Source organism: Emydura macquarii, unplaced genomic scaffold, assembly GCF_026122565.2.
Source record: "Emydura macquarii macquarii isolate MOO-44397 ecotype Brisbane River unplaced genomic scaffold, CSIRO-AGI_Emac_v2 contig_1790, whole genome shotgun sequence".
Lineage (NCBI taxonomy): Eukaryota > Metazoa > Chordata > Testudines > Chelidae > Emydura > Emydura macquarii.
Genome location: NW_027131927.1, coordinates 15,296,321 through 15,530,729, shown reverse-complemented (window position 1 = coordinate 15,530,729; position 234,409 = coordinate 15,296,321). Strand labels below are relative to the sequence as shown.

The following is a 234,409-nucleotide window of genomic DNA, read 5'->3' as shown; positions in this document are numbered from 1 at the left end:
CTATGAAAGGGAAGGTCCTGGATTGATTGCTGCACCTCCTGGACAGGCCTGAGGGTAGCAGCCATGAGTACTTCCTCATGGAACTGGGGGGGGCTATGGCCCTACCCGTTGCGGCAGCAGCATCATTGGACGTTTGGAGTGCTGCCCTAGCCACCAGGATTCCTCCATGCAGGATGGCGGAATCCAACCTCAAGGTAGGGGCCCCCCTCTTGAGCAGCTCCTGGTGCGCCCTGAAATCTTCCAGTGGCGCCATGTGATCCCCGGAGACTGCCTCGTCCGGGGAGGAGGAAGAGGACTGCTGAGGCAAGTCTTGTGGGTGCTCCCCTTAGAATCATAGAATCATAGAATATTAGAGTTGGAAGGGACCTCAGGAGGTCATCTAGTCCAATCCCCTGCTCAAAGCAGGACTAACCTCAGTTATATCATCCCAGCCAGGGCTTTGTCAAGTCGCAGCTTAAAAACCGCTAAAGATGGAGATTCCACCCCCTCTCTAGGTAACCCATTCCAGTGCTTCACCACCCTCCTAGTGAAAAACGTTTTCCTAATGTCCAACCTAGACCTCCCCCCCAGTAACTTGAGACCGTTGCTCCTTGTTCTGTCATCTGCCACCACCAAGAACAGCCTAGCTCCATCCTCCCTGGAACCGCCTTTCAGGTAGTTAAAGGCCGCTATCATATCCCCCCTCATTCTTCTCTTTTGCAGACTAAACAAGCCCAGTTCCCTCAGCCTCTCCTCATAAGTCCTGTGCTCCAGCCCCTTAATCATTTTTGTTGCCCTCCGCTGTACTCTCTCCAACTTGTCCACATCCTTTTTGTAGTTGGGGCCCCAAAACTGAACACAATATTCTAAATGCGGCCTCACCAATGCTGAATAGAGGGGAATAATCACTTCCCGTGACCTGCTGGCAATGTCCCTTCTAATGCAGCCCAGTATGCTATTAGCCTTCTTGACAACCAGGGCACCCTGCTGACTCATATCCAGCTTTTTATCCACTGTTACCCCCAGGTCCTTTTCTGCAGAGCTGCTGCCTAGCTCGTCGGTGCCCAGTCTATAGCTGTGCATGGGATTCTTCCTTCCTAAGTGGAGGACTCTGCACTTTTCTTTGTTGAACCTCATTAGATTTATTTTGGCCCAATCCTCCAGTTTGTTTAGGTCACTCTGTATCCTATTTCTACCTTCCAGGGTATCTACCACTCCCCCTAGCTTAGTGTCCTCCGCAAATTTGCTGAGGGTGCAATCTACCCCATCCTCCAGATCATTAATAAAGATGTTGAACAAAACCGGCCCCAGGACCGACCCCTGGGGAACTCCGCTTGTGACCGGTTGCCAGCTAGACATGGAGCCATTGATCACTACTCGTTGAGACCTATGCTCTAGCCAGCTCTCTATCCATTTTATAGTCCATTCATCCAACCCATACTTCTTTAACTTGCTGATAAGAATACTGAGAGAGACCATATCAAAAGCTTTGCTAAAGTCAAGGTATATCACATCCACCGCCTTCCCTACATCCACAGAGCCAGTCACCTCATCATAGAAAGCAATCAGGTTGGTCAGGCATGACTTTCCCTTGGTGAATCCGTGTTGACTGTTCCTGATCACCTTCCTCTCTTCCAAGTGCCTTAAAATGGATTCCTTAAGGACCTGCTCCATGATTTTTCCAGGGATTGAAGTGAGGCTGACCGGTCTGTAGTTCCCTGGATCCTCCACGGGGTACGACTCCTCGGCCGAGGAGTGGTGTTTATGGGCCTTAGACTGTGCCAGGGCACGGGCTGTACCCCTGCTAGCAGAGTGGATTGGGGCCCTGGTCCCATCTGGGTGTCTCATGGGGCCAAATAAGGCCCTTGACCCCAGGGCCCAACTGGGGCTGACTGCACCACCTGCTTGGACACCTTGTGGGGGCATCACCTGCCCGACTGTCCCCCCGTGGGACCCGAGCCGCTACACAGGTGGCCATCCTTGGTCCCGGGTGCCGAGCCCGCGCCGGGGACCGTGTTTTCGCTGCCTCCGCCATGGAGGACGACGAGGACCACCTGTGTCGGCATGGGTGGGGGGGAGGGTGACCGCCGAGGGGCAGCTCCGAAGAGCCCTCGGCAGCGTGGAGAGCTGCGGCACCGCGAGGAGCCTGGTGCCGCGTGGAGCCCCGGCACTGCCGGGAGAGCCCCACTACCACCAAGAGCTCTGGCACTGTCTGGAGCTGCGGCGCCACATGGAGCTGTGGTGCTGCTGCGAGCCCCAGCACCGCCTGGAGCTGCAGTGCTGCTGCGAGCCCCAGCACTGCTTCCCGGTGGAGCCCCAGCACCGCTTGGAGCCTCGGTCCCGCGTGGAGCCCCAGCACCGCTTGGAGCCTCGGTCCCGCGTGGAGCCCCGGTATCGCCGGAGAGCCTCGGCACTGCCCCGGGGGGCTCAGTATCGGGGGAAAGAGTCTCGGCACCCAGGACTTGCAGCGCTGCTGACCTGCTGGGGGAGCGTCCTCGCTCTACCCCCGGTGGCCGTCTGGCGGGAGATCGTCCTCCCCGTGCCGGGGATCTCCATCGCCCTTCGGGGGGACCCCACGCGGGCTTGCCCCGGGACCCCAGCCCCTTTCTCCCTCAGCGGGGGGGGGAGAGCAGCGGAGGTGGCGTAGGCAGGCCAACAAGGCTCTTGCCACCTGAAACCCTCCGTGGTGGCAGGGGCACTCTCCCACTCCCAGGAATCGGGGGTGGCTCCCTGCTCAGAGATGCAGACCCGGAGAGGACTCGACGGGCCGTGGCTGGTGCATCTCTGTACTCGACCCTGCCCGTATCCATGGCGCAGGGGAGTGTCCGTGGTCCATGCGCTCTCCTCGTTGTTGGCACCAGGGATGTTGCTCCGTGCTGAGTCGAATCCGGTGCCGACAGTGCGCTCCGCACCGAGGTGACGTTCGGTGCTGAGGGGGAGCAGGACGGCCCGGACACGAAGCGGAGCGCTGCAAGAAGAGCAAGGCTTTAAACCTGATCTCTCCATCTGGGCTCACTGTTTAAAAGCCTTGTATATCTTACTTTTGTCTTTCCTGTTTGCTCTCCCCCCAGGCACTTAAGGCACGGAGTGGGGGGCGGGGCTTAAAACCAGGCCGGCCAGAACATAGCCCGGCCACCTTAAGTCCGTCAGGGACTTCTTACTAAACTACACTACTTAACTACTTAAAATTAACTAGGGTACTTCGACTAACAAAGAGTTCAAAGAAGGGGAATGGCACTTGCAGATAGCAAGTGCTAGTTCCATGTGACCGTCATGGGCGGAAAGAAGAGACTCGGGGGGTGTGGGGCCGGCAGTGCCTCATGTGCTGCAGCATGCGCAGGGCACTCCAGGGGTCACCAGAGCCAGCCCTATGGGGTCTGCTAAGGGGAAAAAAGTTCTGGGAACCATGCACTGTGGCATGCACACACCTATAGTGGAATGGACATGAGCAATCACTCAAAGTAGAACAGGCCAATTTCTGTTTCAATACATTTTTAAATGGGGATCTATAAAAAGCAAAGGATTAAATCTCCATCTACATGGCTGTTTCTTACCTGAGTCTGTTGCTACTTGAGGAGTTACATAAGAGGCATGATCAGAGACAGCAATTGTATCACTGGAGGAATCAACTACAGAATTTACCAACTTTATGGAAATCAAAGAGAAATCTACACAAGAATAGGTTCCATGTACCAGAGAAAAGTATAAAAAGTCCCTACCCATTGGATGTATGAGCCACCACATATCATACAGTCCCAAGGCTTTAATGTGCAATTCCAGGGCCATTCCATTTTTGGTTGGCTTATGATCCTCAGGGGAGATCTGTCCAAAAGGATCAAACACTTCATTAATATCCCCAGCAAGCACTGTAGGGTTATAGATCCATATAATTTAGTAAAAACCTATGAAACGTTTCAGGATCATTGAGGTTATGCCCAAACATATTAATGATTAGTGCAGATACATCTGTGGAGACTTTTAAGGATTAAAAATCTGCCCTAATCATCTGAAATTGACTCAGACTGTTATTGCCAGTACTTTATGGATAAGTATAGCTACCCTCTGGATTTGGATGAGAAGCAGCAAGACACTGCTTTTCCTATCCAGACACATTCTAATTTAGCAGCCTCATAGATGTTAAGGTCAGAAGGGACCATCACCATCATCTAGTCTGACTGTGATTCTGGCTGGATTAGGGGAACCATGTATAACATGATTTAATATTAATATTTCAAAATTACAATAATTCATATGAGATAGGCCATGTCAGGTATCATTAGAAAGATTATAATTTGCTAAGTATGATGATATTGTTTATGTGTGTGTGTCATATTTGATTGGAAGTTATGGATATGTTTGATGTATCTGTAGTTCTACTTGTGCAGTGTTCCTGGGCGACATCCCAGACAAGATGGCAGCAGCACTAGCTACTTAATGGCCCATTAAGGGAATTCAAAGGTATAATAAACCCAGGGAAAGAGCCATCGGGCTACACTTTATGAGTCACCAGGACTTATTCATGTGATCCTGGACTCCCTCTAATTTCTGTCAATTTCCACAAGCAGCATGACAATCCACTATAAAAGGCAGCTGCACCACATCCATATTGTCTTGAGTCGTCAATCTTCACCTACCTCTGGTTCAACTTATCTGCAACTGAAGCTGTGAAACAAAGGACTGAGACCCATCCAAGTACTGGATGTACACCAGAGGAACTATACAAACCTGCAAACTCCACAATTCTAATGAAAACCTGGTATATATGGACTTCCAAATCATTGTATTTATCTGATTGCTTTAATCATTTCTCTTATAGTTTCTTTTCTTTTATAATAAACCTTTAGATTTAATTATTAAAAGATTGGCTGGCAGCATAGTATTTTGGGTAAGATCCAAACTTATATTGATCTGGTAATGTGGCTGGTAATGTGACTCTTTTGGGATCAGAAGAACCTTTTTGGTAAAGAGCATAAAGTTTTAAATAACTCTCTCTTTACTAGACCTATTGGTTGATTGGGATCCAGAGACTGAAATGCAGTAGAAGAGGTTGTGTATATTTTGTTGTAGCTTCTTGATAACCAGCGTGGGGAATCAGAAACACTGTTTGTGGCTGGTTGGGAGGTCTGACTTCAAGGTCATCCACCAGTGCTGGGAGAATCTGCTCTCCTTTTGCAGCCTGTCCTGACCGTGGCATTTTCAGGTGGTTTGTCCTAGGCATGGACGGATCACACTAACCTCCTGCACTTTGCCTCATACACACACACCTGTAATATACCTCTAATCTCTGGCTGAGTTATTGAATCAAATAATGATTTAAAGACTTCAAGTTACAGAGAATTCACCGTTTACACTAGTTTAAACCTGCAAGAGACCCATACCCCATGATGCAGAGGAAGATGAAAACCCTCAGGGTCTCTGCCAATCTGACCAGGGGAAAATTCCTTCCCAACCCCAAATATGGAGATAGTTAGACCTTGAGCATGTGGGCAAAACACCTGGGAAAGGATTCTCTGTAGTAACTCAAAGCCCTCTCCATCTAGTGTCCCATCACCAGCTATTGGAGATATTTGCTGCTAGCAGTCACAGATTGGCTACATGCCATTATAGGCACTCTCATCATACCATCCCCTCCATAAATTTATCAAGCTCAGTCTTGAAGCCAGTTAGGTTTTTTGCCCCCACTGCTCCCCTAGGAACCCTCATCAGTGTGTCTCCTGCAAAAGCACTACATCTGCCTTAGCTCTTTAGTAATGAGTATACCTTTTTGGAGAGTTAAGTTCCTTTACAGACCAGAAAATAAAATTGAGATTCAGGACCATTTGGCTGTTCTAAGAATTGTGACGTGTGATCTTATAAATGAGGAGATGGAATGTCTGTCATTTGCTCTATTGCATCCTATCTTACTCCCCACATAGAATCCCACACCAGAGGAGAAGAAGGGAGGAGTCTGGATGAAATGCCTCAGACACTTATTGCAGATTTTGGATTACCTTGCCAGATGCACACCACTAGCCAGACCTCTAGGGGATAAGGTAGATGCAGGAGATTTGGGGGGAGGTGTCAGCATTAGTTGCAACCACCTGTGGAAACTGGATACATAGTTTTCCTGAATGTTGCTGATCTAGAGAAGTGGTCCTCAAACTTTTGACCCCCACACGCTGTCTTACCCCTGTCCACGCCTCCCCTCCAGCTGGAGCTTGGAGTGGGACCACAGTCAGGCTGGAGCTGCAGCTGAGAGAAGGGCCATGGTCAGGAGGCTGTGGTTGGGGGCCGAGGCTCTCCACAGGGACAGCAGGGGCCACAGGGACAGCAGTGGCCAAAAGCCCCACCAGCTGGGAGCCAGGCATCGAGGTGGGGGCTGGGCACTGAGACTAGGGGTGAGCACCCGAGCAGAGCTCAGGACAGAGAAGGGCTACATGGTGCTCCCTCCCCCCCCCCGGTGGAGACAGACCTGGCTGTGCCCCACAGATTGAAGACCTCTGATCTAGAAGATTAGAAGGTGTGGGGGTGAAGGGGAATGATAAAGGGATAGAGGACTCCTTACAGGGGAAGGGAAGAGCTCAAAAAGACAGGTTAAAGCAAAAGCGTAAAAACAAGACACAAAACGACAACTTGACCTATTACAAAGTGTGACTGCCTGTATTTCGCTGTGTAGTGTTGGCAGTGTTTAATCTGTAATGAAAGAGGTGCTGGGGCTTAAGCAATTTTTTACTTGTATAACTGACGCAGCAAGCCCAAAGGTGCTGGGGCTATGAATCGCCACCCTTAAAGGTGGCTGGGGCTCAGCCCTGGCACAAATTAAGCACTGAGTGTTGGACACTACAGGTCTACTCTGTTCAAAGTGTGGTATCTCCCCCCTCTCCACTTAAACAGTAAATCACTTGAAAAAGCAGCAATTGTCAAATACTTACCACTATACACAAAACTAAATCTACTGTAAACTTCAAAGGGTGTGGCAGGAGAAAATCATGAACCAGGCCAGGAGCTTCACCAATATTCACTATTTAAATTATGTTTTCTAACAGGTGTAAGCAGGGGAATGGTCCCACTATTGTGAGGAACATTCCTGGCCCATTCACTGCCCCGGTGCAGTTGGCTAGCGAAAGGATCTGAATCCTCATTCCCACTCCCTTTACCCAGAGGCCTGCCTCACCACGAGGGCTCCCTTCCCCCCTCCAGTGTGGCGGGGTCCCTGTAACCTTGGCCAGGCTGGGCCCAGGATGCCTGAGGAGCTCGACCCCCAACCGTGGTCACTTAAGAGAGGTGCTTGGGTGTCCCCACTTCAGGGTGCTCTTCACACTGGACACCTCCCTGACCCACTGATCATTGCACAGAGTGCAAGGACCACAGCCATGGGCCTGGGGACATGCCACAGAGTGTCCCGGGGCCGTAAGGGACGCTCACAGCCTGTTCCTCACACGGTCCCTGGCCAGGCTGCTGTGACACTGTGGGTCGGACGCTTGCTCTGGCGTTGGCCATGCGCCCTTAGGCGCTAGGTGGCAGGACCCTTCTCCCCAGCATTGGGGCCATGCTCCCGCTCCGGCCTGCAAGGGCTCGTCTGGGGGCGTCTCCTGGCCCAGGGCCCACCTCATCCCCCCCAGTCGCACACTCACCGCACGCGGCTCCGGACAGCTCCAGCCTCTGCTCGCCTCAGCGCCCCCAGGCTGCCCCTGCGGCCCTGGCTGCCACAGGTCCGCGAGTCTCTCTCCTTAGCTCAGCCCTGTTCTGCCTCAGGGCTGTGGCAGCTTCAGCTCACACGGAGGACGGGACCCCGGACTCCTGGTCTGACTCCCTCATTGGCCTGCAGCTCTGTCAATCAAGCTGAGCTAGAGCATTGGCTCCTTCTCATTGGCCCTGGGGGCTGTCAGTCTTCCACCAAGGATAGTCTTCCTCCTGCTTCATTCACACCATCCCTTGTCAGTGCCATAAGAGGGAATTAATTGAGGCAACAATCATGTGCAGGGTGGGTGGCCTTGATAACTAATGTGTTTGCAACAACTGTGTGGCAGGGCCATGGCCCAGCACCCTTTGTTCTGGGGGTAGCGAGGGAGGGCTCCGTTCACCTTGTCTTTTGGCCCCTTGCAGGGTCTACAGCAGTCAAATATTTGCATGCTGCCATGCCAGAGATTTTGGGGTACTGTTCTTTTATTGGGGGTGTGAGTTGGAGGCTCTGGCCACTAGATGGAAATGGATATTAATGAATGGCTCTGAAGCTCGAGACCTGCTCTGCCATGCTGAGCAGCATCCCCTGGGATCCCCATACAGCAGAAGGGTTCATAGGACATGTGGTTACTGAGAAATTATACCAGAGATCATTTAATGGAACCCTCACATGTGAAGGTGACATGTAACTCACTCACACGGCCATACACCTTTCCGCGCCGGGGGAGCTTCACCTGGGAATACATGTCTAGAGAGCCTTTGACTCTCAGTGCAGAAGCACCTGACTACAGAAAGATGTGCCTGTAGTTCCACATGCCCATGGGAGGGTGCTTTAAAGCAGTTTGCTAGAAGTACAGAAGGCAGTGGTTCCCAAACTTTTTGCCTGCATGACTCCAGATTTCTTATTTCCTGAGACCCCAAGCAGCATGGAGGACCCCATTTTGTAGACCAAAATGGCATAATCCACACATCGTGATCTCACATGTACAGTGTGGGTGAGATCATGCCATGCGGACTAAAATGGCATATTCTGCACACTCAGGATCATCACGACCCCATTCACAGATGGCATGACCCTAGTCGCGACCCATAGTTTGCAAACCACTATCATAAGGCTACCCGAGGAACCTCTTATATTGCCCATGAGACTTGGAACAGGAAGAAAAACTAAGTAGTCTTTGAAGCCTCATGGAGTAACAGACTCATAAAACAGAAAAAGACTCTTACTACTGTTTAGCAAATCCCTAAACTGGATGGGACTGACCTGTGCAATTCCATATGTGCTATGCAACGTTTAAAATGACAGCATGATTTTTAAAAGTATGTTTTCAATGAAGTATAAATATTACATCATACTCTATAAACATACATACATGTACACACACAATGACTGGCAGCAGAATATCACTGGCATCAGGGTGCATAAAAATTAATGCTTTTTTTAAAAAAGGGAAAATTTTATTTAAATCAGATTTTTTAAATTAGTCTATTTAAAATTAAATCTGAAATGATGACAACATAGTTAAAGCCTAAACTTATGGTATTATAATAATTTAAAATAAATACAAACCCTAATATTAAGCAGTATGCTTGCTACCAGATTATAAAGTTAAACCATTGAACTTTTGGAAGTAACTGTCCAATTGGGAATTGAAAAAGCAGAAAAGCTTGTTTTCTTCTTCCAATATATGAATAAAAACTAGGTGTGAGAGGATGAGATCTACTAATTCTAAAATCGTGAAGGACTTGGTAACCAGAAACAATCTGTTCAATTAACCAACTATAGATAATACTTCCTTCATTTAATAAATCAGGTAGTTTTAAATACATGTATTTAAACTTTGATAAACTTTGATAATTTTTTTCCTATGTATCCATTACTTTTAATGTAGTTATATTTAATAAAAACATTTAAAATGCTATTTTTGGGCTTTTTAACTTAATTTGAATTCCCATCCAAATGTGACAAAAATCACAAGTAAACAATAATAATTTAGTAAATAAGGAATGTATCATTCACCTTTCTCTAACAATCAAAAATGTAAAAACTGAGAATCTGAATAAATGCAAGTTAAACTATATAATTGCTTTAATAGATGTGTATAGATATAGTGTATCCTCTGGGTTAGCAAGAAGAAGCACCACATTTAGTGTAAAGGCTGTGTTTGGTTACAAATAATATATTTTAATAGTTACCAACCAACAAGAATCAACCTCTCTTTAGGAAAATAACTAAAAAGTACAAATGCAAAACAATTAAAACTGATGAGTTAAATTTAAGTTTACTGCTTGCTAATTTAGATCAGTGATTTAAACTGCTTTGATTTAAATTAGTCCGCCCCGACTGTCATCCTTACTGTTTAACTTTGAGAAGAGAGACTATTATCCCCTAAGGTGCAGGGCATCTGCTGTTCACTTGAGATTTCATAAAAGAGACTAGTGTTGTTTGCCCTTCCATTCATTATAAGTTAGCCAAACTGTCTATGTCCCATTGGCAAGTTTCACATGAGTCAACACATACATATAGAATCTTGTGCTTACTCCAGGTAGTTTACATTTAAGGTGTTTTTTTTCCAAGAAGAAAAGTAAAAGGCATTAGCACAGAACAAAAAGAAATTGAAAACTGAACCAATACTTTGGACCTTTTAACTCAAACTCCAATGCTTCAACTTGTGAAGGAAAAAGTGATGTCACAAAAGATACTGGTTGTCCCTTTATTCAGTTTGTCTCTGAAGAAGAAATTTACTGACACCAGCTTTATAAGCTTTATTTTTTTAAAAACCCACCCATTTTAGTATTCAATTTCATTGTATTTAATGTCTGACCCTTTTAACCCATAACACAGAATTGTGCAACACGTGCATCCGCTACAGTAATATCATCAGCAATGTCCTGAGGGCAATTTCTGATTAGCATTGTGAGGCTGCAGCCACACTTCCAGAACGCAGCCTCATGGGAATTCTGGTGGTGTATTTCCATGCCAAAGCCTCGGACAACATCAACTTTCATTAAAGCTCAATGCCAAAGCAAAGAAGAAATACACAAACTGTGAATGCACTTGTCTCTTTAAAACAAATGCTTCTGCAATGATGTTATATGTTCTCTTGGAACAAATAAAACGAAGATTGTATTCACTTCTACCGGCAAGCCCACTCTAAAGCAGTACAAGAAAAATCCCCTTTAAATTATTGAGAAGCACAGTGAAGCATTTACCAGGAACTCTAGCTTTACATGCTGTGCACATTTTACCACCTAATGGCAAGAGGCTGTCCATTTATACCTCTTACAGTTCCCATTAGCTAATTAAATTAAAATAAAACTCTACGTTTGGTAATTTGTACTTGCTCTTAAACAGAACTGTTTCATCTTGCCAATTGCAGGGATGGGGGACACATCACATTACTATATACAGTCAATCAGTCTTCAAGCAGATACTGAACTCCAGTGGTGAAGAACCTGTATAAATGCATGTTTGCTCCACAACCAAACTTCACTGCTTGCCAGGAGCAACATCAGAGTAATCCTTCAGTACTCCAGCCAAGTGGTCATTGTGAGTCTTAAATCGCCGTTTCTTCTGAGAAGCAGGTTTCTTCCTCCTCTGAATAGGAGCCTAAAAGGAGAAGTGAACAGTAATCACAAGGCTGCTATCCAGATATACAAGCATTTGACATCCTTACACAATTCCATATTATTCACGCAAGTCTGAAATGTTGTAGGAAAACAGTGCTCCAGTGGGGAAAACAGTATATTATTTCTAGAAATAAGCAATGGCGTGCTCTTCCTCAACTTTAAAAAATTTCACTTATTTTAAATATCTGCAGTGAGTACTCACTGTATGGAATATCCCCCTCTCCATCTTGACCACCAGAGTAGACTCAATATGTCTATACAGAATATACTGTACATGGCATAGAAAATATTATATGTGCTCTGCAATTCTACACAAGGTGTTGCCAGTGGCAACACTGATTATTCCCTATGACCTTACATTTAACACACCGAGGGACTGATATGAACCTGTGGCAACAACTATGTGTTGACAGGCACCAAAATATCTAGTGTGGAGATGAACAAAAACCAGGGACAAATACTTTCTTCACTATCACATTAAAAAATCATTCCACAGAAGGGTTGAGAGTCTGAGATCTAAGGTAGGAGAGAAGAGTTATAGTACACTATATATGAATCACTGTCAAAAGCCTATTTTAAGGTCGACAGGGCCTTTCTGGAAAGGTCATAGCTATGTTTTGATCTCCACACAAAACACTGGTATGCGATCCCCAGTCTTTGTGGGGGGGTGGACTACATACTTTGTATCAATACTTAAGTTGGCTATCTCGGGGAAAAAACCTTCTCCCCACGATTTTAACTACCGGTCCACTACTGTATGGTACAGCTTTTAGAAAAAGCAACTTGTAAATTTGCAGTTGCTTTTTACGTTCCCCCTCCTCCTTGATGCACTGTGGATGACACCAACCCAAACATGAATCATAAAAGTTCTAAAAACATATGCTGTAGGTCACAGTGCTGTAGAGAAAATCTTTAGGTCCAGCTCCCCATAAGCAAGAGTTACACATAGTAATTGTGTAATTTAACTGATTCTTTTTCATTGGAACTAATATCATGGGAGCTGAGGAGAAGACCCTGTTTGAAAGATCTGTAATTTATAACTCTTACTATTTTCTTTGGTCCAGCTTCCTGCATGGAAGAAATACCCTGTCGTTTCAGATACTCTTCTATTTTCTCCTCATCCATAGAATCCACAGGAATGCTCCTCCACAGTTTCTGAAATTCTAAAAGGCCAAACAAAGCACTCATTCCATATTCTGGTGAACGAATCATAAGTAAAAAAAATCCTGTTCATGGAAAATATGAATATACAAACATCAACTGCCCGACACTCCTCCACATCATTCTATAAAAACACAGGTATCAGAAATCTTATTGCAAACCACAGTGTGAATGGCATCACAGAATAAGCATATCGTTAGCCACTCCAAAAATCCCAGCTGGATTTCTGAGAGAAAAGATGTTAAATTATAAAGGTCAGTTGAAACTTACTTCTGTGCTGACTGCACCTGAGAGCCTGGCTAGTGTGGAGCACTCTGCAGGCAACACAACATTTTAATATTAACTCAATAATTATTTTAGCCTTTTGCTTGGCATGTATGCAGATCTTTAGATCTTCAATGTGCTTTACAAACATCAGTTCAAAATATACTGATGACCCATTAACTCCAGCCAAAGACAACAGCTTAATTTTCTGAGATTCAGCTGCCATTATCACAGGAGACTTGTCAGCCTCCTACTCTAATTTATTGAAGATTTGAAACATTTACTGCATCAATTTGCTGGATAATATTACCACTATAATATAAACAATGTCATACAGTTAATGGATTTCTAAAGTCCTTCCTGTGTTAAAAAGAGAAAAGCTACCTTAAAACCATGGAAGCAGGAAAAAAAAAACCAGAGGAGCAAAGTCTTAATTGGAGTATCTGTCATCCACACTGAAAACACTGTGCATCATGTAAAGTTTCATAGGTGCTTTGGAATGCCATATCCACAAAGCGACTGGTACAATTCCACCTCCCTTCATTCCATGGGCATTAAGTTAGATATACCCTGTCAGCAGATTTCACTAACAAACCATAAATAAAACACAAGGCACACAATGCAATGCAAGAGAAGATTTTTTGAATTTCCAGATACATTTAAGTATACAGTTATCAAAACAACTGCAGCTCTTATGTTTTAAAGAAGTTATTTTATGCAACATGCTTTAAAACCTAGATGCTGGTAAACACCTAGTGACATTACCTGCTTCAGACACACTGGCTCCATTAGCATTTACTTTGTTTAACTCCAAAACACAGTTGCTTTTTTTTTTTTTTTTGGGGGGGGGGGGGAAGCTTGCAGCACTTTATAAATTCAGTTACTAAAACATTAATGTTTCTGTTAAAAGATTACATCATATACTCAGCATCAGTTTTCTTTCTTTTCCCCACCAATAAAAAAAGAACTATTTTAAGCTTTCCATGAAACAAAGATAAGGAATTTTAACAATACATATAACTGTGCTTCTGGTCATGTCACTAAGTGATGACTGAGCTAGTAGCATAATCAGCTTAATTTTAAAGCAAGCCTCCTTTTTGTCAGTGGGATGAAGAACCCCACCACAAATAGACTGGCTTGAACTTGAAAAAGCCATTTGTGAAACTGAACTGAAAATGCATTTCAGTAAAACTTTTCTCATTTTTTTCATGTATTTTTTTCAAAGCTGCAGTAACTGTCATTTTGGAGGCTGAAAAGGATGACTGTATACTATTACTATCTAGATACTTATACAGCCCTCTGAAATTGTACCAAAGCACCTCCCAATTAATTAAAATAGAAATCTTCTCTCTCCTTTCCCAGACTGTAGGTGAGGTCCAGGGTCACCTATTTTTTGCAAGAATAACTTCCATAGTCTAGGTCCATCTCCTGAAAAGGTCCTGTCTTCTACATCTATGAGCCTCCTCCACAGTTTCATTGGCCTAGTGGAACGTAGCTGTCCTGGGAGTTCATTGTTGCACAAGGAGAGCCAATCTTTTAGGTACCTAGTATTACGCCGATTGAGATCAGAATAGAATCTGACTCTGTATTCTTTGCCAGCACTCCTCTGAAAACAACACAAGGTGATGCTTTCTGGGTTGCTAAGCAGACTGGCATGGTTTCTGTGTTTCGTACCAGCTGAAGCTTATTCGGGATGTGGGGCTTCATTCCTAGTTCTGTTGCAACAATTAAAGACAAAGGTCACAAAACTGTGGATCTGTGTGACCAGATCTGTGTCTGACTGAATGGGAGATAACCACTGGCAGGTCACAGATGAAAGCTCGCATTTTTTGCCACTAAGTCTATTTGGACATCCAATAAGAAATCCAAGACCCTTAAACTACTATCTTGTGGGCTGAAAAAAGTGAGAGTAAGATAGATGCCTAAAGCCACAGGATAAGAGCATTATTTCCTATATAAGCTGCATTTTTCAAATTCAAGGAGCAATAGTGTTCCTGGAAGCTCAAATATTTTAGTACAAGTTTTATGATGTCCTTTTAAAAATAATAACAGGAGCAATGGCATCTTTTTAACCTTACTTCTGTTAACCACCTGGCTATCCCCTAACCAGAGGTCTTTACCTGCCCTGTAATACTAATTTCTCCATAGCAGCTGTGCTGTCTCAGCACCTCTGTATCAGAGATGCAGCCCAGATTCCATTGTGCTGTGCTTCCTTCAAAGTTCACAGCTATGGAAAAAGACTATTGGGAAATCTAAGACCCAAAGACCTAGCTAGGCTGCATATGACAATGCTGAAAATAGCATAACCATTTGAAATGAAAAAGCAGGATTCCAAGGCAAACAGAAAACTAAGCTGGGCAAAGGCAGTGGCAGCTAGAGAAGGAACATGATGAGACGGGCACATGCAAACACATCAACCCCTGAAACAGTCAAAACAATTGACTGAGGCAGTCATGTGACCTCATTTCAGCCCACTCCTATCTGCACACCAGTAAAAAGCAATTTTAGGATACGTAACCCTGATGGCCATTTGAATGCAGCTTGGGAATGCAGTTTTAATAAAATGAAGCACACCAAACCACGATCAGGCGAACATTCCTTTTTGATTCAGCTGAAATTTTGGAACACAGTACAAAAGCATGATAGACTTGGACTTTGTGACAAAAAAGCAGAGACCAAAGACTTACTTAATTTTTTAAAAATTCATCTTTGTAGAGCTTTTATTCACTAAAAATAATATGCAAGGCAAAAAGTGAATTGATGATACTCCACCATAAAGCCTCTTTCAGTCTCTGCTAAACTACACCTGTGTTTTGCATAATTAAACCCACATCATAAATTAAACAGTAATAAATCACCAGGACCAAAGGCCATTCAACCAAGAGTTCTGAAGGAATTCAGATATGAAACTACAGAACGACGAAGTGTGGTATGTAAACAATCACTTAAAACAGCTTCTGTACCAGATGACTGATGGATCACTAATGTGACACCAATTTTCAAAAAAGGCTCTAGAGGTGATTCTGGTATTTACAGGCCACTACGTAACTTCAGTACCAGGCAAATTGAATGAAACTGCAGTAAAGAACAGAATTTTCAGACACATAGATGAACAAGATTTGTTAGGGAAGAGCCAACACAGCTTTTGTAAAGGGAAATCATGCATCACCAAGGTATTAGAATTCCTTGAGTGGTTAACAAACGTGGAAAAGGACGATCCGGTGGATACAGCGTACTTGGACTTTCAGAAAGCCTTTGACTAGATTCCTCACCAAAGTCTCTTAAGCACAGTAAGAATCATGGGATAAGAGAGAAGGCCCTCTCAGGGATCAGTAACTGGTTAAAAGACAGAAAACGAAGGGTAGGAATAAACTGTCAGTTTTCAGAATGGAGAGAGGTAAATAGTGGGGTCCCCTGGGGATGTGTACTGGGATTATTCATAAATGATCTGGAAAAAGGGGTAAATAGTGAGGTGGCAAAATCTGCAGATGATACAAAATTACTCAAAATAGTTAAATCCAAAGCAGAATAAAAAGAGTTACAAAGGTATCTCATAAAACTGGTTACAAAATGCTAGATGAAATGCTTTGTTGATAAATGCAAATTAACGCACACTGGAAAACATAATCCCAACTATGCATATAAAATGATGGGATCTGAATTAGCTGTTATCACTCAAGAAAGAAATCTTGGAGTCATCTTGGATAGTTCTTTGAAAACATCAGGTCAATGTGCAGCAGCAGTCAAAAAAGCCAGCAATGTTAGGAACCATTAGTAAAGGGCAGATAACACAGAAAATATTATAATTCCACTACATAAATCCATGATATGCCCACACCTTGAATACTGTATGCGGTTCTGGTCATCAACAAGAACATTAGAATGGGAAAATGTACAGAGAAGTGCAACAAAAGTGATTAGGGGTATGGCACATCTTCCATATGAAGAGAGATTAAAAAGACTGGGACTTTTCAGTTTGGAAAAGAGATGACTAAGGAGCGATATGACAGAGGTCTATAAAATCATGAATGGTGTACAGAAAGTAAATAAGGAAGTGTTCTTTACTCCTTCACATAATACAAGAACCAGGGGTTTTCTGATGAAATTAATAGGCAGCAGGTTTAAAACAAACAAAAGGAACTATTTCTTCACACAACACACAGTCAACCTGTGGAACTTGTTGCCAGGGGATGTTGTGAAGGCCAAAACTATAACGGGGTTAAAAAAAGAAAGAATTAGATAAGTTCATGGAGGATAGGTCCATCAATGGATATTAGTCAAGATGGTCAGGAATGCCACCCCATGCTCTGGGTGTCACTAGCCTCTGACTATCAGAAGCTGGGTGTGGATGATAGGGGATGGATTACTCTACAGTTGCATGTTCTGTTAATTCCTTCTGAAGCACCTGGCATTGGCCACTGTTGGAAAACAGGCTCAGGGCTGGATAGACCATTGGTCTGACCGAATATGGCTGTTCTTATGTTCTTATCTGAGCTCCCCATGTCCTCTCATGACATCTGTGCACAATCCTGATAGTTAAGTAAGCCTGGATTTTCAGACAGCATTGGTGGCCAGAAAGGCGTCTTTTTCCTTTTCTGCTTGCCAAGGATTTATATCTTGTCTGTCATACACAGTTTGTGGCAAGTCATCCAGGCTTCTGTCAACTCTAGGTTTAGACTTCTTCACTGAGTTCTGCTTAGAATTCGGAGAATGCAACTTTCAGGTGATTTAGTGCAAAGAGTGTCTTTACTACTTCTAGGTAGGATAAATTGATGTGCTCTGCATTTACTACCAATTAGTTTTGGATGCAACTTCAGGCTTTGGTCATGGTCTATAAACCACTGATGTCAGACACCTTCCCTCACCTTACCCTATTTATGATCCCCATAACTTATCATGTGAGGATCTGATATTGTCAGTAATGAGCACTCATTCCTGGAATTCAATAGAATTCTCAGTTGAAGCCTATTATAGGTGAGAAACCTACCACTTTTAGGAAATGAGGTAAAATGCGTGTCTAGCTGTTTCTTATTGTGTGATTCCCCTGACAACTGGTCCTTGGCTGGCTGGTTCCAGAACCTGCTCTCATTAGGAAAGTGACGCTGAATCATGTAAACAGGAAAGCCAAGAACCACTCTATCTAAGAGACATGATCTCCTCAAAACTCTTATTTCAATGATGTCCACATTGCATGTAATACGTACATAGAATAAATCCCAGTTTAATACACTGAGAGCTTGCTTTTGATACGCTACATTGCCTTTCAAGGCAATTCAATACATGGCTGCTACTGTGGCTGCATACATGTGGATCAACTACTTTTATCATTTATGTAATACATGCCCACATGTTCTATAGCCAAAACGCTAAACTTTTACGTAAAAATGTAAATACAGTGCTTTACCATGAATACAAATAATTTGCCTCATTAGAATTCATGTTGCAGAGAGAAGACAAGAGAACAAGTACATGACCTATTGAACACAATTGTTAATGATGGATTCTGGTGCATAAGAATGCCAGGAAGAGGTGGAACAATTAATCTGTGTACAATCTTTTCAAGAACAAACTGAAAAATTAACACTGGAAAACAGAAACTTTTGATGTTCCAAGGATCAAAACAAAAAGCTGGTATCTATGTTTAATCTCTAACCATATTTCACGTCTCTAATTTTTTTTAATACCATGGTTATAAATTCATGCCCATCTTTTTAAAGCAGATGACCAACAAGAATGTAAAATCAATTAGGAGTCAACTGTAAAACTAAAATTGAATTGCATGCAAATAGATCATTTAATAAATTAATCCCCTGCTGCAAACAGATTATGTAATATTCTGAAACTCCTTTTAAAACAACATTGCTTTATAAATCAAATTGCATACAGAGATATTGTTTTAATTGAATATTTGCATCAGGCTGCCTTTTTCATGTTTGTTAGCAGATGGACATTCACACAAAGCATCTCAAAATTAAACTGGAACTATTTAGGACCGTCAAGAGTTCACAAAGATGCATTCTATTGCAAATAGCAAACACTAATGGGTTTGTTCAGTTCTGAATTTACATGAGTAAAGCAGAGAATGAGTACACAGCTACCACCCTTCTCTACACTCATATATGCTAACAATTTGGATTTAGGGTGTCACCAAATGGATAAAAGAAATGTGTTCATCATCTAGTCAGAGAACAAGGAATCGATGCACCTCCAGAAATTAAACTGAACACAACCAGACCTGAAAAAAGCAAGCCATGCTGTTTTATTGGTATAGAACCATTCAGCATTACCAAATATATTTGCCCTAATACATGATACACCATAGACTGTCTCCTATCAGTTAGTGAAAGTCTGGACTGAGAAAGAGTATTTGTATTATTTATTTTGATGGTCTCTAATATATCACTGTCCTTTAACATGCTCAAGACACAGAGAGGTAACTGCAGCTTTAAGAGATGCCTGTTCTTCCTGCACTACAGAGATCCAGAACTTTCTGGAAACCCATTGCCACTGGGCAGTTGTTTAGCTTCCATAAGTCCATGATACGACAAAGGCTCTCTGACTCTCTAGGATGAGGAAGTACCTGGAGTAAAATCTGTTCCCTCAGCATTGACTTGGGACTTCCACTATGGCTCTATTCAACATGTTCCACCACTTGCAAAAGTAGCATCTTGGAGGTGTTGGGGCCAGCGTGGTCTGGGTGGCAATATATGCATCAACTGTTTTTTCCTGCAAGAACTTACTTGTCTGATTTTATGGTCTGCCAGATTGGCAGGAATGGGGAAGATGGTCCCCAAAGAGAAAAAAGAATAGACAGGAGGATATTGTGCTCAACTGATCCATGAAAATGGAGGATGACATGCTGATGACAGAAGATGGCTCCGAGAAGATACCTGAGCTATTTTTAATTTTGCTAGTTTGTGGAGGTGGGGCACAACGAGGTCTGTACCTGTGCTGAGTGTAGGAGAAAAATGTAAGAGTATTAAGCTGTCTCTGGAAATGGAATCCTAAAGAAAAGAAAAACAATTTCTTGGGAGCAGAGGAAGGTTGAGTCAGGCCTCTGGACCTTACAGTGAATTTGGCTTGCCATCATGCAGGTCTACTTCAATCAGTCAGGCCATTTGGCTCTCCTTGCATGTGCTCCTATAGTGCAAAAGATGACTGGGTCACTATTACTTAGGAAAAATGGATGCTTTCTTGATGTACTATCTCCTCACCACCCCGTTAACTCCCTGGTGATCTCTGAAAAGATCAGACCTTGGAATGCTTCATGGTCCTCTGCACTGCCTGACACAGAAGCTAGACAGCTACACATGATAGGAAGAAACGTATTCTTCTGTCACTCTGGGCATAATGATTAAATTTTTTGTAGTCACAATGTCCTGGTATCATTTCACCTTATGGGATAAAATCACCCGTTTTGGATTTGCTTCAAGAAGACCAAAGAGATATGCTGGAACCCCCTGAGATATGGGCAATATTTAAGGCATAAGCAGCCCCAAGGCCTTGGCACCAGAGTGAGAGCTGTGGGTCTCAACAGTAGAAAGAGTCCTTAGAGCACATAGGCACTGAAGTCCCAGTACTAGTGAACGGTCTCGGTATTGAACAAGCTCTTCGGCACCAGCTGGGAGCTGGAGGAGGTCCTGAAGCCTAAGGCACCTTTGCCTTCACTGGCACTGAAGCACTCTCTGAAAGACCGCATATTTTGCCATAATGGAGTCTTTACAGGAGATGCTAATGATGCTGAAGTTGGCTTTTGGAGCTCTGAAGATAAGGGTCTGGGGAATGATGAAGACTGTTATGGGTGCTGTTTAAGTGTCCATTCCCATGTTTGCCCTTAGTGCCTGCCTTAACAAAAAGGCCTGGAAACCTGAACTGCTGCCTGTCCCAGCAGAACTAAGGAGCAAAACCCCAGCAGACTTTGCAGTTGTCTGTCTGTGATGTGAATTTTCCCTAAGCTAAAAGGGCAAAAGGTGCATGCACTGGATCTGGGGAACAACCCCAAGCATGAAGCAAATTGCTTAAAATCCTTTCTCTGGATCTACCAACACAGTGATTGACTAAAGCAAATTAAACATTTGTAAGAATTACTCGAAAATGATGAAAGTTATCAGAAAAGTCTATACCAATCACACCAACACTATTCTAAAATCAGATTGAAAGAGGGGAATGGGGGTTGGAGGCAAATCAGACCAGGCACCACAGTATGGCTGATCATGTCCATAAACAGAGGGTGATCAGAAAGGGACTCAGGCCATAGACACTCACTTTTCCAACAAGGTTGAGGCTCCCAATGCTTGGTGCCACAAGGTGGCATTCATGAAAACCTCAGGGGGCACGGCTTTCCAGAAGACCCCCCAATCAAAGTGGTGCAGGCACCTTGAATCCCACCAGTGGGAACATGCAGAGGCTCCCACAAGAATGTATACATTCTCAAAACATTTCTAAAACAGATTTTCTGTAGCTTACATAGCACATACAGAACAGATACAGGATAAAAGATTTATTGGCTCTCGTTGGGAATGATCTGTGTAACGCAATTGTGGCTTCATCATTCTGGAGAAATGAGACCATATCAAAACTTTCTACCACCCCACCATGTACTCTTTAAGTAACACACCTTATCTTTGGAGATAATGTCCATGTGATCAAGAGCAGTCTGGTGATAGATACATTACATTTATCATGCACCTTCGGCTGCCTCATCTGCACTCTGCTCGCTGAAAGCTCTTGGAACAGTTTCAGCAATAAACCCTTTTATATCACATCACACACGAACAAGACTGTTTCACACCACAAATGGTTTGGAAACCTCACCCACTTAAGACAAAAATGAAGCAAATGACAAACAAAGATATAGAAGTACAACATTCTTTTGAGGGGATGGGGGAGTGGGAAGGGGAGAGAGGAAATTTTAGGTGAATCGTGCCATGTTAACAGACCTGGAGACTGAAGTTCTGCATTTATACAACAGATATACTGAAAGAGGATAGTTCCGTTTCCAAGTTCATTCATTCTTTGACTTCAGTCCCTGAGCCAGACTGGAATTGATGGCCTGCTTCATATCTCATTTTAGGGCCTTTTGATTCAGGAGGTTTTCTTTAAAATTTCTCAGGAATTTATCAGTGTTCATAAAAAAAAATAGAAAATGGGTGAAAAAATTGGTAAAAACTGAAAACAACGGGCCAGCAGGTAGAGGTGAGGGAGTGTCTAGTCCTCACAGTGGGCAGCTGGCCTGGGTGCCTAGTACTCACAGGGGTAGCGGGACTGGGGAGAGAACAGACGGTATTCTGTGCCTGGAGGCTGCACTGAAGGGCTGGGATCAGGAGGCAGCTCTGTCAGCAGGGAAAGCAGATGGGGGCCTGTACTCATGGGGTGCAGCCTTCTGCTCCCTGAAGGCCTGATGCTGAAGAGATTGGGTGGTCTTGGCACCACTGACAGCTGGGACCAGGCTCCCTGCCCATCTCACTCCCCTCATTTGCAGCTGCAGCAGCCATCAACTGACAACTGGAATCTGCGAGAGTGAAGCTGGGTCTGAGGTGTTCTGCTATGTGTAAAATTCAGGTTAAAATTAGTAAAACCCAAATATTAGGGTTTTTTTAAATCCGGGAATTTTTCAGAGGTTTTCAGTACAAAAAACAAAAATGAAGGGCCCTACCAATCCTGCTTTATTTGCATTTTGAAACCTATCAGCACTTCAGTGTCGATGGAATTCTCTTCACAGATATTTAAGAAGAATATCCCCAAAACTACTAAAATCAATACCATCTACACTATATTCGCATGTGAAAGGATGGTAGGGATAACAATTTCTTTAATGTATTAAATTTCTTTAATAAATGTATGTTTATACATTTCAGCATTCACCCAATGCATAGAGATATGAGATCAACTGAGAAGTGCTTTAACACCCCCACAAAAGTGCAAATTTTTAGCTTAGCTGCAGGGACTAAAATTTGGCACTGCTTTAATAAATCTTTTCTTCTATATTTTAGCAAGAATTAATTAATTACCCAGAAAATTAAAAAGAAACACATGCAGTCTCAACTTTCTTTGGCTAATCACATTCCCCCTTTTATGAAGGTCATTTCATAATATAAATTGCCCCAGAATGGTACTGTGGAGAGGGCAATTTAGGTAAGAATTATACACCCCTCTATAATTGCAATAATTCACTAGTTTATCCAAACAATCAGGGAAAGTGATGTAGAAAAACTTGTTCAAAACATATTTGAAATCCTTCACTTCTACTCACGGATTCTAATAAGCCATTGTGAACACGTCTATTCATAATTGTAGAATATCATTTTGCACAATGGTTCATCCAGGAGCACTGAGTCCACATTCTAGGATAAACTATTCCACAATAAACTATTCAAGAAGTTAATCGACTGCTAGCTCAGACTGAGGATGACAACATTTCAGGGTTTGGTTTGGTGTTTGAATTTGTTTATAACATCAAGGATACTTACATGTAGATAATTAGCTGAAATATGATGTTAAGCACAGTAAAAGCGATCTTAAGCAACTACGTATGGAAACAATTTTTGTTGATCCCTTAACAGAAGTGGCTCGCAGCACTGAGAAGAACTGTAGTCAATACACTTGAGGATACTTCGGTTGCAGTCTCAGGCCGAGATTGCCCAAGAAGAGCATTCTCTTGTACAGGTTTTGCAATATCATAGCATCATTGGCTAATAAACTCTACTTGAATTAAAATGTCACTTTAGTTATTTTTAGAAAAATATTGTATAAATATAAAAAAATATTTTTTATAAAAAAATTTAAAAAATAAAAAAAAATATTGTATAGATATCATAAAAGCCATAGATCAGAAACTATTCAGTCCCCACCCCAGCCAGTGCAGGATACCATCCTGAGGGTCAAGATCACATTTATACATTAAAAATAAGAGTGGAGGACAGGACAGACATGGTTTTTGTATGAATGGAGATATGGTGTTATGCTGCCACTTGCAGATCAAAGTAAGAAATGTCACTTTGCACTACAATTTTACATATAATCATAATTTCAATATTGGTCCATTTATCATACACAGAATTGTCAGGCATCACCACAGGATCTCAACTAGTTTTAAATAGTCATCTCCTTATCAGTTAAATAGGTTTTGTCAGGAAACAATATTATCCAAAATTATCTAAAAACGGGAAAAAATTCAGCACCAGGTAACTGATCTTAGTAAAAAGCTTCTTTTACAGAAAACTGCTCAGCCCATACGTTTTTTAAAGTTGTGTCATACGTTGTATATCACTGTGAAGTGTGGCTATGCCTTTGCTCTAGGCCAAAGTACCAAACCTATGGAGCATCTCTGTGGTGGAAAGAAGCATTCAAAGTATTTAGAATGTAAGTAAAGAGTAGAAAAACAAGGTTACTTACCAGTAACTGCTGTTCTTTGAGATGTGCTGTTCATGTCCATTCCACTACAGATGTGTGCACAGTTACTAGAACTTTTTTCCCATTAGCTGATCCCGTAAGGCTGGCTCTGGCACCCCCTGGAGCCCCGTGACATGCTGCCGTATATGAGGCGCTGCTGGCCCTACACCCCCTCAGTCCCTTCTTTCTGCCAACTCCGGCAGCGGGGATGGGTTGTGGAATGGACATGAGCAACACATCTCAAAGAACATCAGTTACTAGTAAGTAACCTTGTTTTCTTCTTCGAGTGCTTGCTCATGTCTATTCCAATATAGGTGATTAAAAAGCAATACCTTGGAGGTAGGTTGGAGTTACCGATGAGCTGCCCGCAGCACTGCTCTGACAAATCTTGCATCCTCTCTTGCCTGCTGGATGATAGCATAGTGTGATGTGAAGGTATGCACCAATGACCAGGTGGTGGCTCTGCAGGTGTCTTGCACAGGCACTCTCTGCAGGAAGGCTGTAGACGAGGCTTGAGCTCTGGTTGAATGCACTGTGATGGATCCTGGGAGCGGCACCATCACCTGATCGTAGAACTTGATGCAGGAAGTAATGCTCGAGGAGATGCGCTGGGCAGACAGGTGAGCCTTTCATCTGGTCAGCCACTGTGATGAAGAGCTGCGACGATCTCCGGAATGGCATTGTGCGCTCGATGTAGAAGGCCAGGGCCCATCTCACGTCCAGTGAATGCCATCTCCGCTCCTCTTCCAAACTGTGAGGTTTGGGAAAAAACACAGGGAAAAATATCCTGATTACAATGAAATTGGGAAACCACCTTAGGCAGAAAGGCCAGGTGCGGCTTCAACTGAACCTTATCTTTATAAAAAAACGTGTAAGGGGCTCTGAGGTCAGCACTCCAATCTCAAAGATCCTCTTTGCAAAGGTAATGGCCCCCAGGAAGGCTACCTTCCAGGAAAGCAGGAGCAGAAGGCATGAAGTCACGAGTTCAAAGGGGGGCCCCATGAGTCTTAAGAGAAGCAGGTTGAGATCCCAGGGGGGCACCAAGTCACAGACCTGCGGATAAAGCCTCTCCACCCCCCTTGAGGAACCTGACCGACATGGGGTGGGAGAACAGTAATCTCCACTCTAGTGGCTGATAGAGGGCCAAAATGGCCGCCAGGTGAACCTTCAGGCCACCGCCAGACCCTGGATTTAGCTAGAGCAGATACTCCAGGATTGCCTGTATAGGCGAGAGGCTGGGCAGGATACCCCGGGACTCCACCCAACAAGCAAACCGTCTCCACTTAACCCAATACACAACCTGCGTAGAAGGCTTCCTACTACCAAGCAGGAGTTGCTGGACCTGCTCGCTCACTTTCCATCAGCCACAAAGCCTCCACACCATGAGGTGCAGGGAGTCCAGGTCCGGGTGCAACAGGCGACCATGGTCCAGGGACAGGAGGTCGTGCCATCTCGGGAGTTCCAGAGGTGGGGCAATCGAGAGGTCCAGCAGCATGCTGAACCAGTGCTGTCTCGGCCAGGCTGGAGTGATCACTATAATGTCCGCTCTGTCCCTCTTGATCTTCAGCAGGACCCTGAGCAGGAGCGGAATGGGTGGGAACACGTACATGAGGCTCCCCGACCAGACCATGAGGAAAGTGTCAGAAATCGACCCGGACTCTCTATCCTGGAGAGAGCAGAACTGGTGGACACTTTTTGTTCCAGGCCAACGCGAACAGGTCCACCTGGGGAGAACCCCACTTCCGGAAGATCATGGACGCCATCTCTGGGTGTAGCGACCAGTCGTGGCGGGGTAGAAACGACCTGCTGAGGTGATCCACCTTGTCATTCCTCACTCCTGGGAGGTGAGAGGCCATCAAGTGGAAATCGTGCCTCACGGCAAAGTCTCACAGATGGATAGCTTCTCTGAAGAGGGCTGAGAAGCGCGCTCCCCCCTGCCTGTTTATGTAGAACATGGCTGCAGTGTTGTCTGTCAACACCTGCACCACCCTGCCTGTCAGGAAACAGAGGAACACTCTGCACGCTAGGCAAATGGCCTGCAGCTCCTTCACATTGATGTTCAGGTGCCTCTCCTCTCTCGACCAGATACCCTGAGTGCCAAGGTTGGCGCTGATATTGGCCCCCCCAATCCTAAGTCCAAAGTGTCAGAAATTAAAGTAATCGACAGGATTAGTTCCTCGAACGGAACGCCCTTCAGCACTGCTCGGAGGGTTCGCCACCAGTCTAGGGAGGCTAGGTTGGGTGGGGAAACTGTGACCACCTGGTCCAGGGGGTGCCTGCTCAAGATATATACTGAGGCCAGTCATGCCTGGAGCAGTCTGAGTCTCAAACGAGCAAGTCTCACCATGTAGTTGCAAGTCACCATGTGACCCAACAGCTGCAGGCAATGCCTGGCTGTCGTCATGGGGCATCGGTGCCTCTGGGACATGATGGAGACCATCGCCTTGAAGCATGGTTGGGGCAGGAAGGCTCTGGCCTGGGTAGCATCCAGGGTAACCCCAATGAATTCTATGCGTTGCACTGGGGTTAATGTGGACTTCTGTTCATTTATCAACAGGCCCAATCTGCAGCAAATGGAGCAAGTGAGGGCCACATTCTTCTGTACTTGAGACCTGGACCTGCCCCTGATTAGCCAATTGTCCAGATATGGGAAAATCTGTACATCTTTTCGTCTCAGGTGGGCAGTCACTACTGCCAAACACTTGGTAAACACCCTCAGGGCCGAAGATAGGCCAAAGGGCAGGGCTGTAAACTGGTAGTGGGAGCCAGCCCCCATGAAGTGAAAGAAGCGCCCGTGGCTGGGGAGGATAGATATATGGAAATATGCATCCTTGACATCGAGGGCGGCATACCAATCTCCTGGATCCAGGGAAGGGATTATGGAAGTTAGGGAGACCATGCAAAACTTGAGTCTCTTGATATATTTGTTGAGATGACACAGATCTAATATGGGCCTTAGACCCCCTTGCGCCTTGGGAATGAGGAAGTACCTTGAGTAGAACCCTTTCCCCTCCATGCCCTGAGGGACCTTTTCTACCGCTCCCAGGATGAAGAGGGTCTCCACTTCCTGTATGAGGAGCTACTCGTGAGAGGGGTCCCTGAAAAGGGACGGAGGGGAGGGATGTTGGGGGGCGCAGTTGTAAACTGGAGGGCATAGCCCATCGAAACTACCCCAAGGACCCAGTAGTCCGAAGTGATTTTGGCCACTCTGAGTGGAAGGGCGCTAGGCGGTTCAAAAAGGGGTGGGATGGATCCAGGAGAACGGTCGGGGCATCATCCTCAGGTGCACCGTCAAAAGTGCCTCCTCTGGTTGCCCAACCTCCTGGGGGGCCCCTGCTGGGGGTCTGAGGATGAACTAGGAGGCTGATTCCGTCTTCTAGACTGCCTATTTCTGTCCCATTGTCTATAGGACTGGCATGGCCTGGGCTGAAACCTTTGCTCCTGCTGCGCCTGGGGGCGTGACTGACACCTAGAAGACTGAGGCGTGTAAAGGCCCAAGGAGAGAGCATGGCCCTCGAGTCCTTCAGACTGTGCAACTTCGCATCAGTTTGGTCCGAAAACAAGGCCGACCCATCAAAGGGGAAGTCCTGGATGGACTGCTGGATCTCTTGGGACAGCCCAGAGGATTGGAGCCACAAGCACCTCTGCATGCAGATGGCGGAGGCTGTAGCCCTTCCCGCCAAGTCAGCTGCATCCAAAGATGCCTGGAGTGCTGCTCTAGCTACTGCAGTACCTTCCGTCACGATAGTATTAAAGTCTATGACCTGGTCCCGGGGCAGGGACTCAGCAAAGCGTCTCAGGGAGTCCCACAGGTTAAAGTTCTACCTGCCCAGGAGAACCTGCTGATTGGCAATCCTAAACTGGAGGCTTGCCGTTGAATAAATTTTTCTCCCAAACAAGTCCAGTTTTTTGTTATCCTTATTCTTTGGAGTTGACCCCGGCTGCCCCAGCCTATCCCTCTGGTTGGCAGCATCAACCATGAGGATCCCAGGGGCGGGATAAGTAAACAGATACTCAAACCCCTTGGCCGGAACATAATATTTCTTCTCAGCTGCCTTCAACATTGGGGCCACCGAAGAAGGAGTTCGTCACAGGGCCTTCACTATTTTGAGGACCCCTTCGTGGACTGGGAAGGCTACCCGAGCTGGGGCAGCCGCTGCCAGCACATTAAAGAGACTATCTGCAGCCTCTTTTAGTTCCTCCACCTCCAGCCCCAAATTGGAGGCTACCCTCTTGAGCAGCTCCTGGTGAGCCCTAAAGTCATCCAGTGGCGCTGAGTAGTCTTGGAAGACTGCCTCCTCCAGTGAGGAGGAGGAGGATTGCAGGTGTGCAGCCTGAAGTGGCGCCCCCTCCTGGTGATGTGCGGTATCCCCAGAGGTTCCCTCATGTGGGTCTGACACATCGTCCGAGGAGTGGTGATGGGCCTTCCCCGGTACCAGAGGCATGGACTGAACCCCTGAGGATTTAACCAATTGGGGTCCCAGCCCCACCTGGAAACCCCAGGGAGCCCAATAAGGCCATTTGGGTGGCCACTGCCCGAGGCCATCCAGGAGCTAACTGTATCAAGGGCTCTGGCACCTTATGTGGCATTGGCTCACCGACAACTGCCCCCCTGGGAAGACCCTGAAGCAGCATTGGAGTCCGAGGCTCTGGCCCTGTAGTACTGTGCCAGGGGGGAGCAGTGTCCCAAGTCACAGGCACTCCGTCTTCCTGGAGAACACCCTCTCAATGACGCTGACTTTGAGGACAAGGAGTGCCTTTGGTGCCGCGAACAGTGCCAGTGAGCAGGGTCGCACTCCAAGGAGCTAGAAGTACCAGAGCACCATCTCAGTACTGACGACTTTTGGCACCACTTGCCCTGTGGCTCCATGATGATTTCCGGTGACTGGGTTCGGCGCCAGCCTCGGTGTAGGTGAACTCCTCGGTACCGAGCCCGACTCCGACAACCAGGATCTGCACCACCTCCTTGCAGGCGAACTCATCGGTGCCGGATCCTCCTCCAGCGACTGGGTTCTGCGCCGCCTCAGTTCAGGCAAACTCGTCGGTGTCGGTAAGCAGGAATGGGAGCTGTCTGAGCATCGCCCAGCAGGGGACCTCAACCGGTGCCATCTCCTGACTTGAGCTGCTCCTGGTGCCGGCGATCGATGTTGGCGTCAGGAGGGAGACTACATGTCCCATGCTCAATGACACTGACTTGGAGTGACTGCTAGGGGAGCAGCACTGCTCCACCCTAGGTGACCATCCGGCAGGAGATCTTCCTCCCTGTACTGGGGGATCTCCTCCGCCATTCAGGGGGACCCAACATGGGTTTGACCTGTGACATCATCCCCTTCTCCCTCGGTGGAGGGCAGGGCACAGGCGCCGTAGGCAAGGCCAACAAGGCTTTTGCCACCTGAAAAGTCTCTGGCGTTGATGGGGTCGGCACAGACAGAGGGGCTCTTCCACTTCCAGGAGTCAAAGGACGATCCCTAGCTGGAGATGCAGGCACTGGAGAAAGAGTCTCCACGGGCCGACCTTGCATCTCGGTGCTTGACCCCACCCATACCGATGGCGCGGGAGAGTGTCTGCGTTCAGCGCGCTGCTTCTTCTTCCTAGAAGCCAAGGAAGCAGCATGGTGCCCAGTCGCAGATGGTGCTGACGGCACACTCTGTACCGACCCCACGCGATGGAGCGGGTCAGCTCAGAGGCCGGGTGAAGCGCTGCCTCCATAAGCGAGGCTTTCAAACGGATTTCTCTGTCCTTTTGAGTTTTTGGTTTGAAAGCCTTGTAGATCTTACATTTGTCCTTGCAGTCAGCTTCCCCCAAACACTTGAAGCAGCTGTCATGGGGGTCGCTGAGTGGGAAGGCCTTCCTGCAGGAGGCACATGGCTTAAAGCCCAGTGACCGGGACATGCCCTGGTTGCACTAAGCCCCAGCCGGGACTACCTTATTTCTAACTACACTATTAACAATTACTTAACTAAACTAACTATAAAACAGAATAATCAAGTCCAAACAAGGGGAATAGTACTTGCAAAGCAAGCAAGGCTAGTTCCAGCAACTGTCACATGCAGAAAGAAGGAACTGAAGGGGTGTAGGGCCGGCAGCGCCTCATATACCACGGCATGTGCACGGGGCTCCAGGGGGTGCCGGACCCAGCCCTATGTGATAAGCTAAGGGGAGAAAAGTTCCGGGTAACCGTGCATGGAAGCGGGCACACACCTATAGTGGAATGGACATGAGCAAGCACTCAGAGAAGAAGCTTTCATTTCAGCAGCACCAGGGTCACACCCGGCACAGTTAAACAGTATTTCTAACATGCAAGACAGAGAACAGGAGAATTCTCCCAGGAGAACTGTATCCATTCAAACCAATTCTCCTTGCAACCAAGCCTTGTTTCCTTTCACTCCCTTTTTAGACAAGGAGCAACACGCTCAGCTCAATACATGCATTGCTCTTTACACATGGCTAGCGTATGGGCCTGAGTGGGTAGAGTCACTTCCAAGTCTACTCCATAGTATCACTGAGTCTAGCCCTCAAGCCCTCTACAGCCATACATACAGGAATGAGATTCATAGAGAGTAAGGCAAAAGGGACCATTAGCTCATTTGGTCTGACCACCTGTATAACACAGGCCAGAAAGTTTCACTGTTATCCAGGGACTGAACCCAATAACGTGTTTGGCTAACGCAAATCTTCTAGAAAGGCACCGACACTGATTTTAAAAACATCAAGAGATATAGAATCCACTGTGGTAGTCTGCTCCAATGGTTAATCGCTGTTAACATTTGTGCTTTATGTTCAATTTGAATTTTTCCGGTTTTAACTTCCAGCTATTGGTTCTTGCTTTGTCTTTCTCTGCTAGATTAAAGAGCACTTTAGTACCCAGTATTTTCTCCCATTGAAGGTCACTTCACCATAATTAAGTCACCTCTCAATCTTGATAAACCAAACACACTGTGTTTTTTAAGTGTCTCACTGTGAGGCATTTTTTCCAGCCCTTAAATAATTTTTTCTCTTCTCTGCACCCTAGCCATTTTTCCATTTTTAAACGTGGACACTAGAATTGTAAGCAGTATTGGTCTCACCAACACCATATACGGAGTTCAATCAACTCTCTTCTCCAACTCATTGCTTCTTCTGCTCCAAGGATCGCATTAGCCCTTTTTGCCACAGCATGGCACTCCGAATTCATGTTGAGTTGCTTGTCCACTACAATCCTTTTCAGAGTCACTGCTTTCCAGGATACAGCCTCCTATTCTATAGGTATGGCCTGAATTCTTTGTTCCTAGATGTATGACTTTGCATTTGGCTGTAGTAAAACACATTAAGTTTGAATGGGTGCAACTTATTAAGTTATTCAGATTACTCTGTATGAATGTCCTGTGCTCATAATTTTTTTACCACTTTGCCAATCTCTGTGGCAGCAATAAATTTTCTCAGTGGTGATTTTATATTTACTTCCAGATCATTGATGAAAATGTTGAGTAGTGTCAGGAAACAGCCTGCACTAGAAACAGCCTATTCGATAATAATTCCCTATTGACAACTACTGTCAGCTAGCCAGTTCTTAATTCATTTAGTGTTGCTCTATACATAGTTTACATATACAAGACCAAATCAACCCATGGTATTAAATCAAAAGCCTTACAAACCTTTGTCAACCAACCTTGTAATCTCCTCAAAAAATTAAATCAGGTTTGTTTGACAACACTTACTTTCCATAGAACTACGTTGACTGGCATTAATCATATTCCTATTCTTTAATTCTTTTATCAATTGAATCATGTATCAGCTTTTCCATTATTTTGAACAGATTGATGTCAGGGCAACCAGTCTATAATTATCCGGGTCATTCTGTGTGTCCTCTTTAAATACTGGCATAACATTATCACTCTTCTGGAATTTCCCTGGTCTTCCAAGACTTATTAAAAATTAACATCCGTATGTCCAAGATCGCCTCACCCAACTTTTTCAAGACTCTTGGGTGCAAGTTATCTGGACAAAAAATATCACTGGAGACTTCCTCAAGCCACATAAATAATGACTGCTAGACATAAAGCCTTGTAGTCATTTGTAAGCTGTTGGGATAATTTTCCACGCTAGCTCACGCAAGCTATACAGGTTTTAGAAATGTCAGAGGTCTTCTGACTAATTTGAATAAATTCAAGTCAGCAGGGCCTGATGTGATTTCAGAGCCATTGGCTATTATCTCTGAAAGCTCATGGCAACTGGGGGAGGTCCCTGATGATTGGAAAAAGGCAAATATAGTACCAATCTTCAAAAAAGGGAAGGAGAAGGAACCGGGGAATTACAGACTGGTGAGCCTCATCTCAATCTCTGGAAAAATCATGGAGCAGGTCCTCAAGGAATCCATTTTGAGACATTTGGAAGAGAGGAAGGTGATCAGGAACAGTAAACATGGATTCACCAAGGGCAAGTCATGCCTGACCAACATGACTGCCTTCTATGAGGAGGTGACTGGCTCTGTGGATGTGGGGAAAGCGGTGGACGTGGTATAGCTTGATTTTAGCAAAACTTTTGATAGTTTCTCACAGAATTCTTATCAGCAAGTTAAAGAAGTGTGGGTTGGATGAATGGACTATAAAATGGACAGAGAGCATAGATCATCGGGCTCAATGGGTAGTGACCAATGGTTCCATGTCTAGCTGGCAGCCAGTCACAAGCGGAGTGCCCCAAGGGTCAGTTCTGGGGCCAGTTTTGTTCAACATCTTCATTAATGATCTGGAGGATGGGGTAGATTGCACCCTCAGCAAGTTTGCAGATGACACTAAGCTAGGGGGAGTGGTAGATACCCTGGAAGGTAGGGAGAGGATACGGAATGACCTAGATAAATTAGAGGATTGGGCCAGAAGAAATCTGAGGAGGTTCAACAAGAACAAGTGCAGAGTTTTCCACTTAGGATGGAAGAATCCCATGCACAGCTACAGAGTGGGGACCCACAGGCTAGGCAGCAGTTCTACAGAAAAGGATCTGGGGGTTACAGTGGATAAGAAGCTGCATATGAGTCAGCAGTGTGCCCTGGTTGCCAAGAAGGCTAATGGCATATTGGGCTGCATTAGTAGGAGCATTGCCCGCAGATCGAGGGAAGTGATTATTCCCCTCTGTTCATCATTGGTGAGGCCACATTTGGAGTATTGTGTCCCGTTCTGAGCCTCCCACTACAAAAAGGATGTGGACAAGTTAGAGAGTCCAGTGGAGGGCAACAAAAATGATTACGGGGCTGGAGCACAAGACTTAGGAGGGGAGATTGAGGGAACTAGGTTTGTTTAGTCTGCAGAAGAGAAGTACGAGGGGGGATTTGATAGCAGCCTTTAATTACCTGAAAGGGGGTTCCAGGGAGGCTGGAGCTAGGCTGTTGTCAGTGGTAGCAGATGACAGAACAAGGAGCAATGGCCTCAAATTGCAGTGGGGGAGTCTAGGTTGGATATTAGGAAAACGTTTTCCACTAGCAGGGTGGTGAAGCACTGGAATGGGTTATCTAGGGAAGTGGTGGAATCTCCATCTGTAGAGGTTTTTAAGCTGCGACTTGACAAAGCCCTGGCTGGGATGATTTAGCCGAGGTTGGTCCTGCTTTGAGCAGAGGGTTGGGCTAGATGACCTCCTGAGGTCCCTTTCCAACTCTAATATTCTATGATTCTATGCTATTCACCCCAAGGTGCTGAAGGAACTAGCTGAAGAAATCTCAGAGCCACTGGCAATAATATTTGCAAACTTATGGACGACAGGAGAGATCCTGGAAGACTGGAGAAAGGCTAACATAGTGCCCTTCTTTAAAAAGGGGGAAAAGGAGAATGACAGACCAGTTCGCCTGACTTCAATATCTGGGAAGCTACTAGAGCAATGCATAAAACGTTCTATTTGCAAATACTGGGAGGATGAAGGAGTGATCACTAGCAGCCAGCATGGATTCACTAAGAACAAATCAGGCCAAACAGCTTGATTTCCTTCTTTGACAAGGTAAGTGGATGGGGGAGTGCAGTAGACATAATATACCTGGACTTTAGCAAGGCTTTTGACACAGTCCCACATGACATTCTTATAAGTAAGCTGGAGAAATGCAGGCTCGGCAGAATTACCATTAAGTGGATACATAATTATTAAACAACAGCAAACAATGAGTAACATTGGCCAAACTGGACTGTCACTACGCAAAAGAATAAATGGACACACATCAGCCTTAAAAATAACAACATCCATAAACCAGTCGGAGAACACTTCAATCTCCCAGGACACTGTCACTGACTTGAAAGTTGCCATACTCCTACAAAAAAACTTCAAAAACAGACTTCAAAGAGAAACTGCTGAGCTTGAAATCATCTACAAACTTGACACAATCAAACTGGGTCTGAATCGGGACTTGGAATGGTTATCTTGCTACAAGAAGTAATTGCCACTGATCACACATTCTCACCTCCTAATCCAGGGGTGGCCAACCAGTCAGAGATGAAGAGCCCAAAAATAGCTATAGATACCACAAAGAGCCACATTTACCTTACCCTCCGCCAAAAATTCGCGCTGCTCCATCAATTTTGGCAGCAGCTTGTCAATTTCACTTTTCAGTTTCCCCTCTCTCTTACCCTCAGCTGAAGCTGATCTGTCATTTTCCTGCCGCAGCTTGTCAATTTCACTTTTGAAAGTAAAAAATTTTTGGCGCCCCATACTATGCGCGGAGCCGCATTTGATAGAACAAAGAGCTGCATGTGGCTTGTGAGAGCCGCATTTGTATGAGCAAAGAGTCGCATGCGGCTCGCAAGCTGCGGGTTGGCCACCCCTGTCCTAATCAATGGTTGTGAATAGGCCTCAACTACTCTAACTGAATGGACTTTGCTTTCATCCATCTTCCCCATTGTTGTTACTTCCCTTGAATATGTATATATATGCCTCCTGTGTGATTTCTATTCCTTACATCTGATGAAGTGGGTTACAGCCCATGAAAGCTTATGCCTGCAGAAATTAAATTTGTTAGTCTTTAAAGTGCTACAGAACTCTCATTTTTATTAAAAGAATGATGTCCGATTGGAAGATGGTCTCAAGGGGGGTGTAGCAAGGCACTGTGGCCTTCCTCAGAGCCTGGGCCCCGAGGAAGGGTCATGACACCCCTGCTGGGCAGAACAAGGCCCTATAAGCCAAACAACCCAGAAGCAGAGGGGCGGAGCCAGGGCAGAAAAGGGAAATATAAAAGGCTGGCCCTGCAGCTCAGTCAAGGGGAAGCTGCCACCAGAGGCAGACGTGTCTTCCCAGAGCTGCGGTCTGTGCCTGACTCAGGGCCCTGTGGCTGTTCGGAGCAACCGCCCCACCGACCAGAGCCTTCAAGGCCTGCCTGGGCCGCCGGGCCAGAGTGACTGGAGAGGGCCACCGAGCCCTAGTAACTGGAGGAGGCTGCCGAGCCTTACTGACTGGAGGGGGCCACCCAAGACCACTGGGTGGGGAAAAAAAACGAGGCCAGCCCTGACCTGGAGGAGCTGCCCGACATCAGGGACATCCTGGAGCTGCGTGAGTTGGGTGTACCGAAGGACAACCTGGGACCTGGAGGAGTTGCCCTCTGCTGATGACCCTGAGGAGTTTCCGGACCTGCTGCTGGTCGATGGTGGGGAACTTGTGGGACTCCCGCTCACTGTCTACCCCAGCGACCCGGAGGGAGACAACTGGCTGCAGGTACCCGGAGACTGGGTGGGAGGAAGTAGCCCAGGGACAGCCGACTAGACAGCTATCAGCGTGTTGTGGCTGGATCCCTGCTGACTCAGTGGCAAACAACTTTGCCACTGACAGGGCCCTGGGCTGGGACAGAGTGGAGTTGGGTGGGCCTGCGTCCCCCTCCCCGCTTCATCTCCCTCCCCACTTCCCTAACCACCCCAGGAGTGGTTGGCTTCCTCTAAGCTTGCCTATCAGAGGATCCCTAGCTTTACTAGCCCCATCTGCTTGCAAGGCCGGGGGCTCCAGACTATTTCGCCTGTCCCACCCGCTGGAGCACCGGGGACTACCGCCTGCCTCATCAGCCCTGCCTGGCTTGCGGGCTGGGGCTGTAAACTGCTGCTTGCCCCGCCTGTTGGAAGGCTGGGGGCTATAGACTGCTTCACCTGCCCCAGCCTGCCTGAGGGCCAGGGGCAATAGACTGCTTAACAGCCCTGCCTGTTTGGAGGCCGGGGCTATAGATTCCTTATCAGCCCTGCCCTATGTGAGGGCCAGAGGGCTACAGACTGTGAAGGAAGCCCACCCCACCAGGGGCTGGGGCTAAAGACTTGTAATCGGCACCGCCTTTCCTCTGTAGCAAGGCGCTGTGGCCTTCCTCAGAGCCTGGGCCCTAGGAAGGGTCACGACGTCCCAGTTGGACCATGCCACCAGCCTACAGGGGGTTCCACAGGGATCTGTTCTGGGTTTAGTGTTATTTAACATCTTTATTAATGACCTGGATATAGGAAGAGAGAGCATACTGATCAAATTTGCAGATGACACAAAGTTAGGAGCATTGCAAACACTCTGAAGATAGAGCTAAAATTCAGAGGGACCTAGATAAATTGGAGAGCTGGGCTATAGATAACAAAATGAAATTCAACAAAGACAAATGTAAGGTGCTACACTTAAGGACAAAAAATCAAATGCACAAAGACAGATTGGGGGATAACTGGCTTGGCAGCAGCTCTGATCAGAAGGATCTGGGAACTGTGGTAGATCACAACCTCAACATGAGTCAATGAAGTGATGCTGTTGCAAAAAAAGCAAATGCAATTTTGGGTTGCCTTAACAGAGACAGAGCATGCAAATCACAAGAGGTGATCGTACCGCTCTACTAGGCATTGGTTTAGCTGGAGTACTGTGACGAATTTTGGTCATCAATGTATATAAAGGATGTAGAGAAACTGGAAAGGATCCATGTGTGAGTGACAAAGATGATCAAAGGGATGGAATGCAAGCCATCTGAATAAAGGCTGAAGCAACTGGGCATATTTCGTTTGGAAAAGAGATTAAGGGGGCACATGACAGCGGTCTTCAAATACTTGAAAGGCTGCCATAAAAAAGATGGCGAAAAGTTGTTCTCTCTTACCACAGAGGGCAGATCAAGAAGCAATGGGTTCAACTACAGCATATTTTTAGTGTTTTACAGTTTTAGATTACATCTTAGGAAAAACTTCTTAACTGTAAGCACAGTAGGACAATAGAACAAACTGCCTAGGGAAGTCATGGAAGCGCCTTCACTGGAGGATTTGAAAATGACAGCCATCTGTTTTGGATGGTTTAGACACAATAAATCCTGCATCTTGGCAGGGGGTTAGACTAGATGACCCTTGCTGTCCCTTCTAACCCTGTGGGTCTATGATTCTATGTTTGGATCCCTAGTGTAAAAGGGCTACTGGGGTTTTAAGCACTGGGTCATACAGACCTCCTTTGAGCAGGATTAAATGACATGGTGCTTATTTTAATTTAGTAATTAACTACACTAGGTTTTCCAATACTGCAACGAATGGTATATCTGAAGTGTCGCAATGATGGGAAACTGAGGATTCCCTATGGTAGACAAGGCTGAAAGGCTTACATCTCTGCCTGCCAACCAAAGTTTGGGTTGAAAATATAAAAAGAAAAAAGGAAAATATGGGACTTAAGTGACAGACTCATTCATCAAAATTTGGAGAGAGCTTCTACAATTTTCTAATGTCCTAGGTGATGCAACTTCTAATATCTATTGCAAGAAGGAAGCTATTACTGAAAGTTTACATGTATCCTGCAAGGAATCAATCTATATTTTATATAAATAAAAACATTTTATAAGCATTTTCAGCTGCTGCATTTTCTTAAAAGATCAATGAATGGCCATTATATATTTGCTCAACATATTTAATTTTTATTTATTGTTTTAATTGTCCTGTGAATAGATTCAATTCAAATTTCCATTTAAAATGACTTTCATTTCTTCTACCATAAGATGCCATCTTAGGCACTACTGTATTATAGGGATAGCACCTCTGAAGATAAACTTTCAACATCATTTAATTAATCTTCATCATCTGGTCCAAATCTGGCATGTAATCTTTCTCCCTGCTATACCAGAAGACACCTGAAGTTGCCAAGGGTGGAACAAGTGGTATTAGGGCCATTACTGTAGGCAGTATTGTTATAGCTGTCTTGGTCCCAGGATATTACATCAACAACGTGGATGAGGTAACATCTTTTATTGGACCAACTTCTGTTGGTGAGAGAGACAAGCTTTTGAACTTACACAGAGCTCTCCTTCATTATGGCAATTTCATCATCTGAAAATTAGTTTAGCCCCCTTGTGTGTATGCATTAAGATACAGTCCCTAATTACAAGATCACACACTACTTCTCCCACAGGACCCGGCCTCATTCAATGCACAAGATGCAGACATACATTGCCACTGGGTCTCACAGCCGTTTGCCAGACAGCAAAGGAATCCTGAGCCTCGGGAATCCTAAGTTCAGTTCCATGTTCTGGAGAAGTGTGTGCTCTAATGGTTATAGTCCCTTCTGACTCCTGAGTCCCCCAGTCTGTCCCTATTCCCTTCAGCTCTTCATGCCCAGATACTATCCCTACACCACACAACTCCTAATTCTGACTGCTACTGCCTGTTCCTCCCCCTTCCTCTGCTCATATCCATGTCCCCAGCCCATGGTTCCCCACTCCATTCTCCTAACAAGGAGTCACGACCAGTATTTTGGGGCTCATACTCTGCCCTATTTTGTTCCCTTTGTGCCTGTCAGGTGGTGAAATAGGAGCAGAAGCCATCCACAAGATTTTTTCTGGGGCTATGTTTCCAAGAAAAGCTTTGGGACCATCCTCCCATCTAGCTATAAAGGAAATGGGGGTGGAGGGTGGATGTGACACCTCTGAAACCTGAGAGTTGGTACCCCAGGCTGTGAACCCACTCGTTAATCTATTAGTTCATGATGATTTAACAAAAGGTGCAATTTGAGATAAACTGGCATTTATGTAGCATTTTGATTAATTGAGGTGTTTTAAGAGACCATAATACTTAAACATTACTTATGTACAGGTGCTTAAAAAAACAAATGCAATACACATGCAGACAAATTACAAGTGAAAAAGTTGTAAAGAAAACACCTACCTTCATCTACTGTAAACTGACAGCTCTTGTCATTGTAGAAAAGAATTTTCTTCTTATCAGGACGAGTAACAAAGATGATTTGATCCCCTAAAGCCTCAAATTCAAATAGAAAAAAAGAAGTCAAACTACTAGTGTGTATTTCTGGTATTTCCATTTATAAAACGAACATACTCCAATTTTCTGCTGTGTCAACTAGCTAGGGAGCAGGGAAAACCCAGCGTGATTTCTTCTTCAAGACCTCAGAACCCAAAAGGACAACCCAGAGAGGGAATGCCACCTTTAATATTATGCCTTTTAAGACAAACTCTCACTTTGCAGTGAAATATCAGTTTTAGAGGCATTAGATTGGCCACAAAATATGTCTCTGTATCACTCTTTCAAAATGTGCCTGGATATTGAATGATAAATATATTCCTCAGGAGAAATCAAGAGTATCATGGGTGCTTGGCAGAAAAAGAAGACTGAGTTACCAAAATTATTTTATATTGTCACTATAAGATCTAGAGCTTATAATTAGGCAAATGACAGACTCAGTTCTTATGGCTGGTATTAAAACTCTAACAGAACTCAATTATAGAGTAGAAGCGAGTACAAGGTTGGTGTGCTTACATGGGTTTCTAGTCTAATAAAAATAATACAGCAGATAAAGTACTAAGAAGCTGTATTATAATATAATAATGTGCTAATACCTGATTCTCAGACATTAAAAACAAACGTAGGAACTTTTAAAAGATTCAGTCCTGAGAAGGAAAGAATGTTGCAGCTTTTCATCTACAGTTCTGCAAGGGAGGGTAACCTTCAAACCATTTCCCACCTCAATAGAGTGACCTTCTCCAAATTAATCCCAAAGTGAGACAGTTTTGGATTAGTGCATCACTTTGGAAAAGGGCCTGGCTAGCAGCAAGGCGGCAGGACAGGTAGAGCAAAGCTTAACAAAGAAACCCACTCCTCTTCCATAGTGTTGAATACCACACTGTATCTCTCTCAGCTAGAGTACATAAATTACATCCTTGCCCTCTGCTCCAAAGACTGTTGCCCCTTGGAAGAACTTGCAAACTTCCATCCTAATGCATTTCAAATGCTAATACAAATATATTTGCTGATCTAGTCTCTGCTAGACAAAAATGGCTTATGCCCAAGATAACAATAAATGACTCTGTGGATTATACTAAGTGACCACAAAGTACTGATTATTTTCATTGCTTTAGTAAGTGTGTTTCACTTGATACAATTCCAAATTCCTTTTCTGACACTAAAAAAGTTATCTGATTGAATCAAGTGGTTCCATTTAATTATAGCCATGAGAAGAATGGAATTTTGAGAGTATTTTCCAGGATGGGTCCAAGATTTCTTTAATAATGAAAGATACTTTGCACCTTTTAGTTTAAACAGGGAAGCTCAACAATGTTTTCCCATATCCTCATTGCTCTTCAACCTGTCATCTGAATCGTTAGCTTCTGTGGTTACTCAAAACCTCTCCAATCAAAGGGCTAAGGGCTGGTGACTAAGAGTGGAAGTATATCCTATATACTTCATTGCACATTTCAGTGTGAAATTTGATAGGAAAAGAAAAGAAAACCCCAGATAACCAGCTGTGATGAGTGTGATGCTGTACGGATTAGGGGTGACCATTTACAATATTATTGATACCAATTCAAAATTACAATGATTCTTACAAGCTATGCCATGTCAGGTACCATTGGAAATATTATAATTTGCTAAGTATGATAATATTGTTTATGTATATATATTATCTTTGTATTGTAAGTTATGGATATGTGTGATATATCTGTATCCAAAAACTTGTGTTGTGCTACTAGGTTACATCACCGAGGCAGATTAGTGTCAGCACTGATGACTCATTGAGGGCCATTAGCTATACAATGAGCCCACTGAGAGAAACCAGCGCTACACCTCTGAGTCATCAGGACATGTAGGGAATTGGGACATGTTTGCGGACAGGAACTCTAAAAACTTTTCCCTGCCCATGTGCTATGAGCTTATGTTTGAAACAGGATTTACAAGCCACATTACAGAGACTATAAAATGCAGCTTCACCATCTTCATTTTGTCTTAATTCCTGCTCCTTACCTCTGGATCAATATCTCTACAATTGAAGCTTTGAAACAAAGGAGTGACAGACCCATCCAGATACTGGATGTACACCAGAGGAACTGTACAAACCTGCAAACTCCAATACTGCTAAGAATCTGATATATATGAACTTTGAAGTCATTTGTGTATATCTGATTGCTGATTTAACATCTCTCATCTTGTTTGTTTCTTTCCTTTTATAACAAACCTTTAATTTTAGATACTAAAGGATTAGCTGGCAGCATGATATTTTGGGTAAGATCCGAACAAATATTGATCTGGTAATGCGGCTGACCCTTTGGGGATCAGGAGAACATTTTAGTAAAGGGAATAGAGTTTTAAATAACTTATATCTTTATTGGACCTAGTTGCTGATTGGGAGCCAGAGATTGAAATGCAATAAAGGGGCTGTATAACTTCTTGTTTTAGCTTCTTGATAACCAGTGTGGGGAATCAGGCGCACTGTTTATGACTGGTTAGTGACTCTAACTTCAGTGTTAGCCACCAGCTTTGGAAGAATTTGCTCTCCGTTCAGGAATTAATTCAGGGAAGGCCACAAGGCTTCCCTGAATTAATTCCTGTATGACCTAGATCAGATCTTTTAGAAAAAATTCTGACTTGATTTTAAAATTTCCAGTGATAGAGAATCCATAACAAACTTTTGTAAATTGTTCCAATGGTTAATTACTCATGCTGTTAAACATTTGCCCCTTATTTTTAGTCTAAATGTGTCTAGATTCAACTTCCAGCCATTAGATCTTGGTATACATCCTTGGCTGCTAGACTGAAGAGGCCTCTATTGTCAAATTTCTGTTCCCCATGTAAGTACTTATACACTGTGATCAAGTCACCCACTAGCCTACTCTTTGATAGCAGATTGAACTGTGAGTCACAAGTACTACTTACCTTTATGGCTTTCTGTGCATTTGGCAGTCCTTCCTCAATATCTTCCAGAAGGATTCCTCCCAGTCCTCTCTGGTCATGCTTGTCCAAGAGCCTGAGCAGAGCCTTTTTATCTTTCAAATTGTACTTAGGTTTGAAAGCGTATTTCCCATCTATAACTTCTATTTTGGGATTACTGACTAGAGCCTGTAACAGGGACATAAGTTTTAAATGTAAGGGAAAAAAACAGGCATGTATATGTATACTTGACTAAACAAATTTGTCATCTGGCAATGATGGTACACCAGCAACATATTGTAGCTGACAATTAACAGGCTTGATTTTGTAAGTGGACTTGGGATTCAGGATCTCTGATCCAGTATTGGCAAAGTTCATCATGATGGTACTTTTTACTTTACAGAGAAGGTGAAGCACTATTTATACAATGCCCCTAAGGCTGGGCGATCCATAAAGACATTCATGGCAGCTGTGTTAGAAAAAGCTGCACAGACTCCCTTTTTGGAAGGAGATTAGAGGAATAAAAAAACCAGGGGATACAAAAATATCAATTCTTCTGTACATAAAATGCAAACAAGCTATTTACCCAACGTATCAAATTGATCTCATATTGATGTTACAAATGTGAAAGACATTACCCTGAGATGAACAAATCTGTAGTCAGTCTTCCCCAACTGGTGTCAACCGGCACCAGCAGATGTAGAAGAAATTGAGAAGAGCAGACCTCCTGCACAGAAGAACTTTACCCATGATGCCAGCTTCACAGTGAAACTGAACAGGATTTCATGGACAATTAAAATGATTAAAGATATGTTCCTGTTTGCAGCCAAGTACCACAATGAAAGTTCTTCTGCAAGAGAGAGCAACCCTACTTAGTTTCTTCTGCAGCTGCCAGCCTGACCCTGAAAGGAGAAAGAGAAGGGACACAGAAAGAAGAAAGGAGGGAGAACACAGTCATAATAAAAAAGTTAACTAACTTTGGTAGCCTACCAAATTCTCAAGAGACTATGTAAACCACCAAAGTTTTAAGGTGAACTGCCATAATTTGCCTGTTAATAGCCTACTAGACTACCATGCTGTTGTACCTTTGTTCACACTTTATTATTACTTATAAATGTAATAATAATTTAACTTTAACTATTTTCTTCTCAGCTTAGCCTCTATACGATAATGCTTTAATGGGGGAAATCCTCACCAAAACTCCTCTTGACTTAATTGGGACCAGGATTTTACCCTACAGGTTTACTTGCACATCTCTGGGATTTAGCTGGAGCATTAGTGCCAGTGGAATGTTGCAAGATATTTTTGTTACAGCCCTACTACTTTTACTATAGTTTGTCTTTTTAACGCAAGTACTACATATACTGTTTGTTTTCTTGCTATACGTCTACAATAGTTTATATTAAATAAAAATGTAAGCAATGTTTCACTCATAAATGAAGCAGAAGAAGAAAAGCAGTATATTTTGCGGGTTAAATTTAAAGACACCAAACAGACTCCAACCATTGCATTTTATGGAATTTTACTTTGCGAAAGCATATTGAAATACCATAAAGACATTCTTTCTCATCAGGTAAAAACAGTATTACTAGAAGGAGGATGGGGGGGCAACTTGGTTAAATACTCTATTTCTATAAAAGGGAAATGCATATACAAAACAGTGAACTCCTAACACCTCTACCACACCGCCAAAAAAAAAAAAAAAAAAAATCCCCAACCACTGCTACCACTCCATCCCCTAGCTCACTAAAATATAATTAAAATTCTAAAGCTCTTGACCAGTAAATAACTGTGAATCTCTAGATATTACTTGCTTTGGTTAATTTAAGATCTTCAAATGCTGAAGTAGTTTTGCATTTACCACATATACATTAAGATTCCTTGGCAAGTATTGGCTGGTTGTATTGCATTAGTAATGAATTATTTAACTTTATACCAAGATTAGTAAATGCTCTTCACATAATACTTTTATACAATCTTTCACAATTTTAGGATAGTTTCAATTTCAGAGCTAGTATCACTACAGCACTGGGTTATTTTTGAAAAGTAATACAAGAGGACACACCATTTTTAGCAGAACAGATACATTACAGAGTTTATCATTAAGCAAATGTGTATGACAAACTATTATTATTATTCACTGGTTTTTAGATAGATTCTGAAAATTTGTTTTCTTTACCTCACTCATTAACCATTGTTTCTGCCTGAGTCCAATATCTAAGTGTTGCGTTTCATCCAAAATTTCTTCTAGAGTTAAAGGATGGGTATCACCACGCTGGTGCCGTGTCTGATAAAATAAATATTATCTCTTAGAGCTCTGCAGGTACTTAGGGAAAGTATGAACTCAACAGCAATTTATTAAGACTTAATGTGTTATGGCAACTCTCCTTCCTCTTCCCCACCCGATTATCTGTTTTAGTTTAAAAGAAAAAAGTCATGGTACACAGTATTTTAATAAATATCAATTCAAGGACTGGAATCTTCAAAACTCTGCTCTGGAAACATATGAAGAAAATGAATCTATAATCTCTGCGATGATGAAAGATAGCATTTAAAATGAAAGTTGATGACAGGAAATAAGTCAAATTATAAATTTAAGGATAGTTAACATTCTTAAACATATGGAAGAAAATAACTCTGAAAGAGATTTTGAAAAATGGCTCCTGAGTCATAGAACAGTTCTCATCTCTGATTTAAGGTCAGCAGACTCTCAACCATCTTCTTACTTTTAAACTGAGCAAACTTGAGCTAGAGTCACTGGAACACAAACGTGGAATCTTACAATGACAATTTTTGTATTAATGAAGTTTTTGGCATTTAACAAGTAGTTCTGTGTGTCTAATAAAAGTTCTTAATATTACTGCTACAATGAAAGGTCAGCTTATATAAATGTTTCTGAGATGACAAATGGATAAATAAGTATAAACATTTCAGAAAAAACATACTTGAAATAAAATCACTATACCTTCATATAATTCACTATCTTAGCAAGGACTCCAAACTTGTAGCCAGAGCCTCCTGAAAGGGCTTTCAAGTTAAATGACCCATTGCTGTGGTCTACAAAAGAAGCAAAGGAACATGTTCTCAAAAACAGATTTTTAGTTTTGCACTCAGCCCTACTTAAATTATGCATTTATTTTTGGTATTACAAACAACAATAAAAAAATATACATAGTTCAGAAATCAAGACCTGGGCAATTTCAGATGTGTCTCTGCGAATGGAAATATGGCCCCTATGTAATTCTGTAAGTGCAGAAACGTTAGGACTTATGCTTTAAAGAGGAGATAAGCAATTGAAGCATAAATCAATACCAAAGAGTAAATTTTATTTCCTAGGCTTATTATCTCATGTGTGACTTTTTGTTAAAACTAACTTTTAAAGAACTATAATTGTATTCGCTGAATGTCATCTACAGGCAAGCAATCAAGGTTCCCACCCACCTGACTGAATGGCATCTATGTGCCCTGACACTGAGAGCCAGGAATAGAAATTTTAATTTAAAATTGCAAGCAAAACAAATACAATACCAATTAAAATGTATCCAAAGACTGTTTCAATAAATAATTGTTTCAATAAATTAAAGTTTGTGAAAACTTTGTTCTATATAATGCTCCCAATTATCGTGTTATTAACACATCAATATTAATTTCAGATTGTAACATTTAAGCATAATTATCATCAATCTATTAACAAAAGGCACAAGTCAATTACCATGAAGTCCTATTGTTATTATTCACTGAGGGGGTTTCAGAATTAAATTGCTCAAGGGGAAAACCCAGGCTACGTTTACACCGACGGCAGCAAAATCGCCGCCGCCAGATCGATCTTTCAGGATCGATTGAGCAGTCAGTGAGACCTGCTCAATCGATCAGGAAGTCAACTGAGTAAGTCCACCCCCTTATGTAGCGTAGTGCTGAGTCAACGGGAACGCTGTTCCTGTCAGCTCAGCGCAGTGTGAACAGCGCGCAGAAGGGAAGCTGAGCAGTTGACGTCAGTTACTCAAACTACTCTGCGTAGTTCGTGTAACTCCCATCGACTGCCTCCGAATTGCGCGGTCAATGTGAACCAGCCCCCAATTTTGAACCCGTATCATTTCCAATGTGGCTTTTAATCTGAGCACCTTCCACATGAAATCAATTGCAGTAGCATCTGACAAAAGTGGGTTTCTGCCCACGAAAGCTCATGCCCAAATAAATTTGTTAGCTTTTAAGGTGCCACAGGACTCTCGCTGTTTTGCAGTAGCAAAGTTCATCAAATGCCAGTGCTATTGGTTTCTATACATGAAATAATCCCTCAGCATGCCTCTTCAGATTGATATTTGTTACCTTCTGGCAAACTAGAGTCAATATATTAACTATACTTTTCAGATTTTCATTATTTGAGGTCACTCTGAAACAAACTTCTAAACAATCTGAAAAAATATTTTGCCTCAGTTGACGAGGAATGAAATATATGAGAAATTTCCTATTTATATGTGGCAGCTGCTAAGTGACTTATGAAAAAATTAATCACATAGATTATATGATTAATGACTTGGCTAATGAAGTGGAGAGTATGCTTATAAAATCTGTGGATGATATTGAGGTGGTAGGGGTTGCCAGCACTTTAGAGGACAGGTTTAGAACTCAAAACTACCTTGGCAAATTGGTTTGAATTCAACAAGATGAAACTCAATAAAACAAGTGCTAACTACTTAATTTAGGAAGGAAAAATCAAATGCACTACTGCAAAATGGAGAATAACTAGTTAGATGGTAGTACTACTGAAAAGGATCTGAAGGATATAGTGGATCACAAATTGAATATGAGTCAAATATGTGATGCAGTTGCGAAAAAGGCTAATATCTTTCTGAAGCACATTGACCGGATTGTCATACATTGGAGGTAATTGACCCGCTCCACTTGGCACAGGGCAGGCCTCAGCTGGAGTACTGCATCCAATATTGGGCACCACACTTTCGAAAAGATGGGGACAAACTGGAGAAAGTCTAGAGGAGAGCAACAAAAATGATAAAAGATTTAGAAAATCTGATCTATGAGGAAAAGTTAAAAAAACTGAACATGTATAGTCTTGAGAAAAGATGATCGAGGGTGAATCTGATAATAGTCTTCAAATATGTTAGGGGGCTGCCATAAACAGCAAGTAGTCAATTGTCTTCTGTGTCCATTGAAGTTAGAAGAAATAGTAATGGGCTTAATCTGCAGCAAGAGAGATTTAGGTTAGATATTAGAAAATCCTTTCTAACCATAAGGTAACTAAGTTTTGGGATAGGTTTCCAAGGGAGGTCGTCAAATTCCCATCACTGGAGATTTAAAAAAAAAAGGGTTGGAGAAATACCTGTCAGGGATGGTCTAGGTCAGTGGTTCTCAATCTTTTAGGGCTTAGGACCCATTTGTAAATGTTTATGGCCTGTCGCAACCCAGTAAATAGTCTAGGGGTGGAGGCCATGAGGTGGAGGCCCAGGAGGGACTGAGTGCTGCCCAGCACTCACTCCACAGTGGAAACTCCTGTAGTTCCTGTGCTGTGGGGCTGGCTGGGCTTGGCTCTCCGATCCGGATGTTGCAACCTCCAGGGTTGCAGCACTGCTCAGGTTTGGCCCCGCCCCTAACTGGAACAAATTTGTGTGAGTGGAAGTTGTGACCTGCTCATGGGATTGCAGTGCCACTTACTCAAATTTGACTTACCCAGATTCCTGTCATCATGACAGCTGGGTCAAACCTGAGTGGCACTGGGACCCCAGAGGTCGCAGTGCCTGGAGCAGGGAGGCGAGCCCAGCCAGCCCCCATGGGACAGGAGCCACTGGAGCTGCCACACGACTCTTTGAAACATTCTGACAATGCAATTTTGGGTCCTGACCCCACAGATTGGGAAACCCTGATCTGGGTTTACCTGGTCCTGCCACAGTGCAGGAGGCTGGACTTGACTTCTTGAGGTACCTTCCAATCCTACATTTCTATGATTCTATAATCGCTGGTACTCCTTCCTTCCAAGCCTTTTGACAGTAAAATTTTCTTGTGTACAGAACAATCATATGTTACTACATTAATGTATTTTTATTATAATTATTTGTATTACTGTAGTATCCAAGCATCCCAAACATAGACCAGAACTCTATTGTGTTAGGCACTGCACAAACACAGAATAAAAGGATTGTCTCTGACCTGAGGAGCTTACAAATCTAAGTATAAGACAGTTCTTGCAAAACTTTCCTCTTAACCGTATCAGCCACATTCTCCATTACAAAACTAGTCAAATAAGACTTGCAATCAAAAGGTGAGAAGGAATATATCGCTTGCTATTGCTGTCAAATATTCACATGAATGTGGCTGACCCAAGATATCAGCATTTGTCACACAAGTAAATAACTCTCAGCAGAGTAGCACACAAAATAGCTTGTGAACATTATATCAAACGTACATTAATATATGTGCACTAGCGTCTGAAAACATTCAGTCTTCTTGTCTTATTCAAATAAATGTCTCCTTTAACATATAAGCAAATCTCGGTCAGAAAAACAGAAATTAAAAATATCTATAGCAGAGGTTTCCAAACTGTGAACAATTTTCACAAAGAGCTGGCTGGTCACATGATACTGGCTCTTAGTTTCCAGCTACTAAATTTAACCAAAAGACAGTTAAAATATATTACTTTCCTATTACTTTTGCATGTAAACAGTTGCTGTAGTTACCAGAGAAATAGCAAAATGTGATGAGGAAAAGAAAAAGAAAGGTGGTCCTCACAATTTTGAATGGGAGGGTCTCTCTATTTTAAATTATGTGCAACATTATATATATTAAAAAAAAGCTTGAGAACCCTAATCTACGTTTTTTTTTTTTAAATACGCAATCAGTAATAAATAATGAAATGCAAACAATATAATTTCATTTCCTCACACTATGAAAGTCACTCTTACTCAGAGGTTGAATGGACATTGTTATAGACAAAATGCAAAGATACTGTAGTGCAGGCTGAGGAGGAAGATGTTGTGACGCGTTTGAGATAGTGACGCGGCGGGTCTGGTCAGGACCGGTTGAGCAGAGTACAATTATATAACTTGTTTTTCCTCCCGTTATCTAATTGTGTTCTGTGCCAAGGAAAGTGAAAGCGTTAGCCAAGCCACCTGCTGTAAATAAGCCAATCCCCGCTATGCCCTAGAGTAAATATGTTATGCTGTATAAGAGCTTGAAATGCGTGCAATGCCAGAGACTCCGCCATGAACTCACCGGGAGTAACTGGCATTCCCCTGCAGCCGCTTTGCAGAGCCCTAGGGTCTCCCTCTGCTGTTTGGAGCATAAGACGTGATTAAAGATAAGTGTACCTAACCAGTGTGGGCGTGTTTTTATTCCATACCTGGTATCCAAAACTGACAGGTAGCAGTGCCTGGTATAACACATACTATACAAAACAGAGTAATGTTGCACAAATCCTTATTATAAGTTTTACATTATTGAGCAAAATTTTATTGGTCCACATGCTGTCATAACGACAAAATAATAGATATCAAATTCAGGAAGACATATAGTGACTGTATATGCAATGTCGTGTAACACAAACTAATCTAACAAACTGACAAGTCATTCACCAAAATTCAGGGGCCTTATAGCCCATCACTCACAGAACTTACTGAAAAGTTTTATTCACATCAAACTTTATATGCTACAGAAAATATGAGCGTAATTCAGTGAAGTGGCAAAAAAACAAATGGTATGAGAGTAGAACAGACTATTTGATTAATGCCAATTGGAACTGGGAGTCAAGGAAAACGAGAATTCCCTTTCCAGTGAATGTAAACGCTACAAGTCACTGTGACTTTTAAAAGTCATGTTTAGACTTTAAGAAGGTGGTTGCAATGATTTTACAATAACCTATACGAAATTTGAATATCATTTTTCAGTATCAAAATGGAGAAATTTATATTTCCTAATGTTGAATAAAATACAGGACATTGTCTTTTAACCTTTCAATATAATCTCTATCATCGATACATTTTTCATAACCAATCCCAAACTATTAATACAAACTCTTACTAAGAAGAGATTAAATATTGTAAACAGGAGTGAAGGTGGCATTTTCATTCCCAGTGTAGAAGCCTCAAAGTCTGAAGAGACAGTATGCTTTAAAAAGCTAATCTTTGTGAGTTTATTAAATTCTAGTGGACTGGAGATGTCAAGTGCACCAAACACCTGAACTCTGGCCCTGGCTCTCGGCCTAAAAGACATCCACCTTTCCTCCCCCACCCCATTCCACCCCACCCAACAAAGTAGGGAAGCGAAATCACTGTTGCATGGTGCTAAGAGCAGAAGATGAGACACACCTTTGGACATTTAAGACCTTTCTGGATTTATCTATCTTTTTGTTAAGTTTTCTTTGGATAATATTGTGTGTCACAGATAGGTCTGTGTGGGGAAGAACTGCTGATTTGAGATAGCTTTGTGGGGTGCAGGGAATATAAGCTCTTTGGGGCAGGGATAGTCATTTATTATAGCTTTGTACAGTGCCTAGCACAAAAGGACCCGAATATGATTGAGCCCTCTAGGAGGTACTGCCATACAAATTAAATAATAAAAGAAGTTGGACTTCTGATCTGAAGTAAATGGGAGGCAAGATGGAAGAAGATTGAAAAACAACACTCACAGAGGTTGAGTTTAGAATTCTTCTAAAAATGTTAAGAAGCAGGGAAACATACATGCTAATAAGAAATTTCATACATGATAATTTTCTCTGTTAGCAGATTCACTTCTTATTCATCACTAATGGGATGGTGCCTCCCACCTGTGGAATTTGGTAATGGTCCAGTGTGGGTGCTGGAGGCTCTGCCTCTCAGCTCAAGTGCCCAGAAACTTGCAGAAACACTCCAGCCAATGATTATTAGCATTAGGACAACAACTTGATATAATGGATTAACTAACTTTAAGGCAATTATATGTCTAATTCTCCCTTTAGAGAAAATGTCCAGTTTGAATCCTGGTCAAATCCAGGCTATCAAGGTAGTTTGAGTGAGGAGAAAGGCTGGTGATGGAAAGAAAATTATCAGGGAAGTAATTTCTCATTCTGTCTCACACCTTTCTCTCCTCATTCATTACTAAGGGCAGCAGAGAAAAGTGAATCACAGAAGCATGTGTGAAAGGAGAGCAGAGTTTAAATTATTACTACAGTAGAATAACAGACAGGAATGGAAGTTCCCTCCATATAAAGCAAGACATTATGTGGGAACCAATCCAGGAGCACCTTCCTACAAAAGATGTCTCTGCAGAGGAATGAATGCTTTGAAAATCTTCCTCAGATAAGGCTTGCACACTTTATCCACAAAGACCCTCGGGACTTCTGTGAATATCTGCCCAGATGCCCAGCATGCCAACTGGCGCAGGACTTTAATATCTTGTCTGGAGCCACTCTGAGGCCCTAAGGCCTTCGCATTTTTATATACTACGATGAACATGGCATATGCTTGAGATAGACCTTTAAAGCTCTAGGAGCACCCACTTATGCCACAACGTTCCGAAGGAGTGCCAAGGATTCCAACAAAAACATGGAAGAACTATATCCCAGGAATTGCAAGAGGAGTTAATCTTGAACAGAAAGGTGGAGCTGTAAAAATAAGCTTTTCCTCACCATGAAATCAGTGTGACTCTTTTATAGACAGAAGAACTAATTCTAAAACCTTTGTAGTGGCAACTTGAAAGGCCAGCCACAGACTTGTCTAAACTGCCATTCTGATTAATCTTGATATCTGATGATATAAAATGGAGAGTGATGTGTCTATCTATGGAATGCCGGTAGGGCTGGTAGCCATGATTCTATGGTGCGTGGTTATAGGACTCCAATCAGACAAACCAAAATAAAAAAGGAATCACATGAAAAGTGGAAAAATGGACAAACTGTTAGGGAGGAATGAATACAAAAGAACAGTGCAAGCCAGGATGGACAAAATCAGAAAGGCTAAGGCACAAATGAGTTATACCTAGCAAAGGCCATAAATGGCAATAAGAGGAGGTTCTTTAAATACATTAGGAGTAAAAGAAAGATGAAAGAAAGGGTAGGTCCTCTACTTAATGGGAAAGAAGAGCGAATAACGGTTGACATCAAGAAGGCTGAGGTGTTTAATGCCTATTTTGCTTCAGTCTTCATTAAAAAGTTAATGGTAACCAGATGCTATTACAGAAATGGGTGGGTGAGGTTCTGTTACCAGCATTGTGCAGGAGGTCAGACTAGATGATCATATTGGTCCCTTCTGACCTTAAAGTCTATGAGATACTCAACTCAATTAATATTAATAATAAGAGGGAAGGAAACGACAGTAAAGAAAGAACAGGTTAAAGAATATTCAGATAAGTTAGATGTATTCAAGTAAGAAGGGCCTGATGAAATTCATCCTCTGGTAACTTAAGGAACTAGCCTAAGCAATCTCAGAATCGTTAGCAATTATCTTTGAGTCCTCATGGAGGACAGGTGAGGTCCCAGAGGACTGGAGAAAGGCAAACATAGTACATAGTTTAAAAAGAGGAACTATAGACCAATCAGCCTAACTTTGATTCCTGGAAAGATACTGGAACAAATTATTAAGCAATCAATTTGCAAGCACCTAGAGGATAAGAGTTATAAGGAAAATCCAGCATACATTTGTTAAAAACAAATCATGTCAGACTAACCTAATTTCCTTCTTTGACAGGGTTACTGGCGTAGCAGATAAGGTAAAAGCAGTAGACAGGATATATATCTTGATGTTTGTAAGGTTTCTGACACAGATCCACATGATAGTCTGATAAGCTAATTAGGGAAATGTGATCTATATGAAATTACTACGGCTGTCAAACTATTAAAAGTTAATTAATAATTAATTAAATTATTATAATTATAATAAATTAATTATAATTATTAATTATCATGATTAATGTCAAGATTAAAAATAGTTGCAATTAAATGCAGTTTTTTAGTTAAACAATAACAGAATACCATTTATTTAAATATTTTTAGTGTTGGGGGGAAGTGTGTGCGTGTGTTTTCAGGGAGCACTGTCTCTTTAAGCAGAGTACTCAGGAGCACAGGCTCCCCGTTTTCAGACCCCAGCTCAGCAGCAATCAGATACACAGGCAGCGGGAGGGGAACACCCCAACACTAACACCCCAGCTATACTCTGTGCAGAAGACAGGCTCCTGGTCCAAAGCAGCTTGGCCCGGGGTTACTAGGGGGGAGGCAGCGGGAGAAGGGGCACCCCTGTCCTGGAGACATGCAGCGGCGCCCTCCTGAGCACAATGCCTTGGTGTGCGATTAACACTCGTTAAAAAATATAGCGCGTTAATTTGTTTTGAGTTAATCACGGGGCTGTCAATTAATCGCAGTTAACGCATAATTATTGTTTTTTATTACCAATATTTAAACTGTAAAAAAGATTAAAAAGATAGTGCAATCTACAAGTCAAAGCATGAAGGGAGGTATATAAAAATATTTAGTGTATCTGGTACATCAATACCTTGCAACGCTGGTTAATACAGTGCTGTGTGAAACACCTGTTCTCACTTTCAGGTGACACTGTTAATAAGAAGCAGGCAGCATTATCTGCCATAAATGTAAATACATTTATTTGTCTTAGCGATTGGCTGAACAAAAATTAGGACTGAGTGAACTTGTAGGCTCTAAAGTTTTATGTTGTTTTGTTTTTGAGTGCAGTTATGTGTTTAAAAAAACAAAACAAAACACCTACATTTGTAAGTTGCTCTTTCACCATAAAGAGATTGCATGACAGTACTTGTATGAGGTGACTTGAAAAATACTATTTTTTACCTTTTTATAGTGCAATTACTTGTAATTCAATATATTTGAAAATGTAGAAAACCATCCAAAAATATCAATAATAAATGTAAATTGGTATTCTATTCTTGTTTAAATGGGTGATTAAAACTGATTAATCGTGACTGATTTTTTAATCCAGATAATTTGTTTTGTGTTAATTGCTTGAGTTAACTGCGATTGACAGTCCTAGAAATTACTGTAAAATGGATATACAACTGCTGGAAAGACTGTACTTAAAGAGTAGTTATGAATGGTTTGCCGTCAAACTGAGAGGGCATATTTAGTGGGGCCCCAATCCTTGGTCCAGTACTATTCAATAGTTTAATAAATGACTTGGTATGACATTCCGGAGTCAGACCAGTTTAAAACCTTTCCCTAGGCAGGGCTCTGTGATTTTGAACATCTGCATAACTTTACACATACTCTTGCTACATAGATTTTTCTATGATATGCACAAACATTATTACAATAGTGTGTAGGGTGTAAATACAGGGGGGCACACTTGGATAATGGAGTGGAGAGTATGCTTATAAAATTTGTGGATGACACCAAGCTTGGAGGAGCTATTAGCACTTTGGAGAACAGGTTTAGAATTCAAAACTACGATGACAAATCGGAGAAGTAGTCTGAATTCAACAAGATGAAACTCAATAAAAACAGGTGCAAACTACTTCATTTAGGAAGGAAAAATCAAATGCACTCCTGCAAAATGGAGAATAACTAGTTAGATGGTAGTACTGCTGAAAAGGATCTGAAGGAGATAGTGGATCACAAATTGAATATGAGTCAATGTGATGCAGTTGCGAAAAAGGCTAATATCTTTCTGAAGTACATTGACAGGATTGTCATATATCAGACACTGGAGGTAACTGTCCCTCTCTACTTGGCATGGGTGAGACCTCAGCTGGAGTACTATGTCCAATTCTGGGCACCATTCTTTAGAAAAGATGAAGACAAACTGGAGAAAGTCTAGAAGAGAGCAACAAAAATGATAAAAGATTTAGAAAACCTCACCTATGAGGAAAGGTTAAAAAAAAAGGCATGTTTAGTTTTGAGAAAAGACAACCGAAGGCAAACCTGATAACAGTCTTCAAATATGTTATGGCCTGTTATAAAGAGGAAGGTGATCAATTGTTCTCCATGTCCACTGAAGATAGGAGAAACAGTAATGGGCTTAATCGGCAGCAAGAGAGATTTAGGTTAGATATTAGGAAAAACTTTCTAACTATAGGGGTAATTAAACTCTGGAATAAGCTTCCAAGGGAGATTGTGTAATCTCCATCATTGGAGGTTTTTAAAAACAGGTTGGACAGCACCTATCAGGGATGGTCTAGGTATACTTGGTCCCTCCTCAGCATAGTGGACTGGACTAGATGACTTCTCGAGGTCCCTTCCAGCCCTACATTTCTATGATTCTGGAAGAACTCTACTGTAGCTGAGATCTCCAGAATATTGTGATTATTACATTTTTATTACATCTAGGGGCCAGTGCTTCTTTGCTCTGGGTACTATGTAAAAACCAAGAGGCTGTCCCTGCTGCAGAGAGAGTTCTATTTCCCCCTGCATCAGAAATGAAAATATGACCTGAAATTGAAGTTTCCTGATTGAGTTCTGTCTGGATTCCACAATGTATCAGAGGCTAACATAGAATCCACCATGAACGACATTTCTCTTCTGGTGCCACGGCTGTTCACAGTAGGTGTTTCTGGTTGGGACAAAGGAGCCCATGCTCCAAGATGTCTAGTCTTTTCTGCAGGTGCAATGTGAGTTCCTTGGCTACGTAGGAACTTCAAAATGCCAGTGGAGGACTTCAATGCCACCTTTTCCTCTTTTCTGTATCCTTTACGTGAACTGTCTTGAAAAGAAGCAGGTTCTTCTCTATTCAGGATATTATTTCCACTGCCATGGAGAATCTTCGACCCCTGATCACTCCCTAGTCTTGGAAGGGATTTAAATACTTGTGCTTCAGTCATAAGCCAACCTCTAATAGGAGGTAGGAGACTTCCTCTGGGGGTATCATAATTGCCCACTACATGGATTCTTGCACCTTCTTCTGAAGCAGCTGATACTGTGATACGGATTCACTGTCAGACAGAATATTGGATTAGATAAACTACTAGTCCAAGTTTGTATGGCCATGTTTGTAGGAATGGTTGTTTATTTTTTGGTTCAGACATGCCACTGCTGAAGTGAACAAAAAGGATGTGTACTCTGAGACTCTGGAAATTTATCTTCCAGGTCTGATACCCACCCGATGAGTCTTAAATCTACAGTCAGTATGCAAGGGTCTATTGGAAAAATTAAGTTGGCTTTCACAGCCTGTTTTTATACTTACCTGTCCATGAAGGGACATTCCGATATGACCTGAAACTGACACCTGATTTTACCTTGTATCAGTGTGTGGTTCCCTGACCTCAGAAACAATTTCTGCAGGTGGATTTTGAGAAACCTACTCAGGGGATGAAACCACTCAGGAGATGACCTCAGCAATTCTAGCCACGGGAGATTAATAATGGATAACCAATGCCAGGAAAATTGTAAGAGCCTGCAGGGCTAGAACCTGGGGGCTCTGGGCTACTGATGACTCTGCATTGCCATGGGAGGCGTAGGTTGGGCTCTCATGGGAGCACCCTGTGAGGTTGGACTTGGCAGGAAGTACCTCCCAGCAAGACCACGGTGGCAGTCCTTCACAGTCCCCTGATTAGCCAATATCAATATATAAACCAGGAAGCCATGAAGGCAAGCTGTCTGAGCAACAACACTGACTCTCTGACTGTCTCTGCTCCAGACCCTGCTTGTGATAGACCCTAGCCTCCGGCTTCTGATCCTGGTTTGTCCTCAACTTCACCATTTGATTACTCTCTGTAACATCGTTCCCGACCCCGATCTCTTGGTAACCTGATCCTGCCTGCCTCCTGGCACCTGACTCTTGGTTCACCCTCTGGCCTCTCTTGGACTCTGACCTGGTACCCGACTCCACCTGACTCCTAACTCCTGCTCCAACCATTAGGTCCGATCGCCCTCATTCCTGTTGTGACAAAATCTTTACCACGATGAGAAAATTATGGCCAAACAGCCAAGCCTGTTTTGTCTCCTGGTTGAGCAATTCTCTGCACTGGGTTCAAAAACTCTTAATTTTGAACCAGTGGTGGGTATGAATGAATGTTTTTCAGCAGCTGTCCAGCTATGAATGGGTCTGTTTTTCTCTGCACAGGACACTGATTGGCATGTTGTCTATGTGTGTAACTTGCTACCTGTGCCTTGTTGTGACGACTCCCAGCTATTTCTTAAGACTCTGGGAACAGAAGATGGATCAGAAGGAGCTGTACAGGAATTATGAGCTCTCTTATACAAATATGCTTTTGTCTTTGTCATGCTAAGAATTTAGTTGGTTTGGAGGAAAATTTATCTATGTTTTTTAGGAAGCTTCTGCACCAGGTTTTTCCTTTGGCCAGGGTAATAGTCCCTTCTTGGATACACTGGGTGTCTGGCAGCAATGGATTGCTATGCTGACTTTAACAATGAGGGTTGAGGCCTCTCTGCTATCTCAGCTACTCGTTTCACTAATGTTTCCCCAAAGAGCTCCTCACCAGTAAGTTTAGATGCAAAAAGATACCTGTCTAGGGTGACTGATTGCTATTCATGAGTGTAACAAAGGTTCCTTGTAGCCATCCCGTTAGAAGCCATGGCTTGGTCACAAATCATATGAAGTGTCTGACCAGGACAGAACTTGAGATGTCTCATTCCAAGTAAGACACAAAGCCATTGATTTGCCACGATGTACGCTTTCCTTATTAAACATGTGAAAAATCTTTGATCTGAATGGCTACAGCTTTGATATTGCTGTCCAGTGCATCATCATCTCTCTTTTGGTCTATGGGGTCATTTGGAAGAAAATCTGCTTCTGATAGTGTGATTGTCTTTCACTGGTGAAGCCACTGCTGCACCAACCTTAGGCTCACAAAATGTATGAAATTTCTTTGTCCTTACACAACATTTTAGCTTAACATTTGGTTTTAATCAGACATCCTCATTTGATCTTATTCATAGATTATTGGCTTCATAGATTTTAAGGTAAAAAGAGACTATGAGATCATCTAATCCAATTTGTACAACACAGGCCAGATAATTTCACCCAGTTACCTCTGTACTGAGCCAAGTAACTTGTGTTTGACTAAAGCAAATCTTCCAGAACAACGTCCAGTCTCAACTTGAAGACATCAAGAGGAGAATATCCTAAGTCTGCCTCTTGTGTTAACTCAAAGACTTCCAGATTCTCTGTTCCAGGTGACAAATACATTTCGACTTTGTTTTGAAACTGAGATACTGAGATACTAACTGAGAGCACTGTGCCCTGAAAGGGTGAAAAAAGTCTCTTGCAGGAGTTTGGCATAGCTGGACTCACTGCAGGGAGCCACTGAGAAAGACACAGATTGCTGTAGCCTGAAGGCCAAGTTTTGGAATCATGGAGGCCTCAGGCCTGCCCCTGTGGAACAGCAGGGATTCTTAGGGTCAACAACATTAAAGAGGTACTCCCAGGAGAGTAGTTAAAGGCTAGGGCACAGACCAGACCTGTCAATCCACAACAATTCTCAAAAGGAGATGTTTACGGAAAACTATGTATCTAATAATGCTTGAAATAGAAGATAATTTATTAATATTAATGAGTTCCTTGCAAGCCACTGGCATCCTGTCCTGGAAACAACTTGAACGCTTTGGTTTTTTTTGGTGGTTTATGTAGGGTTCTTACCAATGCTGTTTACAGGGATAGGTAGGATGCTATTCCTCCTGGCATGCGTACCACTCAACTGAGGAGAGGTACCAGTACAAATACTTTTACTGTGGAAGTAGCTTGCGAGAGGTCCTCGGGAGCCTGAAAGTCTGCCTGCCTGGCTAGCACCCAAGAACCAACTACAGAAGCAACTAAGTATCACAGGATCATTTTGAACCTGGGAAAGGATTTCTCACTTACTCCTCTGTAATCCGACGATGGTACACCTCCATGGGGAGTAGAATGCTCATGTGACTCTGATCAGGTCACAAATGGCCTGAAGTGCTCCTTACGCATTAGTGTGGAGCCAGTCTGGGGAGAGGGGGAGGGGTGAACAGAAAGACCCTTTTCCATCTTTCAACATCTGAGTCCCTTTCGTTGGCAGAGGGTCTTTGGGCTGAAATCCAGACAGGCACAACTCCCATTACACTGCAGCCTAAAGCAGGGCTGCATAGGAGAGACAGGCTTCTCTGCATGCTTGGACATGCTGCCTGGTGGAAAAGAGACAGTGAGCATGATACAGAGCACCATGAGTGCAGGTGTGTAGGAAAAAAGCCCCAGCAAATACTCCATTGGAACGGAGCTGGGAAGGCAAAGCAGAAGGATTTTGCCTGTTTTTCACCCCAATTGTTCAATAACAATATTAATCGCTACCAAAGGGGTCACGCATGTCCACAGAAATCAGATATTTCTGCATTTCCAGGAATGGCCTGGGTCTGCCCCACTTGCATGACCCCATCCCCGCTGGTGTGACCTTGCATACACTGTGCTTGTGAGGTCATGCCAAACAGGAGACACCATTTTCAAGAGTGCCCCACTGCTGCTGGTCATGATGGCGGGGACTTTGGATCCTTTTAGGGGTTTTCTCCGCTCCGGCTCAGATCAGGTGTGGGACTCACCCCATGAACTAGCCATATAGCATCCTCCTTTCCCTGAAATGCTCAGAAGCTCCTTATCTGGCTTTTCTGCATTGGCTCCTCAGAGTCTCCATTGGAGTTGTGGCTCCTCTGACTCTGAGCCCCATGCCCTGCAGGGTGAGGGTCAGCTGGCTGTGAACAGGCAGGACATAATTCACCTTCTAGAGCTTGTAAATGCTGTCTCCATGGGGAACACCACTTAGATTTAGCTTGGTGTTTGCAAGACAATTCTGCCATGCTTCAGGAGGGCCAGAGGAGCTCCAAAGAGGAGATGCTGCAGTGGGAGATTGGGGTGGTTGAATGCTGCCAAATACCCAATTCAGGAGAGAAGAAGGAAAGATTATAAGCTGCTATTTCATGAAACCAATTAAAAATGTAAGTTATTAAACAAAACAGTTGGGAGAAATGACCAACCAGTTCCTTTGCTGGAGGCAGAAAATCTGCTGGCCTAAACTGAAGGTCAGGGCTTAGTCCTGGAGCCTCCAGCCACAACACTGGTCTGCCTCCAGATTCAACAGGCGGCGGCGAGGGGAGGCGCAAGGTGGCACATTAAGCCATCATCAGCCATGAATGAGGAGAGAAGCACATATACGCATGACTTTCTTTATGTTTCCTCCTTTCCCCTGATTCTTTGTCTGTATTTCTCTCTAAAATGTAACCTCTGTTGGTCAAGAACCATCCTGCGGTTGGTCCCACAAACTCCAGGAGTTCACAAACAAATGTGCATGCCCATTCTTAACTCAGACACAGACCAATTCTGTACCTTTACAAATTAAACAGTTATTCTCCTTACTCAGGATAACTGCTGAATACTTAAAGGTAGCCCAATGGCTCCGTGCTGACACATTGATGCAGACATTCTTTTTCTTTCATCGCGCCCCCTCTAGCATGGGGGGTGCAAAGTGTCATTGCCTTAAGGAATCAGTGCTAGGAAGGCAGGGAAGGAGTTGTGCAAGTACCTACATGCCCAACACACACACACACACACACACACACACACATCCCTGAGTTGTTCGGGAAGTCAAAGAGCCCCCCCAATCCTTTCCCTCCCTTAACCTCTCACTCCCAATCATTCCCATGCCATCTTCAACAAAGCACTCTTTCTCCCTCTCCCTCATAACCCTCTACTGCGTTTGCCTTCTTCTTTCCGCCTATATCCCCCCCACATGGCCACTAGCTCCCACTGCCAACCTCCCATAGTGTTACCCCATATCCATCACTCACAACATGCCTCCTCCCCTCAACAAGCAACTGTAATTCCACCACAAAAACAGGCACTGAAGAAATAAAACACAGTCCACTTCCTCACTACATTACCTCAATAACACTATGAGAAATATTACAAACAATAACGTCCCCAAAACATAAACAAACTACAACTATTTCTACTTAAAAATTCATCATCCAACTAACACAAAAAAACATCAAGTAAAAACCTACCCATACATACTAAACACATAGAGTCATGGATTTTAAGGCCAGAAGGGACCATTATGTCAACAAGTCTGACCTCCTACATAACACAGGCCAGAGAATTTCACCCAGTGATTCCTGAATGTTAGCAGGTTGAACTATAGCACATATGTTAGAAAACAATTTAATCTTGATATAAACACTCCAAGTTAACACAACGCCAATTTAATATTTTAAACAACTAGTCAATAACCATGTCTAACCACTTCACATGGCTGGAGTTAAACACTGCACATTTTGCATGGAAAATAAAGACAACTACAGTATGAATGAGAACGTAGAGAAGGCAAACTTGTAGCTGTAGGTTGCAATGGATATGTGAGAACTTAAATAGCAATTTCCAGTCTTGTTTATTGTTGGGTTGCTGGCATACGCACTTAAGAAACCTTAAGTGGTTTTTAACACAATCTCTGTTTGACAGAATATAAATTAATAAACTGATATGCTTCTCTAAACAGAGGGCACTTCAGAAAGGGAGATTCATCTCAGCTCTATCTGTAATCTACTGCTTTATAACAGTCTTTAATTCACTCCAGCAGAGCCCTTCCCAAACTAAAAATAAGACGTTAAGTGCTCTAAACAGGATTAGACAACATAATGATAAAAATGCTGTTGCCGTCTCCACCAATGCTTTGACTGACAATAGCATAAGTGCAGCATGGGAATGGCAGTTAGGAAAATTACTAGTGCAGACAAGGCCCATGAGTCTCTAATACCATTTCTGAGTGTTTGGTTTCCAACTGGGAATTCTATTGTTGATGGATACTTTCTTCTAAGCCATAGTTAAAGGCTGTTCTCTCTGCTGTCTAGGAGTCTAGCACACATCAACAATCTTCAAAATACACCAGTCCATAAGCACTATAAAAGCAGGAAATGGAAACATATTTTCTTACTAACATCAATCTGAACCCAGTTCTCTGCCTCCACCCACTGAAAATCAGTATTGCAAGTTGGGTGTCCAAAAGTTAAGGCATCCAAAATCAGAGGGGTTATCTTGAAAGTCTGGATCTTTTTTTTTTTACCTCCTACATAGGGCACCACAATAGACCACAACTAGCAATGACACATTCTGTGGATCCAGTCTAACACACTACTGTATTCTAGGAAATTTATTTGAGACTTTTGCTAAGGACCAACCATTCACGGTAAGCAAGTAGTAGACTCAGAGAAAGTGAGTTATCGTCACTGTGTTTAAATTTAGCATGCTCTTGCTTCTTTAAAGAGAACCATAAATTAAGTTTCAAAACTCAATTTTCTATATACCCACACGATTCATCTTGGACTTTCTGAAGAGGCAGGAAGCCTCTGGCACACTGCCAGTTATGTACTAATTTTATTTGCAAGTGTAAGGTTGTGAAACAAACTTTCAAACTTGCCAGATTTTTAAAATATCCATTTACCTTTTTTCTTTTTCATATATAATTTCCTTGACCCATTTGCTAATTATTGTAGAGACTTGCATTGAAATCAGGGGCTTTGCTAACCATAACATCCTAAAAATGAATACCATGTTAAAAATTCAGAAACAGATTGTCATGTCATAACTCCAAGATTATGACTTCACTACAAATTAAGCAGAAGAACATGGACCAAAGGGGAAGTAACAGAAAATGTAACATACATGACTAATCAAATAACTGTTTTATATATTATTTATTATATCATACAGCTTATACAGTATAAAGTCAAAGTATAACAAAATAGACCCTCCTCTCCAGAAATGTCAGTTGAGAAGTAGGGAAAAAGAAGCAAGCCACCTTTATTTTGTACCACTAAAAAATAACATGCCTCTCTATGAAGGAAATTTTCCAAAGAAAAAAATCTTAATGGTTACAGACCTAATAAATCAGTAAAATTAGAGAGCACCTCTATCTTCACAACTGATGACTCATGGTTAAGAAAACACTTTATGTAACAGCTCTGCCAAAGAATTAAATCCAAGGCAGCAAAGTTGTTCCCTACTAACTCGTTTAATCTACCTGACAATGGCACATTTACAGTTTAAGTAAATCTAATACTGAATGGAAACAGAAATCTGCAGGTATTAACATTTCAAATGTCATGCTCTGACTCACTGTCTTCCAGCTCAAAGCAAAAGCATGTCATAGCAATCACTGTATCACTAATACACCTCACTGTTAATAAGCTCACATGGCAAAAGAATAATATAAGGGATGGGGAGAGCTGGTTTGCTATCCTACACAATACCACTGAAATTTATGAATGATTTACTCCTGGGGTAGTGGGTTTGATGCAAATGAGCATAAAGGATGTTGTCAGCATCACGCTCTAGCCAATAGTAGTAAAACTCCATTTTAGCTGTGCCATAGGCTGCATTAAAAAACAGAGCAGACCAGCACTCTTTCAGCATCCTTTCAGACAAGAGGTAGGTCTCTACCATTTTTTAAAATTATCTTACATTTATATTGACTATTGAAAGAAAATATATCTTTAGCCTAGAAATAACTCTATATAAAGCTTTTCTCCTATAAAAACCAGCATTAATTTTCTATGTATTAAGCAGGATTTTACTCTGCTACATACAGAGGGGCTTGTCTTGCACTATCAGACAAGCACTTCTACCATCTGTGCATTAATAGAAAATTGATGACCACTCCATCTTACAGGAAACCTAACACATCCAACCAATGCTCAGTAAATAAAATGTATCTGATGTTTACTAGCTAGCAGCTCCTTTCCTGCAGTCTCATGTTCCATTTAGTTGATTCTGATGTTTTTAAGTAGATGCTAATAAATTTTTTTTTTTTTAAATAAAAAGCTAATTCTGAAGCAAAGAAAAACCAAAGTGTTAGAGGGTGTATTTTTCAAACAATAAAACAATCACTAAATTGCTTAAGAATGAGATTGTAAACTGCCTCACTAAGATACAAATGTAGCTGGTTTGCTAGACTAGCATGAAAATCAACCTTATCACTTAATGTATTACCGGGGTAAATATAAGAGTATTAATCCATCTGTACAATGCACAGACAGGTTAGAATCTATGAGAGATTTCTAGATACCATTACCCCCAAGATGTTTTTCCAGTTGTTTCTTATTTGTGACTTCCTCAACACTGCATTAAAACACTGCATTGCCTTTGCTCCTCTGAATACAATTACAAGTAAGCTTACATTACCATAGCATCCAAGGAATGTTAAAACCTGTTATAGACATTATAGAACTCAATTCATTAAATATTTAATTGCTACTAGATTTTGTTCATGCACAATACCTGCAATGCATACTAATCAAATTGGTTCAGTGTAAATTTTAAATATTCCTACTGAAATTAGGATTAAAATACAACTGTGTCGAACCACAGTTTATCTGATAATTTTCAAAGATGTCCCCTTTCTTAACCTTATCAGTGCTGCAGTTAATTTTGATGGATCAGCAATGAAGCTTTTAGTCTTGTATTTCATGATTATAACCGTGTTGGTAGATGAACATCTGAAATTCTCTCTTCAATGGAGGAAGTTAATTTTTCTAGCCACGATTTAAGAAGTGCTAAGCACTATCTTCAAAACGTCAGTTGGCATATCATGTAACTGAATCGCTGGCTATCACAGATCAAGGGGTTAAAAATATATTGTCTTACAACTTATATTGTTACTGTTTAAAAATTAATTATAGCTAAGACCCTACCGGAATCATGAGATGATCTTCAAATAATTGCAGCTGAATTGTAGACAAGAGATAGAAAATCACAGAAAAGTAATAATGGACCTTTATTAATTGCAATAATTTGGAAAAGCCATAGCAGACCTATTTGTTTAAGAAAAATTTGCTGGAACAATATAAACACTCAGCTATTATGTTATACCTGTGAATTTTTTGATAACCAGAAAATTTGGTGCAACTACAGGGTCGTAACCAGGGCGGAGCAAGTCAGGCAGCTGCCCAGAGCACAAAGCTGAGGGGAGAAAAAGTGGGGACCCAGAAAAATCGGGCAGAAAAATGAGGAAAAAACCAGTAGGGGATAGAGCGCTGCAGCAAGCATGGTATCGCCACCCTTACTTCTATGCTGCAGCAACTGTCGCTCTCTGGCCGAGCCCCAGCTCTGAAGACAGCACCACCAGCAGCAGCAGCGCAGAAGTAAGGGTAGCAATACCATGCCGGCTATAGCCTCTACCCTCTATGCTTTTCCCCCTCTCATTTTTCTGCTCTCTCCACCCCCAGCTTTGCACCCTAGGCAGCTGCCTTGCTTGCCCCTCCCTGGTTACAGCCCTGCCCAAAACTCTCCAACATCATTTAATGTAGTAATGGGGGAAAAGTGTATATTGCAAACCTCAAAATATACGCAAAATAGTGGATTATGCAAAATAAGCTTATTTAAAACAGAAATGCTGTAGAAGTCTAATATTGCCAAATTCATAATATCTCGAAGGAAGTAGGACCTTAAATTATAGCTTATTGTAATCACCTCCCAAGTGACAGACTACATGCTCTTTTATTCCTCCAGTCTCTCAAAATGAAAATATGAAAGTTCTTAAAACAACAGAGGCTTAAGCCCCTAGATACTTCTTACCCAAAAACGAACATATTACCCCCCATCCAGGTTTTCTTTATTGTCTACAACAAAACAAAACTGATATTTAAAGAACAAGTCTGTACCACTTTCATACTTCAGGGCAGAGGGAGGTTCTGTCCCTCAACTGTCAAGCCAGTCATTTCCCTCCTGTTGTGTTCCACTTCTACTAAGGGCACTTTCTAGGGAGGACTGAGAGAAGAGACATTTCCCTCAACACAGAGGAAATGTGCTTTTTGGCATGACTCCATCAGCAACAGAGTGAAACTGACAAGTACTGTATCAATTTCACTTTGATGTTTGGAAAGTACTACAGGTGCTGAGTTACAATGATGGTCTTCCTGTGCAGGTCTGTCCTGCAGGAGAATTTCAGCAATGAGTGAAAGATATTCTCTGAATAGGTATCCATGGATACCAGTCTGGCACCATTAGTTAACACTACCACAGGAATTCATTGGCCTTGCCATCCACTCCTCCCCCCCACCAAAAAAAGGAAAGATGAAACAGCAATTTGAAATGTTATTTTATCTACGTTATCGTAAAAATAATTTCCCAAAGAAATCTGCATCTAAATAATTATTTAAATTATAATTTGCAGCAGCAAATTCCAGCATTAAAACCTCTATTCATACTTGTATGTATTCCACTTCTTTATCCTTAGCTATGAGCTTAAAAAGGAATTCAATAAATTACCATAGCTCCCAAAACACATTTTCCATGGATGCAGCCATTCTGACGGGGAATCTCTGATATAGGGCACTCATCTCACTGATGACACAATTTCATTTTGGTTTTTATTCAGTCCAATAGAAGCACACGAAAAACATGATGAATTTAATACAACTCAAGCTAAGTTAACTGCATACTAGCTGTTTCCTGTTTTATAATTTGATAATGGCCCAGTTTTAAAAATTATTGGTAGAGTCACAGGCAAAGAGTCGGTATTGAGGGGGATTTAAAATAGGTAGCCATATGAAATATGAGCTTTATCACTTTTCCTTTTAATTATCCATATATTTTGGTTTTCAATTTTGTAAACAAAATATCGATGCTTTCTTTACAATTAGTATTTTCTAGTACTGTAGCATTTTGATTAAGTAAAGTTAAATAAAAGGTAGACTTCTTAACAGGCTACACCTCTACTCATTATTTTATCTATGAATCAAAAATCACTTTATCTTTAGTTTTTTGTAAGGAATTTCAACTTTTAAGTGAACAAAGCTACCTCGTATCCAGTGTAGTTTTACACAATACAAAACATACATTTTTTACAATCAAAACTGAACATCTTTGGTTAATTAGCTATATGACTCTGATGTTAATTAATGTTACATCATATTCCTCCTGTATGAGTATAAACATGCAAGACTTCTAGCCTTTCTTGCCTAATCTTCAATCTTCCTATATCAAGCTTGTGTAGCAGAATTTACATATTAAATTACATATAAAAATATACATTAAGAAACCATTAAAGCTGCACAGTCATGCTCTCAGGAGTTACAAAACACCAGAATTAAGGTTGCCTCTGCAATTTTAATTTGGCACCATTGTATGTATTAGTTTAAACAGAATTAAGGCCACTTTAATTCTGAATGAGGGTTTTTGCAGTTTAACTAATCCACTTCAAACTCACACCTTTAGTTAATTTGGATTAATTTTCCTGGATGTCCCTGTGTAGGCAAGTCCTTAACTATGGAGTTATTCCTCGTCCTCTTCAATACTATATTAAGACTGATGTTCAAAACTGTTCATAAGAAATTGAGAGTTAAATAGATACTCTTTTAAAAAAGGAAAAATGCACATTGCTCCGTGCTCTAAAAGTGATTAATATAATTAACTCATGCACCAACAGAATCCTAAAGTTTGTTTTGTTTTTGGGGGATTTACCTGCCAGAACTTTTGGGGGATTTACCTGCCAGTTCACTTTTTAAAATATTTGTTGGACTGGAAGGGTAAGACTGTGCATATAATGTTAATAACTGAAGTTTTTTTAAATTTTTTTTTTTAAATACCAAAAAATGATTATTCATCTTAAAGATATCCAAAGCAACCCTTAGCCTGTTCCTCCGCATGTATGACTTAATTCATAGTACTATAACAAGTACATTTGTCATTTGCATTCTAAGGTGAGGGATGAGAGCAGAATAAAAACTGTTCTTTAATCTCTCTTCTCCTCTCCCTGCCCCATTTCATCATCTCTCTCAACTGAGCCTTCTCCCACTTTACCATCAGAGGTGTTGGAAAAGATAAACCCCCCTCAATACCGATTAAAGAAAACACAAAACTTCAAGGGGCTTTCTTTCCAACCTTAATTCAGTCAGCAGGCAGGCCTTCAACACAAGTTGCTCTAGGCTCAGTTCCAAAAGTTCATGTATCTAAATCCTGCTGCCTCCGTAAACCAACGGAAGTAGAGTTAGACCAATGCCAAGCAGTGGCAGAGCCAGATTTTGCAACTGGGAGAGAAGGAGGTGATGGGTCATTGGTGATGGGCTGGAGAGTGAGCTTGCCACGCACCCGGAGTGGCAACCATTTTGCAGCACTAGGCCTAGCTCTGCACTCCAGGCATTGCGACCTAACACACACAATCATAGCACCACTGAGAATCTGGCCTTTAATGTGTTAGGAAGCTCACATGTTAACCAAAAGAGCTATAATAGCGCTTACAGATGAGGTAAGGGGATTGTATTATAAGCCAGGAGAGTAGCTGAAAGTTCAGCCTTGCTTTTGAAAACTCATTCTCCAAGACTGTTATAATTTCTAAACGCATTGTAATTCCATTTAACTGAATTCAAATGATCTAAACAGCCCACTTATTCAAAACAACACTGTGTCCCTCACGTAGCCCTTTGTCGGTTAATTACCAACTGATTAACTAACATTAAGAGTGTGGGAACTGTGATTTAGAAGGCTTTCTGAACAGAATGAGAAAGGAGGGAGGGAAACTGAAGGGAAGCAAAGTGGAGGGTGGAGGAGAGAAAAGGGGAAGGAAAGAAGACGGGAAAGGGGGGAGGAACTCCAGGGGACAGGAAGCTCCTTGGTACTGCTTGAATGCTTCCCAGCACTGACAGCCCTAGGCTCTGCAGGCACCAGTACAAATACTGATGGGTACGGCCAGCTCCCTCCCCTAAGGCTGTCAGTGTTGGGAAGTGCTAAAGCAGCACTAACAAGGCTCCTGTCTTCTGCAACTACTACCCCTCTCCATTCTTCTCTCTCCTCCCCTCTGCCTCCCTCCTTTCTTCATCCTATCCAGAAATCCTGCAGCTTAACATAGCACTTCTATTTATCCAAACACCCAGTTACCCAAAGGAATCAGATAGCCCCCAGACCATTCTGATAAATGGAATTCTACTATACTTAAAACCAAATTCTCTCTCGCAGAGCTGGAAGAGAAAAAGCCTAAAAAAAGAACTTTGAAGAATGCCAAATGTTAATCATTCCAGTCATTAGGATGCACACATCCAGTAACAGTACCTGAGTTCCTTGTATTGCTAGAAATGTCACGTGCACAGAGCAACTTTTCAAACCATTAAAAAACTAAAACATTTAAAAGAAATAAATAGAATCTGTTTCTAAAATCATCCTGTGCAGATGGAAATAATATCTGTAAGATTGTTTCTTTGCATTACCCTTGGAATAAGTGAAAGACGCATAGAACATAACTTTACAGGAGTTTATAGTGAGGCATACTGCAGTGTATCAGTCTTCCAATACAATAGCTTTTAAAAAAAAAAAAAAAAAAAAAAAGCCATCATGCAGTCAAGCTATGCATTTTGTTCCAATATATTTTTGAGTTAAAGCAAAATAAAGAGCCAGACTAAAGCTCCCCAGTTCAAAAAACATTCACTGTGTGTCACCCAACACAGGAAATTAGCTGCCATTCTGAAAGTAAACTCTTCCAACTAAGGAAAATAATTTGTGTTCCAACTTAGTTGGCAAAAAAAGAAAATGACAATTTTAGACACTAAAAACATCAACTTTGTTTCTCTGTTTGTTTTAGCCTATAGCTCTGCTGCAGTGAGCACAAGACGACGACTCTCCAAGCATGGCAACCTTCAACACCAGTCACTGGAATGAGACTACGTCCCTTTACCAATATCTTGGTTTTCAAGTGCAAAAGATTTACCCTTTCCATGATAACTGGAACACTGCCTGCTTTATTATTCTGGTTATATTTATCTTTACAGTAATTTCTCTGGTGGCATTGGCTTTCCTTTATGAGCTGCTTGACTGTTGCTGCTGTGTGAAAAATAAAACCATGAAAAACCTAAAGAATGAATCCAACCAACCCTGTTAGAACCATGTTGGACAGCTTTAGAAAGAGAGAAACAGAAGTGGTGTAGTAATGATTGTTCACAAGAACTCACAGAAGAACAAAAACAAAATGAAACCTCTTCCATCTTATGAGCAAGTCATGTGCTTTTTGGGCCTTAAATATCATTATTAGCAACAACTATTTTACTTCTGGATGTGAACTTGGATAGTTAGCAAAACCTTTAAATGGATCACCTATTAGAATATTATGTGGCAAGAAAGATTTGGTTTTTAAATGAATTTTTGTCATGTCTGTTTGATTACTTGAGTCAATATTTGTTCATCTGAACAATTCACATTGTTATTTAACTGGAGAAATACAGATCAATCTGGTTGTCACCCTCATCCCTGCCATCTCATGTCTCCCTCCTTGGTCTTTAGGCTTCTCCCATATGTCTGCCTTCCACAGCTCCACGCAATACGTCTTAATGTGAGAGGACACCTCCGTCCATGCCTTCCCAAAATCAGGAGAGGTGGGTTAGATTCCAGAAACAACTTACCCTTCAGTACTTCTCCTTGGAGGTAAAGGATTCTCATCTTTCTGGGGGAAATCTGCATAAAATTTACCCAAACAATAGTAGTCTTCTTAAAAACAAGTTTATTAAAAAGAAAAAATGTCAGTAAAACAAAATACATGGTTTTCATTACACATTGCATCTCAATATTTTGCAGTGTCCAGCGAGGTAGGCTTTCTTATTACATGAAAAAAGAAAAATTTTCAGCCTCAGAAAACAACTACCTCTCTGACCACTGACTGACAGTGTCTCATTGCAGTTCAGAGAAGTCCCACCCTATCCCTCACCTACACTACTTATCAATTCCTAGGTGTTAGAGTGAGGTCACCTCAATATTCCCACAAACGAGTGCTTAATCAAGAGTACTGTTTGGAGGGAAATGAGTGTTTCTCTCTCTCTCTCTCTCTCTCTCTCTCTCACACTCACACACACACACACCACTTTAGAGATTCCCCCATTTTCTTGTCTCCAAGTCCATAATTTTCACAGGTCATTCCTGATCTCTGCCTCCCTACACACTCCTCACCAGTCAAGGGGACTGCCATCTGAGATACATATCCACTGTTCTTGGCTACAGAAGTTAGAACACACCTTCATGCTGGATGTATCGAGTTTCTATTTTAGGGCAAGTCTACACTACAAAATTGACTTAAGTTACGTCGACGTACAGCCACCACAGTATTTCATCTCTTTTGCATGTCCACACTACACTTGTGTCAGCGACACACATCCTCACCAGGCACGTTTTCAACAATTTAACTGTCAGTGTGGGGCATTGTAGGATGGCTTTTGAAAGGCAGCAACCGTCAATGTAAGCCACACAATGTCTACACTGACACTGCATCGATGTAACTACAGTGCCTAAGTGCTACGCCTCTCGCAGAGATGGAATTATTACATTGGTGTAGTGGATGAGTTACATCGGTGGGAGCTACATTTGAGTGTAGACACTTACTGAATTAGGCTGACGTAAGCCGCCTTAGGTCGATCTAACTCTCTAGTATAGACCAGGCCTCAGCTGACTGGAGTTAGCATGACTTTGACTATGCATGACTATTTTAGAATCTCTTATCAATCCTTCCTTTCCATGAAATCATAGGATCATAGAAGATTAAGGATGGAAGGATCTCAGGAGTTCATCTTGTCAACCTCCTGCTCAAAGCAGGACCAACCCCAACTAAATCATCCCAGGCTTTGTCAAGCCGGGCCTTAAAAACCTCAAAGGATGGAGATTCCACCACCTCCCTAGGTAACCCATTCCAGTGCTTCACCATCCTCCTAGTGAAAAAGCTTTTCCTAATATCCAACCTAGACCTCTCCCACTGCAGCTTGAGACCATTGCTCCTTGTTCTGTCATCTGCCATCACTGAGAACAGCCTAGCTCCATCCTCTGTTGAACTCTTCTTCAGGTAGCTGAAGGCCGCTATCAAATCCCCCATCCTCCCCGCCCCCCCACTTTTCTACAAACTAAACAAGCCCAGTTCCCTTAGCCTTTCCTCATAAGTCATGTGCCCCAGCTCCCAAACATTTCTGTTGCCCTCTGCTGGACTCTCTCCAATTTGTCGATATCCTTCCTGTAGTAGTAGGCCCAAAACTGGACACTATACTCCAAATGTGGCAATGCCAACTTCTGAATGGGGGGAGAGGGGGTGGCGGCTCGGGCAAGCAGCAATCCTAGGTGGCTTGGGTCAGCCCCACATATGGGAGCGGGGACTTCAGGCTAGTGATTCAGGCCAGCCCCACGTGGAGGGGAAGAGGCTCAGGCCAGCTCCACACGAGGGTCTCAGGCAAGCCCAGGCAAGGAGGGGGGTGCAGGTGAGCCCCGGGTGGTGTCCCATTTTTCTTTTGGAAAATATGGTCAACCTAATTATAAGTATACTCTCTATGCCATTCTCTAAATCAGTAATGAAGATACTGAATAGTACAACTGACACTGAAAAAAACTAGCTTGGATAAGTCTGTTCTAGCTACCTACTCCCCAGTGTCAAAACTCTCATTCCTGAGAAACCTCATTCAGAAATTAGTTAACCAATTCCTAGATCATCTAATCAAAGTTAATATTCTAGATCCAGCACAATCTGGATTCAAGCCAAGACATGCAACAGAACCCACTGTAGTGGCATTTATGGATGACCTGCTTTCAGTGGATACAGTGCAGACATCTGTTCTCATCCTCCAGAATCTCTCTGCAGCATTTGACACTTTCAACCATGAGACACTGCTGCTCTGCCTGAAAGATGTGACAGAAGTCCTGGTTAATGGGCTAAAATGGCTTAAGTCCTTCCTGGAGAGATGAACCCAATAAGTAGTGTTGGGAAACTGCACCTCCACCGCTAGACCCCTCCCTTGTGGAGTTCCACATTCTCTCTCCAGTCCTGTTCTACTGTAGTCTATATAGGCTCTTATGCTGCACCCATCACTATAATATTTGGACACCTTCCAATAGTGCCTTTAATAACATGACTAAAATATGTCATGTGTTTTATCTCTCATGGTCTTCCCAGGAGGAGAGCTGTGCACACAGTGGAGTGTTTGGGGAAGGAGTTAATGTACATGTTTATATCACAGGAGGAAGGCTGGATAAATGTGCCTTGAACTGGGAAGATGATGAGGTCTGCGAAGGTTTTTAGCTCCTGGAGGAGTTCACTCCATTTTTATTGTAGAAATTCCATTGCGCTGAAGAGCAAAGTTGTTATCCATGATCTTCACCCTGGAGCGCATGTCCGACAGTGGTCTTTAGCCCAGGCTGAGAAGCGCATTCATAATAATAATTGAGACCCTGAACTTGATTCAATAGTCTATGGAAAGCCAGTACAGAGAATGGAGTATAAGTTTGATGTGTTTGCAGTAGCCTGTGGTGCAGAGAAGACACACTGCAGTGTTCTGTACTAGCTGGAGGCTTCAGAACCAGGTATATTGCATTGCTATAGTCCAGATGAAAGGTGATGAAAGTATCTATAACTGAAGCTAGATCATCATACACCAGGATGGGTTGGAGTCTCCTAGTCAACTGGAGATAATAGAACGCATTACCTGTCAGAGCTCCACATCAATGAAGAAGCCAGGATCACTCCTATACAACAGAATGAACTGATCAATTGTGGATGTGTGCGTTCCACCAAGAGAGACTGCACCCCGGCTGCAAACTCCTCAAAATGCTTCCCTCTTTCCATCAGAATCACCTTGAACAGGTTCAGCTTCAACCAGCTATACTTCACCCATGAGCTATTCTTGGCCAGCACTCGGCCATCTTGGTGGAAGTGGCATGGGGCCATATGTAGTGAAGGATAAGTACAACCTATGTATCTTCTATATATTACTGGCACACAGCCCATATCATCTGATCAGTTTACTTAGTAGTTGAATGTTGACACACAATTGGGAGGATCAGTACTTAGGAAAATCCAACTAGTACAGAAAGCTGCAGCGTGTCTTCTCAGCAACACGGGCTACCGTGGACATATCAAACCTGTCCTCCCCTCTTTACACTGGCAAGGAATATTGAGTCAAATTAAAGCTTTCATTCCTTATCTATAATGTGCTCCATTGCTTGGGCCCAGAGTATCTAAAAGAGCCTAAAGCTCTGAGAAGATGGTCAACAACTCCACTCCTCTGGCACAATGGAACTCTCTACAATAAAGGTCAAGCTCATCCATGCAGGAGATAGAACTTTCTTAAAGACTGGTCCCAGACTCTGGAATGAGTTACTCCAGAAACTAAGAACCAACACAAACTTCACTACCATCCTCTTTAAGTGTAAGGCACACTTCTCTAACCTAACTTCTCTAACCTAAACACAGAGCAGCATGGATATTTAAAATAACCAACCAAAACCCTATTGAAACCACACTACTGCTCAAGTAGATCTTCCTCCCCAGGAGAGGATGAGAATTAACCTCAAATTACAGATGTTAAATCGCATCACTTAATATACAAGTGGAAGTCTCCAGATACTATGGTGATGACAGTAGAAGTAGGACCTGAAAAGAAGAGAACCTGAATCTCCAGGGCTCATTTACAGGCATTTTTCACCAGCATTAATCTACTTTAAAACAAGAGAACAAGAGGCTAGGTAATACCTGAACCTATTTTCTCTTCCACATTTATTACATCATAAATCTCCACTGTATAGGATGCCAGGCTCAGATTATCCACTGGTGTACACGGTAAATGGAGCTGGTTGGGAATATGAGCTGCAAGATACAAGCAACAAGCCATTGTTTTCTAATAAAGAATATTAGAAAGGAGGCAGATGCATTGGAGAAGTGAGACACTGCAATCTGTATACTCCACTCAACCCAGTACTTTATTAATTTAGCTGATACCCAGTTGGAAATATTTTTTGGGGGGGGTGGCTGAAACTATAAAAAAAGAAGGGGGAAACACCCCAAGGCACCCTTCTTGCTCTCCCTCCCCATCGCATTCACGGCACCTGAAGCAACAAAGGAAGCATTCATTGGATTCTGCGAGAAGGGATCCTCACCTAAGAAGTTTGGTCCGTAGAACTGTTGAAAACATGTGGTGAGAAAAATTTGCTTTGAATTCAACATAGTTTGTTAAGTTAGACACCAGTTGCATTTGAACTTTATTTTCTTGTAACCATTTCTGACTTTTATGCTTCATTGCTTGTACTCAGTTAAAAATCTCTTTGTAGTTAATCAACTTGTTTTATAGTTTGATTTAATCCAGTGCGTTTAAATTGAAGTGTTTGGGACACTCAATTTGGAGCAGCAAGTTGTATGCATAGTATTTGTATTAAAGACTTGATATAAAGACTTGATATAAACTTGTACTGTCCAGGAGAAGTCTGGGCAATACAGGACATACACTTCTGGGGGGAAATCTAAAATTGGGAGTGTGTTAGAGTCACCCTGCAGTATAGCCCAGGTTGGTAAGAGATAAGATGTGGCTGCTGGCTGCAACACACACACATAGACATAGCTGGGAGTGACAGCTGGAGGCTGTTTGTAAACTGTCCAAGCTGGAGGCTACAGCAGTAAAGCACTGGAAAGGGCACACCAGGTTCAAGGGCAAGGTGACACGGCTACTTATTAGTCTGGATTGTACCATGATATGTCACAGAAGGATATTGCAGTAATCAAGATGAAAGATGGTGAGAGCCTGGACGAGAATTTTAGCTATGTGGATGGGTAGAAAAGGACATATATTAAAATATTACTCAGAAAGAAATGGCAAGATTTAGATATACCCTGGACGTAAGGGCCTAGAAAGAGGTTCGAGTCAAAGATGACCACCAGGTTACAGGCCCTGAGTGACAGGCAGGATGGTGGTGCTGTCCACAGTGACTGAGAAAGGAGGCAGTGAGGAAGAACTTGGGGGATGGGAATACTTAAAGCTGTTTTAGACATACTGAGCTTGAACTGACAAAAAGACATCCAAAACAACTGTTCCCTGAGAATGAGAATCAGACCAAATTCATTCCTTTTAGGACACACAGTAGCAGCATTGAACATATCTGATATTGGCTGGATTTCACAGTGACATAAAAGAGGAAATACCTTTCCAATGAGTTGTTTCGACCTAATGAACAAAACACTGCTATGCAATTACACACAACATACATGATTCAAATCCACAGAAGAATACACAGAAGTAAGGCATACACTTCATTGTTAACACAACTACCCCACACTACAGACCATGTACCACAACTTAAACTCTTTGCCCTTTTGCAAACACACTCCTTTCCCAGATTATGCTTATCAAACATTAGTATTTGTGGATGTTTGGTACAGTAGTTGGTTAGGCGGAGAGAGGGTAGGATGGTAAAGAGTATGTGTAGGACAGTGGTTAAAGGGGATAATGGAAGGCTGGCATCTTTACTGGGGAAAAGTTAAGATCCTGGTGTTTGGTGTACAGTAGTTGTGGCAATGGTAAGGTGTGTGCATCTTCCCCTGCTGGGTATAACTGCTAACCCTTTGGGAATATGCAACATTTTAGAGCTTCAGTGTAAGTATCAACACTGACTATGCCAGAGCCACCAGAGCAAGAGCGCTGGGGTGGCAGCATCAAGGCCACAGCTTCCTGTGCCAACAGTAACATTCCCAGGGCGCAAGTGTCCCCTGGAGGTGTCTAAAGGAGGGTTCAGACGCATGCTGCATTTTTCTTTCAGGCACAGGATGACATTTGCAGCCAACTCTGATATTCTGATTAGTATGGTCAATTCGTAGGGAGATAGAACATACTGTCATCTGCCACTGACATAGTTTTGACATACAGATATGTCTCAAAATCACTGAGTAGTCTCTTTCTTCTTCCTTCAAAAACTTTCCTGCAACAGATATAGGATGCATCAAGAAAATACAGAAAATCAGTGAGAAAGATTGAGGCAGAAGCTGATGGGTTGAGAATGCACTCAGATTGAAAAATAAGCAGCAGAGAAGCACGCCAGAATGCTAGAGCACCAAAACAATCGATAATATGCTGCAGAGCTGCACTAGAGGATTGAGGTAAAGGCCTTAGGCAACCTCTCAAATTGACTTGGAATACAGCAGTCCGTGCGCTCAGCAACACAGGTCACAAGGAACACATCACTTCTATTCATTGCTCTCTGCTAGCTCTTCACTGAGCATAAAAGTCAATTTAAGGCAGGAGTAGTCAATAGGCAGACTGTGGGCCAAATCTGGACCACCAAACGCTTTTGAATGGAGCCCAAAATTTTTGTATTTACTTATTATCATCATTATTATTTTTTTAATTTTCTTCTCTGGAGTCTGGACCTTGACTATACCTTGACTAAGAAATTTGGACTGTGACAAAAAATAATTGACTACCCCAGGTTTAAGGTATATGACTTGCCTTTCAAAACTCTGCATGGAACTGGTCTTAGCTAGTGAGACACCATCAGTCCCTCTCTTTCTGATTCCCATGAAACTACTGGCCAATAGAAAGCAACTTATGACTACAGGTTACAGAACCTTCCCAGGTTAATAGATCAAGACTTGCTGCCAGACAAAACAAGAATGACCTCTAACCTTATGGCATACAAAGCAAAATATCAAACCCAGCTCTTTCCACAAGCTTAAACTTTTCAATTTTAAAAAAATCTTAGCCTGCCTGTTGGCAAGAAAGGGAGAGAGAGATCACTTTATTATTGACTTTATTCTTGGAAGACATTCAAGGTCTGTCTATATTATGGGGGCTACAGCAGCATAGCTGGGGCACCGTAGCTATGCAGCTGTAACCCCATACTATAAAGGAACACTATACTGACTACACTGAGGGTTTATATCAGCTCAGGAGAGCCGTAGCTATGTCAATCTAAGTTTTAAGTGTAGACCAGGCCTGAGATGGTACAGTGATGGGCACCAATATAAAAGCCTAGATAAAAGGAAAGACAGGGTGGAAAGGCAGGAAAATACTGAAAAGCTTACAACAGAAAGAGCTGGAATGGCGCACAACCATAGCACACCAAGAACTTCTTCATGAAGCAGGGTCAAGTATAAATTGGCTGCAAAGTTCAGAGGCCAGCATTTACACCATCCAGAGGATAACATGTCACTTACACCAGAGGGCCTGACCCACACTCTACCTCCATCCTCAAGAGTCAAAATTCTTTAAAAGTTGTAGAAGTTTCTGCATTCTCATGCGCAGGAGCTAAGACCCAAGAATAAGACTTCTAGAGGATGATACCTTTAGAGAATGGCTCTGGCCACACAGGAAGTTTACTAAAAGACTGCCCCAATAGGGTGTGTGCACATACGGAAGGAAATGATCAGAGATACTTTCACCAACCTGTATTTTGTTTTGAGCTTGATGATCCACCATGCTCTCCTTTTGATTTTTTCTTTTTGGAAGATGTTGAATCAGAAGAGGGTGCTGTACGCTTTTCTACAGCAGGCGTGGAGAGTGCTCGTTTTTTGAATAGCTCTCGTTCTCTTAGCAGGCTGGGATCCATAATTCTGTCACAAGAAAAAGGAATATGGAAAATAAAAATAAAAACCATCAGTATGGTATCTAAACTGTACAGAATTTTTGTATTTGATTATAAATTCCCTTATTTATGGACTTTAAAATGTCTATTCTTGAAAGGTTATATACAGAAAGAGGGGTACCTCTCAAATGCAATTTCAAATGTAACAAGATGTTATTCTTCAAAACAAGAATTTTAAAAGCTAATACATTATTGCATGATTTTCTGAGGTAATTCTTAGTAATTGTGTTTATAAATATGCAAAAAACAAAACACAAAACAAAAACAGATAACATCTACTAGTTTGACATTGAATTTTAGGCTTTGCACAAAACAAAAGTTTTTCTAAATACAATATCAATAAAACAATTTTTGTGATCTTTATAATTCAATTGAAACATTTTATTTGGATTTGTTTACAATTCATATATTGTAGTGTTGTGTTATTGCAGGAGAAAAAACAAAACTGACTAAACAAAAGTAAAAGTGACATTCACTATCCAGACTCAAAGAAATCTATATAGTAAGTATACGTGGTGAAAAGTAAATTCGATTTTTTCACAATCTTGCTATTTTAATAACCTCAGCTGTAACACTGGATGCTTGGATAAGGATACTAGTCTCTCCCCAGTTACCTCTGAGGCTAGTTTTCCATAAAACTTTCCCTGATTTTTGCACTACTGCCTCATACTAATTTTGGGAAAATTGGGGTTCTTAAACTCTACTGCAAAACAAATAATGAACAACTACTAAACTAATTCACTGAGAACAGCACCTTTTATTTCTAATCCTAGAGGACTTCTGGCAGTATGGTGTTTCAATCTTTTTGTTTCATTCTGGAACATCAGAACACCTGAGACAAATGAGCTGGGAGGATGACTTTAATCAGAAAAATGTGAATGATAATTGGGAATTTTTTAAGAACATCTTACTAGATGCCCAAAAAGCAAAAATCCAGGAAGGCAGCTGTATTTGTTAAAAAACTGATCAGGTTTAGATGGGAGGTAAGACAATTAAAAAAACAAACAAACAAACAAACCAACCAATAATATATAAGAAAGGGGAAATTGATAGTAATGAATATAAATCAGAAGTTAGGAACTGCAGAAAATTGATAAGTGATGCAGAGGGACACAACAAGAAATCTATGGCCAGCTGAGTTAAGGACAACAAGAAGGAGATTTTTTAAGCATTATCAGGAAGGAAAAGAATCTTGACAATGCCATTGGTCCATTACTAGGGGAACATAACATAAAAATGACCATACTGGGTCAGACCAATGGTCCAGGTAACCCAGTATCCTGTTGTCCAACAGTCACCAGTGCCAGATGCTTCAGAGAAAATGAACAGAGCAGGACAACTATCAAGTGATCCATCACCTGTCATCCACTCCTACCTTCTCGCAGTCTCAGCCTAGAGACACTCAGAGCATGGGGTTGCATCCCTGACTATCTTGGCTAACAGCCATTGAACTAATTGATTCTTTTTTGAACAGTTATACTTTTGGCCTTCACAACATCCCTAGCAATGAGTTCCACAGGATGACTATGCGCTGTGTGAAGTAGTATATCCTTATGTTTGTTTTAAACTTACTACCTATTAATTTCATCGGGTGAGCCATGATTCTTGTGTTAATGGAAGGAGTAAATAACACTTTCTTATTCACTTTCTCCACACGGTTCATGACTTTACAAACCTTTATGATATCTCTCATGTCATCTCTTTTCCAAGCTGAGAAGTCCCAGTCTTTTTAATCTCTCCTCATAAAGAAGCTGTTCCATACCCTTGATAATTTTTGCTGCTGTTCTTTGTTACTTTTCCAATTCTAATACATCTTTTTTGAGATGGGGAAAAAAGAACTGCATGCAGTTTTCAAGGCGTGGGTGTACCATGGATTTATACATTGGCATTATGACATTTACTGTCTGATTATCTATCCCTTTCCTAATGGTTCCTAACATTGTTAGCTTTTTTGACTACCTCTGCACATTAGGCAGATATTTTCAGAGAACTATCCACAAGGACTCCAAGATCTCTTTCTTGAGTGGTAACAGCTAATTTAGACCATATCATTCTGTATGTATAACTGGGATTATGTTTTCCAATGTCCATTACTCTGCATTTATTAACATTGAATTCCATCTGCATTTTGTTACCCAGTCATCCAGTTTTTTGAGATCCCTTTGTAACTCCTGCATTCTGCTTTGGACTTAACTATCCTGAGTAATTTAACATTTTATGCAAATTTTGCCACCTCACTGTTTACCCTTTTCTAGACTCTTTATGAATACGTTGAACAGTACTGCTCCCTGTACTGATCCCAGAGGGATAACACTATTTACTTCTCTCCACTGTGAAAACTGTCCATTTATTTCTACCCTTTGTTTCCTGTCTTTTAAGCAGTTACTGATCCATGAGAGAACCTTCCCTCTTTTCCCATGACTTCTTACTTTGCTTAAGAGGCTTTGGTCAGGGACCTTGGCAAAAGCTTTCTGAAAGTCCAGGCATGCTACATCCACTGAATCACCCTTGTCCATGTTTGTTGACCCTCTCGTAGAATTTTAATAGGCTACTGAGCCTTGATTTCCCTTTACAAAAGTCGTGTTGAATTTTCCCCCACATATCATGGTCATCTGTGTCTGATATACTTCTTTACTATAGTTTCAACATATTTATCAGGTACTGAAGTTCGGTTTACCGGCCTGTAATTTCCAGGATCACCTTTTTTAAAAATCAGCATCACATTAGCTATCTGCCAGTCCTCTAGTACAGAGGCTGATTTAAGTGACAGGTTACATAAATCAGTTGTTATTCTGCAGTATCATATTTGAGTTCCTTCAGAATTATTGGGTGAATACCCTCGGGTACAGAGGCTGATTTAAGTGACAGGTTACATATCACAGTGAGTAATTCTGCTATTACCTATGTGATTTCTTTCACAAATGATGGGCTAATTCCTATAATTCCTGGTGACTTATTACTATTTAATTTATCAATTTATTCCAAAACCTCCTCTACCGACATCTCAGTCTGGGACAGTTCCTCAGATCTGTCACCTAAAAAGAATGGCTCAGGTGTGGGACTCTCCCTCACATCCTCTGCAGTGAATACCGATGAGAAACTAAATTAATTCTTTGCAATGGGCCTTATCTACCTTGAGTGCTCCTTTAGCACCTTGATCGCCCAGTTGCCCCACTGACTGTTTGGCCACTGTTTCCTGCTTCTGATATGCTTACATTTTTTGCTGTTAGTTTTTCAGTGTTTTACTAGTTGCTTTTCGTATTCATTTTTGGCCTGCCTAATTATACTTTTACACGACTTGCCAGAATTCATGCTCCTTTCTATCTTCCTCGTTAGGATTTGACTTCCAATTTTTAATGGATGCCTTTTTGCCTCCAACCATTTCTTGTTTACTGTTTAGCCATGGTGGCAATTTTTTTGGTTCTCTTACTATATTTTCTAATTGGGGATATACATTTAACTTGAGCCTCTATTATGGTGACTATAAAAATGATAGAATTATCAATACTAATGCAGAAGAGAGAGATGTATTCATTAAATATATCTGCTCTGTATTTGTGGGGGGAAATAGATGTAGTCATATCATATGATAACACTCTTTCCTTTCCATCAGTATCTCAAGAGGATGTTAAACAGAAGTTACCAATTTTAAATATTTTAAAATGAGCAGATCTGGATAACTTGCACCCAAGAATTTTAAGAGATGGATCAGGAACTTACTGAACTCTTAATGTTGATTTTTTAATAAGTCTTGAAACACCAAGGATTTTCCAAAAGACAAGAAAAAAAGCAATTGTCATGACAATATCTTAAAAGGGTAAGTGGGATGACTCAGGTAATTATAGATCTGTCAGCCTAACATTGACCCCAGACAAGATAATGGAGCAGCTGATATAGGATTCAATTAATAAAGAATTAAAAGAGAATACTATAGTCAATGCCAATCAACATGGGTTTGTGGAAAACAGATCTTGTCGAACTAACTTGATATCTTTTTCTGATGAGATTACAAGTTTGATTTATAAAGATAATAGTGCTGATGTAACATACTTAGACTTCTGTAAAGCATTTAAATTGGTACTGCAGGACATTTTGATTTATTTTATAATTTTCTAGTTTTTTAACATGGCATACGTTAAAAGTTTGCTGATAGGTCTCAAAATGTAATAATAAATGAGGAATCATCAAACAAATGTGATTCTAGTGGGATCCTGCAGGGATCAGATCTTGTCCTATGCTATTCAACATTTTCATGAGCAGCCTAAAAGAAAATATAAAATCATCACTGATAAAGTTTGCAGATGACTCAAAAATTGGGGAAGTGGTAAATAATGAAGAGGACAGGCCACTGATTCAAAGTGATCTGGATTGCTTGGTAAGATAGGTGCAAATAAACAATGTGTGTTTTAATATGGCAAAATGTAAATGCATACATCAGGAACAAAGACCATAGATTATATTTATGCAATAGTGGACTCTATTCTGGGGAGCAGTGATTCTGAAAAAGATTTTGGGATGTTGCTGCACATGAGCTCCAGTGAGATGCTGCAGCCCAAAGGGCTAATGAGGTCCTTTGAGAGGGTTCATAGAAGAGCCATGAGAACAATTAAAACATTAGAAAACATTACTTATAGTAAGAGACTTAAGGGGCTCAATCTATTTAGCTTAACAAAGAGAAGTTTTGACTTCAAAACAGTCTAAGTATCTACATGAGGAACAAATATTTGATAATGGGATTTTCAGTCTAGAAGAGAAAGTTATAACAATACCCAGTGGCTTGAAACTGAAGCTAGACAAAGTCAGACTGGAAATAAGGCATACATTTGTTACAGTGAGAGTAATTAATCATTGGAAAAATTTACCAAGAGTTGTGGTGGATTCTTCACCACTGACAATTTTTAAATCGAGATTGGATGTTTTTCTGAAAGATGTGCTTTAGGAATTACTTTAGAGAAGTTCTATGGCATGTCTTATCCAGGAGATCAGACTAAATGATCACAATAGCCCTTCTAGTCTCGGAATATATTACGCAAACTGAATAAATTATTTGTGAGATTAGGTTTTCAAAGTTTTTACATTTTCTTGTTCATATATCAGAAACTGTAAAAACTCCAAATGTAATCTTATTCTAGTGGTGTCTACTAGTTTTGTGGTGTTATTTAGGTATAAATGACAGTATATGCAAGCCTCCTAAAGTGTGTATCTGTGCCATCCTGTGTGATTCCTAGACCCTAAATGAGTCAATCCGTCAGTTTCCATGCACACATTATAAAAATCTGCATAGATTCTGTCACAGATTCCAAGACCTGGAAAGGCAATGCAGACATTCTGAGTATGAGAGAATCACTGTCTTTCAAAGAAAATGCCCTAAACAAAAGATATTCTCAAACATTGTTACCTATGTATCAATAACGTAAAGAAAAACTTTAGCAGAAAAGTCATTCAAAAAGCCAGAAAACCAAGAAAATAAAAATATTTTTTATATTTTTTAAAATTTAAATTAATATTTAAAAAAAATAAACCTATTTGAAATTACATTTGAAATTGACAATCTACATTAAGACATAAACTTATCACAATCATTTAAATTAAATACCAAAAATAATTTTAAGCAGAAAATGTTTTAAAGAAAGTCAAACCACTGAACTGGTGGAAGTCACTGGCTTAGCACCCGGAACCAGAGTTTGCTGAAGTGCTAAATCAGTTTTTGACAGCAGCTACAAAAAGAATATTACTTCATTTCAGTTTATTCAACTAGTTCAGTTCAATGACTAGTTTATTCAAAATTAATAAACCAAATTGGAATTGAAAAGACAGGAAAGCTTGTTTTCCTCTTCCAATCTATGAATAAAAATTAGGTGAGAGAAGATGAGAGATCTACTAGTCCTAAAATTTCTAGGGACATGGTGACCAGAACCAATCAGTTCAATTAATTAATTACAGATAACACTTCCTTTGTTTAATAAATTAGTTACTTTTAAACATAAAACATGTTTTGATAAACTTTGATAAAAAATTTCTTATGAATTCAGCACTTTTAAGATGCGTTAAATTGAAACAGCATTTTAAACTATTTTAATTTAATTTGAATTTCCATCCAAATCGAGATTGACACAAATCACAACTAAAAAACTAATCATTATCTGGTAAACAACAAATGTATCATTCATCATTTTCTAACAATCAAAAATGTAAAAATTAAAAATCTGAATAAATGTAAATTAAGCTATACCATACCCTCCTACGCTAGCAAAAAGCACTACCAAATTTAGTCTATAGGGAAAATCAGCTTTTTTTTAAGGAAAATAACAAAAAGTACAAATGGAAAAGACAATTAAAATTGATGATTTAAACCAAGGTTTCCTGCTTGGTGATTTAAATTGTTATTAAAGTTGATTATTTAAATTGCTTTGCTCTGCTCTGTTCCTAAGTGAGCTCTTTGGGGCACAGATTGTTTTTTATTCTGTTTGTACAGCACGTAGCACAACAGCGTCCTGGTCCATGATCAGGGTTCCTAAGCCCTATGGGAATACAAATAATAGTATTAAGTAGCTCACAAGCCTAAGCCCCCTGACTTTAGGAAGCAGCACCCTCCCACCGGGCATGTACCACTTACACACTCACAGGATGTTCTTCAATTTGCCTTCCCTTAACAAGAAATGAATTCACAACTAGGGCTGCCAAACCATTAAAAAAAAGAATTGCAATTGATCGCAGTTTTAATCGCACTGTTAAACAACAGAATACCATTTATTTAAATATTTTGGATGTTTTCTACATTTTTAAGTATATTGATTTCAATTATAACACAGAATACAAAGTGTATAGTGCTCACTATTATTTTTATAAGAAATATTTACACTATAAAGAGATAAAAATTGTTTTTTCAATTCATCTCATACAAATACTGTCATGCAATCTCTTTATCGTGAAAGTGAAACTCACAAATGTAGAATTTCTTTTTACATAACTGCACTCAAAAATAAAACAATGTAAAACTTTAGAGCCTACAGGTCCACTCAGTCCTACTTCTTTGTTTAGCCAATTGCTAAGACAAACAAGTTTGTTTGCATTTACAGGAAATAATAATACTGTCCGCTTCTTATTTCTAATACTATTTCTTTTGTTTATCTTTTTTACAGTGCAAATATTTGTAATAAAAAATAATATAAAGTAAGCACTATACACTTTGTATTTGGTGTTGTAATTGAAATTGATGTATTTGAAAATGTTGAAAAACACTCAAAATATTTATAATAAATTCAAACTGGTATTCTATTATTAACAGTGCAAATAAAACTGCAATTAATTGTGTTTAATTTTTTTAATCGACTTAATTTGTTTTGAGTTAATGGCTTGAGTTAACTGCAATTGATTGACAGCCCTATTTACAACCAAAGAAAAGTACTGTGCATCTGCTACTGCCCGTTATACGACCTTTACAAAAGGCAAAGAATATTTTACAACTATATTAGCAACTTACTATCTATACATTGCTTGGGCCACCTGTGGATGCATAGATTTTTGATGTATGTATTTGTATTCCCCTCTGGCCACATAGCTGTGTGTGAGGGGCAAGGGGTTCCCTCTGGCCCACACAGCTGTGTATATGCACGCAGAGGGGGGGTCCCTGGCCTTCTTAAAATTTGTAGATGGAAGACGTTACTAGATGCCCAAGTTCCAGTCCAAACCACCAAGACCCCCAATAGGGCTCAAGATGTCAATGAGATGCATTATCATCACATAAGTGCCCTGACTTTACACTAGAGATTACACGGCGTGGATAGGGACAGAAACACTGAATACAGGTGAGGACTGCCTTCATTCCTTGTTTCATACTTTCTAGTGCTCACGGATATTTACAAAGGACATCATCAGTTTAATCAGTTGTCTGAATTCTCTTTTTATTTTCTTCCTACTATGTTACAAACATTCAGAATTAACAGAAAGAGCAGATTAGTTGTCTTCAATTTATTTTTGAGTTTGTTTTTTATTTGTGCATTAACAAGGCCAACCATCAAGTCCATCTGTCAGGTCCCCCTGGAATGCGTGGCCATGGGGGTGTCTCATAGAGGACAAGGCACAAGAAATACATGTTTAAAATCCAAGTCAGCATGACAGTAAGAAGGCCATGGACTGAGTGAGGGCCTTGGGTAGGAATCCTACACGACTGTCCACTGAGATGTTTGAGTGACACTTGGAAATAAGCAGCAAGCCCCTGCGCCCTGCTGTGTTTTGCAGTTAGAACAGTAGAGATGTCTACAGCAACAGGTTCAGAGAGAGCTTCCCCATTCACTCATTTGCAACTATGCTAGGACCGGTTCTGCACAACAGGTGGTTATGTCTGTGAGTTTGGGGAGGGGGGGGGGGGGGGAAGGAGATGCCCTTGGGCCCATGCAGGGGGCAGACGGTGAGGAGGAACATACAGCTGTGGGGAGGGGAAGGGAGGTTTCCCTCTGCTGCTCCACTCCCCTCCGTGTGAGAGAGAAGAGATCCACTGTGGCCCACACATCTGTGCCTGTGAAAAGAGTAGGAAGCAATGGGTCCCCTCCGGCCCACGCTCCTGTGTGTGTGTGGGGAGTCGGGAAGAGAAGAGAATCAGCCCGCCTCCCTGGCCCAGGCAGTTCTGTGGGGAGCGAGAGGAGAGAGGGAATCCCTCCCTGGCCCAGGTAGCTCGGGGGGGGGGGGGGGGGAGGCAGGGGTACCCCTCTGCCCACATGCAGCTCTGGGGGGAGCCAGAGGAGACGGGAATCCCTCCGTAGAGGGCAGAGTTACCCCCCAGGCCATGCAGCTCGGGGGGGGGGGGAGTTAACCCCATGCCCACATGCAGCTCTGTAGGGGGGGAGGCGGGGGTACCCCCTGCCCACACGCAGCTCTGTGAGGGGGGAGCGGTGGAGTCCTCACGTTCCCTGGCTGCCCCGCTCGGCCTCCAACCGCCCCGCTCGCGCACAAGAACAACTCACCCGCGAGCGAGGCCGCCCCGACGCGGGGGGCACCACCGGGGAGCAGACAGGAAGCGGACGCACGCAGCACCAGCAGTCTCCAATCCCCGCTACCGTCCTATTGGCCCAGCCGCGCCCACCGCGCGCACCTCCCCGTCCCGTCATGCCCCGCACGGCCGAAGACAACCCAGCTCGCGCGAGCTGAGCGGGCGCCGAGCGCTGGCGCCGCTGACGTACTTCACAGCCCGCCCAGAGTGGCCCGCCTTCGCCACTGGACGTCACGTGGCGCGAGACTCGGTTACCACAGCAACATTGGAGCGCGGGGAGGGGCGGTGCCGGCCGCCTCCTCCTCCCTCCCCTCGGGCGCGGCGCGCGCCGGAAGGCCCGGCGGCTGTGCCACGTGATGCAGGCGACTGCGCAAGGGCGAGCCCGGAGGGGGCCGCGGGGCGAGGAGTGGAATCCCCCAGCCGCCTGCCCCGGGGAGCAGGTGAAATCCTTCGCCATGGGGCGTAATAGGGTGAAAGGCCGCCAGAGAAGCTAGCGCAGGGGTGCAGCAAACGGGAAGTCTGCGGGGGGGGCGATGGCAGCGGCAGCAGCTACGTCTGTGCTCACCGTAGGCCAGTAAAGTAAGCGTAGCCCGCCCCCGCCGCGCGGAACAGCAAGGCCGGCGGAAGAAAAGCAGCCCAGCCGCAGGCAGCAGCCGGTTCTGGGCACCGACTGGTGCAGCACGTACGGCTGGCCAGCGGCCTTGGAGGTGGCAGGCATGCGTTTGGTGAAGCAGCCCGGAGATGGCCGATGGGGTGAGGAGACCAGAAGCGCTAAGGGAAGAAGAGCACCGTTACCTAGACGAGACTGTGAGGGACGGAGCAGGGCCACGGGGGGGGGGGGGGTCTGCCAGGCTGCCAGCCTCTGTGCGGTTGAGCGTGAAAAAGACTCCCGCGCTTGAAGGCAACGCTGCCGGCCTGTAGTCGCTCAAGAGTGTGAAACTGAATGCCAACCTCAGGGCAAACTATTGAAAAGCTGGGCGCAAACTGCAAATTGGTTGTGAGTTTTGTATTTGGCTCTCGTCAAACGTACCAAGTGTAAATGCCTCAAGCACTGTTAACAGCCTCAGCGTTACTAGAGTGCAGCGTGAGCTACTGCAGCATTCATAGCCTCTCCACCCCCACACTCCCCCTGCTGAGCCCCAGCCACCTTCACCTGGACGACCCCCTGCCCCGAGATTGAGAAAAGACTGCTGCTCTTGTTTATTCTCCTATGAGAGGTCTTTACCAGATCACATGATATCTCACTTCCCTTTTGGTTTTTTAGGCTGACACACTCCTCCCCCAGAACAGCATGATACTCTTTTGTTCCTTTGGGCTAAGTTTTGCTTTCCTCAATGCTATGAAACATATTCCTATATCTTGTACTGTGTCTGGTGGGTAATTAACTTACTGCTGTAGGTCTACGCTGGTTGATTTTTGATATTACATTTCAAATTAATTTTTAACTTCTATTGATCCCTCATGCAAAAAAAAAAAATCCAACCCATGCTATCTATACATTTTAGAAATTGCAATTCCATCTCCTATAACTGATGTTTGGAATTACAAACAAGTTTGATTTCTCAAACAAAGGTAAATGAACAGGATTACGGAAATGAACAATAAACTATGTACTTTAAGTATCATTATGCAGCATTTTATTATAAAAAGGAAACCAAAGTGCAAGTACAAAGTGCATAATGGCATTTTAAAAGAGTCATATTTTTCCATATCAATTTTTCAGAATCAACTAGCAATATAGTGGGTTCCATACAGTACATCTTACAGCAGATATACCACATGGTATTATCAGATCAGAGCAGATCTACTGTTAGTGGATGCAGAATGCTGAGCTGACATATATTCAGTATACATTAGCAGCAAAATAGCCACAAAATTAATAAATGTTATGAAGCTGCTCTGAGATTCCCCCATATTCTACATTCTTCTATGCTTTCTACCATCCTTAAAACAAAAGCATTGTAAAAATGTAGCACCTACATCATAAACTCAGTGCCAACTGATGAGACTATGGAGATGAACATGTTCATTTACTTTCTCCACGAACACAATAAGCATCTGAGGCAGTCTGGAAAGGACTTCACAGAAGTTGCCCAAATTTTCACTTTTAGATGGTAATAAATGAAATCTACTAACATATAATAAACTGACACAGTAAAGAGTTTGAAAAGTTTGATCCTAATACTGAAAGTAGCAAACAGTCTCTATAAACAAGATGACCTAATTTAACCTTTGGGTTAGTTCTTTATGTACTTGAATTCAAGATCTTGATGGGATCTCTTCCCACACACTGACAAGTTCAAGAATTTAGGGGCTCTAGTTCCAGCCCAAGCTCACTCACAGTTTCAGATGTGAACAAATGAACGTGCACTTCAGAATGCGAGTTATTCTGGATACTAAAAATAAACCATCTCTAATGTAGTGCTTGCCACTCGATTCTGAATGACAGTAGAGCCAGAATGTTTATATATATGGTATCTCTGAGCTTCTCAAGTTCAACCAAAAAGACCTTTTTTTGCTCCTACTTTGGATTTCTTGCCAGTAGTAACTGAAGAATCAATTCCCTTTGAAGTTCCAAACCATTCTGGTAACTTCCTCTTTGTAGGCTGAGTCTGGAAGGAGATAAGTATAGCATATAATACACAATACTACACTAATAAAATGGATTATTCCACACTTAAACTGTACAATAAGAATCATGCTGATTTGGAGGAATGAAAATAGATGTTACATTATTGTAAGGCTCAAAACACTATAAAGAAAAGGTGTGTGTTTTTAAAATGACTCCAGTGAACAGAAAGTCCAATAGAGCAACAGCAGGAAGCAGGGCTTGGAATGGGCGAGGAAATGGCAGTACAGCACACCATTGAAGCTATTAGGCTGTTCTTCAGAATCTCAGTGTTCGTTTAAAAAAAAAAAAAGTCAGTCCCTAGCTGTTACACTAATTAATATTTTGAGGTTTTCTTTGAAATCGTAACTGATGCAGCAACATCTATGAGAGTCTTCAGAGAGCCTGGAACAATCCTCATGCCTGACTCAACTCAATGAGAGGTTAACACAGATGTCCAGTGATGATGATTTAAATGTTGACATTGTTAATTATTTCTCTTTTTTCATGGCATGTAACAAAGAGGAGGGAGGATTACAAATCTGTGTCATTTACTGGGAGTGACAGCTCCTTTTGGTGTTGAGAGAGATACCACTATGTACATTTCCCCCCACCAAGCCCATGGAGCCCAGCAGAGTCATATACATTTATGAGCCCAAGTGTCACCAAGCCCAAGAGAGGACTCAAAGCTGCACAAACAACAGTGAGCGCATTTTTGTAGGCGGAGTTCGGATGAGTGCTGCCACCACCACCACCCCCATTCTACCCCGTTAAGTAAGAACGAGGAGAAATGGGGTAATTTTGTTTGTTTCCACTTGAGAAGGAAACAACGGCTTCTGCAGGGTAGGAACGCCCAAATTAATCAGAAGAGGAAGTAATCCAGGCTTGGTGCTGGGATGCAGTGGCCTGGCTCTTGACTGGTATGAACATCACAGCACTGCTCCTCACTGCACTGGCTGCTAATAAAATTCTGAATACATTTCAGGGTCCTTTTCTTCAAAGCCCTGAAATAGCTACATTCCAATTAATGCAGGGACCATTTCTCTCCATTCCCTGTCTATCCTGCTATGGTGACAAGAAGTCAATGCCCAACTTCTCATGGGCCTGAAGAAGGATACACCCTCTAAACCCTACACTAGCGAGGGCAGAAGCCCACTACTCAATTCCATCCCAGTATCCCACAATGACCTGAGCAGTGACCTCCACAAACCATACCTGGCTCTCAGCTTGCTGGGGTCGGTGTTCAGTGACTCTCCTGGGGGAGCGAGCTGGAACTCTAGCCTCCTTTGTGGGAATTTAAAGCCTTCTCCCAAATATGTAGGACAGGAATGCGTAGGATGGGCCTGCGAGGTGGGAGGGTCCCAGGCTCCTCCCCAAGCCCAGCTGTCTACACAGCAGTGAAACAACCTCACAGCCCAAGTCCGAGCCAGCTGGCATGGGCTAGCTGTGAGATTTTCTTTTGCTGTGTAGACATACCCTCAGAGGCTCTTTAATTTAGTGAAGAAAGGCATAACACGACCCAAAGATTGGAAGTTGAAGTCAAACAAATTCAAATAATAAATTAGGCATACATTTTTAACAGAGTGATTACCCACTGGAACAAACTGCCAAGGGAAGTGGTGGATTCTTTAACTCCTTATGTCTTCAAAACAAGACTGGACGTCTTTCTGGACACCAGGCTAAATAAAGGGGTGAGACTGATGAAATTCTCTGGCCAGTGATGTACAGCAGATCAGACTAGATGATCTAATGGTCCCTTCTGGCCTTGGCATCTATGAGTCCCTGTAACTGGGATTATGGATCAGAGCACTACCTTTGGCTGGGAGTCATTAAACAGTTCCTCTTCATCAGGATCTAGGGGAGGCTGATTCCAGGCGGCTAAATGGAGGAAGGTTTCATGGCTTGGTATATCCTGTTCTGTGTTCGGGGGTTGATTGTCACCCATCTTGCTGCTCTTTACAAACTTCCCATTTTAGAAGAATAAAACATGGTCTGTTAAAGCAAACTTTCCACTTACAGCATAAGACTCAAAATCCAAACAATATTGCATATATGGAAAGTTCTTAATTTTTAAATAAGCTTACATTATAATAAGGGAGGATATAGAGTGCCTTCTAATTAATTAGACCACTAGTTCATTCACATCTTTTTCATCCAATTAGAACTTCAGTAAATGGAGCACTTCTATTTCAAATACAAGGTGCTAAAATGTGTTTTCAACGGCCTTGCTGGTAGACCTGAGGAGCATTATACACTGTATCCCACACCAGTTTTGGGGCTGTTAAATATTTGGTTGTGACTCAAAACTGCTTATTGCTCAGATGTGTTTTTTTCCAGCAGAAGAGTTAGTTAATAGAGATGGACAGCGATGTTTCTATCCATTAAGATTTTTGTACAGCACCTATCATCCTATCACTTAAGTGCTGGGAAATTTCAGCCCAAAATAAAGTTGTTCAGAAAGATATGAACAATCAAAAATAGGACGTTGGAATAGATTACCCATCTTACTCACTACCAGCAAGACTATCACGTGTTATAAAGACACAAATTTACCCAAGGTGAAGAATCCATATGTGGATGATCTTGTTCTGCTCCTGCACTGGACGCAAACTTGTCTGTGTGTGTGGTTGGCTTCACTGAATTCCCCTTTAAAAGCAATAACAAAAGTAAGATTGGTACTGGGTTACTAGAACATTTCTTTCAAAGGCACTGAACTCGGCCCTAAGTCATAAATGAACAGGAGCTCAGTTCTCTCATCTTAGTCCCTGTACATTCATTGTTAAAGTATTATGGTAAATTTATTGTGGCTGTTAAAATGCACCATGTCAATAATGATCCATCACTGGATCTGTTACATCAGTTACAAATAGAAGTACATTTATGCAGAAATTGAAGTCTTTGGATTTGGCACGGAGGCAACACCAGGAAATAAGGGCAGCCTCAGAAGGGAAGCAGGAAGGAAAGTAGTAAACCAGCATGGCTAAGTGGCAAGACTCCAGAGGTTACTCGAGACAAAAGGATATCCTTCTGGAAATTGAAACAGAGCCCTGGCAAAGCCAGTAAAATGGATTATGAGCTTAAGAGTGTTAAGATGAAATCCCCAACAAGAGGCTACTAAAGAAACACTGTAGGCAAAGTATTGTCATGGATCAAAAACTGGCTAAGAGACAAGAAATGCAAAGTAGAAATAAATGGTGAAAGTTCATCAGCGAAAGGTTGAGTGAGTTCTATATTGGATCCCTGTTGTTTAATATATTATTCATTATTTAGAAAAGGTGTGAGCAGGAAGGTAGCAAAGTTAGCAAATGACACAAAATTATTTAAGTTAATGAAAACTGGAGCAAAACTCATTTTTCAGCAAAACCTGGAACATATTCACACTTATTTTATCTCTGACAAAAGCCTCCGCTTTTACTAGCATAGTTATTCTGCTTTTCAAAGCAACACAACTCCCCAGCTCATATGGTTCTACAGCCACAGCACCAGCATAGATACACGTACCCACGTCGGTGTAAGTAGCTCATCAGCTGCAATCTCACAATGCAACATTCCCTTCAGGAGTGACATGTCAGGTAGCGCTTTTATACCCTGCTGCCCAATCACAGTGTCCAGAAGTCCACCTTGCTCCTAAATGCCCAGCACAGTCTTCAATCTACCTATTTAGGCATTCATAGGGCTCCATCACCTTAGCATCTGAGCACTTCACAATTTTTAAAGTGTTTATCCCCACAGCATTCCTGTGAAGCAGGGCATTATTCCTATTGTACAGATGGGGAACTGAGGCACAGGGAACCTGAGTGACTTGGCCGACTTGGAAGGCTGGAGAAGGTCTTCATAATTCCACACAAGAGTGGGTAGTGTTTGAACAGTGCAGGACAGACATTTCTAGGCATTCATATTATTTACACACAGAACAGGAAAGCACATGGGATTACAAAAGCTTCCCCTCTCCACCTGAAGCTCAGAACAGCGCTTTTCATGGAAAACATAGGTGCAACCTCGCTGAGAGCAGGAAAAGCTCCAGGATATTCCTCTTGCACAACTCCCACAGACCTTTCTTGCAGGGGTGGGGGAAGGGGAGAGCAGGTTACCCCTGCTTTAGAACAAGCAGGGAATTTCTTCTCCCCAGACTTGTGAACACCAGGGGACCTGTACCATACACAGACCACATGTGTGGGCTCCCTGTCCTCCGGGAATCATCTGTGTAACTCCAGCTCCTCTGTACCACAGCTTGGATAGAGCTGTGTGGCAAGGGACTCCCCCCCCACTCAGCTTTCAATGGAACACATGCTGCAGAGAATGGAGGGGCCACATGGCAAAGTTAGTGCAGAGATGTGCAGTTCTCCCCCTTCCACTGTGTAAGACGGTGTCAGCCAAAAAGGGTCCCCGTCCACCTGTGGCTCTTGAAGACATCATCTGGCCCCATGTGCCTTGATATACAATGGGAGGGATCACTCCCAGAGGTGAGGGGGGGAGCCAGTCTCCATTCGCCACTCAGAAACTGCCTATGGTTGCCATCCAGTGACAGTTAAGATCTTTGTCCCTAAGATACCTGTACTTTCAGGACCAGACCAAACCACCAACTCATTTCACACAGACAAATAAACAGCTATCAGGTGGCGCAAACTTACAGGCACTTCCAGTATTGTCCAGAGCTAGAGAGTCTTTTAGGAATACACTTACATTCGATGGGGTGTCCGGAATCTTAAATGTGTTATTTTTGGAGGTTTCTCCTGTTGAAAGCTGATTTAAGTAAATTAACAAAAGGTTCAAAACTTGAGCTGTGATAAAAATACAGCTTTTATACAACTGATGTATAAAAAGTTAATTAGAACACTTAAAGGAATTATAAACATCACCTTAAATCAAGCATTATGATGTTGTCTCTGTGAAACAAATGTTCTTTTTGCAGAAGCAGACCAGTTTACAACTTTGTTTACTAACCTTTGTTTCAGTCCACGACATTCCTTCCTTGCTTTTCTGGGCTGGTCCCATTGTGGCCGGCAGCCCTTCGGACTCAGCAGATAGGCTTTTCTTGCCTGAATCACACTGTTGGCTCAGTTGACCATTTCCACACCCTTTCTGCAGCAGTGCAATTGCCATTCTGATCAGGTACAGCTCGATATTTGCAGGAACTAGTGCTCTAATCGCTGTCATTTTGGTTACATCTTGGAGGAAAAAATATTTTTAATAAATTCCCCTAGTTCCTGAAGTGCTTCTCTAAATTAGAGCTCAAATAGCACTCCTTTGAGCTGTGGGGAAGGAGGGTTCCACATCAACAGCCACTGAATTTCCCCTTCATTAAAACATAGCATATTTTACGGCACAACACAATAAAATACTGTTTACAGCTTGAACGTCATCAGAAAGGAAAACCTTAGTCCAATCAACAAATCCTGACCTAATTTACAGTCAAGGAACCCTACTGCAGTCAAACTTGGTCCATTAGCACTCCTCCGAACTCCTCAGTCCCCTTTCTTTCCCCTACTCCAACCCGTTGCTATACTTTAAAGGCAGATAGGCTCTTCTACAGTTTTCCTCTTATTTTAAGATGCTGCATCGACAATGCCCTTATTTCACCTTCTTAATGAAGAGAAGCATTGTCGGAGTCTGACCACCTATGACTTGTAGTAGACGGGTGCAGAGGCTCATGGAAAACAAGTCATTTCAAACTCCTCTCTCCTACTGATCCAGCTGTTTTTCAGCAGCACTGGCATCCTCCTGCTTTCTGTCAAACTGAAATTGGAGTTCTCAAAGCACCCAATTGAGTTTATGCAGCTGGAAGTGATTTGAAGGTGTCTGGATAGTTCACTAACTCCTCCTAAAAGGCTTCTGGGCTCATTGTAAACAACATGTGTGAAGGGGTCTGGAAATTTCAGAAAAATGAAAACTGATCAAAAGCTAAAAGCACAATTTTATTAAAAAAAAAAAAAAAAAAAGTCTCCAGTATCTCCTCTGCATTTGCTTTTACTCTCCTCATAGAGTAAGAATGTGCACTTGTAAGTCAGTGTTTAAGAAGATGGTATGGCATTTTTGTTGAAACAAAATATATTAAAAAAGGATCATGTTCAACCACAATATCAGCTTTAACAATAAATGCTAGCCACAAATGTCTGTTATTTCTTCATTTTTATCCAGAGCAACGGTCATTTTCTCAGTTAGAAGTTTGTGTGTGTGTCTCTCATCAGCCCCAAAATCAGCAATGGGCACCCATACCATGGTGTCAGGATAAATAACTGCTCTCCCTGCACAATTCAGAACAACCACCAGCCTCACCACCACAAACACCACATAATAGCACTTCCAGAATGCTTGCCATCTGATGTTTTCACAGTGCTCTACAAGAAGTAGATAAAGATTATTATCCCCATTTACAGATACAGGCAGGGATCGTAAAAGAAGCCTCCTGAGTTTGGTACTTAGCTCCCTGAGGTTTATTTGAAATCTCAGCCATAAGGTTACCTCAATAATCTTTTGGAGAGTTCATTATTACTACAAGTATTTTTGATCATGTCAAACTAACCAGAATAACATGCTTTCCACATGTTAAGGTCATGAAAAGTACTTTCTAATAGGACCACCTCCAACTCAGCCAAGTGCTTAGGCATTGCATCACATACAATCTGACAGAGCCAGCATACTAGGACTCCTTTGCAACTTGGTCCAAGAAAGATATGTGCTCGTTTGTCAAAAATATCGTTTGCTCTTATTTTGACATAACAAGGACTTCTCGGTAATCACATCAGCCAACCTGGTGACTGCACCTGATCCTAACAAGTCAACCTCTCACGTTACAGGTCTGCCTGCATTCTTAAAGCACCCCTCTGCAGCCTCTTCCCCCATCCTCAGAATCACACCCCCAATGATTGAGTGATGTCACTGGCACTCACACACCCTAATGTCACAGCCACCCTCTCCTCCCCCAACTCTCTTGCTCCTCTAACCATTACACACCATAAGGTGGCGCTGGTACCCTTCATAAGCAATTGAATAAATTCACAGAGTTTAAGATCAGAAGGGACCATTGTGATCTTGTAGTCTGACTCCCTGTATAACACAGGTAATGGAACTTTGCTGAATTAATTCCTGTTGAACTAGAGCAGATCTTTTAGAAAACATATGCAATCTTCATTTAAAGACTTCAACCGATGGAGTATCCACCCCATTCCTTTGTAAATTGTTCCAGTGATTACCCTCACTGTTAAAAGTCTGCATCTTCTTTCTAGTCTGAAATTTGTTTATCACTTAACAACCATTCATATTCTATATATATCAAATTCTCCTATCAGATCCAAGCTATCTAGAAATAAAGGGATTCACAGAATACAACTGAATCACCTCTGGTAAATGTTGACAATATTATTCGTTTTACTTAAAAGGGACATAAGTAGTTTACACCTAAAACCTAGCTTACAGAAAAGTTTAACAGAACCCAATACACATAGAAGTGTTTTCCTGACTTTTGTAGTTAAGTGAGAACAGATTCTTCAACAAGTTCTGTGACGAGTGTTGTAGCCCAAACACCACAGTACTGTGCTAGCACATGGTAAGAGGAGGTTACTTACCTGTAACTAGAGGTTCTTCGAGATGTGTGGTCCCTATTTGTATTCCAAACACAGGTGCACCGGAGCGGAAGTTTTTCAGCATCCGTGTCTGTTGAGCTGCACGGCCGCCTTATGTCGCCACGTGCACCACACGAGCTTACAACAGGTTATGCAGGGTGATGCGCCCTCAGTCTTCCTCTTATCACTGCCCAGAGAGCCTGCAGCAGAAGGGAAGGTAGGCAGGTACTGGAATACAAATAGGGACCACACATCTCAAAGAACCTCCAGTTACAGGTAAGAAACCTTCTCTTCTTCTTCGAGTGCTGGTTCCTTAGATGTATTCCAAATGCGGGTGAGCATAGAGCAGTGATCAGCTCGGAGATGGGCACAGTGAGTAGAAGGCCTGCTGCTGGATGGCAAAGCCTACCAGGGCATCAGCGGCCACCCACTGCTAAATGGCATGGTGCACCGTGAAGGTGTGAACCGAGCACCATTTTGCCATACAGCAGAGCTTGTGCCAGGGGACGTCCACCAGGGAGACGGAGATGGTTCCGTGCGTCCCATGGAGTGTGCCATGATTCTGCCGGGCGGTGTGGCGTTGGAGCACACACAGCATTCTGTAATGCACTTCAGAGATCCAATTGGATAGGTGCTGCAAGGAGAGGGCCTGCCCTCTCAACCCTTCCGCAATGGCTATGAAGATGCGTGGGGAGATGTGAAAGGCATGAGTCCTGCCCAAGTAGAAGGCCAGTGTCCTGCAGAAGTCCAGAAAGTGCAGCATCCTGTCTGTGGGAGTGGTGTGGGGTTTAGGATGGAAGACTGGGAGATGGATGGACTGATTGAGATGAAACTTGAAGACGACCTTTGGGAGGAATTTAGGGTGAAGGCACAGGGAGTCTTTGTCTTTATGAAAAACTGTATACGGGAAGTCAGCCATTATGGCCACCAATTTGTTGAACCACCGGGCAGAGGTGATGGCCACCAGGAAGAGGATGTTCATGGCTAGGTGGGTAAAGGAACACGTGGCTAGGGGTTCGAATGGAGGCTGAGTGAGGGCAGACAGCATAAGGCTGAGGTCCTGGGTGCGGGAGGCGTAAGGACCAGCAGGAAGCAGTTCGTCAGGCCCCTCAGAAACCAGGTAGTGGTAGGGTGGATAAACACCGACCAGCCAACCATGGGAGGGAGGAAGGTGCTTAGTGCCCTGAGGTGGGTGCTGATCGAGCAGAATGTGAGACCTGAGTTCTTGAGCTCCAGGAGGTAAATCTAGGATTACGGGCACAGAGACAGTGTGGAGGGGCAGGTGGTGGCATTGCACCCAGGAGGGGAAATGCTTCCATTTCATGGTGTAGCATGCCCTCGTGGACTCCCACCTACTGTGTGTAAGGATACAGTGGATGGGTGATGAATAGGTGTTATCTATGTGTGAGCTCCATCCAAAAACCAGGCCGTCAGTTGAAGCAGGCCGTCAAGGCGAACCTTGCTGTTGTGCTGGGTGAGAAGGTCTGGTCGTGTGGGGAAGCTGATCGGTGGGCAGACAGACAGTCTGAATAGCTTGGGAAACCAGAACCGTCCGGGCCAGTGTGTGGCTATCAGGATGACTCTGGCTCAGTCTCGGCAAATCTTGCAGCAGACTTGGGGAAGGAGGGGAACTGCAGGAAAAGTACACCGAAAGCTGTCATGCCATGGAAGAAGGGCATCACTCTTGGAGTCCTATCCCCTGACCCCTCAGGAGCAGTAGAGGGGGAATTTGCAGTTTGCATGGGTGGCAAAGAGGTCCCAGAGCGGGGTTCCCTAGGGCCGGCAGAGGGAGTGGAGCATGGGGTTTTGAAATTCTCACTCATGGTTAAGATACCAGGTCCTGTTGAGTGTGTCCACCAGGAAGTTGTGTGTCCCTGGGAGGTACGCCGTATGGGGCACGATGTTGTGGTGGAGAACCCAGTTCCAAAGGCGGATGGCATCTGTGCAGAGTGACTGGGATCTGGTGCTGCCTTATCTGTTTATGTATGCCACAGAGGTGGTATTGTCCAAGAGGATCTGGACGTGTTGGTCGTGGAGCAGAGGCAAGAATGCATGGCAGGCCTAGTGGACCGCGTGCAGCTCCAGTGTGTTGATGTGCATGCTCACTTCCCTGGGAGTCCACTTCTCCTGCGCAGTGCAGCATGGCTGGCCTACTGTTGCACCCCACCCCACGAGGGAGGGAGTCCGTGGTGAGGGTGGCCATGGAGGTGGCGAACAGGGTGTCTCGGAGCACCTTGGTAGGATCAGTCCACTAGGTGAGAAGAGGATCCAGCTGGGAATGATCAACGAGTCCAGGTGGGCAATGTGGGGCCTGCATACCAGGAGGAGCCACAGTTATAGGCAGCGCATATGGAGGTGCGTGTGTGGCATCATATAGGTGCAGGCCACCATGTGGCCGAGGAGACAAAGACAACCATTGTGTGCAGGTTGTGGCACAGGGTTTTCATGAGGGTGGCAAAGTGGACTGCTGGGAAGAAGGCTCACGCTGTGACCAAGTCCAGGCACACTTCAATTAAGTGGATCATCTGCGTTGGAAGGAGCAGGGATTTTTCCTTGTTCACACAGATGTCCAGCGAGGCAAGAAGCAAGCAGAGGGCTGCAACTGCTGTCGTCGCTTTGGCAAGTGACGGAGCCATCAGCAGCCAATCATCCAGGCAGTGGAATACAACAAAGGCCTCCGCCCCAATGGACAGGGTCCAAGCATAATTTTTTTGGGCCTAGTACAAACTTGTAACACGGGCCCCCTCCCACAAACATACCCACGGGGGTTGCAGCCTGGCCCGGGCCCCCCAGGGCCTCAGTAAAGTGTACCCTTCCCCGCCCCATGTGGGGGCCCTGCCAATAGAGGTGGGCTGCTACAACCACAAAGATCTTGGTGAAGATCCTGGGGGCTGTGGTGATGTCAAATGGAAGTACCCTGAATTGATACTGGTTGTCGCCCACATGAAGTGAAGGAATTTGTAGTGGGCCAGGTGGATGTCGATATGGAAATATGCGTCTTTCATGTTGAGGGTTGCAAACCTCGGCCCCTGGGGGAAAGAGGTAATCATGGATGCAAGCATCACCCTATGGAACTTGGTCTTTCTGATGAATATATTGAGTAAGTGGAGATCGGTTAGGACAGAGACCCCCGTCCTCCTTCGGGATGAGAAAGCACAGGGAATAGAAGCCCCTACTGATGAAGGGGGCGGGCACAGGTTCAATAACACTCTTTCCTGAGGAGGGTTGTGTTGAATGAGCGTGTCGTGGGTGGGGCTCCCAGAAGATAGCCAAGGGTGGGGGGCATTGAGAGGAAGGTGAGGAATTCTATCAAGTAGCCATGTCATATGATCTCCATTACCCATCAATCCGTGGTGATCTTGCCCCAATGGTGGGCAAGTAGGGCAGGACAGCTCCTGAAGGTGGCACCAAGGGCCGTAGTCAGTGACGTGGGGGGTTCTCAGCTCTCGACCGTCACATCAGAATTGGGTCTTCTGCTGGGGCAACGCGTGGCAGTGGAAGTGGCTGATGGCCTTGGGCACTGATATCAGGGGCACTGGTGGGTCGGCTCTTGGTACTTGGTATAGGTGGGTTGGTGTGCAGATGACTGGAGCCATGCCTAAGAGGGGAGGATGTGTCTGCCACATCTACCGTAACCTGGAGGCTGACCATGGCCGTCAAGTGGCCCTCGTCCAGCAGGGCCTGGAACTGCTGATGCTTGTCCTCTGGGACATCCTCCAAGAACTCCACTAGCTTGGTATAATTGTTAAAAGCATATTTTGCCAGCAAAGCTTGATAATTAGAAAAGCAGACTGAACTGCTGCGGAGGAATAGTTTGCAGCCCATGAGATTCAAGCATTTTGCCACCTTCTCTGGAGGTGTGGACAGGTAGGGGTGGCGGAGGGCTGGCATGCCCATTCCATGGTCACATACACAACCAGCAAGGTCAGAGGTGTGTGAGAGAGAAAAAATAAAGTCAGCTCCCTTACCTGGCATGAAGTACCTTCATTCTGTCCTCTTGGGCGTAGGGGCGCAGGACACAAGCGTGTGCCATACCACTCGTGCAGGTTGCAGAATGGTGTCATGAATGGGCAGAGCTATATGTGTCAGTCCTCAGGGCTGGAGAATATCCAGCAGCTAGACCACTTGGTCCTGGACCTCCTCCAGGGGAACGTCCAAGTCGAGGGCCACCCTCTGTAGCAGCTCCTCATACTGGTGGTGATCGTCAGCTGGCAAGAGGGTCGGTGGGATCAGGGCTTCATCTGGAGAGGAGGAGGCTGCCGCCATTGGGACCACTGGTACCGGCAGTGCTGTGTCAAGCTCTGGATCCTCCTCTGGATCCAAGACGATCAGCGCTGGCAGAGAGGCTGGGATGGGCTGGTACTAGGCCACCGACGGTGGGTATGGTTGGCGATAAGGGTCCCACACAGGCCAGTGGTGCCACAAAGCTGGGTCCTGATGGTACCGCAGTACCACCCAGGTGGGCCCGGAGCGTTGGGGGCTGGAAAAGGTGGGCAAGTTCAGGAGTCTGCAGTACACTGGGAGACCAGAGAGGTGGGCGGCTCTTCCGCTGAAAATCCCTCTGAGTCTGAAGAAGCCTCCGGAGGCAGTGGAGACGTTGGTGCAGGCAGAACCGCAACCAGGGAAGTCGGGTCGCAGATGAGGAGGAGTGGATCATCCGCCAGTGTAGGTGGCCGCAGGGCTGAAGGAAGTAGCGAGGACAGGTATAGCAGTTTGAGGGGGGATGTGGGACCAGTGGATCCATTTGCCTTGGTGTCCAGTGCACATCCCATTGCCCATTGATCTGAGGAGGGGGATGTGGAGTGGAGTCCGGAGAGTCCTGCCATGGCTGAGAAGCATGCACCTGTGGGCTGTCGGGACCCTCAGTCATCATGGGAGCTGGCAGTGCTGGCAGGTCTCATTTCCATTTTGCCTTGCCCCCTGCCTTAAGGGGTGGTCCTGTGGGGTCATCACACGACATCTCACCTGAGCGAGCTTGGCTCATGGAGGAAACACAATGCATCACAGTAGCCCGCCATGGGGACCTGCTGCAGTGTTTGTGGAAGCACCTGAGGATCTCCTTGTGTGCCTTTTCATATCTCAGCAGTGCCGATAGTCCGGGTGTGAAGCCAAGGGTGGAGCGCTCACTGCCAATGAGGAGCGGTGCACCATTGGCACCACTGATCCAGGATTGGACTCTGCATGTCACCAGAGTGCCTCCGCCATGAGAAACTTGTGGAGGCACAGAAGTTGAGTATCATGGGTCCTTGATGGGAAGGACTTGCAGATATCGCAGCGGGCAACAAGGTGCATCTCACCCAGGCTGTAGAGACAACACGTGATGTTGTTGCTTACGGAGAATGATCAAGGGCATGAGGCGCAGTTCTTGAACCCCGGAACGTGGGGCATAATCCCCACAGGGGGTCGAGGAAGGCCCTGTATGGGGCGACTATATACACTAACTAAAACAGGGTTACTTACCAGTAACTGTTATTCTTTGAGATGTGTTGCTCATATCCATTCCAATATAGGTGAGTGCATGCCACCGTGCACTGGTTCCTGGAACTTTTTTCCCCTTAGCAGACCCCATAGGGTCGGCTTAGGCAACTCCTGGAGTACTGTGCTCATGCCGCGGTATATGAGGCACCACTGACCCTGCGGGCCCTCATACCCTTCTTTCTGCTGACTCCAACAGCAGAGATGGAGGGTGGGTGCAGAATGGATATGAGCAACACATCTCGAAGAACAACAGTTACTGGTAAGTAACCCTGTTTTCTACTTCGAGTGATTGCTCATATCCATTCCAATATAGGTGATTAAAAAGCCATACCTTGGAGGTGGGTAGGAGTCACCAGTGAGCTGCTCTCATCAGCACGGCTCTGCCGAACCCCGCGTCCTCTCCCGCCTGCTGCACGATGGCGTAGTGGGACGTAAAGGTGTGCACCGACAACCAGGTAGCTGCTTTGCAGATGTCCTGCAGGGGCACTCTCTCCAGGAAGGCTGTCGACAAGGCCTGGGCTCTGGTTGAGTGTGCCGAAACAGCCCCTGGCAGTGGTACATTCGCCTGCTCGTAACAGCACCTGATGCAGGCGGTGATCTACGCGGAGATGCGCTGGATGGAGACAGGTGATCCCTTCATCCGGTCCGCCACTGCCATGAAGAGCTGCGTTGACTTCCGGAATGGCCGTGTTCTCTCGATATACTAGGCCAGGGCTCGTCTCACATCCAGCGAGTGCCATCTCCGCTTCTCCTCCGACCCGTGCGGTTTTGGAAAAAACACGGGGAGGAAGATATCCTGATTATAATGGAACTGGGAGACCACCTTAGGCAGGGAGGCTGGATGGGGTCTCAACCGCACCTTGCCTTTGTAAAACACAGTGTAGGGGGGCTCGGAGGTCAAAGCTCTTATCTTGGAAACCCTCCTAGCCGAAATAATGGCCACCAGGAAGGCAACCTTCCAAGAGAGGACAAGCAGCGGGCATGTAGCCATGGGCTCGAAGGGGGTCCTCGTTAGCCTGCTGAGGACCAGGTTCAGATCCCATGGAGGCACTCGGTCACGGACCTGCAAGTACAGCCTCTCCACCCCTTTGAGGGACCTGGCTGACATGGGGTGGGAAAATAAGGACCTCCCTTCTAGTGGCTGGTGGAAGGCTGAGCTAGCCGCTAGGTGTACTTTCAGGGAGGCCAGCGCCAGTCCCTGGAGTTTCAGGTGGAGCAGATACTCCAGAATCGCCTGTATAGGCGAGCAGCTCGGTGGGATGCCCCGGAACTCCGCCCAACAGGTAAACCGTCTCCACTTGGCCCGGTACATGACCTGAGTGGAAGGTTTTCTGCTGCCCAGCAGAATCTGTTGGACCTGTGCCGAGCAAGTGCTCTCTCCCTCTGTCAGCCACAGAGCCTCCAGGCCATCAGGTGGAGGGAGTCCAGGTCCGAGTGCAGCAGGCGACCCTAGTCCTGGGAGAGCAGGTCATAACGCCTCGGGAGCTCCACGGGTGGGGTGATCGACAGGTCCAGCAGCATACTGAACCAATGCTGTCTCGGCCAGGATGGGCAATCAATATCATGTCTAATTTGTCCCTCTTGATTTTCAAGAAGACCTTGGGCAGGAGCGGAATGGGCGGGAACAACATACATGAGGGTCCCCTTCCAGTCTATGAGGAACGCGTCGGAGATGGAACCCGGCTCGCGACCCCGGAGCGAGCAGAACCTCGGGCACTTCCTGTTCCAGGACGATGCAAACAGGTCCAGTTGGGGAACACCCCACTTGCGGAAGATAAAAGTTACCACCTCCGGGTGTAGTGACCAGTCGTGGCAGGGTAGAAACAACCTGCTGAGGCAGTCCACCTCGTCGTTCCTGACCCCCGGGAGGTGAGAGGCAGATAAATGAAACTCGTGCCTCACCGCAAAGTCCCAAAGTCGAATGGCCTCTTGGCAAAGAGCCGAGGAGCACGCTCCCCCCCGCCTGTTCATATAGAACATGGCCGCTGTATTGTCCGTGAGAACATGGACCATCCTGCCCCTCAGGAATCTGAGGAACACCTTACAGGCCAACCAGACTGCCCTGAGCTCCCACACATTGATGTGGAAGCCCTTCTCCTCCTCCGACCACAGCCCCTGGGTGCTCAGATCAGTGCTGATGTGGGCCCCCCACCCCATGTCTGAAGCATCCGTGATCAGGGTGACTGATGGGGCCAGATCCCGGAAAGGAACCTCTCTCAACACCTCCCCGGGAGCCCTCCACCAGTTCAGGGAGGCCAGGACCCTTGGGGGAACCGTGACCACCCTGTTTAAGGTGTGCCTGGCTGGTGCATACTCCGAGGCTAATCACGCCTGGAGAGGCCTGAGTTTGAGGCAAGCCAGTCTCACCACATATGTGCAGGCCGCCATGTGCCCTAGCAGCTGCAGGCAGTGCCTGGCTGTCGTCGTGGCTGCATAGTTGGGCTATTATCACGGCCATCGCCTCAAACCGAGGCTGCGGGAGGAAGGCTCATGGCCTGGGTAGCGTCCAGTGTGGTCCCAATGAAATCTATGCGCTGCACCGGGGTAAGAGTGGACTTCTGCTCATTTATGAGCAGCCCCAGTCTGATGCATGTTGCGCAGATGAGGGATAGGCTGTTCCGAACGTGGGCCCTGGACTTGCCCCTGATCAGCCAGTCGTCCCGTTAGGGGAAGATCTGCACCCCTCTGCGGCGCAAGTGGGCCACCACTACCACCATGCACTTGGTGAAGACCCTGGGGGCAGACGAGAGGCCAAATGGCAGGGCCGAGAATTGGTAATGGCAGACAGCTACCAAAAACCTGAGGAAATGCCTGTGGCTGGGAAGGATGGAAATGTGAAAGTACGCATCCTTCAAATCGAGGGAGGCATACCAATCTCCTGGATCCAGAGCAGGGATAATGGAGGCTAGGGAGACCATGTGAAACCAGAGATGCCTGATAAACTTGTTCAGTCGGCGTAGATCTAATATGGGTCTCAGGCCTCCTTTTGCTTTGGGGATGAGAAAATACCTGGAGTAGAATTCCCTCCCTATTTCTTGTGAAGGAACAGCTTCCACCACCCCCAGGAGGAGGAGGGAATCCACCTCCTGCAAAAGGAGTTGCTCGTGAGAGGGGTCCCTGAAGGGGGGGGGAGGAGGAGGAGGAGTCCAGGGGGAAAGCTGTGAACTGAAGGGCATATCCCCTGAGAACTACGCCGAGGACCCAACGGTCTGAGATGATGTTCTGCCATTCGGCATAGTAGGGTCTTAGCCTTTCCGCAAACGGGAAGAGTGGATCCAGGAGAGAGGTACTGATGCCGCCCTTGGGCGCACCATCAAAACTGTTTTTTGTTGTTAGCCCCCTTAGAGGGCCCTTGCTAGGAAGCTGCGGACGAGCCAGAGCGGTTGTGTCATCCGAACCCCCTGCTCCTATCTCGGCCCCTACAGGGCTGAGAGGGTCTGGGCGATGGCCTAAGGGGGTGATTGGGCCTGGTGTTGGGACATTGGGTGTAAAGTCCCAAGGACCAGAGCATAGATCGCGAGTCCTTCAGAGCATGCAGCTTCTCGTCTGTTTTTTCTGAGAAGAGGCATGCCCCGTCGAAGGGCAGGTCCTGAATAGATTGCTGCACCTTTTGGGACAGCCCGGATGACTGCAGCCATGAACACCGTCACATGGCTATTGCGGAGGCCATGACTCTGCTAGCGGTGTCCGCAGCATCACTGGCGGATTGCAACACCGCCCCTGCCACCGTGACACCTTCCTCCAGGACCGTGGCAAAGTCCGCCGCCTGGTCCTGGGGCAGCCCCTCTGCGAACCTCCTCATAGAGTTCCAGAGGTTCAGGTTGTACTGTCCTAGGAGGGCTTGGTGGTTCGTAATCCTAAATTGTAGGGCCCCGGTGGAATAAACTTTACGGCTGAACAAGTCAAGTTTTTTGTTGTCCTTGTTCTTGGGCGTGGTGCCCAGGCCACCTTGCCTGTCTCTCTGGTGGGCCGCATCAACCACCAGGGGCTGGGTGGGTATACAAAAACTCAAACCCCTCTGCCAGAACATAGTATTTTTTTCTCGGCGCCTTTAGAAGTAGGGGAAACCGAGGCAGGGGCTTGCCATAGGACCTTGGCCAGTTTAAGGACCCTATCGTGCACAGGTAGGGCCACCCTCGATGGACCCGCTAACCCGACAACCCCGAAGAGGGGATCCTCCTCCTCAGAGAGCTCCTTAAGTTCAATGTTCAAATTATTTGACACCCTTTTAAGGAGCTCCCGGTGGGCCCTGAAGTCTGAGAGGGGCGCCCTGTGGTCTCTGGCGGCCACCTCATCAGGGAAGAGGAGGAGGATTGTGGAAGGGGCCCCATGGAGGGTCTCTCCTCAGAGTCCGATTCCTCCTCTGACGAATGGCCCTTAGCCTGTTGGCTTGGTGGGGAGGGCACAGGCTGTGCCACTGAAGATGGGACCGATACAGTTCCCTGCCCCATCTGTGCTCCCAATGGGTCCCAGTAAGGCCACTGCCAGGGCCCTTGCGGCCACCCCGGTGCCGGCATCGGTACTGGCTGTGGAGCATCGTGGCGGGACTTGTCCTTGCGGGACCCAGAGCCGCTGGACTGCTGCCGATGATGCCTCCAACTTCTGCTCCTCTTCGTTGGGGACTGGCCTCTCGATGACCCCGATGAGGTTGAGGAGTGTCGATGCCGCCATGAGCAGTGCTGACGGGGGGATGCGCGCCCTGACGAGCTGGAGGATGAGGACCTCTGTCTCGGCGCCGAGGATTTCCAGTACCGCTTGCCCTTCGGGGACCGTGAACGGTGCCGTCCACGCCTCCTTGTGCCGAGCCCGACTCCGAGGACCATGATCATTGACCTGTCGGGGTGGCTGGGTCTTTCGGTGCTGGGTCCTTCGGTGCCAGGCTCTGCTCCAGAGATCGGGACTGGTGCCGTGGTGGCGAAGGGCTCGGTGCCGGGGTGTGGGAGCTGTGCGCACTGTGCGAAGCGGACTTGGAGCGATGCCGCCTTGAGCGTGATGCCTCCAGTGCCGCGGACCATCCTCAGTGCCGCAGGTAGGAGGAACACGACTCAGAGTCAGAGCTGCGAGGGGAGCCACCGTGCTCTACCCTCTCTGGCTGTCTGGTGGGAGACTGCGCCTCTGACAGGAGTCTCGACCAACCACCTGGAGGCACCCAGCATGGGTTTACCCTGGGACACTGGTCCCTGCACCCTCGGCCGAGAGGGGAACAGAGGCGTGGGCATGGACAGTCGATGGTCCTGGCAGGGGCGCTCCCCCACCCCCAGGAGTCAGGGGAGGCTCCCTGCATGGAGATGCAGGCGCTGGAGCAGGCTCAACGGGCCGTGGCTGGTGCATCTCCTGGCTCGAATCCCGGCCGCACAGGCGGTGCGGGGAGCCCTGGCGCTCGGTGCCCTGGCGCCGTTTCTTCTGAGGCACCGGAGACGGGCGGCTTTGGGTCGACTCTGGTGCTGGTGGAGTGCTCCGTACCGAGGAGACGCTCAATGCCAAGGTGGAACGTGGTGGTTTGGAGGCTGGACGGAGCACCGCCTCCATCAAAATAGCCGTCAGCCGGATATCACGTTCTTTTTGAGTCCGCGGCTTGAAGGCTTTGCAAATCTTATACCTATCCTTCCGATGCTGCTCCCCCAGACACTTGAGGCAGCGATCGTGAGAGTCGCTCACAGGCAGAGGAACTGAGGGCCCGCAGGGTTGGCGGTACCTCATATACCGCGACATGAGCGCGGTACTCCAGGGGGCGCCTAGGCCAACCCTACGGGGTGTACTAAGGGGAAAAAAGTTCCGGGAACCAGTGCATGATGGCGTGCACTCACCTATTTTGGAATGGATATGAGCAATCACTCGAAGTAGAACTAACTTATTTACAGAAGTAAGAAGAGAAGCAGAACTATCTACAACGGACTGTCATTCTCACAGAGGCTACGAGTGCAAAGAGAGGATTCCGATCTCCATCATGCGGTAAGAGGGAACTGAGGTCACGTTGCCCCACAAGGCCTTTTATAACTCGCACAAAGCATGTGGCAACATAAGGTGGCCAGGTGAGTCAACGGACACTGCTGCTGAAATACTTCTGGCTCCTGCGTTTGGAATACATATAGGGACCATCACTCAAAGAACAACAAATGAGTGATTGACTACAAACGTAGCAGCCATATATCACTGTCCAATCTGAGTAATGTGCACAGAGCTAAACACTCCACACTGTGGAAGTCATTCAGATTTTATGGGGATATCTGTAGTACAGATGAGAAACTTAACTTGATAGTGTCAGTTAACAGGTACAAAGATGAATTGCTTTTGGGCCCACAAGTCCTAGAAAGTGGCATGTGATCACTGCAGCAGAATGACCTACCTACAGGACAGCTTAGGGTACAAAGTCCAAAAATAACAGAGTCCAGTATTACAGTAGGGAATTATTGAACTGGTGAGAATGAGCCTTCAGACTCCCAGAAATGTCTTTGCTTAGTCTAAGTTCAACACTTTCCTCACGCAGGTGTCAGAGATTCATGAGTGGCCCCAGTAGGATTGGGAATATGGAAAGAAGAGAAAACCCAGGGCATTTTTCCTTATTTTTTTTGTAATTGATGTCCTTTTAAATAGAATGAAGATCATTAATATTTGCCATATTAGAGATCTGGGTTCTATTTCCAGCTCTGCTAGAAATGACTAATGCAACTTCTCCATTACCTCACCTGCAATATGGGGGATGGCAGCTGCTTCCTTCTGATGGGGAAACAATCAGAGAAATGATGTGACTTGCCCGAGGCCATGCAGTAGATCAATGGAAGAGCTGGGAATTGAAACCCTGCTTTTGGGCTACCAGTTATGAGCTTAAATCACTTAGGCCTTGTCTACACTACAAAGATAAGTCAACGTACGTTAGGTCGACATGGAGACACCACATTAATTACTGTGCTGGCTGATATCCACACTCCCCTCCTTGGGTCAGTGGTGCGCATCTTCACCAGGAGCACTTCCATCAACCTAAGAGGTGAAGTGTGGGGAGCTGAGAGCCCAGCTTCTTCCCTCCCCATTCCCCGCCAGCAGCCAGGAGAAGCTGCCTGGAACAAGCACCTGAGGTGTCTCATCCCTGGGATGTGGGATCCTGCCGCCCTGGCTTCCCACCCTTCCCATTCCCCACCAGGAACCGGGGGGAAGCCGCCCATGGCTTTTTGCCCTGGTTCCCCGCCAAGAGCGAGGTCCAGCCACTAGGGGTGTTTCGCCCCACTCCCAGACTGGAGGTGGTCCAGCTGTTCAGCTCTCCAGGGAGACAGGGGGCAGCTTGGCTCTAGCTGCCAAGCTTTTTTGTCAATTTCTCCACTGAGGCCATGAAATTGACAATGACAACCAACAGCCAATGTAAGGAACACAGTGTCTACACTGACACTGAGTCGCCCTAACTACACCGACAAAAGTCCTACACCTCTCATTGAGGTGGTTTTATTACGTTGGCATAGCAGGGGGTTACATCGGTGGGAGAAGCAATTCAGTGTGTACACAACATCTCCACTGCTTTGTCACAAAAGCTGACTTTTGTCAACAAAACTTTGTAGTGTAGACCAGCCCTAAATCAGGTGCTCATCTAACATTAAAGAATTCATACAAGTTTTAAAATGCATGTAACAACCTATGTATTAGTTTACTTGTGCGGGTCTCTTCGTCATCCAATTATCTCAAATGATCCAGGTTTGCGATGTGAGGAAATTTAAGATATTTTCAATAATTCACTTGGCATGCTGCTGGATGGTGCTAGTATCTAAGTATAACTATTCATTAGGGCCAATGTTTTCAAACTCAGAGGCCTGAAGTTAGATGCCTAACTATGGACACAGTTAAAAAATTATAACTGGATTTTTTTACATATCTTGTGTCTGCACTTAACTCAAAAGTTCTTAAAGAAAACTTCCCTCCTCCTCTCCTTTATGACTTGAGGCTGTGCCTTGCCATGCACCCTTATCTCCTACTGGTTTCAAACAGGATGGAAAGACTATTTGCTCTGCCCTGCTCAACCTGGCTCAGGAATGGGTCCTCTGAGTGATGAATTCTCACCAAAGGAACAAACAGGACGTGCAGGTTTCATGTTCGCTTTATCCGTATTCCACTGACTGTCATTCCACTGACTGACCTTCAGACTAGAGCTGTGAGTCTCACCTGAGTTGATGGGAGGGTTCTGGATGATATCAGAAATAACTTTCTGAACCTCAGGAGTCAGACCTGCTCGTTCTAAGTCGACTGGGTACCCAGCTTTCACGGCTTGGAATAAATGAGTGCCAACCACAGTGATAGGCAGAGACCTGCTGTCACTTATACTCTTCTGGAGAAACAAAGAGAGAAGAAATCTGAAGTGATAAAAATGTATGAGATCTAACAAGAAAAGCTCTTTTTGAATCCCATCACTGCCCCCCCTCCCTTCTCTATTGCATCAAACATAAGATACTTGTCTTCACTTCTAAGGCCTTTCACAGCCTATTCCCACTTACCTTTGATCTTTCATTCAATATCAAAAGTTTGGCTCCTGCCTCCAATTACCCCATGGCTCCATCCTTAATCACCCACTTGCTAAATTTTCAAACAAGCACCTTGGTGCTTTCTCCCATGCTGCCCCTCATGTCTGGGAGGAGCGCCCCATAAACTTCTACAAAACTAACTTCTTATCCTCCTTCAAAACATTCCTTAGGCTTGGTCTACACACTACACACACTTCAGTATAACTATGTTGCTCAGGGGCATGAAAAATCCACAACCCCGAGCAACGTAGTTATACCAGCCTTAACCTCCCCATGTAGAAAGTGCTATGTCAGTAGGAGAGCTTCTCCTGATGACATAACAACAATTCCATCTCTGCGAGAGTGGTAGCTATGTCAGCAGGAGAAGCTCTCTCCCGTCTGCTTAGATCATCTTCATCAGACGCGCCACAGCGCCAAAGCTGCATCAGTTGCATCAATGTAAAGTTGTAGTGTAGACCTGCCCTCAAAAGTCTCCTTCACTGTGATGCCTACAAAAAACTTGACAACGGTTAAGGCTGGTGGTGTGATGAGACCACTGCCTGTCATGCTGACAAGATTATCTTGATGTTTTCTTGTATTCCCTTGCCTGTCTGTATTAATCTGTTGTCTTTTCTCTTATGCTTAGATTGTAAACTCTTTAGGGCATGGATTGTCTTTTTGTTCTGTGTCTGCACAGCACCTAACACAGTGGGGTCGTGGTCTGTGACTGGGGCATCTAGGCACTATGGTAATACAAATAATAAATTATAATGCATGGTGCATGCCACTTCACAAACCAACAGCAAGAACAGGAGACCATTGCATTTGACTACACAACAAGAATTCCAAACCACTTTACAATGTATATTTTTCTCTGATCTGTTTCAGACACTGAATCCAATTTGTAAAGTGGTTTCGTTTCAAAATATTATTTCTGGCTTAGAGAGCATTTCTCACTATGATCCTGAAACCCTTGGCAGAGAAAGGGTTCTGCTCTGTATTCAGTTTTCTACGGAGCAGAACCGGAGCTCCATCCTTTAGCAGTGGCCATGAAGCCACTCCAGATTCACTATCAGACAGTCATGGGGTTAGATAAAAAAGAGACAAGAGAAGGTTACTCACTCTGTGCAGTAACTGAGGTTCTCTGAGATGTGGATCCCTATGGGTGCTCCACTGTAGGTGCAGCAGTGCCCCCTGCACCTGGGGCCAGAGATCTTCATCAGCAGTGCCCATCGGACTGCATAGGCACACCTCCCCACTCTTGTGCTGTGTGCGGGATGTATATATATTGCTGTGTGGTCTAACTGCTCCCAGTTCCTTCAGTGGAGCAGAGCTTATGTTTTCGGCTCTGAAGTAGAGGGGAGGAGGGCGGGATAGTGGAGCACCCATAGGGACACACATCTCAAAGAACCTCAGTTACTTCACAGGGTGAATAACCTTCTCTTCTTCGAGTGATGTCCCTATGGGTGCTCCACGGTAGGTGACTATAACGTAGTACCCTCTAGTTGGAAGGCAGGGGCTTCGTAGCGACATGTACTGTTGAGGGTAGGACAGCATGTGCTAGGAGAGTGTCCTTTGCGCTGTCATGCATAATAATGTAGTGCCAGGTGAAAGTGTCTGTCAATACCCATGTGGCAGCTTTACAAATGTCATTGATGGGGACATTATTAAGTTAGGCAATCAAGGTAGATAACATGTGGACTGTGTTCTGATTGAGATAAAACATTGTCTGTCATGGAGTTCATAAGCCAAACATATATACTGTGAGATCCACTTTAGATAGGCATTGTCTAAATGTGGCAGGGCCTCTGAATCTTTTGGTGATGGAGAGGAATACTCATGATTTCTGGAAGGGTTTAGTCCTGCCCAAGTAAAAGGATAATGCTTGCCTCATATCTAGGGTGTGTAGAGCCATCGCCTGTTGGTTACTGAGGCTTTGGGAAGAAGCACAAAAGGTGTATTGTATGGCTAAGATGAAAAGATATTGGGACCTTAAGTAAAAATCTTGGATGTGGGCATAGTGTGACTTTGTCTTTATAAAATAATGTGTATGGTGGATATGCCACAAGGGCTGAGATTTCACCAATTTGTTGAGCAGAGGTGATGGTGACAAGGAAGGCCATTTTTATGGATAGGCGTATGTAAAAGCAGGTTGCCGTTGGTTCAAATGGGGGTCTAGTAGAGAATGCAGGATTAGGCTAGGGTCCCAGGCAGGGTTTGGGTCTTGTGTCTGGGAATAAAGATTTTGGAGTGGGTGTGCGAAGATGGAATGCCCATCTACAGGGGAGTAAAAAGTAGTGATTGCCGTCAAGTGCACTCTAATGGAGCTGATGGCTAATCCTGACTGTTTAAGGCAGTGGTTCCCAACCTGTGGCCTGCTAGGTCTTTCAGAGTCGCCCACAGCTCCCCTCCCACTGGCTGCAGAAGAGAGCTGCAGCCGCTGCCTAAGTACCCAGGTGAAGCGTGTTGCCGGTGCAGGCTCCTTGCTGCAGTCAAGGGGATGGGAGATCAGCGCTCCCCTCCCTCTGGCTGTAGGAGGGAGCACAGCAAAGTGCTCCACCTGGGTCCATAGGTGCTGGGGTCCCTGCTGCAGCCAGAGTGAGCGGAGCACTGATCTCCCATTCCCCTGGCTGCAGAAGGAAGCTGCTGCCTAGGGACCCAGGTGGAGTGCACTGTTTCTCTGCTGCAACCAGGGGGATGGGAGATCCTTCTTGCTGAACTTCTTCCCTGACTGCAGTGGGAGGGTGGGGGCTGCTGGCGGAGACTGGTGGCCCTTCAGGGTTGTAAAAATTATATTTGTGGCCCTCGAGCCAGAAAGGCTGGGAACCACTGGTTTAAGGTGTAGCATGTATTCAAGGATAAGTGGTTGTATTCAAGGATAAGTGGTAGCAGTGCGTGTGGTGCCATCCACTTGGCGGGAGGTGCACTAGCAGTGAAATCTAGTCCATTTGCAAACATAAGTGCGTCTCATCATGTCATACCTGCTATTCAAAAGTATCTGTTTGATTTGTCTGAATATGTTATTTCCAAATCCCAGAACCATGGAGGAGCCAGGCTTTGAGGTGCAGCATCTGTGGATTGGGATGGAGAATGCATCCTGTGAAAGGAGCCATGGAGTTAGGTACACAGAGATTGGTCGGCATACCATCATGTGGAGGAGGTAAGTATACCAGACCTGTCGAGGCCATGTTGGAGGTATAAGTATGACATGAGCTTGGTCCTCCGATATTTTGCAAGTACTCAGAACAGGAGGGAAGGCATAAAAAAAGTGGTGCGTTCCATGTTATGAGGAACATGTCTCCCAGAGATCCATGACCCAGTCCTGCTCTGGAACAAAATGGAGGGCAGCAGTCGTTGTGTGGAGTGGCAATGAGATTTATGGTGGGGTGGCCCCATCAGTTGAATTTGGGTTGAAGTGCTCATATATCTAGCTCCTACTCGTGATCATGCGAGAACATCCTGGTCAATACTTCTGTGATGGTGTTCTGGTATCCAGGGAGGGACGCTGCTGAAATAGAGATGTTGTTTTGGATACACCTGTTCCACAGTTTGAGTACCTTCAAGCATAAAGAGTGGGGCCTCGCTCTGCTCTGCCTGTTGATGAAATACATGCAGACAAGATTGTCCATCATCACTGTTATGATATGGTGTTTGAGAAAAGATAGGAAATGTCGGCAGCCGATGCGGACTGCTCATAGCTCTAGGAGATTGATGTGTAATGTGGATTCAGTGGACGACGATCTGCCCTGTACTGGTTGCTTTGGTGGGGTATGTGAGATGTAGACCCCTGAGGAGTGGACCGTCTACGTTTAGTAGGAGGGCCTTTGTCGCTGGCGCTAGGTGTCATACTACCATTGAGGAGTGTATTGTTGTGTTTGGGATCGGGGGAGGAATTAGTACTTCCCTGAGCGTCTCTTTGGTGCTGGAGTGTATATCCTGAGAGAACGAAGTGTAGCTTGGAAATCTCTAAGGGAGTGTAGAGAATTATCCAGACAGTCCAAGAATAGTTTCTCACCCTCAAATGGTAAGTCCTCTACTGTGGTTTGTACCTCCTTAGAAAAACCTTAGAGGTGGATCCATGATGTGTGCCTCATGATGACAGCAGTTGCAATGGATCGAGCAGTGGTATCTACGGAGTCTAGTGAGGCTGGTAAGGCTGTATAGGCTAGGAGGTGTCCTTCTGATATTAAGGATTGGAATTGCTTCTTCTTGGTCTCCGGTAGGTCCTGGTAGAGTTCTTCCAATTTGGTAATTTGGTAGTAATACTTCGCCATGAGAGCTGCATAGTTTGAAATCCTAAACTGATGAATATGCCTTGCGTCCAAATAGATCCAGGCATTTCCAATCTGTCTGGACTTTAGAATGGGACCGGAACTGACAGCCTCTCTCTTGCACCGCATTGACCACCAGAGAATTTGGGGTGGGATACGAAAATAAGAATTCCTCATCCTTCACCGGAACATAATATTTTCTGTCAGCACATTTGCAGGTCAGAGGGATGGACACTGGGGTCTGCCACAGTACCTTTGTGGGTCTAGAAGAACCTCATTGATCAGTAGTGCGATCTTGGAGGAAGAGGATGTGTGGAGGATTTCCAGTAGTTTATGCTGCTGGTCTTTAACTTTCTCCAAAGGGATCTGCAAGGATTCCGCAATCCTGCGGAATAAATCTTGAAAGTGTCTGAAGTCATCAGCGGATGTAGGGGGTGGAGACACGATAGCCTCGTCAGGTGAGGAGGATGAAAAATGCGAAGTTGGTGGAGCCTTCTCCTCCTGTTTTTCCTCTTCAGTTGATACCAGTGGTGGTTCGACCTCCTGAGGGCAAGAGACCAATGGAAAAGGGAGAGGTGAACGTCTCCGGATTTGCTCCCTGGGAGGGTTCCAAAACTGAGCCCTGTACATGGCCCAAGGGTCCCAATATGGCCAGTTTGGTGGGAGTGGCACATGTGGCTGCATCCACAGTGATCCTTGCCAGGACTGAGGATTAGAGATAGACTGCGTATAGTGAGGATGAGTAGGTGCAAGTTGCCAAGTTGTCAAGGGAATGATGGAACCTTCTTCCTCATCATCATCATTGGGGAAGAGAGGTGCCGTTCTCAGTAGAGAGAGGGAGGAGAGTCATGAGTCTGGAGAGGGGGGTGGAAGTGGGGGGAGGTCACATTACAGAAGTGGAGACTCAGGAGCATCAGAGACCAACAGGCCTGTCAGGTACCTGTAGTCTTGTGGAGTGGGAAGAAGCATCATCAGTGCCGGTGTAAGACACAGTGCTGAAGAAAGGGTGTATGTCTCTGAGATGTTGGTAGATGGCGCCAGAGGCTCGGTCTGCACTGAAGATTTGGTCAGTGCCGATGACTTAGCCAGTGCCGACAATTCTGATGTGCCATGGTCTTACTCGGTGCCAATGGTTTCATCAGGGGCAGAAACGGCGTTAATGCTAGAGCTCCTAAAGCTCGGCCCCAGAGCTGAGAAATAGTGCCAAGGGCCCGAGGTCTGCCCAGTAGGAACTTTAGACTGTTTCTTTGAGCTGGTACCAGAGATACTCGGATAAGCCCTGCACCTCTTAAACACAGGGGAGCCAGGAATAAGGGTGAAGGAAAAAGCTTCCCGGTTGGGAAGGGCTGGAAAAGGGGACAACAAAAACTTAAGCTATGAAAGCACTGTAAAAGTAAAGACAAAATAAAAAGATTTTTTTGGTAGAAGAGAAGAAGATACTAACTACTCTACACTATCAGGTGTAGAGTACTATCTACTGAAGGAATAAGAGAAGCTGGCTCTGCTGTGGATTCTGTCCCAGACCAAAGGTGGCAGAGAAGGAACTGGAGGCAGTTGGACTGCACAGCGCAATATATACGTCCCACGCACAGCGCAAAGGGGGAAGGTGCACATGTGCAGTCCGATGGGCACTGCTGATGAAGATCTCTGATCCCAGGCGCAGGAGTCACTGTCGCACCTACAATAGAGCACCCCTAGGGAAATCACTCAAAGTAAAACAAGCAGTTGCCAGGACCCATATGCTAGACTGGGTCACTGCATCTCCATGGTTTGCTCAGTATCTCTGGCCTGTTCACAATCCCCCCTACACTGCTATGGAGACAGCCACCACCAAGCTCCGCTCTGCTACCTGGAAGAAGCGGATCAAACCCTGAGCAGGGCAGTCTGCACCATGCAAAGGGAATCATATTTTCACTGTATATGGTGCCTTCCACCACTATTTCAGGAGCCACAGGACTTCATTGGTGATAGAAAGACAATTCAGTGGCAACCTAGTAGCTCTAACTGTATAATCAGCTCAGCTCACATGTAACATTCAGTTTTTTAAAGTCCAAAATGCTCCTCAATAAAGCAGCCAATTATCTACATCTTAACTGCAAGAGATCTGTAAACTCAGTAACCCTAACTGAGTCATAATGTTACTGTAGAACACTGTTGCATTACCAGAATAGAAATGATGATAAACAAAAGCTGATTATTTCAAGTTCTTTTAAGAGGACTCCATTCCCAAAATCTTAGGGCAAGCTCTCTGATTTTGATTATCTAGAGTTTGACTTTTTTACAGGATAAATTTAAAATTAATTATTTTCCCTGAAAGAATTAGGCTTTATGTTTCTTTTATTGACTTTCCTCCAGATAATACACACAGGGGCAATGTAATAATCATGGTTATTTGATACTGGGCATCAAATTACCTAACACTAATTGTACGATTGCTTCTCGTTAATTAGTCCTTGGGCATTTTAATTTAGTGACTATCTGACAAGGTTCACTCACACTCTTGGGAGGAAAAAGAGAAGCTGGAAGTTATTTCAGCATCATATCAAAGAGTGAAAAAAGTGAGAAGCTTAATTTAACAGTTTAAAAGCAATAAATTATGGAACACTCCTTCAAAGAACACAGAGCAACATGCATATTTCACCCAGTGTGTTATGGCTTCCTGATTACACAACAAATTAATAAAGAGCCCCATGTTAAGGTCACGTTATGATTATGAAATGAAGTTTGGTTACTTATAAGTGGAGTTTTTTCAGCTAGACTCTGCATGTTCACTCTTCTGATGCGCTGACAGGAAGCAGTCAGGACAGTACAACCTTCTAGTAGCAGTTAGTGTTAGTGCACATCCCTCCCCTACCCCCAGCATTAGAGCGCATTCTGTGGGTGTGGCTATAAAAGGGCGGCGCGGGGCACCATTGCCACCTCAGTTCCTTCCAACCACTAACACAGAATACCAAGTAATACTGAAGTTAGGATTCTGCAGGGTGGGGAACACGGGTAGGGAGTGTGAATATGCAGAGTTCATCTCAAGTAATTCTGATTACAACCTTCACTAGTTCTTCGAGTGTCCTCTGCATATTCCCACTCTTGGGATAGTGTGACAAGTAGTACTGTAAACAAGGAAGGAGGGAATTAAATAATTAATTAAACAATGACTGAAGTACCACTCTGCCAAACTGTGCTTCATATTTGGAGACTGCTACAGATGCAGCTACTCTTCTAGTAGAATGGGCTCTAAGAGGACCAGAAGGAGAAGCTCTTTGGTAACATTATTCAATACAAGATAGGGATGGGAACCATGCTGAAATGGCCTGACCTTTAGAAGTATCAGCAAATGAAACAAATAACTTAGACAAAGATGTGAAATTCTCCATTCTATCCAGGTAACATAAGCTAAGAACACTCTTGTAAGGAATGTAATCTAGATTCCTCTTTATTCAAATGAGGTTTAGGGAACAAAACACAGGTAAATTTATACTCTGATTGATATGGAACTCCAACACTATCTTTGGAAGGAATTTAGGATGTGGTCTAAGAATCACGTTATTTTTATGAAAAGTAGTATGGGGAGGGTGGTCTGCCATCAGTGCGTGCAACTCACAAATTCTTCAAGTGGAAGAAATTGCTATTATAAAAGCTGTCTTTATAGAAAGATGAAAGAGAACAATCCCGTAGAGACTCAAATAGGGAAGACATAAGTTGTGTTAATACTAAATTAAAATTCCATGGAGGGACTGGGTCATTAACTGGGGGGATATAGAGTCAATAAACCTTTTAAAAAAAGTTTTTCACCAGCCTGTATGAGAAGGTGGATTTACCCTTTACATGAGCATAGACTGCTGCTATTGCTGCTAGCTGGTAACAGAGGAAAGAAACAAATCCATTGTTTTTAAGTGTAACAAGTATTCCAATACCAGTTGTATAAGGGCTAAATCTGGGTCACCATTCTGATCCACTGCCCAAATAATAAATTGTCTCCATTTAAACTCAACTTCTCCTGGTGAATGCTTTCTGAACATCAATATGATTTGCAACATCTCAGTGGAGTATGAGCTTTCTAACAGCAAATCTACATTTAAAATGCTGCCTTGGCACAGCTCAATGTCCAATTGCAGATACAATATCAAAGCAATCAGTGAGATAGCTGATGTAGTGATCTGAAAAATAGAAAGCAGTAAAATGGTCTTTGCTGGTGAGCCAGTAGAAGTTTTAGGAGGTGGGGATAGCGACTGCGGAAATCTCTCCCGCTCCAGATCTCATCTCAGTCTTTTATCAGGTGTGCATCTGGATAAATTTGTGACATAGCCATTATACGATACTGCTGGCTTGCCATGACCAAATCCAAAGGTCTTGTCTTTGGATCTGTACCCTTGGAGCTATCCAAAGGTCTTAAATCCTTAGACCTCATATCCACCTGATGCAAATGATCAAAGGAGCTGCTAGAGATGTTTTAATTTAGCTCTTCTCTTCCTTCAAACCAAGGTAGGTGGTTCCTGTGGATCTTTACAGTACATGTCCTGCACTAGACCAGACGCAGACTGCACCAGAGTTAGAACTGGATCAGAAGATTTGGCTACTGCAAGATCAGTTAACTTGGAACTGAAGCCTGGTACCAAAGTCTTTGATGTTAACACTTCCTTGGATCTGGACATAGTAGGAGTCAATTCAGATTTCCTATTCTTATTGGATCCTTTAGCACGTACTGGATCCCAGAGGCTTGGCTGACAAGGTCTCTTGCAACAGAAGAGTCTGAAGTCTATTTGGTCATAGAATCATAGAACCATAGGGTCAGAAGGGACCACAAGGATCTTCTAGTTTAACCCCCTGCAAAGATGCAGGATTTGTTGGGTCTAAACCATCCAGGACAGGTGGGTATCCAGCCTCCTTTCGAAAAACTCCAGTGAAGGGCTTCCACAATTTCCCTAGGCAGTCTGTTCCATTGTCCTACTGTTCTTACAGTTAGGAAGTTTTTCCTGAGATTTAATCTAAAACTGCTATGCTGTAGTTTAAACCCACTGCCTCTTGTCCTGCCCTCTGTGGCAAGAGAGAACTTTTTCTCCATCTTTTTTATGGCAGCCTTTTAAGTATTTGAAGACTGCTATCATATCTCCCTTTAAATTCCTCTTTTCCAAACTAAACATATCCAATTCCTTCAGCCTTTGCTCATGTGATTTGCATTCTATCCCTTTGATCATCTTTGTTACTAACCTCTGGATCCTTTCCAGCTTCTCTACATCCTTTCTATACATTGGTAACCAAAACTGGACACATTATTCCAGCTGTGGCCTAACCAGTGCCAGCAGAGTGGTACTATCACCTCTTGTGACTTGCATCCTATGCCTCTGTTAGTGCAAACCAAAATTGCATTTGCTTGTTGACTAGTGTTGAGGTTGTGATTCACCACAACTCCCAGATCCTTCTTACCAGTGCTGCTGCCAAGCCAATTATCCCCCAATCTATATTTGTGCATTTGATTTTTCTTCCCTAAGTGTAGCGCCTTACACTTGTTTTTGTTGAAGAGGAAGTTATTTACCTTTGTGCAGTAACAATGGTTCTTCAAGATGCGTTCCCTAAGGATGCTCTACTGTAGATGTGTCTGCACCCCTGCACTGCTGACCAGAGAACTTTGATAGCAATCCGTCCCAGCTGTGCATACACACCTACAGTGGAGCACCCACAGGGACACTACTCAAAGAATTTCATTTTGTCGTCTATAACCCTGTTCTTCAATTTATCAAGATCCCTTTGAATTTTAGCTCTATCTTACGAAGTGTTTGCAACACTCCCCCACCCACCCCAGCTTTGTCTCATCTGCAAATCTGATCAGTATGCTCTCTATTTCAACCCAGAACAGATCCCCGTAGAACCCCACTTGAGACCACCTTCCAATCTGACATCATTCCATTAATAGTTACTCTTTATTTGTGGTTGTTTAACAATTATGTTTTCACTTAATGGCAGTTCCACCAAGCCTGCATTTCTCCAGCTTACTTATAAGAATGTCATGTGGGGCTTTGTCACAGTACAGGTATATTATGTCCAGTCATGCTAACGTCCAGGTATATTATGTCTACTGCATTCCCATATCCATCATACCAGTTACCTTGTCAAAGAAGGAAATCAAACTTATTTGGCATGAGTTATTCTTAGTAAATCCATGCTGGCTGCTAGTAATCACCCCTTCAGCCTCCCGGTATTTGCAAACTGAATGTATAACATTGTTCTAGTAGCTTTCCAGGTATCAAGGTCAGGCTGACTGATGTACAATTCCCTGGCTCGTCTTTTTTCCCCTTTTTAAAAAATGGGCACTACGTTAGCCCTTCTCCAGTCTTCCAGGATGTCTCCTGTCATGCATAAGTTTGCAGATATTACTGGAAGTGTCTCCAAGATTTCTTCAGCTAATTCAAGGAGTAAGTGTGCTGCATATCTCCCAGCATGCTGGTGAAGGATTCTTGCCCATGTTTCAGGCAACAAATGTGTGCATTAGAACCTGGGAAAACTGGCATGACGTGCGTCTCTTGAAGCCATGTTTCTGCGCGCTGGGATCTGTCATGCTGGAACCCATAAGTGTTCTGCTTATCTAACAAACTGTCTTTACTAGCTAAAACTAACTTATCCTAACAACTATATTCAATTTTAACAACTATCTAGCTAATGGATCTGGAGAGGTTCACATCCTATTGCTGCAGCGGTTGGAAGGAACTGAGGAGGCAGTAGCACCAAGGCCCCCTTTCCTAGATACACCCTCAGAATGCGATTCAGCATTGGTGGCAGGGGAAGAGGGGCAAGGGGCACTAACAGACACTGCAACTAGAAGGCTCCACTGTCCTGGCTACATCTGGTCAGCACATCCCAAGAGTGGTAATTTGCAGAGGATGCTTGAAGAATTTATTTTCTCTTCCATTTAATTTTAAGTATGAGCTAAATCCTCCTGCAAGCAGTCAAGTAACATCCTTGCAGCAACATGCCCAGTAGAATCCTCTGCCCAGCCAAGAGTACCTGTGGTGGGGCTTCTCTCCATTGGCCTGAACAACCCTGTACAGCCTCACCTCATTGCCCTGGGCAGCAGTGGGCTCTCTCATCTTGGGCCATCTGCTCACCCCTTGTACTACAGAGAGGGTGTCTGTCTGGTGAGCAGACCTCCAAACCCTCTCCTGAGTAGAACTACTACATGCTTGGCCTGATGCCTGGGGACCCCTCTCTGCTACAGGGGCAGATATGCCCTTAAATGCACAAAAGGGAACTCAAAGGCACAGTTCCCAAACCTGTGCATGTGCAGTGTTTTGTGTAACTACCTACTCCCCAGCTCATGCCTTAATAGATTTGAGTAAATGGCTGAGATCAGGGTGCAACAAGAACCAGAACTTCGGAAGTCTCAATCAGAAAGTTGCACTGACATTTAGTCTAACAATTTTGCACTGAATGTCCTGTGGGTTTTTTCCAGGCCATTCAAATCTTACATGGAGGTACAATGCAAAGGGCTTGAATATTTTTATATCCAGAATAAGGACACAGTACTCATCAGCCCAGGAGAAACATCTACATGCAGCCCTATGTACTGTACTGTGTCTATTCCATAGTGCTATGGTACAGAAGGATGCTTCTATCTGACTCTGCTGGGGTCCAGAGATAAGTCCAGTCGGAGGTGGCAATGGCACAGTATTTGGCATGAGTGTGCTACAACAAGCAGACAGGCATAGCCATAGCAGTGCGAGCAAAGTGCTGCCCACAATGGCATTGGAACATGCCAGGGAAATCACTTGGAGAACATGGTTTTGGCCCCATCTATGTTGGAATTATACTCATTAGGGGCCCAGGCTCTAACTCAGTTTACATATGGATTTATAGCAAAAACAGCTCCCAGTGCTTCCTGGCCAGCGCACGCAGATGGGGTGTTCTGTTCCAGATAGGGCAGAGGTTTGTGTTCCAAAAATAGGGGCTCACTGGCAGTATAGGGAGGATTTGAGAGAACAGTAGCAACTAACTCAGTCTGATCCCCAAGTCTCATGTTTTAACAAGTTTGCAACCCCCATACAAACAATATCCCGCCTCATTTAGACAACCAGCACATCCACATCTCCACCCTTGGGATATAACTTACCAAAGACTGGTTCTTCTCTTGGAACAGCATATATGTTATGAGCTGTGATTGTGGAAGGGAGCTGCACCCAATGCTCTTCTGCAGGGCTGCTTGCTGCTTTTCCCTAGATCCACAAGCAGGGAATGTGTCTGTCTACAAGGTGACAAACAAGAGTTAGCAGGATATAGCCCAGCCACCCAAGAAATCATCCTGCCAGGTCATCTGCTCTGGAATTGGAAATGGAAGAGCTAGACTTTAAGCAAACTAGGTTGTGCAGTCAGATTGTGTTCCACACATAGGCAGTATATCACCCCAAGATGTGTGCTTATAATTCATATGCACATGCATGGGAACACACAGTGTATTGAAGAAAGCTATGGGATAGTCTGCTTAACATACCTAAGGGGTCACAAAATACTGGGGTCTGGACTGACACACACTGGGATGGTTGGTGCGATTCTGATTTAGTATGCACTGTTAAAGAGAGTTTTATACTCATATGTACAGTAATATAGAAATGCAGAACAGTATTTTATTTTTACACAAATACATATTTTTGGGTGTTACAAGGTAAGAATTTCTTTTTTTAAAGCTCGGCAGGACCCCTTCCCCCAAAAACAAACAAACACACACACACAAACACACACACACACACACACACACAAACACACACACACACAGTTCTGCCTCCCCAGAAGAAGCCAACATAGCCAGCATCCCAACAGCCTGATCTGTGAAGCAAAGAGAAACACTAATCTCTACCCAAGCAAAGATAATTGAGCAGGCACACTCCCTGCCTGGACAATCTGCTGGCTAGGGTGAAGGAGAAGATTCTTCTCCCCTCTAGGATAGCATCAGAGTGCAAAAACTCAGAACATGATTTCTGCCAGTGGCAGCATAGAATCTCTCCTCTGTGCTTTGTCTGTAGCCATAATGATCAGTGAAGAAAGCACACTGGGACAGGGTGCCACCATATTGATAGCCATGGACAGAATATCATCTAGTGCTTTTCATTCGTAGATCACAAAGCACTTCACAAAGGAGGTCAGTATCAATATCCCCATTTTATAGTTCACGAAACTGAGGCATGGAGCAGTGAAATGACTTGCCCAAAGTCACAGCAGATCAGCAGATCAGCAACAGACCTCAGATATCCCAAATCTAAATCCAGTGCTCTGTCCACTAGACCACAAGAGGGGAATCTAATGTTCAATGTGAGTATTGAACGAGTGGGTCCACTGGCCAAAGCATCCTTCAGAACAGCCAGAAATCTAAGCAGTTTCACCATTCTCCCAGGATGGACCAATAAAATGGGAAGCCCTGCCCTCGAACCAGGACAGGCAATAGTCTGACCCTGACAAAGGTGAATTCCATATTCCTCAGTCTCCAACCCCAATCCAAATATCAAATCTGGGGTGTAACCAGCTTTGTATGCTGAGCCCGGAACATCTGAAACAGTTCCATGGTTGTCATGGCAGCCATGAGATAATGGACCCGGCCAGACCAGTTATTTTTTGTAAAGGCATTCAAGACACTGAGGAGAATCAGCTCAGTGGCTAAAGCACTCAACCAGACAGGAACTCAATCAGCAAAGCAAGGGAACCTGGGTGCAGAAAGACAGCACATACACCAGCACAAGCTACATTTTAACCTGGTCCTAGGACTCAAGATGGACACTGACAGGAGTTCCATGAGGGAGGCTGGATATGGGGGTGTGCGTGTGAGTTGAGGGAAACCTCCTACATTTAAGATCAAATGCAAACAGCACAGCCCCAGGAATTCCCCAGTCCTCCCATGGTGAACCAAGCAGAGTGCCCAATGAGAGAGAACTGGTTTAACAATTGTCCTGAAATGGATGGGACCCCATTAGTCACTCAGCAAGGTCATAGACATACTTCTTCCATCATCAAATCATGGCGAGAAAACCTTACCAGCCAATGACCTTGCCTCAATTAGCATGTAATGCACATTCCCAATGCACTACTCCCAACCTACTTCTAGAGGTATCACAGTATGGCTCTGTCTTCACTGCAGAGTTAATCCAGGATGGATGGGTTCTTACTCATGTGGTGCCCCTCAGCCTCCTCTTGCATTTATGTACACAACACAACACACACCCTTTCCACCGAGTTTGGTGCTGTTTTCAACCCAGGTTAGCTGGCTTTTGGAAAAACAAAGTTTATAAGAAGATCCTTACCACTTTATTCAGAAGAATACAATTAACAAAATAATGTAACTCCTCTACTCTGCTTTTTAATTAAAAAATTTGATGATGGTTTCACTAGGTCTATATTCAAACACTATAATATGTTCTTTTTATAGAGGCAAAGATGGGACTTCTTTTTTTTTTAAACCTAATTGTAAGCTGCACCAAAGGACTGCAACTGTGAATTGTATTTATTGACAATTTAATGGCACCATTCTATACTATATAGTGAATTTATCTGACTCCCATCAAATACCAAAATATTTTAATGCAGCCAGAGAAATCACTTTGTTATAGTTTATAACCATACACTCAACTATATATTTTTTCCTCAAGGGTACTCTACATCAGAATATTAATTTGACTATAATGAAAAATATCCATTTCTTTCCACTTCAGATTTGTCAGTCATTATATCTAAGGCCAAATCCTGCAGTCTGCCTTTACTGGAAGTTTTGCCTGAGTGAATAACTGCAAGCTTTGACCCATATTTAGCACCACAAAACAATGTAATTTTTTAACAACAGTAGCTAACAAAATCCATTTTGCTTGTTTTCAAATAAGAACCATCAAAGGTCAAGAGCTGGAGTGCTGACTTTTGTGTGTGTGTGTATGTGTGTGTACACACCCACACACTTTGAAAAAGAGCTTTGATGACAAAAGAGCTCATTCTACAATTTACCATGAACCCTAAAAAACAGACTGCATATTTACTAGCTATTTTAAGAAGAACTGGCTGCTTGCCACACTCTAGTGAGTTTATATATGATTTCTAAATGAACAGAAAGCAAGCTTGAGGAACTGGTGAATAATCAAAGCTTCCTCTCGGTGTGACAAAGTGTGTGCATTGATCCCATCACCAGAAGACCGCATTCCCAGAACAGGCTGACTGGCTGGAAACCACAGCCAAACAGCCTTGGTGTACCAGGCCTGGACTAACTTCTAACCTCTCCACTGCTGCCATCTGGCCTTCCTTCTTGGGGAAGTAACAGTGAGGTTCCTTTCTTTGTTACCAGCAAAACACCGATATGCTGATTGTGACCATTAACAGGATTCCATTGAAAAGAAACCTTGTTGGACTATTGCCACCCATAAGGCTGGTCTCACAGCAGGTATTACTCACAGATGCCAGGAGGAAGGAGGTTAGGCCAAGTGCTTCCTCACTCTCTAGTCCTTTTGCCAGATAGGGATATTAGGCCATGCCTTGAATTGCTGAGGCCTACATGGGATTTAGATGAGAGTCCCCCCATTTTAGGAATGAGGATCTCAACATCCCCATGTTTTGCTTGTTCTCCAGGCCAGCCATGGCCGTTAATCTGTTCCCCACGTATTTATATAGAACCTACCACGTATCCAGTATCATTATACACAGTGTAACCTGGAATTCTGGAACTAGATCAAAATGATTTCCGTTGCTTATGTGAAGAAATGAACAGCTACAGAAAAGCTTGTAATCGTGACGTGCCAAGTCCAGGGAGTGGGAGACCAAGCTTACGCACACGTCCCAGTAGCCAGCCTTGTCAGTTATTCAAGGAGTGATGACTACAGTCACTGGAGTAACCTGGCTACAGGATGCTTAGCTATGATGTACATGAGATGGTCATATCTCAGGAACAACCCTTAGGATGGCACCTACTTCGCCACAGACAGAGTGGGAAAGAGAAAGGAAGAATCCTTAACAAGAGGTGAGAGAAAGAACACTGGAAACAGGAGAACATGAAGGATAAAACAAGGGCTAGAAGAAATGAGAAGAGAGGAGCTGATGTTGTATTTTGGAAACTTCTTAAGAAACTTGTAGTACACTTTCTCTGGCCTACTTGTCATCCTCCATACTGCCAATCAAAAGAGCTGGATGCCATCACCCAGGCCCAGCAGTTACTGGGATTGCTGCAGAAGAAGCACAAGGAGCCCTGAGGAAGAGTGAGAGGAGGGCTTTGCTCAATACCACCAACTTGAGGTGATTCAGAAGGATAGTTCACAGGCTACGACAAGAGTCCTGTCCTGTAATTGGATGAAGGACTGGGACCATGTCAGAAAGCCTGAAAAATGGAACTTGTAAATCACAAGGTGAGATAGATCAGAAGGGCTCCAGCAGGGAAGCAGATGGCTCCACTGGGGAAAAATCTTACCTCCAGATTATTTGCTTGGCAAAATTCCTTAATGTCATCCAGGAGAGGAACCAACATGGCCGATTTTGCTTCAGACACGCCATCAATTCTCTTCACGTTTTCAACAGTCGTAGGTCTATTTCAGGTAGAACAAGAAACCAACAGAGAGTTGAGTTACCGGGCTCTGCTGGTTTATGTTTTGGAACATGGAGTGTAGAACAGAACAGGAATAACAATCCCCACTTTAACCACAGCGTACGCTGACAAAGGTAACTACTCAGCCATCACTATACTGTCTGTTTTAATCATGTTATTTTTCAAAGTTATTCGAAAAATGTGTGTGGAGGAAGCATGTATTTTTTTTATTACTGCTTAATATTTTCTGGAACATACATTATTTTGCAACTAATAACTAATGTCTATTTTTTTAATGTTCTATCATGGCTGTGGTAGGGCAGGTAGCCCATCCTGGCAGAGAAGGTGTTAATAGAGCCCTGGAGAGGCTGCGGGGGTAGCAGTCAATCAGGGCCAGGCAGACCCATATAAGAAGGGCTGCCTGCCAGAGGGAGGTCTGACCAGATGATCTGGAAGTCCCTTCTGGCTTTAAACTATGAGTTTGTTTACAAAGCGCAGCAAACCTGTCTGTGTGACCTGCACCTGCAGACTCAGTGTTTCCAAGCTTGCACTGGTAACCCAAGCCTCACCTGTGCTGGCACATCCATCCTGTGCTACACAGACCCAAGTCACAACTTCAGCTTCTGTAGGTGAATACCATCACATCATAGGATTCCTAGTGCCCTCACCAGCTGTAGCCACGCTATGGCTTGGTTCATAGTGCATTGTGAGAGAACTTGTCTGTCTATCTCGCAGGAATGGACCAGAAGTCTTTTGATGGTTTTTGCCCACTAACACATACAGCCAAGCCATTTTTGTATCCGCACACTCCCAGCAGCTGGAGCCATCAACATGGATCTCGACCCAGTGAAAGAACTTCTCCACCTCATCCTGTCAGTCCTTTTTAGGGACACAGGTGGAGCACCTATGACTCTGATTTAGGCAACACACTACAGAAGCATTCCATATATGCTGATTTGTTTTACAATACTTGCTTTCATAGTGGGGAATCATGTAAGGGAGTTCACTTCTTCCCTTCATCTTTCTGGAGACTGTTACTATAACACCCTGGTTATTCCTTTGTATTACAGAAGTGCACAGAGCCCCAGTCAGATGATGGGGTAAAAGACAGCCTCTGCCCTGAAGATCGTACAATCCAAATGAAGACTAATGGAACAAGCTAATATAACGAACAAGCAGAGGGAGCAGAGAAGAATGGTTGAGCAGGGTGTACTGCTGCCTCCCCTGCACTCAGCTCCTCTCCAGCCAGCCAGGAAGACATGGTTACAAAGGCTGGCTACATGCATAATTTGCAGGTTTTAGTTTGTTTTTTCCTAAAGCTACAAGCCAGGAGCACGTCTGATGTCAGCAGCCCCTGCTGGCCATCTGCTGAGCCTTTATCACTTGGCAATTTACCATACACAGCATGGTAGAAGAGTTCCAGGGGGGTAGCCGTGTTAGTCTGTATACAGCAAAAACAACGAGAGTTCTGTGGCACTTTAAAGACTAACAAATTTAATTTTAGCATGGTAGAAGTGGGTCTTGAAGAAGGACACTGTCGCTGCTCTACAGTTTAGTCCAGGGAGGGATTTCATGCATAAGTGGTGGCTTGGAAGAAAGCACGGATTTGCTTGTGGGAGAGGCTGATAAATGGACTATGAAGGCAGATATCACTGGTGGTAGTGAAGGTTGACATGACAAGATACTTTCAGAAACAGGTATTGTAACTGCGTAATTCATACATGCAGTAAAATTTCACCTGCAGAGCTCAGCCAACATAAGCAATAATTTCAATGCTGTTCTATCTGGATAACATCTAATTACTGTTTGAATTCATATAGCTCCATAGACTAGTTGAATGGAGGTAGTTACAAGATATCCTTGGTGCTACTAAAATGCTAATGAACTTTATACATAAATTTTCATAACTTATGTTATCACAAAATTCAGACACACACAGCAGAAGTGTTCAGTTTGAGACATTCTTACTGCACCTCTTGCTAGTAACAAAAGGGAGTCCATTAACGTTTTTCTTTAGAATTCAGCCAGATTAATAATTCTGTTGATGCAGAAAGTTATTGAACTGGAAGCATATGGAGGAACAAATTTCCTCAATATGTTTACGTATAATACCTAAAATCTATGGCACATGAGAAGTAATGCATCATCCTAATTTTCTATTACTAATTTAGCTGGCAGGAATGAGGATAAGACTCCAGAGCACCTTTGGATTTAGGTGTGGTTTTCAAATGGAAGATTTTACCTTATCTTGGCCATGTCCACTAGTATTTTATTTGTTGCCAACACTGCCGGAGGAATATCCTTCACACTGGATAGTTTCTGTCTGGCTGTCAGCAGCTTGCCATATAGAACAGTCTGTAAAGAACAAAGCCAAAGTATGAATACATGTAAGACATTACCTTAAAGAACCCTTTAGCTCAAGGATTTAGAAATGATTAAAGTATGGGAAGAAAACTTCTACAAGGAAAGAAAATGACAGCCCAAAAATAAAATAGAATAGCCATAATCTAAACCATAAACATACCAGTATCTCAACATGTTTAAACTCTCAAGAACTCCAGTTCAAGGCACCTTCTTAATGTTAAGTGTAAAAGCTGCAAAATCCAGTTTAAAAGCAGTTTCTCTGATTGACTCTTTGGAGGGACCGGGAATGGTCTCTAGGACTGTGCTAGATGTACAGAAGCACAATTTAAATTCATTTCTGACACAATCAGATGCCCTTTCTGTTTAATAGACTTACGTGCAGTTCCTTCTCTCTGGATGAAACAGCAGGTTCTGGGGACTTCAGTGGCGGAGGAAGAAGTTTGTTTGGTGGCTGCACCTTGTCACTGTTAAGTTTAAAAAAATCAAATGTGATATTCAAATTTCTATTAGATCAATTTATTCATTCACTTTGCACTAGCTCTGGTCTGCTGAGTTTAGTAGCCCTGAGAGCCCTAGTATACATGAGCCAGCCGACATGTGGTCTCAGCAGGGCTAGCTGACATCCGTGTTAAACACATCTGCATAGACACACCAGAGTCCACACTGGGAGTTATCCTAATATAACTATAGCCATATAATTATACCAGTATAGCTATGCTGCTAAATTTCTCCATTTAGACATGCCTTAATTCTCTACTTTTTCCAGAGAGCATGCTCTCTGCCCCCCTGCAGTGCAGAATGGGCCCTGATTTCACTTCACTTCTAACTTCTCCAGACTAAGAGGAGAAAGGAAGAACACCGAACTTATATATTCTTATTCTTATATATTCTATATATTCATATTCTTATATGTTATATGAAGCATATGATCAATTTCTCCATCTTCAGAAGTGGTTTATAGCTTGCCAAATTTATCATAGAAACACATTAGGTTATTGACAGAACCATATGATTCTTACATTTTATATTATCCTGACCCACCAAAAAAATTAATCACATTTTCAAGTTGTCAAAAAATAGTAACTAAGCAAAAGCCAAGTGATCAGCAAAGCAACATGGAATAAATAAAAATTCTTTATAGCATGGTTTTAAATTAGTGTTTGTTACGTTTATTTCCCTTGGATTTCCATTTGGATTTAAAATATCAACAAATGAAAATGTGTTTTCATTTTAGAGTTTAAACACACTCCTAAAAATCAAAGCCAATATAGACTTAATTAACTCTGCATTTAAAAAGGCTCATAGACCTGTATTGTGCAGAAAACAAAGCCTGTTAAAATTTTTGAACAGTTATAGTCTTACTTTATTATATGATATAAATAGAGAGTTACTGGTTCAGTTCAAGTAATCAGCAATTGAAGTATTTTATAGTCACTTTTTAAAAATTAATGTGGAATGTTTTGAAGAGCCATTTAAGACATTGTAACCCTACCCTACTTCACAGCATAAACTAATTTATATTTTGTGACATTTTAGCATATCATGTGAGGCAAAATTAAAAGCATTTACCAAATTTATCTATCAAAAAGTATTTGCTCTCTTAATGCAGCGTTTTAGCAATCTTTCAGATGGACAAATTATACGATGCTTCTTAAAGGTTATATCTGAGTCATCATCTCATATTGACTGATGCTATGAAGACTGTACCTGCACAGCATTTATTTTCACATTAATTACTTGAGACATTGAAAAGAAAAGTTAAGTTTACACCACAATCAGACTTACTTTCTTTCTTTTCTGACAGTTGCTCTACAGATACCACCTTCACAACAGAGGAAAGAAGGAATGAGTAGAGAAAAAGATATGAGTAGAAATAATTTAGTACATTATACCTTTTATTTGAGACATTGCCCCTTGTAGAAATTTTGCTTGCTTCTTGATAAGAAAATATTTCATGCAAATATGTCTGTTTTAAAAATACAAAAACACCAAGTCAGAAAATCCAAGAAGGTATCCAGTTTTCCCAATACAAATATCGACAGTAAAATATTAATTTACATTTTTACACTGATTTGTTTAAAAGATATTCAGTGAAGAAAGAGATCGATTTTTAAAAAAAACCACATGGAGTACACAAATTTCTGATTACAGTCTGTTGCATAATGGGAAAATTCTTTCCTCTTGGTGCCTATCATCCCTCTTGTATAGTATTACAAATATATACCATATATGAGTAAAAAGCAGATGTGTTATATTGATTCTCATTAGAAAACAGATATAAAATTTCTAATCTTAATCACAGTATATGAGGAAATTGTAACAATTTACAGAATCAAAGAACAAACAACTTTATACAAACAAGTCAGTATGGCAAAATATGTTCATGTTGAGAAAAGCTGAGAAACTTAGCATTAGGGTTCCTTCTCTGCCCCTTGCACTAATGTAGGCATTGGCATTTCACTATATTTTCTGAAACACCTTAGAAACTGTAGTGGTGGTCTTTACATTTAATTTAATCCCAGATAAATAACTTAATATAGACAGTTAGGGATGAGACCATACAGAGTTACTACTGTTTCTCATTCCCGCATTCCATGTAATCTGTAAACATTTAGATTACAAAATCCTGAGGCAGGGATTGTGATTTTATGTCTTTTGTCAAGCATGTAGTGCATACTTGGGTGCTAATACTACACTTCACTTTCACAAGTTAAAGTGTATTTTAGTGTATTTTAGTGTATCAATTGTTTGTTCAAGACACAATTCACAACTATCATACAAATTATTTGTAAATCGTTTATTTTGCATTGCTTCACTGTGCAGTTTAAGTTTTCAAATATCAGGAGAAGACTTTATAGCTAAACATATTGATCTGTTAGCTTACTTCCCCTTCACTAAAAAAAAGACTGAAGTGTATGATCAGTAATATTTTTCTGTAATACAGACCTGTTTCTGTGGGGTCAACTTTATTGACCTCGTATTTGGTGAATGTGGTCCTGCAACCAAAGATGTCTGTCTGTTACTGTAAGAAAACAAATTCAAATGTATTAGAAACATACAGAAAAATAATCACTCTTACAAGAAAGGCTGACATTTCAAAATAAATGGGAGAGGGGATTGTTTTAGAACACAAAGAGCAAGCAAAGGTTACTTATCATGCAATGTGTGGTCCCTTCAATGTGTGGTCCCTAACTGTGGTCCACCAAAGATTTTTTGCTAGCAGCATTCCTTGGTCTGCAGTTGCACCCTTCTCCTCCTCATGCTCCAAACAGAGGGCATAGGGGTGGCATAAGCTGAACATCTCTCCAGTTACCTTTCTACCGCAAATAGTCCTACTAGAAGGCGCTGCAGCAGAAGGGTGGGTAGTGGAATAGATAGGGACTACACACCTTGAAGCAATCCAGTTACTATATGAGGTAAGTTACCTCTGTTTCTTCAAGTGATGGTCCCTATGCATATTCTGCTCTGGGTGACTCTCAAGCAGTATTCACTGAGAAGAGCGTGAGGAACCCTGTGGTATCATCGACTGGAAAACTACTGTGCCAAAGGAGGCGTCAGCTGTAGAAGCTTGCACCACGGCATAATGAGCAGAATCCCAACTTGCAGCTTTACAGATTTCCAGGAGAAGAACATCTTTAAGTGAAGCTACCCAGGCCCGCCAACAGGGGGGAGGACAAAAGGGGCAACTGCCCAGGGGTCTGGTGATTTTAAGGGAGCCCGGGCCATGGGTGGCAGAGTGAAAGCTTCCCTTCAGGGAGGCTAGCTCCTTGTCCCACCTCTTCCACCTGTGGCCTCCACGCACAGTCCACCTCCACTCCGCCCCAGGCCCCGTCCACTCGCTGCCACATTCCTCCCCACCAGCCCACCTCCCCGCTTGGCCTCCCTGCTCTCTTCCACACCTCCCTTCTTTGCTTGGTCCCTACAGCTGTATCCTGCCCCCCGCCACTGCTTGCCACGTATCTCCTCCCTGCTCAGCCCCTCCAGCTGTCACTTGCCGCCTGGGCGAAGAGGGAGTGTGGAAGAGAGGCGGGGGGGAGGGATGTGGCAGTGAGTGGTCTGATTGAGAAAGGACAGGGCTGAAGGTGGAACGGGTGGGGCAGGGTGGCACTATTCTGCCATAGGGTCTATAATTCCTGTCAGTAGGCCTGAAGCTACCAATGCAGCCTGGGTCCTGGTTGAGTGGGCCCCTCACACCTTGTGGGGGAGAGGTAGCCATTAATTCATAACACAGCAGGATGTAGCCAAAAATTCATCTAAAATTCATCTGGAAAGTCTCTGAGAAGAGATTGTCTCACCCTCACATGCTCTGTGAAAGATACAAGCAGTCTTGATAAATTTCAAAGGATTTAGTCTTTTGCAGGTACAATGCCAAGGCTCTATGGGCATCCAAAGAGTGAAGTTTCCTATCCTCACTGGTGGCATGTGGCTTTGGGAAGAAGACCGGTAAATGAATGGTCTGATTTAGTCGGCATTCCAAGACTACTCAGGGGATGAAATTTGGACGTACTCTCAGGGAAACACCATCCCCATAGAAGATCATGTAAGGTGGATCAGACATAAGGGCCCTCACCTACTCTAACAGCTGAGGTGATGGCAACCAGAAAGGCAACCTTCACTGATAGGTGGACTAAGGAACACGAGGATGAGGGTTCAAACAGAGCCGTTATTAATGACAATAGGACTGGATTGAGGACCCACAACAGGGTAGGTTTCATTATTGGAGGAAAAGTTATGACAAACCCCTTTAAAACCATACTATAATAGCATGAGTGAAGATTGAGTGGTTATCTACTGGAGGGTGAAAGGTGCTGAAAGCTGCTAAGTGCCCTTACAGAGAACTAAGAGATGGTCCTGAAGTTTTTAAGGAGAGAAGATAATCCAGAATGGCATGGATGTTAGCACCTTCTGGGGTTATCAAAGGATGCTGGCACCAGATGGAAAACCTTTTCTCCTTTGATGTGTAGCATTTCCTCATGGAGTCAGTCCTACGACTGCTAAGGATGAACTGTACTACCCCAAGCATGTCCTTTCTAGGTTAGTCTTCCAGTCAAACACCAGTTTGTCAGGTGGAGGGATGCTGAACTGGGATGTTTGATCTTGCCTCTGTCCTGGGGTCAACAGGTCCAAGAAAAGTGTGGTATAAATATATGGATGTGCTGAGATCTGGAGAATGTTGGGAAACCAGAAATGCCTGGTCTTTTGGGAATAATCAGGTTCACAGATGCTCCTTCTTGCTTGATCTTCCTCAGAATTTGTGGTAAGAGGGTGATGGGTAGGAAGATGTACAAGAGTTACCCCAACCACTGAACTAGAAATGCATCCCCTCTGGAGCTCTGAAGCAGTAGATTGAGAATTTCTTGTTTTCTTGAGATTCAAAGGGGTCCCAAGACGAGGATCCCCACTACCGAAATATGTTCTGTACCACCGAGTTGTGTAGTTCCCACTTGTGATCCCTAGAGATATGTCTGATGGGGCTGTCTGCTAATGTGTTTTGTATTCCTGGGAGGTGTACTACTGAGAGGGTGATCAGGTGGTGAATACACCAGTTCCAGAGCTTGACTGTTTCTGTCCAAAGAGGGGTGGACTTGCGCACCTCCTTTTTTGTTGATGTAGTACATTGCTGTCATGTTGTCCACATGATTTGGATATGCAAGGTCCAAATAAACAGCAGGAATTATTTATAGGCCTTTTTACCGCCCATAGCTCAACAAGGATTATGTGGCTACTGGATTCTTGATGGGTCCTTGTTCATCCAGATGAGCTCCCCACCCTACTAGGGAAGGGTCTGATCAGTCTCTGTGCATGGTGGAAGGACAAAGGGACACACACTATCTCTATTCTCCCACCAAGAGATAGAAGCTGCAACTGGGGGGGGGCGGCAGCAAGACTGGTTTGTCCAGGCTGCATTTGCCTGGCACACAGACTGTCTGTAACCAAGACTGCAGACATGGACGACAAAGTCTCTTGAAGTGTCACGTAAGTAAGTGAAACAACATGACCTAGGAAGATAAGACATAACAGGACTGTGGTCTGGGGGCTCAGCCAAAGCTGAATGATGAAATTCCTCAAGACTAGGAATCTGTCCAGAGGCAGGTATGCTTTGGCACTCATCACGTCTAGGGTTGCCCCAATAAAGTCTATAACTTCTGTCAGAACTACAATAGACTTTTCTATGTTTACTCAAAACCTCAATGAGTGTAGGCTATCCGTAACTCACGGATGAGGTTGGTGCTTGTACCTTTTGATTAGATTTCCCTGTAAGCAACCAATTGCTGAGGAAAGAGAAAGACTGATGAGCCCTAGCAGCACAGTCTCCATCCTCCCTTCTTCCTGGGCACGAGGAAGTAATTCAAATAAAATCCTTTTCCCAGGTACCAAGGAAGTAATGGTCCATGGCTCTACACTGGGGCAGAGTTTACTTCTGGCTAGAGCACCCATGAGAGGGGTCACTGAAGAGGGGTGGGGAGGAACTCTATGTTGTACCTGGTGGTGATTATGTCCAGGACGTATTTGTCTATTATAAGGAGCCAGGCCTAGGAAAAACAAGCTAGGTGGCCACCAAATTGGGTACCAGAGTCCTGAACAAGTAGATGTGGCAGAGGAATTGATTTGCAACTCTTGAAGGTGATGCCAAAAGGGTGTTATGTTCACTACAATGAGCTCTGATGTTTCCTGAAAGGTTGAGGGGCTGGTCATTGCTTGTAGGACAGATTTGTGGTATTTCCTCTGTGGCACAAGAACACAGACGCCCAGGAAATAGAGGGATGCCATGGAGTCTTTTAGGGATTGCAGCAACTCACCTGTTTTTTTACTAAACAAATTGTTTCCCTTCAAAAGACAGATCCTCCATCATAGATTTGACTTCTTTGGGAAATCCAGAGGATTGGAGCCACAATGCCCAATACATGACTATAGACGTCACCATCAAGTATAAGGCTATATCTGCTGTATTGACTAAGGCATGGGGGCCGATCTGGCCAGCAACCGTCCTTCAATGAGTGCTTGGAACTGCAGCCTATCCGCTTGTAGGTGTTTGCTAGTGAATTCTGCAAACTTAATATAATAAATAAAATGATATTTTGACATTAAGGCTTTGTAGTTTGCTATGCGGAACTGTAAGCTCAAAGTAAAGGTTTTCCTCTAGAAGAGGTCTAAACGTTTAGCCTCTTTGGTTACAGGATGTAGATCTAAGGTGATAATGTCTGCTTCTTTCAGTGACAGCTTGCAAATTCGGAGCAAGGTGTATATATAAAAATCTTCTCTCCTTAAATGACACAAAGTACTACTTCTCTGTTCTTTTTGGAGTGGGGGCACAAGTGGCTGGAGTGTACCAGACTGTTGTGGCTGGTTCTAAGGCTTGTCTACACTACTGGTCATGTCGGTAAACTCATGTCACTCAGAGGTGTGAATAAGCCACCCCCGAGCAATGTAAATTACACCAACCTGAGCTGCTACCACCTCTCGTGGAGGTTGTTTTATTACGCCGATGGGAGAGATCTCTCCATTGGCATACAGCGTCTTCACCAGATGCGCTACAGCAACACAGCTCTAGCGCTTGTAGTGTAGACTAGCCCTTAGATGGCATTGTTAATGGGAAGTGCCACCTTACTAGGACCAGATCTCTGGAGAATTCCAATTTTGTTTATGAAAGGGGTCCTGCACTTCCTCCAGAGGGATCTGAAGCATGACCCTCCTCAGTCAATTTTGAAATTGTCTGTAGTCATCAGGTGGTAATGGTGAGGCCAATGCAACCTCTTGTCTGGGGATGAAGATGACAACCCTGTTGGGGCTGGTGGTTCCATCTGATCTGGTTCCTCCTCTTCCTCCAGTAGTTCTTGAGGAGGTTTAGGATATTCTCTGCAGGGAGAGGGCTGTCTAGATTTCCACTGGGATCATACAGATTTGGGATGTCACATATATGGATCCCATAGCCCCAGTAAAGTCAGTGTGAGAGGTAATATGGAAACTTCGGTGGTCCCCAAGGAAGAGCGAACTACTGATTCTGAAGTGTGTAGTCCCTCTTATGCAAACACAATTGTGCTCAAGAGACTCTGAAATCCTCTGGGATGACCCCTTATCTCGATGGGCGTGCTGACAGTCTTCCAGTGATGCCATTAGAGGCAGTAGCTACTTCCAAGTTCATGGGCAGTGCCATCAGCACCAGGGGCCTTATTCCCCAGATGTTAGACTGGACCTATGAGTGGCTCTTCTTTTCCTGCATGTCCTGAACCGATGGTGTAGAGACCTCCTTGCTCAGGATTGGTTCTGACAGAATTGGAGATTCTGGATCCATGTAATGGCAGTGTCCTCAGGGACAGCATAACTATCCCCTGGGACAAGAAAGTGGACTGGGCTTCTTTCTCTCCATGGTACTAGCAGTGTTGGTTTTGTCATGATCTTTAGTATCTGCATCTCCTTTTTATGCTGTGTTGGTACTGCTGATACAGAAGGCATTTGCTGTTGTTTTATCTTCACTTGTACTGAAGAAGCTCCTGCTCCTGAGGATTAATCTGGTTTTGAGCGCTCCTGCCCTTTGGAGCCTGGAGAATGGTACCGTGCTTCTCGGGAGCTCCTAACACTTAGATACCAGGGCATGGAGTCTCACCTGACTTGAAGGGTGCTGGAGAAGAGGCCATTTTCTTTGGAAGAGGAGTTGGAGGAGGATTTCTCTCACTTCTTGTGTGAGAGTGTTCCCTACCTCCTCATGCCCGTTTGGAGGAGTCCTCAGCTCTACTCCTATCAGCTCTGGAGTCAGAGGTCACTGTGCTCAAAGGGGTGCTTCTTGGTGCCTCAGCCTGATGTATGGGGGGGTCTGATGGGCCAGGATCAAACTGGGGCCTTGTAGCTCGATCCATAAGGAATCCTCAAAGCCTATACTCCCAGGCTTAATGGGTTTGGCTTGGGATGGATGCTGCACTTTGAGTGGACATGAGCTTCCCCAAGGCAGCTGTGCTCACTGACCAGAAAGACCCAAGGGTAGGACACAGTTTCTAAATCCTGGGCATACTTGCTGCCCTTATGGGAGAGAGGGGAATTCAGTAGGGGGACCCCCAAAGCCTTAAACTACTAAACCTAAACTATCTAAAATAAGCTATTTAAAAGCTATTTACAAATAACTACAAATTTGAAGCAGAAGAATGCTAGCAAACACTGACGAGGTTCCGTCTCAGACCATGGACAGTAGAAAGGAATGGGAGAGGTGGTTGCCTCACACCACCCTTTACGCCCTCAATTCAGAGCACATGCAGAAGGGCACAGGTGTGGACCAACAGATATTGCTAGCAAAAATCTTTCAGTCTCACATGCACGGAGCACACAAACACCCAGAGTGGAATACACACAGGGACTATCACTCTAATAATTCATTTTTTTAATAATATAATTACTGCTATATAATGCTTATGCTGAGGACTTAAAAGATGAAAGCCTGTTAAAAGCATTAAAACTTTAACCAAGAAAACGAAGCTAACCTTACTTGAATACAAGGATTTTGGTCCCCAAATCTGAACTAAATTATTGTGGTAATCAGGACAGTAAATCCTTCTGTATTAAATTTCCCTTTAAAAGAGACAGTTACTCAGCTTGTGCAGTAACTGAGGTTCTTCGAGATGTGTCCCCCTGTGGGTGCTCCACGCTAGGTCTTGGTGCATCCTCGTGTCCTTGATTGGAGATTTTTACCAGCAGTGCTCATCCGGGTCATGCATGTGCAATCTGCGTCTTGTGGTGCCGTTGGTGCCCTTTTTGGCGCATGCAACCCAATCCCATTTGTTCCTTCTCTACCATGAAGCCATATGTGTCGACTCCAAAGTAGAGGGGAGGAGGGTGGGTAGTGTAGCACCCACAGGGGGACACATCTCAAAAAACCTCAGTTACTGCACAAGGTAAGTAAAAGGTCTCTTCTTCTTCGAGTAGTGTCCCTGTGGATTCTCCCTCTAGGTGACTCTCCAGCAATGCCCTCATTAGGAGGAGGGAGCTTCGGAGTTCTTAAGTTGAATAGAAAAGTGTACCAATAGTCCAACTGCTGCATCAGCCCTTGATGCTTGGTCGATAATGTAATGCTTTGTGAATGTGTGAGCCGATGCCCAGGTGGCTGCTTTACATATTTCTACAATTGAGACACTGTGCAAAAAGGCTATGGATGAGGAGACCGCCCTGGTGGAATGCGTTCTGACTTGTTGCAATGGTGATACACCTGCATGTGCGTAACAGGAGTGAACACATCCTAAAATCCACTTAGTGTTTGTGTGGAGATAGCTTTCCCTTTGGAATGTTCTGCCAATGATGTATTGTAAACAATCTGGGTGATTTCCTAAATGCCTTTATTCTTTCTAGATAGAAAACTATAACTCATCTAATGTCCAATGTGTGGATGTCAGCTTCTTGTGCATGGTTGTGAGGTTCTGGATAAAGCGTGGGTAGGTGAATAGGTTGATTTATATGGAAAGATGATGCAACCTTGGGAATAAACTTCAGGTAGGGTCTAAGGGACACTTTGTCTTTGTGAAAAATTGTATATGGCGGATGTGCCATGAGTGCTCCGAGTTCTCCTACACGTTGCACTGATGTAATGGTGACTAGAAATGACACCTTCATAGACATATGTAGTAGGGAGCAAGCCGCCAGTGGCTCAAAAGGTGGTTTAATGATGATTTTAAGCACTAAGTTGAGATCCCATGGTACCGTGGGAGGGCAAATGTCTGGGTATACTTTCGGCATACCTGTCATAAAACGTTTCACTAGAATGTGTAAAGACAGATTTGTTGTCTTCTTGGTTGTGGAACTTGCTCATGGTTTCTAGGTGTACCTTAAGAGAACTGATTGATAGACCTGTCTGCTTCAGGTTGAGAAGATAGTCAACAATAGCTGGGATTGGTGCATCGATGGTGGAGATCTGTTTCGTTTGGCACCATGTGGTGAATCTGTGCCATTTTTGCAGGTAAGTCTTCCTTGTGGCAGGTTTCCTACTATTAAGCAATATGTGTTTTACTGGCTCTGAACACTGTAGTTCTGTGTGTCAGAACCAATTAAGAGCCAGGCTGTCAGATGTAGTTTCTTTAAGTCTGGATGAAGAATGCAGCCACTGTCCTGAGAGAGGAGATCCCTGAGGAGTGGAAGGGAGATAGGTTTGCCTGCTGACATTTGGATCAGGTAAGTAAACCACGTTTGCCTGAGTCACAGTGGCGCTATCAGAATTACTCTTTCTTTGTCCTTGTGTATTTTGTGCAGAGTTCTGGGTATCAGCAGTATGGGTGGGAATGCATAGAGTAGTTCCACATTCCAGTCTAGGAGGAATGCATCCTCCATTGATGCTTTCCCTAATCCCACTCTTGTGCAGTTGTGATGGCATTTGTGGTTCCTTGCTGTGGGCAAATAAGTCAATTTTGGGATAACCCCATTGTTGGAATACTATTCTCAGAACTCTCTTGTGCAACTCCCATTCGTGGTTGCTGCCGAAGTGCCTGCTTAGGATGTCTGTGGTGGTGTTCTGATATCTGGGTAAGTAGGTGGCTGATATATCTATGTTATGGTGTATGCACCAATTCCACAGTTTTATTGCTTCCGTGCATAGAGAGTTGGAGTGTGTGCCTCCTTGTCAATTGATGTAGAACATGTATGCAATATTGTCCATCATGATTTTTATGGATTTGTTTCTTATTATAGGAAGGAAGTGGAAACACGCGTTGCAGATCGCACGTAATTCCAGTAAATTTATGTGGAGACTTGTTTCCTCTATGGACCATCTGCCCTGTATGGTTTGTTCCTGCAGATGTTCTCCCCAGCCTAGCAGGGATGTGTCCATAGTTATCATAACTGAAGGTGATTCCTGTGTGAATAGGACGCCTGATGTCAGGTTCACGCGTTGTGTCCACCATCTCAGTGATTGTTTGACTTTGTTTGGCACCGTTAGCATTCTGTGAATTGAGTGCTTTTGTGGTCTGTAGACTGTTAACAGCCATAGTTGTAGGGCTCACACATGTAGTCGTGCGTTTTGCACTACAAAAGTGGTGGCTGCCATGTGTCCGAGCATTTGGAGACATGAGCGGACAGTTACAGTCGGGCTGTTTTCTATTGTGGCTTGCAGGTTTACTATGGCAACGAACCTGTGACCCAGTAACAACGCCCTAGCTCTGCAGGAATCCAGATATGCCCCTATGAATCTACCTGTTGAACAGGAATTAGGGTGAATTTTCTGTTGTTTAATATCAGCCCTAGTTTTTGAAAGAGTATTCTTGTTATCTGAACCATGTGAATGGCCTGAGGTTCAGTGCATGCCCTTATGAGGCAATTGTCCAAATACGGGAATATGGTTATGTCCTGTCTGCATAGATACACCAATACGACCATGAGTACTTTGGAAAACACTCTTGGGGCAGTGGACAGGCCAAAAGGTAGTACTGCATATTGATAATGATTGGTTCCTAATGTGAACCTAAGGAATCTGCGATGTGATGGATGGATAGCAACATGGAAAATATGCATCTTGGAGGTTGAGGGCTGCAAACCAGTCCCCCTTTTCCAATGCCAGTATTATGGTAGTCAAAGTGACCATCCTGAATTTTTGTACCCGTATGAACTTGTTCGAACTCCTGAGGTCTAAAATTGATCTCCAATCTCCATTCTTCTTTTTGGTCAGGAAATAATGAGAATAAAATTCCCTGCCCTTGTGCTGAGGTGAGATATGTAGTATGGCACCCATCTGCAACAGGTGATTGACTTCCTGTTGTAATAGATGCTCGTGAGATGGGTCCCTGAAGGAGGACAGGGAGCGGGGTTGGGTAGTAGGTTTGGAGATGAAGAGGATAGTGTATAATCTCCATGATTCATCTGTCTGTGGTGATGTTTGCCCAAGTTTGATAGAATGGGCGTAATCGATGGTCAAAAAGAGTGATATTTGGTATCATTTCCAGCTCTGGAAATTGGGGGAGGTCGAACAGACCCTTGACCAAAACCTCAAAATTGAGGCTTCGATGGAGCAGCCTGAAATGTTGATGGCTGCTGATTTGATTGTCTGCGTCGCTGGGGTCTTAGTCTATCACATGATGGATCACATCGTCTGTACTGTGACTGATGCTGATATCTGCAATTATAAGGTTGATACCTAAATGGTTTTTTTGGGGCCACAGGTGTGTATATACCAAGTGTACAAAGTGTGGCCAGAGAATCTTTCATTGTATACATCACCTCAACCGTTTTCTCCGCGAAAAGCTTCACCTGGTCAAATGGCAGATCTTCGATCGTGGATTGGAGTTGCTTAGGTAATGCTGCAGAATGAAGTCATGAGGATCTGCGCATGACTACTACGGTTGCAACTGTCCTGGCTGAGGTATTGGCAATGTTGAGGGAGGCCTGTCATGCAGTCCTAGCAACTAACAGACCTTCCTTTATGCAAGATTGAAATTGCTCCTTTTCGTTCTCTGGGATATGTTCAATAAACTGCCATTTTTGTATAGTTGTCATGATCATAATTGGACAATAGGGTTGCATAATTAGCCATTCTTAATTGTAGAGTAGCAGAGGTGTAGACCTTTCTGCCCAGCAAATCCATTCGTTTATCATCCTTATCCTGTGGGGTTGACTTATTATGGTGTCGTTTAGAGCTATGGCTGGCTGCCTCCACCACCAGGGAATTTGGCAGTGGGTGGGTGAAAAGAAATTCTGTGCCCTTCGCTGGTACATAATATTTCTTGTCAGCCCTTTTGCAAGTAGGGGGGAAGGGTGGCTGGAGTTTGTCATATATTATTAGCCGGTTCCATGAGGGTGTCATCCACTGGGAGGGCGATCTTCGAAGAAGTTGAGGTCTGCAGAATTTTGAGCAGTTTGTGCTGTGACTCTGGGACCTCTTGGAGGGGGGATGTCAAGGTTGTCAGCTATTCTCTTAAAGAGGTCCTGAAACTGCTTGAAGTCATCAGCAGTCGTGCAGAGTGGAGGGATTACAGCCTCATCAGGAGGACCAATTATTTGCATGTGGTGTAGTGACCTGCTGTGCAGTGTCTTCCAAAGGTTGAAGTTGAGTATTTATTAGTAAAACATCCAGATGTATTTCATCCCAATCTTCTTCTGAAAGAAAGATCTGTAACTCAATTTCCCACTAATCTTTCACCTCCACCTCAATAGGGACAGCAAAATTACAACACTGTGCACAATGCCTGCAAGGTTCCCCAACTATCCATCCAGTAGATATTGTTAAGATACTTGGATGAGTTTACTTTCAATGCATTGCCTAAGTGCTGTTGTATAACTAACTGTGGTAATCTATAAGAAGTGCCCTGTGAAAACGGCAAGTGATATTTGTCATATAAATTGAAATAATCTAATTTGTCCATAGAAGTTATATTTGCAGCTTTGTATATTTATATTTGCATGTACATATTTTAACATTTGAATCTATGGTGAACTCTGGATTGTCCCACATCTAGCTGAATACTGAGTTTGATACATGTGAGCTGATGAGTCGTAATATCCCACAGGCTGTTTTGAATAAAGAACTCTCTCAAGGATACTGACAAGCTTTTAAGATATTGAAATGTCTGTAATACACCAGATGAAGGTGCTAAACCATTTTCTATGTTGAGCAAGGTTGGTATATAATCATCTTTAGTGAAAGTAAAAGATGCCTTAATGCCAGACTCTGGCCACGTGGCAGCACACTGACGGGAAACCTTCTGGGAAACCATCATCAGACCATGAATCTGTTAGCCTGAAGTGGAAGGAGCTTGCAAGTATGGACCACCAGGCTATGCAAATTAGTAGATGACTTCCAGTGTGGTCCCTGCTTGCAAACAGAGAATAAGCAGATGGCAAGACAGACCACCAGGAAACACCCCAAGGAGGCCTGTGGTCAGCATGGGAGGACTAGCCTTCATCAATTTCTTGAATCACAGCACTGCCCTGCTACCTCACTAGGGCTCTATCAACTGAACAGCCATCAGTGCAGTTGAACTCCAGCTCTGCCATGAGCAAAACACAATGGAGATTTCTTTATGTTATAACTGAGGCCTGGCCTGACATGAGTACTTGACACATGGAGAGAGGCCTTATTACTTGGTGGATAGAATTAGGGATATAAACAAATCATTAGACTGAAAACAGAATATTTTTGCTCAATAAGGTAAGTAAATAGGTCAATAGGCTAAAAAGACAGAATGTCTCAGCCAGCTAAGATAAGAGGGAGAACACCAAGAGAACCATTTACTAACAATGGATAAGATAAATTAGGAATGTAGAGATGAGATAAGGAGTAGGTCAAGCATGGACAGAGCATACTGCACGGGGATGGGTTTCTGCAAAGCAACCAATCCAATCCAAAAATGTATGATGCAATATAATGTGTAAATATATATAAAGGAAGAGATTTTCTGTGTAGTTTTGGATGTGTGGGATGCCTTATACCCACTGCATATGCTCAAGCCTGATCAATTCAGCATAGCTTTAGTATATGCAAATAAAGGAACATGAGTGATGAAATCTGGAGTCAAACTGAACTAAGTTTTTTAGATCCCAGAAAACTGGATGAAGTGTTCTCGCAGAACTGGACAAGGCATTCTGGATAAGCCAAGAACAAAAGGTCTTGGAGGGAATTCCAACATACGTTTCAGCAGGGGGAGAATTAGTTGGAATAATCCATCTCCACTTCAAAACAACTCTTAGCAGAACATCACACCTGGCCTCCCCAAGGCTGCCAGTAATGGATTTCCTTTTACCAGCCCAGAAAGTGCTCACATGACACCACAGTTAGGTCTTCTCGCCTCTCTCCCCCGAACCAAATGCACTGCCTACATCCTTGTCTACACTTGCTTTTCCTCCAAGTTTCCCACTTTGCTACCATTGATTCAGCTGAACTAGTGGCAGCAATGGTTAGTGCTAGCATAGACAAGGCACTGCCAGAATTTTAAGCAGCATGCCACAAAGGACTACTCTGAGGAGTGCTAGACAACATGTTGCCTTAGACACCATTGGCTAGCCAGAATTCTGTTTACAATGAAACTCCCACTATAACCCCAACAATAGTGGGAAAGCTTCGACCAAAAAAAAAAAATTCCAAAAACAAAACAAAAAACCCAACATAGTGCAGAAACCTCTTTCTTGGCAGAGGCAATCTTCAGTAGCAGGATTCACATATTTGTTCCCCAACAAAAAGTGACACATGCATAATATATAAGGCTGTAGTTACCTTGAAGTATAAGGTTTCCTTAGATATAGTTCTTCATTGAGCTGTAGCAAAAGGGTTCGACACAACTCACTCCTAGCTTTAGAGAGCCAGTCTCTACCCTGTGGAATACAGACCAAGTAATTCAATTTCACATTGCCAAAAGAAACCTCTGACAGGAAGGTTTTATACCAAAATTACCTTCTTAGTAAGTCCACACAAAGTTGCAAATTTGCTTTGACCAGAAACTTCTTTAAGGAACCCCTCAGTGATGAGCTGTCGGCACAAAGCCTTCCACCAATTCTCTGGCCAGTCCTTCCCAGTGCCAAAGAGAGCATGAGTTCGGTACCTGTCTGGGAGACGCTGGGAATTCTGAAATCATTCAAACACTTGGGTCAGACTCCTCAATTCCTAGAAAAATTATTCCACCATCACTGGCAAAGCACAGAAATAGTCATGCAGTCCTTAATCAACATAAGCCATCATTACTAAAACTAGGAACTGAAAGCTGAAGAGTGAAAATGCCAGAAATATGAGAGAACTCCAAACATGAGAATATGTTTGGCAGAGACACAAGCTAAAGTCATATTAAAATTCATTTAATGCCCATTAAAAGTGGCTGAATTTGGAATTTGAATCTGAATCCTTCCCTTTGTCCATTGTTAGAGCATGGACCATGCCAATGTGTCTGACTCCCATCACCTAGAATGGTGACAGGGTACTTTCATCTGTACCTATTCATTCCACTTCTGGGCCTTCTGCCAATACTGCCCAAGGGCTGTGGCCGCAATTTGCCAGTCTGCTATGATCCAGTGCCACCCTTCCCCTTAGCATTTCCTGAACCCAGTGCAGAGAAGACTTCAAATTTCTGAAGACACAAGGACCAAGGTTGCGTATACCTTCCCCACTCTCCCTGTGTGGACTGCAGAGAATAGTCAGTTAGAGACTCCAGCCGGTAGGGGGAGAGACAGCCAAAACACTGGGGAAAGAGGGTAAAATGGAGCCCAGCTGGGCCCACCCTTCCCCCAGCACCTCTATGGACCCAGAACTGTATAGGGGAGACCCCCACACACACACACTCCGGGGGCACTAGAACCGCTGGCTGTGGTCTCAGCAAGCCAGCAACCAAACTGGGGGTAGAGGGGTTTGTAGGCAGCACAGCAGAGGAGAGGTTTAAGGAGGGTTTGAAGGTGGATAATGAGGTAGCTCTTCCCCAGCGTGACGGGCAGCATAGGAGGAAGCATGAAGGTGCCTGTTTGAAAACTTAATGAGTGGATGATAGCAGCTGACATCATGGCCCAACTGGAAGCAGTAGTCAACATCCTGATAGAGAATAAGATATAATAGGTCGGGGCAACAGGGTGAGTAGGACCTTGAAAGTGAAGACAAGTAGCTTATGTTTGATACAATAGAGAAAGGAGAGCCAGCAGACGGATGCAAAGAGAGAAGTGACTTGGTCAAAGTGATGGGTTAGGACAATGATGCATGCAGCAGCATTCTGAATGGACCAAGACTGCATTTGTCAAGGCCAGAGAGAAAGATGCTGCTGTAATCAAGATGCAAGTTGTTATGCAGAAACAATTGGCAAGACTCAGGCATGCCCCAGATGTGAGGACCTAGAGAGGTCAGAATTGAAGATGTTACCCAGATTACAGGTCTGAGTGACTGGTAGGATGGTGGTGTTGTCCACAGCGATTGAGAAAGGGGTGATGTTTCCTAATACAGGCTAGGGTCTCCTATCCTAGGTTAGCTCCTACTCCTTCCTGCTATAATCTGTATCTGGGATGAGTGCATGCTAAAAGCAGACCTAGTGGTCTGTGATGGTAAGGTCAAGTGCACCAGGTCCCTAGGGAGTAATACCATTCCATTCTCCAGGGCAGTGTTTCTCAACCTTTTAAGTAGCAAGTACTCCATAACTTCTGAAAATTTTAATAAGTACCCCAACACTCAATTTTCCACTCTGAGAAATACAATCCTTTTCCCCTTACCTCTGGACGACTGTATTTCTCATAAAGCAGGAGAGTTCTGAGTTCTGCAGTGCTGTGGCAGATCACAAAACTCCCTGCTGTTTCTCCCCTCCTTTCTCCTCCTGTTCCTCCATATAGGAGCAACGGTCAACTCCAGCCTATCACTGGCAGGGTCACGGTCACGTGGTGTTCTCCTCATACAAGTGGGAACTTGTGAGGTCTGAGCAGGCACTAGAAGCCCACCAGAGTGGATAGCAGCGCTCCCCATGGCCGTCTCTAGGGGGGTGCAGGCCTGGGGCAAATCACACTGTGTGGGCCCCTCTTAACATTTTATACTGGTAAAATCTGGGGCTGTCAACTAGAGCAGTGAAATTGACAAGTAAGCCTGCAGGTAGAGCCGGGCTCCAGGACTGGGCAAGACACTGGAATCTCCGCCTGGCTTTCTGGGCACTGGGCTTTGAGCCGGGGAGGGGAACTGCCACCTGGGCAAGTTGCAGGTGGCTGCCACCTGGCTGCCAGCCCGGGAGTGGGCGACTGCCACCTGCTCCGAGCTGGAGCGGAGGAGGCTTCCGCGCAGGCTGGGACCCGGGGATGTGGATAGGCAGCAGGAGGCTGTCTCTTGGCTCAGAGCCGGGGCACGGGTGGTAGCCACTCAGCTGTGAATCCAGCTTGCAGGGTGCAGGAGGCTGTCATCAGGCTCCACCTAGGACCTGGGACCGGGCAGGACATAGGCGGCTGCCGCCTGGCTTCCCAAAAAGCCAGCGGCTGCTGCCTGGCATCCCAAAAAGGTAACGGCTGCCACCCAGCTTCCCAGGACTGGGGTGGCTGCCATCTACCTCCCAGCTAGGAGGTGGGACCGGGCGGGAAGCAGGTGGCTGCCACCTGGCTTCCCCAGAAGTCGGAGGCTGCTGCCCACTTCCCTTCACTGGCTTTTTTACCGCGTACCCCCTGCCTGTGTCTTGCATACCCCCGGGGTACATGAACCACAGGTTGAGAAACTATGCTCCAGGGAACTGAGTCAAGGGCTAGTTGTGTGGAGGGCAGAATTGACGAAGCGGAGTATCACAGACTAAGGATTCTGTGGGTGACAGGTGTCATTTCCTGCACTACAGAGAGGAAAAGAGAAAGGCACCTCTTCTATGATATGTCTGCACCACTGTTATCTATGCCTTTGACATCCAAACTCAACTTCTTCAACAAACACCATGAATACCTTCAGTCCGGGCAGGCTGCATGCACATACCTGCTTATTTAATGATCCCTGCCATATGCAGCAGATTCCACTTGCACTCTTCAAACTGTACTGTCTATCTACCTATTTGCTTCTGGGTACAATGCAAGGTGCTGATTTTTATCTATAAAAGCCCTATTAAGTGTTTCAAACTTATACTTCATACTGTGAGGTATGTGTTTCAAATACCTCAGACTCCTCCTCCCCCAATGCACCATCTTAAGACAGTTCAGACATTTGTGCTGTCCCCAGATCTGAACTTTGAGAGACTGGAAGCAGAACACTCTCAATGGAGGACTTGACTGTGGAAATTGCTTTCCTGACTGTTGATTTTCAAGACATTGCTGAATCTTATACTATTCACATTAGTATTTTGCTTCAGGGAGGGCACCAGAAAAGGTTTAATTTCTGTTCTGGGGACACAGTAGTTCTTCAGAGGGTTGATTTTTGGTCTCTTGGTTGCTTTGGTATTTAAATGGTTGTATATGTGCCTAGAAGGAAAACTAGGAGAATTTTTATAAAAGTTACACAAACAAAATTCTGTAAATGCATACACACATAAAATCACAGGACTACCAAACAACATCAGACACATTCCTGATTTCCCTACCTGGTCCCCGGAACAGAGACTGTATTCCGGGAGCAGCTTGCTCAATTAAGCACACTGTCAAAAATTGAGAATTTACCTGTCCTAATCTGAGACTAGCCACAAAACAGATGAACGTGCTTAAAGGCGCATGTGCCGACTGGGGAGTGGCGTGCCAGTGGAACTCAAACACTATACATCAGGAGTCACAGAATCAGAGAAATGTAGGACTGAAAAGGACCTCAAGCAATCTCTGGGACAAAGGGACACTTAATAAATTGTTGGAAATAAAGTTAAATATTGGCGTGACTTGCAAATAGAAAATGAGAGAGGATTGAATTGATTAACTGACTGCACGGAGCACTATATTTATGCGACACTGCTGAGATCACTGAAACATGTTTTATGCTTCTTTTTGCCAGTCTTTCATACTATCACATTGGGCTACCTTCAATCAATTCTTTTTTCTTGCTTATTCTTACTAGTTCTTTACCTCTTATATTTGATAAGATGTGAGCCCAATCTGTATGCATAAAGTATTCTGGAAATCTGGCTGCTGATATGCAGATTCAAAATTTCTTTGCCACATTAGAATGAAGCATGGAGATTTATATTCCTAATTTTGTTTATGTAATGCCTTCATTAAAACTTTTTACTGTATGGATTTTTGAAGTTTAAAAAGAATGGTCTTTTATATACAGGTACTACACCATATACATTATTCTCTAAAATATATATTCTAAGGATGTGTAATGTGCTGTACTTACTTTCAAGAAGTGTTCAGTGAAAATAACATTTACACATCTTGGTGTATTTTAAATGTAATATAATTAATTTTTCATCTAGAGTTTTACTAGATACTGCCATATAAATAGGACTAACAGTATTTTAACATTAATAATATCTAAGATGTTAGTTGTTGTTAGTTGTGGCCACAAAGATTATGGAGCCTAGAGTATCTCACAATAAAGAAGTACTCACATTATTTCAGTTTATTAATGTGGTCATGTTCTAAATTGGCATATTTTTCTAGCAAGGGTAGTATAAAATTTCAGTCAAGGCAACTTCTTAATTTGAAGATTCCCAGAGGGACTTGCTCAGTACTTCAAGCTGACTCAGTTTTCAAATAATAGGTGAAATCTGATCTCTCTTGTGACCAACCTGAAGTCTGTCTAGAAGCCCACCTGTACCTATTTGTTATGAAAAGACTGCTAGGTTAAACAAAATCCAAGATAACACAATTTTTCATGAACTACACACAAACACTTTTAGGTATTTAGATATTTTATGATGCTAAGGATAGGTTATTTCATAGGATTTTCTAGGTTATTTAACCTTATTACCCAACTTTTAAAGTCTTATAAATACCATTTAGAAAAAATAGAAACATCATAGGCAGCATTTGAGCTGAGGTTTACAACTGGAGATATTTTTCATTGTCATTTGCATTGCCATTTGGGATAGTCTTCAATTTTCACATTAAATCCTTCTAACTTAAAAAAACCTGAGACATAGAAATTGTGATCCTGATATTTTATTAAATATATCAGTGCAAGTTTTTAACATAAGATGTTCCTAATCAAGTATTTCCCTACTATTAACAAGTAATTTTCTTCCAGGCTAAAAAAACCACACTTTTTCAAAATGTTTGTTTTGTGACTGTCTTGATATTTCATTCTTCAGTGATTATTTTCTCAAAGATGTTTAAAAAATCTTTGCATGTAAAGATTTGTATAAATCATTAAATGCCTTGCTTCAACCTCAACCACCAGAGTGAGACAGAAGTGCTCACTAACACAAGCATAATCTTCTACTCTACTGAATCATCAGTCAACAGGCTAGCTACTTTGAAATTTAGAAACCAGAAAGATGTATTCTCCCTTCACTGCACACGAACAACTCCTTTTAGTGTTAATGGAAGTTGAACACCTGCACAGAGAGAGGAATATCTCCTGCCATTAAAAAAGTATTTCACTTGCTATAAACAATACAAGAGATAAACTGTAGGTAAAGTGTTCACAAGCAGTGGAAAAGTTTTGTAAACCCTCCAATATTAGAGATTCCGTCAATTTGTTCAAAAGTTGACTATTAACAACCCAGAAAAAGATCATCTAGATGTTTAGTGGCAGCTCAATACTCTGCTAAGTACATGATCTTAGTTTGGATCCAAGCTCTTAGGCCAAAAAGGGCTGGGAATGTTGAATGTTTAATCTTTAGGAAAAAGGAGCTTAAAACTGTAAACTCTTTGGGGCAGAGACCATCTATTTATTTATTGTACACAGTAAGGGTGCTGATCTATAGGCATTACTGCAATACAAATAATCCATCATAATAACAAAGAGTGGCTCCAAGACTAGCAAACCAATGCTACTGAGGAAGTCTGTTCAGCCTTTCAACTAGCAGGGGTTCTCAAACTGGGAGTCAGGACCCCTCAAGGGGTCATGAGGTTATTATGGGGGGGTGTCGCAAGTGTCAGCCCCCACACATGCCGTGGCTGTCAGCCCCATGCATGGCTGATAGCCAGAGCCTTTCAGAGCTGGGTGGCTGGAGAGTAGCAGCTGCTGACTGGGTGCTCGGAAGGCAGTACTGCCCCTAGCAGCAGCAGCAGCACAGAAGTAAGGATGGCATGGCATTGGGGAGGGGGCGGGTGGAATGGCATGGGAGGAGCTGTCACCTTTTTTTTGGGGGGCGGGGGGGAGGGGGGGGATCAGAGCCTGAAATATTTTCAAAGGAGGTCACAGCAAAAAAAAGTTTTACAACCCATGAAGGCTCACTATACTGTAAGGCTGGCCTTTGCTGGGGCTGGGGCAAGAGATACTATAAAGTGAAAGATATTCATTGTTTTTGGAAGCCAGAGGGAGGATCATCATAGGAACACTATCCCTCCCCCCAAAAAATACACAAGGAATTTTAACCACACTTACAGATCCGCGGAGAAACAAAACTGAAACTCCAGTTCCAAACTTCTCGTTTAAGGCACTCACTGCAGACAACAGCTGGTATGCTTGCTGACCAAAGTCCTGCAAACTCTCCTCTGTGTCACTGTTAATAGTACAGCAGTAGGTTCTAACATGCACAAGAAAACAAATATTAACTGTCAAGTGCTAAACACTAAGAAATAATGCGTTATTTATTAAAATATAGTTAAATATACCAAATTTATATTTGAATTATGGCTTTTACGTTTAAATATGCAAATAAATATACCTTTAAATGCAAAAATCTAGAGTTCAAGATACAAAAGTCAAAATTCCACGAGGTAAAACTGTTGGCAACACTAACTTGTGCCTAAAGACCTGTAGCAGAGTTAACATTGCATGAACAATCTTAACGCTTTGAATATCTTGAATATTCTAGCACTTTACCCACCAGCTTTAAAGTTGCTTTCATACTACTTTTTGCATTTAACTACCATGGGGTTAGGGAAGTCCCGAGATACACGTTTTTTGTGGATTGTGGCCACAGTTCTCTTCAAGTACATGTAAAAAAACCCGCAAACCTGAAAAAATGTAAAGCAAGTCAGTTGGTGAGGGGAGTGTGGGTGGGGCTGTTTCTCTCAAACAACTGCAAAATTGCAACATAAACTCAAGCCACGACCTTTACTGGTGTTGCAATTTTAAAGCCAATGTGACTTTGCATGTAAATTCAGGACACAATGAAAAATCATCTCTAAAATAAAGTTCTGCTCTAACCATAACTACAGTGCTGCTAAGGGACTATCCCATAATTTGGGAACAGACAGGAAGCATAGGTGAAATGACTGTTTTCTTCTGAGAGCAGTGCAGTATATCTAGACGCCTTACACCAGAATTCTTACACTGTCAGGGAACACAGATACACATTCTACAACAAGTTTAAGAATGAAAGACATTTCTACTTATATCAATGTTATTCAAACACTTCGTGGTCTCATCTCTCCTTAACATATGCATGTAACTAATATCAACATTAATGGGACATATGTTAGAGTAGCAACAGGAGAATAGATAACTTGAAACAGCAGATGCCTGGTCTACACTGCCGGCGAAATTCGGTGGCAGTCGACGGGATACGCAAGCTACGTAGAGTAGCTTGCACATCTCCTGTCGACTCCCTAACTTCTAGCTACCACAGCATCCGCACTACACTGTGCCAACGGGAAATGTCCTCCCATTGACACAGCATTACTCTTTTTGCGGGGGTGGATTAACAGCATCGATTTCTGGATCGATTGAGCGGGTCTCCACTGCCGCTCAATCAATCCTGCAGAATCTATCCGGCAGCGCCAACAGTGCCGCCACCAAAATAGACATACCCAGAGTTAAGAACATCTTACCAGATGCCCAAAAAGCTACAGTCAAGGAATAAGACTATGCTGGTTAAAAAAAACAAGCTGATTTAGACAGCATGTAAAGGCTTGTATAAAATTATATATATATATATATATATATATATATATATATATATATATACACACACACACACACACACACACACACACACAGCAAATGGATGAAAGGGGAAGTTAAGAGTAATGAATATAAATCAGAAGTTAGGAATTGTAGAAAATTGATAAGAGAAGAAAAGGCACACAAGGAGAAATGTGCGGCCAGCAGCATTAAGGACAATTAGAAGGAGTTTTTAAAATATATTAGGAACAAAAAGAATCCTGAGAATGGTACTGGTCTTCTGCTAGATGGAAATGGTAGAATTATAAATAATGCAGAAAATGTAAGTGTTCAAAAATATTTCCCTTCTATATTTGGGGGAAAAATTGATTAGTCTCATCATATGGTGATGACAATACTCTTTTTATTCCACTAGTATCTTAGGAAGAAGTTAGACATTTTTAATCAACAGTACAGGTAACACGCATGCAAGAGTTTTAAAAGAGCTCGCTGAGGAGCTCACTGGATTATTAATGTTGACTTTCAGTAAGTCTTGGAGCATTGGAGAAGTCCGGAAGACTGGAAGAAATCTAACGTTATGCCACTTTTTTTTAAAAGAGTAGATGAGATGACCTGGGTAATTACAGGCAGGGTGGCCTGATATCAATCCCAGGAAAGATAATGGAGTGACTGACAGAGGACTCGATTAATAAAGAATTAAAGAAGTGTAATGTTGATTTGCATTAATTACATGGGTTTACACAAAATAGGTCCTGTCAAACTAATTTGATATCTTTTTTGATGAGAATACAAGTGTGGCTGATAAAGGTAAATAGTGTTGATGTAATATACTTAAGACCTCTGTAAGTTGTTTGATTTCATCCTGCATGACATTTTGATTAAAAACTAGAAACATAAAATTAACATGGCACATTAAATGGATTAAAAACTGGCCAATGAATAGGTCTCAAAATGTAACTAAACAGGGAATAGTCATTGGGTAGTTGTGTTTTCAGTGGGATTCAACAGGGATCAGTTCTTGGTCCTTTGCTAATTTAACATTTTTATCAATGATCTAGAAGAAAACATAAAATCATCACTGGTAAAGTTTGCAGATGACACAAAAATTGGGGGAGTGGTAAATAATGAAGAAGACAAGTCACTGATACAGAGTGACTTGGATCACTTTGTAAGCTGGGTGAAAGCAAACAATATAGGTTTTAGCACAGCTAAATGTCAGTGTATACATCTAGGAATCAAAAATGTAGGCCATATTTGCAAAATGGAGGATTCTATCATGGGAAGCAGTGACTCTGAAAAAGATTTGGGGGTTGTGGTGGATAATCAGCTGAACGTGAGCTCCCAGTGCGACGCTGTGGCCAAAAAAGCTAATACAACTCTGGGATGCATAAACAGGTGAATCTCAAGTAGGAGAAGAGAGGTTATTTTACCCCTCTATTTGGCACTGGTGCAACCACTGCTGGAATAGTGTGTCCAGTTCTGGTGCCCACAATTCAAGAAAGATGTTTATAAACTGGACAGGCTTCAGAGAAGAGCCATGAAAATGATTACAGGATTAGAAAACATGCCTTAAAGTGACAGACACAAGGAGCTCAATCTATTTAGTTTAATAAAGAGAAGGTTAAGGGGTGACTTGATCACAGTCTATAAGTTCCTATATGGCGAACCAATATTTAATAATGGGCTTTTCAATCTAGCAGAAAAAGATATCACACAATCCAATGACTGAGAATTGAAGCTAGACACATTTAGATCGGAAAAAAGGTGTAAATTTTTTTTTACAGTGAGTGTAATTAATCCTGAAACAACTTAAGAAGAGTCGTGGTAGATTCTCCATCACTGACAATTTTTAAATCAAGAATAGAATTGTTTCCTAAAAGATCTGCTCTAGGAATCATTTTGCAGAAGTTCTATGGCCTGTATTATACAGCAAGTCAGACTAATCACAATGGTAATTTGTGGCCTTGAAATCTGTGACACTCAAGCAATTTAAAAATATTTGCTGGCACACTCAGCTTTTAAACTTTCTTCAAAGTTAATTCTGTGAAGAACATACCAAAGTTTTAAAAATATATTTAACATAACATTTATTTTACATCTTCAGGAGTATTGTAAAAAGTTACTTCTGAAAAATAAAAACATGTTAATAGCAGCAGTCATCTTTTCTTACAGGGTTTACTACAATATGGATTTTGGTGTGGTGTGTATTCATTGCCTCCTGTCACACTCCAGTACTGAGGGGAGAAGCCAAAATGACAGGCACTGCTGTTCAAACACAAAAGCAAATTTCAGGAGGCTTTTTTTATTGATAAGAATACTCACAAACGTAAGTGTACAAAAATCTATAATATTTTGTTAGTAGAAATTATGTAATTATTTTCATTTGTCTTATATGTTATGGCAAGAGAGATTTTCTAACCACTGTAGTCTTTAGGGAGGAACATTTACCTGGACCGGCAATTATCACAGCATTTTTCTGTTCCCATGATGCCGGAGGCGGCCTTCCGGAGTTGTTTGTCTTCAAAATGAGACAAGATGATTCTACCCAAGGGAACATTGAGAATTAAATAAAAGAACAAGAATTTACATGTTAAATTCATTGCACAAAACAATGAGTTGAAATCATCATCATTAATTGATTCATCTGGGAGCCAATTATTTGCACTTGATTCCACCAGAGACAAGGACGTTTGTTTTTAAAAAGTAAATCAGAAGTTCCTAATGCAGGTATTTAATTATGCAAAAGATGGTAAATATCACTTTTTAAAATAAAATTGCATTTTTGCAAAGCATTTCAGTTATGTAGCTACACCTTCAGCTGTGACTGAACTGCAATGGCCAACAGTAATCGCATACTGTGGACTTACAGAAAATGTGCAGTAAAATATAATACTCACTTTCTCCTGCAGTTGTTTGAGTTAAGGTATTTCTCTATCTTTGCCATCATCTTTAATTTGTATAGTTGGAATCTTTCATTACGTATCTCACTTAGAAGATGTCTGCCGTTAAAACAAAAAACAAATAAGCTTAAACACTAATCACTACCTCCCCTACAAGAAGATGTAATATATGCCAGTCAATTATCTAAAGAAAAGTCATTTGAAAATTCTGAAAAATTAAAATAAAAAACAATGAAAACCCACTTGTTTTAAAGTTGTCCTCAAGTTTCTCTTTGAACTTATAGTGACAGCATACTCATAGTCCCTACCACATTCGGCCAGTTTCACATACAGTGGTTCTCAATCTGTAGTTGGACAGCAGCCCACAAAAAGTCTTTCCTACAGCACAATGCAATAAAACTTCAGACCCCTGCAAGGTGGCATAGAGATGGGGAGAAAAGGAGATCGGAAGAGACACAGACCTTTCAGTCATCTCCCTTTCCATGGGTGTCTTTGTAAGAGAGACACTAAGATGTTATAGTCAGTGGCATTACACAAAGAGGCTGCAATGATGGTACACCGTCTGAGGCTACGTCTACACTACAGACCACTTAAAGAGGCATGTAGAGCATGTGCAGTTACAGGCTGCAGTGAAAAGCAAGCTGCGCCCACACTGAGGTGTTTAGCTTCACGTGTCAGAGCCTTTCCCCGCTACCTCCACCCTGCCAGAGCCTTTCCCCGCTGGCGGAATCTTTCCCTGAGGCAAGGAAAGGCTCTGGTGGGGGGAGTCCCTTTTCATGCTGCCTCCCCCTGCCACAGCCTTTCCCTGTAGTGAGAGAAGGGTTCCAGGAGCAGGAAGCTGGCAGAGCTGTTCCCTCCTGCCAGTCTTTTCCTGCCGGGAAAGTCTCCGGGAGCAGGGGAGGCAGCAGGACATTACACTGTTGAAAACAGCAGTGTAGATGGGGAGTCACAGCTCGGGCAAGTAGAGAGCTGTGTAGGGCACATACTTAGGTACATACCCTTCAGGGGTGTCTTTACTCACATAAGCAGTGCCTCACCATCTGCCCTGTTAATACTTGCATATACACTACGCACCGCCGAAAGATGTGTGCCATGCAAACATACCCTCAGATCAATGGATCCAGCTGGATTCCAAAACACTTGAGGACATCACCATCCTGCCTCCAAAAGAGGGTGTGGATGGTATGGTGAGATGCTGCCTTTAAATAACGGTGCCCCCTACTTTTGCATCACCCACACAAGTCACTGCGAATGAACCAAGAAGTATGGAGATTGGAGTGCCATTGGCAGCACAGTGGCTTAAGATTTAAATGTCTGCATTTGTAGGGAGTTTCTGTCATCCTACACTGGCAGCGGTGAAGGACAAAAGGTGAACACCAGGCTTCTGAGGAGATGGTCTCCATTGCAAGGAACTTGTCATTCATCACTGAAAAGCTGAGTCAATTCCAAGGACCCTCTGGAGCCAAGGGAGGCTGTGAAAGCTGGAAGGAAAAATGGTTCTGTCTTCTGATGAGCTTCATCCACTTTCACACAGAGAGGTTACTAACACCCTGAGAGAATTCTATTCAACCCCCTGCAAGGTGCATCATTACCTCTCCTGGCTGGATAGAGCCTGTGAGTAAGAGTGGACCCTCTTCACAGGGTCTGATGCTTCCCTAAAACAGGGCAAACTGATAGCAACTCATGAACTGTAGCCCAATGCTTGCTCAGAACAAAAACGACTTGACAATAAATGATGATCTTGCCAGTAACTGCCCCATCTCCAGCCTTCAAACTTTGGAGAAGATAACCAAGCAAGGGACAACAGGTCAAACTCTAGCAGCTTCTGATAGCCTCCAATTATTGGACCCTTGAAGGGAATGTTTTAAACCAGGAAACTGGTGTGTCATGCAAACAGCGTTAGCCTCCCTAGTCAGTTTCCTCAGCAAAAGGTGGGGAGATCAGGCATTCAGGGCAGGACTGTTCCAGCAGCCTCTGACATCAGTAATCACAAAAGGGTATTAACCTGACTGCAGGGGCTGACAAACGCAGACAGAACCAAGAGGCTCCAGGCCTTCCTGTCAGAGAAGTCTGAGGGTTGCACTGAGCAATGGCCATTCTTCCTAGAGGGTTCTCAGCTGTTGAGTCCCATGATGTTCAGTCTTGTCACTCTTCTCTTCAACCATATATTTGTGAAGCAGTGGGAGGAAGCTGAGAGGCACAGTGGGCTGTAATAGCATCACTACACCCAAAATGCACAGCTCTACATTTCCTCCTCTACAAACCTGGAAGACACAGTTTTCTCAGTGTCTGGCAGGAAGAGGGACCAGGAAGAAAGCTGGCTAGCTTAGACTCAAATGAGATAAAATGGAGTTGATGCTTCTGGTATTTCTTGAACCAGTCAAAGATTACAACCATTCTCTCATCCGTAGGCCTCTGCCAGATCACCACAAAGGTTCACAGTTCAGGGTACTATACTCTCTCTGCTCTCTCCTCCTGCACCCCAGACAGCAACAGCAACAGCAGCCAGAAACACCTTCTGTTTCACCTTTAACTAGCTAAATGTTTGCACCCATTTCCCTTAGATTCAGCCCCAGCCACAGTCATCAGTCCCCTTCTGTCTCTAGTTTAGGGAATGGCAGTGCAGTTTATCTGGGATCTCACACACTCAAACTTCAGATACCGAAAAAATGCAGCTCCTCTCCATCTTTCAGGTAAGACAAACCAATGAACACACTCAACCACTGTGCTCCATACTCAATACCCTGGCAGCAATTCACTGATGAATGATCTCAAAGAACAAGTCTAAGATTCCAATTATCACTTAAGTCACCTCTGCCCATGAGCCTTACTGGTGACAACTAAAATTAGAAGCAAGGCTTCAGCTACTTGTATGGGTTAAAGGCGAAGCCTGTGTGAGCCTGGCACTCTCTGAAGGGGGGCGCTCACCTCTACAATTCAAACCTGCTGGCTAGAACGACAAGCCTAAACAGGTCATTTTTAGGGAAAGACTGAATTCATGTTGCTTTTAAGTATGTTTTCCAAAAATAACTACAGGCCTTGTACTTTGCATCCTGACCATCACCTGCCTTCACATCATGGACCCTCTCAGGGAAGCTGGGTGGGACGGAGCAGAGGACTACTGGATGCATGCTCCATTCCTAGAGGATATCATTGTGTAGAGAGTGTTTTCACATATATTAAGTGTAGGTACCATATAGCGAAAACAAGAGCGTATCTTTCCTACCAGAAAAATTTTTAAATCCTCCCCCTCCTGCTCATTCATGATAGCAAATTCCGGCTGCAGAATGAAAAAGTTTCCTATGACCCGAGGCTGTTCCCAATACTATACCTGTTAAAATTCATATCAGATGCAGTCCACAATACGTAACAAGAAGCAGGAAGCCCATCACGGCCAGCCCTTCCTATTTCTTGGTAGTAGGATTCCATTTCCTTAGGGGCACCATAATGAATAACTCTCCGGATGTCTGCTTTATTGATACCCATTCCAAAGGCCACAGTAGCCACAATGCACTGGGAAATAATCATAACATACATGTTTAATTTAGCTGTAAAAATATGTCTAAACCTCTATTAATGCTAACACAGTGTGTAATGACTTTGGTGCCACGGATTCAAATTCAGCCTAAAGTACAGTAGCTTCAAATCACACTCAGCTTCTATGCTGCTGTCAGTAAGAAGTCATTATTGATAGCAGCATTCGTCCATCATTAAATTAACCAGTCATCATGGGTTAGCACAGATGCTTAGAATGCTTAGAGCAGTGTTCCTCAATTGGTGTTCTGCGGAACACTGGGGTTCCACGGGAACACTGTTAGGGTTCCGCAAGAAAGTGACATCACGCCGCCGAGAGCAGCTGTTCTCTGCGCCGCCGAAAAAGGGAAGATGTCCTGGACTTTTCGGCAGAGGGTATCGAGTATGAGTGTAATTTCCCCACGGAGCCTAAAGGGTTCCGCGGGGAAATTTAATTGAGAAACGCTGGTATATAATTTGCTTATTTCGACATTTTTTTTGGTCCCATATGTAAAAATACTGTTAAGAGTTTGGGGGGTTCCGCAATTATTTATCGAGTTCAAAAGGGTTCAGTGGCCAAATTTAATTGAGAAACACTGGCTTAGAGGAAGGGATGAGAGGTCAGGAACACTGGGTTCAACCACCAATAGAACAAATCACTGGACTTTTGGTGACTGAGATTATCCATATATAATGTGGACATACCAACACATTTGAAAAGCTCTTTCAGATCAAAGACGTCATAAAAATGATCTGCAACTTTATACTTTCCTTTAACAGCAAAAGACAAAGAATCAGCAGGGCAAAGAGGTCAAATACTAAAGATCAATCTTTAAAAGCAGCAAGCTATGACTATTTCTTTGTGTACATGTGATACAGCCATAGGTGGTGGGCATAATAGGCTGGGGAAAGCTAAGCCTCCCCAACCAGCTGCCACCAGAAGCTCCTCCGCCTCTCCACCCTGCCCATGCTCCACCCCCTGCAGAGCTGGAGGATGATAGCTGTGGCACTGGGCCTATCCCAGGCTGGATCTGCTGCACATTGCCAGGAGCAGTCCAGGCCAACTCCTCCTGTGGTGACATGTGGAAGGCAAGGCGGAGTGTGGGCTGGGCTTTGGGGGAGGGCTGGTGCTCCCTCCCACCTAGCCTCCCCAAAGGCAGGCGTCACTTGCCGCCCATGGATAACTATATGGGCGAAGGGTGTTAACATAACCAAGTCACTGTCTAGCATTAAACGGTGTTGGAATGCAGAGACCTCATTCTGCTTAGCACCATGGCACACATACTACTGAAAATCTTTTTAACCTTTTATTAAAGATATAGAAAAGAAAAAACAGTGAAAGCATTTGAAATGTCAAGTATTATATAAGGTTTTTATTTTAACATCTCTTGTTCCCTTCCCTTTAGCTGTAGACAGTTTTTAAAAGGAACACCCCTATTGTATGAAAGTCTCTTAGATAGGATCAAAGATGGTACTAACTGTACCTTTGGAGAAAAAAGAGGAGTTAGTTCAAATGGGCTGGAGATGTCATTGTTACTGCTGTTGTTAAAGTCTAATCTTAGATGGAAGAGTTTTAGGTGGTATTAAAGAGGTAACTGCCATCCAAGGTAGTGGCTGGGATTCAGCAGGAGCTGGTGGGGTGGCAATGTCAGCTGGTTCCCTCCCTCTCTGGCCCATTCTCATCAGGACACCTCTTAGGATCAGGATGAGGAAGGCCCGGGGTCCGAGGAAACAATGGGGGTGTCAGCCATGATGATAAAGTGCTACAGAAGCTTCTGTCTTTCCTTTTGATTTTTCATACTTACTCTACAAAATCTCTTTCTTCTAAGGACTCAAAAAGGGAGTAATAGGTGGAGTAGCCCCTCTCTTCATTATTTTGTCTACTAATTAGGCCTAATATTCGACATACCAATTTGGCTCATTAACTTTCAATTCCATATCTCCTGTTTTTAACAAGCATAATTTCAACACAACTTTTGAATATCAACTTGGCCTTTTTGTTTAGAGTAATTTAGTTATTCTGTCTCCCTTATATACTTTTTTCCCCATCAACATTTGTTATTATAGTTTATTGTAACATCTTATGAACTTTTACATACTCTTTACAGTTGAGTTCAATTCGGGTAAAGTTGTAGCAACAATTGTTACAACAGCACACAATCACAATAAATCGCAGAAGTTCCATTCATTAAACCAGAACAAGTCATGAGGAATTTTCTACAGCCTCCTAATGATTTCCCATGGCCACATGAAGATCTTACTGCTGCAGAAATATATAGCATTTAAGCAAAATAATACCCCACTTCAGAGACTTGTCTGAACCTGAAGACACAAGATCATGGATAGCAATGAATCTCCTACCTTGCCTTTTTCCTAGAAAGCCAAGAAAAAGAATATATGTGACTGAGGCTGAGTGTACACAGAGGAGCTTGGTATGGGGCCATTTAAAAATACATAATTTATCCATCCAGGAGCCCAAAGTAGAATGTTATAAAATAGTGGGACAGTACACATCATTTCCTGCAACACTATTGTGATATATATCAAAGATTGGCTGTACTTTAACAGTGAGAAAAATCACTCCTAGTTATATACTATAGATGGTACAGCCAGGAGAGACTGAAGTATTTTAGGACGAAAGATATATTTAAGATCTTTATAAAGTAGATAAGGTTGAAATGAAGGTCAGAAATCATGTCACTGTCACTACAGACTGAGGCCTGGTCTACACTGACGCCAGCAGTCAACGGGAGAGCGCTTCAGGATCGAATGAGCGGGTCTCCACTGCCCATTCAATCGATCCTGCTGCATTGATCCATGTAGCCCTGGCAGTGTAGACATATCCCAACTGTGGAAGCCAGAAGATGGTTTCTTGCCCATATGTGAAAGATACAAAGTAAATGTGAAAAACAGACAGATAGTTCAAAGTTCTTTCAGTCTGTACATGTCAAAGAAACAACGAATCCATTTCTTACAGAACATCATTCTCTAGTATGAATTTATACCTGAATTTCATCTCTCATGAACCTGTGATGAACACCTCTCCTTTCTTGGATTCCCAGGCCAGCATGGTATGTGCCACAGGCCACGTTTAATTTCATCAGCTCAGCAGTTACTTGTTCAGTGGTCTTTCTTGAAGGGCAATAAATAATAGTGGGTCCTTCAAACCCATATGTAGAACTAAGGAAAATAACAACACAATAGAAAAATGTGCTGTAAATGATAAGGAGGCTTCTTGTGAACCATACATTCAACATCTGACTGAACAGATTAAGGGCTGCCAGGATGTAGATTTCGCAGCAACGTTCATTATCCTGGGCACCAGCAGCTTCAAAATTTGCATTCTTCCTCTCATTTATTTTTACTACGTTCTCTCTAGGGGGCAGATATCCAGCTGATCTAAACTGTTGTTATTCCATTGACTTCCAAGCAGCTATGACAATTAACACCAGCTAAGGATCTCCTCCTGGATTCTTAGCCAGGGTAAAATCTTGTCAGACACAAAGCAGTTCTGAAGAGCTAAAATATCTTCCACCTGTATAGTATTTGTTACCTGAAAGATTCTAAAGGTTTACCAGTATCATATATTGCTGCCAATGTTCTGGCTAGTGCACTACTTGAATGAATCACAGTGCTATTTTCAGATATATTTGCTGTGATTGAGGATGTCAAGTTTTTTTAAAAAGAGACAAAAAACTTGCAAAAACCTTTTGACACTGCCAGGCAGCCAGTCGTCCACTTCTCAACTCACTCCCCTTCTCCATACCAGACACTCTGCCCACCCCCGTTCTCATCCACACATACACCCCCTCGCTCCAACTCACCCAGCCTGGCACCCTTTGCCCGCAACCCATTGCTCCAACTTGTCCAGCTTCACACATTCTTCTCACCCTGGCACACACCCTCATTCCAACCCACCCAGCCTTGCACCCTTCACCCCACATCTTCCCAGATCAACAGCTCTCACATCTTGCTTCCTCACTTTTCCAGTCATACTGCCCTTCTAAACAAAACCTAACCCCACCCCAAAAACAACAGTACAATAAACAAACAGAAATAGAAGACACAAATACAGAGCTAGATGTTGCCCAGAGAGCAGAACTGCATGAATGGAATCACAACAGAACAGTAGTGACTGGGCAGCAACTACAGAGACTGCCACCGAAACCCAACCTTCTCTCTCCCACCCCCATATACATATCTTGCTTTCTTTTGGAGTGCGTGTATCTGTAATTCAATTAAAAAAGGAAGAGACTGTGTGCCAGACAACCTGTAAGGAAACACATTTGGGGTTTTTCATTTGCAGCCAGGCAAATAAAACGTAACGCTAGAAATCAAAATCATCACTCTGAATTTGAATTTGTGCTTAACCCTAGACTTATTTTTCATAGAATATGGTTTAGAAAGTAATCCACCACACAGTTAATTATTAGCATTTGCATTGCACTAAGGCCAAGATGAGCGCTCCTATGTGGTGGGCACTGTACAAACATAGCAAGAGACTATTCATGCCCTGAAGAACTTATTAAATAGACGACACAAAAGGTGGGAGGGGAACAGAGGCAGAGACGTGAAGTGATTTGCCCGAGGTCACACAGCAGTTCAGCAGGAGAGCCAGGAAGAGAACCTAGTCTCCAGGCTCTAGTCCAGTGCAAGACCACTGTTGTTCTTGGTTTTGACCCTCACCCAGGCATACCTTTGATAATATCTGAGATATAACAGCAGCATCTTATAGAACAAGCTAATAAATCCTTACCTTTCCTTTTTAATAAGGAACTGTTTTAAATCCTGAAGGATATGTCCAGTTTTTCGTCCAACTTCTAAGTATAGGTTAGGTCGGTCAAAACTAGTGCATGTAACCTGAGGATTTTTTAGGTTTAGACAATGCACTATGTCTTCTCTAACTGAAGGGCTTGCTGTTGCAGTTAAAGCCACAATAGGAACCTGAAATGAAAAGCAGAGAGAAATGATGGAAGGAAGAAAACAAAATCTGAGACCAGTCATTCCTGCTCTTTTTTTTTTTTTTTTTAAATTGTGATTCAAACTTTAGGAAAACAGGATGAGATTAGATATCCTGATCTGCCTACAGTCCATGGAAAATTTGATGCTTCTGAAGAATAAAGACAATATTATACTTCCTAGAGCTTTTTATTGTCACAAAGAAATATTTTAGCGATCCTTCTATAAAAAACAAATTGACATTCACCTGTCTACACAGGGGAAACAGAAACCATATTTAAAAATATTTTTTTTCAACCTGGATTTGGAAAATTGTCTTTACTGTATCTTCAATAGGATTATACTCATTTTCATATATGGGGACCTAAAGTTAGGGACCTTAGGACAAGAACTTCAGAAATGGAAGCCAAGAGCTAGGCTCCTAAATCCATATTTGCTGCCTATGCTTAGGATTTTCAAAGATGCCTACGTGACTAGAAATCAATGGGACTCGAGCTTCTAAGTCAGTGGGGTGCTTTTCAAAATCCTGTCCTTAGGTTCTTAGTTCATATTTAGGCACCTAACTTGAGGTTCCTATTTTTGAAAATTTTGGCACTTACTATGTATTTTGTCATCTAAATAAATGGCCTAATTTTCAAAAACACTGAGTACCCACAACTTCAGGATACACAAATTTGAAGGTGTGGTGCCATAATAAATAATATCTGAGTGAAAAATCTAACCCTGCTTGAATAGTGGGAGCCCATGTATAAGTACCTACATACAGACCAATATTTCTTCATGACTAAATGTGTCCTTTTCCAAATAGGCTACAAAAACATCGCTAAGGGTCTGCATATTGACAGCCATTTACTGCATTAATTTAAAAGAGAATACATTATAAATCAAGCTCTTCCATCAAATGCACACACACATTTCCATCTCCTTTGAATTTAAATAGGACATGTAGGTGTATATATCTGAAAGCATAATTCAGCATTATGAAGGTTTGAAAAGTAGCCACCCTAACTTACATGGCACAGGTGTATTTCAGGGCACACAGTATTTCTGGTGTGCATTCTAGTTTTATTCAAACGTCTCAATGGTTCAAGTATGTCTGAAGAAGAGCAATGTCAGAAAGAGAAATCCTATTCAGACGTACTAGAAAAATTTACTTTTAAATATAGTTTACAACATCCTTTTATCTTATTTAAAAATGAGATAGATGCTGGAGACTCACCATAGGGAGTGTTTTCTTTAACAAACCCAAAGTTCTAAATGAATTTCTGAAGTCATGCCCCCACTCTGAAATACAATGAGCCTCATCGACAGCGATCAGTGTGATAACTGGGAGGGGGGAAACACACACAAACACACAGAATGAACACAGAAGTTATATAATATGACACTAATTTTGGAAAGCATTCAAACTGTTCTAGAAAATAAAAACGTCATTTACTCAAATTAAAACTTTACCATGAGAAGTCTGAGCAAGCAGAGACCAGCCCTTGGCTACTATACAAATGGGACTCCTGGTAATTCCAGAGAAAGTTACAATTAGTTTGGGTTTCTAAAATGGTTGCTAATGGAATGTCCAGTGGAAATCCATTTTCACATTGACCTTTTTCATACAAAGCCACAAGAGATTTAGCAGACCTTCCTCCTGTGCTCCACTTTTCCCTTCACCATGTCCCTGGCTTTCAAGTCCATTGCTCATAAGATTCTTGTCACACCAGCTTTCCCTTTCTACACAGCAAGGCATGCTTTCTCTCTCCTCTTGTGCCAATAAAGACTTCAGGCCAGTTTGCTAATGTTCATCTAGGTGTTTATAGATATCATCAATTTTATTTACTTGGTACTGAAATAAGGCCTGTGATTCCCAGGATTGCTCCAATCCTCTTACGAGGTAACGTGAGCATAGGTAAATCAGATTGGAGAGAAATTTCTAAAGCAACTATTCATACTCACAAATGTATCACATATTATGGTTTGAACTAGCATTTTATCTCTGCAACTAGTGCCTTTATCAATCTGTTATATAAAGGACTCTGCAATTTAGGGGCTCCGTCTTGGAGGTACCAAGCACACACAACTCCTAACTGACTCCATTGGAGTTCAGGAAGCTCTTCGCAGCTCACAGTACAGGGTACTAAATTGGGGATTCACAAACAAATTTTGAAGTTTGAATTATTCTGAGTTGCCTCGATGTCACTTCGGGCATTAGTGGCACTACTGTGTTTAGTAAGAAAAATAGTTTATTAGCCACAATACTTGTACTGCATGCATTTATCAAGTGTAATATTCAGAAAAATTAGAATGCTAAAATATACTTATTATTTTTAATTTCCCGAAGATATTTCCAAGGACATTGAAAGTATGTTTCACCCCCAATACTGAAGAGCCTACACTGATCCTTTTGTTATCCCTGTTCTTAGTAGCTGGTCTTTCACGCAGAATGAACTTTAAGCTCACTATGTATACATGGTAATTATCTTACTGTAACAAGGTCTGCTGATGCCAGTTAGTGGGGATCACCATATTGGAATCTGAACTTGTTGTTAGTATTGAGAAACAGTACTGAGAAATTTTCAGAAAAGGGTATATTAAACAAATACAAAGAAAAAAAATACTAAAACACATCATTGGTAGGATCTTTGAAACACAATCTAATTCCTACTGGGGGATTTCTGCACCAAAAAATGAAAAATTCTGTGCACATTTTAAAATTCCGTTCCAGCCAGCTGGAGCTGATAGCGGGAGCCCCACCACATGCAGGACTGAAAGCCTGAGCCCCATTACACACGGAGCTGAAATCTGTGATTTCTACCAAAAGGAATCATTTTGATGGAAATCACAAATTCTGCATGAAAAAATTAAATTCTGCAGGGAACATTAATTCTGTGCAAATTCTCACTGCGCAGTGGTGCAGAATTCCCTCAGGAGTAAATTCCTCACAGCTTCCAAAATTAACCTACCACAACTTACCAATGGTTTTGTCAAGTTCCTCAAGCAACGATAAGTTCCCCGAGCAGAACTCTGGAGTTATATACACAACTCTATAGTGGCCCCTACAAAATTGGGAAAATACATTGTCATATGCAGCAAATGAAAGAGATCCCAAACAATTCATCCAACTGAAATGAAAGAGTGAGTCAGGTAAGATGAAGGAGGGGACAATACAGAGAGGTTGTGAATGGGGAACATAAGAGAAAAGGAATGATTCAGGGAGAGGGTAGAGAGAATGGAAACAAAGGAGGAAAGGAAGGAAAAGAAAGAGGAAAGGGATTTCTTAGATTTTAAGGCCAGAAGGGGCTATTATGACCATCTAGTCTGACCTCCTGCATACCCCAGGCCAGAGAATCTCATTCAGTGATTCCTGTGTTCAGCCCAATAACCTGTGTTTGAGGTAGAGAGTTAGAAAGAGATGTCCAATCTTGATTTAAAGACTCCAAAGGGGAAGAGAAAGAAAGATAAAATATTAAATGAAACAGAAAAGTAATACTGAAAGGGAAATAGACTGAAAGACACAGGAAAAGTCAGTGATAGGCTGTGCTGGCAGCAATGCATAAACTTAAATTTGCCTAACACTCTCCAGACTAAGGCCCCATTTTCAATTGCTTATAACTTTGCCAAACTTTAACCATTCAGACTGAAGTTTTCCCATGCCAGTTGTCTGGATCAGGCCAAATTTTCTGGAATGGTAGAATTAAAACAGTTCAACCACTTCTGAGAAGAAGGTTAGGAAAAAAAATTACGTTTTGCCCATGTTAAAAAAAAATACATCTATTTTCACTGAATCTCTAACGTCTCCATGCTTTGGAGCAGGGACTGGAAATTTGGTATGAGGAATGATGATGTCACACCAGCGTCAGATGTGCCTTTTGCCATCCCCATGAGAGTCTCCCCAAGTTTGGCCCAGTTATAAGCTTCTGAAAATCTCAGTTTGCACGTGCCCCTCGGCAGAGGTGTGGAAACTGGCCGCATTGTTCTTCAAAGGCTCTGTCCTCAATGAGCATGCTGCACCCTCACACAGCTCCTACATGCTGACTGGACTAAGCATGTGCCATGCCATGGGTGCTGGGGCTGAGCAAGCCTTTACCTGTCACAGAAATGAGCAATTGCCAGAGCTGCTGTGGTGTTGTCTGCCAGAACTTGGAGAGCAAGGCCTTTCAACTGGAGGAGAGAAGCCCTGCACGCCAGATTAATGGTTCTTGTGTTCTCCCTTGTTATCCTGCTCATTGGGAGCCCATGGGTTCATGGATTGTATCACAGAGAGAGACCAGGGCTTCCTGTGTGGTGACTTGGTCGCGGAACGGCCCCGGGGAGGCTGTGATGGGGAGGGCTCCCAGGGCCAAGCACAAACTTAGGACTGATGTATGTCCAGAACTGTGGGGTCACATTACAGTCAGCTGAAGATAAGCCATGTTTCTTTGGCAGGAAAACCCTGAAATGGCCTTGCCCTGAGAAAATCAGTGCTGAAGGTGTCAGCCTGGCAGTGCTCAGCTCCCAGCTGGGCACTGGGGCAGCCATAACCTGCACAGCACAGGCTGACACAGTGTGGTCAGACTCAGACTTTCTGTGTCAGGGCAGCTGCAGGGCTCACAAATCTTCTTTTTCTCCCACCCTGGTTCCAAGAGAGAGGACCTGTGCCACTATCCCCCCTTTGAATGGCACTCAGGCCTACCATGGCAGCTTGGCAAGGAAGCTGGCTTGAGCAGAGCTGAAGTGATCAATGAAGTGGTCAGTCTTAGGGACTGGAAGCAACTCCCTTACAGGCTTCCCTGGTTTTGGTACCAGAGACTCAGGACCACAGGGTAGAAGTCCCTGCTCACCAGGCACTAAGGGATTTTGTCTAAGCACAGGCTCAGACCCACAACACTACCCATCAGAACACTCTAGGAGATGACACTTCAGGCAGCTGCTCTAGTACATCAAGTCCAGATGGAGATGGACAGGCAACCTGAGCTTCTGTTGAGAACAGGGCCTTCACCTTGTGAGTCCATTCACAGCAGTCACTAATTCATCACATGAGGGGGAGGGTTTAAACTCTGAGGCCTTTGCCTCAGCCATGAGGTGGAAAAATGGGATCAGAGCCACATGGACAGTCAGCAAGAAGGGAAACGAAAGTCTGCCAATAAAGCAAAGAAAATTATCTAACGCTAACCAAGTAATGATCTAGCCTACCAATAAGAGCTAGAGGTGAGGTCTGACAGAAAAAACAGCGCAGGGAGCAGGGGGAACACCACTGCCTTCCGACTCACTGCCACAGGCCGTAAGAGGCGTAGTCACATTCGCACATGCCCTCCCATTGAGGGCAAAGGGCCCAACAGACTCTGCTAGCCAAAAGGCCCACACCACAAGGGGATCCACACAGTTATCATTTGAAGAAAAATTCATACTTATTTCACTGCTCATTAACCCGAGTACAACAACTTTAGCTAATTTAGTGCAATTCTTTTAATTCTTTCCAGCAATTTAAGTATCTGTATTCAGGACCTCATAGTTGAGAGATTAAAAAGTAATGAAACTTACATTTTGATGTTCCCTCTCACATTTTTTGACTGAGCTGATCCAAGTAAGCAAGCTGGAATGCCTGACATTCTGTATGAAGAAAGCACAAGCAAGATATGGTTCATTCATGTGAATTTGTTTTTTAGTCTCTCTCTCAGACCATTTCAGATCTATGACAGTATATTGCCTCTCGCCCCATGACTATTTTTCTTTACTAGCCTCTTGTGAGAGACCTTATCAAAGGCCTTTTAAAAATCTAAATAAATGTCAACCAGCTCTCATTTACCCCCTACTTTGCAGACATATTCAGAGAATTCTAACAGATTAGTGAGACTTAATTTTCCTTTGCAGAAACCATGCTAGTTGGACCCTATCATACCATGATCTTCCAGGTGTTTTACTATTCTATTTAATTATTGTTTCAGCCAATTTATCAGGTGCAGATATAAGTCTTATTGTCCTATAATTCCTGGGATCACCTCTAGATCATTTAAAATATATATTGCTACCCTCCAATAAAGTAGCTGTTTTTAATGAGCCCTTTCATACTTGAGCTCTTTCAGAACTCTTGGACGTACACCATCTGGGCCCGGTGATTTATTGCTTTTTAAATTATCCATTTGCTCCAGCACTATAACATTTCAATCTCTTTTAGCATCTCATCCAAACTGACAGCTGAATTAGAGGTGTATGAGGCTACAGAGATCAAATTTCTTCAGCCTCCAAAATTAATGAGCCAGTGGGCAGGTAATGAATAAACAGGCATTCATATTACACAGATAGGAGCAGTATAAAAATCTAGATAACAGGTTAGATACACAAACATATTCTGGCCAATATTTGTCCCCAGTTGCTTGTGGGCATCAAGGTTAGATTGTCCAGCCATTCATCTACATAATACCATTGTTTGCAGCAGAAAACAGCAAATATAAGGAAAGTTCTTAATACAAAAATTCCTTTAAAAAAAAAAATCACATCTTTGGGAAAGACATTTTCCCAGTCTGGTTTGCACAGGGTGGAAGAGACTGAGCCAGTTTAATTCTCATTGAAAGTACATCTCAGTAATTTAGGAGAAACAATGGTGCATCTATTGTATTTATATTAAAAAAAACAAGCAGTATAAATCCAGAAAATTCAACATTAATATTAGAATTTAAAGGCAAAATGTACTATTGTGATCATTGAGTCTGACCTCTTCCATAGCACAGGCCAGAAAATTTCACCCAGTAATTCCTAAATCAGGAAATTTTAGAAAGAAATTCCATCTTGATTTAAAGATTTCAAGTGACGGACAAGCCACCACACACTAGGTAAATAGTCCCAGTGGTTAATTACCCTCCCTGTTTAAAAATTGTGCCTTGATTGTAGCCTGAATTTATCCAGCTTCAGCTTCCAACAATTTCTGGCTCAAGCATCATTGCATAGAGTCCAGAGACCTTTCAAGGTCTGAAGTATCCCTCATGCACTGTTCTAGCAGGTGCCATTTTAAGAGAGACTCCCTTGACTTTCTGGTCCAAGTAAAACAGGAGCTGAAGAATGAACAGCAATCGAGTCCATGAGGTTCCCTCAAGCAGACATGACATCTGCAGTGGCCATCAGTCCAGGGAATCAACCTATAACCAGATGGGTAGAACTTGAACCCCAAGGGCTTAGTATCTGTTCTAAGGGCAGGAAGGTGGAAACGTTTGAGGAAAAAGATTCACTGGACAAAAAAAGGGGGAACTAGAAGCTGCCAAATGAGCAAACAACTGCGAAACTAACTATAACCTAATCTTTAATGTTAACTATGTATTATTTGCAAGAAATTCTTTAAATATTCACTAACAGGGAGGACACCAGTGGGTTTTGACTGTTCTCTCCAGCCAGCTGTGGCAGAGATGGGTGCAGTCACACTGCCCTTTATTCCCAACAGTGAAATGGCGAGAGCGAAGGCAAGCAGGGCACAGGCATGGCCCAATGGACACCGCTCACTAAGAAGTTCCAAACTTCTGTGCATGGACACCTGCTCCACTAGAAAGATCCACACAGACAAGGGCTTGAAGAAGAACTTAGTCGCTGCTCAGGTGCAAATATCACAACCTAACTATTGTACATTGGTTATGTGGGAAAAGAAGATAGCCCTGACCAGTAATACATATACTTGGAAAGAGCCTATTTCAGAAAGCTGAAAACAATTATAAGTAAAATTGACTGGGAAGAAAAACCATGATAATTTGAAGTTGTTTAAGAATATTTTGATATTAAAAAAAAAAAAAAGAGAGAATTCTGCAGGAATTGAAAGAAGGATTTCTCAGTTAAAAACCATTCTATTATCCTAGTTAAGAAGGGAAGTGAAAGCAGCAATACACAAATTAAACCTATACCTCAAATAGAAAAAAGGATATGCGGATAGCGGTGGCTATAAATTAGCATTTATGAAATGCAGACAATTGATAAGGCAAGCTAGAAGTCCCAGTGAAAAATATCTGGCCACTAAAGTTAAAGACAATAAGAAAGAATTTTTAAAATAGCAGGGGAAAAAAAGGAATCCTAGCAAAGCCACAGGTACATCATCAGATACAGATGGCAACATTTCAGTAATGATACAGAAAAGGCAGAGGTGTTAAATAAATATTTCTGTTCTATATTTGGAAAGAAGCTTATCACCTTACAGAGATAACAAAAACTTATTTCAATAGTAGCTGGGGAGGATGTTGAAAAGGAACTCTTAAAAGTTAAACATTTTAAGATCTTCAGGTTTGGGTAGCTTGCAACCATGAGTTTAGGCCATGTATATGTTGACAGCGGCAAATCCGCCACCGCCAGATTGATCTTTCTGAATCAATTGAGCGGTCAGTGTAGACCCGCTCAATCGATCAGGAAGTTGAAGCAGGTAAACCACCCCCTCAAGTAGCGTAACGCTGCATCGACGGGAACAGCATGTAGCAGCAGTGTAGACAGCGCCCAGAAGGGAAGCAGAGCAGTCGACGTGAGTTACGCAAGCTACTCTGCATAGTTTGCATAACTCCCATTGACTGCCGCCGAATCTCCAGGTAAGTGTAGAGCAGGGCTTAAAAAGAATTGACTGAGGCAATGTCTGAACCACCGATGTTGATTTTGAAAAAATCTTGGCATATTGGGGAAATTCCAGACAACTGGAAGGAAATCTAATGTTGTGCCCAAATTTTAAAAAGGTAAGCAGGATGACCCAAGGAACTATAAGCCTGTTAGCATGACATCAGTCCTGGGCAAAATCATAAGAAGTCTGACATGAGATGCAGAATTAAAAGACGGTAGCAGTCACAATCCACAAGGTATGTCGTACACCCAGATTTTAAACTGTCTTGGAGGAACCTCGAGGAGCTGCCATCTGCCAATGACCTTGAGGAGTTGCCGGACCTGCCGCTTGTCGACGACATTGAAGGGCTGTGGAATCTGGCCACGGCTGAGTACCCCAAGGAGACCGAAGGTGACCCAGAGAGCCAGGTACTCCAGGGAAAGGGGGAAGGAAGGAGCCCAGGGGAGCTGGGCAACAGTCCAACAGTCTTGTGGCCTATAGCCACATCAGCGAGTTGCAGCTGGAGCTCCGTTGACTCAGTGGCATATCCCTCTGCCACTGATAGGGACTTGGTCTGGGATGCAGTGGAGTCAGGAGGGCCTCCATCCCCCTCCACCCTTCCCACACCATCCCTGGGGTGGTCACCTCATCCCGGCCTGTAAAGTCTCCAAGACCCCTAGACTGTTTGCCCTACCCGGGCCTAAAGCTTGTTTGTTTGCCCTGCCCGGGCCTATAGCTTGTTTGTTTGCCCTGCTCTGAGATATAGACTCCTGGCTTCCCTGCCCTGCCTGAGGGCCGGGGCCTATAAACTGCTGCCTCACCCTGCAAAGGGCTAGAGACTGCTTAACTTCCCCACCCTGCATGAAGGCCGGGGATATAGACAGCAGGGGCCCCCTGTGACCTGTAGAAGGGGCCAGGACCCCTGCCCCAACGTTAATTCCCCCTTTTTGAGATGGTAGCCACAGGAGTGCTGTAGCAAGTGGGGATGGCCTCACTCCCAGATGGACAGGGAGGACAGCATGCCGCCTTACAGACGGGGAAGAGCAAGAACAAGCCACGCATGATAAATGCTAGTCACACCACTAACGATGGTGATGAGGGTGATATTAGAACCCATAGAGCATAACTGTTCTAATGTTAGTATTGCACGGCATTCCAGTTAACAGAAAACCTCAGCATTATACAAAATCTATGAAAATGGAGCATCACCATCCTATAAAGATGCTTCCAGAAGGGTCCCACAGGGCTTTTTTCTTGGTCCAATCCTATTCCATATCTTTGATAGTGAACTGGATGATACAGAATCTAACAAAATCACTGTTGATAAAGTTTGCAGATGACACAGAGATTGGTATAGTGGTAGATAATGATAAGGTCAGGTAAGTTATACAGAGCAATCTGGATTGCTTGCTAAGCTGGGCTCATTTAAACAACGTGTTTTAATATAGTTAAATACACTGTCATACATCGAGGAAAAAGTAAAATACAGGATGGCAGACTGAGAGAGGACTTGTATGCCAATAACAAACTGCCTGTGAGCTCTGTGTCATGCTCTGGCCAAAAGGGCTAACACAATCTTTGGATGCACAAGCAGGGGAACATAAACTAGGACTAGTGAGATGATATTTTTCCCAAGACCATTACTGAAATGCTATGTCCAATTCTGGTATCCAATCTTCACAAAAGATGTTGAAAAATGGCAGAGATTCCCAAGAGCTAAAAGAATGATTTAAAATTGGAAACCTGCCTTACAGTTAGAGACTTAACCTTCTCTTTGATAAACTAAACAGACTGCTCTTAAGACGTGACTTGATCATTGTCTAAGCACCTACATTGTGATAAAATTTGTGATAGTAAAGAGCTTTTTAACCTAGCAAACAAAAGACCAATGAAGTGATCCAATGGTTGGAAACTGAACCTAGACAAGTTCAGACTAGAGGTCAGGCACAATTTCTTTTTAAACAGTGACAGTAATTAATTCTTGGAATGACTAACCTAAGAGTGTGTTTGTTTCTCTGTCACTTGACGTCTTTAAATCAAGATTGTATGTCTCCTTCTTAAAGATTTGCTCTAGCTCAACTAGAAGTTATTGGGCTGGATGCTGGAATTATGGGTGAGGTTTTCTGGCCTGTGCTATGCAGGGGATTCAGACTAGATGGGCTTAACATTGAGTGGAATAAAAAGCTGCAGCCTTTCACCCCAACAAATGGGAAGTGCAGCATGTTTCTGTAGGGACACTGCACATACCTGCTGTACTGTAATATTACTTACTCAAGCTGCAGCACTTGGTCCTCCATCAAAGAAATAAGAGGAGAGATGACTATTCCTGTACCTCCTGTGAAAATGGGTGGAAACTGGAAGCACAAGCTCTTCCCATATCCTTAAAAAGAAAATGTACCACTAATCAAAGGAGTATTAAATACCTGAAATTTTAATTCCTCTCCAAAGCCTTATTTTGCTTCTCACTTTCCCCATTATTGTACTTCCAAACACTCAATAAATTCATACAAGACAATTTTTAGTCACTATGTTCCCTACAAAGCACTCATAAAAGAAGTTTACATATGTTCCTTTAACATAAGGTGTGTACTTACCAGTTGCCATGACAACAAGATTATCTCTTTTGTCTTGCAAAACAGAAGAGATCACTTTCCACTGGACCCTTGAAATTAAATACATATTAATTTTTATTTAGCTTATAAGGAAATGTCCCTTGTGCTACTATAGAATGTATCTGGCATCCACATATAATAGAATTTAAGTAAAACTGTCAGTTTAATAAAACCACAGGTGAAACCACCTTCTTAGTATTCTAGGTGTGCTCCTTCTTCACAGCCAAACTGTGCTTGCTTTATTCCTAGAAGTCGTCCCACTGAAGTCATACTGGGACTACTTGTAGGAGTAAGGTAAGCAGGATTTATCTCAATCATTAATGGAAGACTATAAAATGCAACAGTTGCCCTGTATGTTATTTAAAGCTGATCTTCAGATAGGTTTATCAAACACAGCTTTGGTGCTTTTCACATGTGCCTGACGAGAGTATTAATTTAAATAAAGTTGAGAAAAATCCAAATTTGCCTTACTGTATCTCAGAATTTACCAAACAGATTTTTCCCCAAAGAAATTTTCATAAAATTTGCTTCATGACCATAACTCATATAGCAAATTGCAAGCCATATGACATTTTGAGTATTATTTTATCCTATTTATATTGAAAATAAGACCATATAATGATCTTAACAATAACATTAATCAATTTTAGATATGTTGAAGTATGCAGAAGTCATACACATTATTGGAGAGACTAGGTGGGTGAAGGAATATATTTTATTGGTCTAGCAGAAGATATTACACCTCACTAAGCTTGTCTCTCTAACATCCTGGGACCAAAACAGCTAGAATCACCTTACAAAAGTTACCAAGTAGTTGCTACACACCGACTATTGAAATACTATGTAATATTCTAGGCAATTTCTTATATGATGTATGTAAACCAATACCATATATTGGTTACAATGCATTAGAAATTTATCCTCAGTGTAGTAGCACTGTCCGAATCATAGAGTTATCTGTTTATCACTGCCCTTTGTGCATTTCCGCACTCTGTTCTTCCATACTGTGTATCTAACAGACATCAATACAAAAAAAATTAATTTATGAAGTTCCCTGTGACAAGAGATAATTTAAATGTTTTGTTGTTTAAAAGATTTTAAGATACACATAAAATAACAAAGGTAATTTAGATAACACCTTAATTACCTGAGCTGCTAAAACACTGATGTCTACTCTATAAGCAGTTTGATATAGGTACCTCACTATGAGATTTACTTTGACAGCTCCTCAAGGCAGGGATTGTGCCTTTTTTGTACGTCTTGTACACTACTAAACTTACTGTTGGTACTTATCATAAGCAACAATAGAAAATCATTCTAAATTAAACAAAAGAAAGGAACGGGACATGTACAGTAGGCTAATTGATAACATACTTACGGTTTAAAACCAGAATGCCCAAAATATGTCTTTAAGCATGCGACTTGTATTTCATTAGGTACAGGCAACAAAGGATCTGAAGGATTTAAAACAGTGCATGTATATTTAGCTTTATTGGAAGTGAAAAGCCATGGACTGAAAGAGATTAGGAAGTTTATTGCTAGTAATTTCCTGGCACCTGGATTCACGCAGCTGACAGGTAAGTCTATCAAATTTACAAAATATTGTTAGGAATGAAAACATGAATCTCTTTCTTCATGTCAAGTTGATAAGGTTACTTCACTCAGCTTATGCAACCCTATGAAATACTATCAACCAATAACCTTAGCACTCTTTCTGCCAATTTCTATTTGCAACACGTCAATTAAATATAATTCCTTGAAAATGACCGGGGTGGGGTCAGGAGGTTAATCTGGAGTCTGCCTTCAGGAAGGGAGGATTTCAGGCAGGACAGGATTTCACTTCAGCAGCACTCCCCACGTGCCGTCTCCACATAATCAGTTCCCAACTATTGGGTCAAAATTACCAGGGAGACAGACCAGCCAAGATTCACAGACGGCACCTTCAGGGAGCAGTGGGATGGATGTGATGTGAGGAAGACAGGCCATGCAGAAGGCATCAATTTGGAACAAGTGATTCCCCATCCCATCTGCCTTGTTCTGAATATGTTTCCAGTTTTAGTTTGGAAGGAGTCTCCTACACTTAACTTGGGAGTCAAATGTTGTTCTTGGCTATCTTTTGGTTTCATTGGTATGAATGAGCACTACTTCAGAACTTAAACATCTGTTTGGTGTCTCCATCTGCAGGAAATCAAACACGGGACTTTAGGCTACCCCTTGAGTCTGCTTCTACACACAGTACAGGGTTATGGCCTACTTTTACTCATACTTCTTATTGTAATTCAATATTTACCCCAACTCTCCTCTTCCTCCTCCTCAACACCTTCATCTTCATCATCTGGAGAAAGGTGCAGTTTTGTGCCTTCAACACTGGTGCTAGAGTCAGTTAAACTGACTTTAGTTTTGTCTACATCTTCTACAGACTGAAAATTGGAAGTAAAACGTTAGCCCACATTACATGAAGGGGAAATAATAATGAACAGAACCTGTCATTTTGTTTAAAGTAATATTGCTCAAGGGTACCTGAGTTCTAGTCTAATTATGGCATGGCTCAGATCCTTCAGCATGAAGCACAAAGAATATCAAATATGTAAGAAATTGCCATTATTAATGGACAACATACCCTCAAGTGTTACTGTTTTATTCATTTAAATTCCACTAAATGTTACCTTTTATAAGAGGAGGTTACTTACCTGTAACTGGAGATTCTTCGAGATGTATGGTCCTTATTTGTATTCCAATACCCACCCTCCATCCCCTCTGTTGCAGATTGACATACTCAATGACAAATGGAATACATATAGGGAACATCACTCGAAGAAAAAGAAATGGTTATTCTCATTTGCCAAATTACATGATAATCTCGCCAATCCTTCCTCTGAGACTGTCTTTCAAAACTTTAAAAACATCATGTTAAGTTTTAAATAGCTTCTTTCAGGACATGTGATTAAGCTGTTGGGCAAAAGCTCTCATTTCTGATTCTCTCTCTTCCTTTGGGATTATATTTTATGAATCTGATTGGGAGAGGAAGGAACTGAAGTTCTATGTAAAAACAGTCTTGTATGTTTCTGACTTGAAAAATGAGTGGAGAAAGGATGCAGTCCTGAGGTGATGTTCAATGGGACAAAAACATTAAATGCTTTTTCGAGTACTTTACCAGCACTTTATTCCTAAAATATCCCTTCCTACTCAGGAACACAAATCAGCCAGCATTTCATAGACTAGAATTTAAATAAAGCTCGCTCTGCCATAAGTACATAACAGAAAAGAACAGAGTAGGGACAGCTTGTGAAAGGAAAAGAGGCAAAATCAAGACAGGAGCAGATCAGAAGAGACATGAGACACACAGCCAAGGCCCTGATCCATTAATGGAGGATAGGTCCATCAATGGCTATTAACCAAAATGGGACATGGATGCAACCCCATGCTCTGGGCATCCCTACACCTCTGACTGCCAAAACCTGGGATTGGATAACAGAGGATGGGTCACTGAATAGTAGCCCTGTTCTGGCCACTCCTTCTGAAGCATCCAGCATTGGCCGGTGACTGAAGACAGGATGCTGGGCTAGACGGATCATTGGTCTGAACCAGCATGGCCTTTCTTATGTTCTTATAAGGAAAGCACTGCTTACTTTTAATTAGATAAGTAGTTCAATGGGATTGTTCAGAAGCTTAATTTTAAGCCTGTACTTAAGTGGTTTGATGGATTCAAGGCCAGAGTGAGGGGGAGAGAATGAAAAAGACAGAATAATTTCTGATTTAAAAAAAAAAATATTTAGAATATACGGGAAAAACCACGCGCTATAAGAAAGTCTCTTTCCCCTCTCTCTTCCTCCAACCAAAATGACTAGAAATTATCTCACTGAGGGAAACAAAAATTATGACACCTACTTTAAGCATCTCCATTTCCAGTTCTTCATCACTTTCAATGACACAACCAAGGTTTTGTTCATGCTCTCTGGAATGCAGGTCCTAAAGGAATGTTTCAAAATAAGTCTTTATTTCACTAAAAGTCCCCATCCTCCATGCCTCTAGTAGACACATTATTTATACTTTATTCAAGTTTTAGTTTAACTAAGAGTTATCTGCAACAATTTGGTCTGGACCTTCATGTTTAGAAAAATATTAGGGGAACACAGTAAATCACCATGGAAGTTAAAATACTCCATTTAACCCTAATACAGACAAACTACTCAAATGAAAAAAAAATAAAGTGAAATCAATTACAGAAACTAAAAGAAATCTATCACCACCAAAGAGAAGTCCCTAAAAGGGCTGAAGTTTATAAACTCTGTAGTCCAAATCGTCTCCTTTGATACACCTGCACATCTCCAGTGACTACAATGACTCTTGTGGAAGTGTGCCCAAGGACAGAATTTTACCCTGTATCTCCTAAAATTTATACTATAAATGTATTATTCACACTAAAAAGAGTGAATCTAGAATTTGTATATGTAGTGAAATAACAAGGATCTAAATGGTGGTAGAACTAAAGAGAGGCGCAAAGATTAACAGGTTTCATGGATATTGACCAGACTAAAGCTTTAAATTCAGCTTTGGGAAAGTAATTCAATATCCCTTCCTCTCTCACACATTAGCTGTCACTCTGAGTCAACTCTTTAAAATCCCTTGGTAAATTAACAATAAGATCACTTTTCCTGGTAATGTTCATCATTTGTATGGATTTTAATCTATTACCTCAGACACAGCAGCTTCGTTTAGAATTTCTTTCTTGGCCTCAAGTTCCAACATTTGAAGTTCATATTCAGTAATGTCCAGTGACATTAAGCAGACTCTGTCTGTATTCTCTTTAGATCCTCTGTCTGCAGTTCCATCTTTCTGCTCATGTTTACTAAGTTCCATTTCACCACCATTCACGTCTCCCCCACTGACACCAGGTAACGTATCATCCTCATTGTAATTATTTAAATCATCTTCAAGTTTTGTAGGAAATTCAAGTGTTTCTGCCTTTTCCTCTTCAACAATGGGAGACACAACTTCAGATTTTTTTGGAGCTGCAACACAGCTGCTCCCCAGCTCTGCTTGAGAGTTGGGTTCACCAAGCAACATGCTTCTTAAGGCACCTATATTTTCTGACACACCAGTTAATATTTCTCCAGCTCTACAAGGAAAAAAAGGAGAATTAACTAAAGTTGTAAATAAATGTTATTGCATATATCTTACCAGTGGCTTTTTAAAGGCAGTTTTTGCCCTTCAGTGATAAATCTAACATATAGAAAAATAACTCTCCCTATTTCTTCAAAATTTCACAGATACAGGTTTGTTGTTTCAGCTGAAAAATATCTTTACATGTATACAAAATTTTCCTCGACCAAAAATCGATATACATTTCTTATATTTCTGGAGGGAAAACAGTTTTCATCATGCAGTTACACTACTTAAATGTAGATGCTCTGGACACTAGAGGTACCAACTCGAGCCATGCAGGGGTGAGAAGAAACTGGAGTGGTGGTCAATCTGCCCACCCCTTTTACCTTCGATGTGGAGCATGAGGAGAACAAAGGTGCAGGCACGTACCAATGGACATTGCTTGCAAAAACTCTCCAGTCTCAGGCACATGGACCAAAGGTGTACCCACAATGGAATACACATAGGAACCAGATCAAAGAAGATGTGTCATTTTGGAAGTGCCTACATCTATGAACAAACATTTCCAGCTCAGAAAAAGAAAATAAGTATTGATCACAAGGACTAGGTTAGCCATTCTAGTGTACTGTGGGATCGTCTCAGACATAACTGGAAATCAAGAAGATGATGGAGTAAAGAAATTTTGGGACGCAAATTATTAAGTAGACAGCTTTTTGTACAGGGTTTATAAGAGAAATAACTGAAGTTCTGATTGTGGCCCCTGACTCTCTGTTGGGCTCTCAGGTTCAAGAGGCTGGCCATCCCTGTGATAAATTATCCGCAATGTGCAGATGACATTTTGCCCTACACCTTTTTCCATCAGGCCTAGATGGAACAATTTCTATCAAGTTATTAACAATCATATTTAAACAACGAATGGTAAGAAGCAAGCTGAAACTCGTAATCAGGTACATAAACTGAAACTTGTACGAGACCACCTTTCTTAAGCAACCACCTATCCTGAGACTCAAAAAATCCCCAAACACACTGAACAGAGCTATGTCCCATCTTCATTAGAAGGCTAGTTGCATTAAGTATCCAAAGTTCACTGATTATTTGAGCAATTGCTTAAGATAGGCTTTGTCCCAGTTCCAGGCTTCACAGTACATTTCATATTATAAGTATCCTACAGAACGTGGCTGGCAGTGCCAAACCTCCAATCCTTTGCTATTACACAAAGAAAAGTAGCATTCTTGTTTCTTTGAGTAGAAAAGTGAAGCTGTGTCATTGACTGAGGTTTCTTTAAAAAAAAAAAAAAAGGGGGGGGGGGGGGGGAAAGGGTACACATTGTGAGGAGTGCCCCAGCAAACTCTTATGGGGTCAGCCAGCACTAACAAGACAGACCACAAGGCTTGCTCTGCCTAGAAGCAGGAAGCTTAAAAAGGGAAAGCCTGTCACAGGAAAGGCGGTGACTAGGAAGACTGCTATGCCTTGGATATAGCTGACAATGGGATAGACTGGCAAAGAGGAAGAAATAGTCGCAGACCCTACCACCTCTGAGACTATATGGATCAGGTATAAAATGAGGCTTACCAAAAAGAGGAGCTGGAAGCAGAGCCTAAGTCTGATCAAGGACACAAGAGCCTGCAGATAAGCCAAACCCCAGAGGTGATCAAAAGAGTGCCAAAGGAACTGATTACCTTTGTCTTATTTTTTTTTTCTCTCTCTGATTTTCCCTTTCCCAGGCAGGAAGAGAGAAAGGAATTTTTTTTGTTTGATTTGTTTGGAGAATCCCTTGTATGCCTTAAGCAGGGGAAGTACCCTTAGCAGCCCATACTGTAGTCTGGTGGGGACTCAAGGAGGCCCTCACCCCCCACAATACACACATAGACCTGTAAAGATAGATATAGTGGATTGGATTGGATACCAGTAGTACAGACACAAGACTAACAGTGATTTCAAAGATAGAGAGGAAACTGATTTGTGCAACATCTAACCTCTGCATGTTTTTAAGTTGTCCGAAAGTGCTGGGAAGACAATTAGCCAGCTCCACCATCTCTTTAGCTAATGAGGTCAGTTTCTTTTTGACTTCGTTTGGTAACATTTCCCCATCTGTAAAAGTCAATGTCAGTGAAATTTCTTTACATATAACTCATCTCTCTTCTATATGCATAAGCAAATCAGCTTATTGGACAGTTACCGACTCAAGAGACAGTTAATAATTAGCTTAGTCTATTTCCCATTTTCAGAAGTAGCCTGACAAGATGCTGCATAGGGAAAATGGGACCCAGCTGGTACAAACCATCCCTATCAGCACCATCCAGAAATGTACGGAGGGTTACCCCACCCCATCATAGGGGCACTAGGACTCAAAGCACCCTCTCCCGAACCATGTGGGACTGGGAGCCAGCCCAAAGGGTCAAAGAAACTCAATCCAGCAGGAGCAGACACAGAAGTAACTTCCCAAGTATTGCCACAGGGACTGGCAGATACCAACACAATCATCAGGTTGCTCGCTACAATCTTGACTCTAGAAATTCTCTGCCCTGTATGACTGATTGTTTGCTCCAACCCCCTCACTCACAGTCTCTTCACTTTGAGCCACTGGGAGAGAGAGCATCACAACACTTTGAGATGTCTGGTCACTTATGTATGTTCCTCAGTATGGAATTAGGAGCCTAGCTTTAAGATCTTATTTTTTAAGCATCTTTTACCTAAGGTTCTTTGGGACAGGAAACTTCCTTTGTCTGAACAAGTCTTACCACATTTGGATGCGACTGTGCTACAAACGAAGTGAGAAGCCTGCACATTTAAACTCAGTGTTCTCAGTGTCCTACAAAGACTTCTGCAACTTTAAACATGAGTAATCCCATTGACCTTAGTATCATAAGCTAAAAGGTGTTTAATTTGTTAAAACTCATAAAAAGTGAGCAAACAGGCAGCTGCATCACACACAAGCTGCAAATATAGAAACATCCGGCAAGAGAGGTCACAAAAATTAAGCCTTGGCATCAAGGCAGTGTGGCTCCTGCATGGTCATTGCAGGGAAAATAAGGTTACAGCCTACATAGACAGAGAATAAAACCTTTTACACACAGCTTCCCCTGGAAAGGGCATGGTCAAAAGCAACACTACAATTTTTAATTAAACTCACTATTTCTGAATGTGTCAATGGGAGACAAGCTCTTCTGAAAATCTGGGCATATATTTAGGTACCTACTACTGGGTAACAAGCTTTTTAGAAAATCTGGACAAGCTCTCTAGCTCAGCAGAAATAACACTCACTCAGAGAAATCAGTTGTGACATTTTCCATTAAACCTAATAACCTGTATACCAAAAAATAAAAAGCTGCAAACTCCTAGGACAAGGCCGAAGTTTGCAGTTCTGCTAGTATTCCTTGGGATATTTGCATCTCCTGAGCTCTGAGGGAAAAAAGACCAGCTCTGGAAGATCTCATTCTATAGCAGGATGAGATGCAGGAGAAGCTATGGTATTTCCATCCTTCTCACAGATGTGTGAGGTGGCACTGAACATGCTGTAATTCACAAGGTGGCCAACAGTTTATTTAAGCATCTGACCCTATTATGGTGTGGAATAAAAAAATAAATAATAGTGAGATCTCTTACCAGCCCCTCATAGAACTTGGGCAAACACCACAAAACAATGAGACTGTACTCTCATGTCACTTACTGCCCCTTCTGGTAAACACTCCGGTACCAAGGTGATACAGCTGATCTAAGAACCCAAATAGAATGCTCTCTCTGCAAGCTGACTGTAAACTCCAAGCAATTCAATATCCAATTAGAAAAAAAACCACATTCTTTATCCTTTTAATTTGCAATTTACCGTTTTTTATACTACACAGCCTCTGACCACAGTTATTCATATTTTCCAATTTTTGGTAAATGAGGAGACCTGCCTGTGAAGAAAAGCAAAACAAATTAAATGCTATAGACTCCATAAAGATCACATTTTACATTTTTTCTTCTTCTATTGTTGAAAAAGTCTAAAACAAACTAAAAAATTTCTTCTGCAATCCAAGACATGAATTCTATTTAACAGTAAGTGAAGGATTTTTGTTCCAAATGTCAATAATGCAACATTAACTTAGAGAACGAACTCAATACAAAATACAATTTAGCCTAATACCACATTAAGGTAAAGTTAAGGTTACAGAAACATATCCGTGGTTTTAGTGAATACTACCTCAAAAATTAGAGATGTGTTTGTTTGTTTTTTAAAAAATCAGAAACACAGCAAATGCTGAGTTAAGCTCTTTCCAAACAAGTCACCAAACTGCCTTAGTTCTGCATCCTTGAGCCAGTCTACAATACAAAGTTAGATCGACACAAGTTGTGCATGCGCCCACACCCAAATTTGTCTCCAGTCAACATAAACACATCCCTTTACAGTGATGTGAAAACCCTCCTCCTCCTGAACACAGCAGAGCTATGATCGACCTATGGAGGCCAACCCAGTGCAAGTGTAGACTCTGTATGATCTGTGTCAACCATAACAGTCCTCCAGTCACTACCCACAATGCCCCATTCCCTGAGACTTGGACCATTCTGGTCACATTTCTGAATTCACTGCCCAGGGGTCCTGGGTTTTAAAGCAAGGGTGAGCTTTCAGTCTCCCTTGCGTACTTTTGAATTGCATTTTCCAGATTGCCCACGCTGGCAAGCACATTGAGCACCTCCCTCTCATTGTGTGGAACTGCCCTGATGCACTGCTGCCAGGATAAATAGGAGGTATCTCCCAGGCCTATGGGAAGAAGAAGCTGTGCAAGCACAGCTACGGACCAGGTGTAGAAACTTGGACATCTAAGAGCAGATTATACAGAGAATGCAGGAAAAGAATACAAGAGAAATCAGCAGCAGTACCACGGAAAACAAAGGGCCTACAGCAGGGTACCACAGGGCCAAGGAGGTGAACAATCGATCTGGTACTGATCTGCAGACCTGCCGCTTTTACAATCAAACTGCATGCCCTACTTGGCAAAGACCCCATCAGTAACCCTGCAAAGCACAATGGATACCACAAAAGAAGCCTGGGCCAGAGAACCATGCCTTGAACAGCAAGGGCACTCAGCTGAGACACACAATGGGGGCATCCAGCCATGCCGTGTGCTAGGACCTGTTTGAGACTCTGCCACTGTCTATCCATTCCTGCCAGATAAGTACCAATGAGCCCGACAAAAGAGAATAGACCGCAAGTAAGGGTGTATGTACATTTTTCCTTACAAGGTTTAAATGAAAAAATGCGCCTGGCCTATCCCCAGACACAGGTGTTAGGGATGGTAATATAAAATTTAGATTTGTATAAGTATTAAGGCCTGCGTATAGAAATTTGGGCCTGCTTGACCGCCAGAAAACTGAGTTTTTTTGGGATGCAGATGTAAACAAAGAACAGAACAAGGACACTGTGTGTTACTTTTGCCTACCTACAAGCAGATGGGTTTTCTTTATTACTGTGAGAAGAGATAAGGGATGTAGGTAAAATGTTTCGAGGTTTAGTGGGGGTTTGTAATATGAATGTACAAATGAAGGATAGCTCTGACTCCTCATCAATTCAGCTGTCAGAGCAAGGTCAAGCAACCGGTTGAGAGGAGCAAGGGAGGGTAAAGGGAGATGTGAGAAAGAAACACTAAAGGGCCATAAAAGTGACCATGGCCAAAATACAACCTTGCTCTCTACCCCTATGATGGGGTACAAAAGAGGTGGTACCAAAGCCCCCAAACTCAAGACCTTCCAAAACGGAATATCACCATAAATTGTAAAGGGAAACTACAGGTATAATTAAGCCTACCAAGAAGAAGGAGGTGGAGAGGGTGTTCTATGGGCATAGAGAGCTATGGTTAGGGGGAAGAAACCTCTATCAGTGTACAGAACTATGGTTACGGCAAAGGAAGCTCTACTGGTGTGAGGAGCTATGGTTTTTTGCTTGCTTGTTTAGCCCCAATAAATTCATTGCATTGCCTGCACTTTGGACTCTGGGCTGCTGCTTTCTGTCTGCAAACATGTCTGGGAACTGAGAGAGACAGGGTAGGGGAGCCCTAACAACAGGTATTTATCTTTCCCCACCTATCCCGGCCTGAGGGAGTGAGGGGCTTGTACTGGCCAAAGGAAAGGAGGGCTGGGTTTGGGGAGAGGGATAGTCAGGCTCCTGGGTTTCATTGGTTTTGTGAACTTCTCAGGGAGAAGAGGGAGAAAGCAGTGGGGTAGGGAAAAGATGAGGTGCTGAGATGTGAGGGGAATACCTGGGGTAGCTGGTGGGGCTTGTGGGTAAAGAAATTCTATAAAATGGACATATTAACCTCCTTTGCAAAGCACTTTGAGATCTATTGATGCAAAGTGCTAGATACTGTAATTATTTCATTCCCATATGCAACTGTTCAGTGAAGTAAGACCTTTCCACACTCCTCCATTTGTCCCCCATCTGCTTTTCTAATGGATAGTTAATCATTGTTTCCAAAACTAACAGAACACGTATTCTACGGAATATTATGCCTGACTGAATGGGCTCTTGCTATTTCTCTGAGGAATAACTTTACCTGCTAATGAACTGTGTCCTTAGCGTGCCAAGAATGGATGATATCATTTCTGGCCAATGGACCTGACAAGTTTGATATTTTTCTTTCTCTTTGCCATTCCTATTCCAAGCCACAGAACTGAAGTTATTATTGAAGTTGCAACAAGTCTTTAAGGCAATGCTGCTGTTTAGGCAATTTTAATCTAAACCTTTTAAGTTTTCTAGGTTTATACTTTCAAACAGCAGTTTTATATAATATTCACAAATCAGACCCATTTGGAGAGAAAGCAGTATGTTGGAGGACAGCCTCCAGTGAATATAGGGTTAAAATGCAATCAAGAACTGAAAGTGTTGGACAGTAGCCTACACTATGTGTCAGGGTCCAGCCTGCAGCTGAGCCAGTCTTCTGGCAACCTGATTGGTTGAAGGAGTCAACTGCACCACCTGATTGGCTAAGAAAGTCAATAGGCTGATACTTAAACTCAGTAGCTGCTCAACACATTCTTAGCCCACAGCTTTGCTTAGTCCTGTCCCTACCTCCACTGTCTCTAGCCTTGCTCCAGCCTCTGCCTGCTCCCAGATTCTTCCTGACTTCTGACTACCTGCTCAGATCCTTGGCACTGCCTTCTGACTATGACTGTGACTCACCCTTCAGCTTAGGCTTTTGTTTGACACGTTGCTACAACCCTTGGCTTTGCTCCTGTATCCATGCCATCTGGATTCAGCTCTAACTAGTAGGCCAAACTCTTGCTCCAACCACTAGGCAAGACTCCTCACAGCTCAGTCACCGACACTATGAATCTTTACAGTTTTCTGCAGGGCAAAGATTTAATGCTTATCATTTTGTTGCGAAGAATCTGAATTACATGATTGGTAAGCACTACAGCAGCAAGACATTAAAAAGGTCGGCAAACAATGTATTAAGAGGAATGAAATAGCTAAACATGGAATGGAATTCTCTTTTTATACCCACATAAGCATCAGTGGCTGCATACAACTTCTGCTCCTCACTGAGTGGAAATTCTTCCCAGTTGCCACAGCGGACATCCTTGTCCTTTAGAAGCTGCTTGCTGAATAGGTGTTTTACCAGGCCATTGAGACTCCATGTCTCCTTACACTTCAGCTAAAAATAAGAAATATTTATTAAGTTCAAAGCAAAGCAAAGCAATTATATTAAGTTCAAAGTTTACATGGTAAAAAATAATTTCTCAGAATAAGATAACAAAGCTGACTCAACATCACAAGTGGAAGCTCTGAGTAAATCAGAATTAACTCATTCCTCAACAAGGTGACTGACCTACAAATTTAGAGCTTGATTCTGCTCCCACCAGGGTCAACTGCAGTGTTACAACTGAAAAACTTCAGCATTTCTGCCCCAACACAGTGTTCCCTTCTTGCCAAACAGAGTGCTCCATTGGGGAACCATCAGCATGTGCAATGAGGAACTGGTAACCACAACATAGCAAAAAAGGGAGAAATACACGACACAAGTGCTCTGGGTAGACAAAATTAAGGAAAGGAGCATACTTTACTAAAACACAAATTCTGTAATTAGTAATGACCCTCCTATAACTGGAAAAAGCCAGAGGCCCTACTATACACAGTAATACAAGGTACTTTGTATGCTATCAGCGTAACAGAAGAGTTTATTCATTTAAAATGTAGGCAGAATATCCAAGATCATCCGCAACTTGACCACCAGCCCCACTCATAATATCACAAATAAAAATTTTGTTTAATGACAGTTAAGGTTGTATTAGGCCATACCCCACCAACCTAAAATCTTAAAAGTATGAAAAAAAAGTCTCCAGCATCCATTAACTTCATATTGACTAATATACTGCCCACGTACCAAAAACCATATACCAAATACAATGTACAAGATACCAAAAACTTCATAAGGCATTCACTTCTGTCTCTAACAGATACCAAAAAGAAATACTCACTGCACCTTCCAACTCACATGCTAATGCAAAACCTTAACAGCAACTGTTCTATAGCAACAGATCAACATGTCTGAGCATTATAGACCATTCATTTCGAACATTATTCTGCCTTAACATTAATAGGGTCATTGTTAACATGTTGAAAAAGGTAAAAAAAAGTGCAACAAACACTTCATATAACTGATATTAGAATAGTTGGCACAGGTAGAGCCAAGAATAGACCCTAGTATTTCAGATACCTCCCAAAATGAGTCCAAGAAATATGAGATGGATGAGGTGATATCTTTTATTAGACAAACTTCTGTTGGTGGGAGAGACAAGCTTTTGAGCTTACACAAAGCTCTTCTTCAGGTCTGGGAAAGATATTCAGAATGTCACAGCTAAATACAAGGTGAAACAGACTGTTTAGCATAAGCAGTTAGTGGATATTCTAAGGGCTAGTCTACACTTAAAACTTACAGCACAGATGTACCAGTATAGAGCCCTTATGTAGCCACATTATATCGCCGGGAGAGCGCTCTCCCGCTGACATAATAAAAACATCTAAACAAGCAGAGGTAGCTATGTCAGTGGGAGACACTCTCTCACTGACATAGCACTCTACTCACAAGCACTTATGCTGGCAAAATTTATGTCGCTCAGAGGTGTGGTTTTTTTCACACTCCTGAGCAACAAAAGTTTTGCCAGCATAAGTGCTATTGTAAACAAGACTTAAGAGATCATTCAAGGTGAAGCGGCCCATTAATACTTCTGCAGTCATAGAACAAATGAGAGGGGGTTAATGGGTAACAGATTGTTGTAATAATGCATAAATCCAGTCTCTTTATTAAATCTGTGATTTTCAGTGTCTAACATAAGTTATGAATTTAAGCTCCTTGTCTTGTCTTGAATGTGTTGTGTAGGTTTCCTTTGACGATGAGGAAAGAAACATCAGACACGGAGTGATCATTTTCTGAAAAGTGTTAACCCACAGGTGATGTGGTGTTTTTGTCTTATTTTTCTGTGTGAGTTTATTTGAGAGTGTAGTGATTGTCTGGTTTCACCCACATAGTTATTGTACTGAGGAGGGGCACCACATATTGTAGTAGGTATATGTAGAACTCCTGGATCGTGAAATGTGTGTTGTGGGGAATATTGATCATTGTGGAGATATGTCTACAGGTGTTGCAGCTGTTGTTATGGCAGGGTCTGGTGCCATGTTGAGTTTGAGAGTCCTGGCATGTGGGGAGCTTGCTTCTGATCAGCTTGGCGAGGTTGGGGGGTTGTCTGAAGGTCAGAAAAGGGGGTTTGGGAAAGATTTCTTTCAGGATGTGGTCCCCTTCAAATATGGATTGTAATTGTAATAAAAGATTCCCTGCCTGGGTTCCAGGGTGGGGTGGTAGGAGACAACTAAGGGTTGTGGTTGGAGGCCTCCCTACCATAATGAAGCAGGTTCTAGCAGAGTAGTTGAGAGGCCCGTTCCATGACGCAATCTACTCTTCTGAAGGAATGTCCTTGTTTTCTTGGGGTGTTTGGGGTGTTTACTGAATCTGTGAAGAGAAGTGTGGTGATCCGTGGGTTTCTTGTATACAGTGGTCCATAGGGTTCATGGTTTGAAGCAGATTGTGGGGTCCTGGAAGTTGATGTTAGTGTGGGAGTGTTCTAGAGAGAGTTCAATGGACTTGTGATGGTTGAAGTTATGATGGAAATCAGGTAATCTGTCCAGAGGATGAAAATACAATAATCTATAACTCACTAACCCTCCTCTTTTGTCCTTTAACTGCAGAGATATTAATAGGCCATTTCACCTTGAATGGTCTCTCAGATTATGTGTGAACTACTTATTAGAGAGACAAGGTGGGGGAGGTAATATTTTTTTGGATTAACTTCTGTTGGTGAGAGAGACAAATTTTCAAGCTTCCACAGAGCTCTTCTTCAGGTCTTCCTCCTAGACCTGATGAAGAGCTCTGTGGAAGCTTGGAAGTTTCTCTCTCTCACCAACAGAAGCTGGTCCAATGAAAGATATTATCTCACCTACCTTGTCTCTCTCTATCCTGGGATCAATATAGCTCAATTACTTATGCTAAACAATGTGTTCTACCTTGTATTTAGCTGTGTCACTGAGTACCTTTCCCGGACCTGAAGGAGAGCTCTGTGTAGTTCAGTGGTCCCCAAACTTTTCACATGGTGCCCATCCTTGCCCCTGTCCATGCCCCAGCCTACCCCACTCCCCAGGAACCAGGGTGGGAACCGGGCCACGGTCAGGACTGGGGGCCAAAGCTGGGGCAGGAGCCATTGGTAGGCCGGGAGCAGGTCTGGGGATGGAGGCAAGGCCAGGGGTATCCAATAACAGAGATACCACAACCTCCCTAGGCAATCTGTTCCAGTGCTTAAATATCCTGACAGGAAGATTTTCGTAATAACCGACCTAAACCTCTCTTGCTGCAATTTAAGCCCATTGCTTCTTGTCCTACCCTCAGAGGTTAAAGAGAAAGAATAATTTTTCACCCTCCTCCTTGTAACAATCTTTTATGTATTTGAAAACTGTTACCATGTCCCTCCTCCATCTTCTCTTCTCCAGACTAAACAAACCCTATTTTTTCCAATTTTTCCTCATCAGTCATGTTTTTTAGACCTTTCTTCATTTTTGTTGCTCTCTTCTGGACTTTCTCCAATCTGTACACATCTTTCCTGATATGTGGCGCCCAAAACTCAATTCAGTACTCCAACAGAGGCCTTATCAGTAGAACCTTGCACGGATACAAATATGTGGATCTGCATCCAATCCACATCCATTGGAATAAACTTTTACCCAACCCAAAATCCGCCTTCCCTATTTTAGATTTAACCACATCCACACATCAGCTGTTTTGGAGCCAGCAGCACCCCTCCGCCCATCAGCTGTTGAGCCCTTGCTATCCCAAACAGTTGAGCCCAGCCCACTTAACAGCTGATCAGCCCTTGAGACCTGCCTGCCACCTAACAGCTGATTAGCTCCTCCCTCCCACCTAGTAGCAGATCAGTTGTTCCAGCTGCGCCTCTGACTGGCAGCTGCTCCAGCCCTCCCCTAGAAGTCACAAAGGTCCCGACCTCCATGACCATGATCCACAAGAAATGGTCCGCAGCTATAAAGCAGATTTTCAAAGCTCTACTTATCAGAATGGATTAGAGTGGAAGAAATATTTCTCATATCTTGCTTGCAACACTCCTGCTAATAGATCCCAGAATGATGTTTGCTTTTTTTGCAAGTGTTACACTACTGACTCATATTTAGCTTGTGTTCCACTCTGACTCCCAGATCCCTTTCTGCAGTACTCCTTCCTAGGCAGTCATTTCCCATTTTGTATGTGTGCAATTGATTGTTCCTTCTTAAGTGGAATACTTTGCAGTTGTCCTTATTGAATTTCATCCTATTTACTTCAGACTATTTCTCCAGATCATTTTGAATTTTAATCCTATCCTCCAAATCACTTGTAACCCCTCCCACCTTGATATTATCCGCAAACTTTTAAGTGTATTATCCATGCCCTTATCTAAATCAATCATGAAGATATTGAACAGAACTGGACCCCGGCCTGATCCTGCAGGACCCTATTAGATATGCTTGACTGTGAACCACTGATTACTCTCTCTGGGAACCGTTTTCCAACCAGTTATACATTCACCTTATGTTCTTAACCGGTTCTCCTTTATCCACTACTTCATGGATATATTCAAAGAAGTCTAACATATTAGTCAAATATGATTTTCCTTCACAGAAACCATCCTAGTTAGATCCTATCCTATTATGATCTTCTAGGTGACATTCTATTTTTTAATTATTGTTTCAACCAATTTGTCAGATAGAAACTGCAGTAGTCTGCAATTTCCCTGATCACTCCTACAGCAGGTCTACACTACCACCTGCTTTGGTACAACTTACATCATTCAGGGTTGTCAATAAGGCACCCTCTTGAGCAATGTAAAAAAGCACCGGTGCGAACAGCACTGTGTCAGCAGGAGAGCTTCTCCCACCAATGTAGCTACCGCCTCTTACAGAGGTAGATTTATTATGCTGGCAGGAGAGCTCTCTCCCATCCCCATAGAGCATCTTAACCAGAGGCACTACAGCAGTTCAGCTGTGCCGATGTAGTGCTTCCAGTGTAGATTAGCCCCTAGATTCATTTACAGATATAGGGAGTACAACATTTGCTACCCTCCAGTCCTCTGGAACAATAAGTTTAGAGTACAAACCCTTTGAAGAGTTCTATGATATTCACTGATTTTTTTGTCTCTAAGATTTGTGCAGTCAGTTTAAGACTAGCCCTTTTCACAAATTCAAAGATTTCTTTGAGATGAACATAAAGTATTTGAAACACACATGTAAATTAGGAGGAAATTAAAAATTGTTAAGAGGAAAGAAGGGATAATTTAATCCAATATGTGAATTTAAACATGGTGATGTTTAAATCTAACTAGATTTACATTTCGCTCAACAATTTTTAGGGATTTTTTTTATTTTCTATACTAAAGTTTTGCTCAAAGACAACCTGAGTTGCATTCAGTGACTTAGCAGACAGCAGCTCTGCCTGGTATCCCAGAGAAAAGCAATCAATTCTGACTTTGAGTTAGGAAAAGGGTAATGATCTAAGCAATGAGACAAGTGCAAGGCAACTGTGGGGAACCCTCCAAGGCAGATGAATTTCACTGTTTATAAGGAATAATCTGAATTCCTCATACCCTTAACAGAGTTCTAAATAATCAACTGCATCAACTCAGGAGAATGACCTGGGCATCTTTGTAGACAGCGCAATGAAAACCTCTGGTCAAAGTACAACAACAGTCAGAAAAACAAGCAGGTGTTAGGACTCATAAGGAAGGGCATGGGGAATACTATGGAAATTATTGTCTCTTTATATAAATCAATCATTGTCCTCCACCTGGAATACTGTGATTAGTGCCATCACTCCAGTTCAAAAACAATATAGCAGAAAGAGGAGGCTCAGAGACAAGTAGGGAGATTGATTAAGAGCATGGGAAAAAACTGGTATATGAATTGATATTGAAAAGATTAGAACTCTTTACCTTGGAGAGGGGAGATGATACAAGCATACAAAATAACGAATACCTTAGGGACTGCAGCTCAGAAACTTCTCTTTTCCCTCTCTCATAATACAAGGACAAGGACATATTCAATGAAATTGAAAGGTGGCAAATTCAAAACTGATAAAAGGAGATACTTTTTTCATACAATGAATAATTAGACTATGGCATTCTCTGCCACAAAAGATCACGGAGACAAAGAATTTAGCAGGATACACAAAAGGATGAGACATGTATATGGATAACAAGAATAGCTACAGTTATAACAGTAAATATTTAACAACAAATGTGAGTTTTGGAAGGTCACATTTCATGCTGCAAGCCAGCTCATAACTATTGGGGACAGAAGGAAATTTTCCACATAATTGCCAACTGCTTTTTCTGAAGCATCTAGAACTGGCCACTGTTGGGGACAGGATACTGTACTATATGGACCTTGGGTCTAATCAAGTCTGTCAATTCTTGTTTAGTAAACATAAAAGGGAATAAAATTCCATTCATTTTTTTTAAAATGGTGTTCCAAATGGAACCAGATGGCCTGAAACAGAGCTGAGGGAAAAAATGTTCAGTGGGAAATATACTGTGCAATGAAAATAAAGGCATGCAATACTGTAGCTCTGACCTGAGTTCCTTTAAAATTCAAACACTTTAAAAAGTGTCACTTGGTTACTTTTACTAATTTACTTCTGGCAATTGATCTACAGTATATGCCTAATGCCACATTTAGACTTCTATGAAAACAAAAGCCTCCCTTTGTTTAACATAATGAAGAATCACCACCAGCCCCGCAGCACAAGAAAATGAATTTTTACTTTTTCGTTGGCAACATCAGTCAGTTCTACAAAGCTCTTCAGTTTGATTTCAAAGTCGCTCATCAGCTTCCATTGATCTCCTTCAATTCCTACTCCAACCTTTTTAATTCTTTCATCTTCAAGTAATCTTTTGAGTCCCTTGGGAAAACCTACAACAGATTAAGTCCAAATATAATCAACCATATGGCAAGAGATGCCCGGTTTTAATTTCATACGGAAATAGGTGAATTCCTATCAAAAATAAATTTGGGCAGTTTACTTTTTTATAGTAATAGCCAAATGAGCACTACACCTATATCTATAAAACAGTGAACTTACCCATCTAACATGTGCATAAAAGGTACCGTTCCCCACATGATCTCTGAAATTATGCAAAAGTTATTTTTCACCTATGAAAACAATAGATCAAAAAAATGACTTCTAATCTGATCTTTACTTCAAAATGCCTCATTCAACAGCATGCATAGCAATCAGCAAAAACAACAGGAAACTGCTTTTGGAAAATAATTTCTGATCCATATAGCTGAATGATCACTAAACTTGAATATGTGATTTCAATGTTTTTCACATATTTGATCACAAATTATTAAATTGTATGCAATTTATGTTAATTTAAAACACAGGCAACCAGACACATAGGGGCCCACTAGGAGAATACATTTCTGTGCAATACTAATATAAGAGTACTGTTCAATTCCTTGGAAAAAAACATATTTAGGAAAGTAGATCTCCCTGGAAACTCAGGTGGAATGGAATGGCATACTAAAAGCAACTTAAACAAAAAAACAAGCCAAACAGGAGCTTTGCCATCACCAGAGTACTCTGAGAAAGACATGATATTTGGGAGAAATCCAATTTCAGGAGTAGGTCCTGAAGTGGTTGCCCAGTGGGGACAGCAAACTATAAAGAAATGGGGCAGGGTTTTCAGAAGTACTGTACACCAACAGTTCCCATGACTTCAAGCAGGGGAAGGAAATGAGATGCATTTTCCACTGAAAATCTAAATATAAATGAGTTGTAAACAATTTATTCCTTTCTACAGCATTTGTCCAGACACAAGGACATGTGTATCTCTGGCAAATTCCTTTACTATAAGTGCCAGTAACAATTATTGAAAGCAATGGGACCTATGGTTGCCCAGTGCCTCCTGCAAAGATACAATTCATCCTGTTCAAAGACCACTCAGAATATAGACACACTATACTTTGGAAGAAAAGAGCATCATACACACAAAAATTACACCCATAAAGTGTTTTGCGTTGTACTTGCAAGTCCAAGATGTACACTGGGTTAGGACCAAACTAGCTTGGGTGTTAGGCCAACAAAGCAAACCTGGAGTAAAGGAGAACTTAGATCCACATTTTTGGCCTTTCATAGTTTAACTCACTCACATATTTCATCTTGAAATAATTCAGTGTCAGAGAGCATTCTTTTGCACTTTTGATTCAGAGTAATATGTGCAAGAGAAAAACAGTAATGACTGTATTACACAGTAGGGTTTATAGAGCATTAGCCAGTTCTAGCAGAATTCTCATACAGCATACAGAGCTCATACTTTGGTGCTCTAAAATCCTGACTTTCCATCAAGTTGGCACACAGAATATTTTTAAGGTTATAGGAGCTGATAGGTAACAAAGGGCACAGACCAACACATTCAAGCTTGATGAACTATAGTTCAGCACCTGAATCAGGGGACCTACTGGATACTGAACTCTTTTGAAAAAATCCTGCTCTTAAAATCGACTCAGCTTTAATTTATAATTATAATAATGCAGATAGGGATTCTTTTAAATTAAATGAATTTTGTAGTAACAGTGAAATATTCATGATGTAAACTGCCTATATGGGCCAACAGAGATTGACGTACCCACAGAGCATTGCATAATTGGATATGTGCATTACGGGGGGTAGGGGGGAGCTTTGGGTTTCTCTATCAGCTGAAACAGGAAGTACTACCTGCTTCAGGAGGCAAAAGCACAGATTAAGTAAGATGAAACAGAGAGGCAATTCATATCCATCTGAACTAGGGCACAGAAAGAACAGTACTGACCTGACATTGAAGAAATGTGAAACAAGTAACATTTTTTCTCAGATACACATATTTGGATTAGGGCGACTTTCCCTACTTTTCCTTTAGTATACGATGGCGGCCATTCAATGTCAAATCCCATTACATCTCCACTAGATAGGCTTCTTCTGAAGAGAAAATAGGTTGATTTAATTCCCATTTAGTTATTCTACTACACATATATCATCTATGACATATGACAACAGTATAACTTCCTTTAAAATGAAAGACTAAAAAACTGTGAGTGGTAATTCTCTTTCTCCCTGTTCAGAGCTGTGAAAACTGCTTAGAATTATTAGAGTTGTAGTCAAACAATGTCCACACTGAGGGTGAAATTCACCCTAGTACAAAGGGCCCATGTGAAACCTTCCAAACAATATACACTCTTAACAACAGGTCTTATGCAGTGAAGACAGCCATTTGTTGGCCTGCTGTGCTGCAATTAAATTCACCCCCAGGGACAGAGAAACAGAAACCAACCATTCCTTCTTTATGTATTTTTAGGAAGTTCTTGTTCATAACTATTTTTCTCTATGTATTGATGATTTTATGTTAAGTTTCTCTCCAGAAATATTGTGTACACTATCCAAATATGTGAAAAACCAACTATTTGGATAATTAATTGATGATATATCTTTAGGCCCCGATCTTACAGAGATCCACACACATACTTAAGCATACCCAAGCATAATTTTTTCGAGCCCAGTACAAACTTGTAACACGGGCCCCCTCCCGTGTTACAAATCTCTAACATTTGCAAATCTCACAAAATCTGGACAATAGATACATAGATACACGGATATAAGTTTCTATAAATATCCTCAGGCGTGATCTACAATTTAGCCTCAATTTTTTCCTCATGGTAATGGGGGTTGCAGCATGGGCCAGGCCACGCCACCCAGGCCTTGGTAAAGTGTACCCTTCCCTTTCCCCCTCCCCCTCCCATGTGGGGGCCCTGTACACACTGTAGTCCTATTGAAATCCATGGAGCTAGTCACTCTGTGCAACGTTACAAACTCATACAGGCACTTTAAAGGCTGCCATCTCCAGACATGACGTTTCACAAAAAGTGTACAAATGCAGAAGTACATCCAGTCAGCTCAACTTAAAAGTTTATTTCTAAAAATCCATGCACTGCAGGCATCATTCAGTAGCATTTATTGATAATTTTTAGTCATAAGAAACTGTAATTTCACTTGGTGCTTGTAAGCAATATATAAAGACTGACAGATTTCTGCTAATTACACTAAAGAAAAGACATCTACTACCAACAGACATTTTCTATGGCTGAGTAGCTGACCCAGTCTGTGCACGAAAAGTGTACAGTAGGTATAGATGTGCATGTTAAAAAGACATAAATCTTTCTGAGGTAGAGATAGACACGCACCAAGAAAACATGCAAACTTTTACCTGATGTCTTCTGACAGAAGGGAACAGTCGCTGGCATCATAGCTGTACACAACAGAGCCATGGAACTCTAAGAAAGGCAGGTCATTTTCCAGAACATTCCTCTGAACATGAGACTTCTGTTTAACAGCATTTAGAAGAGGATCTGTTATACAGCATATTAGCACTACAATTGTTGCACAACTGTCTTAAAGCTTGGCTACCAAAACAATTTTGGGTTTGGTTTGGTACTGTAAAACTATTTAGCAGAACAGTTACAACATTTATAATAGATGGGGCTAATACCACCACCCTTTATTAAAGATCCTGTTTTCAGTTGCTTATAAATTTGCTAAACTTTAACCATTTGGGATGAAATTTTCCATGTCAGGTGTCAGCCTCTTATTGATTTATTTTTGTAAAACTTCAGCCAAAATAGTTCACCATTTCTGAGAATAAGGCTAGGGAAAAAGATGTTTTGTCCAGCTTAAAAATTTCTGGCAACCTTTTCTTCAAAATGCTTTAGGATCTCCATGCTTTGGAGCAGGAACTTGAAATATGGCAGGAGTTGGTCTGTGTGTCAGGGATGTGAGGGATGTGCCTTTTATCAACCCTGTAAAAATGAGCCCAATTTTGGCAAAGTTATTAACCTATAACAAACCTATGCTAAGCTGAGACTTGCTAGGACTTAAATAAAGCATCCAAAGTTTCTGTCTGCAGTGAGCGCTCTACGCCTTCACAAGTGGAGTGAATTAATGTTACACAGGCAACCTAAATTTTGGCATTTCCTTGACTTTGCAACCTTAATAATGTTATTTTAACCTAGTTTTTGTGGTGCAATACATAGAAATATAAAATAACTTGTACATTTCATTAAAATTAACAGAAAATTTCATATCAATAATTTCCTTTCCCCAAGCAGCATCTCCCACAATTCTGGATGTCTGGGAAGTAGCAAGCAGTGATCAGACATAGGGAAGGGGTATGAAACAAGAGTTTGGTAGAAAAAAAGTACCTCCCTTTTGAGTAAGCACATTCAAACATTATTTCTGGGCCACTGCCCACAGCACCTTCCTGCCAAAGGAGGCCTCAGCAGGAGAAAGTCCATCTTACAGTGCTTAAGTAGCCGCTCTGCAAATTTCCAAAGTGGATGCATTTCCTCATTGCGCCCATGAGGCTGCTACAGATCTTGTGGAGCACTCCTTGATCTCTTCTGAGCTAAGAACCTCCAATGATTTGTGGGCTTCCACAATACATAGTCTAATCCACCTTGCAATGGAGGATTTAGAAGCACTAACTCCTTGCCATTTTGAGTGAAAGGACAAAATACAGAGCCCAGTCTTCTCAAGGACTGTGTACATTTGAGGTAGATGTCAGAAGAGCTTTAAAACCCTAAGGTGTGCCATGTTTTCTCTGTTGGGTGCTGTGGTTTTAGACAGAACAAAGGAAGCACAACCACTTGGGAGCCCTGGAAGTAAGAGTTTACCTTAGGAAAAATGGATTCTGGTGTCCTGAGCACCACCATGACCTCATGGAATATGCAGTAAGTCTCCTGCATTAGATGAGGCTGCCAGCTCTGACATTTGCGTAGCAGATGCAACAGCTACTAAAACAAGTGTTAATGGACAAATAAGAAGCTAACAATGAAGTCAAAGGTTCGAACAGATGGCTTGTCAGGGCCCTCAAAACAAGCAGTAGATCCCATTTTGGGAAGAGTGGCCTGATTGCTGGACTGGCTAACCAGACTGCTCAAAGGAATCTGGCTACCTGTGGATTGTCAGCCCGGAAACCTAGGCATGTTGTGAATAGCATGATACTAAGAGCAGACATCTGATGTGCAACTGTATTGGGCTGAAGGATTCTGTTTATGCCTTCTCATAGACTCATGACTTTAAGGTCAGCCGGGATCATCATGATCATCTAGTCCGACTTCCTGCAACTGCAGGCCACAGAACCTCACCCACCCATTCCTGTAATAGACCCCTAATATCTGACTTTGCTGATTGCTTCCTCCATGCCTCTGAAGAGGGCACTGCACAAGCCTTCATCCCATCACAGACTGAACAATTGGGGAATGGAATAAAAATGCCTGTTAAGGAGAAACTAATATTCCTATACTGCTTGAACTTTTAGTGACAAAAACTTCTAAGCATAAGTAAAGGGTCCCCCACTGTATAACGTGGGTTAGCCCTGAAGGACACAGAGTTCACTTATTACAGAAGTTTCTACTATCTTTTGAAACTTAAGACTAACCCATTTCTGTGTGTTTATCTGCTTTAACCTTGTAAATAACTCATTTCTTTTCCCTAGATAACAAACCTTTAGTTGGTTTATTACAGGATTGGCTACAAGCATTGTCTTTGGTTTGAGATCTGAGGTACAACTGACTGGGGTAAGTGACTGGGTCCTTTGGGTCTAGAAGTAACCTGAATATTATTGCGATTTTTGGCCCATACTGGAGACCCTGCAAGGTGGAAGGGTCCTAGGGCCCGGGCTCCAGCCTGAGCCCGAAATCTACATCGCAATAAAACAGCCCTGCAGCCTGAGCCCTGCCAGCCCGAGTTGACTGGCACAAGCTAGCCATGGGTTTTTCTTTGTTGTGTAAATATACCCTTAGGGACCATCTATCACAAAGGCAGGCTTGCCTGGGTGGCCAAACAGATCGAAGTACCCAAGGGCATTCTCTGTGGCACCCTTTTAAGACTGCTACAGTGCCTGAGGATTTCACAATTGTTACTTGGTTTGGGGCTTGTACTCTGTTTCTTAACAGAGGAAGAAAGGTGGGCACCCAGCGTCATAAGCCACTCCAGACAGTGTGACACGCACATTTTCAAATTAATTCTACAGCCTCAACCAGATTAAAACCAATTTTATTTTCAATAAGTGATTTGAATTGCTTTAATTTAAATCACTCCACCATGAGTTGCGTGTACATGTGCTGTAAGTAATTAGAGTACGCACATACTATACTCACAGGATACTACCCTTATACTTCATGTAAACAATCAGTTACTTTCCACTCACACCCCAGTCCCATCTAACCTAAGAAGACAAACATATTCAGTATGTTAGTTTAAGTAGCAATTTAAGAGGAACAATTTGGGCCAGATGATGCCAAGAACAGATCAGCATAACTTTAGCCTCTATAGTCTAAATACCAATTCCTGCTGATGCAATGACAGAGGACTTAAGGAGGTATGCAGGAAAGGGAGGACAGGGAGAGATCTAGTCTTGGGGGGAAAGGGGAAATTGCCCCCCTTTCTGTGGAGCTCCTCAGATCTGCAGGAGGTGAGAACCTTACACAGATCTTAGCAGGCTGATTTGGTGCCCCTTGCAAGACATCTGATGGAAACATTCTCTTTCCCCACTATTTACAAGCCTTGGGTTGCATCTGAGTTCCTTCTCTCTAAAGAAATGTACCTGTTTGTTTTTAAAAAGATGACTCAGGTCTCCAACAGTCATCTGACATCCTATGATACGCATGCCAGAGGTAGTAATTCCAACCAAATTTTGAAATTATACTTCAAATTAACAAAACATAGGTACTGTGAGCTAAGTCTCAACTATGGGAGTCCAGTTAACTATGTTATATCTCTCTCATCTTCGTTTGAATTTTTTGTGGTGGGATTGGAGCCACTTGGTTTATGTGCTATGAAGTGACAAACAAAGTTAGACTTTATCAACTCTGAATACCTATTTTTAGGACATCTGTTGTGGAATTCCCTCCTACAAGTCACTTAGTAGAAATATCCTAACAACCTCATTTCTTCTCAATGAATTTTGAGGTTGATATAATGATATAAACAACAATATCTGGGGTTTTTAAAAGAAGGTCATAATCGGGATTATAATGGAGACTCAGCTGCAACTTTAACTGTGGAGCAACTGCTGTCACTCCAAAGTATAGCCAACTCTCACAATCAGCTACTGTAATGTACTACTCAGTGTTCATACACAGTAATGCTCATGTTTTGACTGCCAATAATTAATTTAATCCTCATGCCATGTTGTTTAATCAAACAGACAGACAAAGAGCAGATATATATTACCTGGTAAAATGAATATAAAGATAATTTTTCATTTGACAGAATAAATGAATGCAGGGCAAACGGGATCATCTATCAAAAATGTACTACATATACACAATTAATCTACAGACAAGCTGTAAAATATCAACGAATACCGGAACAAGGGGTCGAGCTGAAAACGTAATAAAACTGAACGTTAGTCTAAACCATCTGTGTAATGTAACACAACTAGATTATCATATCAGATCCTACCTTTTTGTCACCCACAGCATTGTCTTTACTCTGTGCAGACATCCACTGAGGAAGTTTATGATGTGGAGAAGTCATTTTCAATTCTATTTGATTAATTCTCCTGCATTTCTGTTACTTCTTTTCTGTAAAATTTAAGGGGGGGAAAAAGAAGCTGTTAGTGAACAGTCAGTAAAGGAATAAGAGCTATTATTGTGGTTTTATCATTTTGGGTCCTCCAGAGTCCTCATTTCAGATTATCACTTTAGGCTCAAGTAATTTGTACACAGGGAAGGAAATGTACATGACCTAGGAAAATGCAGTTCTTCATCAGAGACTCAACATCTGCTGTGTGTGTTCAAAAATGTACAAAAACAAATGAAAGAAGATAATCTCTGAATATCCTCCAGAGAGAGGGCTCAGTATAGCCTTTTGCGGATTATGACAGCACCAACTAATTTAGGATGAAACATCTTCAGTGTATTTTTCCATCAAGACAATTCAGCCATTAACAGCTATGGTGCTAACACATCAAGCAATCTTAGGGGTTTTGTCTGTTTGTTTAACATTTAATCTAGTGATGCACAATTCTGTTCTTTAGCTACCCTTCTTACTCAGAAAGAGTTACACGCGGTTCACATAATTCATGGTTTGAAAATTCCCTCTGCATTGGAGATTAGGAACATTATTCTGATGAGAGCAGGTTGTCTCTGCTATGGGGATTAGTCCTGAATGCTCCCACCCCACCAAGTTGTGCTGAAGAGGAACCCGTGGAGCAGCAACACACAACACTGGTCTTGCCAGCTCTAGGTGTGGTTACATTGCCCATCATGTTGTCCCCTGCAGTTCCAGTTCAATTTATTACTTTGTTGTGTGTCTGAGTTAATGACTCAAGATTTTTGAACAACAGCTCAACTGGAATTATTTAATCTACGATTATCAATCAGAGATTCATACAGCACTATACAGAATACAGAAAGAAATACATTACAGTACTACCTTTTGTTGTCAGATCAAGAGCTGGCTCAGTGTCTCTCCTTCACTGTAACTGGAAGGAAGCACAGCTTTCATTCCCCTCATTAAGTTCCCATACCAGTATCATTATATAGGGTTGTAGACAAAGAAATTCTTTTGGCCAAGACTGTTCTCCCATAAACATATATTCTGATGTCATTTCTATACATTCTCAGTTTACCTGATTTATGTGTGAAGGCCTGATTATTTACAGCTGAGAGGACTAACAATTTTTCAAGATAATCTCTCTCAGTGGGTCCTTCTCACCCAACAATCATTCTTCCCTATTGATTCCCCATGTAAAAGTTTACCAGAACATGCTTTTCATTTAAAACTAACTGATCAATTAAACAATGGAAGTATTATCCATGGTTTGTGAATAGAACTTATTGTTTCTGGTTACCAGGTCCTTCAAGAAAACATCTGCTATAACAATCATGTCTTATTAGTTTCCCAAATCTATATATGCTTAAGGTGTGAGATAGTTTCCAAGAATATCTAGAGATGTATAGACATGAAGGCATCCGAGATTGTTAAAATACAGCATAATGGATAAAATTCCTGAAAAGGGTTACTTATCAGGCAAGGGCCAGTGCTCTGGGTCTTAGAATTCAGACACACTCTTTATTGAAGATAAAGATGCTAAAGAATAGTTAATATATAAATTAATCCAATATACAGAGAGAAAGAACTAAAAGGGTTAATATTTATTAACAGATACTAACAGCTTCCTCTTGAGTACTCTAGCAGAGACGGGGACAACACAACAACAAATGCTCAAAGCTCAGCTCCAAAGATCCTCAGCAGCTTCTCCTCCACTTGGCTGCCAGAGAGGACAACAGGACAGAGTGGTAGAAGAATGGAGGGCCAATATTAAGATGAAGGGAGATTAAGAACAGGAAAGAGGAAGAGCCTGGCCAAGGAAACAGAAGACAAGATAGACTAAGTGAGTGAAGAAGTGACAGGAGGTGTGAAGTTACTTATCGGTGCCTAATGTTTTGAGTCATCTCTGGCATTTGTGGGAGTTGCACATGGAACCTTCTTGAAGGCAGCATCCATTGGCAAGGGGGAGCACATGTGTGCAAGTGCCCTCTCATGGCATCAGATGTTCCACAACTAAGGCTATAAGAGACTTCACCTCCTTAGCTTCCTGTCCCTTCTGAACCAGTGTCCTGATGTTATACAGGACTCTGAGGTGAAGGGAAAGGTAGTCATAGAGTGTGAATGCACAGGTGATTGGTGGATAACCTCTCTTCTTTTGACAGCCTCTGTACATTCCCACTAGTGAGCAATATTGCCCAGGGTGAGATGCTATTAGCAAAATACAGCCTGTAGCACCGTTCTTCCAAATTGAGCATTGGAGTGTCATGCTAAGCACACAGCGTCGTGCCTGGTGAAAAGTATATACTGAACTCCAAATTGCTGTTCTACAGATTTCCCATACTGTGACCTATCCAAGATATGCCACAGAAGCCAACAGGGGTTCCAGTCAAATGGTACTCAATCCTTTCTAGTACTGGTACCCTCGTTACGTTGTAACGGTTTTATACAGGCCTTAATGCATTTAGATGATGTGTGTGTCAGGGTGGATTGATTTAAATCAAAGCAATTTAATCATGATTTAATCAGCAAGCAGGAAACTGATTTAAACCATTGATTTTAATCTTGGTTTGCTTTTGTACTTTTTATTTTTCTAAAGAAAGGCTGATTCACATTGCTTGGTAAACCTGTTGGTTTGCAATTAAATATAACCTTTACACTAAATTTGGTCATTCCTTTTGCTAATCAGGAGGATACACTATATCTTATACACAGTTATTTAAGGAATTATATAACAATATATATTTATTCAGATTCCTAATTTTTACACTTTTTATTACGTTAGAAAATTGCGAATTATGCATTTCTTATTTACTAGATGATTTTTTACTCACAAAATGTGACACATTCTATTTGGATGGAAATTCAATTAAAATGCATAAAAACAGTCTTTTACTTTTTTTAATTAGTTAATTAAAACTACTTTAAATGTGCTGGATACATAAGAAAAGAAGTAAAAGTTTACCAAAACATGCTTTGCATTTAAAATTAAATGTAAACAATGGAAGTATTATCTGTTGTTAGTGAACTGAACTTATTGTTTCTGGTTACCAGATCCTTCAAGATTGTAGAATTAGTAGACCTCATCCTCTCACACCTAGCCCTGGTCTACACTTACCTGGAGATTCGGCGGCAGTTGACGGGAGTTACGCAAACTACGCAGAGTAGCTTGCGTAACTCCCGTCGAATGCTATGCTTCCCTTCTGCGCGCTGTCTTCAATGTGCTGCGCCGACAAGAACAGCATTCCCATCGACGCAGCGCTACGCTACTTGAGGGGATGGTTTTACTCAGTCAACTTCCTGATCAATTGAGCGAGTCTACACTGACCGCTCAATCGATCCAGAAAGATCGATCTGGCGGTGGCGACTTTGCCACCGTCAGTATAGACATACCCCTAGTGTTTATTCATAGATTGGAGGAAGAAAGTCATTGAACTGAATTAGCTGAATAAACTGAAATTAAAAAATATTCTCTCTCTACCTACAGAATAGGCTACTGCTGTCAAAAACTGGTTATGCACTTCAGCAAACTCTGGTTCCAGTTGTTTAGCCAGTGACCTCCTGCAGTTCATTGGTACGACTCTCTTTAAAACATCTGCAGCAAACACATACTGCTTAATATTTTATTTAATTTAAATGATTTTAATAGATTATAATAAATTTGGGCCTAACAGATTATCAATTTCAATTTTAATTTTAAATATTTAGTATCTGTAAGCATTAAATTAAATTTTAAAAATCTGAGTTTTTTTTAAATCATTGATTTTTATCCACTTTGCTGAGTGAAGATTGGTTTTCCCTGGCATTTCTCCTCAAATGCTACAAATAGCCGGGACCTGATGGAAAGTGCAGGAGGGCTGGGACTGAGGGAGGGAGAGGGGAGGCACCAGATACTGAGGGGCTGGCATGGGTATCAAATGCTCCTGGAACTGAGGTCAACACATAGGACCCTCGCAGCCCATCCACTCTCATCCCACAATGGGGTAACCCCTGCTGGAGGCTGAGAGAGAATTCTGGAATAGAAGAAGGCATGTAGTGGGCTTGCTGGGCTCTGAGAAGGAGGCCTAGTTTGGCCACATGGTAACAGGGATGGGGTCTGAGGAATCATAAACGGGAAAACCCTTCTGTCACAGGCACTGACAAAGTGAGCAGAAACAGTGTTACTGCTGGGAGGCTTTTTTCTTGTGGCTCCAAAGAGGTCATTACCAGGGGATCCCACGCCATAGGAGTGAAGAGTCTTGGCACTTCCTCTTCCTTTCTGAGGCACCTTCGTGGTGGTGGCATGCTTCCTCTTGTCCTTCTTGTAGGATCAATATCCGGGAGTGAGCTTGGTGCCAATATGTCAATGTTGGAGCCTGGAGACGGTTCAGAGGAAGCTGTAAGATTCTCCAGAGCAGGTTTAGAGGGTGCCTGGTGAGAGTCTGGTGCCATGACCCTTGAAGCCAATGGTGCAGCTTTTCAGTGAGTTGCTGGTAGTACAGATTGGGCCTTTGCTTTGGCAGCTGCAGGGGTCTACAGAGAACCATGCTGGAGCCTCAAGAATAGGCAGGTGCCAAAGCCAAAACAGAACTTGCCTCTTGAGCTCTCTAAGGATGGGCTGCAGTACCAGAAGTCATTCCAGTCTTAGTGCAGAACTAGGACCTGAGCTGCACCTCTGCTCTCAGCACCTCAAAACAAGGTAGGCTTGAAACCAAAGAGGGGCTCTTGGCAGAACCAAGGTGTGAACGCCCTGCAGCGTGCACGCTAGGCTAGAGAACATGCCTCCTCCAGGTACCTGAAGTATCCCAGAATCTGATGTTCACGACAGATACTTGCCAGGCATGAGGCGCACTTCTTGAACCCTCTTTTAGGGTATGGCTTCAGTACCAGAGAGCCCCAAGGGGATATAGAAAAAACACAGGGAAGCCAAGAAGTTATTAAAAGTACACAATTCTACCACTGAAACTAAGCTGTGCATAGACTTTTGTGAGTAAAACTCAAACAAGTGCCTCACTACAGACACAGCAGAGGGTCCCTTTTGCTCTCCAAGGCAGCAGAGAAAGAACAGAGGGTGTTAGAGGAGTGAATCCTTTAATACAGAGCTCTACAATCCTAATGTTCAATTTCAAGAAGGTTCTGTGCACTCATTTGCAGGAGACAGTTCCTACCAGTGGGAATGCACAGATGCCCTCAAAGAAGAACCTAATTAGTCCAACACCTATTAGTTGAGATCTCTACCTGAAAGAGACATCACGCAGCCCTCCATAGAATCGTGGAAGTCATCTAAATTAATCTCTGACAATGCAGGGTTGTTCTGTACATTTTCAAGTCCCAGTCCCACCACCATCTGCCACTATTTTTAAAAAATATATAGATTTAAGCAATGCAGTTCCAACACTTCCACTGAGAATCCATTCCACAACCTACTAGATCTGTGTCAACATTTTCCTGAAGAGTTAGCCAACATGTTCCTTTTTGCAGTTACAACAGTCACACCATCCTACATAATTCATCTCCCACCTTGGTGCTTATTTGAAAATGCTTGTAAGAGTTATGTTCCCTTCTCTTTGCATCCCCCCACTGGCTCCCTGTTCTCCATTTCACCAAATGCAATGTTTTCACTTCTAAGGCCCTTCACAGCTTATCCCACACTGCCTATCATCTCTCAAACACTATCAAGATGTCAACTCCCACCTCCATTCTGCCAATGACACCAGCCTTCACCACCCACTTGTTATGTGTTAAACAAGCACTTCAGGCTCTCTCTCACAATGCTGTACACATGGGATAAGCTCCCCACAAATACCCTCAAAGCCATCTCATTGTCCTCTTTCACATCTCTCCTTAATTCTCTTCTTTGTCGGAATAGCTACAAAATGCTTGACAACCATCGGGCAGCTGGTGTGGTGAGCCCACTGCCAACATGCTAACCAGTAGTAACTGGTTTCTTTGTGCTCCCCCGTCTGCTAGTATATTCAGCTGTTGTCTCTTTGTCCTAAACGGTAAGCTCTTTGCAACAGGGACCATCTTTTTGTGTGTTTGTACAGTACCTAACACAGTAAGTTGCTGATCAATGACATGAGATCCTAACACAACAGTCCTTCCAGCCCACCATTCAGTCTTATATCTTCTGCAAATTTCATTAATGACCTTTTGATTCCTGTTCTAGATCACTAATAAAGAGGTAGAATAAATCTGAACGTGTGGTAGTGTGCTAGATATACCTCTCCTCCCCACCCCCTTCCGGTCCCCCATCAGTACATTGCAGTTCATCACACTAAGGGCTTTATTCTCCCTTAAGTCTAGCTCACATGAGTAGGGCTACAATCGTCATGCCAGTTTTTAAATCATTTCACAGAAGAGGTTTAATGAAAACCATAGGACATGGAAAGAGGAAGAGGTCGGAGAGTGATCCCATCCCACCCGGCAGCAGTGGCTCCTGTTCCACGGAGGTGGGCCCAGATCCCTGCTCCTGTCACACACGGTTGCAACACCACTCAAGTTTCTCACATCCATCCACGCTCCCTCCGTCTCCCTCCTCCCCCACCAGAGACGGAAGCATAGAGGGCCAAATTTGATTGATGCTACAACCTAGTACATAGTGTTGATGCACAGAAAGTTAGCCAGAGATTGAGGGACAGACATGCCAAACCTGAGTAGCATTGTGACCCCATGCACTAGGTCATACTGCCACTTGTTTTGGGGGCATTTCATGGCCTTTATTCAAACTCTGTTTCCATGACCACTATGACATGCATGAAAAAACTGTAGCCTTATCAAGTACTTTCAGTGCTCGAGGGTATGTACATAAAAATCCCAGGAAGAAGAGACCTTTTACATTAATCTTATTGCATCAAGGTGCTTTTACAAATAACAAATTTGTTGTTTTAGCTGAAACAGTATTACTGGTTCTTCTTACAATGCACACTATTTTGATGCAAAAAGAGAAAGTGATCTTTACAGATCTCAGTTATGTTAAATAAAAAAAAAAGTGAAAAAACAGCTGCCTGTAGCATCATAAATTGCCAACTGATTTAATGCCAGCAATCAAAATTTATTCTAGTTGGGAATAAATATAAAGTTGGGTAAGTAAAAGATTTAGGCAGAGGAACATTTAATCAGAATCATTCAACTTTGACCAACTACCAGTATTAGTAATTACCATTTTATTTTCACAGGCAACTCTGGTATTTTTTTCCAGATCTCTTCTGTGATCATGATGAAAGCAACAAGCAGTAATAATCAGTATTAAAAACAATTAACAGATCCTACAATTCAGTTTAAGCCTATGATGCCCAGAAAGTTAGCCTCTTTCACCCAATGCTATTGTTATATTATTGCTAACAAAGTGTGCTATTTCTGATCAAAAATTTTTGTCAAATATATAGAAATAAATAAGGCATGACTTAAAATATCTTCTGCCTGATCTCATTAAGGTTTGTTATAATTTCTCTGGAAACATGAGCCTGCCTTTTTAATGTAAGTGCGCAAGTTCGTTCATAACAAAAACATCTCTGAAGGACAAAAGGATGGCATTTTGCTAGCATTAATTTCCTTGAAGTCCTCTGTAGCCAATTTTTTCATATAATTATCTAATTGGGTTACCTATTGCAGTTAATTCATAAGTAATCAATGTGTGATGAATAGAGGTAGATACAAGTATAGGAATAAGTACAATAGTATTTTAGGGGCATAAGGCTGACAAATATTTATGAGTGATGAGTGTGTACTAGGTATATAAGCAAAGTAAGGCTGTAATGCAAGGTCTACAGGCTGAGGCCTGTACAACTGCAGCTTAGCCATATTAGGCCTTAGGCCTAAAGAAGGGTTGACATAAGTAGGTGACCCAGGAATAACCCTGTACTGGTAAAGTTACAAGATTACTGTAAAGAATATGCCAATGGGTGAAGTTCAGTAAAATATGCCACTATATACCTGTCTAGGATGCAAGGCACCTGATAGTAACATCATGGAAAATTCTGCAGCAAATTCATGTTGCCATGGGGACTTGTTGACATAAATACTAATGAAAATAATGGGAATTAAAAGACTAGCTTATGAAAAACAGTGAAACCCACATTTTATGGGGTATGGAAGTCCCAATAAAGAAAAAGGAGTTGCGACCTTCATGCATATGCAAAAGAATTATGGGCATGAGCATAATGCAGCATAAAAGGGGTTCCCCAGCATGAATGGGGAGGAAGAATCCATCAGGAGACTCTCCAAAGATGACAACTTATTGACAGAGCCACCAGGCTTGATGATACCCTTGGGGATGTAAATATGAGAGCACTGATGTTGGGTATCTTATGTTGTTATTCCATCATCATTTATATATCTGTATCTGTGGGACTGATTATCTGTGTAGTTAGGTTTTTAATAAAGGGAAGCTTGAGAATTTGTGAATGTTGTTGTGATCCCTGCTATCATTCCTCATGTGCTCCCAGAGTCTCCAGAACAGATGACATTTCTAATGGTAGCTCTCACTCTAATTCTAATATTGCAGCCCTTTATGTAGCACAAAACCTTTGACCTAGATTACTATGGTTTAAGATGCCACTGGTAATAACTCATCAATAATATAGAGGCTACACATTCCTTGTCATTTAAACTACCCATTGCAGCAGATTACCTTATTTGAAGATACCGCTCAATATTATTGCTAAGAATTACCTACAACATTAACAGGTAACAATTTCAAATCTCCAGGAAGTGGTTATTATTTAAACAAGCTATTTAGGGAAGGGACAATGCCATCCTGTGTGTCTGAACAGCACCTAGCATAGAGAGACCCCTGCTGATTATGACCCTTTTGGATGCTACTGCAATACAAGTCATATTAAATGGGCACCGTGACTTTCAATAAGGTTTCTGTTTCACTACCACTGAAGGAGTGAATTATTACTATCAATTATACTTCTATTTAAAAAAATCAGTCATTAAATTAAACATGGAACATGACATTCTAGAAGCAGCAAACTATGAATTTGCCTTATAGGAGTGCCTAGAGATCCAAACTGAGATTGGGCCATCCCTCCCACACAAGATCCAGAACTGGGCATGGAAAAGACACACTCCACCCATCCTCTTGGAGCACCAGGACCCCACATACTATCCCCCCTCTCCAGCTTTGGCCTTGAGGAAAGAAACAACAAAGAGCCAGCCACAGCCTCAAGCTGAAGCAGCTAAAACAGGGAATAACAGACATTCATGACCTTATAGAATTTTCTAGTTTTGACTGGACTTGTTCTGCCTTGTGCTGATTGGCTATTTGCTCCAACCACCTCTTGCATTCTCCCTCAGTCTCTTGACTTCAGCCTCATTCCATACCTGCCCCTCTTACCCTCCTCTTCTCCCCTACCTCTCACCCCTTCCCTTCAATGCCCCATCTCTCTTCAGTTTTCTTTCCATTTAGTTATTCCTTTCATAAGTAAACCTCCTTCCACCAGCACCCAAAACAACTGACACAAACATAACTTTTGCCACTATCACTGTTTATTCTTCTGGCATATAAGACCCTTTTCCTCCACCTTGTGTCTGTCTTGTCTGCTATACTCCATGTTTGTACAGTGACTAGCACAATGGAATTACCTAATAACCATTAACAACAGTGGTAGGCACTGCACAAACACAGTAAGAGACTGTCATAGCCCTAAAGACCCTACAGTCTAAATAAAACTTCTATTAGCAGTGCAATTATTACATGCATGTTTATTCCTTGCCTTGTCCATACTTTGGTTATTTCTACATTTTCAATCAAAATTCTATTACACAGTCAGAACTATCATTCCTTTATTGATACTAAGGACAATACCACAAGCTGCTAAAGACTGAGCATTGAAATATTTAGAGATAGTCAAAAACTATGTAATATTCAAGTGATATTTTCTAAGAAACTAGATCATTAGTACTCAGTCCAGGCTCTTTTACAGTGCTGCTGGGATTCTATAAACTCTTAGCATTTCTTTTGGCCTACACAGTGGGTCAATTCTTCCTGATGACATTTCGGTCTTATCTACACTCAGTTTATATCACTGTGACATATTTCTGAAACATTACACTCCAGGAGACTGCACCAATTTAAGTAGTTTTTTCTCCTATTTTAGTTAAATCCAGGCAAAAACTGACATATAGCATTTGTAGACTATTAACTAAGAGGCATATAATTTCTTCCTATCTACTGTACTTATAAAGCACTCACCACTATTATCTAAGACTGTGTTGACATATATACCGTCATGAACTTCAGCCAGAAATTGTTTTACTTCTGTTTCACTTTTAATTAACATGTTCTCAGAAGTCATCTAAAAACTTATTTTCTCCCTTCACTTTAACTGCTATAAAAATGGGACAAAACTTATCAAAATGGTCAGTTTGGAAATAGCACAACTAAATATTTTTTGTATAACCAGAGTACCCTTTACAGAGACAAGTTGGTCCAGTAAGAGATATTACCTCACCTCATCCATGATGTCTTTCTAATATTCTGGGACCAACATGGCTACAACACTTCAGAGTCCCCTTTGACACATTATGCACCCCTCTCATACTTCTACCTCCAGTCTCAACAAAAAAGCATTCAGACTGATTCTTTGTCCCTCACATCCAGATCCAAATACTATAACACCTCTGAACATGCACTAATGGGCAGAAAGCTTGATTTTTTTTCAATCCATCTGTCGTAATTTGCTTGTTATTCACATCCAGGGACAAGAGTGACATATTCTAGAAACAGCCCCAACCAAAACAGTCAGTAGCGGGAAAACAAGTGCAGATCCTCTCCCCAGTCATGTACTGTATACTGACAACCTCCACTGTTACAAGTAGCTCTAACCCAGACGTGCTGTGTATGTTTTCAGAAGCTGGAATTCTCCTACAGAAACATTTTGCTTCATTGAGCTTTATTTATGTTTATGCACATGTCTCCTGCATACACATATGTACCTACTAGCTGGACATGACCATTCACTTCCCCATACAGCTCAGCATCCCTGCTCTCTCCTCTGAGATAGGGAGGCACGGCCTAGTCCCAACAAAGCTTCTGAAGTTCACTTGGCAGAACTAGAGGAGGATTCCCAAACAGGGACTCCTATGGCCACAAGCCCTTGGAGCATTCTTGAATGTGAAACAATGGGAAGACAAACTGTGTAGCTTGCAAACATGTGAAAGCAGAAGTGCTCACCCACACCTCAGCACAGGCTGGGGTAAGGGCGGGATAAGGGCAGCAACAGCAATGAATCCCAGAAGCTGTTACCCAAGACCTCTCAGGGTAGATCTATACTGCAACTAGGTGAGAATCTTTCAGCACAGAAAGACAGACTGTGGCTAGCAGGCCTTGAGTTAGCACACACTGAAAATAGCACACCTGACTCCCCCACCCAGGCTTCAGAGCTCAAGCCAGAACATCCAGACTGCTATTTTAGCATACTAGCTCACAGCTGACTAGCCCGAGTTTGTCTGCCCCGCTGGGAGACTTGCCCCCAGCCGCAGTGTAGACCTACCCAGAGAGGCCTTGGCCAAAGGCTTCTGGACTTCATGGGTGCCACCACTCCTGCCCCGGGGGCTCCAGTGGAGACGCAACTCCTGCGGCCTCATCGTCTCTTCGTTAGGGACAGACAGAGCAATCTGAGCTCAAGCTTGCTAGCGCCTGCTGAAGTCCCAGTGAAGACAAGGCTTCCACATGAGCCGCCAGCCACAGGCGCTCTGGCACATCCACACTGCAGGCAGGGCCCAAGCATAATGTTTTTGGGCCCAGTACAAACCTTTAACATGGGCTCCCCCCCAAAATGGGGCTTACAAGCTGGGCCGGGCCTCCAGGCCTCGATAAAGTGTACCCTCCTCCCCCATGTGGGGACCCTGACTGCAAGGGGAGACCTGGCTGCAGCTCCCTGCTCCGGGACCAGAGAGGTGGCGGACCCGGGTCCTCCCCGCGCCAAGTCCAGGCCGAGGCCGAGGCCCGCTGAGGTGCGCTCAGGCTCGGGGGCCGGCCCCGACGCCGGCAGGCCCAAGCCACGAACCCCCAGCACTCTCCTCCCTGACTCTGACCTGCGGCGCACCTTCCTGAGCCGAGCCGAGCCGAGCCGAGCCTGGCCCAGCCCCGGCCCCGGCCCCCGCCCCCGCCCCGACCCCGACCCGCCCGACTAAGAGAGATTATTCGGCGGAAATAAGCAATCAAGGCATACCCTTTCCCCGGCTGCGCTTACAAACAACGTCATCATCACGCCATCCGTCGCGCATAAACATGTCAACCCCACCACAGAAGCTGGAAAGGAAGGCGACGGTATACGCATGCTCAGTCAGGCCCTGTCGCGGTGCATTCTGGGGGTTGTAGTTGAGAGGCCGAATCCTGAATTGGTCCATGGGCGAGCGGCGCCTGCTCCATCCCCTGAGCCTGTGGCGCGGGCCCCGTTTTGCCACCGTGTTTCTCCGTGGAGCCCAGGGCAGCGGCGAGGAGCAGGGGGCGGCGGGGCCTGCCGGGGATGCTCCTACCCGGATCCGGGCGGGACTGTGCGCGGCGGCGGGGAGGGAGCGGCGGGCGCAGCGGGGGCCGGGAGCGGCGGGCTGGTGAAGGGCAACTGCAGCAATGGAGTAAGTGTCCCCCCTTCGCCTAGCAACGGGACTGTGGAGTGGGGGGGGCCTTGGGGGGCGCGAGCAGTGGGGAGTCACAGGGAGGCTGCAGCGTGGGGGAGGGGGCAGTGGGGAGTCACTGGGGGGCTGCAGCGTGGGGGAGGGGGCGCGGGCGGTAGGGGAGTTGGAGCGTGGAGGAGATGTGGGGGGTCACTGGGGGACTGCAGCGGGAGGGAGGGGATCATGGGCGGTGTGGGGCGGGGGGTGACGGGTTTGCCGCGTGGGGGAGGGATGACTGGGAGAGTGGTCTGCAGTGCGACGGCTGTTGGATGGTGTGGGGTGCAGCTGGGGTCACTACTGGGAGAAATGGGAGAGTGTTGGGGGGGCTACTAGGGGTTGCATTCAGGGACAGAGTAGGGGTGGGAGGACTGGGGGATTATTCAGAGGACTGTGTGGCAGTAGAGTGGGACTATGCCACCCTGCCCTCTTAGTAAGCACCCCCAACCCCCACATCCTGGCGCTGTAATGGAAGCGATTAGTGGAACTATGGGGAGCAGTTTTTGGGGGGAGGGTAACAGTAATGAGGCTCTGGGGATGATTATCAGGAGCTGCTGTAGAGAAGGGGGGTTGTGAGGCAGCTATTGGGGAGAGGGTAGTAGTGTTGGGGGCTGTGAAGGGATGGTTATTGGGGAAGTTTGGGGGTGGTAAATAAAGTGGAAGGATAGACGCAGCCATGGAGACTGGGATCTCTTCCCATGTCGCTGAGTGTCATGGTAGGAGATTGGGGTGTGAACATTTTTGTGGGGAAAGAAACACTGAGCAGAGATATGTTGAGAAGCAGTGCAGGCCTCTGACACTGATGCTATGATCTCTGTCTGTTATATATTTGTTATTTCTAGCTGACTGATAAAGATGGAGAGAGGAAGAGGAGGAGGAGGAAGGAGTGGGGGGGCGCCTGGCCTGCACAGGAGCATTTACTCCCAGTCTCAACAACAGTATCACTATCCCACTTCCGCTCAAGGGGGCTGCATGGAAATCCAGGAACTAGCCTCCAAAAGAGTGGACATCCAGAAAAAGCGATTTTATCTGGATGTGAAGCAGAGCTCCCGAGGCCGCTTCCTGAAGATAGCGGAGGTCTGGATAGGAAGAGGCAGGCAGGAAAATATCAGGAAAAGCAAACTGACTCTCTCATTATCTGTGGCTGCTGAGCTGAAGGATTATCTGGGAGATTTCATAGAGCACTATGCCCATTTGGGCCTTAAAGGCAGTCATAGACATGAACACAGTAATAGCAAAGAGCAAGATTTGAGACGGCGACAACAGCATCATCTGCCTTCACCTCCAGCATCTGTTGAATCAGAAGAGCATCCTCACAGTGTCCTGAAAACTGAGTATATAGAAAGAGACAACAGGAAGTATTATCTAGACCTGAAGGAGAATCAGCGTGGGCGTTTCTTAAGGATTAGACAAACTATGATTAGAGGACCGGGCATGATAGGTTATTTTGGCCACAATTTGGGACAGGAACAGACTATTGTACTTCCAGCCCAAGGGATGATTGAATTCAGGGATGCTTTGGTTCAGCTAATTGAAGAATATGGGGAAGGAGATATAGAAGAACGAAGAGGTGGGGGTGATGAGCCACTTGAACTCCCAGAGGGGACTTCCTTCAGGGTGGATAACAAGCGGTTCTACTTTGATGTGGGATCTAACAGGTATGGCATTTTTTTGAAGGTAAGTGAAGTGAGACCACCTTACCGTAACACCATCACTGTCCCGTACAAAGCATGGACAAGGTTTGGGGAAAGCCTTATCAAGTATGAAGAAGAAATGAGGAGAATTTACAACAGCCATAAAGAGAAAAGAATGGATGTCACTGGGGACAGTGGCGAAGAGCAAGAAGGTCTGGAGTAGAGTGCATTTGAACTGGTCTTCAGGCAAAACAGAAAACCATAAATTGGCTAGAGGTACTGATATTTAGTAGTTTGAAGAAGTTGTCCCTCGTTTTTTTTTTTTTGTAAGTACTTTCCCTGTTGTTAGTAATAACTCCAGTCAGTACATAATACTTAAGAAGTCTGATTATATTAAATGACACCCAACACATCTCTATAGTTCTTATGGGAATACCAGCCTCCCAAATCTAAATGAATGAATCAGCTGCTTTAAGTGTGGAAGACTGTGGAAGTATGAATATCAGCACAAAAATCTGATATTCTGACCTTTAAATGGTCTATGTAAGGCTTGTGTTGCACTAAAACATGATATAAAAAGCCAGACGTACCTTATGCTGAAAAGTATTGGTTTGAAGCTTATGACTGGTTTTCCAGAACTGAACATTGTTGATGCTTAGTTCAAATCTGAAAAATTTACCACAAAAATTGACTTTCTATGAATTTTATCTACTTGGCTAAGGAGAGGTATAAATTTTAAATCGGTGTCCACTAGTTACTGAATTTTAAACAATGTTCCTTATGGATAAAATCTTGATAGCAGGGTAAGCCTTTATAATGGATTGTGAAAGAATGGAATATATTAATCTCTTAATTTAATATTTCTGTGGTAACCAAATAATTTGAGTGCCACAGAAAAGCAAAACTGTGCTTGAGTTATGATAGGTAATCCCAAATTAATGAAAATGAAAAATAATCCTTTCTTCATCTACATGTTACACCATGTAAGATTGAGGATTTTTTAATGTCTTCTCAAAATTTCAGAAACTATTTTTATATTGTTGGTGGTTTTAGGGGGCTCTAGCAAGCAACTGGGAAGTGGGCATTCTGGTGGCTAAATGATTGTTTCAAGTGGGTATCCAGGGTTTTCTCCCAAATGTGTGAGTAACACGGATATGATGTTACAAGTATAAGGATAACTTTTGGTTTTGCCCTTCTACTTTGAGAAAAACCCTTTGGGAGGTTTTGGTGCACCACTTAATAGTTATAAAATGCTTTTCTAATCTCATACTTATTGGTAGCACATTTGCAATGCTATAGTTAAAGTTGTGTCAGCACTTCCATTATAAATTATTATTTTTATAGGTTTTAGTATTCCAAGATAATATTCATGCCCCCACCTCCATCAATCCTTCCCCGCCAGGTTAAAGATGGAGTCATGATCCTGCAATTTGATCCACGTGGGCAGAATGTTAGGCCTATGTAAAGTCCCATTGAAGATTATGGAGCTCTGGGACACACCTTCCCCCAGATTTCTGCCTTGGAATCCAAATACTGTGCCTGGAGGGAAAATGTGCAGCATTATCTGTTCAGGGGGGTTGAGTTAGAAAGGGAATATAGGATATTCTAATTGCTTTTGGATCTTAAATCAAAAACAGATTTATTTTTATGAAGAAATTTTTCAGCATTTAGGGATCACTGTCACTGAAATCAACAGGAGTCTTTTCATGGACATCAGCAAGAGTTGGATTTGGCCCTAAATCCCTTGCTTAGAGTATCCATTTTGCCTACCTTTTTATGTGGTTTTCTTTTTTTTTAAGTGTTACTGTATATATACAGAAATTTATCACTACCCAAACCACATTTTTTTAATCAAGTGGCTGAGTATGCATGAGGGCCAGCAGTTTTTTAATCCAAACAGTAAATTTTAATCTGCCAGGACACACTTATCTGCAATCAGAATTGTCCCCAGTTTTAGTTTTAATCCACTTGCACACTTCAAGGCCACACTAAATTCAAACATTTTATCATGTCTTTGGTCTGCTACACCATTAGTAATATCAGCAAGGGCTGTACGTGGGGATTAAGTGAATAATCTGGCCTTTAGTTTGGGTGCTAAAAATGATTAAACTACAAAAAAAGCTTGCACCAAAGTCACCAAAGAACTATTAGGAACATGTTATGTTTGTGACAGAAAGCAACAGATGTAAAGAAGTTAATTTCACTGTTTTAGGTGATTCCCTTAGACCTAATAACCAGCTTGGCTAGTGTAAAAAAAAATAACAAAAACTAATCACTAATGCATTTATTGCTGTTTCAGATATTTTTTAATCCAAAGCAAAGATTTCTTATTTGGACGCTTGAATTGCTAATGGGCTCTTTGGGCCATGAGCAGTCAATTGAAGGTTATAACTTTAGTCCTAGGAATAATGGTTTCTGTTGGACAGTGAAATACTAAAAATAAAATTTTTAAAAAGTCACAAACCATACTAAAATAACAATTTATACTATTGTTGGTTTGGTAGCAGAATATTAGTGAATGATTCATCAATACTTAAATTACCATATCACTGATTGTTGCTGGCCATCGCAGTGCCTGAAGTAATGATGAACTTGTCAAAGCTTCCAGAGATCTGGAACTATGAATGTAAGAACTTTTTATGCTCTCTTTTCCCCCTGCCCCTCATCTTCAAGTGGCTTTTTCCCCTCTACACTCAGCATCTTCCAATTTAAAAAAATGTTTGCATCACTCAATAGTAAAAGCTCCTTTGTGGGAATTTTTCCTGCGTAATATGTGCAATGCAGATTATCTTGCATTCCCCGTGTTCCTTTGCTCCTAATGGAGAAAAATATTTTCATTGTGCAAATAATTAGTAATTTAAAAAATACATTTCCTTCACAGGTTTTAAAAACAGGTGCAAAGTGGCATTGTTATTACTATCAAGTTGCCATTTTGGAGAATTAGAGCCAGACTGTGTCTTAGTTATTGAAAGTGCTTCAGTGAAGGTGTAGACCGGTGTCTGTTTTGCACCATTGCTTAATAATTAGGTTTCCTGTGTTTATTAATTGGCCTTCAGAAATGCATTGATGTATTGTAACTATTACCCCAGGAAGTCAGTATTTGTAGACTACTGAACAGGCTCAATTCTCTTCTCTGATACACAGATAAGTGTTGCCTTGTATTTTGTAAAATCAGCTAATGCACTTACTCTCACTGGTGATTCGCACCTGAGTATCTGGGACTACACTTGAGCCAGCCATCTACAGTTAAAGAACTGACGATTGGTTTTCCAGAGAAATGTAAAGCACTGATATTTTCAAATCTTATGATCCAAGCATTACACTAACAACTTAAAATGTAGCAATGCAAACTTATAATGGTTAAATTTGGAAACGGGTTCCTCATTATTTTTGGCAGTGTGTTCCCAGATTTTGAAAGCAGCAATATTATGCTGCTTATGTGCAGGACCTATGGAATAATGAATTCCCAGAGCATGTTAAATAGATTGTCATTCTTTAAGCCCTAAAACTGCCATGACCCTTAAACTTGAGAAAAACACAAGCTTGTTTGCACTAAAGAGCTTGGCCAAAAACAATTCTAGGAGGACAGGGTGAAGAGCATCAGTCTGAATCTCTTGAATTAATAGATGCTCATGAGAGAATTTTATATTAAAACCCTCACCTCTGTTTTAAAGCTGTGTGGTCCAGGCAGAAAGTCTGTCAGTTCTATAATTAAATAATAATGCACTTTATATTTTGTAAATAATAGAAGCACATTTCTGCTATTAGTCTTGTAGAATGTGCTTCATTAATATATAGACTAAATCTGTAAGGAGTGGTCTCCTGCATGCACATGTCTGCCAGAGTTCTGTTGTAATCACTTGATCCAGTTACATTGGTATGGTAGAGAAGGCAGGCACTATGTTAAAAATCCTTTCAAAACCAAGAGCCTGATATTTTTTTTTTCAGAGGTATTGAGTGCCCACAACTTCCATTAACTTTATTTGGCATTTTGGGCGCTCAGCGCCTCTGAAAAATCGGGCTCCAAACATTTATAATGAATGTAAAGATATTTTGTACTCATAATCTTTATAGAGCTGGATTCAATAACTCCATCTCACTTGGCTTTCTTCATTGCTGTCACAGAAGCCCTCATAATCCCAAAAATGCTGATTTGGAGTAGTGGGGATTGGGTGGGCTTCTGGAGTATTGAAATTAGACCGTTTGTATTGACTCCAGCCCATAGTGTGTAAACTTTCTTTCTTGTTAAAGTACAGATACAGTATGAGAGAGTTGGAAAGTTACCTGCACTAAAATGGTAAGGATCACCACCATGGCACTGTAGGACATCTCACCAACTGTGATCAAGTAAACTGTCAAATTACATGAAGTTCAGAGAACATAGCAAACTTAAAAGAAATTCTTAATTAAAGACTTTCAGAAGCAACAATGTTTACTCCTGCACCTAACAGTGAGGAATCTATTTTAATGCAACAAAACTTGAAAATTCTGAAAACTGCATCTCAAATGCAAATAATCATTTCATACAAATGTCAATGACTATGCATGTACTTTATCCAGAAAGAAACTGTGCTTCAGTGTATTAGCAATCGACTCTTTATCATAAATGCTTCATGTGTGTATTTAGTGTACAAATACAATATGTGTATATTGTAAATCCACAGTAACTCAAAGTGAAATAATATATTTATCTGAAGTGCACAATTTAATGATGGGACTTAAAAATCAGTTTCTACCAGGAACACAGTTTGGTTAAATGTGTTATTTCACTGAGAGCTGTTACATATATTATTTATTGCATCCCTTTTAAGATTTCTGCATTTAAATGTTTTGATTTATTATTTATTTGGAGTTTGGTGGAGTAGGGAATACTATAGGATTCTCAGTAGAGTTGAAGGAAAAAGAGGATAAAAAATAAAATAAATTATTTCAAGGTATCTCATGTGAAATAAGTAGTCTTAAGCTTTACTGGCAGCTTTGTATGCAGGTTTACTGTAAGCTGCCATAGTGTTTCAAATCTGTCTCTAAATCCCCAAATGCTCCAAATCTTTAGGTAGAGTAAATGTAAAATCCCAAATACGCTGCTAAAAGAGTTTAAAAATTGTGTAAAGACTCAAACAAAATTACCAAAAACAATTTTAACGTACTTTTTCTGCTAAATGTATTTTAGTCAAATGGCTGCATCCTTTTTCTTCAGTAGCCTATTAAAATGACTTAAACTCTGTAGGGAGGAGAATTAGGAGGACTGTTGCTCGGTTGACTGACAACCCTTTTAACCAAAAGTGTAGTAATTTGTGCAGTGGAAATGCATTTATTTTGTTGTTTGGTTTTACTGTACAGTGTTTTCGCAATGTGGAAAATGAGTTAGTAAGCAGGTTATATATAGTCCCACTGCAATGGTACAGATATATGTTTCCTGTAAATACATTATATACACAATCTACAAAATAAGTCCTAAAAATAATTATACATCTTGCATTTTATTTTCTATGCTATATCCTCTAAAGTGAAAATATCTTAATCCTTCTGTGTGTCATGGCTTTTAAAAATCACCTTGTCTTTTCTATACGTTTTTTAATAATACAAATTTGGAACAATTTTCTTTAGTTAAATTAGAATGAACAATTACACTACATTTAACATGCCAACCACAAACAACTCGAGGTGGTCTCTTATACACACATGCTATCAACATAAATCCTTGAATGAATTACAGCAAAGTAGTTATGGATCAAGTATATGTGTGCATGTATTTGTAATAGAGTACATATTAAATACATGAATATGCACATTCACATTTTTAAATACAAATGAAGTCCTAGTCCTGCAATTGTTGCTGAAGCAAGTAATCCCAATGTGAGTATTCACATGACTAAGGCTTGCAGAATAGGGCCCATAAAATAATTATCTTTGATGGTAGCCCTTGTGCCTTTAGATTTTGACCCATATACTGATCCTATTGAGGCAGATGGAAATTTTTCCAGTGACTTCAGTGGGAACAGGATTGGGCCAACTTCTGGATACCATCTTTATATGCAGGTGGGCACTCCCGTATCAACAAGTCATTTTTTTAATTTGCAGATCTTAATCTGCAGTTATAATTGTACTTTGTATTCTCAGTTCAATAATGGATATAACTGTTTACATTATTGATGCTATCTAAGGTAGTCACTCATGTTGACCCATTGTCCTTTTGCTTTCATCTGGAGTCATTAAAATTGTATTATACCACTACAAAAATGAAAAGTAAGCAAGTGTGATTATCTAACAGTAGCATAAGATTGATCCATTAGATTTTTTTTGTTTACTCATTTATAGAAACAAAACCTACATCTGACTACAATTCTTGTAAAGGTTATTGATTTCTCTTTACATGGCAAATGCTGGTAGTTCATTATTATGTTAGAAATCTGTCAGCACTATTAAATCATAGTTTCTGACTTCATTTATTGTCAAATATCTTGCATAATGATGGCAGAATTCTCTGGCGGTCACAGAATAAAAGCACTCTTATGGAGACAGGGCACTCCTGGAATCAGGTATTCTGAAATATTAAAAACAGACTGTTTTTTAGAAAGGATCTTTGGAAGCTCTAAATGTTGGTAATAGTCTATTGAATGTTATTGGATTAATAGCTCGCACTATAACAAAGTGCTTTTCCTAAAATCTTATCACACCTGAGATCTGTGCACCCCCTCTATTTACATATATATAGGACAGTAATATTTTTAAAATATCAGTACTGAACAAACTTTATCACTGGAGTTTATGGTTGCCAATTTTGGTTGAAACCTCCAGGAATGCATCCTTTACATGACATAATCTTTAACTAAAGATTAATTTTTAATTCCTGGAGACTCCAGGACAATCCTGGAGGGTTGGCAACCCTGTGGAGTTCCAGTGTTCCCTGGAGTTCTATCTGTTGCATGATAGATTGGGGTAACTTGAACACTTAACAAGTAAAATCTTTTGTAAACTACAAAAACTATTTAATTTAACATCATGTAGCTGAAAGGGTATGTTTCTGATAGAGTTCCACTTAATGAAATGGCGCAGCTTCTGGAATAGAATGAAATAACCAGTTGAATGAACAACAAAGGAGACATCCTGGCCCTAGTGAGGTGAATGGGAGTTTTTGCCACTGATACCATTGGGGCCAGAATTTCACCCATAAAATACTGTTTGTTTCATGGGAATAACAAAGGTCATCAGTGCCCAGTGAGAGCAAACATTTAGCCCTGGAGTCAAGTAACACTGAAAGGATTTTCTTATCTTGCTGCACCAAGTTTACAATATTCTAGTTTCTCTGTGAATGGGAATGTGCCTGACTAAATTCATATGAAGTTCTAAATTAAATTAATATTTAAAAAAAATGCTAACAAAAGCCTCCTACAGCATCGATAACAGCTGGTTTTCTCTTAATGTTAAAGCATCAATTTGATTAAAAACATGGCATTTCAGCGGTTAATACAATTAAATAGTTATACCAAGTACTGTTTAATAATTTTAAGTATATGACCAAAGCCTGATGTGTGTTTGAATTTGTTAGAATCAAGACTTTTTACAGTAAGTTTATTGACAGGCTTCTTTCTGTTGGATATTGGGAGTTATGAAACCTACCTAGAAAGCTGCCCCTTTAAACTTTTGCAAATACATCATCTGTTTTAAAAATGCATCAAACCTCTCCTACATTACCTGTATTTAATATTAAACTCAGAAAATAATGCAGCTCATGGATTTGACTTGTTAATTTAAATACTGCCAGTTTAATTGGTTTCTTATTCACTGGACAGAGAGATGTTATATGGGCTCGATATGTGAATTCAAGTCTATGCATCATATAGATCACAAACAGGATAACTTTAAAATGGATAGATTCATCTGAGAGAATAAAAAAGAGGGTATATCTGATGGGGGTATGATGTAACACCATGTCATTATTCAATAATATGCTAAAAATTCTAGCAAATAGGTTTTTATTAAATCGGATATGTTCAGTACATATTGTAAATAGTAAGCTTTGCTCTAAGTAATATGAAAACATTTAATTGTTAACCCAAAAAATATATTTACATGCACAGTGATGAGACAAAGGATCTCTGTAACTGATTGATTAAAATATCAAGCAATATATGGACTCAGTGTTAGGGGGTCAATGTTAAATCCATACAAATAATTCTCTCAAGTTCCGTTCTTAACACATTCTGTTGGATAGGAGCAGAAGGGGACAAGAACAGGAACGGCTTGCAGGGTTATGGGAGGGATAGGAATAGAAGATCAGTAACTACTAGACCACACTCCCTCTAAAACTTGGAATTCAAACCCAGCATTCCTGAGTCTCAATGTTCTTCTATCTTTAAACAGTTATGTACCCATTGGCAAAATGGATAACAACCTACTACTGCTACCAGTTATTCCATTGGCTGAAGTGGCAAAGGTCTGTGCAATGGATTTAAAAGTTCCAGCCCTGCTGCTGACCCATGTTGGGGGATCAGTGTGGTTCCAAAAGATGGAATTTGTTTGGGGGGGGGGGGGGTTTGAACTTGTTTTAAAATGTAGGAAATTCCTTTAAAAAAAATCTACATTACAAGAATGCTAAAATTGCAAAGTCAAGTACTTTAAAGTTAAGAAATGCCAGAATTAAGGTTGAACATGCAATTTGGCACCCTGGTGCATGTACATTTTGATACAGTCTAATTACATGATTACATACATTTGTTTCAACAGGACCCCTGCCTCATTCAGTGCACAAGATGGACAGTGAACAGGGAATGAATTAGGACTTTGCAGTGAAAGAGAATGTTGTCTGTCAGCCCCCTGCTTCATTTGTTGCAGAAGTTGGAAGATGTGTAGTGGATGAGGCAGGAGATTTCAGGAAGAAACAGGATGGTCTAATGGTTAAGGCAGCTGAATGCTGTCCTGGAGAATTGGCATCTATCCCTGCCTCTGCTACAGATTTCTGGTGCAGTTCCGTGCAAGTCACTTACACTAAACTTTGCACAAGTGGTCATTAACCGTGTTCCCCATTTTCAGGGTGCCCATTGTGAGACACCTGGGGCTTGATCTGTGGAAGTGCTGAGCACTCAGTGTTGCAACTGACGTCAGTGGGACCTGTACTCTGAACACATAAAGTGCTATAACATTGCTACATCCTCTGAAACATTCATAAGTGTCTCAGTTTGGACACCTACAATTAATAAAAGCTTAACAATTTCAGTCTGCCTCAGTTACCCATCTGTAAAATGGGAAAAATATGTTGTAAAGATAAGTTCATTAATGTTTGCAAAGCATTCAGATACTACTGTGATGAGGGCTGGGGAAAATTCCAAGAGGAATTTATTAATTCCATATTCACTACAGGGTTTGAATGATGTACAGTACATTAGTCCTGGAGTCTCACATGGAATGATAAGTATAAAAACAATAGCTGCCTCATTCCCACGGCACCCTGTGTACTGAACGAGGAAGGGCTTCTGTGGGGGAAAAAAACTGAGATCATGAATTAAAGACTGGATCATACTGTATATGCAGAAGAGGGCTGAATTAAGGTTATAAATGCAAATGCAACCTTAATTCTGGCATTTCCATAGCTTTTGAGTGCTTGACTGTCCGACATTAAAGTTCTTTTAACTGCCAAAATTTTTCGGAGGAATATAAACCACAGCCAGGAAATAGTGATTTTTTTTTAACAGTGTGTATCTCTTAACAGAATGTAATAGGACAAAGAAAAGGCACTTTTCTAGCCCAAGGGAAATTCCCTGCCTGAATTTCAAGGGCCTGCTACAAACAATGTAAGCGTGAGAACCTCTGATAAAAGGTTATGAGACTCTCTTATAATGGAAGATGTTAGGCAAACTAATTATGGAGGTTCAGCTCCTCTTATAATAATGCAGAAAAAAGACTAGTTTTTCTGACTCCTAATTCTTGTTCCTCCCCATGCTTTTCAGATATGAAATACGGAATTTACCATGCAGTTTTATGGGTGTTGAAATGTTATTTTCATTTAACCCCATTTCCAACTATTTAAAGCTCATAGGGATTGTGTCAGTATTTGTGAGCTCAAAATACATTGCATACAGATAATATGGCTCTCCTCCTCATATATTGAAAGTCTTGTGTTAACGAGGAGTATTTTACATGGTGAAAAAGTTTATTCCTGTAAATCAGCCTTTCCAAATCCCAGTAATGAAGGATCTGGCCATGATCTAACAACAGAAATAATTATGTTGGATAAACTGTATTTTCAAGACATCACAGAAATCCTCTAGCATATTAATTAAACTGGGGGGAGAGGGCAAATGTTAAAGTGTCAGTGACATTTCTAGGGAGAATGTAAAGATTCATGTGAGGACATTTTTTTAATATAGATCTCATGTATGCCATAACCTTCTAGATTAGTTACACTGGGGAGTAAACAATATAAGAATCTAGTAATCTGAAGGGCAAAAAATACTTGGTATATAGGTAAGGTCATGGCTGCAACTCTTGTGGTTTCAGATTTGGAAAAAGCTTATACTGATGTTGAAAAGATTAGCCAGTAGTTTTCTTGTCTCGGCTGGTTAATGTTGATGGACTTCCTTGCTGGCTTGAAGCTGCTTGCTTGTAGGTGTTAAATCTTAGATGTTACAGGATGTTGGATTACTACCCCTTGGTGGCCAAGCCTCCGGAGGGAGAAAGCACAGGCTTTTCAGGAGTGTGGTGGCATCACATTGCCCATAATCTAGAAGCAACAATTGCACCTTTTCCACCACTTTTAAAGACGGTGGCCTGGCTAGCTCCGCCCCATAATACCTACTCTTCAGGAATTTGTTGACAACTTATGATGGGGCACTTCCCCTCTCATGTTACTGGCATCATCCACTGGGGTTCTGGATAGATCAGCTTTATGAAGTGAAGAACCTCCCCATTCTAGTAACTGTTGGCCTGGAAATTCTGCAAGGTCAGTAGAGACTCTAATGTATGGCCAAGAAGTCACTGGGCAGAACCACAAACTCTGCCCTTAAATCTGTACCACAAAGGTCAGTGGGAGCTTTGCTGTTGATTTCAATGAGTGTAGGAGTAAACCCATTCTGAGACACAGACAGATTGAGTCCATTCACATCAGCTGTTCTTGGTCATGAGATCCACCAAAGTCCTTTTTAGTATCACCTTGCAAAAATGTATTTAAATTTTTTTTAAAATAACTAAAAAATACAAAGCCTATATAAAAGTTAAAACTAAAGCATTCTCTTCTCAGAGCCCCAGGTTGCGTTCACCCAGAAACAACTTCTCTAGTTTCATAGCTTCTGGTCTTAAGAAAAAAAAGTTTCCAAGCAGACAACATTAGCTAATTCAACTCTTCCACATTCTGCTGGTCTGATATTACACTATAGAAACAACATGAAAATAAACCCATGGTCACTCCAACTTAATAAAAGACTTGCTTTAAGACCGGAAAATGCTGGGGTCTTGGGCCCTAAATATTCACAATTTTAGGTTCAATTTTTATGTAGGTGTGTTAGGTCTGCACGCTGCGTTAGGTCTGCACGCTGCGTTTTCATGGTCTATCATACTATAGTTTCATTTTGCAGCATGTTTCACATGTAACCCAGGATAACCAACATTTGATTGGGGAACGTGCTAGGGGAGGTTACGCCAAGCAGACCTACTCTAACTACTTTTGAGAAAATACTGCCTTTAATGACTTTAATAAGGCTGATCTTTTAGGAGATAGTCTTTTCTGTGCAGAGCTTCATACTGTTGCATTTCAAATAATTTCCATCTCACAACTTTATCTGTTTGCTGGTGCATTTTTTGGTTCCCTTGAGCACACTCATCTGTGTTTTTTGAGTTGCTTGTTGTTAGGAATGTGATATCTTGATTGCCTGGAACCTTAAAAGGGCATCTAACATTTAACCAAGGTTTTGATGGAAAACAATGAAGTTCTTTTCTGCCAAACTAGTAAACATTTATTTTTCTTTAAGAATATTGTTGCAACTAATTTGACATTCTCAGAATGATGTACCACAGGCTGGTATATTGGAAGCAATATACTTTGAACTCATTGGATGAAATCCTGGCTCCATAAAATTCGATGGAGTTTTGACATTGACTTCTGTTAACTTTCCAGCCTTACAGCTAAGCTTCTGCTTCTTCCAAAAGACTGCTTTAGTTAACTCTTGCTGAGTCTCAAGTGATGTGCTGTGTTATATTGCTTGTTCAAAAAGTGTTTGAAGAGATACATTTTATCGATGCCTCATCTATTCCAAGCTGTGATTCACGCAGTGCCCATCCAATGAAGTGAGGAAAAATTTTATTTGAATTTTTTTTGTTTTATTGGGGGGGGGGCAGTTTGGTGGTGGTTATAATTCAACCTCTCAGAAGTTCCAATTGTGTTGAAAAGTTAATTGGATTCTTTTTAGTCAAATTTTCATCCAGTCTGTGTAAAGCAAGTTAATGTGATAATGTAATGTAACGTAGATAAAACTAGATAGAATTTTTCTATATGATACAAGTTTAGATACTGCCTTCATCACCTTAATATTTGAGTCCCAGAGGGTTAGCCGTGTTAGTCTGTTTTTAGCAAAACAATGAGAGTTCTGTGGCACCTTAAAGACTAACACATTTATTTGGGCATAAGCTTTCGCAGGCAGAAACCCACTTCGTCAGATGCATGAAGTCATCTCATTGTTTTGCTTATGGGACTCTCGTTGTTTTGCATAATATTTGAGTGCCTTTCAGAAGTGCATTTAAGCATGCAACTGCATCTGTCACATGAGGATTGTTCTTTCTCTCCCCAGTTATATGTGCAGTATAAAGTTTTGTGTTTTTAACATGCACACAGCAGCTTGGATATTTATATCAAAGAAGGTAGATTGAAGAAGTGTACCTTACACTTGTAGTGGAGGTGGCGAGGTTTGTGGTACCTGCTGGAGAATTTCATTCCACAGCCTTAGAATGGCCCCAAGAAAGCTCTGTCTCCTGCACACATGAGCTTCACCGGGACAGCTCCATTGTGCCTCAGGAGTGGAATGTCCTTTTGAAACTTTCACCAATTCAAACATTACATAGAAGACCGTCTCAATTAAATTGAAAAGATTTGCACACTACTATTAGCTTCAGCAGTCGATCTCTGCCAACGTGGCATCAGATTGTGTAGCTTTTCTCTGCTTTGATGTCTGCAGCAGCGCTTGGATTCCTTTGCTTGCCAATCATACTTAATGAGCTGTTCTCCATTATCTTCTAATCTCCTAATGCAGAGGCTGCCCTTAACATTACCTGTTAAAAATGGGCTTCTCTCCAAGTGCTAGTTGACTATTCACCTGTTTGCAGATTGGACATAGCAGTTTATTCATTTTGTACAAAAAGTCACAGATTTTCCATTTTGGAATTTATTCAGAGGAAGTGGGATTAGTGTACTAAAAATTAAGGCACACAAAGGAACCTTGTTTCAATTTGTACTTGTTAATAAAATAGGCCTGTTTTAATTTTTTTCAGTGCATCAAAAAGTTACAACAATATAATAAAATACTTTTAAATGAGTACGTGAGAGCCCCAAAAAAGGGGTGAACTTGTTTTTAAAGGAAATTCATTGCATTAAAGTAAAATGATTGAATATCTTGAAAAGGATAAATCTGTTAATTTTCAGTGTAGCAAACCAAGATAATTAAATTGTTCTCTTTTAAATACTCTGCCCATAAAAATGTTAATGTGGTGCAACAATTTTGTCCATTTAAAAAGTTTCCTTTTGTTTTGAATCATGTTGTTAGTACACAGACCACAATTTTATATAAAAACGTCTTGACTAACTAAATGAAAATTCATGAAATATTTCAATATGGAAAAGGAAACATGACATTTTAAAAACTCGTAATAAAATACAAATATATAAAAAAAAATAAAGAAAAGCATATTTCATTTGAATGGTTCAGTGTTCCAGTTAGTAGTTGGAAATAAACAATTTGAAGAAAGGTTCTTGTTTCTTGAAAATAAATTTTTTTGTAATTGTCATGGTACCAATCTTCTCTTTCTCAGGTAGACCCAGAGTGCATTTTTGTTTTGGCTAAATGAAGTTATTTATGGGTGAACAAAGCGTTGGTGCTCTTTGTATGTCTAATGAATTCTCCCAAGTACTGGCTGGGGTTAGAACTTCAGTTTCACTTGTTCCACTCTTTTTTCTTTGCTATGCCTAAGTCTTTTCTGAGACATACCTCCCAAGTTAGCTATTCTTGGATCTTGACAGGAAAAATTGTCTGTTCCTTTGCAGACTCACTTTTCAGCCACATAACTTGGTAACATCTTGACCTATTGTCTTCCAGTGACAGGAGCTAGCTTTTGGAATTTTTGTTCTTCAGAAGAATACCTGTTTCTCTCCTAGAAGAGTGCATCTCAAGTTGTTGATTTGTGACTGGCACTGGCTGTTGGGATACCTTTCTATTGTGTTTGTCTCAGTGATTTCAATACTATAGTGCTGCCTTTTGAGTTGGATTGCCTGAGGAGTTTATACATTTTGTCTGTTCACTTGATTCAGCAGTTGTAGAGAAATTGCTAGTCTCAGTGACATTGATTTCTGGTCTTCATTCTTAATAAAATTTCCCAGTAGCTTTTAAATCCCTTACCATAAATTCAATTGATTCCTTACATTTTAAATATTTGGTAACATTCTTGTAAAGCCAGTTTTTGGTATCAAGGCTTCCAGAGGTTGGATAGATCTCACTTTTTTGTTCAGAATTCATGTAAAATATATTTCCGATGACAACTTTTATTCCTTTTATTCTTGTGTCTTTGGGGTGTTTTTCAAGTTATCAGATATGCCACAATATACTTTGCCCCTTGATTTTAATGAAATAAATTATTTCCAAATAATTTTTAAGTTTATCATATGGCTAAAGCACAATGATGTGATAAGCTTTTAAAATTGCAAGCTGCAATGCGTGACATATAAGATCTAATTTCAGGGTGTGTGTGTGTTGTATATGATATTTCTTATAGTATTTCTAAACACAAAACATTTCTAATTTTCCTCCACATAAATGTAGATATATAAGCTATTTGAAAAGGATTTCCAATTTCTTTAAAACATCATTCATTATAAGATTCTTTGAATTAGGGATGTGACAAATTATGACATTCACTATTTATCCACAAATGCAATCTTATTCAAATACAGCACATTATGCAAATATTAACTTCATTTAGTAGTGCTTAAAAAGTTGTTCTATAATTCTGTTACATAGCGCGTCTATAGATACTATTATAGAAGTCCATTGTAAAAAGTATACGTTACCTTTGGAGTGCAATGATGTGCCATTTTGGAATTATTCACAGTCCTGTTCTGATAGAATACATAATGATTCATGCTTGAATATGCAAATAATTATAAATTATAATCTGGTCTT

General features: G+C 42.6%; 4 protein-coding genes across 8 annotated transcripts; 2 read left to right on the top strand and 2 right to left on the bottom strand.

Annotated features, from left to right (window-relative positions):
• Window positions 1–10,341: 10,341 nt before the first annotated feature.
• Window positions 10,342–87,510, bottom strand: GTF2E2 (general transcription factor IIE subunit 2). The gene is made up of 8 exons (XM_067556967.1): window positions 87,391–87,510; window positions 78,229–78,395; window positions 45,130–45,221; window positions 44,344–44,451; window positions 42,171–42,353; window positions 39,171–39,264; window positions 12,319–12,434; window positions 10,342–11,251 (listed from the first exon to the last, which is right to left on the bottom strand). The coding sequence occupies exons 2-8, from the start codon at window positions 78,389–78,391 to the stop codon at window positions 11,132–11,134; spliced, it is 876 nt and encodes a 291-aa protein (XP_067413068.1). The 5' UTR covers window positions 78,392–78,395; window positions 87,391–87,510; the 3' UTR covers window positions 10,342–11,131.
• Window positions 63,454–69,987, top strand: SMIM18 (small integral membrane protein 18). Its single transcript, XM_067556968.1, is given in 3 exon segments — window positions 63,454–63,502; window positions 69,645–69,926; window positions 69,928–69,987. Coding segments are annotated over 2 exon segments (297 nt in total). The 5' UTR covers window positions 63,454–63,502; window positions 69,645–69,689.
• Window positions 87,511–89,030: 1,520 nt separating the features above from the next.
• Window positions 89,031–216,874, bottom strand: WRN (WRN RecQ like helicase). Of its 4 annotated transcripts, none has more exons than XM_067556962.1 (36): window positions 216,820–216,874; window positions 204,706–204,827; window positions 200,450–200,565; window positions 199,022–199,167; window positions 196,972–197,120; window positions 190,126–190,275; window positions 186,468–186,540; window positions 184,618–184,732; window positions 182,231–182,654; window positions 181,424–181,504; window positions 179,826–179,955; window positions 178,914–178,989; window positions 177,518–177,585; window positions 177,195–177,303; window positions 171,908–171,976; window positions 169,361–169,443; window positions 167,616–167,722; window positions 166,194–166,381; window positions 164,443–164,617; window positions 161,256–161,437; window positions 157,922–158,023; window positions 157,473–157,565; window positions 153,561–153,702; window positions 147,054–147,224; window positions 146,877–146,974; window positions 133,652–133,727; window positions 132,598–132,671; window positions 131,082–131,169; window positions 130,584–130,696; window positions 128,228–128,342; window positions 123,914–124,045; window positions 111,210–111,372; window positions 94,969–95,192; window positions 92,578–92,670; window positions 91,838–91,987; window positions 89,031–90,028 (listed from the first exon to the last, which is right to left on the bottom strand). In XM_067556962.1, exons 2-36 carry the CDS (start codon window positions 204,778–204,780, stop codon window positions 89,912–89,914), a joined length of 4,467 nt encoding a protein of 1,488 aa, XP_067413063.1. In that variant the 5' UTR covers window positions 204,781–204,827; window positions 216,820–216,874; the 3' UTR covers window positions 89,031–89,911. The 4 variants fall into 4 exon arrangements, with proteins under 4 accessions (XP_067413063.1, XP_067413064.1, XP_067413066.1 ...); XM_067556963.1 differs by lacking the exon at window positions 216,820–216,874 and adding an exon at window positions 216,276–216,374; XM_067556965.1 differs by lacking the exon at window positions 91,838–91,987.
• Window positions 216,875–217,339: 465 nt separating this feature from the next.
• On the top strand, window positions 217,340–228,199 carry PURG (purine rich element binding protein G). Of its 2 annotated transcripts, XR_010921560.1 has the most exons (3): window positions 217,340–217,362; window positions 218,241–219,308; window positions 227,760–228,199. XR_010921560.1 is itself a non-coding variant. In XM_067557360.1 (2 exons), the coding sequence occupies exon 2, from the start codon at window positions 218,254–218,256 to the stop codon at window positions 219,253–219,255; it is 1,002 nt and encodes a 333-aa protein (XP_067413461.1). In that variant the 5' UTR covers window positions 217,340–217,362; window positions 218,241–218,253; the 3' UTR covers window positions 219,256–219,809. The 2 variants fall into 2 exon arrangements, 1 of the variants encoding a protein (XP_067413461.1); XM_067557360.1 differs by lacking the exon at window positions 227,760–228,199 and having other exon boundaries at window positions 218,241–219,809.
• Window positions 228,200–234,409: the final 6,210 nt, after the last annotated feature.

Bases quoted from the DNA above. Each gene is read 5' to 3' on its own strand.
- GTF2E2 (XM_067556967.1), bottom strand. From the start codon at position 78,391: ATGGATCCCAGCCTGCTAAGAGAACGAGAGCTATTCAAAAAACGAGCA. The intron at 42,354-44,343 runs GTAAAGAAAACA...TCCCTGTTACAG, and splicing joins AACAATGGTTAATGAGTGAG to GCTCTAGTCAGTAATCCCAA. The intron at 39,265-42,170 runs GTAAGTAGTACT...TTTGAATTTGAG, and splicing joins ATGCACAGAAAGCCATAAAG to GCTTTAGGGGATCAAATCAT.
- PURG (XM_067557360.1), top strand. From the start codon at position 218,254: ATGGAGAGAGGAAGAGGAGGAGGAGGAAGGAGTGGGGGGGCGCCTGGC.
- WRN (XM_067556962.1), bottom strand. From the start codon at position 204,780: ATGACTTCTCCACATCATAAACTTCCTCAGTGGATGTCTGCACAGAGT. The intron at 186,541-190,125 runs GTGGGTATAAAA...TTTTCTTCACAG, and splicing joins ATGCAGCCACTGATGCTTAT to GCAGGTCTCCTCATTTACCA. The intron at 92,671-94,968 runs GTTAGTAAACAA...TTGCTTTTAAAG, and splicing joins TGTCGTGGACTGAAACAAAG to GGGAATTCAGTGAAGCCAAC.